General features: G+C 40.6%; 1 protein-coding gene across 1 annotated transcript; it reads right to left on the bottom strand.

Moving 5' to 3' along the window:
* Nucleotides 1-67,320: 67,320 nt before the first annotated feature.
* On the bottom strand, nucleotides 67,321-209,469 carry LOC118117018 (leucine-rich repeat and fibronectin type-III domain-containing protein 2). Its single transcript, XM_035169041.2, has 6 exons — nucleotides 208,959-209,469; nucleotides 162,567-162,702; nucleotides 135,101-135,232; nucleotides 114,557-114,627; nucleotides 75,387-76,780; nucleotides 67,321-71,461 (listed from the first exon to the last, which is right to left on the bottom strand). Exons 5-6 carry the CDS (start codon nucleotides 76,757-76,759, stop codon nucleotides 70,474-70,476), a joined length of 2,361 nt encoding a protein of 786 aa, XP_035024932.1. The 5' UTR covers nucleotides 76,760-76,780; nucleotides 114,557-114,627; nucleotides 135,101-135,232; nucleotides 162,567-162,702; nucleotides 208,959-209,469; the 3' UTR covers nucleotides 67,321-70,473.
* Between the last annotated feature and the right edge of the window lie 78,889 nt (nucleotides 209,470-288,358).

Genomic DNA, 288,358 nt, shown 5'->3' with positions numbered 1-288,358 from the left:
CTGAGACTCCAAAAGTGTTTTGTGGACTCAAACACAAAAGATAATCAGTGAATTTTCAAGTCCAAGCGGTGACAACCTCTCCAGTTGACTGTGCTAGTAAACGTGCTGTTTCCATCACAAGTGGTGCTGCTTCGTGCTGTAACAGGGTCACCTAAAATAATGATAACAGTAGAAAACACCTCTTTTCCTTGTGATAATGGTGATGATGACAGTGTTGTCAGCGTGTGAAATTCAAGAAGAAATAAACTGGTCAAGGAATCAACTCGAATCTAATCAGGGCATATTGTGTCTTTGCACTACAGCAGTTCTCGTTGACAAAATTATAAAAGACGGTCTGATCGTTAAGACAAATAGGGATGGAAAAAATAAGAGAGTAAGGAAGTGCACTCCTTTAGGTGAGAGTATGAATAGAAGACAGGACAGAAAGCCTGTAGTGGCAAAGGTTGGATTTATTGACCCGTTGCTTTCATTTGACAAAGGGCACAGACTTGCAGGATAGTGAAAGGTTATGAAACAATAGGGCAAGAAAGAAAATCAATTGTAATTTGCTATTAGTGAGATAGTTTTGGAAATGAATGTACAAAAAAGTTACAGCGACCGCCTCACTAAACAAAATGTAGCTAATGTATTACAATAAGCATGCTTGTTAGGTTACTTTTGATCACAAACAAGCTGTTTCTCTTATATATTCCATCACATTCACCCACAAAGTTATGGAAACATATTTTGGGATTAGAGCCTGGGATTACAGAGCAGACGCTGGATCTCTTCATATCTTCCCTCCCAGTCCTATCATCCAGTGCTGATTAAAGAGTCCCACTGAAAGGGCCACGCTATGTTCTAAGCATTATACTGTACCGCAGCACTGATTGAAGCAAGAAAGAGTGGAACGCACTTAAATGATTATTCTAAATATAAATCTGACGACGAAACGTCTCAATGCACAAGAGTAGTTGCCTGATCCCTTTTCACCAGACAATTGAGAGAACAGGCTTTTTAAACCAGTGTTATTTAGTTTAGCTGAAAGTAATAATCAGGACTCAACACTGCTCATATTTACTCTCAGTTTCCCACAAACATGTTTGAGTGACATGTCCCTTGATTCTTCTAATGAACATAACAATACGGTCATTGCAAGTTTATTCACAGACTATATTAGGGAAGGCGTTTTATGTTGTATAAAATCTGTTCAGATCAGATAATCCATGGCCTCTGATACTTATATGTTACTGATACAATAAATCTCTCATATACTTTGGCCAACAGGTTTTTAAAAATGTTGCGAAATTGTGGAAGTTAGCTAGCATAAGGCACAACAATACAATTAGCTACAATTAGCTGTAACATTTAGCTAAATTAGCTAGCTGCTATATTAGCCATGTGGCATAGCATAGATACTGCACCACGTCACTATGGAAACACATTGACAGCTGTAGGAGCTCAGGTGTTTCCAACAACACAACTCGATCACAAAAACAAAAGGACAAAGATGCCAGAACCAATTTGATGTGACTGATTGTATGTAGCATGTGTGTTTAATCGGGTCACAGATTATGAATATAAAATGATCATATAATTGATGTTAACTTTTAATATATACAAAGAAACCCTACTTAGTCAATCAAGTGGTCTTTCTGTCTGTCCTTCAATTTTCCTCACAACCACCCATCTGATAAACCCAATTTATTTAGAATGCTGATTGGCCATTATCACATTCGGCTATGTTTTTTGTCATAATGCCCGGTTCTGACGGTAACATTTTTAATGGACATTTGATATACTTACTAGTTTAAACACCTAATCCACAATAATAACATCATTTTATAAATTAATGCAACCTGGATCCAAATGTGGCATTAAGTGGAAGAATAATCCAAATAATTAATTCTGAGAAGAGGACCTTCCCTCACTGTGGCTACAGCGACTGTCACTGCTGTGACTGAAATGCCACAACAAGGACTGAACGACCTCCTGCTCTGTCACAATAAGGTGTAGAACAATACCTGACAAACTGGCAACAGCAGGCGAGACATAAAATGTATGACTTCTGATAATTAAATTAAAGACTTCTTAAAATGCCTTTTTAAGGACGTGAACTCAGTGCATTGTAAACAATTTGAAGACCTGCAGATGATTTAGGATGGTATACAAACACTGGTTTAATAGGTATGCGTCTGTTATACTGTCTGCTTACTAAATCAACACCAATCGCACCGTAACATTCTTAGCATGGTATTAATGTCATTATGCAAAACAACTTAATGTCTAATTCAGGGTCTACAATACAACATTATAACCTTAAGAGAGACGCACTGGCTGCTTGTGTATTAATGTCTAATTTACACATAGTGAGATGAATTTGTAAACTGATGCTTCTAATACATATCTTTACATGATTATAATTACACACGCTCGACAACAAATTGCATACAAACAAATGACATATTTACAAGGGTTTCAAAGAACCACTTTCAACTGACTCAAAACCAATTAGACTGGTTGAATTGGCAAACAGTTTATTTCAGGTACGTAATTAGCTGCATGCGATTCATACATTGCACAGCAAGGCATTTAGATGAGGCTACATTGAGGACCCTATATTTCAGCGACATATTGTTGCTCATTATGTCAACATTGCTCCCATTTGCCAGAATATCTTGTCAAAGCATTTCAGAAAAGCCAAAACGTTGCAGTAGGGTAAGATCCATCAGCTCGGAACAGAGGGCCATAGAGGACAAAGCAGCAGTGCATGAAATTGCAGTTATACACATGGCTAAATTAAAAAAGTCTGTTGTCGAAATGACAACATCTACCCCATTTCATTGAAGGGTAATCAATGGTACATTAATTGTGACACTTGAAAAACATTAGCCTGTGAATGCAGGTGATACATTAATGCTCATACATTAAAATGGTATTATAAGTAAATGGCACACATCTATGAGAAATATTAACCATTTATGACGTATTTACAAATGCCACAGTCCAAATCATATGCTTAAACCAACATGGGATTCACATTTCTTTGTATATTGCCCCTGATCTACTTTTAGGCTACAGCCGTAAATCACAGTCCCACACTGAGAACTCCAACTCTAAGCTAATTTTAAAAAATCAGTCTTAGTCTTACTTCTGCCGAACAAATCTACAATCTTAAGCCTGTCCATTTATGAGGTGGTCTATTGATCACTGCTCTCTTTGTCGAGTGTGGAGCTGTGCTGTCGATGCAATCAGCTCTGATATACTGGGCCCAGGCATTTAATTGGGCTTGACCTCAGCGTTCTTCTCTATTGATTGAAATCTCCAGACTAAACCCCTAATCAAGCTCCAGCATCGGTCAGACTCTCGCTCCCCGACAATACCATATGAGCCTATTTTTATAAGACTCCTCTCATGTCAGAGTGGAGCTTTATGGTCCTTAAAGGCCACCTTAAAGTTTGTAAATTGACTTTTGTAGTCAGAAATCCTTAAAAATCAATATATATATATATAGTTTGAGGATGGAGAGATGAATTGAATTAGAGATGATATCAAGGGAGACTGCCGGTAAAATTAGAAAGCTTTCAACCAGGTATCTCACCTGGGAAGGATGCACAGTCAGGAAATGGGTTATGTCCAATACCAATAACAAAGTTCACTGAGAGACAAGACGCACAAACCTGATGATTGAAAAGTAAAATGGATTTCTGAGCTTAAAGCAGAAGGACCGGCAAAAGAAAATAAAGGTTTGTGGTTATAATACAATCCCTCTTTGTAGGAACTGTTGGGTCTATCTATAAATTTAATAAATAATATAATACATTTGTCTTGACCTTTTTATGTTATGATCCGGCTATTAAAATTGAACTGAACTAAATAGGTTTTATTATAATTTATTCCTCATTTTGCTATGGATTTTTTTTGTGTGAAGCACTTTGTAACCTTGTTGAGATAAGTGCTATACAAATAAAGTTATTATTCTGTGGAGATGCTCACAGAATTTAGACAATGTTGTTATTTTAAAGTGAATGATTTACTTTGTAGCTTAAACCTTTATTTCCTAAAAATAGACTAATGTGTGGCCAAGTGCTGAAGATGCTGCTCCACTGAATAGACAAAAATGCAGCAGACGGAAAACAAAGACTGTAAACTTCCCCTAATTTACACATATTTCCATCATGTTTCCCATGTTTTTTCTTTATTTTTTACTGGCACTCTTTTATCAAAGTCATCATCTACTTCAATGGCACCAACTGGAGAAGTTGCTGTCTCAACTGTGTATCTTAATGAACCAAATAATCATCCATCCATCTCATTAACCCCTTCAGGCTCATGGGGGCTGGAGCCAATCCCAGGACAGGTTGCTAGCGTATCACAGGAATGACATTTAAAGACAAACAACCATTCACACTCAACTCCATAAAGTTGTCAAAGAAAGGCTGGCTGGCTGTCAGGTTCAAACCCAAAACATTCTTGCTGTGAGTGATAACCACTGTCCCACCGTTCCACCCCAATATAAATATGTTTACATTCATACGTAATTTCTTTCATCAATGTTATTTGTAAAATTTGGTTGAAACACTTGCTGCATTAGGTTGTAAAATCACTGTTTACTGGAAAAATAAAGCTAAGAGAATTGCTAGCCGACAGTTAGCAAACCTTGTCGTACAAGTAAGTCAGTATTCTACTAATACTCAACCTGGAGAACTCAAATCAAAGTATTTAAGGTATGTAATTACCACATGGAACAGAATGAGAGCAGCTGTCCTAAATGTTTCTGAGTGTGATTAGTAAGGCAGAGCTGAGTGACAAGAGGAGGGCTGTGTAACTTCATGTCCATTAGGTATTCTTTGGGGAACAGTACCTTCTGTTTCTATAGTTTCCACAGCATAAACTGAATATGAATAATATGATGGCTTCCTAGCCAAGCCAAACGCCTCATCCATAATTATATACAGTCATGGCATACAGTCCCATGATCAAACACTGAAGGTGTATGCATCAAGCCTAGAAGCTGATAACAAATACCCAGATGTCCCAATTAACAAGTCAGCTTGACGTAAATGCAATTCCCTCGTAAATGGAATCTCCATTTAAGAAGACTGATCTTCACAGCACCTTGAATACAATCACTCATGTTTACGCACAGTGAAATTAAGCATCATTTAGCAACATCACGACTAATTGGCTGACAAACTGCCGTCAGACCATCCATGAAAAGGGGCTTTAGCCAAGAAACTCAGGCAGACGTTGTTAACTTTGCTGACCACAGCAACCTTTCCAATATCGACTACTAGTCCTTATCTCTCTTCTGAGATCCAGGCAGACAGTTGACAGAATTTAAAAAGCTTCAGCTCTGCCCATTACCAAAGCCTTTATCGCAATAGTTTTTAAAACATCAGTCGATGACTTGGACTCATCCCCTGGGGAGTCATAATTGTCCAGTGTGGACCTCTGAAGCCTAGACCAGATCCAACATGATTGCTTCCAGTGTAAAAGCCAATAATGTGCACTTTATTATAACAAAATGCCAGGTAGTTTATTGAGCATGGAAAACAATTACAGCACCATTTCCTGCTAGGTCGCCATATGCATGGAAAAGGCTTTGTATTCACAGAAAGTGTATCTATTTTTCAGTTAGTACAGGCCCTCGCTACTTTATAAAGTCATTACTCTGTGTAAGCTCCTTTTTGCTTGAAGTACACTAATGGAACATTTTAATGGTCTGAGTAAATCACAATCAAAATTCTTTTAAGTGTAGTGTTTGTTTGCTGCTGTATTTGCAGTGAATACAGAGTGAATTTGCCCGCTGCCAGGAACAGCACTGGAAAAAAGTAATATGAAAAAAATATGACACTGTCTACATGATTTAGATGCAGAATAAACAAGCATAAATATTATTTTATTCCACTCTGGACACTTAGGACAGACAGAGGAGACTGTGTTATGCCTTTCCATCAATTATTCATCAGTACATTGAAGTAAATAATCCTAAGTGACTTCTTTGAAGTGGGACTTGAAGAACATTACATTGGTGTGTCTGATGAGCCACTCTATAAATCTATTATTTATTTTTGCGGCGATGCCATGACCTGATCTGGGTACTGCAGAGAAATAAGCAGGATGAATGTGCTGCGCCTCCATGCCTCACCCGCTCCTACCTCACATTTGCTTTACAGCGATGCAGCACTGTCGCCTCACAGCAAGAAGGGGTCTCACTGTGTGGAGATTGCATGTTTTCCCTGTGTTTGCGTAGGTTTGCTCTGGCTACTCCGACTTCCTTCCAAAGCCATGCAGACTAAGGTTTGGGTTGATTGGAGACTCTAAGGCTACATCAACATTACTAGGTTTTTGTTTTTGAAAACGCATCAACTCTGCTAAGGATGCACATGGCGTCCACACTACTCCGGAGTCTTAGAGCCACTAAAATTTAAAAGTAAGGAAACGCAGTGGGTCCTATTTCAGTTTGAGAACTCTGGGGCTGTGTTTTAGTACAGACTGGCAGTAGCGGCGTCATTTGGAAGCAATGACGTGGACAACCACTTGCTGATTGGGTCTTTTCGGTCACGACAAAGCTTTGGCTTGGACCCTCTTCCTGAAGAAAACAAGCCTCCGCTACCAGTGTAGAACACAACATGAATACTCATGTATAAGCATTGGTGACTCTGTTTACTTTGCTAACAGCTGTTGTGCAGTTAAATTATGCATTTTACAATGTTACAACTGCTTACATGTGTAGGCACGTAAGCAGTTGTAGAGGTAGTAGAGGAGCTATCATTTGAGCAATCTTCGGCCATTCCATTGTCCAGCAGGGTCGCGCACGCTATGTGTAGAGGACTGGTCACGTGATACATGTTTTTCAGGCGTGTTAGTTTGGACAGGGATTAAAACTGATGCATAGCTAAAACACTTATTTGGACAGAGATTGTTTTAATTTGAAAACGCAGTATTCATACAAGAATATAGTTGTATGGATGTAACCTATAGACTGTAGGTGTGAGTGTGAATGTCTCTATATGTTGGCCCTGCAATATGCTAGCGACTTGTCCGTGGTGTGACCGCCTCAGCTGGGATTGGCTCCAGCTCCCCCAGCGACCCTCAATGGATAAGCGGTATAAATAATGGATGGATGGACAACATTGATGCACTGAGTAAATCTTGGCTTCTGCTGTTATGTCTGTTTTTATAACATTTATCTCTCATCGGCCGCCCAATATGTGACCAAGACCCCATTTTCAAATTGAATAACAAAATCAATACTTCAGTAAATCAAGAGATATTGCTCGGCATATCAGGTGATTACATCTTTCATGCAGTAGGGCTGGTCTCAGGTAAGCATTTTTACGGCCTCTCACAGGCTTCAGAGAATCATTTGTTATCATGGTTGCATCTCAAAAAAACATTAACTGTGTTGACATTCTCCATTAGTCTTCCTCAGATAACTAGATTTGCCTTTTTTTTCGTCTGCAAGACCCAATAATTAGGAGTTAAAAAGAGCACATTTCATCTTTTTATTTATTTATATCTTACCACAGTATTCAGTAGTAGTAGTAGTAGTAGTCCAACCCAGAGAAAAAGAAAGTCTCACTGCCCAATCACCTGTAAAGCAAAAGTGGCACGAGAGCAACAAAACAGATTCAGAAGGAAATTGTGACAAGCGCAAAAAAATTGCAGTAATGTCATGTTTGATCAGTGAGAGACATTCCTTTGAAGTTACCCTTGAACTTTTTTTAGGGCCTTACTTCTCTGCATCACTTCAATGATGTTTACTGGCAAATGTTCCTGTCAGATCCAATGGAGGTACAAAGTAGTAGAAATAAGAGGATATTGTCAAAGAGGGTTTTCTGTTAGAGGGACTAAAACCGTCTCCCTGAGTCTTTTCCATCACATCTTTTTAACTGTGGCCGTGAAGGCAGGAGTTGCACTCTAAATTAATGCATCTGAGGCCACAGATGGATTTCAAATTAACGGCAGTTTAGTCTGCTCTTTAGTGTGTCATATTTCCGTGACACCGTGGCCTCTGGGTTTTCTGAAACTGACGCTGACCTGTTTCATTTATAGATGACCCCAACTGTTTTCCGATTCAGCGAGCAGAACTACTGGATAAAATGATCATCCAAAATGCCAACCCCTGAGTACCAGAGGATGAAATTGAGACTTTGCAGCTCTAACATTTAAAACAAGCCTCATCAGACAACGGAATTAATCAAAAAAAAAGGCATGGAATTGAGGCATCGTAGCCATTTTCTAGCCTTTCTATTATCTATCCTTATCAATCTGAATTTGTATCGCACTTTTCATACAAACAATGTAACACAAACTGTTTTACAGAATGAAAGCAATAAAAACAATACCCCCCTCCCTCATCCCTGCATAGCACAAAGCCAAACAATAATAACAGGAACTGAGGAAACACTATCATAAATCTCATACATTTGCAATGAGGAAGCACCAAAGGCAGGTAAACAAAGATGAAGATAAAATACCAAAAGAGATGAGAAATATATTAAAAGAGATGAGGAAAAGATAAAGATAAAGTAATAAAATGCTGGAAGAGAGAGGATGTTTTGAAGGAAATAAAACCATAGATTAAAAAGTAGACTCTGAAACTTAATAATGACATTTTAATATTTTACTTACAGACCAACACAGATGCAGACACAGCCGAGCCTGTGCTGCATTCTCATGTACGCAGCTCAGCAGTCTGTAAATTCCACCACCAACAAGAAAACATCCCTGTTAAACATGGTCAGTCCAAAAGAGCCACACTCATCATCAGTACAATTAGTCAAAGTTTGGCCAAAAGGTTGTTTGGTTTGTAGCTCACGTTTTCTCAAACAATGCAAAATCCTGCAAGAGAACCCTGGATGAGGTGTAGGAGTGTTGTCCCTGTAGCATGTCTACAACACCTGTGCATTAAGCTATCAAAAAACTGTGACTCTTCCACAGTGGGTGTGACTGTTAAATGTCTGGTGTGACCCATTCTGCAGGCCACATCCATACTGTTAGATTTTTGTTTGACCTGACGTCCACAGTACTCAAGCCACTAAAATTGAGATATTTGCAACATGGATAATCAATCGCAACTGTTCCTGACCCTGTAGTCTTTGCCAACAGCTATTGTAATTCTACATTTTACTTTTCGCTATTACTGCTTCAAAACTTTGCTGCTTACAACTTATACAGATCCAAAACGCTTGTGTGGAGAAAGATTGTTTAGGTCTGAAAGCATAGTGGTATGGATGTAGACTCAGACACCTTTAAAGACCGTGTAAAGCAATTAAACATATATTTTCGATCAATGTGTTATCAAGCTCTGCCACCTTCGATCGGCGGAGCAAAGCTTGGTTTTCATTTCGGCACCCCTCACGAAGGAGCTCTTGGCGACAGAACCATTGATCCTACTGTGCTCTAGCTGTTATACAGTTTGGGGGAGGGGGGGGGTTTGCTAATGAGAACCACACTTCGTCACGCATGTGGACCAAGGAAATTAACGACGTGCAGTCCCCTTCTCAGACTCAGGAAAAACTGAAAACTGAAAAATTCAGGAACCAAGGAACGACGGACTTTGCTTAACACAGCCTTTAAGTAGAGCCGATGTGTAGCCTGTGCAGCAAAGGTGTGTTGGCAATTGAACACAGATTTCTGCAGAGATGGGTGTGAACTTGCTCTTGCAAGAGGTGCTGCTTTTGAACTCATAGATAGCAAGCGAGACGTATGTTCCATTTGAATGCACCCGTGCTAGAGAATTATCTCAGTAACAGGTTGGGTGTGGGAGTGTGTGGCGGTGGGCGGCTTGTGCACGACTTACGCACAAGCTTTGCAACAGAGGCATCACTGCCTGGGACTTGAGAGTGACAAGCATTTTTGATTCCTAAGAAAGACGTCAGCTTGGACAATGAATCTGTCATCCTCAGTGTGAATTGAATTGAATGAGATTTCACAGTAGTGGGCTAGAAGTGGGTTCCAGTGATGCTTGAGCTATGCCCGTGCACCAGACAAATCTTTGCTGGGGATTGAATCCGGGCTTCTGCGGCAGTGGGCAAGAATATTTGTGCTGCGTGACACATTCATCACCTGTATTGACAGGTAAAGACAGACATCATATTGTTTTTATAATATTAAAGGATGGATTACGATTACAAAAACACAGGAGGATTGTACAGGTGAAAGGCGCAGAAGGAATTTATAGTACTGAAGGAGTGATGGAGGGCGGTAATATGATGTATAGGAGGTTTCTGTACATTACTCACCTTTGTGTTATATGTAGATTGATCACTTAAAGCCTCTAGCTCTGCTTCAAGCTTCTTGCTCTTCTAGTGTGTGGATCCTCCCTGTTGTCCTGCTTTTTTGTTTGACCATATGGTCAAAGATAATGTGTTGAAGCATGTGCACATTTGTCATTCCTTTTTTAATGTAATTCTGTATGGGGAATCTCGAGAACTGTTCCTCTTACTTGCTTCACACTTGAAATGTGTATGTTTAAGGACCCAAGGAAGGGCAGTGTTGAATTTGGTGCATTTCTGAGACCAATATCTATAAATTTTGAATGTAGAGGCGACCAGCGCTCTGTGGCAGCACAGTGACGTTTGTGTTAGTGACAACAGCGCGTTCACAGCGGGTCTGACTGATTCTCCAGTTTGGAGCTTCACCAATCTTTAAATAAACAGGTTAACAGCTCTGTGTGCAGCAGCGGTGGCTGATTTACTGCGGGTCACTTTTACAGTTTCTGAAGGAAAGCTGCAACCAGCATTTCCACAGACCAAACATCCTATTCCATTAAAGCAGGCTCAGAGCGGGCACTGGCAAGCAGTCAGTACAGTGAGCGATATAGGGGTAGAGATTGAGTGCACACTGGTCAGCACATCTAGAACCTGACGTCAAATTTCCCACGTCCTCTGGTTACTCCAGATTCCTCCGACAGTCCATGTAGGTAATTGGAGACTCTAATCCCCCTGTATCAGAATGTGAGTGTTAATGGTTGTTTGTCTGTGTCAGCCCTGTGATGGACACACGATCTGATCCGATTGTACCCTGCCCCTCACCCAATGTCAGCCAGGATCGGCTCCACCCCCACTGTGTGCACCAAAGGGCAAGTGGTTGTAGGTAATATAGTTGGAGTCAATAGTCATAGTCACTGTCTCTTTCCAGGATGGATGGGACAATAGTGATGGAAAATGAAGGCCAAGAAACCCGAAGTACGAGCACACATCTCTGTTCTACTGTTTTAAGAATCTCCTGCATTCCCTCAATGAAAGGCACAGAGTTCGGGCCTCTTCAAAAGGTGAAAGGGTTGTTACCAAAACAGATTCTGTGCATTTTGTGTTCAGGATAAGAAAAGGCACCTTTCAGTAAAACCTCTGATTGCAACTTTCAAATACGCTGATAAATCCAGCTTTCATTTAGCCCCATGACATTTAGATTAAAAGTCAAAAGTTTACTGGCGTGGCCAACGGAGAATTGCTGAGACCAGTGATAAACGTATGGTTTTTATTTCATTAGATTTAACACTCTGAATTTTCCATCTGCTCTGTTAGCACAATTGGAGCGGTGAAACATCACAACAGCTTTACAAGCACCAGTGTTAAATCTTGTCTTAAATTATTTTCAGAGAGCCAAAATAGAGTAGATACAATAACTCTGAGTGGCATATTCCACAATTCTCTAATGCTTGTCATGCCCCCAACCATTCATCCTCGGCTCTCTTCCTCTTCTTCTCCTCCATGTCTGTGTATCTCTAGCAAAGCTGCTTTTAATCAAAGGAGACAGGTTAATAGTCAGTGGCCTGTGGTTATAGTAATAGCTTCACATACATGAAGAGCCATTGTAATGACTACATCTTCATGCCTATTAGGTTTAGACATTTTGCTAATAACCTTCCACTCTGAGCTGCTTGATCCTTTGTGCTTGAAGCTTTAAGGGACTGGATCCAAAAAAAAGGATATCAACACTCAGGGACAACTTCTTTAAAATAAATGAAGTCAGGTTTGGTTAAATCAGGTACCGTTCTCCATTCATAGCATGAATAGAGGTGAATCAAGTGTAGTTCAAGAATAATCTAAACCTGCTTTCAAACGTGCACTGAACTCTGGACATTTTTCAGAGGGACCGCTGGGACGGATCCATTAGGGCACTGGTCCCAGCTGAAATCTAAGTGGTCCCAGAAAAGCCCGGTCCTATTATTGTTATGATTTTTTTTATAAACTAGCCAGTTACTAACAAAAAAAAATATGATTGTTAATAATTTTTATTTTCAAGCTTTTTGGAGTTTCACAATATACTTAAACAAGCAACCATTTTCAAAGCTAGCTAACAAATAATACAAATATCTCTAGAGGAAAAAGAGGTGCCATACACGTCGAAGATATAAATTATGATGTCAACTTGGAAAGACAATGAGATTCGAGAGCTTTCGGTGATGCCGGCCGATGCCGGATAATGAAAACATGTGTTTTCTGCAGTGGAAATTATGCTTCATGTTCTCGCCTGAATGTTGCAGACATTTTCCTGTTGTGAATGCACCTGACCAGAACGATCTCCCTCTGCTCTTCCAGATTTCATGTCTGAAATAAGCTACTTCAGACTGCCTCAAAGAGATGACATGCATTTGATTAAAATGTGACACAAATCTGGTTTTGTTTCTTTCTTTTTCATTTTGGGGTCCAGATGGTCAGGGAGGAAAATTTATTTGTTCCTGTTCCCTCTCTCTTTGCTATCCAGGTACACTGTACATATGTTTGGACTTTACTCTGACACATCTCTGACTGTGATCATTAATTCATATATTTTTCGAATCTTTCTTTGTACAGAATATAGTTTCAATATACCATCTGCATGTACCCGTACTTTATTCCATTAAATGTATGCCGTTTTTAGTGAGTTGCCAGGTTTGCTACAAAGTCTGTTCTTTCACGTGGAACAGTGAAACATCCCTTCAGAAAAACACAGTTATAGCCTTTATGAATTTATGAAATGACATTAACTTCTGCCACACAACTTACATGAGGACAACAGGAGTGAAGTCAAATTTGTTTCAGTCAGATCACAAGTACCAGAACAGGCACTAGGCCTATATAAAGACAAATGACCCAGTATATTTAATCCACTTTATTGCACATCAGCTCTAACTATGACAGAGGAGGGTTGCTGCTGCAGTGGTGCTGGCGTTGCAGTTAGAAATGTTTCCTGTCAGTAGGCGACTTGCAGACCAGGACCGGTGGATATTGGGAGAACACTGAAATCTTTGTCTCATGTCTTCATTGTATTGTCAAACACATTATTTAATCATAGAGTTTTACATCTTTTGTAATGCCTGTTGAAACCCGTTCAATTTCATTATATGAATTTCTCAAGAAACAATGCAGATACCCACAAAAACAAACCAGACATCTGTAGAGTGAGAAAGTTGGTGCAGATCCCGAGTAAAATATCTGGAAAATTAACAGTGAGTGAGTGAGCGTGTTGATACTGGTCATAACATGTGATGAACTCAAAAAAAGAAGAAGAGATGCCATATATGTAGAAGATGCCAATTTATGATGTCAACTGGAAAGGCAACGAGATTTGATCACGACAAATATCTGGACTTGTGAATCAAAAAGTATTTTAAAGAGGGTGATCTTTATTTCTTTACTGTATTGTAACAAATATTCCTTTTAACTATATATATATTCTGCTGTGAACTGTGCAGAATGTGGAATAAATCGGCGAGACCTCGAATCTCTAGAAGAGCAGCGTGGCTGAGCCGCGGCCGATGTGGCAGCTCTTATCTGTTCGCAACAATGAAAAGTACAGAGGTGTGGCCAGGCTCTCATGCTGCAGTGGGGCCATGCTATTCAAATTAGTCTGGCCCTCAGTATATCAGAAATCAATAATAATGAATCAGTGCTTATCGTGTTCAGTAGCATTACACGTTATATTGTGTATGTATTTTGCCACATCACGGTTTGTATCAGCCTGAAATCATCAGATATCAGTGCTATATACTGGTATCATATAGAACAGCATATCACAGACAGTGCCGCCTTGTATTGCTCAGGCGCGGGGGTCACACCAGTAAAAAAAAATTGTTTGCTAAACACACCGAACCCTTGGTGGGGTCATTTATGAAATCATAAAGCGTGAAGGGAAAAGGTCTTGCTGGGCTGGTGATGGAGGGCTCTGCTTGTGCTGGGAGGATCGGAGCAGGAGGGGGCGGCATATGTGGTGAGGGTGAGGCGAGCTGAGCAGCCTCCCCAGTGGCGTCGCTCTTTGCAAGGTAGTGATAGGGAGCGGCGTGGGTTCATCTTTAGCTCAAGCTGCCACTGCAGTCTGTCGTCCTGTCAAAGAGCTGAAAGGAGAGGTATCACAGCTCTGCTCGCGGCACGTGCACCTGATGCATCTCGCTCAGGTTCGACTTGATTTAATTGTGCAATACTCTGTGGCTGCAATTTCAATATCCTACATGTGCAGTCCTCTAACACTGTATATATTCTGTTTACATTGTATATATTATTCACATTTTTTTATAGTTCCTTGTGTTTACATCGTATCTTTACTTGTATATTATTTTTACTGATGTGTACATTTTCACTTTCCCCTTCGCTGCTGCCACACTGCAAATGTCCCTATAGTGGGACTAATAAAGAATAATCAGACTGCGGAGACACGCTCACATGCATAACAAATAATGTCATTCATTTCATTGTACTGTATTATATTGTGTATTGATTTGTATCGTACTATAATAATATTATATTGCCAGATCACATTGAATCATATTACAGTATTATATCACATTTTATGTTATTATAGAGTTATACATTTGTCTGCTCAACCCCTCACCCAACAAGCTGTCATGCTACAGATCCCTCCTTATACCAAAGCATGTCATGGAGATTTAGTATTTAATATCTGAACACTAAAGTGTGGAGGGTGCAATGTTTGGAGTGTATGGAATGGATTTCACATGTATCTATTTATCTGCTCTGGAATTTGTATAATCCTTACACTGTTTATAAAGGTGGACGGTGCACCTCCACTTCCTCCCACTATCAAGATTAAGCCAAAATATCCTGGATAAGAGTGCTGCCAGTCACAGCTGTCAATCAAAACGTTTCACCCTGTTTTTAAAGCAGGAGAAACAGCCTATGGTGTAATCATTGGCATGTCCAGGTAACTAGCTTAATACCTAGAGTGGTCCAAAGCCAACTAGGTTATTTTCTGGGGTCGCAGGTTATATGTCCCTGTTTATGTCTCGCACGTTCACACACTATGTCCCCGCTGTGTGGAAGACAGTCCTGAAGCAATTTGACTTAAGGTTATAGGTGAGCAGGTCTGTCATGCTCCCTATTGGATTCGGGAAAGGTTACAACTCAGTGACTCAGGCCAATGCTACATTTTGAAAATGTGCTGTTCGACGTGTTGAACATCTAAGCTGCCAAACAGACAGATATGTTTGAGCAAAAATAAATAACTTGACAATATGAACATCTAACAATTTTTGTTCTGCTTATAATAATAACTAGCTCATACTGCAGACAAAATAACTCTACTGTCTGAGTTCCAGTGTCTTCCAAACTGACAATCGACTGCTGAGGATTGCAACTTTCACTTCCAGCCTGTCAACACAATATCATGTGCATATGTGGCCATCAAGTGCATCATTAAAATCCATTTGCAGGGAACCATTGGAAATGGTTTTTAAAATGCGTCATCTGGAAACCTTGAAAAGCCAGCTGGAGAAGCTTTTTTAGCCAACTCGTGATCAAATTTGCTAGAGACAACTGTCACGACAGAAAAAAATGTCGACAGTCACTGGCTGGAATTTCAGCAGCCTGCTTTCATCTGCCTCTTTGTGAAATCGAGCTCTTGTTATGCCAAACATTACTGCAAATTTCTACGGCAGATTTCTATTACTGTCTGTGTATATGTGCTGCAGTACAGCCTCAAAGGAGCAACAGAAAGGTGGTGTAGAATCTGAAGCCTGTTTAATGCTTACACACAGGGGCGGATCAAGGGGCAGGGCAAAGGGGGCACTGGCCCAAGCTGAAATCTGATGGGCCCCCGGAATGCCCCAGTCCTGTCAGTAGTCTTTAAAAATGACACCTATCAATGGCATCTTTCTGTTTCTTGCTTCTCTTGTCACCAAACTTCCAACTCAACCCTGCTTTATTGTTGCGGAAGGATTTGGTGGATTTAGTTTTTTTAATGAATCTAAGTGTCCTGTTCTGCTTCTTTAAATAATTGTAAATAGTGTAAATAGTTCTAGTAATCAGACCTGATATCTGTAGGGGTGAGCAGCCATTTCTTTTGTAAACATCTTCTTCCTCGAGTTCAGGCAGGAAAGATCACCTGTATTGTCTTTGCGTATTTCTTCTAGGTAAGTTAGTTGGGATAGGTTACAGATTGTTTTGGTTGTTGTTTTGGCTGTACAATTGTCGTGGCACTTGACATTCTTGGGAGTGGGGAAAGGGAGACGCCATTTTTATTTTATGCTCAGGTTTCCCCTAGGTCGGGCCCGGGGAATAACAATATTCAATAATGTGTGGCTTTGCTCAAAGCTATAGCTAAAAGTAATCAAGGAATGTGTATTTTATCGAATCAGGAATTGTGCACAGATGTTATATATATATATAATTGGCCCTTCTGTGTAAATTGTGACCCTGTTATGCCCCCAATTAACAAAAATCCTTGATCCACCACTGAATCCCTCTTGTGTTTGTAATGATACATCTTTCCTCTGACAGATGTGTTGGGGTCAAAGTGTGAGCTGCTAAGCTGGAATACTGCACTGAAAGGAAATAACTCAAAGATTCTCTCTCTGCCATAACAGGTGATAAGGAAAAAACCATCACTGCTGCAGTGTACAAATGCATTATGCTAATGCTACCATTGTCACTGCTTAAAGCTCGAGAAGAGACGAAGACATAGACAGACCAGAATATCAGCATCGCCTTTGGCTCCTCGGTGAACAATATCTGATAGAGGAAAACAAATGAGACCACATCATTGACAGCGGCATTGGGTCCACAAGAGCAGGTGGAGATAAGGGACGTGTGTAGAGGGTTCATGGCTGAGAGGCATCGGCTGGGGGGAAACAGAACAGCTGAGCAACTGCTCACTACTCAAAGCCCAGATTATTGCAGAGCTAATAATGAATGCCCTCCCGATAATATTCTGTAGTGCTTACATTCATTTTTTACGAGTGAGAAGAGGTTTCATCAAATTACACCGGCCTGCTATTATGCATACAAGGCAACAAATACAAACACACACATGCTACCGTTCACTTTTCATGGGTTGTTTAAAGCGGCAATATACTAGAAAAAAAATCAAAGGCATATAAAAGACAAACTAATGCTACACTCTGCCAACTGAAACCAGTGTTATAGGCTGTATAATTTTGACTTGCCAGCCAGACACTTACAGCAAAATGTCAGTTTAATTTCTTTGGAAGTATAAAACTATCTTTCGTGTTTCTCTTTCAGGTATTTGACGACATAACCCAGGACAGAGGTGTGTGTTTGGATTTGAAACCTAAACTGAACAGTGTGGGTGAAGGCAACAGTCCTCTACAGCTCTTTATCTCTCTCTCCACATTTCCTTACTGCATCATGCCGACTGTTGAGTGATTCAATCACTGCTGGAGGGTTTGATTTAAAGCCCACTCTGAACTTAACTCAACTCACATAATCCTTTTCACTCAGAGGTAGCCACTCTGCCACTCAGAATAGCTACCCCTAGCTAAACAGGTGATTTGTAGTGTTGTTGATTGATTCAGGTCCAACTCTTGACATGTTGATGTAAAGTGTTTAAGTGTTTCAATGTGAACTATTAATATTAGCTGTACTTAAAGCAGCAGGAAAAAATGGTTGCCATACAATGGAGGCCTCCCAATGTTTGCCAGCTTAAAAAAATGAGAAAGACAGGATGATTGAGGCCTGAACTAGTTCCACTTACATTGTGTCACATGGATTTTCTTATAAGCAGCACAGTGCACATTTCCTTTTTTCACAGCCAAATACAAATGGCAGTGAGTCAGAATCTCCCCAACAATAAGTTAGTCAAGGCACTTTACTTCTGAAGACAGACAGTGCGTTCACTGAAATCACACTCACTGAGGCAAAACATTGTTAAACTTCTCTCACCATATTGTCCAAAAAAAATCCTCCTCTCTGCTCTGCATTTTACTCCAAGCCGAGAGCTGGGTAAGAGGCCAGCATGGAATTAAAGAGAGAAAGATTCCCACCTACGGAAACCCAAACTTAAATGCCAAATTCAAGCACTTAAAACTTTAAGCTCCTAGGCAGAATAGTTTAGGCTATACAAGAAACAACTCAGCAACACTCTCAGAAAGCTACAGTGTTAATGGGTTTCTGTTTGACATGAATTCCAAAATACTGAGTCAAACATCCTGGGCCAATGTTCCCTGAGGAGAAATGCTCTGATGTCATTCTGTACGATCCAGTCAGCTTGTGCAGATTGAACACATGAGATAAAATGTGTTTCCTTTGTGAGATTTACAGTTGTTGGTATTTTCTTTTCAGACAGAGACAGAATGTCATGGTCCGTCATGATCTTAGTGTTTTTTCCTTTGTTTTTTTACCTCCCTTGTGTTTGTATGTTTTTGGTGGACATGGCTTCTCTCTCTCTCTCTCTCTCCGCTGAGCTGCACTCAAGTGGACTCTCCTGCATCTCATCTACCTCATCAACGCCAGCACTCAAACCCCCAGACCTTGCCGTCACTCTTCGCTGGATTGTTTCGTCCACTTAGTGGTACAGTTTTGCTCTCTGGCTCAGTTGGAGAATTTGTTTTCGCTGTAACCTGTGCTTTCCCTCGTCTGCTCTCCAGTTCACATCCACTTGCTGCAGCCTGCTCACCTGCCTGCCAGCTCTCTAATCTTCACTCCTCAGCAAGGAGCAATTTCGTTTGTTTTTTTTTGCTAAAAACTGAGGTGTCTGCGTTTGAGTCCAGCACTTTTGCTATATCGTAACACAGATCACATAAGCACATAAACTATAACTGGCTGCTGGCTCATGCTTAATATTTAATCTACATATCTCATACACACAAAAGATCATATTTCCCAAAATAATCCTTTAACCATATCTAGTTGCCCTGAGTTGAATTAGCGACGGTAAAAACTATTGACATTAAACATTTTGTTGTAGATGAAAATGTGTTATTTAAATAATGCATATCCAATTTAAAATCTTTGCTATATATGCTGACATAGTTTAGTGCAAACCGTTTTCATTTGTTGTGCTGCCAGAGCTGAGGATTCCTATTTTGTACCAACTATAGTTTTTTGCTTTTTTTAAACAAGTGCAACCTAAAGTTGCTGTGATGTAACGTATTGCAATTTTACAATTTTTTTTTTTTTTACCTTTACACAAAGGCAAGCATATTTAATGTATTTATAGCAGCCTACAACATGCAGGCATCTGCTTCTGAAGTTGCTGGTTCCTTTTCCGTCTGCTTGTAAACAAATGTGTGTACCATAGTGCATAGAGAATCTTAAACCACAACAGTGAATTATGCCTTCCACCTGTAGGGGGAGTCTGAGTGTAGTTGTGAGCAAATCCTCTATTCTGTTGCTTCAATATCACTATCAAACTCATACATCCATATATTCAGGCTTTTTTTCCTACAAACTGCCAATGTTCCTCACAGTATTTGCTTTAAAGTCAACCTTTCTCTTTCCACCCCTACAAAGTATAAAAATCCTCATAATTTCCTCTCTCCTCTTTTAGTTCATGGCCCTTAGACCCCTGGGAGACAATTATAAATCACAAGACTTCACCTGATTGCTCTTTAATTAGCTCCCCTGAGTCAGGCTCTGGTTGAATGAGACATACGTACGTATACACAGTCACCACAAGTCATCAGTAGCCAGTCTGAGTGGCTGTGCAGGACAATAGACGCCTGATTTCCAGGTCGGAAGCATTTATTTGTGATGTCTCACAATTGGCACATTTCTCCCTTCACTTCTACCTAAAGGAGTTATTTTCTCTAGCAACTTGATTTGGATTGAATTAGCTGTGATGAATGGGGAAATATGCCATGGTCCGCCGTGCTGTCATGGTACACTTTTCAGCTCCTTTAACGTAGACAAATGTAAATCCTCTCCATAAATCCTTTAGTGGCCGAGCTAAAAGGTTTTCCAACGGATCAAGCAAGCAATTGAGACACGTAGTAGGAAGAGTAATCACACAACACAGGTCAAATTCCACAGTCTGAAAATGATTGATGCCATTCCGTTTTATTCCAAATAAGAACGAATAGCAGGAGGTTCAGAAACTGCTAATGAACAGTGGTGAGTGCAGCATCAATCTGTTCTCTACCTCCGACCCTGGCATGTTAATCACTGTACACACGCTCAGTGATGTCTTCCTCTCGCACTGTTTTCTAACTTGCTTTGTGAAAGTTTGCACATATATATTTCTGCCACGCAGTTCATTGGAGCATAGTTTGCTGGCTGATTGAGACAGATGTGTCGTAGGATGAGGGGGAAAACTAATAACCCCCTTATCTGGGACACGCTGAAAGAACAAGTGGCTATTCATGTATTTTTTTCTAATATACATGTATCCAGCCATTCACTGCATCTGAATTTGCTTCCATATTGCACGGTGATAAATTTGTCTTTAAGGTTAACATAATTTCTATATGATATAAATGTTGCTCACTCTGATGGAGAAACCAGGTGCTTGAATAAATTAAAGAATCTTTATCCTTTTCTGCCTCCCAACAAGTATGAGACACAATAACACTAACTAGGTTTGTGTGTGTTACTTTTGTAGTTTAACCTATAATGAGACAGCAACTTCCTCCAAAATGTCTTTCTATGTCGAGAAGTTAAGCAGCCACAGTTAAAAAATAAAAGCAACCACAGGACTTACAGTCAGAAACCACTATGGGGCTGATAAATTCAAATTTTGACTTTTTGATGGCTGTAGATTAAGAATTATTATATAAGATTAATAAAGTTATCAGAGCTCATCCTGTTGGAAACATGAATGGCTGTTCCAAACTTCATGGCAGTAAATATCCAGAGAAAATATTTAATTTGGAACTAAATAGATTTACAAATACTATATCATAAAATATACACCACATTACAAGACATTATCCCAGTAACGTTTTGTATAATTGATCAAACTATAATACATTGACAATCCTAACTGCATGAATTACTGGTACTAGTTCTGAAATACATTTTTCCTTGTGTATATGTGAATGAAAACAATTAGAATTTGATCAAATACTGTATAATCAGTTTATCAGTTTGACTCCCAAACTTGTGAGACTGTAGTGGCTTCTTGTTCACATTGCTAATTGGTTCTGATTGGACTAATTATGTTTCCAAGCAACCAAATGACTGGCTTGTATTTATTAAGAATTTAAAGGGACACATAGTGATAGATTTGTGAACATGTGGTGCTGCGTCATTACGACACACTGTTTGGGTACCATGACTATCTGTCAATTTAATGTCACTGATATTTTTATGTAATAAATTTAAAATATGTGTGATGGTTATTATGATAATTGTACATACAGACAAATTAAAGTGAAAACTGTGCAGCAACCCGGTGTCTCAATGCAGTTCATCGCTGGGGACTAAAGACACATCTGTGCATCTAAATCACTATTTCTGGATCTTTCAATTTATCTGTTGCTACCCTCGTAGAGTAAAAGAAATTGGTCTGTTGGAAGCATTCCAACAGACCAATTTCTTACCGATTTGGTAAACCAATGAGTAAAGGTGTATTTTCACAAAAGACGTGAAGAATTACTAAAAACGTGGTTGTTGTCTTTTATACTTTTGTATGTTTGGTCTGTACTGTATGTCTGTAAGTGTGTGATGTTTGTTTTTGGTCTGTGTGATGAAAATTAAATATATATAAATATATATATATATATACACACACATAAAGAATTACTAAAATCTAATATCACTTTACACAAAACTTTGGATAAAATTTAAGCCTTAGTATAAGGAAAGCTGAGATTATTCTGTAAAAAAATTGATAAAATACATGGGTATCATACTACTGTAGTACTATATATGCAAGTGGTCTGGTCAGCCAAACATCTAAGTGCAACATGTGTTGCACTTAGATGAGAAAACACAATATGTTGGTTTCTCCTTTAACTTGTCCATATACAGTAGGTCAGTGTACATAGGGAGCTGTGAGGAGCATATGAATCAAACAAACGCAAACCAAATTATAAGTGACAGGAGAGCACGAGTCATTTCTCCTCTGACTGCTTGAGTAGGGTTGAAATTGAAAACCTTGATTCCAATTACTGTAGGCTGTGTGTGTGGTTGTGTGGGTGTGTGTGTGTGTGTGTGTGTTTCACCAGGAGCTTTCATGCCCCAGGACAGTGAACCAATTAATCTAGCCCATAATAGACCATATGCTAGTGGATTATTTTACTGATTGGAAGGTTCAGACACCAGCGGTTAATTAGCTTTCAAGAGTTCGACGGACGCACATATCTCTTAATTCCCTAATTAAATTTTCATTCCTGATACAATTATCAAACGGACCAATTATTGATTGACTGTAGGTGTGCTGACATTTAACAGAAAGCTTGTTTTCCGCCGTCCTGCCACTCACTACACACCCTTTTTTCCTACTGGAGAGAGGACAACGTACCAGCTGCTCCTGTCTGTGTCCACAAACTAATAAATAAAGTAACATGAGGATAGGGTCCCACAGTGTGTGAGCAGAGGAGCAGACAGGGAGTCCAACGCAGTGATGGGAACTAATTGGAGGCGACAGTGAGCTGATAGGCTGACATGATCCGGGTCATTGTATCACTGGTAGCCTTCATCACTCACCGCTGTCCTGACATGCAATGTCTGAATGAGAAATACGTTGGAGAATATGTACTTTTAATTTGGCTGGGAAAATTCTGTCGGCTTGAATTTCGGTTATTGTCATTTAAAATGTCAATATTTGCAATATCACAGTCTACAGATTGTCATGTTTTCCAAACTGCTGCTAAACACTGCAGGACGTATAACTCACAGTCCCTCTCCAAACATTATCATTTGTTCACCTCAAACTGCTGTACCTGTTACTCTTCTTTACTAATTATCTGTCTAACTGTCATGCTGCTATCACATTGCTTTAATCATTTAATTAGGCTTCTGTTTTAAAACATTAGATGACATTTTAAATGAAAGATATGTCAGTTTCACATCTTTAAAACCTTATAAGTACCGTACAGTAATGATAATTATATGATTTAATACCACTGCTGTCTTATTGATTAATTAATTCTTCTTGCAGGTTATGCATTTGGATGTGTTTCCCATTCAACATAAGAAAACAAACATGTATCATGTTTTTGCTTTAAAAGGAAAAACATTGGATCTTAATTTGAGCCCTGAGGAACCCCAGGGCATACCATCTCTTGCTAAGAGGTTATTTATCAGTGTGACATCTAGTTTATCACTTCTGTCTTCATCTACTTTCAATTTAGCTGCTTGACCTCTTTACTCATGTCTCTGAATTTTAAACCTGATTTTCTGCACCTATGTGCCAGATGTTGCAGTTGTGCATCCCATCACAGTAATAGGTCTTGAATACACAGGCCTGAGCCAGTGTTTAATTTTCACCTGGTCATCTCAGGGTCTACTATTTCCTTATTCCCACCTGCTTTGAATTTACCACCATTTATCTGACATTTGATCTCTGTCTAACTGAACTGGCGGTTTGTTGACCTGACCACATCTGTTTAGTTCCTGCCTGCCTTGTGACATCAGATACATGTTTAGATACTATCAAGGTGACTGAATTCTGGCTATTATTTTTTTTCAGTTGTGTTGTCGTGATTAAAAAACAATTACCAACAAAGTCACATTATATCGTCTTTAATTGGGCTTTATAGTTATTGCACCAGTATGGAAGGATTATAATATTAATGAAACTGTATTAATATATGTCATATTTAGGATTCTAGGCGTTGTCACCTCCTTGTAAAAAGTATTTATGGGTATTGACATTTTCTTTTGATTTCTACAGCACTGTTAACACTCTTGTAACATAAGGATTTATGATAGCAATCATAAAGAATAGAGTAAGTTTTTAAATAGAAAGCGTGAATTTGTTCTCATGAGACAATATTTAACATATATCACTGTGTGTGGGTTATGTGAACATTGTAATAAAACATGTTTAGCAGTGTTCATTTACAGCAGCATGATCTATGTCAGTCCATTAAAGTGCCTTTAATTAAAACTTTTAATTCAACATTATGAAGAATCCAGTACCGTAAGAACACGGGTCATTCCAGTTCTGTCACATTATTTCTAATACTTTTTTCAGCACAGTGATGAAGCAAGTTAGAAAAGTAATTGTAAATGTAAAGCCCTCTCTGTTCCCTTGTGCTGTATTGTTGTATGAGATTAGGTAAACAGCCCAGAATAGGACGGGCAGCAGCGAGGGATGAGATTGGACTGTTAATGATCTCCTGAAAGGGACTGAGTCTGGCAGATGAAAAAGAGCTAATTACATTTCCCATAGCAGTGATGTGGAACTGAGGAGAGATTGGAAAATTAAGAAATGACACTTTACAACACTGCAAGATTTCATAGCAAACCAGTTCCCGGCCACACCCTTACATTGTGAGCATTGCTGTGCGGAAGGAAATGTTTGCCCTGGAAGAATTGCATTTTCCAATCCTGGCTGTCCTGAAGCTCTGGCCCTGCAGTTACTTATTGCATTACTTTCTTTCTCCTGGACGAATAACATCTCTTTGTTTGGTGCCTCACAATTTATCCAGAAATACAATTGGCAACATTTGACTTGTGCGTGAGCTCTGCTGTTGTGATTACTAGGTTGGGCTTCAAAAACATAATGCTATTCTTCTTCTTTCATGAGTTATTATGATTTCAGTAATCTTTTTGTGATAGACAAATCTCCATCAGGTTTTGATCAGATCCCCAAAATCAGTGGTAACCAACCTTTTTAAACTCAAGATCCCTGACCTTGGTCTTGGTGAAAGGCAAGATCTACCTATTGAAGCACTGAGAAAGAAAGGATTTTTATTATTAGGGCCCGAGCACCTCCGGTGGGAGGCCCTATTGTATTTCGAAGTATTTGTATTTCCCTTTTGGGGCTTTTTCAGGGCCTAGACATGCTCAAATTGTTACCAAAGTTTGCAGGGAATTCAAAACCCCAAAAAGTAATTGTATTCTGGAGTAATTTGAAATGGGCGTGGAAAAATGGCTCAACAGCGCCATCTAAGGAAAAGCCCCTCAGTTAGCTTTCACCGATCTTCACAAAAATGGTAGCCCAGGTGTATCATGACAATATATGATGAGGCAGCGTCTGAGTGCTTAATAATAACATTATATATATATATATATATATTAACACATACTTTCAGTAAATGTTCATCCAATTTCAGTGTATTTTCCTTTTTTTCCCAGCCATCTCAGGGATTTAATCAACTCAAGCCTCACAGCTAAGCTAAAGTTGTCTGTGTGTCACACTGGCCCCACAGCCTGTGCCACGTCCTTCTCTTTCATACAGAGTTGGGAGCTAATGCTGAGGGTCCGGCCAATACCTGCAGCTGGAAAGCCACTTTGGACTGTTCCCCTTAAGGCATAATTTCAAAAGAAGAAAAGAAAAGTAGCCGTGGGTAGATGGGCCTTGGGTCACGCTGAGCTCTGAACATCTGTTCCCTCTACAGGAGCGGCTTGATCCATTATATCAGAGGGGGGAAATAATGGAGCCTGGGGAGGGCTGCTGGCCCTGTCGGAGGGCGGGTCTTAGACAATGAGAAGGCTCCGCAGGATTTAGTTGACCTTTGCTTGGCTTTGTCGGAGAATGCAGGCTCAAGCAAGAAACACAACCTCTCCGAAGAGTTTCGTGGAGATGATTGTTGGTGAGATGAGCAATGCAGACAAAATAAAATGAGCTCATCTGATCCAAATTAATCACCACATTTGCATCCTAGCAGAAGTCCCCATGATTACAGTGCATCACTTCTCTTAAAATCCTCTAAAATCAAGCAAAATGTTCTGTTTGGACCAGAGTGGTGGAGGCTAGAATTGTCTTATAACATAGGACAAGATAGTGAGTGTCCCTTGTATGTGTGTGGGTCTTCCACACTAGTTTCATGATAAGTTTCCAAACACCACCAGATGTCAGGAGATGTTTGCGACCACCATGGATGTGGGACATGACATCAATTGGCTCCCTATAATCGCATTGGGTATTTCAGCCTTCTATTCACAAGACACCCTCTGCTATGGCAGGCCAACCACAGGCTGGTCAGACCTGGATTTGTGTATCCCTAACATCTTGGGGCCCATGCAGTCAGGGTCTCTCCTTCTGATCCAGAGCAACTGGCAGCAGCGTTCTGCAGTTCGGGATGTTTCTTTTATGGTCTGGTGCATAGATGTCCGTGGATGGCTCCTCGAGCAACCTGATAGTGGATGTTGTAATAAGCTCCTGCAGCCTTTCCAGTCATGTTGTGTTGTGTCAGGTGCCAACTACAAAGATGCTAAGTGAATTAATGTTCAGTCTGTAAGAAAGTCACACATAAAGAGGAATGTTTGAGTCCTACTGGACAAACATTACTTTATCATTAGTCTTTGATGAGGACTTTTGTGAACACTGTTAGAATTTTGGCTTTACCGAGGTTTGACAAATGACCACTTTCCAAGAAATGCCAACATTTAGCCTAACAGTTAATATGAAGACTAGCTTGATGTGTAATGCAATATTATATTGATCACAAAAACTCAAGAGTCATCAGTAAAATGTAATAACTAAACAAAAGCACACAGGGTTGACACGGTCTGTGGTGAGATTGGGCACATTTGTATGTTGCAGCAGGTTGAATTGTTTTGTTCACAGGTTGTGCAGACCTATTTTTATTCAAATTCCACAAATAATATCTGCAACTAAAAATCCATATTTATTTATGATGTTTTTGCATTTCTGCTATATTGAGGGGAGACAGGTAAGGCAGGAGAGAGAGGGGAGATGACAAGCAGGAAATGGCCCCAAGCCACTTCCAAACCTTGGCCACTGTGGTGAGGACTCAGCCTCATGGTATGCACTCTAGGTAAGCTAGCAGGCTTCCCTATAACAAATTCATACAAATATTTATACACACACACACACACACACACACACACACACACACACACACACGCTATAAAGTTCTCCTGCATCCACCTCTCTGCGGTATAGACAGTTGTGTAGTAACTAAATCTGATTCCTGACACTACAAAAACGTTGAGAACCACAGTATAGAGCTATAGTTTATTTATGATAATACACTGTATGTCTTTACACAAGGCCATTTTAGGACCGAGCTGGAAGAGCTGCTCAGGGAAAACTGCCTTTATTGCTGCAACACTAAACATTTATAGTGTTACAATGCATTTGGCAGTGATGGCAATGCTGTTGGACTTTAAGAGAAGTCTACAAGGCTTTTCAGAGACTTCTAATGACGTCCCTTGTGCGTTTTTGTGACACAGACCTGACAACCCTGAGCACACGACACATTGACAGTATTTGACCTTTCACATGGTCCTATAAAAACACTACTTCCACTTCTCCAAATGCCATCTAGTTCAGCCCATTCATATTTAACTATTCCATAGCCAAAGTTATGTTAATGGGAAATAGTGCTTTCTAGTTTTATCAACCACTCCAAGTGCTTCAGCCTAAAAGATACAGTGACCCATTCACACACTCATTTCAGAGTTTACTGCACTATTCACATACAGCCATCAGGGGTAATTCAGGGTTCTGGATCTTGCCCAAGGACACTTTGGCAGGCGCACTGGAGGAGTCAGGGACCGAACCACCATACCCTGGTTGGTGGATAGCCCGCTCTCCCTCCTGAGCCACGCCCACCCATGTCACATCGAACGAACTACAACAGAGAATCAATATCACATTAACATAGGAGCAGAAAACTTCTTGAATTGGATCAAATAGATCAAATAGGGCAAAATAAAGCTAACTGCAGTAATATGCTCACATCTGCAGACAGATGTGTGAATTTGTAAACAATCTGATGTGCCTCATCCCTGGGGAGCCACATAGGTGAAGGGTTGGTCCCCTGAGAGTGCACATAGTGAAAATATATTGTATAGCAAGAGTGTACAGTGACTGTGGATTTTCACATAAAGAAAGGTAGAGTATAAAAATTAAACAAAAACACGTTTACACAGAAAGTCTTTCACAAACCTTGAAATAAACTGTAATTCTGTCCGTGTGTTCCTTGACGACAGCAGACAAAGTTATGGCCTTGTCCAACTTGATTCTCCTCCACATTGTTGAATCGTCTCTTCACTCCGACACGTGTCTGAAGGGAAGGTCACAGCTTTGTGCTTGACTGCAGCGTCCTGGCCACAGGGTTTGAGTCAGCACTCCGGCCTGGTGGTCGCTCAGATTATCCTCCGTCTGTGAAAGACTGCGGAGACTTTGGCCTTGGCCAGTGACTCGGGAGCAGTCACAGAAGATTTATTAAAGCAGGTCTGATGAGGCCGCTCCACTCTGGCTCAGCCTGTGCAGCACGGAACGGTCCAACACTTGACAAATTGAAGTTTGTGTTCTCCTGGAAACAACCAATGGAAGCTCTTTCGATGACTTATGTTGAAAAAAAAAAAAAATCACATAAAGAAGAAATTGCTATAAATATGCAGGATCCCTGGAATCAGTTCACCTCCAGTTAGTATGCAATAATGAAAATGTGACCCTTTTATAAAATTATATTTCCATTATCATTCTCTTCCAAATATTGATGAGAATATGGGTCACACTTCAACCCCTTCTGCTTAGCATTCATAGGCAGTACATGAATAACTTGTAAATTATTCATAAGTCAATTCTTTGAATTCGATGTAGTTTTAAGCAGGTATTGGGACCTTTTTGTAGTGTATGGATGTATTTGTCTCCTACTGTGAAACCGTAACAAACATGTGATGAATCAAATACAATGTAACATAACATAGTTGTCATGTTAAGTTTGTGTATTTTAAGTTAACATAAAATATGGCATATATATTTATACCTATCAATGTTTTTCTATTTGGACAGTTGATTTGTTTGGCATTTATATATGACATTTACATTTTAAAGGGCCCATATTTTACACCTTTCTGGGATTTAATTTGAGGTATTGGTACCCCTAAGATGATATGTCAGTGGGTTAAAGTCGAAACTGGTCGGAAGTGCTGCAATGTGTATTTCCATGTCCTCTCTTCTGCCTCTCTCTGGAGCTACAGACAGAACAGGCTGTTTTCGACTGACTCTTGAGCCCCTCCTCTGATTGGCTGACTGCTCTTTGAGTGAAACGCGACCAGGCCTATCACCGGTCTCATTCTGGCGCATTCACTTTGGTAAACACAGCTGAAAGACACGTTATGTTTGGATGCAGCTATAGAAGAACAGCCACATATTTACAGTAGGTTACAACAGGTTGTTTCTGAACGTTAAGTTACACCGTCCTCATGTTTGTTCAAGTTTTAGCAGGAAAGTTGGCCAATGTAGGAGTAACGTCCCGAGTTACGGTACGGAGTTTCACAACAGAGTTTCAATACGGAGTTTCAGTACGAAGTAACGTCTGCGTTACTCCGTACTGAGCACAGCTACACGGCACGTCAGAAGAAATAAAGCGTAGCCGCTGGTCTCGAACAGTAACGTTCTTAGGAGGAATGTGCACGGACACATTCTCTTCCTTGCATCACTCCACGCTGCAGTGTTTCTTCAGTGTTGTTTGTTGTGGTTAGCCTGTGGTAGCTAACAAGCTGCTAGCTCAGCAACATGTCTGCTTAGTGTCGAGTTTGGTGTGGAGGGGTGGTGGTGGGGAGCGGGGGTGGTGGGTTCGGAGGCTGGACTGGTACCGGCTGGCTGGGGCTGAGTGACGAGTGCGATCCCGAATGACATCATACGGAGAGGAAGTACGAAACGAGATGTTTCGATAACATATTTCTAGAATGGACTGAGTGAAAAGTGACTGTTTTCATACTTTGAGGGTCCCTACTGACACCCTTCAAGTCATTACGGATAGTAAAAGCCCAGAAAATAAATCTTACACAATATAGGCCCTTTAAATTATGTTCAGTGTATTTACAATTTACAATATAAACTGTGATCTAATTGTGTTTTGTGTCTATTGTTTTGTATTGTATTGTTTTGTCTATGATACATTGTGTAAAATACCATACTTTTTTATTCTTTTGTTCTTTGTTTATTCATGCACCAACCAGGAGAAGCACTCGTAATCTTGCTGTATTTTGTACAATGCAGTGACAATAAAAGGCTTTCTATTCTATTCTGTTGATTAATGAGCAAACTCCATGTGCAAAGACCGTGCTGAAATCAGGCTGAAATCTCCAGAAGAAAAACAAGTGGCTCTTCAATTAGACATTTCTTGTGAAACAATTTCCAAGGTTGAGAGAGAACTTAGTCTCAACATGTCTTGATGACTTCTGAACACATTTCTTTAAAAAAAATTATTGAAAAAAAAAAACTGTAAACCTACTTGCTCTTTATGACCCACTAGATTTTATGTACATGTGTAAACACCGATTACATATTTTATCACTTGCTCAAGATTTGATCAGATGATCTCTGGTCTGAGATGGAGTGATATAGGAAGAGGAGTTCTGTAACGTAAGAAGGGGAGAGACCGTTTAATACCCTGCACACAAAGGATTTTAAAATGAGCTCTGTTTCTAACAGGCAGCTGGTTTGGGGAAGCAGGAATTGGAATAATGTGCTCCCTTTCTTTTGTGCTTGTTCAAAGTCTTGCTGCTGCATTTTTTGTAACAGTTGCAGACGAGATAAACAACAGTTACAATAACGGAGGTGGGAGCAGGATATGAAAGCAGGAATAACTTTCTCAAGGTCAGAAGTGGAGAGAACTGATCTCAGGTTGCAGATGATGCACAGATGCATGAATATTAATTTGAGCTCCTGAATAGTTTATCAAACTTCAATACTGAATTGAATGTGACTCCGAGATTTTTTTTGCATATGATTTAACAGAGAGGGTGAATGAGCCAAGATGAGGAGGAATAATTTTGTTCAGTTTATGTAGTTTGTTCTCAATGGGCTAAATAAAGAGAGTTTGCTGCCATCCAAGGTCACTGAGGTCACAGAGTTCGTTTTAGTTATTAGGCTCTAGGGGGACGTAGATCTGTGTATCATTCACAAAGCAGTGAAAAGTCACATTGTGTTTTTGAATAATGTGGCCTAGCGGATGCAAATTGATAGATCGGACCAAGTATTGAACAATGGTGGACACCACATGACATTGAGGCTGAGGAAGAGGATAGAAACACTGCAACTTCAGTTTAAAGTGACTCAATGCAAAATTTACTCTCAGCGATACTCAGACTTTAGCTACACCTCTATCGAAATGTGTTCACATAAAAACATAAAATTCTGCCTATAATAAGTTTGGGCACTATTAAATTCCTTTTTATTCAGATTTTAAGGAACAAAATCCACCTAGTGTTGCTTTAAGGCAGAACCAGAGGCACTGACCCCTTTGTTGGAAATGTGAATGAAAATGTGAATGATTCGAGGACATTGTGTCTGCGGAAGGAGTTGGATCTAGTTGCAGGAGGATGGAGTAGTTACCTGAGCGTGAAGCTAGAAGAAGATTTGTTATCGTCGGTAATGCGGGTTCAGTTCTGTGAGTGGCTCTGAAACCAGACTGGTATTTTTCAAAAATGCCATTTTGAGCAAGATGGAACAACATTTGGTTTAGCGAGAATAGGAGCTTGGAGACTGGTGTGTAATTATTAAGTACTGAAGGAGGAGAAGGACGAAGCACTGTTTGTTTTTGTTTTTTAAACAACTACTCAACCGCATGGTTTCTAGGGACATATTGATGATTGAAAGAATGCTGGGGCCAATGGTACCACTTAACTTATTTAAAAACTTTGGTTGGAAGAATATCGAGGTACAGATGAAAGTTTTCATAGACAGGATAACATAAAGTCACTCAGAAAGAGTGATGCTGTTCAGGGAATTTAGTTCTCAGAGGAGATGGTTAAAGTACTGTAGTATGGGGTGGAATAATTCAAGTTTTGATGTCAAGCACTTAAAGAAATTCAGGAAATCCTGACATTTGGAGACAGACGCTGCCAAGTGTGAGGTGGAAGTGAAGGAGGTGACAAGAGTTTAACAGACTAAGAGGAAACCTAGAATTGTGATTTCCCCCCCCCAATATGTTCAAAGAAGTATTGTATTCTGGCATTTCTGACAGCTAACTGTTATTTCACCCAAGAGATCCTTCAGGGTTTGATGTGAGACCTGCAATTTATCCACCTCTTTTCTGTCCTTCTACATGCTCTCTTCATTTCTCTGATATTACTGTTATTAAGACATGGTGAATGGTGCAGCACAAAGCAGGGTGGCTGAAAACAGTCCTGCTGATAAGAGGATCAGCCTTGATACTGGTAACGATCAGAGCCTGTGAGTCTATAAGCAGCTGCAAACCCAGTAGCTGTGGGGGAATTTGTAATGCGGGAGTTGGGAAAAGCAGGGCGGACAGGGGAAGCGTGCGGCACATCCAGATCAAAATTGATTGTTGTGCAGTCAGAAAGGTGATAATCTTCTGTCACAGGGTCAGAGATGTAGAGACCTGAAAATTAAAATCTAGTGTATGTTCTCTAACATGGGTTGAGCCTTTTTACACAATGTTGGAAGTGAATTTATAGACCCATGGGTAAGGGAGGTTTGAAGGTTCAACGAATCTCTGAGAATGAGAATTTTGTGATTACTGAGATTCACCAATAAAACCAATCCTAGGGCTTTAAGGCTTAGTTCTCTATAAGTGTAGGCATAGGACCAGAGCGGTGCCATTTATTACCTAAGTCATATAATTCACAAGATGAAAACAGGCCGACAGAAATAATTTACCTGGGTTGATGAAAGTGAGAGTGGGCTGTCATTGTGGCTTCATTGAGAGGGGAGAGGTGTCTGACTTGGTGAAACGCTAACAGTCTGGTTTTTGAATGATTTATTTGACAGTCATGTCACATCAAGCAGATTAAATTTGGAGGGTGAGGGAGAAGTCGAAATACAGTGAGTTTAACGGTAATGAGACTATACTGAACAAGATACTTTCCTATAATAATGATAATATCTGGGTGTGAGATGGGCCTGACTTACTGGTGGAGCAGCTGAATGTTTGTTGTAGTCAATGTTTGCAGAGAGCAGCTTCTCCGGGTTTGGATGATGCACATTAGGTCTGTACAGATGACTATGCTTCTAGAAAAGGTCATAATAGTCATTAAAGACCAGGCTCATCTGTTCTGCTCTGTGTTCTCGCGTCAGCAAAGTGTGCAGCAACAGTAATCAGGAGAAACGGCCATGGTGCCGCTCATTGGTTGGGACTGTACCAGGTATGCTGCTGCCATGGGCCTGGATTGGCTGGGGGCGTATGACACATGGAGCTTCTCTTTCCTCCTCTGTATTCATCACATTAAGGTCTCTTCAGTACATGTCACTGACTTGACTTTTTCCTGGGAGTCCTTGGGCTTGATCGTTGCAGATTCAGGTTTTAGGCTCGGCTGTTGTCATTATCGTGGATCGTAGATCATAGATCATGGTGGCAGCGGATTATGGATTATGATTAAAACTTCATTACCTCATATCCCTTCTCACATATTCTTCCATTACTGACAATATCTCTATCACTACAATTGTCATTTCTATCTCTGTCAGACATTCTTTTGTATAAATACTTTAAAGATTTACACACCTCTCCATTTATGTGAGACACTGTCTTTTCTCACCAGTGTTGTAAATATTGTTATTTTGTTGTTGTGCTCTGTTACATGCAACATCTGTTGTACTTCTGTCCGTCCAGGGAGAGGGATCCCTCACATTAGACTCTCCCTGAGGTTTTCATGTATTTTTTTTGGGATAGTTTTCAGGAAAGAGGATGTAACACCTTGTTAAGCCCTATGAGGCAAATTGTGATTTATGAAAATCGGCTATGCTCATAAAAACGTGATATTTTATTGATATCACGAAGCCCTTCCCATTGTTCTCTAGGGCAGATGTAAGCTGCATGGAGGATGTCAGACTGTTGTTGGCCTATGACATTCGATCAGTTGGTCCCGACCTTACTGTGAAAGTGCCTTGAGATAATGTTTGTTGGTGCAATAAAAATACAATTGAATTGACTTAGTGCTGAGGTGTGAGGCATAGAGGGAGATTGTGGTGGTGGTGGTGGAAGATGGTCCAAGTATTTTGTCCACAGGCAGGTTAGGACACGTTTGCCAAGGCCGCTGGGTTGAAAAGGAGCCTGTTGAGGTGTTTTATTGAGGGATCAGTGGTGGTGGCAAGATGGAAGAGGCCCCTTGCACCAGAAAAGGAACCTGGGATGGTGTTGACATTGCAGTGGACATAAGCACCAACAGATGAAACACTCCTACACTTTGGGCCAAAAGTAGAGCAAAGCTTGGTGGCTCCATTCATTGACCAATCAGTTGGACACAGCGGTGCTTCCTCTGACGGGAGTTGGTGAAGGCTGCCTGATGATTCCTCTTCTTGCAGCCTGTAAATACCACCACGGTCCAGGTAACCGTGTGACTGGTAGTTGAGCAGGAGAGTTGCGGCTGTTTCAATGAAGCTGGACAGGAGACAGGAGTTGTTCTTCAGCTGATCCATGTCTACAGATGTCTTTCTTGAAGGTGATTGTGCTTCTGTGAAGCTGTTTTCAGACATGCAGTGAACCGAAATGATCCAGAGGAGGCCTATGTGAGAACACAATCGTCTGTGTCCGGTGGCTGTACCGTGAGCAAGTGTGCAGGTCGATGACTTTTCTAACACCTGACCGAAACTGAAAAACACAAAAAGAATACAAATATCCCAAATATACAAATATGAAAAAGAAGAGCCATTCATGTTGAAGACTCTGACGAAGATGTCAACTTGGAAAGACGACACGATTCGAGAGCTTTTGGTGATAAGGGCCAATGCTGGTGTTGATGTGCTGTAAACCAATACAGGTGATCCCTGCAGTGGAATTGAGATATTACTTCCTGCATGCTGTGTCACCCCTCACCTGAAAACTCCTTATATTTCTGTGTTGTAAAGGCATCTGATGGGATAATCTCCTGCTGCCTTCTTCATATGCGAAAGGCAAACTTAGGACAAAGTCCGGATCCCATTGTGCGGACATTCTCCAGAGTTCATTCTTAAAACGGCTTTAGGCCTCTGGAGCAGCTGGCAGTGTGCACACGGTAAAGTAACTGATCCTATCACAAGCAGACATTTTCTGTAGGAGTAGGATTTCAGCCTCTCGTGACTGAGGTAAGGTAAAAGAAAACTAAAGCAGCAGAGTGGTGTCTGTTTAGTTCACAACAAACTGTAAATGACAAAATTCCTGGTGTCTGATGCTCGTATAAACACCTCATACGAATGCATTTTTGACAGGAACATTTTCTCTGTAATCTTGAGATAATGCGACATCATCTTGCCCTGTTTAATAGAATGTGATGGTAGGAGGATTGTGTTTTGTCCCTTCCGAGTCTATTTCTCCCGGGGCGAAATGATTAACTACTGATCTATTCCGGCAAGAGCGAGTTGTTGATAGATCTGTTCCGGGCTCAGAAAAGTCTCGGTGCTGAAAACATGGTGAAGTTTGACTAAAACTTCTGATATTGGGCTGATTTTATTTCACTATGAGCCAGACAAGATTTTTGCATTAATGGAATTCTGTTACAGGCATTAATAAAAAGTTATTACTTTATGGATCACTGTCACGCCTTGCATTTCTGGCAAATAAATAAGGATTTTCTCATAAATCCTACAGTTCATACAATAAATTCAAAGCATTACAATATGCTGTATATTGTTGTATATATTGCCCGACATATAGTTTATTCTCCTGCTCCCCAACAGGGGTAAAAATCTAATGCAATCAGGGTTTATGGAAGCTCATAACTGGACTGGAGAGCCTCATAGGTTTCAAGCAATATAGAGTCATATTTTTTCAAATGCAATAAGCTAATTCTCACTAGTCCTCGCACACTGAAATGTGAAAAAGGTATATTGATTCTGTGGAGGCAGGCGAGCTGAAACAAGGTCATTCCAATAATGTGACAAAGAGTATGACTATAAAAATGCTCAAAACTTCTACCTGCTACTTATTTTCAGTCTATACGGCTTTAATTTGCCAGTGCTGAAGAGCCTTGTGACACAGATCTAATAACACAACGTGCCAGACTTGGACGGCGCCATGCACATCTATACCAAAGCACAAGTTCTCACAGGAGATCTGCTTTCTGTCTGCATAAATAAAATGCATGAGCTCCCTGGCTGAAATTAAGAGATAGAAGCACAGGAAAATAAAGTTGATTGATGATTAATAGATGTAGTCAAAACTCATCTCCCGAGGTGCGCGTCACCACGCCGAGTTCCACCAGCTGTTTCCCTGACAGTACGGGCCTTCATTAGTACCCAAGATGAAGACATCATATGCAGCCGACACCACACATGCACCACTCCTGTGAGCGCACACACACCTACACGTCCTGCTAACGAAGCATGTTCTGTCTTTCCTGTGAGCATCCTTCAAAGACCTCCATACATCCATCGCATCTTGTGCTTACAGCAAATTAACTTGATCCTCTCTTATCCTCAAAGCTTTGTCACCTGGTCCATTCCCCCTTATTATGACAGCTATCAGCCGTGGCCTCCTGTTAATGGGATTATCCTACATGTTTCACTATAGGAGGAATGTGTAGGCTGCTGGGAATGATCTCGTCTGTCTGCACAGGGCTCTTTCTGCTGACGAGCAGCAGTAAAAAGAGAGTGTTGTCCTACATAAGAGGCCCAGAATCCAAAGGAATGGTGTCTGTATTGGACTATTCTGCACCGCACGATATATATCAAGTGTCTATACAGGGAGAAGGTACTGTGCTGAGGGGAGAGCAAAACAGAGCAGCCACAACATTAAAGGGATAGTTCAAAGAAAAAGAAAAATGCCGTCATTATCACACGGTGGTGGATGGACATGTAAGGGTCAGTATATACTTGCTGTTTATGACGCGTACGCAAGTTGGCTGCTTCCTATAGCTTACGCCTGTTTGGTGCGTAGGTTGTGTACGTCCTCAAAAATGAATGCGACACATGCAAGATGCAGTACCCATATAAAGGTCGGGGGCAGTGGCGAGTCCTTGACATTAGCGACAGAAATGGCGGAGAGTTTTGTGTAACCAGATCCATAATAACGCATATTTGTACAGTGTGTCATCGCTTTTTCTGTCTTGAACTTAACATTAGCCAAATGTTGATGTGAGTGTCGCCATCTTTGTTTATGTTTACTGAAACACAAATCTGGAAGTGGCAGAGAAAGATCGGTCAGAGTCAAAGCTTACAGAGCGGAGCGCTCTACCATCGTTAGTCGGAGATCTTTGGTTGTGTGCCCTCTACTGGAGCCCTCTAATAGTATCTAAGCGAGTATGTGAACAATAATGTTCGTCCCATCAACTTTTTACCAACCACAACTGTGATCATTCCTGAACCTTGATAAGTGCTGTAATTGCTCATATTTTACTAAGTGTTCCATAACCATTTATTTACCAGTCATTAAACGTATCTATATGGCAGACGCTGTATTTTTTTTTAATCAGTGGAATTGGTCCCTAAAAGGATTTTGTCGCTGATTATAATTTATAATTATTCAATATCACCATTCCTGTCAGGCATTAGTGTGACAGGGATGAAGTAACCCACCTCTTGTGAATTCATGTGTTGCAGAGAGAATCAGGCCTTGACTTGAAACTGTCTCATTTTTAGAGGCATAATTTCCTCATGCTGCCTGTTTCATTACAATTATAGTTCAGCACAAGATCTCACAGGAGAACAGCATTCTGTCTGCATAAATATCAGGTACGAGCTGTCGGGCTGAAATGAATATATAGCAGCAAAGAAAATTAAAGTTTGATTGATGAAGCACTCTATATTGAATTTACAATTTGTGATCTTATAGTAGGTCTATATTTGATTTAATAATGACAAACATTTGCTCGCAAAAAAAAAATCACACTTTGTGAAACTATTTGCAAGATTCGGTGGAGCCAAAAAGTCTGACACAACCTTGTGTATTTGTTGGGTCATCCCAATCCTCGGATGGACAACTGACGAGGCTTTCAGAGACAGTGTTTTTTTTGTGGGGCAGAGGAGTTCCCTTTACTGCAGACTTTGGCCTTGCAGACCTTTGTTTATTTACATATTTTTGGGGCCTTTTGCCTTCATTGAGAGGACGGTGCAAACATGAAGTGGGGAGAGAATAGGGGAAGGACTGGGTCAGAACAGTCCGTGCAGTCACAGAAAATACACAATATGCCCTGTTTATAAGGACGGGCGTGTTAGTTTGATGATTATTGAACCTAAATGGAAACTTGCACCACAAAAGGCAGGTTGTTGCAGTAAAGATATTTAATATGAGTAAACAGGCTCACAGTAGCTCTGGGTGGGGGACAGGAGACTGTCAAAGATGAGAACACGGTAACAGACAAACTGACAAAGAGGATCACAGTCCGACATAGAGGAGAAATACACAGAGGATAACTGGACGCAGGTGAAACACATGCGGGTGGGGCTGCAAAGTGGGAAAACTGGACAGGAATCAAAACAACCAGTAAACACACACGGTGAGTGATTTCAAAAATAAAACAGGTAATTATGAGTTTAACATTTTTAGATTTTTAAAGAGAACTTTGATAAGGGCAGCTCATGACATGGATACTTTCCACAGATCAACTGACATGTTGTGTTGTATTTCTGATAGCAGGATGATGCATGTGGGATTGAATCATTCTAAGTACAGTCTGTGTGTTAATGGTAATAGGGACACATGTCACCCACTGTAGCACTGCGGCTCATAGAGGAAGATCAAAATGAAAAAAACGGTATGCACCTACGACATATCACGTCTTCAAAAAAAGAAGATGGATTTGAACCTTTAGTGACTTGTCTCCTGCCAGAAAGAACTGAAACAAAACTCCACTGGACATTCTGAAACTCAAACCTGGCACATCTGACGCCTCCAGATGCAAGACAGAAACCTCAGCAGCTTTAATCTGCTGTGTCACTGGTATTGATCAGCCGCACCATCAACGCCTGCAGACACTTCATCCTCCTTTTCTGCTACAGAGCAGGAGAAGCTGCAATTATGTCCCCTTCAATCCACCCAAGCAGCTTATCACATGAGAGCATCTAAATATCCTGCAGACACGCATCCAAAATCCACAGGAGAGTTTCCCTGGCCTGCGATGGGCTCGCTGCGTTGTTTGTATTCTCGTCACATGGCGTTGAACCTTGTCTCTCTCGCAGGAGGAAAGTGGCACTGCTGTCTCCATCCACTGTTACTTGGTATTCCAGTGGTCGTGGAGGAGGAAGGAGCGAGTTCTAATGCCAGGGGACGGAACAGGCAGTGACAGAATCTCCCCGACGTCTCTTTATGGAGTCAATAAGACTTCGACCAATATCCGCGCCTCGGATATTGATTATCTGTCCCTGACTATGAGCCTTGGGGGGAGGGGCGGGCTGGGGGTGGTGGGGGCTGAGATTGAGGCACGGTCGGGGATATGAACAGAGAGACTGAGAGAGAGGAAGGAGCCAACAGAGCGATAGAGGGAGGGGGTCTTTGATGCTTTTGGATTTCGCAGACATCAATGAGACGCAGGTGCTGGAGGGGGCACGCTGCTGCTTTCAGTCAAGACCCAGGAGAGGAGAAAGGAGGCGGCCTCACGAACCAGAGGGGGAGAGAGAGTCAGCATTCTAAAAACAATGTGATAGCATGCACCGCACCCCTGTATCTGTCGGCTGTGGGCGGCTGTGGCTCAGGAGGGGCAGTAGGTTGGCCACTAACCACACAGGGTTCCATTCCTGTCTCCCCGATTCCATGCGCCAAAGAGTCCTCGGGCATGATACTCAACCCCACATTGCCTCTGAGAAAGGTCTGCCTACAGACGCACTGTATGAACGTGCAATGTATGATTAGGTGAATGGTAAAACTGTACTCTGAGTGATCATCATGAAAAAATGACATGTTCACATATATCTTATTTCTGTCTTACCTATCGTAGCAATGCGTCAACATGAAATTAAAGTTTTTTTATTTGCTTTCTCTGGCAAACAGGAAGTGGCGTGTAATTTGGAATAAATGGTGACGGACGGCTGAGTAGTGAGCCTGATCAATAATAGCCACTGTGGCAGTTAGCAGAATGCTGAAGCCACTGTGAAACGTCAGTATTGCTACCAGTTGCTTCAGCCCCTCCACCACCCCAGCATCCACCTGTAGGCTCTGACAGGGGGGGTTACAAGTATTTGCTCATCACTCCCATCATATCCATGTATCATATAGGGGGGAGTGAAACACTAACGCCAACTAACTGGCCACCAGACGTATATGGCAGTGAGCATCCTGCAAGAACATTTTTTATACTCTGAACTCTTTTCCGTGAGGTTTTCTCACATCAATGTTTCAGACACCATCTTGTCATAAAATGCTTGTTTCGGCCTGATGGATGTCACCAGTTCAAGAGGAGCCACGACTCCTATCAGATTTTATCATTAGATTATATTCCACTCCCCTGAAACAGCCTTATATGATGCAATGAGATAAGATGATAGATTATTACAGCCCTCAGCAGGTGATGTTGTCAGTGCAGCTGAGGATAATACTGGACAAATGGCTGCAAAAAGACTCTGAGGCAGCTGTCGGAGTGGAACGATCCTCCCTCAACTGTTAAGCTGCTGCGCTGAAATATGTCATTAAAAATCACAAAGTATAGAAAATACAAAAAAAAACTTGTCAGTAAGTTGGCAAGGTCATGATGATGGTGATATGATGAACAGAATATTAACGCTGCATTAAGTCGTAGTTGTATATTTCGTTTAACTTTATTTTTGCTTCGTGTTTAAAATCCAGATTTGAATTCCAGCTCCTGTCTAAATGTCCTTTGCCCTAAATCAATGCAGACTTTTCATCAACTGTTCAAAGTGCCTCACAGTACAAGCCACATTCACCCATTCACACTCACATTCATACAGTGCTTCCATACGCAGCCATTTTCTCTTTCGCTTTTATACACTGCCAGCACATCCATCAGGGGCAATTTGTGGTTCAGTATCAGTATGCGGACTGGAGGAACTGGGGATGGAAGCACCGACACTCTAGTTAGAGGACACACTTCTGTACCTCCTGAGCCACAGCTGCCTCACTCATAAATTGTGTATATGCTGTACCACTCGTGAATTGTGCAGGCCCACATATGCTGTACCTACAGTGGCATGTTCCACTAATCAGTTGTACAAGCCACTCAAGAAAAGATGTGTTTGTATGACTGTTTCTTGAAAAGGCTGATTATGTCATTGACTATGTTTACATGTATTAACCCTGTTCTGAACATTGTTTTGAGTACGATGTTTACATGAGTCGCTAACAGCGCATTCAATTCATATTCCTGTTAACATAGCATAGCCTCATAATGACTAATCGCAGAAACATTGCATCCTGACACTTGTTTACACTTGAACACAGGTCATGTGTCATCAAGCAGATGGTATCTGTCGCACAGATGTCCAATAATAGGTGCATTCAAAATAAACTTGGTCGCCTGTCCATCTGCACCTGACGTGACAATGTGATCTGCAAACGTGACCTGCCGGCAGCTGCAGGGGTGGAGGTAAAAACACAGCCGTCAAGTCGGACACTTTCTACTTCTCGTAGCGTCAGCGAGACGAGATCAACTCGTGGGGTTTGCTTTGCACATAGAACAATGAACAACGAAGTTGACTGAGCACTTTCTTTCAGCATAAAACATTTAATTGTATAGTGACCATGTGTAAATACATAGCCTGAGTGTCAGGGAATGAAATTCATTAAATCCTCTTTAGAGGGAAATAAGATAAGATAAAGTAAGAAGTAGTGCATTAGTCCCACAATGGGAACATTTGCAGAATTACAGCAGCAAGAGTCAAAAAGACACCAGCAAGTAATAAGTAACATGCAGTAGTTAAGTGTAAGGAATATAAAAAATAAATAGAACTTAAGAAACATATGAATGTAATTAAACTAGTATATACAGTGTAAAGACAGGAAGAAATATAAGCAGTGTGAGGTATTTACAGTGAATGGATGGCACATGAACCGTTGATATTGCACAAACAGATGAATATAGCAGAGTGAATATTGCACAGTTGAGACTTAAAGTGTTAAAGTTCAGTCCATAAGAATTGTGGTAAATGTAGTTTTTACCAGGAGCAAAGCTGGTTGTTAATAAACAGAGATAGAATTTGTTTTAGTAAATAAGGTAAGAGTTAGATAATGTTACTATATAGGACATATTTAGGTACAAAAAGAGAGTTTGGCTTTTAACATCTTAGCCTTCAGCCAATCAGAGCCGAGGTGTGTCGTCTGACTGCAGCCAACTCGCTCCCACAAAGTTTTAAGGTCACGTGACGTTTTGCAGTACAGGAAAAAGTCTGACAAAATTTCTCACCAGCAAACATTCTGTTAATTCAGCGCTGCACAGAGCTGCATAAATTCAAACACACCTAATGCTGTGAAATTCTAATAGGATGTTATAATGGGATTCAGGTAATTAATCTGTTAATATCAGCGTAATCACAAAGCAACACTCGTGAGCGTTCTCTGGTGGTTGGTTCTCTCCACCACATCAGCGGGACAACTATATATTTGCCAGTGATCCTAGAATGACCCTGCACATGAAAAATTCAGAGGCACATTTTCTTCCAAATCGCACAGAATGCACCTCGGTCCATCGCCCCAGCCTCCCTCCTGCATTAAAGAGTCAGGATTCACACAGCCACGAGAGAGAGAAACACGTTTGTTTACCACATTTAAAATGACGAGTGAGGCTATCGCTTTGACTGACAGGTGATCTCACGGATTTTCAGCACGTGATGGAAAGAGTTCTCACCACTGTAGCCATCAGCCACATGCAGGTCTACGTCACACGCATTTCTCTGGAAATCAAACTCGGAGCTCTGACAAATATAAAATGTGTATAGTCACCTCCCTGATTCCTTTCCACATAGACACAGTCAGTATGTGGAGAAAATGAGGCTCAGACTTATATTCCTCAATAAACAGAAGCTATTTAAAAAAACAAACAAACATTAAACGTACTCATAGTTCATTCTAAAGTTAAGAAAAAGTCTGCTCTGGTTCAAAGTCAGCAGCTCGCTGACTATTTCCCACACATTTTCTATATATTTACTGTGAACCATGGTGTTCAGCACTGCCTTGGTATAAATAAATAAAAAAGTGAAAGTATGGAAACAAAATCCAAAAGAAAATCAGATTGAACTGTTAAAAAATAATTTTGGTAAAAAACTACAAACAAGGGTATCAGCAGTTTGTTTTAGTCACTAGAAACATTTACATGGACAACAACATTCTAATATTAACCTGATTAAGAAAATATGCATGTAAACACTATTTTCAGATTACCTGAACCTTAATTCTCAAAATAAGCAATAGCAAAATTAAGATGTGAGGAATTTTGACCTGTGTCATTGTATGTAAGCATAATGCACATACTAGTTTTTGTGCTATCGATAATTTTACATCAAATTTAAAAACCTACCTTTTTTTTAATCTTGATTCTGCTTGATTCTTGAGTCTGTTTTTTGTCTAATTTATTTCTGTGTTGTTTATTGCACTTTTCTTTAGCTTTCTCTTTCCAAACATTTTCCTTCCACATGTTTGTAAAGCACTTTGGCTCAAATCCAGTTGTTTTTAACTATTTATATAATTAAATCCTATAAATCTGACTTGACATGTATATGTGTTAATCGCATTGTAACGTCCTATTGGAGTTTTCACATCATTTAGCTTTTTCTGTAAATAAAGTGTAAAATGTAGCTGGACATAATGTTGACTTTGCTGTTTAACAGGTGAAAAAGAAAATGTATAGAATATTCTATTAGCAATTTACAATTCATATAACAGATTTTTTTTTCCAGAATAAGGTTGGGCCTCAGCTTTTTTAGAAAACCCTTCCAAAGTGCAGATATTTAAAAACTTTAGTTTCTGTGCTTCCGTGTGTACATTTAAGACAGAACCTTTGGGAAACTATGGCGTCACAGCTTAATTCATGCTTTGTGTAATCAGAAACAACAAAACAACAACAACAGTGGTGGCTACATACCTGTTTCTCTATGTTTGGTTAGCACTTCATCATCTTATAAGGTCTAATTTAGTTTGCATCTAAATTTAGCATCACTGCACCACATCACCTGCAGTCACATGCATCTGCCTTTACCAAAATTACTTAGACCCAAAGACAGCATTCTTCTATGGTATTTGAAGGATCGCTGTTGTAGACTTTATCGCCACCTGCTGGCCTGGCCCATCAATATTTTACAAAACAAGATTTTTTTTAAACGAAGGGGAAACTATCTGTTCAAATAAATATCTGCAGCAGTGTAGACCATACAGCAGTCACTGTTGTTAAATTGCAAAATACCACCAAAAAAAACAAGATTTATTTCGCACCACAGGAAGAAATGGAAGTGTGAGGAAATTGTCCCACTCAATTTATGGCACAACCATGGCTTCTTGTTCAGGATCACCATTAGACATTCAAATGATTTCCTTGATGTAACGAATGAAACAACATGCACTGATTGGGGTGGCGACATAAAGTTGACATAGCCCGAAGAAAATGGCTATGGGATGGGATTCTCATTACTCGTTAAAGCTGGAGACACTCTCATCATCTCAGTGAGATACAAGCTCAGCGTACAGGTGGTTGTTACACAACTCCAGATGGCCGGCTGAGCTCATTGTCTCTCCACTGTGACAGTATCTCACAGTCAGAGTGGCTGCTTCAGAGAGGTCAGCCCCTGATACCATAACTCCAGTGATGTGGCAGCTGCACCACGGATCCAATCCACCAAGAGTCTTAAGGATCTGATAAAGGAAAAAAAGGGAGTTCTCTCATCCCTGCAGATCAGGAGGAAAAAAGAGCTTCAACTGCCCGCGAGGTGTGAAATAAGAGTCAGGTGAGATCAGGAAGGTGGGCTGATGTGAAATTGGATGATAGAGGGGGAAAGGGGGGTGGGAGAGGGTTCCCCCCTCCCCCGGCCCGCAGTGATTGATCTGCAGCGCTCTGCTGAAATTCATGGAGCTCACTTGTCTCTGCGTGACTTAATAAAAGTGAGACATCTCACGCTGAAAAACAATCAACCAAGCAGTTCAGGTGGAAACAGAATGTGGACTTTAGTGATGCATTCAAGGGCCAAGCAATATGTTTTTTGCGTGTCGTGGTAATTGTCTCCATTCAAATTAAATATACTTTTCGTTCGGGTGTTTTCACACCTGAAAGTCTGAACCAAGGTTTAAATTTGATCCAGTTAGTTTTGGTCCTGTCATCATTACTATATGGCAGGTCATATAGTTTGTCTCTTCCCTTGTTTACAGGGGTTATTTATTGCTTTTATTTATTATGATGAAAATTGGAAAAACGCCGAATGATTTTGGCAAGACACCAAAAATATAAAAACTTGTATTAAGATGAGTTTAAAAGTACATTCTCAAAATACAGGAAAAGCAATTGCAAGAAATATAGATTTAAAAAATAATCGATTTCTGCCATTTCCCACGATATGGCCCAAAAAGTGCTTAGAGAGCAAACATTTGAAAAGAAAACTTTCAGCGACAATTAACTGATTTAATCTGCTGATGAAGATCATGTGATATGACCAAATTCTTCCAGATTAGCCACTAAATGGACGACAAGGTGAGATTGCTGTGTGTGTTTTGAGACACAGCACTAAACTATATGATGAACCAGTGTTTATCTCTAAACAGGCTGGATTCAACTGATTTAAAACGTATATCTTTGTGCCGTTTTCAGTGTGGAATAAAACCTGGTCAACATTTGCTTTAATGGAATAAGCATGAAATAATAAAGCTGTAAAAGTTCAATTTTTAAGATATGTCTGAAAATAGGTGATAAAATAAAACCAGGACAGTTGCTTCATGTGGGTCCAAGTAACTTTTGTCATTCCCCCGCTCACCCCTAATATGAATTTGGTGTTGGGAGGTGTTTGAGTGTAAAAACATAGTCATTAGAATTTCACACTGCAGCAGGAACCACAGGTAGAGAAACAATGTTATCAGTGGTTATGCTATCGACTCGTTATCCTCAACCAAATCTCAGCTACCTGCTGTGATGCAGATTTTCAAAGTTCTCAGATGCATTTGTCTTCATAAAACAGAACCTGAGGCTGAAGGGAAAATGTAGTTATTTTCCAGTCAGATGTGGAATATGCAATTAAACCGTCTCCATCTCGCACCACAGGATCTTTCCTACATCTGCACTGGTAAGCATTATCTTGCTGACATTCATTGAAAACCTTCAATCTTTGCTGTCCTTGCATCCGCAGCTCCTGCGGGACCTGACCTTTCCATAACAAGTTAAGTAATACACCCGGGAGTTTTGAGCGTATGGAAAAAGCAATATCCACCCCCCGCCACCACTACTGCACCATTACTAGCCACGGCTTAGAGAGGGCTTTAGCCTGCAGTTCAATTTATTCTTATTTCATAGAGAGCAGCGGTGGGGGAGCGCCTTAGAGGATGGAAAAAACACTCACGCTGCTTGATCTGAGGGTTCAGCGCTGTGGGATCACAAACAGAGAAGCCGTGACATGCGGGAGGGAAGGTTTCCCTCTGCTTTTGTTTCATGCACTGTGCCTCTACCAATTCAACAGCGAGTGGTGCAGTCGATGGAACTCAATAAACATTGAACCTTGTTTACCGCACATTCACAAACAATAGTTCATCTCACTCAAATCCTGCTCAAGGTTTCTGTGTATTCATTCTGGCCGATATAACACAAAGCTCTGAAACAGTGGCTCCTTGAGTTCAGACACAGGTACAACTGTGGCTGGCAGATTTGATCAGCTGGAGGTGGCTGATTAAAGTAACAGCTGCTCCATGGGTTGTTTGGAAAGTCTCTGGCTGAAAAGTACCAGTGGGGAACCAGCCCCCACCTCCAACCCCACTCACTCCTTCTCATTGGCTATAAATCCATAGACTGTGTATGAAGGTGATTTATGTGTCTCCACTTCCTTCTGATGTACATGAATGCTGCGAAATACTAGAGAAACGAGTGCCGCCATCTTGCATCTCTGTACTGCCGGAGTGTTGAGGTCCTGTTGACAAACGCGCTCGATCAATCATGAGTCAGTCTAAGCTATCATGACGTTTCACCCAGTTTTTACAGCATCAAATAACTAATTGAAGCCAAAATTACTAGAAAAGTCAAACTACTTGGTCAAACATCAGTGTGATAATAACTGGCTAAAATCACAGAAACCATCTTCGGAAAAAAGATATTTAACGTGTGCTTTCTCCTCTTTACTTTACTGCGTATTCCAAGCGCTAACATGGAGGAGTCAAGGTTTATGACCTCTACTGCAGCCAGCCACTAGGGGGTGATCGTCATGTCATCCATCTTAGAGTCAATGGTCCCTTCAATTCATTGTGAATACCCATATGTATCTGTTGTTTATGCTATTTCTGTACATAAAGCTTATACAAAGTTGGACATTTCCTCTACCTAGAAGAGAGAAGCGTTCATTTCCTTCATTTCTAAAGCAAACTTGATCTAAAATGAGGCTTAAGTTAGAATTAGAGGAAAATGATGATAAAAGAGGATCATCCTGTTATCTGACTCAGAGATCTGGCTGAAAACTAAACGGGACAGAGGATTTATTGTGGCAGCCCAGAGGCTCTGGAACGATCTGTGTGAGGAAATCAGGTCATTTCTCAAGTCCCCTCTTAAGACACAGACTTTCCTAATTTAACTTTTAACTGCCTTGTTTTAAATGGTAAAACTATTGCCCACTAATTCTGATGAATTGTTATAAATATTACTTGATAAAATGCCTCACGCTTAGGCCCTATCCTAATTAACCCCTTCTCCCTACCCCTTAGCCCTTCCCCTCTGTTTTGCTTATTCCCATGTCGGCGTAGTGTGTCCCGATCCTTGCTGGGATGGAGGGGGAGGGCCAAGTGTTAGAGCCGTTTCAACACCCACACTTCAAATCGAGGGCTATGAGAATTTCCCAGAATGCCTTGCGAATTTTCTCCATTAATAAGGATTTAAAAATTATGATAAGGATTTATAATATCTTAGTTTAATATCGTTTCAATGTATTGTGGTCATTTTTTTTAACAACAACCTTATAAAAAATAACTAGCATGATTAACTAACGTTACATTGTTATTGCATGAGAATCCCGTATTTTCACATAATTTCATGTCACACCCCCCCTTTGAAGATACACAATGCATTTGATTTAACTAGCGTACAGCAGCGATGTTACTGAACTTAACTGCTCCTCTAATAACAAAGCATCCTGGCATAGTGGCCTACACACCACTGCTAGCAAACGGAAGCTGTGTGCTTTTGATTCAAACGTGAAATAATGCAGAACATGTAAGCTTTTCAATTTCAAATGTCATTGATTCACCTGCGTAGATGTTATTAGGATATTGTTGGTTTGTCACTTTAGTAACTGCTAGCAATAGCATTGGTTTATTTAAGATCTCAACAATGTTATTACCATGACATTGTAATCAATTTTGACATTCCTGGCAAAACTTTGGTCTCGTCTGTTTACATCGACGACTACTCTACTGATGATGTTATGGCCTCTTGAAGTGCTGTCCCAATTTCGTAGGGGAAGATTTCCACTCCGTTTCAAGGGGCATGATAACCCTCGAAAACAAGGGGTAGGGGTGGGGCCAAGGGGTGAAATGGGATTGGGCCTTAATGTGATGCATGCTGGTCCTAACACAATGCATCCTGGTTGGAGATTGTGTCTGACATTATCCAAAGCAGCAAAGTCAGGCCGTGCAGATGTGCGCCTCCAGCTACAGCACCTTGGCGCCGCCTCTGTGAAGACACAACTCTGCTCTGATTGGCTGAGGGCTTCACTGACTGCTTATGTTGTGTCTTATGTTTTTATTTTGTGAAGTATAACCACTGGCAGTGTATATGTGTTTCTGTTATGTTACTTCATGCGTTCCTAATTTTGTATTTCTGTGTGTCGATTAATAAAGGACAAATAAAGTTATCTCTGCATCTTTAAAAGAACAATCTCAGTCATCTCTGTTGTTCATTCTATTCTTTGTGCAAAATCACAGGGGAATTCCAAAGCATCTGTTTCATCTGCAACGAAAAAAGCAAACGCTGCGAGATTGGCATTACCGATACTACAAGAAAGTGTGACTTGACGGCTGCCTTTTGTTAACTCCACCCTTGCAGCTGCCGGAAGACCACGTAGGCGGATCAAGTCAGCCTCAGTCAGACCAAGTCCATCTCGAACGTGCTATTGTTGGGGAGGTGGGATTAGCGAGCAGTCAGTTAGCTTTTTTTTATGATTTATATCAGGAATTAACCCAGTAAATATTACAGAGATAAAATTAATCCAGATTTGTTTGAATGAATGATGATCAATATTCTGTGGATTATTCTCCATGTTGCAAATCCCACCAATCCCACAGTGATTTTTACTTACAGGTTAATTAAGTGAACACACACAGACAGACTGAGCCCATCACTGCTTCGTGACTTTAATACTAGTTGGTCATTAGTTTGTCCTATTTGCCACACTCCGGCTGCTTTATTGAAGAATCGATTGTTTTCCTAGACAACCACAAATATATGCTAATTTACCATTGATGTTCTTAAACAGCCCTCAGATGAATGTCTGGATTGACCTTTTGATTAACGACTTAGCTGGCAGAGCTAAGTAGCATCATTTAGGGTGTAGATTAGATTAGTGTAGAATAGTGCACACTCACTTTGGCAATAATATAGCTTCCCTGTCTTGCTTACAGTACACCAAAGTAATACCTCCCTCTCTGTTTGTCCCAGTTCTGTCAGGAGATGCTGAACTTTCACTAAAGCCTGCAAACGCAGACTGTGACCCGCTCTGTTCAGAGCAGAGAGAAGTCGACTCAGTTATCTGAGGGACCTCGCTGTTTCACGCATCGCTGAAAAGTGGTGGAAGGAAAAAGTTGCTTTGTAGAACAAAAAGACACCACAAGTACACCCACTAAACCAGGTTCTACACTGCTAATTCTCCATGAAGACACTGGTTAGTCTGATCCCTCCACAAAACATGATGAATCCAGGCTGTTTATGGATCCGTCATCACTGTTTGTAACGGTTTGATTTCGTTGAGGCACAAAACATGTGTTCAAGATGAGGAAAAGATAAAGGCCATGTATCTGTGAAGGTTCTCAGTCGTCCAGGTCATGGCATCCTCAGGAGTTGTACATGTGTACATAGACTACTGGACTTGCTTGCTGTTCTTAAAGACGTTTCACTCATCTCTCAACTAAAAGGCTTCTTCAGTTCAGGCTGTGGTAAAAGAAACCGATGTAGGTAACTAGGAAGAAACAGTTGTCCTGTGTCAAAGTGATGCAGTGATCCTCATCTACAAAAGGGTTTAAAGAGGCAATGTGTTAGATGTCTAAGGCTCTTTAAAGGGCCCATGTTGTATTGTCAATTTTTGGTATGTTTATGTCTCAATCAGATCAACTGCAGACCTGTATGCCGTCTGATGTACGCAAGCAAGCGCTACGATTTCAGTCCCCTGGTTTGAGTCAAGAGTGCTGATTGCTTTACCAACCATGAAAACTGCAGAGGGCAAAGAGATGCAAGTTGTAATTCACATTCACAAAATAGTTGAAGTATATCAAAACACACAAATCTTATGCCTACATCCAGGAGCTACAGACCAGAATTCCTAATCGCAGAATTTGAAGTGGAGTTTGGATGTCTCGTAGAAGAAGCCTTCGTCCAGTTGACCCCACAAGGCTCGGCCTGGTACCCCCCCCATTCCTGCCCCATCATTATCAGAATTGCTGCAGTCCCAGGTCAGGAGAGGTTCAGGTTAATTGTCTTGCCTTTCTTCTGCTCTACAGACCCTGTGATACATACTCTGAGCGAGATGTCATTGCTTTAACAAATCTGAATAAAATTGTGAAATATACATGTTGGGATCTAAAGCCAGGTAACGAGAACAATAGTGGGGCCTACATGTAACCCCAGAAGCCTGAGCCAGCGTTTCAGCAGCAGTTGGTTAAATTGCGCCAAAATTCCTTTGCTGCCCACGGAGGTCTGAACCTCTGTTTGAATTTGAACTCTGGCCTCTCTCTCTGGCCGCTGAGAGCCAACAGACTCCCCATGACCCCCAATGGCTGCTGCCTGTGACACCACGCAGGTGATAAAAGATGACCTGCTCCGCAGCTCTGTGCTTTTTCCCGTGTGCTGCTCTAACTACAAGGACCTCTCCAAGTCGTTCCGTGTGACCCGGTGGCCAAAGGGAGCAACCAGTTTTACTTTCAGTTCTGTTTTTACCTTTCCTTTTGTTTTTCCTTACCCTTTCATTTTTTAAAGAACTACTAGGCGACACGACTTTCACTCGCTGGTCGAGTTAACAGACAACTATTGCATCCACAGTCAGCTGCGCACAGTCAGCTGTTTTGCCTGCTGAAGGACGAAATATTTCTTCAAGGAGAATGGACCGAGTTCCCTCATTTTGTCAACTTCACTGTTTCCCCACCGCTGCCACTGAGGAAACCAGCTCATTTCTGCCGTTCAAGGACAATACACTGGCCCCCTGCCTGCGTTCAGCCACGGACCGCACTGATAACGCACAGACAAAGACCAGATGGGACTACTAATTAGTTCATTTTGTTTGAATACAGTATTGTGCCTGACTGCTGTGTCCTCTGTTGTTGCTGTGTATTACCGTGTTGTTGTGCCATGTTATAGAGTCCGCGCTCTACGCAGTGCCGGCACACTGTTCGACTCGCCACCATTAGAGCAATAGCGGGTATTTAACATGTTGGAAGATCAGTACCCAGCTGGACGAACCTCAGTTCGCTCGCCTTGTAGCGTGTGGTAAAATAATATATTATCTTTTGTGGTGATTTAGATCTCCTCTCAGACGCACCTACACACACAATCACATCTATATACATTATGGGGACAAGACCAGACTGTGTGACCATACCACTTCGTTCCCCCATCGCCATTCTGCGACTAGAGCCACGTGCTAGGTCGCGTTGTAGTCTTTTGTTCTCTACCTCCCTTTTTTCGAATCAAGCGGTTCAGCCACCATATTGAATTTGGCGATACTACATTACCAGCTTGACCTGGTGCGCCATCTATATTCCCCCTCCTCTCTCTCACCATAGGTACTACATGTGTGTTGCCATTAGTATAGTTGCTTGTGTTGGTAGTGTCCTTAGTACAGGAGGTATTTGTTGAGCTCAGTGTTATTTATTCCTTTTTTTGATCAATTATATTTGTAATTACAGAGCCAGTTTTTGTGATTATTTGTGCATGTGTGTGTGAATACAGCTGGATTGTGACAGTCAGTGCTCGGATTCAACCCTTCACTCTTCATTTTATAAATATTAATGCATGTTGATATTGTTAAGTGAACTTGCTAAATTGAGACTGATTTACAGTTTGATTATTGGTCCCTGATACCAGGGTGGTGCCCCATCATTAAGTTTGATTAGTACTATCATTAATATTAATAATCACATTTGATGATTATTAATAATTAACCGACAATCAAATCTGCTCCTTCCTGTGCACAACATATGAATAATTTGTGCCACTGTTTTCAACAGGACCACTGCTCCATGGAGCGGGTGAGGAGGAATCTAGTGCACTTGACATTCTAGTATAAACTCAATTCAACAAATGGAAATCATTAACAATATAGTTCTATATATCGTTGTGTAGACTCAATTGAAACATTTAGTGAAAAAACTAAGTTAATCATATATAAATTATATAAAAAATGCATTTTTTACAAAAAAATAGGAAATTAGAACAGATTTCAAATTGAAGTAGGACAATAAAAACGAGAAATAATAATCATATCCACATACTGTATGTTTGATGCTTTGATGATGCTTATACAGGTGGGAGAATGTTGTATTTACTGAATATGAAGATTCCAGAGGGCCTGAAAGAAAACTCAGAGGCCAGGACGGAAACCTGTGTTGTGTCCTCGTGGATCAGGGTACTCGTCTCTGACTCTACAATCAGGATGCCACTAAGTCTCTGAAGGCATAAAAGAAGGAGTAGCACAGATAAGGGTTCATTATTTGCTGTATTTGTCATATTATTTTTGGCTAAATTGTAATGTCAGTGAATAGTTGTCGCCTCTAACGTTTTCATCGCACATGTTGAGAACAATAACAGGTTTACATGTCAACATATTCCTGTAACATACTATCACTAGAAATCATTCAGTGGTGTCTCTGACATTTTACAGTCAATAACTGACATGCACTGCACAGCTAATGTTACAGTAACATTACTCGGTAAGATGTAAACAGAGCTGCGGTATAAATTTAAAAAAAACAGTTTTTGTTAAATTGGTCTTGTTGATTTCCCACAGACCTTGTGGGAATATACAAAATCACTTTCTAAAAATACAGACCTGCGTAGCTTCAGTTCGGTTTCTTTGGAGTATTTCCTCTCTCTCCTCCTCCTCCTCCTCCTCCCTTGCAGTGGCTGCTCCAGGAGTTCTCCCTCGTCTGTCCCTCATAGCTCCTCTGCCCCTGCCTCTCCCACCTCCACCTCTCCCTCCTCCTCTTCCTTTTACCTCTGTGAATCTCTCAGCTGTTTCATTCTGTAAACGGTAAAAAATATGTTTCCTGCTAACGCGATCTCGCCGTTGTCAGACTGATAATATTCAATGAAATAACCCGTTTCCGTTCAGCTAATTCTACTACTAAACGTCAGTAATAATAATTGTGCAGTAACAACTTTTATACATGTCAACTATTAACTATACTCTACAGACCAAAAATACAAATAACATTTGTAAATATATCAATCTAAAAAGACACCTCATCACCGGAGAGAAGACCTTTTGACATACTTGGGCCACCTAGAACACTTCACCTTAAACATCATAATACTTGTTCTGCCCTTTCCCCCCACATGTTGCAGAATCATAACTCATGTTATCACTTGGGACCCTTGTTAAATCAATATCATATATATATGTGGATTTTGGTCAGATTACATTGATTTCCATCCAATCAAACTAAAAAACGTGAACTTGTGAGATCTTGATATGTTAAATGGGTCAGTAATGTAGTGTTCTTAGCATCAACCATAGTGTCACCATACATGGACAATGACTTTTATTTGACTTTGATTATAAGCCTAATTAATCATTAAATAAAGTTCACACCATAATTATTCCCTAACCTAAACCTTACAGAAGCTGCTAATATGACAGATAGTGAACATCTGTATAAAGTGACCTTTGAAAATGTAATCAAATGAGAATAGTCCCGAATCGTCTGATATTTATATTCTTGTGTCTCCCTCTGCTACATTCAGGTTGGTTCTATGTTTGAGCTATTTCTTTTTCTATCTTTTGCGAACTTGAGCTCCTCATTCAAGGGTTTTCAGGTCACCAGACGTGGCAGTTGAAACTATTCAAACTTAATGAAAACTATTCAAACTTAATGAAACAGTTTGCTAAAACTCGACCACACTAACTGCACTCACCAACGAATAACCACTATTATCAATCATATATCGGTTGGTGTGATTATGATGTTGATTTTATATTTCTCTCGTTATCTGCTTGTATTTGCTATTTTCAACTTATGTAAAGTGCATTTGAGAATTATTATTATTAGTAACTTACTATTACTGCTCATCCAAGATTGTTAAAACCACACATCAATTCAACTTTTTCCCTTTATAACAGTTTATTAGCAATATACATATTCAATATACAACATCTAAGAATGCTACTGCAAGCACCTTTTTCACATCAGTTTATTCCATCCAATTATCAGTAGGTTTGTTAAGACTCTGATGTTAGTTAACACATGTATCAACCTAAGCAAAGAACTGTTTTTTACGATAATTTGCTTGCTCTGTCCTGTTTGAATCCACTCCAGCCTCAGATGACCCTAAGCTCCAGTTGGCAGGTGTAGAAAAAGAAATGAATAAGCATTTAATTTCTTCAAAATCCCTTGACGTCACAAGGGACCTAACTGATAAGCGGCGAGCTTTCCACAGCGAGTCCCTGCTGTTTATTCCCACTTTCTCCCATCCAAGTTCTGTGCTGATTGTCTGACTGAGCCTGTGTGTTTGTCAGCAGGTTCCACAGGTCGTCCAGAGGGATTTGAGACACGGCCAGAGGGTATAGCTTCCAGGACACGGGACGCACAGGCAGCTTTACTCTGAACTGAGCTGCATATCTGTCTGGGAGACTCTCTCACCATCTCCCAGAGCCTGGTTTATCTGACTGCTGCTGGTGGATTGATACTGGATACACACTCCCTGGCCAGTTACATGCTTTATTTCTCCCTTTTTTTTTTTTAAGTTGATATGCAAAATTCCACCGTTATTGCAGGAGGCAATTTTTAGAAACTCGCCCCGTGATTGTTGTGGAACAAAAATAATCGCACCATTTTTCTTTTGCTCAGTGCTCTATTTTGGGATTGATTGCTCATGTACGCCCCACTGATACATTTATTACTGCATCACCGAGACCTCCTCAGCTGAGAGAGAGAGGTGGGGGTGATGTCTCTGATGTGCGTTTCCAAAAATACTCCCCGTAAATGCAGCTGTACATCCACTCACCCTGTAAAGTTGAAATACAGCCAGATTCACCATGTGAGTTGGAAGAGGAAAACATCAAAGCACTAATTGCCTACACATATGTACGGTATAAATGCCTGCTGTAGCTAACTGCTGCAGGTTAATGAGGCGGACAACAGCACTAAACAACAGCCATATGGAGCTGCATTATGTGTGTTAATATCCTTATGTCTTGATTTCTTTGCCACACTGAGACAAAGTGTACTGTTGCATTAGTACTCCTGTTCCTTCATGTACAAATGGATAATTAGTTATTGGTTGTTTCTCCATTGTTTTCCCTTATTGCTGCTCGCCTGAACAATGGATCTCTGATATGTTCAAGCTTTTACTTTGAATGAATATAAATTTGTATAATTTGAAAAGAGTATTAGCTATCAATTATTAATATTGCATTACAATCGAAGCAAAATGAGTGTACAACTTACTATATTGTGATAGTTGATTTAAAAGTAACCAAACCCTAACAAAAATGGGAATATAGAAAAAGTACCGTTGCAAAGTCTGCCTTTCGTCTTTTCTTTGTCAAATGTCACTAATTACTGTGTTTTATGTGTGTATGGATTTTTTTCTCCCATTTATTTTGCCTGACAAGCTTCACATTCATTTCAGCTGATTGCAGTAATATGTCAAAGTATATGATTCTTCAAAGGGAAACTCCATGAGAAGTGTGTTTGTGTGTACTGAGGGAGATAGGAACTGCGCCTTTCGCTCAAATTGTTCAATCAGCAAGCTTGATGTTGTTTTATTGATGTTGCTAGGATACATGGATGAAGCCTAGATCCTGTTTTGACAGATAAATCAAAAAGCAAAAGTGGGGAGATACTGGACCTTAAAGAATAATTGAATCATTACATTCTCCTACACTGACATAGATACCCACTTTATGTGCTATGAAGACAAATCAGGCTATATATATATATATATATATCTATGGTGATAACAATATATAACTATATATATATAGTATACCTAGTGTTTCAAACCGTCTTTGACCTTTCAGAGCCAATGCTCACGTAGAGTCAACCGTTCGGGATGTGTCTACGTCGTGACATTTATATACGTTTGAAAAGGTTAACACCCTCTAATCAAAAGTGGACCGCTCCCCACCACCTGCAACAGCTTGTGAGTGCGAATCTGGAAAGTTGCCTCATTTTCAAATCTATGCTGAAGCGAAACCCCTAAACCATCACGCAGCATTCAGAGATGTCCAGCATCCGCTTCTGCCCCTCGGCTGTCTCTGCCACAAACACACTGTGGCATCATGAGAGGTTTTACCAATAAGCAGGGTGTAGGGCAATGCGTCACAACAGGACAGAGCAGGCAAAAGTGCTTTCAAAACGAAGAATCCGGTTTATTCACCAACACAAAGTCTTTCAGGAAGCAAAACATAAGTGTTCTTCAAAGGCAAAACATATCCTCCATAAAGTTGCTCCTCACTTGTATCCTACTAACTGTAGTTGCCAAATCAAAGTTCCCCAGACGCCGAGCTAAGTTTGTGCCACGTACGATGCCGCCTGCTTGGTGTGTGTGTGTCCACTCCTTTGTTCTCTCCCTCTCCCACACCTGAGCTCCAGCTTTAATCAGAGGCATTGGCACCTGTCTGAGTAGTGCATTCTGGGAGATGTAGTTTTCCCGGCAGCCATCTTGTGGCGTGGTAGCCCCTCCCGGAGAGGAACATAACGCCCCTCTACCACACGTCCTCTCGTGATGCCACAACACACACACGCACTGTTTGACCTGCTGGCTGACACAGCCACGTGCTCCAGTGAATGGCTCAGAACCAGAACCACAGCACCCGTCAGACGTGGTTTCGCCCCGGCTGTCTCAGCACCGGACGCTTGTGCCAGTGGTTCAAACAGTTCGGGACGACCATGGTCTTGACCTATGGGAACGTCCAGAGATGATACGGCATCTCTGTAAAAACGTGTGTGTGCTGCTATTGGAGCCGTCGCTCATAGCTTGACAACCTGGATAAGCTTTAGCAAGCTGATTGATATGTTGTGCGTGTGTGTGTGTGTGCGTGTGTTTGCGATTAGGGCTTTCAGGGAGTGGCACTTCAGCCAAGATTTTGGTGTGAAGTTACACTTTAGGGAAATAGTAGTTTCCATGTTACAATTCAACAATTGCTTCCGCAACGTGATTTTATTTTGTATTATCTGAGTTTATTTCCTGTCCTGGCTTTATGCTGACTTTAGATCAGAGCCCGCACCAGAAGCGAATCTGCAGCGGAGGCCTGCATGTGGACTGACTCCATGTCATATCAGATTCTAGCACAGTATAAATGTGCCTCATCTCACCTGAGTACATCAAGCGCACTGGTTCAAATTCAGTCTCCTCTCTGGTGAAATATGTGAACCATTAGTAGAGGCAAACAAAATAGATATAACCAGAAGATGAGTGCTCACCTGGCAGATAGTTCTGAGAAAAATACCATTTCTGTTAATAGGAGTTGTGGATGCAGCTTATTTCCTGCACCGTTTACAGCTGAAAGTGTGACATAAATTATTCATAATGCTTGTTTTTGAAAAAGGAAATCTACCCTCAATTACTGAGGCAATTTTTATGCATGAGATTTGCAAACACTTTTACCACATATACCTGCTACAGTCGGATGTAATAATTTAGTCCCATTCATCATCCCGAGCAGCTGGATGACACGGAGGTGGATGGCGTTGCGTCGGGGACGGGCACCGCAGAGGGGAGCGGTTCAAGGTTACCCACACAGACACAAACACACACACACACACAAACACACACTTCCTCTGCTCCATTTACTGAGCGACATTTACACAGTGTTCTAGGAAGAGGTGAGCTGAGGTGAGCTGCTGGGATACATCATGCCGCGCTCCGGACGTCACACGGAGCGACATTATACTGTGCTCGTCGGTTGAGGTACAGCGCCGACATGAATCAGTACATAACATTACCTTTTTAAAGCCTCGGATAATATTTATTCTCCATGTTTGGCAGGCGATGTGTCCCTGTCATCGGCTGCTCTAGCGAGAAGTGTTCACCTCTACATCACACCACTGAAAGTCAGTAATAAGCTGTTAGTATAATCCCCTGCTAATGTGATGGATAGTCTTCCCTGGTCACACAGGGAACTGTGCAAATGATTGGACTTTCTTTGAACACTTCATTGTTTAGTTACGTCTTTCTAGATTCATTAAAAAAGACAATGGGCTAAACTGGGAGACAATTCTCTGTGGGTTCATCACTGTGAGAGAGCCATTATGCATATTGTCACCTGATCCGTAGTTAATATAATAGGGTTGATTCAAACTGCTGGCATTATACTTTAGAAACTGTCAAACTTGTTTTGGCTCATTTTAGGGTCGAACCTAGAACACAGACAAGGACACTGGTGTGGTGAGTAAATAAAGGCTTTTATTGAAACAGGTGAATGGTGGTAAGCAGGAGCAGGCATTTGACTGGGGATGGCTTAGCTGAATGCAGGGAGATGGCGTGGGGTTACGTGGCTTGTGTGTGGTTGGCTGGCGTGAAGGCGGAGTGGCACAAGGTGAGTTGGAGGAGCGAGCAGGCAGGCGACTGGATCCTGAGCACAGAGAGGGACAGGTAAATACAGGCACGACTCAGACGGGAACAAAGCGAGGGAGTCGGCCAAGAGTCTTGTTGGGTCGCAGGTGCAGGGCTGGGCCAGTGGAAGTCCTCCTCCAACACCGTGTCCAAGTACGGCTGTTTCAGAGGTTCGAAAAAGTACTGAAAGAAAAGCCCCTGGAGTCGTCCGAAGTACGTTGCAATAGAGTGTATTAGGTTCCATCAGAAAAATAAGGCCGTGCAAAAACATAATTTTTCATGGGGTGAGACTCTCATGCGAGTCTCCTCCAATCCTTTTCTTAGGATTGATCAAATTGACAATTTTTTTTATGGTGTAACATTACATTGGGGAAGTTAGGGGATGTCCAAATGACCTAATATGAGTTTCTAGAACTTTCTGGACCCTTCTATGGTGGTTACTTCTTATATTTTTGGGCCCAGAAACATAAGCTCCCTCTCTCGGCTACATTCTTCAATCAACCCTTTAAGTCAGACTGCTGTGATCAGCTGTCAAGTGAATGATGTATCAGGTTAGAGGTTGTGTTGGCAAGTGCATGACTGCAACACGGAAAAGATAAAGTTTAAAACCTTGTGCACAGCAAGGCTTTTAACTTATTGCAGCATGTGTATGCTGATAAGTCCATTTGACAGGAGATTTATGTTTCAGTTTTGTGAAGTTTTGTGAGTAACTGACATGCTCGGTTATCGACAGCAGACAGAGGGGATTTAAGGGCTAAATCTCTTGTCCCGTATGAGAACAAAGGGTCCAAATCAAAACATTGCAGGAGTCCTTCAACTCGGACGCACTTTCAAGAGAAGAGATGAGAAGCGGGAGGTTGTGAAAAATGAATTACTTGAGGTGGAGAGCTGTTGATGCAACACAAGGCTCACAATGACTATTGATTTGAAAACTGAATGTATACCCAGTGTGGAAGGTTTAGGGGAGCTCGGATTCTGAAAAGTCACGAGGTGGAGATTTTACAAAATTGAACAAGATATCAATCATTGAGGGGCAAAACAAACGGGATAAAAAGATAAAAAAATCTTCAAAAATGTCCCTGCAAATGGTTTAAATATAGTTGGAGATATCAAGTGAGTATTGCTAGAGTTGCTTTGTTATGGAGATTTAAAGTTTACCTTTTAAAACACATTTTATGATATCTATGCTTTCCGACAATAGCCAATTATAGCTGATGGGGCTGATGGGTAGTGCAATAGGTTGCTGCTAATGAAAACCAAATATTTCCCTCTGCTGCAGCTTCACATTTAAAGCATCTAACAGGTGAAATAGTAATTGACTTTTATGAAGGAGTCTAAGAAATGCAATGTGCTTGTCAGAGTTTTGTGCGTATCGTTATTGGACTTTGTCAAAAATGTGTCTTCAAAACAAGACGATGGCAGGTCTGTTAGAAATGTAGCAGTGAGTGATGGAAGCAGCCACTGAGTTGTAAGATGAAGAGCAGAAGACGTCAGCTCTGCACCACAGACTGAAGATAAAGTAGGACGATGTGTTTCCACTTGCTCCCACTATCCAAAGATGAAGCCACAATATCCCAGAGAAGAACGCTGCCATCTTGCACCAAAGACGTCATTTGAAGTCTGCACAGTAGCAATGGGGGAATGGAGTTACGGTATCAAGGTCTTAATTATACACATGCTCGACCAATTGAGAATCAGTCTCAGCTGTTAATCATGGCGTTTCAAACTGTCTTCATAGCACCAAATAACTAATTAAAAACAAACTTACCAGAAAAAAATGAACACTTTGACTTTTTAGTTTGGTGCAGGTCCCATCTGCAAAGGGCCCTGCACTGCCTTCAGCCACCAGGGGGCGATCAGGATGCTATGGCTTCACTTTTAAGGAGCTGTCCCGTGGTCCATCATTATATAACATGTGTTGCACACCTCCGTCTCAGTGAGGTAATCAACTCACTGTGTCCTGCAGACTCATGTCATGTGTTTTATTAAATTAGATCAGAATGATTGTAAAAAGAAAATGATTGACTGACTTCTTTGTTTTGCTGAATTCTGTGACACGTAGTATTAAACCACATTTGGTGTCATCCCCAGTAACTACGGTGTCACCAAGTCCACCAGGACTGAAATCTGTGAGATTGCTATTTATGTTTTTTGTCACCCTCATAATACTTGAGTTCTGGGTGGCTGGAGCTCTAACCAAAAGGTCGGCGGTTCAATCCCAGTCTTCCCCATGTCGAATTGTCCTAGGGAAATAGAAAAGGGCTGCACATAGATGCACTGTATAAATGCAGACTATTTACAAAAGGCTGTTTTTAATGAATTCTTCAGCAGAACAAGATGTGACCAAATCAGAATGTGGCAACAATTTTCTGTCCTTACCCGACAGAGCCAAAGAACCCAACCCAAACCGGACTTTTTTGCTCCGAACATGGCCAGAACTGTCGGGTCGGCTCGAGTCAGGTTTCCACTCTCTGGATCAGAACATATACTGGGCCTCATGTCGTCATAAGCAAACAGGTGCCTATTCACAAATCCAAAAGACAAGGGGGTTAATCTTTGCATAACTCACACACATTTTCCCCACATTATAGTCAGTATAGTCAATGTCACACATTCTTAATGCCAGACATGTGTTCGTCTGGATATTCCAAGCTGAAAATATGTGACACCTCCATGAAAAAATACTCCAAATGACAGTTGATGTAATAATGCGGTGATGTGATTGCATTTTGTAGACATCCAGACGAGCATTTCATTGCATTCACATTATTACACTATCCAGCAGCTATCACCTAATTGCTCATTAGTGAGAGAGGAAGAGTGACAGCAGATGAGATACTTATTAAGACGGAGTGAGAGGAGGATACCAGCTCTCCAGACGAGACAGAATAAACTGTGGCAGGATCAAATTTCACTCCTCCAATCCTGCCGTGGAACTTATCTCTGCCCGGACAACTTTGTGCGAGAAATAAACAAAAGCCCACACATTTAGTCAGCCTTTCCCTCAGGCATTACTAATAATGAGGTTAATAATATGTGACTCTGGGACTCAAGAATCCCCATGAAAGTGGGGATGAGCTGCAGAAGCAGAGAATAGATAAGGTTTGCTTTCACAAAGCTCTCTGTGATGGACACACACTATTATGGGGGATACGAGAGTCATTTACTCCTGAGCAAACTTTTTTTTGTCATGCCCTCCAATATCATCAGTTTTGCCTCTATAAAAAGGCAGAATAGACTGCTGCATGCAGGCCTTGATCAGGCATTTAGATGATGAATAGATGCACTGCACGGCTGCTACTGTGCAAAAGCTTCTGTGGAAGAAAAAAAAGTGCTTCACAGAACCTAAAAAGGGTGAGAGCCCTGCCAAATTTGTTTTGCTACAGTTCTCAGAGTACACAAAACAATAAGGTCTGAGAGGAGCAGGAGCAAAATAGACATGAACTCCGCAGGATGTCCACACCATTGGATCGGGAGTTTTCACCAGAGTTTGCCTTTCACACGTGAACAAAACAGCAGGAGATTCTCTGCTCTGACCCGTTCACAGCAACACAGACATCTCCAGAATGTTCAGGTTACACAGATACACAGGTACACTACAGTTCATTTGTTTGAAACACTGATCAACACATAAATGATCCATACTTTTGTAAAATGAGTAGCAGCGCACATTCATTCATTAATTCAGCTCTGCTCGCTCTCTTCCTCTCCCAAACACACACACACACACACACACACACGCACACACACAGACAGTTTCATCTGACACATCTGTAAACTCAAAACAACAGAATCTTTAACCTCAGACAGTGTATGGAGAGCAAGAGGAGATGGCAGTGCGTAAATAGGAGTTTGGCAGTGCACAGCGCGAATGATAGACACCAGAATTGGATATAGTGATTGTAAAGGAAATATTCTGTCCCAAGGTTTTTGATCCATATAAACAGTTTATCACTATATCCGGTTTCCACTGTATTTGGGTTCAGTTCGAGTTGGTCACTTGGCTGCACTGTATTTTTCCACTGCACGTCTGTAATGGTGGAAAATTAGCAATAACCTTGCGTGTGAGGGACACGGTATCGGTTACATTAAATGCATCAAGCTCTGTTTGGGTTCTGATACAAAAAACAATGCCTGTCAGATTCGGGTCAAGCTCAGTTAGTTTTCCAACATTGCTGACTTTTAGGTGCTGATTTTGAATTCTAGCAACTTTGGTGAACCTGGAGTCAGGAGTTAGCAAACCTGGAGTGGATGAGCTGAGCTCTGAATACATTTGTGGGTAGGAGCTACTTTGACTCACAAAACAACTCAAACATTCTGAGTTTGCAGTTTACAACGAGAATTTGCTGATGCGAAAGATGCCTCACAGACAAATGGATCTCAGAAGACGTATGACTAAGAGATGCTGATTTGCTTAGAGTTGCAAAGTGATGTGAAAAAGTTTATACAGCCTATCTGTCAGTCCACAGTTTGAAAAACTGTTTTAGTTCCATCTACTCTTCCTAGATGTGAGCGCCCAGCTAAAACGAGGCCAAAGGCGGAACATGTGTGAGGTGGAAAAAAGGAAGAAATAGAGTAACTAATTTAAGCAGGTCATGTTTCTTCATGACTATGGAATTTTTGACCATCCTCCAACATTACTGTATATGCCACTATATATTATGTATATTGTATATTACACATCATATCTGTACAGGAGAATAGTGCCTGTCTAATTCCACACACTCCCTTCTCTCTCTAAGCAGTACCAAAGGTCAGGTTGTAGATAAAGGGCCAACCGACACATTGTATTGTCTACGCTTAGCGACTTTCATATCTAACTCAGATGAGCCAGACAGAGAGACACCAACTTCAACTCTCACCAGCTTCAACTCTTTTGCGTATTTCACCAGTGGCAAGACGTAAGGACACAATGTGATTTAGGAATGCATACTTTAGGCTTAACTGTCCAATAGGATGCGAACACCTACATGTAACATAGAGAGTGACAGCAATTCTAGCCATTCATGGATGTGCTGTTGGAATGGGTGACGCAAGATATACTGGGATGCTGTGGGAGACATCTTCAGATTTGGGTGAGACATTGCTCATGTTACTCTGTTAGCGTTTGTATATTGTTCCACCTTCTGGTCTCCTTGATGCATCAAGTCTACATTAAAATCTTCCGCATACGACATCAGCTGCTGCCTGAGTTCTCCTTTCACCAGCTTCCGGAAAACTTCCATAACAATGCCAACCTTTATCATATGAAAATCATGTGAGGAAGCCTGTGTCCTCATTGTGTCCAGAACACTATGGAGGAAGCTGCTGCCCTCAAAAATAAATAAATGAATATATACATAGCACTGTGAATGGTGTAAATAGGGAGACACATGAACATGAAATCATCAACCTAACAGTGCCGTACGGTTACGGGACCATCAGGATTTGGGCCTTTGCTGCCTCTGGGCCTGGTTAGCTCAGTTTAATGTCAGCCCACCCTGACATTAAACTGAGCTAACTATGCCACGTAAAGCTCAGCAGACATGTAACTACTACTGTCTGAGGCCCAGCGCTTAACTCAAGAGAGATGCTGTGAAATGAAGAGAGCCATTTACAGCAGACATCCTAAGAATGTGGCTGAGCTGAAGCACTAATGGGAGGAAGAATGAGACAACATTTCTCTTGAATAGTGTCGGATAGGATCCACACATACTTGAGGCACTTGTTTGAGGTTAATACAGCTAGAGGAGGTTTGGCCTGTTTTTATTTTGTTCTATTGCTTGTGAATGGTTATTTACTCAATTCAGACATGAAAAATCATTTCAGTGTGTGTGTTCTGAAATCATATTTTACAATGCATTAATACAGAAAACCAGGGCATTCAAATATGTTCACTTACCTCATCTTGCCACGATGCCTTTCCTCAAGGTTTCACTGTTTTTAAATGTTGGTGAATGTTAGCATGCTAACACGTAAGGCTAATAAGGTGAATATGATAAACCTTATGCCAGCTACATCGGAGCATTTAGCTCAAAACGCCACTGTGCACAAGTACAGTCTCTCAGCAGGGGTGGACTGAAACAATAATGTATCTATCCCAGGCTCATGCAAACCATTCCACTGTGTTCAAACCAAATGTAAACAATTTTCTTATGACGCTATTACATAAGAAGTCAATGCAAGGAGACTTATTTTTGCCATCTGTGAGTTATACGATACAACTTCTCTGTAGACAAACACAAAAGGAGAGGGCTTGGAGATAAGTCAATTAAACATTTGGACTACCAGGTAAGTGACTTGATTTCAGTTATTTATTTGTTGTTCATATTAGCGCTAGCGGCCGTCCCCATCATTAATCCATTAATCCAATAAATAGATCAGTGGCTGTATGCACAAGTAACACCAGATGGAAATTTACTTTGAATTAAGTTTAAACACAACTTGTGTCAGCTACCTCTATTGGCTGAAGTGTTTATAAATGCACATATGTTCATGTACAAGTGGCTGCTGCACCTGATTTACCACCACAGACTGATCATTTCAGCAGAGGAAACTGACTCTGAGACTGTTTCAGTGACTATAGAGTGTAAAATCTCCTGCACTGTTATATCAGACACAAATGTAGAGAAATTCTAAAATAATATTATTAGGTCACTGAGAGGGAGAGAGACCAATTAAAAGATGCCTCATAACATTAGGGTTCTTTACTGAGGTTCTCCACTCAGCACACAAAGCAGAGAGCAACAATATGTCAACCTGTTTTTCTTTCACTGTCGTTTTTTTCCCCCAGTAACATTGAAACAGCTTGATGAGGTTTGAAGTTTTGCTCTCAAATCACTCAATCAAAATGTTTCATGTCTGAACAGCTTCAGACATATTTCCTCACATACAGACGTCCTCTTGTAGAACAAATGGACACCTACAGTTTCAAAAGTGTCTTGTCATTAACCAGTCGTCCAAGTTCAGACATCAGAAAACACGTCCTGTTGTGTTCCATCGCTCTAAAGACTTTCACAATATGCATCAGAGCATTATTATGCAAATAAACAAGACCTGATGCTGGGATTTATGCAAGTCAGATGACCTGCATATTAAGAGAAGGAAATATTATAAAATTATAATGGACTGGGTTTACTGTTGTGATGTCCTCAAGACACCTTCACTGTGTTAATGTTAAGCTAGTTTAAGAAAAAGGGCTGTTAATGCTGTTGTAAAAGTTTCAGAAAGTAACACAAGGTCGGCCACCGATGGGAGGGACCTGAGACAGGAGAAGATCGGGGGGGATTGGCTAAGAAACAGGAAATGTTCTGTTGCTGTTGTTCCTGTGTGCGTGTTGTTGGACAGAGAACTCAGAGCTACTTCTTTGCTCGTGTTTTATTGTTTTGGCGTAGGCTGCGGCCAACAGTAGCGTGTAGCCTGAGTTGTAAATGAACGGTTGGCAAAACTAATTCAAGCTGTAATATACTAATATACATTGGATTTTTGAACATTGCGGTTACACTTGAAAAAATTTGAGATAAACAACTTTTTTGTTTGATGAATCAGATTTTCTGCCAAATGACACCCTCGTCTACTCAACCAATATATTTGCTTTGATTTCAACGTCTTCTCTGTCATGACAGTGCAAACTCTGACAGTAACAACCTTCCTCCACTCAACTTCCAGCCGCCATGTTCCTCCCGAGCCTTCAGCAGGTGCACATCGCTGTCTTATCATGTAACGCTTGGCCCTCGTGGAGATTATATCTACTCTGTGCTGCCGTAAGCACCTTTCCTGACAGATTATATGAATTAAGACCTTATTATAGGCTCTGGCCAGGAGCTGCGTGTACCAGTGATTTGTAACAAGGGCAGTGCTGAGGTGAGTCAGCAGCGGACTGGCCTGATTACAGCAGCTGGACCTCGGGAGGAAAAGCCTTGGCTCATCGACGGTAAACAAAGACAACGAGAGGAGGAAGGACACTCCATTAGCCGCCTGGCTCTTTGTGGCCAGGGACAATAAGGCAGCAGTTTCAGCCCAGAGGAATCTAATTAGCAACATAATCCGAGGCACGTGACATCATTTGTGAGAGGTTGTCAGAAGAGAAAACACAGAGGAGCCAGGTTGGTTCATAGGAATGAATCAGTATTTTATATTCTTTTGTAGCAAAATGTTTTCACACAGAAACAGTTTTTTTTTTCATGTTTTTATCCTAGAACCTCAGGTGAGAATCATGTCTATGTCGAGTCAAGTACACACTTAAATGGTGTTCTCAGTTAGCAGAGTAAAAGGGATTGTTACACGATGCAACAAGTAGAGAAGTTAAAGGGTTCATTCACCCAAATCACTTAAAAAAATAACTTTTGTTCATATACCTCTTGTGGAGTCCAGCCGTGAAAATAGTTTTGTTCAGGATTTGAGATATCTGTCTTTGAGATTGTCGCCTTTAAGTATTTACAAAACGATGCTAAAATAATTAAGCAATGCATCAGAAAGAAGCTCACATAACCTCTTCTGGACAGATTTCCGCAAAACTTTTTATCCATCACCAAAAACTAAAAGGTGTTGCAATTCTACTTATCGTTCCATATTTCCCAAATATCCTCCAAAGAAGTTTTTTCTGAAAACAATAATGCATGTTGTCAAACATTACAGGAAAATTAAATTTAGAGCTAAGGTAGTTTTAACTTAAAACCCTCTACCTCCACTTAACTCTGGGAGTGGGGAATATGGATAAAATCCTCATGATATGACATTTTATGCAGGAATATCAATTATCAAAAGGCATTGCAATCTCTGACGAATGGTGATATTCTGTATTCTTCTTATTAACAACACATCTCATGAAAAGACCACAAACAACAACACAATAATAAAGGATGCACTCAACCTTGAGTTGCTCAATGTGCATTAGCAGGGGACTATTTTCTGCAGCAGATTAATACACAATAGGCTACATCATTTTTTGTGTATTTTGGATTGACGGTACAGTGTGTGTGTGTGTGTGTGTTCAAGTGACAGAGTGGCTCACTGATGTATTTTTAATAGTTTTTGGATAACAATGGAGGCACAGAGGAAAATGTTAATATCAGGTTTTAAATACACCGACTCTATTTTGTATTAATGTAAATCAGTGGTCTTTTCATAGGATTTGTTGTAATATATATATATATATAGTATTTTTTGCATCTGTATTTTCAATGTATCTAAACATAACCAATATTGCACAGTTGATTTGACAAAAATGTGCTCACAAATACTTAAAATAGCCAGATATATATTAAAAGGGACAACTCGTATGGTTTAAACATTGTGGCCAGATCTCTGACATTTGACACATATTGTCTCACCTTGTCGTTTTGCACACCCTGACCCCAAATATATTGTATTAAGGTAGACATCTCATAGAAGCACATATCAAACCCTGGGAAAATAAAACTAATAATATTTACATGGTTTAGTACAACTTGAGTTAAGCCAGACAACCTGCTTTTTTGTAATTTGGGTGAATTGGCCCTTTGAAAACAGCCACTCCCTCACTTCTCTCCACTTGCCGTCATGTAAAATACCATTCCAGTGAGCCAACTAACAATGACCAAGTTGTTACACCACAGTAAAGCACCTTCTCACTGTTTGCTTCACAGGAAAATAAGAGTACTATTTCACAACCCCCCCCCCATTTACATTCTCACCCAGTTATTGTACAAAAAAAATGCCAATATACAGAACAGTACACCTAGGGAGGAAAACAATAATAAAAAAATGATGACCACCCCACATCTTGAAATGCAGCAGAGACCAACAGGGTACTGAGAAAGGCATCAGAATGTGTGGGGATGTTGTGGTTAATCTGAATAGTCAATAATTCAAAGTATTTCACTGCAATGTACAGTCCAGTATGAAAGTGAATGAGAGATAAATAAGTCAATTCAAAATAATACATAAACCAATACAGGTTGAACCATTCTTGTACGGTTTTTAGCTGTTTGGCCCTTAATCATTTTTCATTCTCCCTGTCCTCTCCCAAACAGCATCATGACCTTTATCAGCACAATAAATGTGATTTTGGACTCAATCCCCCATTTAACCTTGCGGAATGACCAGCTGTCACACTCTCGGTTGGGAATCACAGCTGAATGATACATCTCGCTGTGGTTTTAATCATGTGATTATGTGGGGTCCTATGGATTTCAAAGACCATTCACATCTGGCTACTGTAGTGTGCGCTGATAGCATCTGAAACCATACCCTGAGAGAACTCTCTGTTTATATCGATGGAGCTTTAGCCCACAATCAATGGGGGGGGTAGTATATCAAAGCATTTAGAAAGACATTTTGTTGCAGCAGGATGAGAACTTACTGAATTCAATTGGTTCGAAACTAAATATATTATTTTGCAAACAACTTTGGTTTTGTGTTTGCAATCCATCCATTTACATTAAATTCTGGTTGTACTTCTATTCATATTATAAATAACCTCATATGATACATAACCTGAGGTAGAAAACACGACTGGCTTGTTGTGGTTCAGTGTTACCGATATCTAGAGACTAGGACTGGTTTTTGCCTTGTTGTCCGGTTGTGATTGATTTAAACTTGATATAAAGCATTAAATTAAATGATGTGAGATAGCAGTATGTGAAGGGACACTGTAGCTTCTGTGTATTTTTGATCCAACAACTACAACTACCTCATTACAGAGCTGTGTGCGTCTGCCTGCTGATGAATCACCTCAAATAATAAATAGTAAAAATGATAGAAAACCCCAGATGAAAATAAAGATGACTTTGCTTTAATTCTCTACTCGCTCCACTGGTCCTTCTCCCTCTACCATTGCAGTAGTCCCATTTCATGCTGAGGATCCATGACATTGTGATGTGCATTCAGTTCAGTTTCACAGTCGGGGAAAATCCTCTTGGCGCGAGACAGTGTATCCACTTTTAACTCCTTTTTTCTCAGAGAACACTCTCATGTGCCCTCTAGATTGGGAATTAGTCCACATGGGCCATATATCTGCACAATCCAACATTCTGTGTTGTTCAAAATGGATTTTTCTTTTTTCAAATACAGAGAGAGGCTGACAGAGAGTTGAGATCATGGCCAGGAATCTATTAATTCAAGTGTCTTTTCACACATAGTTACTTAGACAGTATTCACATGGATGATCTTCATGCAAAGTTGTATTCCCAACGGAACACGCCTTCCTCTGCACTGATGGTCCTTTAGTTCCTGATATAGCTTTATAGTTCGACCATAGACCTCACAGTTAGACCAACTGCACTCAAACTGTGCTCTCCATCACCCACTCGGAGCTCTCAAATGTTGGCTTCTCATCCTCGCTGTCATCATACTGCAGCAACATGCCGTTCACAGACAGACTGCGTTTAGTCCAGATGTTACTGATCCTGCGGGGGTAGTTGCTGCGACATTGCGTGGACCCCACATGGCCCATGTCAAACGAGTGGCTCCTCTTGGGCTTACCCTCCTGGGGTAGCCCCAGCAGACGTCCCAGCATGGTGGTGGACTCTGCCCTTCCTAGCAGAGGTTCTTTATCAGACGGGGGAGCAATAGCCACCGTCATCATAGTATTGGGAGCGGTGGGAGGGCCAGAAGTCCCTTGCTGGTCCCTTGCTGCCCCTCGCAGCTCCAGTGAGGTAAAGGCCCCCAAAAGGTGGTCCAGGTTTGGCCGTGCTTTGGCGCTATGCCCGTGCCTCCTGAACTTGCTGGGCAGGGTGCTGCATTCACTGCCCTGCATGCTGTAGCGGTCACCAGCCCCTCTCCCTGGTTGGCTCTCTAATGAGTTAGAGGAGGAGGAGGATGAGGAGAGGCTGCTCTGGAGAGATCCACACTTGAACTCCACCATTTCCTCACGCATGACAACCACTGTAGACTTGACCTGCGGCGGAGCCCCGTTGAACCGGTTCAATCCCCCATTGGTCTGCGAGTACGTGTTGCTCACAGTGGGTAATTTATTAGTGTTGATACCACTGGTCACCTTGTAGCGCACCATGAGAATGATGATGAATACCAGCAGCGTGGCCACGATGATTCCACCGATGACCAGGATCATGGTGCCTCCCAGGAATCCACTGTGAAGAGACTGGCACTGCGGATAGTCCTCCGTAGTGATGAACTGGACGCAGCCGACAATGTTGGTGGCAGTGAGGGTGGTAGCAGTGTCATCCCAGATGGCCAAGACACACAGGTCATACTGGACCCCCGGGACAAGATTTGTGACTACAAAGGCTCTGTTCGTCATGGGAATCATCCTACATGGAAGATAAAGAGACAGACAGAAACAGCCTTAGCAATATGGACTTCTGGCTTTGAGAGTTCAAGACAAGGTTATATCACTTTAGCATTAAAAGTAGCACTTGGTTAATTTATTAAGTTGGGGCAGATCAAAGAAAGAGCAAAAATAATGCATGCTAAGTAGATATTTATATGCACAGAGTAATTCAGAAAGATGACTTCATTAGCCCGGTTTCATTATACTTGATATGCATGAAGCAATAGTAATGAGATAAGTATTGAATGGCCACTTTTTGAATATTGTTTTGGCGGAATGTAATTTCTTGTAGATTCAGTTTAACATTCATTGAGTTGTTTGAACTGTTATTATACCGGATCCTAAAATATGAGTGATTAACTAAGCCTCGCTTGCTTTTGACTGAAAGTCAATGCTGCTGTATGTTAATTTGTTCAAAAAGGTCCTGCCAATCAATGGAATGCTGTAAGAAGCTCTGTTGTTGTTGTGTACTGCGCAATGAGAAAAGCTTTTATCTATCAAGCTCATCCATCTAGACTATAGATCGATCAGAGAGATCTAATTAATATGTACTGAAGTTGTCACATTATGCCTTGTAGAGCTTTATACATCCCTGGCAGTATTTAAACCTCTCTTCCCTTGTATGAAAGGCCTTTCTGTCAAAAGCTATACACGTCAATTGGAAAAGACATGTGGAGGTTTATTCTTTTACTGCCATATTGTCCATATCACGTATTAGCACCTTGTACATGACTCGGCAATGGGACCTAGATAAGATATTTAAAGCATGCACATATATAATGAATGTTGTTTGTATTGATGTGTAATTCCATGCAGTGCTTGACTTGTCAAACATACTGCAGTTACAATTTGAAACCTTACACAAGCTGAAGTATAAGTGCTGTGTTTTGAAGGATTTAGATCAATCCTGCTGAGATGGACTGTCAGCATCAACTCTACTCACCATTTCTTCACTAACAGAATGGAGCCTTGTGGCCATTTGCAGAAACTATGTTGCAAAGCCAAATATCCCAAGGAGTAACATCCAAAGGACAAATTTGAACACCAGACCTTTTAGTCTGCTGCCTAATGCAGGAAAAGGGAACACAGCATTTGGTCTTGGAGAATGTCAGAGGAGGTTGTGGAGGTTTGGTTGCTGACTGGGCATTTAGCTTGTTTGAGTTTCATTTAAGAAAGAGTTTGGCATGTCACTAGCCTAGGATTAACAATTGCCTTTTTTAAAATTGGGATCCTGTTTCCCTAACCGTAAACTGGATTTGTATTTCTGTTTTATCAACATTTTACCAACATGTGTTGGTTTCAAGGTTAGACAACAGGCTACACCATGAAGTTGACATGAACCCCCTCAAAAAAGTCTGATTCAAAAATAAAACATTATATGTAAGGGGATGCAACTAGCCTGGAAGCCAGACTTATCAACAACCTACTGTTTATTTGTCCTATGTTAAGGCAGATTTTACCCGTGTCCTTCATCAAAACCCTTTATCTAAACTTGACTGGTCTGATATGTTGACTTACAGTGATGAGCTGAAAAGCATTTTAGTTTATAACTAAGATGGCTGCAGAGTTCTGTTATATCTGCAATTGCGACCAACCAGATGGTATAATTGCAGATAGAATGAAGTGTGGCAGATAAATATATTTCCCTGCACTACGTCATGTGTTTGGTTGCTCTGTAGTTATATCCAATTGTCTTCAGAAGCAATTTGTTTTTTGAAAAAAACTGAAAGATTCTAGAACCTTTTTTCCAAATGTGAATAATTAAAAAAAATTGTGTGAATGAATGTTAATGAAATTAATTTTGTAAAAACAAATTTAGGATTATCTGATAGGGCTTGAGGTGTAACTCTCAAAAATGGATGAGAATCACTTCTGAATACAACTTGAAGTAACAATCAATTTGGGTATAAAATGTCTGTCTTGGGTCATAACCATATTGGTAGTTATCTATGAATAGATTCCACAGTCATCTATCCATTGTTAGCTTGTTGTTCTCCTACAGAACGAGTGGCCAAAGCTTTGATCCATCTGAAGCATCTCCGCCACTGCTGAATAACTTGAAAGAAACTGTGTTGCATCACGTGTTTGAGACGATGCGTGCAATCTTTCTCCTCCCCCACATGGCTCTGATTGATTTTTAATCATGCTGCTGCTTGAGCGCGGGCAGTGCCCTGGGAAACTGTGTCAGCCAACTAGAGCACAGTAGGTGTGCATGTGCAGTCAATGAAGTCATATCAATATTAATTCAAAAGCAGTAGGCCTCCCTATGCGTATTATTTTTCCCCTCAAGCTCCTAATTTGTCCTGTGACATGCTGAAGGCCTGCAGAGGCATAATTTATAAGCGCACATACAGTAAAAGTATTCCTTTAGTTCCTCTTCCTACTCTATATACCCTGATTATAATGTGGAAATCATTTTAATGCATCAAATCTCTAGACAGACGTTTGTAGCAGTTCATATTTTTTACATAATAGTTACCCGCAGAGCAGAAAATTCCCTTTAAAGAGAAGAAATTTCAGTACTAAGAATGAAAATCACTGAATAATAGTGATGTAAATATAAATGTTTAAGTTGCTGTGCTTTTTGTTTGCAATAACTGAGTTTCTACAATATCAGGACGGTCATTAAGAGTAAACACTGTTTCATGGAATTATTAAGATGCTGTGAATCAATGAATGCAGAAATAAATAAAGTTCACAAAGGGAAAATCTGTGTTATGTTTGTAATGTTGTATAGAGTAGAGAGAAGTAGAGAGCATTTAGAAGAAACACTGATTAGTCTCTAATTTTTCTATCAGTGGGAGGAACAAAATAGAGAATTCATATTGTTCTCTTTGCTCTGGCGTGACAAACTGGCACAGAAAGAAAATCAGATGAACACCTTATTATTGAATTTGCAGGGATGGTGAGTTGTATTCTGAGCAAAGAAATATATTTCTTGGTTATTGTGTACAGTTTTAATCTCATATTCTCAGCTAATACCGAGTCATTTTGCTCTTCCATATTCCATCAATTATCTTTCATTAAATGGCTCTTGCTGGAATGTACAGTACGGATACATTGTGCAGGACTATTGCACTAAATAAATTAGAAACGTCAATGCTAATTCATGATGAGGGGCTGATACATTAATTGCCACAGATGACATAAAACGGCTGTAACTGCTATCAACAATAGGACACTACTGATTTTCACACTATGCTGATTCAGGGGTACTCAGGGAAATAATTATCTGGAGTGACCCGTCAAAGTGTTTAGTTGCATTAAGCCAATGGAAGCATAAGATGTACTGTTTGGCAAAATGTGACATAAATGTATTGCATTGTTCCATTTGTTTGTTCTCACAACACATCCCAGAATTTTGGGATCGTTTTGATGCCCCAATGTGATTAAATATTAGGGCAAGGCTGTTATCAAAATTTCCAGTTTAATTATCTTGGATTAATGTCACTGCCTTCACTGTCTCATTTGACACATGCAATAGATTTCACAGAGCCCAAAGATCTCCAGCCGCAGTCTCCAAGCTTATATCTTATGGACTTGAGCAGCTTAGGAAAGATACATTAAAAGGGGGTCTATAATCCTTTTCTACTTGGATTTGTAATTAACAGTTTCACTTTGGGTTTGCCAAAAATGTGAAAGCAACATCTCTTCCAGTGGTCAATTTGAGGTCAAAGGAAAAAAAAAGAAAATCAAGGATTAGAAAAATGAATGTTGATCTCCAAGGGACACCTCAGAGTAAGTGTCTCAAGTAGATAGCAAGAAAACAATGATATATCGGCTTCAGAGGCTGAGAAGACACTGTAATGAAGTTAAAATGTATTTCTGAAACCTAATTTATCCCTTTGAACAGGAAGTTATCAGCTCCTACTTGAGTGTAATTGAGTTCCATTAATCATTCTTACCTGTAAATGAGGACTTCATCCTCAGAACAATTGTACTGAAGCTGAAACATTTTGACCTTTGGAGTTGATTTGCTCACAGTCCACTTGACCAGAGCAGAGACAGCAGTCACTTCTGATACAGTCACCACCTTTTCTGGAGGTTTAGGTTCCCCTTTACTTATCTTGGTAGAGCTAGTTATGTCCGAAAGCCCAGACTTGGATTGTGTGGTACGATTTGTACCATTACTCAGATGAGGGAGTTGAATAATTGATAGCTCAATGGAGGCTGTAGATTCCCCAGCAGCATTAGCAGCTATGCAAGTAAAGACACCGTAATCCTTGGATGTGGTGACTGTAATGTCCAGGGTGCCATTTTCATATACCGTCGCACGGGAGGAGTTGCTGATCAAACGGTCATCAGGGGCAACCCAATGCACGGTTGGCATTGGATCCCCAACAGCTTTGCAGCGTAAACTTGCCGTTTGGCCTTCCAGGACTAGCAGCTTGTGCGTATGTTGCGTGATCAAAGGGGGCTCGCAGACAAACTCCTCCTCACGAACAGACCAAAAATAGCGTCCTTTGAGACTGGCAGGAGAAGCACAGGTTTCCATGTCATCGTCACGTTCCAGCCTTCGAAGCCAAAGCACTTCACAGTTGCAGTGCAGTGGATTTCCACCAAAGCTTAGAGAGAGCATAGGTGTGTATGGAGTGCTCATCACAATACTGCTCTGAGAGCGTGCAAAGATAGGGTCCGGGGGGAGCTTCTGCAGACGGTTGGAGGTGAGGTCCAAACGGGCCAGTTTTTCTAGATCTGTAAAAGTCCCCTCAGATATGAAATTGATGAGATTATGATCCAGACTCATCTGATGGAGGTTGACCATCTTGCGGATGGCTTCCCAAGGCACGCTGCGCAAGTTATTATAGGACAAATCCAGATCCTCCAGTGTCGGATACAAATCATCAAAGGTTGAATCGGCGATCTGATTCAGCTGATTGTTGTTGAGTATCAGGTGCTGCAGGTTGATCAGCCCTCGAAGGTCGTCCGGCCCCAGCTCGGTCAACCGGTTAGTGTCCATGTGCAGAGATCTGAGGGTTTCCAAGTCAATGAAAGAGAAAGGCTGGATGGTGCTGATGGTGTTGCGGGACAGGGTTAGATCCACCAGACCAGTCATGTTGGCAAAGTCCTGAGTGGTGACCTTGAGGATGAAGTTGCCGCCCAGCCGGAGCTCCACAGTTCGCCGGTCGATGTCCGGTGGGACGAACAGCAAACCTTTGGAGGGGCACAGAGTCCCGAGAGACTCTGAGAGGTTCTGGCAAGAACAGTATTTGGGACATGCATGGACCATCATGACTGCGGTTCCCAGGAGCAGGAGACTGATGACCACTTTGTCCATGTTAGTTCATAGAAAGTGGACCTGCAAAACGAAAGAAAACAGAGAATAGGTTTAAATTGAATATGAAAGATTTTACCATTTTGGCATCATGATTGTTTCAGATCGAGGTGCTTCAGTCCAGTCTTACATTAAAAGTGACAAGTAACACATCATTCCCATAAAATCAAAGGTTCAACTGGAATCCAGCTATGGTCCGTAGACCTTATCGGCAAAAATTGCCCAAGTGATGAGATCTACTATAAAATTCATATGCATGTATTTTACAATGCAAAGAATGAGTGAGAAATTACACACGGATCGTCTAAAAGAAACTCAGGATTAAACCGCGCTAAGAAGCAATTTTTAATGACTCACATACTTATCTGTCATTAAATATGTAATAACAATGGAAACTAGTTTATGTATGTGTATGGCACATGCATGTATATGCAATAAGAAAAGAAAGAAGATTATGGAAAGAGACAATTGCTTCTCATGCTCTCGTGTGTTTTCTGTGTATTTACACTGTTTCTCCTCAATCTGTATCTCTGTGTATGTCTTTATCCTTGTGTCTGATTTGTTTGCTTTAGTCGTTATCTCTGCACCGTTTTGGTAAGAGACAATACAATTTGGGAAAGAAACACTCCTCGAGCTGCAGGTGTTACACTCATCAGTCTTGGCTGACAAAATCCGCTCGCCTCTGTGAATGTCTTAGAAGCTCTCACACCTGGCTGACTCCTCTGAATGGATGGCCACACTTGGCTTAATCCAACGAGTTTTTAATTCCCTAAGACATTTGTATCATTAATTTCGAATACACTCAAAGCGTAAAAATCTATTTCAATCATCTTCTTTTTTTTTTACACCAGCAAAATTCATTAATGGGAAACTCTGCCTTGTAGTCTGTGTGTTTCTCACTAGAACCACTGGGAGGGATGGCTGTAATGTTTTAGTGATAACCAAATGTTTGTGCCATCATTCATTATTATTCATAAGTGTGTGAGATGCTGGTTGCAGCATGAGGACTTCTTATCTCCGACTTCCCTGCAACACCCCTTCATGTGTAGACCCTTCTTTTCAATAACTCATAATTACAAGAGGAAATATGTAGCCTATAAATAAACCCTCTCCCTTTCAAGGAGTCATAACCATATTTCAATTACACCATGAAGTGCCACTGCATCTAGACTGTGTGTTACACATAATTAGAATGAAATGGCAGACGGAAATCCATTTCTTCAAGAGTCTGCAACAATCATTAAAATTTTACAAAGATTATGTTCATGAAATGTGCCAAATTTATTATTGGACCAAATGTTGTGCACAGTACTGTACCACTTTTTTGCTGTTTAATACTACAGGAACATAGTCTAATTAAAGAGAGCTTTAGGCCACATGTCAAACTGAAATCAACCCTATTTAAAAAGGAAAAAAGGAACTGGCACAAGATTTACCCAAGGAGCCTCGGAACTTTCAGATTATGTAACTTTTGTCGTTATTTCAAAATCAGAAAGTGCAGGAGTCGCACATATAGAGGGTTGTGATGAAGTTTGCAAACTGACTCTGTACTATTCTAAACACAGTGATATCGATGTCAGCTTTTTTTTTAACCATTAGCCAACACTAGACACCATTTGTAGGAGCAGGATGTAGCTGTAAAACTAAACTATTACTTGCATTTTACAATGACTCCTCAGATGTGCGAGGAACCATAAGGCTTTTAGGTTATAGGCATCACTTATCATTTAGGTGTTATGTGAACACCTGCTGGATAATCGGCACTTCTTTCACGTTTAATGTTTTCGCACATGATATATATCAGAGGGGGGTCGAGCAAGTTGTCTCTCATGGGTCTAATTGTGATGATGACAAACGACCAGACCAGACAACAAGTACTCGTCTGTAATCCCAGCATGTACACCGCATGATGGTTTGAATCAAACGCGGACTGAAATAGAGTAACATATGGAGTGCCCAAACCACTGATGAGATGCCAGCCAAGCTGAACTAGAAAATTACAGCCAGAGCACTAGCATAGGGATTGTGGAAATATGAATCTTTGTAATTGCAATCGTTACGAAAAAAGGTCAAAAAACGCACTAAGCACATATACTGATTTCTTATTTTGATTTCACTTTGGTTTATCAGGCACCATGCAAAAACGTATGATGCAACCATCCTACAGTTAGTTCTTGTTCTCTCTGCATGTTTCTGAAGGGCCATTCAAATTGTTTCAGCACTGCACAGTGTTCATTTAAGCCAAATAATTCCAGACTTGATCCATACTGTTCTGTCCCACTTGGCGCTCAGCAGCAAATCCCCCATAAGGCTTCATGGTGAGGGCTGTCACTGATGACAGACAGTTTCTCTCATGGACTCATTTTAATGGACGGCATCTAGAAACACTGAATGAAAAACCCAGAAGCAGCAGCCTTTTATCATTTTCTTTTGATCTTCCTTTCCACTGAGAACAGACAATTGTGGGCGGGGTAGGCTTCTTCAAAAACTGGGGTAAGAATATACAAATTTGAAGAAATGCACGATGCGGGCTGGCATCAGTTAGAAAGTTCAATATTGCAGCAGTTTCCCATTAAATCGAGCGTGATTTGCAGGGAGTACCGTGGCTAGTGGGGAGAGAAAACCAGGCTGAAGAGAGGCGAGGTGACCTTTAGGGGACAGAAGAGGTTCAGTCACAAAGAGATGGGAACCGAGGATGATGTTCAAGGTCCACATCAATTTACCAATGGCCTTTACCAAGCCTGCAACATCATCTACTAGTCAGTGTAAGGGACCCATTTTCTGCTGAAATACTAAATGCATGTATTCCACACATATAGATACATAGGGTATTAATGGCGATGACATTTATTTCTAACTAATTTCAATCGAACTGACCCTGTGGCTACTTCAGCGAATTCAGTGCTGGCCTTAATCGCCTCTGTGGCAAATACAGCAAGGTTACTGAACCTTTCTTTCATTTAAAGTGTTTTAAGTACAGCTTGCGTAAGTTATTAATTAAAAAATAAGAGCATATTAAACTTCACACATTGCTTAATGTGTTATCAGTGGAAGATAGCAACTGATCAGGCCCTTCCCTAACAGTGAAGTCCAATGTAGCTCAGCAACGCTATGTTTTTCTCCACATTCTGAAGCAGTGTGTATGGGGCTCTTGTTTAAATCACACTTGCCATCTTTTTACTTAATCCAAAACCACAAGAGAAACAGGAATGTTGCTGTGAGGAAATGCCTACTCTAACATTGGCTGCAATCATTAGCATATACAGCTAATTAGTGCATAACTAATACTAGAAAGGCCAGTATAGTGTGATGATAAAAAGGCAGAAGAGCTCATCATTAGCTATTATTACATTATATTGTGGGGTTTAGATTATGTTGAGGAATGAAATATTGATAGCCTGGTCAAAAACGTGGGGCTTTCGGGTAACATTCGCAACTCTGTCCTGCTGCAATTGTATTTAAGAAAGTTTAGAATCGAGCAACTCAAACATTAGATTTTTCCCATTTGCGATAGTCCCATTCCTTTTGTTTCTGTATTGGTGACAATACAAATAGTCATCCGTTAACCAGCCATCATCTATACCACTTTAAGCATTGCAGGGGTTGTTGGAACCAGTCCCAGACATCAGGCAAGTGGCCGGGGAGACCCTGGACTGGTTGCCAGTGTTTTGCCGGGTTGACATATAGAGACCACCAACCATTCACACCGTTTGACATTTTATAAAATCTCTAATTGACCTAACCCCAATCATGTTTTTTGGACTGTGGGAGGAGGTCTGAGTAAACTGAGAAAACCCAGGCAGACACATGGAGAACCAAGAACCTTGTTGCTGTAAGACGCCAGTGATAACCACTGCACCACCAAGCCATCCAACAATACAAACAATTACTTGTCTAAGTCTTTTCGTGGAAATGGTGTTCGGACAAAATTGTTCTCTAATTTAAATTACATAATAGAAGCTACATGTAACACTATTTCTAGGTTCATTATTCATAATGAGACCAAACTGCTTTAAAGGAGTTTGGATCATCAGCAGGCAAGTGCATATTTAACAATGGTTTGTCTTTAACAATGTGTCAGTCGCCCTTTTTCAAGCAAGTAACAGTTAGTAATGATCCCTATAGCTACAGTAATTTTGGCTGGGGGAAAAGAAATGGGGTTTGGCCTGCGATACAAGATATTGTGGAGAATTATGAATGTAGCAATTAAGAATTAATAGGCAAAGGTGAAGTGTCTGTCTTGGAACATTTATGTTTGCAAACTGCAGCTATTGTTTGTACATAGTTCAATTTCTGACAGTATTTTATTTAACACTGTATCTAACTTAGTTAACGGAAAGCTTAACAGTAGAGTGTTGCTTTGAATATTTTACGGTTACAAGATGTTACCCTTCATGCAAATGAACCAGCAGGATGAATCCCTATTCTTGATTTTTGACACCAGCTTGACTGTCGAGACTGTCCCAAAAAGAATAATCAAGCACTCTGCATCAAGTGCAGAGTGCAAATAGTTACATTTATTCTGCTTACGCTATATGAAATAAAATGTACTGTTGTCCCTCCTGTAAAAGTGAAGACACATCACTTTCCCAGCAGAACAGGAGGATAAAAAACCTCCCATTGGGTGTTTGGAGCTGCACATATAAAGGCTTTTGAAAATGGCCCATTGTTCAGTCACTTGGGGTGCGATCAGTATCGGTGGTGTATCAATCAAAAGGAGAATAAAAGGGTAAATAGACATTTCTTTGCAGTCCACATCTGTGGATCATCAGTCATGCAGTATGTGCACTCCAGAAACAATTCAGTTCAAGCCTTTTTATTTCCTTTTCCAAATGCAGATATTGTTCAACATGAGCATCAATAATATTTAAATTCTTTGACTGATTGTGTGTAGTGGGCTTCATGGTGGATTACAGATAAAAGCTACACTTTTTCCTTGTGTGGGTGTTTCAGTCGTTGCATAAGGCTACATTAAGAGTCTGATCTATTTCATTTGCATTAAGTATAATAGGTGCCACACATGCATTTAAATGGCCCCTGCAGTGATTGTAGCGGCAGGGGGGAAAAAAAGTCACGAGCAATAAAAGCTGTTAATGTCTTTAAAAGCTTTATGATATGGACTGTTATCACACCATTAAAAGGGTCGTAGAGTGGCAACAAAGCATTTAGAGTACCACTCAACATGGGAGTCCTGACAAGAGGTGAGTTTCTTTTACAGATCTTTCTGTGCGATTTTATCTTGTTTACTGTATGATAGTGTGAATTTACGTTGAGCAAGTATATATTATACACAGGGGCATGGAGAAAGTCTGGACTACAGTGATCAGTTGTTCTTTGTGCATTTCCTGAAAGGGAACATGTATTTATGGATCTGATTTCCTGTCGGTGTCATCAGAGCAGACTTACTTTATTGACTATGTTGATGGACATTGATTAGTCAGCTGCTCATAGTCGACTGGCGAGTTTGTCAGACTGAAAGCTCAGCGGAGCCTGTGTGGACTAGTCTGAACCAGTGTACATGGTGGCATATGTCTACTGGGAGAAACTCAGTGGGACAACCTTATGTCAGCCAGTAAAGTCAAACATTCTGAATGACAGGACAAATATTATAGATTACTGAGGATATTTAAGTTTCTAAATGTGGGGATCTTTTCTGAAGTATCTATAGGCCAAGCAAAGTTGCATATTTATTATATTTTCCTGTAAAATTAAATTTAAATAAAAAAGTATGCATATAACGTATTATATATATTTACTTGTTTCGTATTCAATTTCATTAACTGGTTTTTATTAATTGGAATTGAAAGATCTGAAGAAGAATTTCTAACAAACTACGCAGGGGAGATGCATAGTATATGAATTTGACTGCGACCCAACAACATCTGGGTGGAGTTCGGCTGGACACCTTTGTCATTTCACATCTCTCTCTTCTCTCATTTTCTACCCAAGGATGCTTCACATATTTAAAAAAGGGACAAGGACATATTTAAGGGGACTAAGATGAAGACAAGATGGTGGACAGAAATAATTAAGTCAGGTCTAGGAATTATTCCCATCATATTATTATCATTGTGTTGATTGAAATATCATAATTGTCATAATTTCCTTCAAAATGTATAGGTCCATACAATTTATCACTATATAACTGTAATTTCTAGGAGAAAGGACTGATTTGATAGGCAAAGGTAGAAATAGTATGACATCATTGTGATGCAACAATGTGTGGGAGGCCAGTGTCCTTTCTCCTACTAATACTCACAACACAATGATAACAATGTTTCAGTAACCCTGACTTCTAATTGACTGGCAGATCAGACAAGAGACATGCAATTCATTTTTTGCAATACATTTTGTAATGTAATGACAAACAACCTCTTGCCGTGGAGGGATGACAACACAAAACAGACGGTGAAGGACAAACAGGCCTGGCAGAGAGACGGTCAAGATAAAATCCAGCTTTGTGAGTAGGAGTCTGTTGTACAAAGGTAACCTCCGTGCGAACAAGCCTACACGGCTGTGTTACCATCTGTTCGACAAAAGAGTGTGCTCCACGTAGTGTGGGTCCTGAGGGAGAGGACGGAGTCATTCGGATGGCTCCTTCTGCCTTGGGCACCAACAAAGCAAGACCTTCGATTGGGTCTGAGGCATTTAATGTAAAAACTTCATGTCTCAGTCCAGTGGATCGTTAAGATCTTTTCAGTGTCCAAAATCACAAAAGCTGCTGAACTCCAGATAATCTCCCGACATTCTCAGGAGGGGCTGTATGTGAGATGCACCTCCACATAGAAGACACCGATGAAGATGTCAAGATAGCTTTTGGTGATGAGAGCCAATGCTGGTGTTGATGTGCTGTAAACACAAACACATGATCTGCGCAGCGGAATTAATACATTATTACATCCTGCCTCCTACATGTTGCACCACCCTTCACCTGACTAATGTGGAGATTTCTGTGTTGTTGTGAACAATCAATCTCCTGCTGCTTTGTTCATGTGTGAAAGGCAACATCCGGAGAAAGCCCATTCATATTGTGTGGACATTTTCCGGAGTCTATGTCTGAAAAAGCGAAGGCAAAGCTCCAGACCTCCTCACTGTCACCATCTAGACTCAGCTCTGCCCACTTCGGCCTCAGTGATAATTTGCCGTTGTCAGCTGTATTCAGTGGCGTGATCCTTCAACACGCAAACACAGAGCAGGGGGTAAACTACTCTATTGCTGCAAAGGTGGAGTGAGCAAAGATGGAGTGAGCACTCTGAGCAGACAGACCTGGACCCACCAACACTACATTGTCTTTGTTCTGCTACGCTTTGATAAAGCGGGTCACGGCATGACAGCTTGGTAAACCTGAGTGTGCTGGGTGCAATCCCCTGATGTCATGTTACATCATACGCGGGTGCTGATGCTCAAAGTGGTAACAACAGTTATCTCTCAGTGCTGTTTGGAGGAGCCAGCACGTATGAAGTTGACTCGCGCTGCTTTAAACTGACAAACTTGTCTTTTCTTCCTCTTCTCTCACATGACTCATCTGGCATCTTTGCGTCGGGAGCAAATTGCATGTTAAAGCCGTATTTTGGCAACACGGAAAAGCTTGACAAAAAGATGGAAATTATCAGAGTGGGGAAAAATGGAAGCGGCACATTGTGGCTGAGACCTGACTCTTTCTCTGGATGATAATCAAAATCATAATCTTTCTGCTCAATCAAATACACACACACACACACACACACACACACACACACACACACACACACACACACACACACACACACACACACACACACACACACACACACACACACACACACACACACACACACACACACACACACACAATCATCTGTCTGTCAGATCAGAAATAACTACCTGAAGGACTCTACCTTCCTAGAACAGCGACAGTCAGCTACTGAGGATTACATCAACCGGCTGCGAGCTTGTCTCTCTGCTACCTTACCTGACAAGCTCCTCACTTTTATCAGTTGGGAGCCTATAGGAAAACTCAGCCTTGGACTGATGAAGGACACTTGTACAATGGATATGCTGTCTACGAGCACTGGTTGAACAGAGCTTGTGCGGGTGTTTACAGAGCGAGAGAAACTGTGATTCTGAGGGGCTGCTCAGATAAACTAATGTTACTATATTTGAAGCTTCATCACTGCCAAGTGTGTTCTGGGTAGTATACAGGACGGTCATTAGTCTACTTTACTCCTGTGCAGCCAAAAGGCGGTGGTTAGCAACACAGTTTGCACATTTCTTCACTCACAAGAGAGGCGTGGCCGACCGGAAGCACTTATTTCAGGTGCCCAGGGATGCAGAAGTAAATGCCCATTTTCTACAAGTTGACTATGTGAGGTGTACAGGCAAGTGGGACACTTCCAAGGATACAGTGGACATGGAAGTCTCCGAGGGGAATCATTAGTACAAAAGATCACCAAAGCTGCTTTCAGACCTCCACTGAAGTCCGGGCATTTTCCTGATATTTTTTGGAGGAGCTGTTTGTGTATGCACATATTTCAGAGTGAAAAAGAAGTGCCACACACACTGGTCAGGGACAATGATGTCAACTTGGAAAGACAAGGGGATCTGAAAACTTTGTGTGATAAGGGTTGCCACTCTTGTTTATGTGCTGTAAACAAAAATGTGCAATTTCTGTGGGAGAATTTATACGTCATGTCCTGCCTCCTTCACGCTGTACCCAGGAAACACCCCTCACCTGAATGGACCAGACAATAAAATGTGCAGACCCAATTTTTGTATTCCACAAAACAGCCTGTGTGTTAGAAAATAGCTTCATGAAAAGTCAAAGGTAAAAGCCGTATGAGGAAAGTAAATTCTGTAGCGAAAGGTGCTGTTTCACATTCTCTGTAGCACCTCTTACAGAATTCATACAATCTAGAGCGACAGTGACAGGTACACATACTAAAGAGAGAAAGACAAGTTCACGCATGAGAGCTTCATTGTATCCTCACTTGCAGGTATGCACACAACTGCAGCTGAAACAATGAGGTCTGACTGTCTACATGGACAGTAAAAACTTTATGGCAATAGCTTGAGCATTTAGGAAATAGCGCTGCACACAGCTATACGATGAAGCAATGGTGTAAAAAACTAAGTAAGAGGTCTCTTATGTTAATATGATAGGCTTCAAAAAATATTTTGGTTCATTATTTAACTGTAGTGGGACAAATTATAATATGGTGGGTCACCACTGTGCAGATAGTAAACAGGAAACACTGCTCTAGCACGGCGAGATACGGCATCAGCAGAGGTGTAGGCTTCCAGAGCGCCCTTCTAGTTGTTTATATTTTTTGCACACAAAAGTAGTGCTTAAAATTAGGCTAAATTAGCTATTAACAGATCCTGTTTGCATTGCACCCACCTTGATACGAAATGTAAAACTACGTTTGTAATTGAGCATTTTGATTATGTGATTAGATATAATAATGATATCCCCAGAGAGTGTAGAACATATTAAATATAAAGGTATGTATAGCAGGCCTGTGCGTTCAGATTTGTTTGAGTATGAATTTTGATGCAAACTGTGCCTGAATGAGTTCAACCTAAATATGGAAATTTTCGCTTTCCCTTTCAAAAGCTTCTCGTTCCAAACCACTGTTGGGACCTGGTATTTGGGAACTACACATTCGGCCTACATGTGTAGTCAAAAGCCTAAAGCCGCATGTCCTTTGTTCTGGAGAAAACCAGAGCCTCCAGAACTCCGTCTCCCAGGGTGCCTCAACGTCACACAGAGGTGTCACCGGGCCAATATAAGGCCAGGTCTCCCCCTCTTCTGTCTCTTTCCATGCAACGCAGAGGGGAGAAGCCTGGCTTCTCCAGCTCTTCCTTCTCTTTCCGTACACCTCTTCGAGAGGAGCACACCGCTCTTTCTACGATCCCTCCGAGGGGAGAAGTCTGGCTTGTCCAACTCCTCTTTACGATTCTTCGATTTGATGGTATCACGTTTAATGCATTATTGCACAACACCACAGTCACAAATATTGCGGGTCTCCATATTTCAGAGTGCAAACACATTCACATCATTTGCATGGTAGGAGGGGATATGAAATAATTATGCATGAGCTAATCATTTTCAATTAGTTCCATTGTTCACCTGTAATATTTCATTCATCAAACAGGCCGTCATGGAGGGGAAGGCCACACACATTCAGGATTGTGTACCTGTGGACTGTGTTGTGCTAATTACATACATGCCTTTGACACCTCACTGCAAACACACATTGTCACACATGCTGATTAACAGAACAAAACTTCACAACCCTGCCTGGTATTTGATAAAAGCCTCCCTTGCATAATAATATCACCCAGAACAGGATCAAATTAATTGATGCTGCTTGATGCCAGGAGTTAATAAAAAACATTGTTAATTTTTTTAAACCATTGCCGACCTAATTAACCTTTATCGCATTACACTGTGTCTATTTATCTTTATGTTTTGCCTGGCATAATGTCTAGCCTGTAGAGGCTGTTAGGTCCCTGAATGCTCCTCAATACTTTAATAAATCCAATTCTTCTTATTAATTTCCTGCTGAAATTTGACTTTAATGATTTGGTGCGCTGTAGAAAGGAAGTGCTGAAGTCAGAGGAGGGATTCGAGGAATGCCTGTGGCCTTCAGATTAGAGATAAAGACGTACAAATTAATAGAGGTTAATAATTTATAAGAGAAATTAAGTAAACATGAGTTGGTGAAATTGAATGTTAATAGCAAAGTAAGAAGCTTTATTGTGATGATATTAGAATGTAGACGGGCAGTCTGAGATGATGCAGGACTTAAATCATATTCAGCAGCAAATGTGCCATCGGAGGTAAACTGAATCCACTGAGCTGAGCAGGTTGCACTGAATTGTCAGGGATATTCTGCGGTGAAAATGTGCCAGACGCATGATTAAAATGTGGATGCTGCAGATGGAGAATCAGGCTTGGACAGGTTTTTTATTTTATTTTCAAGCTCCATAATGATGCAAGTTGCTCAAACCATCTGGAGTTTGTCCCACGATGGAGGAGCAGCTGAAGTTACTCAAACTGGATCAGAAGTCACTGTTGGTCATTGTCATTTCAGTGTAGTCGCACTATAGGTTTCTATATTTACCGGCCCTGACCGTGTTTGTGTGTCATTGTGTGTTACCTGGGGACACCTGGAGAGAGAACTACCAGGCGGGTTTGAATAGTTTGGCTTGTGGCTGATAGCGTCACAAACGTTGAAGTTTCAGTCACAAAACTTTCCATGTTTGTAGTTGAAAACAGAATGAATTTTAAAAACTTGAAAGATGATTGCTGTCCGACCCATGAGTGTAACATGTAGTAACTACTGAGTACTCACATAATAATCACTCTCAAGTCTCTAAAAGTACGAGTACGAGCCAGATACTGCACCCATCAAGCTCCTCTCCGGTAGAATCCCCTCCCAGTTTCAGTTCAGGAGGCAGACACCCTCTCTGCATTTAAGACTAGGCTTAAAACCGTCCCTTTTGATAAAGCTTTTAGATAAGAGCGGTTTCACATCTGTCTTCGACCAGCTCTTAGTAATGCTGCTATAGGCCCAGATTGTCGGAGGACACAAATGACACAAGTGGAGCTTTTCTTTCCTTTTCTCCCTCTTTATCACATTAATGACTCATCAATATTGACTTCTTCCCCGGAGTCCCTGTGCTTTATCGTTTGCACATCCAGGATCGCTGCTGCGGCCACATTGTGGATCATGAAGATCGTAGATTTTGATCGTGGACCATAGATCATGGACTATGCTTACAATAAGAGTGCTTGATATACAATATGCCTCTCACATATTCTACCATTACTAACAATAACTCACACGATGCAGCATTGACAAATGTAGTAATAACTACTGAGTATTTATATAATTATGAAATAACTACTGTGTACTTGTGATGTAACAATGTAATGTAACAAATACTAAGTTATTATCACTTGTGTACAAAGTAGTCATAACACTAATTACTTTATACTCATGTAATGATTAGTAATTGCTGAGTACTCATGTTGACAGGCGTCACTGTTGGTGTGATCTCATCTCTGCTTTAATTACTCAGATAATTCCACTGGCCGCTGCAGTTTGACTGTCAGCAGGTGTTAATGGTTGTCCATGTGCAGCTTTGCTCTGGTGACGAATTGGCTGTCAAGGCTTGTAACTGATAGTGGGCAGGAAACAAGCTAACAGAAGGACCAGTTCATCAAAACAAACTACTGTGTAACTGCTGCTGACACTGAGCGATGGACATGAGGACTGACGTATATATACACTCTCTGTTTGACCTCAGTCCATTTCATAGGCATGTTTATGGACAGTGTCACATATAGCAGCTTCACCATGCTGCAAAACAAGCATTTATAATCATTCTCGTAGATACACAGCTTAACTTTATACTATAAATATAAATGTGCAGTGGTGACGGTTAAGGCTTGATTACCCTGGGGGGTGCCAGATCCCGACAAGGCCACACAAGCTCCAAGGGTCAGACAGTGGCTTTATTCAAATGTGAACTGAGGTTTTCATTGAGTTTGCATCTGCAACCTGTGTGTACTCAGTGACTGACTGACTTTGACAGCAGCTCACTACAGTCAGCTCCTGCACTGCGCCTTGCACTGAACGTCCAATACACACGAGTTCACGCCAGGGATGAAGAGCTCCTATAGATGCATGAAGGTGGGAGTTCTATAGAACCACTTATAGACAGTCATTCTCAGGCGCTCTTTTCAGAGCTATTACTTAAAACATAATCTTAAGCATTTAAGCATTAAGAGGTAGAAGTCATTGCGAATGATCCGATTCTCTTGAATGGCTTAAGTCATGGGATCCTTTTATAACTGTGCCCAAATATCTCAATGCAGATATTTGAAATTAGGTCGAGCAACACAGGTAATGTAATGCTTTTAAACCGAGTACACATGCAAAAAAGAAATTGGTGGGATGTCTAGGATTGATTCTCATCCAAATCGTATCCTCGTTAGGTTTCACACATTAACCTAGTAACCCAGCCTCCTCTTGGAAAAGGATGGTGCCAGCTGAAATTCCAACACTTACTGTTACTTCATTCCTACGAAAATGCTTTTTTTTTAATATCATCAACTTGCGGTAATCAAGTAGCCTAATTTGCATGTACAGTGTTCATTTGGAGTCTTTTCAAAGATAAAAAAAATGTGGAGAGAAATAATTCAAATCTGTTGTAGCACCTACTGCTGTTATTTGCATGAGGGTTCTGGACTGACGCTGTGTGTAAGGACTGCAGCCTGCTCTCCCAACAGTATTTCACAGTGTTTGCTTGTGTGCGTGTTTGTGTGTGCACGCTTGCTGTGCGCACTCATGCGCCCTGTGATATCTTCCTTCCACCCTGTGGCTCGGTGAGTTATTTTGCCCTCCTCCTCCATCTCTGCTCGAGTTGTACGGAATTCTACAGCGTGTAACCATCGTCCTCTCTCTCCCTCTCACAGCAGCAGGTTTGTTATGTGAGGGCTTTCACCTTGACCATAGCCAATCGAGCAAAAAAACTATTGTTGGCCATTTCATAACTTTATATTCAAATAATAAATATACAAATGTCAATTAGGCATTCAAATAAATCTGATAATGTATTTAAAAACAAGTTGCTCTGAGGACCACAGCCAGAGAGGAGAGGGTGAGAAAGAGAGACGGATGGAGCAGCTCCAGCTGCTCAGGTGGAGGTGGGGCTAATATGTATGTTAATGCGTGAGGTGACTGAAGCAAAGCTCTTACTTGAACGACTTACATGTTCATACAGATTCATTCATTACGTGTTTATTAAAAATGTGTTCATTGATAATTGCTCATTCGCTTCTTTTTCCTCCTATAATTCATTTTGTAGTTATACATAAGCCTATACTTCATACAAATCTATTTCCACCGCTACAACCTTGTGTTACAAGAGGGAGTAGCAGCCTCAGGACCTGCTTTATTAGGTAGGATAATACCAAGACATCAGGTCCTGGGCTTGAATAAATATAATTTTATAGAGCTGTAACATTTAACTTTAAATTGTGCTAATGTGGTGCTTGTATAAGTTGTATTTAACCTCAGATACCACAAACTGGGGGTCAACCAGACGGTATTCAGGGTGTAAATCCAGCTTGAGAGAGGAAGCCATCAATTTGAAGTAAGCAAAGAAAACAACATGGTAGTCTACTGATCAGGTCCTGAAGATTTGATTTTAAAATGATGAGTGAATGTTTCCCCCAATTTTTGAGCAGTGATTTGAGTCCATCCATCCATTGCGACTTTCAGGAGGATAAGCGGTATGACAGAGAGAGTGAGAGCCAAGAGGTGGGATACTCCCTGGTTGCCAGCATATCACAGGTCCAATTTAGAGTCTTCAATTAACCTAACATAAATCTGCATTTCTTTGTACTGTGAGAGGACCCCGGAGTACCAGGAGATTAGTATTCTATTCGGGAACCTTCTTGCTGTGAGGTGTCAAGTGCTATATGGCGAACTAAAAAATATGTGGCTCTCTCCAAAGACACAATGATTTGCTGTCCACAGGTTGTAGCAGGCTTAGAGTTTGTTTTAACCAATCAGTACATCAAAGTCCATTATGACTTTATCTTGGTGCTGTCGCCCAGCTCCTCCAAAATGTGCTGAAGAATTCTGAGCAATCTAAAAATATTCCTGGGTTGTTACAAAGTTCCTGCGGTGGACAATGTTTATTTAAAGACAGATGAATCAGAAACAACCTCAATGACTGCAACATTAAATTAGCGTTTTTTCCATAACCGCTCAATAAGCGGATACTATAGAGGCTCTGATATGTAACAGTACAAGACAAGAGACAAATGTAGGGATGACTCAGCTCGCTGTACATTTTCAGACGGCTCCCACACAAATTGAGTTAGGAGATGACCACATGTATCTCAAGCGGTGGATGCGCTCCTGTGCCCATCAGATATTACCGCTCGCACCTCCCGAGGCAAGTCACAGGTTCTGCGCTATATCAGACACAAATGGGTAACTGACAAGCCATTGCCTACGTCTCATGCCTTTGCTCCTTTTATCCAGCCAAAGCATCTCACTTGTGTCTGTTATTCATTTAATATTTGGCTGGCTCCCTGCCCGGCACATCGCATCGCTCCTGACTGCTGAACTTTCCGGCCCAAGCCTCTGAACCTCTCAAGCGTGAGATGGAGAAAAGGGTGAGATACGAAGGTCCCAGATGGTGTGTGTGTATGTGTGTTTGTGTGTGTCTGTGTGTGTGTGCATGTGTTAACTGTGTATGTTATTCCTGTACGCTCTATGATGTGTTTGATGCTCATGTCTAACAGTAGAATCAAGATGCTGTAACAGAGCAGCCCTGAGGAAGCGAGACGGAGAAAGATCCTGGAAGTTTATTCACGAGGTGATGATGCATTCGACAGTAATTTGACCGAAAATGAACTGCAAGCCCAAAGGTTCAATGACAAAGGAAACATCACATCAAAATGAAGTTACAGCCTTTATACAGAATAAATGATGTTATACATTCTGCAACTCATATTCATATTGATGCCAGCGGAGGTCTGTGTGAGGGTCACAAGGGGGAAAATACAATAACTTAAAAGAAAAAATGACCTTTGAGTTATTTTGAAGATTGATTTTTTTATTTTACTTTTCTGACTCCTGAGACTTGATATTCATGAGGGGCACAGAAAGGTGTTTAAAAGTCGTGTATTTCAAATGATGTGTCTGACTTTGCTGACCTGGTTTTGTTCTCTGCCACAAAAATTCTACTTCTCTGGCAAGAATAAAATGCATATTAATCCATCAAAAGATAAAAGCCAGTAAACAGATGTTTTTAACTTAGTGATCAGAACTGATTATTATCATCGTTATTGCTACTTTTACATATTTTAAATATTGCATTTAATCAAAAGTATCTGGGCTTTTTACACTGCTTTTGATACTAGAAAAGAGAAAGGTGACTGTAAATGAATAAGTGGTTTTAATTGTTTCATGGAAGTTAATGTATATGACAGACACAAAAGGAGGTAGGCAGTGATATGTGATGTGGCTCAGGAAGTAGAGCGGGTCGTCCACTGACCACAAGGTCGGAGGTTTGATCTCAGTCTCAGAAAGTGCTCCACATAGATGCACTGTATGAACGTGTGAAAGGCAAAACTGTACTGTATATGCTTTGAGTGGTCATCAAGATTAGAGAAATGCCACATGAATGCAGACCATCTACATAAATACAGTTATACAATCCCATACAATATATGTACCTTCTCAGTGGTTTGTGTGGTAGTTATGTTTTTTACAAAAGATATTTCTCTCAGAAGTACAGCCATTTAACTTCACTCAACGAGACGGATGTGCATAAGTGAACAAATGATTTCCTACTTTGTATATGTGCAGCACAAAAAGTCCCTTCTTCAGCACACAGCCATTAGTATCGAGCGCGACACTAACGACTGACTCCACTCGTGACAAGCTTAGAAAATGCTGTAGGGTTTTATGAAATGGGAGGATGATTATAGCAATTAGGTGTGTCTGCCTCTTTCCCAAGAGTCACATTTGGAATTAATTGCTGAATTACAAATAATGTTAGACCCTTATATCCCACCCCCACAGCCCCAGGTCAAACACAGAATTAAGCTAGGGAAGACGTGTAACATGGGACATATTTCCATCAAGAAGGGGCACATATGCTATTCAACAAAGTAAGCCTAGGAGTGAAATTAATAAACAGATGTTGCAGTATTTATCCTCTGAGGTGAGCAATTCATTTGAAACTTCGTGGAAAGAGATTCTCTGTGTGATAAAGTGCAGCCTGTGGCTCCGATTATCTGTTCACCACCAGTAAACCAAGCCAAGGCTTTACCTGGAGCATGTTCCACCTCAACTTGAGTTGCCAGGATCTGAACTAGTATCAGCAAGATCTCGACTCTCCTGGGGTACCATCAAAGTCTTTGCCTTTGTAATCTTGAAGTTAAGCCATATTTTTTAACCTCTTTGACAGTTTGTGATAAATAGGCCAATCTTGAAGCTGCAGTAATCCATATTCTTCACATTAACAATGGATGAAATGACTGCAGTGTATGTGGCAGCTATGATAAATTGACTTCAAGTCTCCTCCCCAGCGTCAGCTTGTTGCTAATGGATAGCAACAACATAGAAACAATGGTGGGACATTCAGCAGAGACAAGACATTTCCATCAAGAGTTGGTGGAGACCAAAAAGGAGCTAAAGGTAGATAATTGGATTTGCCAGAAATTTTGTATTTTTCATTTTTGAAAAAACCTCTATCTCCAGAGTTCAGTGCATGTGTGAAAGCAGCTTATGTTTTACTTATATTGACCAACCAGCAACAGTGTAGTTCCCCTCAGCTCTTCTAAGTTGTAATCTCTTTTAGCTCATTGTTTTGGTTGCCCAGCCCACAAACTCTGCTCTACTCAAGCTCATGTCCAGCAAAGCTCATATTAAAATATATACTACTCAATGAGTCTGTCAGTCAGTCCTAAATGCCAGTCGCTGATGAACCGAGTGGAGCAAAGAGCCACATACCAGATCTCAAGATATAGTAGAGATTAAAGCTAGACAAGACAAGGGAATATTGGACTTATACTCATCCCAAGGAAAGAAACATGCCTCCAGACAAATACTAATGTCACTCTGTGTATTTGTTTAAAAGTGGAATAGCTTGTCGTTTGCTTGATTATAGCCATAATAGTAGTTATGTCATAAGTCACGTATTCAGCTTCTGCCAAGTGGACAGCAAATACATGCCGCTTTAAGATTTGGTGCAGCATATGAGAAAATCATCACAAAAGAGCAAATAATTGCATATCTTTTTACTGCATGTAGCCATTTCTCACTGGAGACACATATGGTCACTGTGTTAACTTTGTGGTCTGAATCCATTGTATAATAATTTTCCTGCAAGGTCCCTTGGACACAGGAAAAACCTTGGCCAAATGGTCTCCCTGGACGACCGAAGGAAAAGAAAAAATTAAAACATCTCAGAAGGAATAGCACCAGCTCGCTCGCTGGCTTTCTTATCAGAGGCTGCCAGATGCCAGCCCACAACACCATCCCACACATGGCCTGAAGGTGCACTGCAACACGGAGCCGTCGTGCTGGGGAGGGAGAGTGAGGGAGAGAGCGAGATACAGTAAAGAGGAGGGAAGAGGGAACAAGAGACATATAGCCCGGGAACATACGGAAGGAAAAGTGGATCACTGTGCGGAGGAGGGTCAATTGGAGCAGAGGGAGGCCAGAAAAAGGTGGATCGCTAGCATCAAAGACCAATCTATTCCCCCCGCCACCATGCCTGAGAGGAAAGAAAGGAGTAACAACTTTTGATGGGTTCTGACAGAATTTGATCTGTTACAGTGAAAAAAACGAGAGTGAAAAATATGTGGTTTACGACGGTTCCCACGGGAGATATATACGGCAACAGCAAAGATGATGCAAATCACTTGTGAGTAACAAACTCCATCCATCACCCTTGTTACAGCTCCGACGTAGAGAGCGGGCCCCGCAGCGAAGCCACTCATGCACACATTGCATGCAAAAGCCTACAGGCTGTCTTTCACTGTGGGTGGATGACTTCTAAATTTTACATGTGGGAAAGCAGAAACCCTCTTTACCAGAGTAAGATACACTGTCTGATCAAGCCATCTGTGATTAGATTTTGTATGCACACTCGACTGACACACACCAGCGTACGCACAAACTCACAGACACATGATTGCTGGCAGCTGCTCACTGCTTTAACTTCTTTTTCAGGCTGCCAGTGAAAGCTGATTACCAGCACCAGTCGTCCCCCAAACAAACAGCAGAGAGCGAGTCAGAGTGTGCGAGCGGAACAATTTGACTTTGAGGGAGAGAGACAGGGACGAACGAGAAGCCGTCGTGAAAACAGCAACTACTAGTGCAGTTTGTAATGTTCTTGTGTCTTCTCCTGTGTTAATGCTCTGGCGTTACTTCAGAATTATTCCTTGTCATTTCTACAATATACTGTCACTTGTTAATGTTTGTGTGCTGGTCGTTGTGTCAAAGTGAAGTTAGAAAACTTTGTGTTCATCCTACCTGATTATCTGCAGCGACGATTTATTCCTGAATGTTTTATGATATAGTCAAATGGGAATGATTTACTGAACGGTTCTCGTTTTCATACTGTGCGTTTTCGGCTATTTCAGAGCTCTGTTAAGCAATCAACTAGATTTTTAGACCGAAGTTCTCAACTTTTCAAATTAAAAGTTCTGTAATTCAGCCCAATATAAAGCATCGCAGTAACAAAACAAACACTGTCTTTTACCTTGTAGTGAAATTTCAAAAGATTGTGAAAAAGGGTGATTATTTAAATGTTTCCATGACAGTTCAGCACAATGTCGGTCAGTCAGATCATCAACGGATCTGGCAGAACAGATACTATTGCTGCTGTGCCAGTTTTGCCTGTTTATTAAATATTTATTAATATTGAATTTTTTGCGTGTCCAAATCACACCAAAGTTGACACTGCACTTCCTTGAGTGGTTAACAATACACATGCCAGGTGTGAAGAGGAGATTTCAGGAATTAGAAGATAGAAACATTACATGATCAGAGAAATCTGCAAGGATGCTGGAATTAATACATGCTTGATAAATTACTTAAATAATGAATTATTGATGGTTGATTTTCTGATCTATTAGCAAACTTATCCTACGAGTGCTGCGTTAGCCGGCCAAGGCTGTATGAAAACTCATGAATATGAATAGACGACTGAAAGAAAAAAAGTCAGGACAGTTTAGGTTTCTTGTGCAGACTCACTCAACACATCCATAGGTGCCTGATCAATAGAGAGAGCGGAACAGATGCATCCCCATTGTTCAACTAGGGGAAGCGAAGTTAAAGTTGTACAACCTCTTTCTTTGTCTGTATAAAAATAAACTTATCATACAGTCTCTGCAATGTGATGACTATATTTGAGCAGCATATGTCAATGATCATTTCACTATTTTTGGCAGCTGACAAGAAAGGACTAAAACATCAAACTGTTTTGGACCACCCTTTGAGTTGGTTCAGTCCAATCCTTCACTGATGCATTGGAGCGAACTGACAGCACAGTGACAGACAGACAGAGCGGAGGCTTTCCTCACAGCGCCACAGAGGAAAAACAGTCATATCATTCAAATGTTCACAGATGGAGAGTGATTTGCAAAGACTTTGATTTAATCTGTTTTTACTTTCAGACTTTGGATGGAATTATTTTTAAATGTGAGGACGATTCGCTCCGTGTAATGATCCTTTCATCCAGCCGCTCTGCTTTGTGCTTTCATTATTCCGATTATTCTCTCATTTTCCGCATTCAGGGTAAATGAGAGACTGTAAGTGTTGGTTTCACAGTGAGGTCTAGTCATCTACTAAAACGACCCTTTTAAGTCTTGAGGTGAAAAAGTCATCTTCTGAGTTGTGGATTAAATTAGTTCTTGATTTAAGATCGTGTAGGTGTAAATGTGTTTCAATTTCAACTTATATATATTCCTTTATTACATTATGACTACAGCCAGTGGTGCGACAAGAAATCTGTAGAAATCACAGATTCAGATTGTTTCTTTACTTACTTTTAGGTTAGGTGATGTAAAAATCCCCAAAATGTGTTTTAAATAAAAAAAAATCCTGGAGGAGAACCACAGATCCCACATTCAAAAACAACCAAATGCCCCTGGACACACAGTGTCCTGCAGTTAATGTCAGTACAGTCATACACTGGCTTTTTGGAATTAATATTCATGGAGTTCAAAACTGTTGCCAACAGATTAAGTCACAGATATTAAGGAGACATACCTATATGCTTTCTCGAAGACAGTTCATTCCGATTGGTCACCTTATGTTCGCTATGTAAGGCTACAACTAATAGCAGGTTAGCTTAGCTTAGCATAATTAGTGAAAGGTAGGCAGTTAAAAGCTGCTACCTTTTTTTAGACTACTAGACAAGTACAGATTATAGCAGACAAATGTCACCCACACAATGCCTGACACGTAAAACAGTTTTTTTAGACAAAAATATGGTGTTAAATTGTGTCTATATTTGCTGCCAATATCTCTTCTGAAAAACCGTTTTGTTACCGGCATGCAATAAATCCTGGGATAGGTTGACTTGACAAGGATCCACCCATGGATGGAAGGACACATTTCAGCCATTGTGATCCAATCAATCTTCAAATGCAGTCTCCGTAGGAGGCATCCCCTGTGTTGTGACACAGCTTATCTGTACTTCTAAGCATGTTCCCTGTCGTAATTCTGTACATCTAAAGTGCTTAGTGTCTGATAAGGCTACAATAATTAGGCCTGTTGTGTTTTATTGTTCCACAAGAACATACTGATAATAATAGTCAAATCATATCTCTCACTGTACCCTGTGATATTGTCCCACACTGTCTCACAGTCTTAGAAACACTAAAGTGAAATAGATTGGCTGGAGTATATGTGGCATGAAAAGGAGAAATTGAAGTAGGCCTAGACATTTCATAGTAAGTCAATAATGTATTACGTCACTATTTACTGCATAAGATTTAACTGTAGATAATTACCATTTTTATTAACTGATCACTAATATCTTGTTTTTTTGTTGCTGTTTTGTTTTAAAAATCTGTAAAAAAAAGTCTGTTTTGTTGGTTAACGGGTGGCTCGGTGCAAGACTATTCCTTGGACCAGCACAGTGACATTCCCAGTCTCCACTGGCTGCCTGGCAACCTCGCAGCGATGACACAGCTCCAGGAAATAGACAGAGCCAGGTTCGGCTAACACCTCAATGTTTTCACAGTTTGATGTTAATCCAACAATAAGGAGCGTGTGTCTAAATAATTAGTATTTCAAACTGGTTAGAGTTCAAGTGAATTTGGCTGAGCCACGTATGCTATACTGGGGGGGGGGGAAGTCTATCACAAGGCAAAGTGTTTGCAACAGGGGTTAACATAGCCATCTGTAATTCAAACTTTACCCAACATTAAAACTTCTGAGGCAGTAAACCCCACCCATCTGTCAAACCAAGATGCATAAAACAAACAGAGAGAGGATAGTTGGTGAATGTAAATTTAACTCAGGTCTGTCCACAGAAGCGAACAGAGGCGGTGTCAGATATGATACTGGGAGATTAGTCCCTATTTGCACTGTGCTCATGCAAGTAAGATGTGTGTTTATGCAGACGAGTGTCCATATGGAGGCCTGCTATATAATTCATACTGAAGGTGTTAAAGAGCTTATGCTTCCTGAATGAGAGACAAGCAGTTTTGAAATAGGCCCCTCACATACAGTCTGGCTGCATGCTCACGAAATGGCTGACAGAGGGAAGTCATTGAGGAGAAATATGCCCGGTACAGGGACACACAATGGGAAGGGAATATGAAGGGCACAAAACCAATCAGCGGCCTGTCAGCCAGCTTTTTGTCAAACAAGAACATGTCTGATGTGAGGTTTCCCTTGTGGACAGAACGCAGTGTGTCTCGTATTTGTTTGAAGATGAGCCGATAGAGAAGTTTCGAATCAAATCAAAAATAATCAGCGTGTGATTCCGTCAGCCAATATTCTCGTTCCAATAATGGGATTAATTTTTGTTTCTTGCTCAATACGTGATCTGCTTTCAAAGCCCGATAAGACTCCTTTTTAATTAGCTTCAGAAAATGTGATAATAAAAGAGGATTTAAAGTGATGTATGATTAAAGCGGGCCTCGATTCGGAGATACTGAATGCTCCCTTTGATACGAGGTGCACTTTGCTGCGTATTCTGCACGGTAACCATCCGTGTCACGCAGGAGATAGTACTCACCAGAAGACAAGAAAAAGATCCCCCATCAGCGGAAACTTGTACAACAAAGGCAGCCAGTAAATTATAGTGCTTAGTGAGGCTCTTTAGTGCATGTTGAGGCCACTGAGGCTGTGCACATGCAGCTGGGTGGTAGAGCCCCGCTTTCTTCAGATCTCTGTAGGATTCTATCACCCGCTGGGGATACTTTTGTTTTTCTGGTTTACTTCTGGAATCTTTTTTGTGGTCTTCCTGTGGGGTTGTGATGGGCCCAGAAAGTAGAAATCTGTCAAAGATGAACACCAGTGTAGGAGTAGCTTAGCATATTTACTGACCATTGTGACGTGGCTGTGGCTGTGGCACACAGCCTGTAGTCTGGTGTTGAAAAGTTTTCCCCTCACACTCAGTCTTGGTGGAACAGGATTTTTTTGTCATCTGAAATCTGTCATATCTGGAGCATCCCTTTAAAATCTCCAGTCTGAAGCATCCTTTGAACATGTTGACACTTTGGACCCAGTCTGCCCTCAGCTCTCACCATGTTGCACTACTCAGTGCCAGACCAAAAAGGAAAAACAGAAGATGAATGCACTGACTCAGAAGGCATGTTTAGAAATAGCTGTGATCACAATACTACTGGTCATTTCCTCACCCAAGAAATGTTATTTTATGAATCCATCCATTATCTATACTGTTTATCCTTTCAGAGTTATGGAGGGGCTGGAGCCAATCCCATCTGACAATGGGTGAGACGCAGGGTACACCATGGGCAGGTCGTATCGCATGCGCATGGGCCAACATACAGAGAACAACCAAACAGCTGTAGGTGTGAATGTAATTTGTTTATCGTCTCAAATTAACCACGTCAACCTCTCCTTGATTTTATATGGACAGAGGCCAGACAGAGAAAGTCCGCAGAGACTGCAGAGCGTCTCACTCAGACATTTGCATGCACACATGCACCTCCTCGGGAGAAAATACAGCGCAGAGTTCAGTGCATGTCTGAAAGGAGCTTATGAGTCTTGACTACAGCTCTGCAGTGTTTTTCTGTTTAAACCCTCACTATTTGTCCTATTTGTCACTTGTTTACCACATGACTTTTTTATTGATTTTTGGAAGATTAAATCAAACACTAATTCAAATATTGAATTAAAAGCTGCATTTCATAATTTCTTTGTCACAAACCCCCTCAACACCATATTAACCATTACCTATTAAAATATTAGCTACTTACTTGTAGGGAAGGTTTTAAATGCCTATTAACATGCCCAGCAGCGGATTAATGCTCCATAGCTGTATATTGAAGCTGGCGACCATGAGGTGAAAGACGCTAAAAGTCCGAGCTGAGTGGGGAAGTGCAGATCTTGGCTGGTTATTCTTAGTTTGTAACTGTGAGTGAAGCTTTATACATATTACATTGTCATTTTCTTTTCCATTGGTAAGATCAAATATTGATTGTTGCAGGATTAAATTGGATGTTTTTGTCACAGTAGGTATAATGATTATGTATGTCAGTGCTGTAAAAATACATATTGCTTGTAAATTGTTTGTAATCTTACACTTCAGAGCAACAACATGGGGTAAAGGTTTCCCGATTCCATCATCAATCATTCACTCAGTGTGATTCAAATTGCAACATTGATCCTGAAACAGAAATTGCATGTGGCCCGAGTTCAGAGTGCACACAGCAACTTGATCGGCTCTGTGGTCATTGGGATGGCTGTGCTGATATCCAGTCACTGGAGTCCATTGATTGAAACATAACAGTCAAGTAGTGTGAGAAAAAAGAATGGGAGCACTGTCAAAGTCATGCTGGGGGTCTGCAGGCTCCTGGAATCCATTTATTGATTCTCACAGCTTCCCTCGACAAGGTAAGATCTTCAGAAGGACACCGCGGACAAACTTTACTTTAGAAATCATATGCTTTTACACTCAGCCCACCACAGGAGAACAAATATAACCACTGTCATGATCTCTCATTTGTTGCTCTTGCGAGATGTGTATTACTGTTTGGCATAGAACTGTCGGTTCAATTTTGCCTCCCCATTCAGTCTGGTAGGATTAAACCTAAAATCTGATCCCTCTCATGTGACATTATCCAACATGCTCTAACTTAATCGATAGATGCTAATCATTGCCTCTTTATGTGTATTAATGAGAATACTACAACTCATGCAGCACTTACAGCAGTCGAAACTAGTCATTGTAATAGTGTGCATCATTTCTCATAGCAACAGACACAGGACGTGCAGGACATCACACATAACTCACACACTGGCACAGCTCTCAGGGGCCATTTGTGCTTCAGTATCGTGGCCAAGGACACTTCAATACCCGGAATAGGGGAGACATGGGCTTGAATAGTCAACCTTTTGCTGAGTGGACGACCCACTCCTCCTCCTGAGCTACAGCCGATTATGTGAATGCAAATAATGCTCTCCACACTGTTTGCCTTTGATTGGTCAAACTAGAAAAATAAACTAGAAGGCGTCTCGTTCAAAAATCATGTCCCTCACCTACAGATTGTGTATATTCACATGTAGAATCAGTTTAGTAGAGAATACTGCAGGTATAAGAAAGCCAGGAATACGCAGGTAGAGTTAGATGACTTTACAAATAGCTGGTCATGTTGTACAGACTGTTTTTTTAGCTGACTAAGAACTGAACACAATCGAATCTTATTGCAATTAAATCAGACCGCATGATGGGTTTTTCTTTGTCCAGATGCGACAGACGGATACAGGTTGCATGTAAATAGGTTCAAATAGAACATCCTGAACTGTACCAACACTAAATCTTCATATTCTACATATGCTGAATTGTAAAATGGGTTAATGTACCGTCATATTTCATTTTGCTCTCAACCAGAAACAGCAGAACTAATTGCTGCATCCCTGAGAAAGAAAAAAAAAAAGGGTCTGGCTCCCCAGTAGCTGTTAGGGAATGTCCAGTAACCAGTAATATTACCTTTATATCTGGTAATCACACACGATGACAGAGAGACTGCTTTATGTACTCAGAAGCCACCAAGCCTCAAATCTAAGCATGTATTTTTCTAAATGCGTGTAAAATGTCCTTGGTTCCATCTATCCCTTCAATCACAGGCTTCTCTAAGTGCCCATGGTTCCTTCTGCAGACTTGGGAAACACATAAGGGAGGATAACAGAAGACCTTGCACTGATGAATGCCTTGAAAAAACATTTCCAAGGCATGAAAATAATCCTGATGTTATGATGCAACAGAGGGCAATTTAATATGCTCAACGAAAAACGAACTTGTCCGCAAAAGCTTTACCCTTGATGCTGTAATAAAAGTGAAAGAGCTAATCACAGAGGGGAGACAGGTGGGGACACAAAAGGCACAACATGAAAACACGACCCGACGGAGGTGGAAAATAGATTTGCTTCCACAGCAGAGATTTCAAAATTGGGGTCTCCAAAGAGCTAGACGAGCTTGTTCTCGTGCAAGGTTGAGTTCCTCTGCTTTTTGACTCATCTCTGCGTACACTTGCATGACGACTTCCTGTGCCTCCGCAGTGGAAGAATAGACAAAAGCACATGGTGGCTGGTGCGGCTTTTTAACAGCATTAGTTCAGCTCCACTGGGTTTGTCACATCAAATTGGGTGGGGATAGAAAACCCGCTCCGCTTTAGCGCAGATCAGTGCTCTCCTTTCTAAGGAATTGTCCATTGTGTGCAACAATCGTCAGAGGTGGCCCAGTTTGAAATGCATCATATAAGCTTGTTTAGCTGATGGGCTCTGTTGTGGAGGGGTTTCATTTGCCGACTGAAACTGATTAATTATCATGTAAAATCATTCAACAAAAACACAAAGTAATCCCAAGTTAATAAGCAATTAAACCAGGCAAATAAAGAAAGATTGTTTTTTTTCCCTTCTGTACTTGAACGCCACAATGAAAATGTTCATCTGCAGTGAAGGAAACAATCTGTCACTGATCCATTAACATCTTCAGATGTATCCGATCTGATGAGCCATACTCTCCATCGTCAAGCTGACGGACCCCTGCTGGGAGCTTTTTGACTCATACTTACATAATGTACATATATCACACTGCCTGGTACATATAGTTAATGTCAGTCTGCCACATAAAAATGTCATAATGCATGAGAACCATTGTGTGGGAGTGTTTACAAGATATCATGTTCTCAGCACGGCGCACACTCATTGATTTTAAGCCGTACAGGCATGATCGCAAACAAAGGATCATTTCAAACACTTCACTGGCTTCTGCAGGCTACAGCTAAAATACAGTCAGCTCATTATATGTATTATTTTCCCTAATTGCTTCTTTTATCATGATAATTACACAAGCTGTTACACGTGTATGAATGTAAAGTTTCACAAATGGAGCGACGCTAGTTCAGGAAGCCAACTCGAGCTGCGCTGCTCCACTCGTGTGACATACCTCACTCTCCACAATCATCTATAATACACACCCACCTTATTAGGTGGTCTATTTAAGCAGATACCCAGCACCCCCACCTGTTGGTTTCCCTCAGGTGGGGGTTCCAAGTATTTGCTCATCACTCCCGTCATATCTATGTAATCATATCTGGGGGAGTGATTAAGTCGGAGCCTACACGCCAAACACTAACCTGTTGTACTGTTTCAAGTTGACTGACTGAACATTTCCAAAGGGTCTAACCGATATTTTGTATTTCAACAAATGCCCAGGACTATGTGTGGTGTGAAATGGACGGTATCCCGAAGGCTTAAAGCAGGATTTTATTGTCTTTTAGCTTGTTGTTTTGGTTTTCCTGCCCACATCATGTATATCATACCAACTCTGATAAACCAACTGTGCACTATATGTCTAACACCAAACATCGAAGTTAGTTAAAACCTCTCAATGTAATGCTGCAATTTTGACCTGCCACACCAATATGATCCCTGGCAGGTTATGGGTTATTTGTCTTAATTATAGACGACATGACTGCACCCCAACAGCATCTTGATCGCCTCCTGGTGGCTAGTTGCAATATAGTTCACAAACCCCAGCTCCTCCATGTTAGCATCATGGGATATGGACAAAAGTAGAAAGTCAAAGTAAATTATACTTTCTCAAAAATGGTTTCGGTCATTTTAAGTAGTTCTTATGACACTGATGTATGTTCAAGTGCCCCTTTTTTTCCAGGTGATTTTGGATTTAATTAGTTATGCTTTCCACCGTTTCTATAAAATCACATGATTGACAGCTGAGACTGACTTGCGATTAGTAGAGCAGGAATTGGCGGGAACTTGCTACTTTACAGTCTATGGTTCTAACCAATTAACTGAAGACAATTAGGTTTAAATTTATTGATTTAATAAACAATTCAATGTTGTTGTAAGCTACATCTGGCACTTGTTTACAAATTGCAACAGCAGCCATTGTTTTTTTAAAATTTTTCACAAACCTACATGCTGCATGAACATCAAAGACATGTTCAGCGTGGCTTTTATCTGTATTGGTAGAACAACAACAGCAACATTCATCACTCATTCCTTCAGCCTGTTTAATTAATGATTGCCATTTTCAGAGTAAAAATTAAACGTTAAATTAAGACAAGATCCAAAAGGTCCTCTTTTGTAAATACAATAAAGTATATCCACAAAAGATAGTGGATTGAAGCATTTACTTATTTCGCTTTATTAAAGATTAAAGCCCACTTTTGCTTTTTTTTAAAAACACGGTTCAACATGGTTCAGCTAAGGAAGAAGAAAACACAGTAGATGGCGGTAATGCACCTTGAAGTTGGTTGTCTCCCACCAATAAACTGAACAAAGAAAAAAAAGGTCGAGTTAAGGTTTAATTCTAGCTTTTTTTTGTCTGATTATTATTTCAATTTGATTAAGTTGGGACTTGTAAAAAGTGAATGGTAAATATGCATCAGAAAGCTTGTTGACATTTTGTCTTAGAACGGGTCAAACTGGATCTTACAACTCAAAAGCATATTTAATTAAATATTTGCTTCCTTATAAGCAGATCTTTGAAACCCCTTTCATGCTTCTTGCCTCCTTCCGTCTCCACGAATCTCCCGAAATCATTTGACCATGAAACACAGCTGAAATGCCAACGTGATAAATCATGATTCAATTCCAGAGTGTTTTCTATACATCATCATCCATGTACAGACACTATTTTGAGTCTATTTGAGCTCCGTACATTCTGGCTCTTGCAGAAAGACACTTGTATTGTGTAGCGCTCAGACGTGGTTAATGTTGAAGGCTATAGAGTAGCTAAGATTAATGTAGTAATACACCCACCAGTTACACCCACCCACAGTCCTCTCCAATTTAGTAGGTGTTCATCTTCATCAAGCAAAAGGCATGTGCTGCATGGGTTTGCTGAGAGTTGTATCTTGATAATTACTATCTATAATTGTGGAAAAAAGAAAAATCCCAGTCTGTCAATTAATCTTGTGCTGAGTATTTAAATCTTCACTGATATACTGTATCTGCCAGTGGGGTAAAATTGTGCTTGTTCCCAAATGCAAATCAGCTTTGCTTGTTTGAAGATAAGAGCACACACCCACTAGCAAATTATATAGGACAAAAAAAAAACAATATTTTGGAGAACAAATGGGTTGCTAAGAGGGATATTTCTGTAGTGAATGCTGTGCGCCTCTATTTATAAAATCATAAAGTGGAACATGGTACAGTTTGCAAATAGAAAACAGGTCTAAGCCTGATATAGCTACTGAAGTGGCTGTGTATATCTGGTGAGTAACAAGTAACAAACTTTAAAGCAGCCAATCAATGACAGACTTATGAATAAAGAAATAAATCTGCGTAGGTTTTCTTTGTTTGAGTTAACATTATACAGAACTTATTCCAGGTAATGTGGACTCAGTAGAACTTAAGTTGTGAGGATCGATGCCGGGATAAAAATATATAAGTATAAAAATACGATCACAGTCAACACAATGTTAACTTTATAGCTTTGTAACTTCTGGTGAATCTCAAAAGCATCTATGGATCGATGACTGATATACACAAATTGTGTGTTTGAAAATTGTTTTAACGTGAAACAATCTCTGATGTAATTACTATCACCACACTAGCTTGGCAAATCAAAAATCGCGAGTGACTTTTATTAGCCGTTAGCTTAGCTGTGATTTAAGTGCAAGTTTAAAACTAAATTAAATCGCAAATCCTTTAAACCACATTAATGTGTTGTCAGAAGGCTTAGTTTGAACAGTCTGTGAGCTTTAAGGCCATTTCAGATACAACTCAACAACAGTACCATGGCACTATGAAGCCTTCTCTTTTTAATGGCCTGCAACATGCAAGAATAGTTTTTTTCTGTGCTGAAACATATTTGTTATTTGGCTTATATGACAAAGTGTTAGTGTATATTGAGACCTCGAGAGGAGGGCTATGTCATGGAAACACATATCAATCAAGTCAGCTGTGTTTTAACAGTCAGGTGGCTTTGTTTCATTTGGGCAGAGAAATCAGCTTCGACTTAGCACATGGTTGAGTTCAAACCTCAGCAAGACTGTGTCTGAGCAGCTAAGCTAGTGAGATGCTAGTGGACACAGCTCCCAAGACTGCAACCAAATAACTAAATACATCAGTGCTGATCGCCAACTTCCAAATATAAAAGTTGAATTTGAATAATATGCCTGTGTTCTGAACTTCCAGGTTAATACCTTGTTAGGTTTAGACATAAAAAAATCACCTAGTTTAGACACCTTGATAATGATGGCAACGTTAAAAGTCAAAATAATCGAAAGGCTGACTGACACACGAAAATGGCTGCCCCATAATCATCTGTTATCCATTTATCAACACTTACAATTAACAAATGAGTCCTCTCCAAGACAACTGAGAAGACTCCATCCACTCATAGGACCATGACAGGGGATAATAAAGTATTTCATTAGAAAAACTAAGTTAAATCCCCCAAAAATGTTAAAAAAACATGGTATATTAGACGTTTTAGAACTGAGGGTAAAGTTTATTTGTGTTTCTTAAAACTGTTGCATTTTATAAACAAAGCCTTTAGTTGTGAATTACTTTATGCTCACATTCTTTCTAGAGCTTAACACCCTCTGAAGTACAGGAGCGACTTTTAAATAAATGCTGGTGTTTCTCACATAACTCCCCAGACAGTAGGCTGTGCCCAGTTAATTGATGTTAGCAGATATTCAAGGGTGTTACTTCATTTGCACCTCACATACACAGAGCAATAATGTTTTAATTGCTTTTGGGGTTTCAACCACTTTATGGGTCCAGCTCCTAGAGTACACTTTTGGTTCTCATGGCCTTTGCACTGATTTCAACACTGATCAACACTTATAAGTAGAGATATAACTGGAGTGAGGGAGCTTCAAAGTGTTCAGTCAAACTGATAATGTCATGACACATACATACATTATAGCTGCATTATTAAATGCAACTGTACAATGGTTACAACAATGTCATGTATTTTATGAACAAAGACAAGGTTTAAACCATCTTAAAAATTGTAAATTGTCAGGGGATGCTACAGCTTCACTTTTAGGGAGCAGTCATGTTGTCCATCTATATACATCTTTATAAGTTGCCGAGCGTCACATAGGTGTGACAGAATTAAAACAATTACTAGTAAATTTGTTTGAATTTAGGGATTTTAACTAACATTACCCAACTTGAGTCATTTGTCCATCAGGACCTCATTTTTATAGCGTCTCATAACTAGTTAAAACCAAACTTACTGGAAAAAGGAGCACATCAGTGTGATAACAACTACCTAAAACACCCCAAAACATCTTGGAGAGAACATTTATTTGGCGGCAGAATTTTTGAACTACAAAGCAAAAAAGCCACCAGGAGGCGATAAAGAGCAAGAAAATGATTCAGTTAGTCGCTGTTGCCTCCTGTGTTGGATGTTTGAAGTGAGTTGTCCTACAGTGAAAACCAGCAGTGACAGTTTACTGGATGACTATTTCAGCACAGTTTATATTGTTTTCAGTATAGAAGTGGATCCCACAGCAGCTCCAGCAGCTGACTTCTCCCTCTGTATCTTTGATCACTATTCTTTCATCTTTCGTGAGCCTGAGAGTGCCACGGAATTGCTGCATAGCATGATATATGACATTCCATCTCAGCAGCGTATGAAAAATAAATTAGATTTCCCTACACCATTTCCTGATCAGTCCCCCCCACCCCCGCCACCAGCAGCCCGCCCTCCTTTCATCACACCTGCCTCTCATCCTGCCAATACACGTGGCACCTCGGCTGTGAAACAAACACTGTGTACGAACAGAGGGTTTGTTCAAACTCTGCGTGTCGGGTCTCTCTTGCAGCATAATGTCATTCAGACTAACCCGGATAAGACGACATATGGTAAAAATGTAGATCCCCATTGTATAATGCACATATAAATGTAGAGGATGTGCCTTTACACAAATAAATGTCACATTTGAGAATTACACTTACAAGTATTTCTTGAGAAAAACTATACTATACAGAATGTATTGGGTCAGGTTAGGGTTTTTAGCCCGTGACTTTTCCTCAGCACAGAGTTGTACATTTAAAAACCTGAACTGAGTGAATTATGGCCACGCGAGGTCAGTATAAATGAGCTGTTAGCCACAATATTGACATTTCATCAATATGATATAGTGGAGGTGGTGGCAAGCAGTTGCTAATTTCCATACCAGTAAATATGGGGCAACATTAGCATTCATTTGGGGTCATGTTTGTATGCTCCTGCTGAAGCACAATGTTCCCTCTCCATTTTACTTCTGTTAATAGTCGACATCAATTCTTGTAGGAAAGATCAGGCTCTTTTGCTGCTACAGGCTCCAATGTTGCCAACTTAGTGACTTTCTCCCTAGATTTTATAAAAATCTATGAAAAAAAAACCTATAAATATTATAGGTGCATTGATAATAATAGTTTGATAAAAAATAGTTTCAGTTAAGTTTAGCTTTTATTACTATTTTATCCTTAATATACAAATAGATAGTTGTATGACAATATTATGAACATCAAAATTATTGTGCGGCATGATCTAGTAACATTTCAAGTCTATTGCTACTGTCCATTGAGAGCAGTTGGCAACACTGTGCTCCGTGACACTCACCTAACTGCTAGCTACCGGCTATGTTTTCATTTTAAACAGCTACCTACTGCAAACAACATTAAAGTTACAGACTGCGAAACCAAAACAACGGGCTGAGAAAAAGTCAAACGGTCTCTAGAGCTGAGGAGAGACGCAGAGCTGTGGAGAGATACTTGGATTTGTCACAAGGACCAACATGCAATCCATTGTAGTAATGATAATTCATTGATAGCAGGTTTAAGGTTGTGTTGATACACATTTTATAGCAACTGGAACAGGGGAACTGGATTCAAGTTAAGTTTCTCTGAATCAGTCCAAATGAGATGAAATGACTTTTCAGTATTAATGTGTCGTGGCCCAACACATTCAAGCTTAAATAACATACAATATATAGGTCTTTTGTTCACAGGCCTTGTTTTCTTCTTATTGTTTAAGATATAAAAGACACAAAGACAAAATAAGGAGTGGATGTTACCTAAATATAACACAGAGCTCTGTCACACTAAACATGCCCATTCCAGTTAAAATTGACAGTGTGTGTGCAAAGTGTTTTCGTTAAGATATCACAGTTGACGAATCACTGGATGAAGGGCGGAGCTAATTGAGACAATGCATGATGGATTTCCTGAGACATTCCTGAAAGGGAAAGCAACTTCTTTTTTATCCAGCCCGAGCTCGTTTGATCTCCTCCTCACCGCAGGTCAAAGACGATTTATCAAGCTTTCACTCATTCTGCCCACGAAATATATCTTCATCTATAGCTGCACCTTTTTCCCGCTCAGCCTCGGGTTCAGCAACATCACACGTTAATGAACCACCTCCACCTCATAAAGCTGTTTTATGAATCATCAAACTGCAACACATTATAAATAACACAGTAATCCCTTAACAATGATGCATTGTATTCATCCCATTCAAGCTTGCATGGTTAAAAAAAAAAGGCATCTTGGAGTCAAAATAACACCTTCAATTGATTTGCAACATGGCTTTGATCCATTTTCTTGTGTTATATCCTTTAATTTAATGTGAGAGCCAAATATAGCCAGACACCACTTCCCTCTGATCACGTGCTGTACACACTAAGCTCAACGTACTTCAAATCAAAAATAAATCCTCCACTGCTCAAGTTCAAGCATTGTTTTCCTTCAGTGCCGTGACGTACAGAGACTGAGGCTAAGCTGGTGAAAGTTGCGCATCAAAAAGGTAAGAGTGCGAAATTTGTATTCCGCATCTATTCTTTAATATCTTTGCTGTAATTTTTTTCCACAGTAATCATACGACCTTCAAAATCCTCCCGCGTGAACATGCATAAAGCATCAAAAGCATGAAAGTGCTCCTTTGATCGTGTCGAATTGCAGGAGAGAAAGTGTGCGTCAATAATGTAGGACGACGCTCGATGAGTGTGAATTAGTGACATCATAAGGTGATCAGTATGTAACCCATCGCCGCCGTCCTCGTGTTCACGTGCTGCTGCACCTGGAAAGTCCTTGTGCAAATACATGCAGTGTTAACATATTTCATGCACACTGACAGGAGGGATGCAATCAGCTGCTGAGTGGACTCTGTGACAGAACTGTTTTGTCAACTTCTGTCTATGAGGTCACGATCAATTTTCAATCTCAGCTAGAAAAGAGACTGTCATCCTGTAATAAAAGAAAAATCACCCAAGATGGAAAGAAAGGAAAAATTGTTCCCCCATTAGGTCATGACTCTGAGAGATTGGTTGGACAGATTGATTGTTTCAGCGAGAATGATCATTAACTTAAAACTTAAGTCTTGTCTAAGTTGTTTTTGAAAATCTGTGCTTTGGGGGGGTATTTGTAAAAATGTCAGATTTCCTGACTTAAAACGCCGTTTGCATGTTGACGCAAGGCCCAAACCCAGAGGAAAAAAATTGTTTTGCAAAAATATTCGCATTAGCGTGGACAGGGCTTTAGCTGTGTGCTAATCATCGTAACAACAAAGGACCTCAAATCTGAAGGGGGTTTTACTTTTAACCCAATCACCTTAAATCTAGTAAGTGTTAACTGTGTTTATTCTGGTTCTGACGCTACGCTAAAACAACACCAGCCCAAAGGGAACTCTGAGACATATACATTTTCTTTTGTATGTATTTAAATATGTGATTTTAAAGTTATTTAACCATTTATTGACACATTTTAGATAGCTATGGGAAAAATCGACACTAAACTTTAGCGTTAGTTTAGCTGCAGCTATCTCATAAGTTAGCTTTCAGTTAATATCACACCCTACTTTATATATCGTTTGGCACAGTGGTGCAGTGTTCTGCACCGTTTCCTGACAGCGAGAAGAGACTGGGTTCTAACCAGGGCCATTCTCTGTGGAGTTTGCATGTTCTCCTTGTGTATGCATACGTTTCCTCCAACCGTCCAAACACATGCAGGTGATGTGGGGACTCTAAATTGCCTGAAGGTGTGAATGTGAGTGTAAATGGTTGTTTGTCTCCATATGTCAGACCTGTGATGAACTGGGGACCTGTCCAGCCCAATGTCAGCAGGGACTGGCTCCAGCTTCCCCGCAACCCTCCGCGGATAAGTGGTTTACGGCAAATAAATGATCTTTAACTATCAAGTCAGCCATCTTTCAAAATACAAGCTGTTAAATTGCGTCATTAGCGAGATGTGCTTGCAGGCACAGACAGAAAACAACCAACAATAACAGCACTTATGAGGAGATCAACACAAACAGTTGTGTTTGTGCCTAAAACTGCACAAATTGCAAAAATAATGAGCGGAATGTATCTCTGAGTCTATCAGTGGCAGATCTGGGTTAGACGAAGACTGTGGAGGGTTTTTTTTACACTGAAGCTGCAGGAATAAACAACAGTTTCATGGTTAGACAGCTCGTCACTGTGTGTTCATGGCTCTTTCAGGGATAATGATTTGTCAGCGTTTGGATGTAAAGTGTGGCGAATCATTTTGCTTATAATAAACTTCTTAAACAGCCATGCAGGGGCTATTTCACCACTCTGAGTAACGATGAAATCCTGAATTGACAGTTTACACTGTTTACAGTCCAGTCTAAAATGAGGGTCTCTGAGGGCTGTTAAATTGTGCAGCAGACAAACAATATGCTAAAGTTAGTGTTTCATACAAAAACAAAGTGTTTTTAATTTCTAGTCAGTAGGTCTGTGCAAGTATGATATTGTTACAACAGCTACCGATTCTCACTGGGATGTGTGTCGTGTTAGTGTGGTTATCGTATTACTGTATTTATGTGGTACGTTTCACGCACACATTCATACAGTGCATCTATGTGCAGCACTTTCTCTATCACACATCACTCACACACTGACAGCACCACAGCTGTTGGGGGCAACTTGGGGTTCAGTATCTTGCCCGAGGGCACTTTGGCAGGGATGACCTGCTGACCTTCTGATTAGTGGATTGACCCGCTCATAGCCACCCCATAATAACACACATCTGCAATGCAAAGAGTTTGTACATCTATGCAGCACAATAGTTTCTTATTATTCAGAAGATTCAGGTTTGACCGAATGTGTTTTGAGTAGTATTGTGTCCACATACTTTTGTCAACTGCTCATTCATTCAGATTTAATTGCACACATCAAATTAAAGTCCCACACATTTGTCATGAACCGGCACATATGACAAATATTTACCATTCAACGAACAAACGGCAGCACTTCATCAGAAAGGCTACTCCTGAGGAGAAGGTGAGCTATTTATGTTTGGATTCCACTCATGGCTTCACTGCTGTAAAGTGGCCCTAGTGTTGTGAAGCCGTAAGAATTACAGAAATGTGAAAGTACTTCACCAAGGCTTCTAAAAACACAATAAAGCTACCAACTGAATATTTTGCTACGTAAGTGGCATCACTTGACTCCTGCACAATCTGAGGGAACAATTCAGATTTGATTTGATTTCCTTAGAAATTGACCAACAACTAGAAAACTGATGGACACCGTCAACCAGTTAAATCCCCATCAATTCAAACTCGTAAAATATTCTGAATATATAGTCACCCCAAGGCCAAGCTAAGATATCTAAACTCTTTTTTAGAGAATGTCATTATTTTTGTTTACACTTGCGGCGGCTCCTATGGATAATCTCCTGCTCTATTCACACATCCTCTGCAGATTTTTACAACAGGACAGGAAAACCTGCAGAGAACGTCCGCAGCCACTGATTCGACATTTGCGTTCTCACATGCAGCCCCTCTGGAGGATGTCAGGAGATTATCTGGAGTTCAGTGCATGTCTGAAAGCAGCTTAACATAACATTATTTATTTAAACTTTAAAATGTCTCCCTCTGGAACCACAGAAAATACTGTACTGTAATACTGTAAAATTAACTCTGTGTGCAAAATTGGTGGAAGTTCGCCCTGACAGGGAATATGACATTTGTATTGAAACTGAAAATTATTTTCATGGTGGAGGTTGTTACCAAAGTCACCACTAAACCAAAAATATACTGTTAATTCTCTGATTAGCATGCGCTATCTGATCTGGTATGTTGTTAATTTAAATGTATTCAATTATCTGTTGAGACAAGCTACATATTGAAGCACGGAGTACAAGGGTTAGTAAAAAAAAGTAGCTATGTAACATGAGTGGGAGGTTTTGATTTGAAAGGTGACCTGAGTGATTTATTTATGTTATGTGGCAATTTGGCCTTTCACAGGGCAGTTTTATGTTTGCCGAGCTACTTCTTCATGCAAACACCACACAATGTTTAATCTTGCAGATACTAAGCATCGCTGCAGGGTGGAAGATAACGAATACAAGACGATTTCACCGACCAAATCCACAAACCCAGTGTTAAAGGCTGAAAATGATCACCTCCCACCCTGAGCGCTCTGTCATGTATCAAGTTAAAAGTCCTCTGAAAAGTGGAGACCCTGCTGAGGCCTGAGGTCACTTTGTATGTGATTGGATAAGAAAGCTCAAGGACTTTTCGGCTGTAATTTCAGGCCTCAAACGAGAAAAAAATAAGAGTGGACAAAGGCTCTTTCCTTACCTATAACGTGTGGTATTGTGCCATATGGTCCCTCAGAAACCACACATTCACCCTCAAAGAGCAAGATGAGCCTGTGGAAAAGAAGCAGAGGGTAAAAAAAAGGTTAAGGGACTGTTTTCTTTGTTCTTACAAGTGCTGCACAACTCATGTAATCACTACGTGACGTTAGCAAGGGCAGTTATGTAAACGCAAAAAAAAAGCTGCGATTCAAAGTCTATATGTGGGGGTGTCCAGCATTTCATCGTTTAACTAAGTTAACTCACTGCAAATGACACTGTTAGGAACAGACATTCTGTTCACACATTTCTTGGCTCATCATTTATGAAAGACGTAGTTTTTTGTTTGTTTGACCGATTTTTTTTGCTGGTTCATTTCTGCAGCACAGACGTCATGAGACACCAAGAACTCCTTTTCATTCGTCTTTAATCTATTTCCTCTGTGACAGGGTGAGAGCAGCGTTCACAGACCAAACTAAAACATTTAAGTCTGATTAACTCTGAAGACTCACTATATACAGGCTTGGAAATACTCAAGACTAGCAACATAAGTACGCTACATATACAATGCAACAAAATACTGTAAATAAAGTGGTACTCTCCAATAAAAAACATCTGTTGTGATGAATAAACGTGCTATTGTCTGTACGACATCTGTCTTGTACAGTCATTACGGTAACTGCTTTTAATGCTCATTCAGTTTAGAGACCTCACCGAGTATTATGTTTTCATTTTGTCTATTAAACTCAAGTTCACAATAATGCCTCTATTCAAAAATAGATTGTTTTAGTAATTTCATTTTGTGAAATATCACAATGTTAATATTTTACGTTTTTTAAGTTGTTCAAGTTCAAGAGAAGAATGTTAAAAAAAATGAAATGATCAGTGATCTGTGCCTTTTCTTTGATAACCAAGCACTCTTGTCATTTTTCTTTATTATCACAATTTGGTTCACAATAATGACAACATGGCCTTCTTATTACTCTTTCTAACCCTATCCCTGGAAATACATTACATCCCAATATCATGTTGATGGTAAAGTGTGGGAAATTCAAATAGGTTGAAGGAGATCCCATGTAATGAAGTCACTCTACAGAATACATCACTGCATTGAATTACGCAGCATTATAAAGAGCCTACGAGAAGGGTCTGACTCACTCCTGTTCATATTCGACCTCTGTGACCACCTGAATAACCGGTTGATTGTGACGCCGCCTGAGACGAGGCCATCAGACGCACGTCCTCTGCAGCTAAACCCAAAACTCTCCAGACCAGTGTAGGAGGGAGGGGATTAGATTGGTTGATAGGAAATAATTGAAACAGATCACAGCGGGGTGTTTGTGCACGGCCCTGGCTCCCAAGTGACATTATAATCTGGGTAAGGACTGAACGCACATTATTCATCGCTTTTCTCAATTTATTTTGTGCCCAGTCATCACTCAACAAGCTGTTTGCCTTTCTGAACACAGGGAGAGCTTCATATTGCTCGTTTGCTCTGCCAGTGTGTGTGTGGGAGTAATAGTATGGGTGTGTGGTTGTCTGAATACGTTGGTGCTCTGCTTCCCGTATAGGGACACTTAATTTAGAAGGTCACACATGTACTGTACACATTGGTTGGTTGTTTGTTTTTTTTTAAACACAGAGCAAGGAGAAATGTCATCTTCTGCTCTTTGAAGGAAACACATGGTCTCTTGGAGTGATGAAAGAGGGTGAGGAGGCGTTCAGCGTGAAAGGAAATGAAGAACATGGCGCCTCTTTTCTTCCTCTGTTGATAGTAAACATCTTTATATCCTGCTCGGTGCTTCTTCTCAAGCCTTTTCGAGTCGGAGGTGACGCGGACACACATTCACTACATTTTCCTGCATTCCTCTCGGTTAGGAAACCTAGTTGCACCTCCCTAATCACCCTCCCTCTCCAGTTCCCTGGCGATGTCATTGTGATGATTGGAAAACTCGCAGGCGCACCCCCAACGGCGCTTTGATTTCTGGGGCAGAGTCTGCTCGGTAAGGCTCTGCTGTCGACCAGGGGGAGCCAATTAAACAACAGCTTTACCATTCGAATTTAGCAGGTCCCCGGCTGGGCTTATCCCGTCAATCAACTGCGCTAACGAAGGCATCAAAAGACGCATCTTATCATCCGAGAGAATTCAACTCAAACCTTCTGACTGAAATATGATCAAATGATCTTTGAATTTGATTTGATGGAGATAGTGATTGGATTCTAATCACCAGATCTTTGCCCATTCAAGAGGTCGATATTAGCTTGTTTAAAAAGGCACAACCGCCAGGAAATCCAAGTCACCTCTCCTGGACTGTCATAGCTGTCCAAATTTAAATTCCATTTAACTGCTTCCAGCAATAACCTGCTGTGTGGTTCATATCCGACCTGACAAAATGACTGAGGGAATTGAGACTTTGAAAAGATGCCATGGGAGCACAGTTTCATTACGACAACACAATAGGCCTATTAATAATATCCATAATGTACTTGGAACTTTGTTTTGTCCTTCCTTTATGACATGCAGCAGCACTACTGTTCATTAAAAGATTCTCTTCATAATGTGCTTTCGCAGTAAGTTAACAGGGGACAAAATCCAAAGTCATTCTGGGCAAAACTCCATTCCAAAGTTTACCTGCAGTTAATTTGATGCATCAACAGTCAGATTTATTTAAAATTTAATTTATTTAAAATTTGTAAAACTTCCTCAGTGTGGTCCTGAAAAGTTTTGTGGTGAGCTGTGGTTAAAGAACATCATGGAAGCTATCTCTCGGCGAGATAATCTCTTGTGATAGACTTTAATTCACTTCAGTTAAACTCTTGAATTTCTGCACTGTAGATTCCCCCTCATTTACACTGAAAGGGCTTTGAGAAAGGATCTTTAATGGCCAGTATGAATGCGAGGGACAATGACAGTTTGCAAAAGCCGTTTCAAGGCTCATACGGGGAAACGACTTATTTTAGGCTTGGAACAACGGAGTCTCTCTTTTCCAGGGGATGTCCTTGTTGCAGATGAATTCAAATCCAGTAAGCCCTCAGGCTTATAGGCCCACATTGTCAGACCGTTGCTAACCATGTTACTGCTGCTCTAGTCAATACATCTGGTTTCAGTAACATTCAGTTAAAGCTCTACGATGCCTGTCGGAATTATTCAATAAATTTGTTACAGTAAGATCAATCTGTGGCGGCAGCTTGCGGTTTTATTTTGTTGGAGTATTATTTCCTGTTTTAATTTGAAACCACTCATGAGCTGTTCCTCAATTCCGTGGCTGCATCCTTCGGAGGTCACAGTTACACAAAGGATGCGGTCCTCATGGGCCGCGTAGACTGGGAAAGCTAAACCGAAATGAGAAACCCTTGGTTTTTTTCAAAACATGTGTACGGTTAGCTGTTTGGTTGACTCGAAACTTGATACTGAAGCTTGTTGGCACCACTACCTCCTTGAAAAACAGTTCTTCACTGAAGTGGGATAGGTTGGGCTGGGAAGAACTCACCCGTCATTTCTCAGGGAAGAAAGGACGCATTTTCAGGGGCCTTCCAAACAGGACAGGCCCGCATTCCATCTTCAAATGCAGCCTCCAAAAGAGCCCCTTGATTGAGACACAGCTATTGGGAGATGAGATCAACCCCATGATATTTTGATGACCCAAAGTTTTGAGCACGTCTGATATAGAAATAAGAGGAAGTTGTGTATTTTTGGTACGAACACCAACATGTCTTGCATCTAATGAGGGTATTTGAGTTAAGGTTATTAGCGATAGACTCTTAAATTGGCTGCTTAATTCGCACTCAGTTTTGCATCATATTAAATTAATAAGTCCAATTATTTTTTGCTTCCCTCCAGGATTCATTTAGAAGAGTTGTGGCCAGGCATGAGGATAGATTGCCTGCCGAAGAAATAGGATGAGCTCTAAATGCTGAATGATGAAGATTTTAATCAAATGTTCTGCCTGGGTCAAACTCCAGCTGATTGGCATTCACCTTAAAAGGCCAGGGGGCACAGGGTTAGTTCTATGTGATGTTTCAGCTAATCTGATAATGCTGAGACATGCGATTTATTTAAATAAACAGTTAACATTGGAGAGAAACGCAATGCAATTTCAAATGGGGATATTGGAAACATAATGTCTAGACCAAACCAACAAGTATTCATTTTATATAGTCTTAAATACCCTCAAGTCCAACAAATTATTTTTCATTCACCCCTGGAAGGAATATTTGTAAAGTCAAATAAAAAAAATATAAAAAAGGTACATTATAGGCCTCATAAAAGTTTTCCAAGCACACAACACTTTTCTGCCTGTGTTTGTTTTGTTTTTATTTCAAATGTTTTTTTGTCTGTAGTTTCGGTTAGCAGGCAATTATGTTTTCTATTTAAAACACTTCCTTTAAGCCTGGCCAAGGTACGTCATCACTGAACAAATATCCATTTGGGAAAAAATATTCTTTAATAGGTAATATGAGTGTCCTCTCTTCAGGGTCAGCACTGATGTCAAAGCGTATTATTTATAAAAACTGAGACCTTGGGACCCAAAAGGTTTGCAGACTGTTCCCCCTGGAGGCTCCAAATTCATTTTTAGCATTCTGTTTGGGGTTAAAAATATATGTGGTAATCCATTATTTTTTGTATTCATCACAAGTAGAAACACAGCCATTCTCATATAAAGCCATATTTTTACCATGTTTCTTTCTCGTGATGTTTTCCAAGCTCAGACTCGTGTATTTTTCATTTGCGTGGTGCTGCTTTGTGCCATACACTGGGTCATTTCTAAAGATGAAACAATGTATTTGTGATCTGCCTTTAAAGATTTACAACGTCCACAGAAATCAAACGGCAGGGAACTGACGTCCACAGACAGGGCAGGGTAGTCAGAGAGTGTTACAATGCTGAGTGACATATTGCCGGTTTTGGTCTTTTCATGAGATTTGTTTCCCATCTGAATAATATGAAGTGATGCTTGGCTTGTCCTTACAACGCCAATTATAAAATATTTTTTTGGTAGGAATTTAAATAGTATTCAGACCAATAAATTAATTTAACTTGAATCAAGATCCAAATGGAATAAAAAATTGTGCATGAATCCTTTAGTGTCATACCTGAGCTTATCGAGCATTCAAAAATAAGTTTTAAATGATATCTTCCAAAATGCTTCTGTCAGCAGAATACCAATGTGTTTCTTTTTTTTCTGCCTCTCTGTGGTACAGTGCCAAGGTTAAATCATCTCAGATACATTCAGGATTTCTCAAGGAAAAAGAACGAAGGCGATATTAAAACCACTTCAGCAATCAGCATGGTTCCAGTCATTTCAACATCATTTAGAATGAACCACTAGGTTTTGCACCACAACAAACCCTGCTGTCTGAAGTTATGTTCAGGACCCACTTTAAATTGAATGAATGAGTGCATTTCGGGTAGGCTGGTTATGGTTATGTTGTGGGATTTAATGAGCACACCGCCATGACACATCACACGCATTCATGATGACTCTACGATGTTAGTGATGGAAACAATGAATAAGTCAAGTTATTCTTCAACTGTAAATATGAGCCACTGTTACTATAGTAGTTTTTGAATAAACATTGCTTTCTCGTATTGTTTTAACGGTTGCATATTTTAAACTGGTCAGCATGTGTGGCTCAGTTGCTAAAGATAGCTTGCTGTACTCTGAAGTTTGTTATTAAACTCTGGCTCGGGGCAATGGATTTTAAAAATGTAATAATGAATGTGGGGAGCCCAAATGTGATTTAATAACTAGCTAAATAGGCTAGTGGCTAACAATACCTTTGTACTGTGTAAGCATTGTCTCAAAACACAAATCGATTCTTATCTTTGAATTACACATTTAGGTGCTTAAAAGGGTCTGCCTAGATTTGGCATAATCACGTGTTATTGGTGTTATGGCAGCGACGGTTAATATCACTCGGAAGGAAAAGAGATCCAGGTTGAATATACATAATGTTCATTTATAGATTTTTAATCATAGCACTTGCCACAAAGGGGTTTCCGCAAGAAACAATATAAAAAAAACAATGAAATTCAAACTATATTATTAAAACCAACCAAATGGAGATAGTCATACATTACAGTAGCATGTGCTGTACATCTGCAAGTATGTTTGCATTATTCTATGATCTTCATGCTTACGTCTCTCATAAGCATGATAGAGATGATTTGAGCGTTCAGACTTCCACAGAGAGGAACATTTTGTACTGCAAGTCCTGGGTCATTACACCAGCTAAATGATGACTGTTCTGGAAAAAAAGAGTAAGAACCCTGCATCAGTGAGGACAGAAATTAGTCAAAAGTCACAAAGGTTTGGTATTTTTGATTTAATTTCAAAGATCACTTTCTACCTCAAGTGGATGAATGAGTCACTCAGTTCTTTTTCTTTTGCAGTAAAATATGTATCACTCATGAGGCTGTAAACAACAGCCTCTGGCAGCTGGCAGGCATTTAGCATTTTGGCTCAAACTGAAAACCTATGCTCATGCTGTGGCCGTACTATTTTTGGCTTTTTACTCTGTCCGTATTTCAATTACCTTCAACTTAAGAGTCAGTTTACACCAAAGAGGCTACGACACATCCTGTCATCCATACAACACATCAAGTCATTAGCAACTGGCTCTCGCTCAGCTTCAAAAGCAGATGGAGAAACCGCACACTAACGCCCCCGCCAAAGGCCTCCTCGGACATTGCATGCGTGTCAAAGTAGTTAGTGGGCATGAGGAAACGGACAGAACTGGGGTCTCAGCGACAAGCCAAGAGCCTCCCTGCAACAACGTCCCACACTGCACCGCCCGTGGAGAAGTGTAATCACATTTTCCGCAAGGGCGGTTCTAAAGCCCATGAAAAAAGGGTTTATCGAATTCACAGACATTGTCATTACGCAGTCCGTGTGGTTTCCCTCCATATCTGCAGCCACTTATATCCTGCCAGTGCAGTTTAAAGAGCTTCGAGGCTCGGAAATACACACACACACACACACACACGGGTGCTACAGATAACACACAGAGGGAAATTACAAGGTACTGTCGATGGGGGATGTGTACTGAGGTGCAATTTTTTTTTTCTCTCAATAATTGAAGTACTGTAGATCCAGGTATATGATTTATTGAGATTGTGACTGTATCTATGACCTATTTTAAACATTTTATCCACTTTACTTTTCATACTGTTAAACCTTTGAGTTGTTGTCATTTTAGTTTCTGTAAGTACTGTCTGTGGCATTTCACTTAAAGTCACAGTAGTTTAGAAATGTATTTTTACATTTCCAGAAAGTTGGGGGACTTGCGAGGTTTAACATAGGCTCAGCCGTGTTTGGAGCCAAATGCTAACGTGCACCAAATAACAATGCCCCTGACTGACCCCACTTGCGAACCCTGGAGCCGTCCCATGGCTGGAGAAGAAAAAAGCAGGTGCTGAGGTATCATGGCTTTGGTCCCTATGGGTCATAGGCTGTATATAAAAGATGGACGACGTGTCTCCACTTTCTCCCACTGCACCAAAATATCCCAATGGTGAGTTCGTGGAGCTGTGGTGTCAAGGAAAATTAATTACATTTTTTGTTTTGCCTATGTGCCATCAACTAACATGGAAGAGTTGTTTATGACATACTGCAGCCACCACCAGGGGGCTATGGAGGTGTTTCTTACTTTTTGCAAAGCTGTTACATCATCCATCTTTACATCAAGTCTGTGGCTGTTTCCGAAATCCCCCCCCCCTACTTTACTATATAGGGTGTTCTATGTAGAGGACTTTGTAGTGAGCTTATCAAATAAATAAAAGTTTTCGTTGTCGAAGGATTATGTAGAACAGCGTCTACAGGTGGAAAATCTGACAGTATATTTTAATGTTCATTATTTTACAATCAGTATGAATACGTTTAGGAAATAAACTGAATCACCATCTTTAAATGTAGAAATAAAATAGTTAGTCTAAGTTTGTGCTGCGATGCTCTGCTCTTATTTACTTCTGTACGACAGATTCGGCTGTTCCTGCTTCCCTCTCTCCTGTCATCTCTGCGCCGCAAGCACAATGCATGATGGTATGTATTACTCAGTTAGTGACCATCAGTTGTAAACTAGTTTTCATTGTGGGAGACAATGAGTCCACGACAGCACTGCAAAATGGCAAACTCACTATATAGAGAACATATAGTGATTAGTGAGTGATTTCGGACAAAGTGTATATCGATAAGTGAAGCTCAGAGGTCACTGGGTCCTTCACTTCCCATAATGCAACTTAGTAGTGATTTTTGTTGAAATCCACTTCTTTTTTATTAACTCTGCCAGGTTGTAAGTCCTGGCCTAGATATCCCTGATTACATTTTTAGGGTAATTTTGCCACACTGGATTACTCACAGAGAAAGGTTTCAAACTAAATGTTATATATTTATGTATTTTATTTAAGTGTTCTTATAATTAAAGTGTTAATAAAAAAAACAAGGATGTCATTAATGTACAATTCTACACAGCCCTCAAGTTTTTTTAAAAATTTTACTTCAAAAGACAACATTTAATTCTAGCTGTCTCCACAAACCTTCAATAAATTAGTTGGGAAAGTGTCATATTAATTCTTCCTTAGACAAGACGTGACATATGCCGGGTTTAATCATTCATCAGCTATAGCTGTAGAAGTGGGCTAACAAGCCGACTGACCTGCTTTAGAATTACAAACTATTCCATGACATCTACCCAGGAGTACGAGTGTTTACTCCAGTTTGGACGACACAGGCGGACTGACCATCTGGAGTCTCTTTTTTCCCAGAGAGGTTGGTGGATGTGTGGGCCGGTCGTCAGCCAAGCACGGTCTAAATAATGTCCCGCAGTGATTTTGGCTGGTGTACTGTTCATCCCCGATCCATTTTTCTGCCCGTAGGTAAATGTTTGGTGTAGACACAGAGTAGATGGTCATATTCAATCAGAGGGTCTAAATGTAAAAATGAAATGTAGTGTAAAATTGAAAATCTAAAAACACAGTTCTGACTGAGGATTTGAAGGCGAAAAAAACCATCCCTGAGGCAGAAGCGGCCTCACAGCATTAACTGCTTCATTCATTTGTCAGAACAGCAGCAACTGTCAGTGCAACATTTCTCCTGAGATCAATATATGACTGCATGTTGCCGTCACTGCGTCTAAGTACTCGGCTATCTTGTCTTCAAGTGCCTCTGGGATTTATCCCCTCCTGGTGAAAGGTAAGCCAACACAGATCCCCAGCTTTAGAATCAGAAATGAGCGAACTGCGTGCAGTTAAATTCGTATCGGCAAGTGCCCCCTCCAATAAAGGCTCGCTGGCCACAAGTGCCTGTAGAGATGTGGAGATGTAAAGCGTCCTGCAGCTAAGCACTTCAGACAGGCTAAAAACATTCCACCTGACTGCTGGGGTATTTAGCAGCAGCGACCGCATGTGGCTGCTATTGCTTTCACTTTGGAATGACATTACATTCAGCCTGGTTTGAAATGAACCCAGCTTTCTCATTCATGTTAATCAGACCACTTGTATTGTGGTGCCCGGGATCGTCTAAACAAAAAAGTGGAAAGACAGTGTCATTCCGAAATGCAGTGCCGTGGCCAATAATGACATGCGACCACACATATCTGTCACAAACAATATCTTGCCGCTTGTAGCATTGTGTATCAGAATCGTACTTATTGCCCACGTAGGTTTTTCAACTTGTTTATGCAGTGCATCAACATTAAGTTGAAGAAATAGGTTGAAAAGAAGAACACAAGCCTCGGCCAATGCCCACCATGTCCCTTTGATTAAAACTAGCCTTGTAGCCATATTAGGTTTCTTAACTCCACACTGGTGGTACTTACACATTTCAATGTACCACTTGTTAAATCTCAAAATTCAAATCCATAAATAACATGCATATGATACAAGTGCTGGGTCATCCTCGAGTATGGTAGTTTTTCCGTAATCCTGCCAACTAACAAATAAGCAAAAAAACATCTCCTTGGCGGAGAGAATCAAGAAGCAGGCCTAAATGTGTCTACCTTACATAAAATTGAGGCCGAGGAGCAACTTACTAACTTTGCCTCATATTATTTCAAACCGCTGCGCATTGCGTTGCCGTTTGATAAAACTTTAAACTAGATCTCCTGGTTTGCTATTTCATCGTGTACACCTGTAGCAACCCACACATCACACCACTCTTTTTTGTATCTTCTAAATATTCAGCTTTGTTTTATGTGCACATGAGCCAGAGAGTTCACCGGGATCACAAACAACTCAACATGTGCTTACGGGTGGAGAACACAGTGCGCTTCTCATTGTGTCTTCTAGTTCTCAAACAAAAGAGATCAATGATAATGAACAAATGATGAAGTAAAATAAAAAAAAACATGTTGAAGCTTGCATTTGGATCTCAATTCATGAGCTGACAGGAAGACAACACCAGACAGCTGCGTGTAAAGGCTGCGTGCTTCAGTCAGTGTCTTACAGCTCATGCTATAACAACAGTCCATTATATAGGCCACACCCACAGAGGAAATCAACAGGCGTAATCATGACAACGGAGTACAGGTGCCACCTATCAGAGAGAGTCAAACGGCACGTGGAGTAAATCGATTATACATCTTTGGGTTCAAATGTAATTTTCTGCTTTATCGAAAATGTTACAATCGGTGTGTGCTATGTGAATGAAGAGAAAAATCACATTTCTTAAAGGACAACAGGAAATGCTTGCGTCAGTGAGGCAAAAACACAAGTGTCAGTTTCACATCAAATTCTCGAGTCTGTCACCTTCCCTTATATTGCCCATAGCAGATTCTGTCCCCATAATTGCTCCACAGTGTGTGTCCGTGTTTACCCTGCAGATATGTGAGACAATTGGATAGTATTTGTGTCCCTGAAAGACTTTTGCAGCTGCCATTTGCTGCATCCGATGTCAAAACTACACAGGGACAGTTCTGCATGTAAGGACACAGTAAATAAAACTATGATTTTAATTTATTTATTGTGATGTCGCTGAATACGAATCATATCTCCATGAGGTGTATATAATTGATATGCTCTCGGCTGCTCAATCCCTCCAGATGTTTACTAATGAGCGGGTTATGGTTAATTAAATTCAACACATCTGTCGAAAGTATTATTTTGTGGACAAACAAGGTCTTAATCCTCTATTATTCTTTAATCTTCTTTCACTTGTCATGCTGCAATATAGAGTTGACAAAACATTTTGTTTTCACAAGCAAGGAACGATTATTTTAGAATCACAGCCCTGTCACATTCATTCATTTCAGAAACGTTATCTTCTTACAATTTAATATGCATATAAATAAATCTTTCACTTTAACTGTCTATCCATTCATCATCCCTCCATTCATCCAATTACTTTGAGGTTAGCAGGGATACAAAATAAAAAAGAATACAATTTTATTGATTAAAATGCCATTTAAAGTCCTATTTAAAAACAAACTTGTCTAGCAAATGATGTAATAATATAAAAGCATGACTTATATATGTATATTTATAATTGAGATCTTTAATTTGTTTGGTCTTCTCCTTGCACATTACTTTTAAATAAGAGTTTAACAGTGAGAAATCTGAAATGGCACCGATTGTGCCATCTGGACTAAAACCTCTTTGACTTTGCTCTGCTTCACTTTATTAGAATAAACTGTGGCACAAATAATGTTCAACTGTTCTGCTATTGATATCTAAAGGTATTGGGATACAATTTTTTTTAGGCGGACGTGAAATCTTTCATTTATATTTTGTTCTATCTTCATTTACTCTAAATAACATCTATACTGATGCAGAAAGTGTTACATGTATATAGATACCATGATTATTTCACGTCATTGAAATAATCATGTCATTTATGAGCAAGGCCCCAAACAGGTTAAGGATTTGTTAGATTTTTTTTAAATGCCATTCAAGTATTGCATCCATGAGTTATTATAGGTCTAATTTTACCCCTCCACCTGGGCAGTATTATTTTTCTTTTTTGCTTGTGTGAAAGCAGGTGCTGAACACGGTCATCAGCGTGACGAGATAAGCTTCACCTGGACCTGGTGGTGTGCAACGCTTTCTAAAACCTGCCTCCATCTGCAGCCTGGTCCTCTGGAGAGGAGTTCCCCGCGCCCTGCAGACCTGATGGCAGCTGTGGTTTACCTGGTTTTATTTTATTCCCACCTTGATGATATTTTCCTTTTTTTTAAGATAAATCCCTCCTGTTTAGTTGCCATCTCAGGTTGTGATAATCCACAGAGCCGAGCTGCGACATTTTACTGACAATCGCTCACTTCATCCCAACTGTGTCGAGAAGTGGGTACACGCTGGGAAAATGACAAAATGAATCGCGCTTCAAAATAAGCAGCATGAATATTAAACAGGTGATTTGTGAATGGAGTGTTTCGGAGGGAGAGAGCACATCTGTCCTCTATTGTCATCAACTTCAAAACCCTGCTTGTATGTGCGTGACTGTGAATTTAAATACCTCACTCAGTCTGGGTGAGTGCACATGCTTCTAATGTAAAGCACATGGCGTTGACCTGTAAAATACATTATATAAATAGCATGGCCTCGCTTTGATTTGAATGCAAGTGAACTGTAGGTTAAATCAGCCCTGTACTGCTCAGTATAGTCCAATAATGTGACACTGAAAACCATCGAGTAAATCCGACAATCAAGATCAATCTGACAAATCAATTCAAGCAACCAAGCATGAATATTGACTTGCCACCGGTGCATAGGATTAATGCTACTGGTGCACAGGATTAAGTTATATTAGGAGTTTAAATTCAAATCTTCCAATATGTGTCCTTTAAAGAAAAGAGGTGCTTTGACAGCAGTAGAGAATAGGAACCTTAAATATTATATTTCAGGATTTAGTCACCTGTCAAAACGCTCACAGGGCATAATATTGGGGTATTTGTTTTAAATAATAGCTCATGATGTGACATTTTCTAGGTCATTTATAATGAAAACCTTGCCAACAATTTATGGCGTTTGTTTTTGTCAGGAAATTTCTTTTCCCATGGCAGATTTGGAACAAAAGGAGAGAGGATGTGGTTAAATATGTCAGAAGATGGTGATTTGCACTACATGCATGATTGCTCTGTGATTAGATCCTTTATCACTGTGAATCAGTCACAGGCTGTGGTCTCCAAACACATCAGTGATGTCATCTAATGACTGGGCCCTGCAATTTGTATATATATATACTTTGACCTAATCATGGAAACACACCAGTACTACAGGCAAAATGATTTTAGGTCATAATCTTGATATAGAGAACCTAAAATGCCTAAATGATAACAAATTTAGTAAAGTTTACTGCACTAATGTGTTTTGTTTTTATGTATATCTACTTTATCACAACTAAATGAGGAGGAGATATTCGGGCTTGTTTTTTTAATAAAAGAACAAGTTGTGTATCACTGTGGCAAGACATGTCAAATCTACATTAAATCACAACACAGAAAACAAGAGGATTTAATTTCGGTGTCCTCCAGCCAAGGACATTGTAACTATAAATCAATGTTTTTAATTCTTGCGAAGAAAAGCAATGAAGCCTTTTCATTTTTTGAAAATGAGACACCAATGGCGAAATGAAATCAGCTGTCCAATTACAGCCTGGCCGGGGGACTGTAGGTAGAGTTTAGTCCGACAGAAACCTGCTTGGTGAAACCTTCGCCCATTGTGACACCAAAAGTAAAAGGAGGAGAGGTAATAGTGCCAGTAGTGTTGTAGACGAGCATAGCCAGTGGGCTTCTGATTCGTGTCGGAGTTCAGACATATTTAACTGGGTAAAGTGAGGAAAGCGGATCAATTCACCAACTGACGTGAACGTGTCTCGCCTCGTTCCACACGGAAATAAACGGGAAGCGAAGTTGTTTTGCTGAGTTGTGGAATTTTGTGAAGGCACTTTACAATAAACTTGCACTCAAAGTAAGTCAAATGGACATGCAGTGCACTATATGAGTTTCATAAACAGTGCTCTGCATTAAAGGGTTCCAGTCGCTTGGGGCCTCTACTATTGACTCTACATTCAGTTGCATTTGGAATACAGACAATACTTGTGTGTCTGTGCAACAGTAGTACTCACCCACCCTCATGCCTTCGAGCTATGACTCTGCAACAATGTTAAAACTATTGGAGAAGTGCAGGGGGGGGGGGATTTATATGTAGGGCTGGATTATAAGTTCCTAATCAAACAAACCATGGCATTAAGAAACTATTTGTTGAAGCCTTTTGGCAAACTACGATGAAATAGTAAAAGAATACAACTTGCATGAGCAGTGACTTGAGGCATGCAACAAAGGAAGTTGGGAACCACTCCACAACTGTACCTTGACAGGATGCTGCATTTTATTCAGTGTATAAAGAGAACCTGAGAAATGTTCAGCTGTTATCACCCGGGCCACCTCTGGTTGTTGAGTACACACCCACCACCGCTTGAATACAAAAAAATCCACTACAAGTGATTTACAAATTGTACGCCCCATCACTCAGAGCATATTTCTGATATAGAGCCAAAGCTGCTCAACTTTGTGATTCGGTGTCGCGGCACATGATTTGTTTCCTCCAAGCCCATTTGGTGCCGCCTGTCAGTGCGGCTTTAGCACCGTATTCTCAGGAAGTTAAACGACTGGATGTGCGTTCAGCATCTCCGGGACTTTTCCCAGTTTTGCGTCTAAGCCCCCTCGACGTTGCAGCTACCAATTGGTCTCAGTTGTTTCCACAATGAATCGGGAAGTGTTTTAATAAGGAAATCCAAACAGCTGGCGGTGTGGACAGAGAACTTCAAAGCCAGGTTAATATAGATCCCCTGAGCATTTGTCGCTCTGCCCCAACCTTTACACAAGTTGAAGAGGGGATGGAATTAAACTCTTATTTTTTTTTTTTTGGGGGGGCTATAAAAAGCATATTTGTTTTTCCGCTCTCTGGGCGAGGTTCGCTGTCGGAACACTGCAATAAAACGAAACATGAAGAGTAACAGCAATAAATGCAGAGACGGGTGCTGCCCTGGGAGTTAACCTGCAGTATCAAACCCCACATGCACGGACGATAACATAACTATCCCTGTGATTCCTATAGATCCTTAAATCTAACAGATATTAATGTGAATCCAATAGAAAAACCCTGCACCCCCGGAGGAGGTGCATTTACTGTAAAAGAGGAAAGTCTCTCTAACATGCAACCTGAGCACAATCAAGTTCTCTCTCCAAGATATAGCGAGATCAGCTGACTTCCCCCATGTTATCAGGTCCTGCAGCTGACAGAGACATCAAAATCCCGACACGCACTATATTGCACATGGCACATTCATGACGTGTGCACATGCTGCCAAAGATGAAAGCCATGAGTCTGGAACAGGACATGTGGGAATAGATGTACAGTAACGAGAGCCTTGGGGGCCTGGCTTAATGAGGAGGATTAGTGAACCATGATGGGGCTCTTGTGCGCAGCTGTAAGAGGGGTGGCGAGGCTGGGAACGGCCAGGGCCTAGATATATGAGGGAGCAGCAGTCTGTCAGCTAGAGGACGGGCTCACCTCGGTCCCCAGGAAACTCTTAAATGAGGCGGAGGGAGCGCAGACCAACAGATGAAGCCAGATTGTAAAAGCTGACAAGTGCAATCAATAGATGGCACGCTGATATTAACTCGCTATCATCTTTTTGATATCCTGCTGAGATGGGACGGAAGAGGGAGGCAATTCCCGGCGTTGAAAAATGTTGTGTGTCTTCTTCACCCTGCAAATGTTCAAGATTAGTTTTTCAGCACAAACATTATGTGACCTTAGAGCGCTCCATGAATCTCTTTCCAGTTAATTAGGTTAATTTGCCAATAATATTCTATCAAGAGGCACTTTACTACTTCACTGTTCCCATCATTGCGGATAGGACAGATGGTTACGGATATTTTTTGGAGGCAAACTTCCCTAATAAGGACCAATAATGGCGACACATTTGTCTGTTTAGGTTTTTTTTGTTAATTGCTTTCGAGTGCCATCTCTCCATCACCCGTGTGAGGAATTCTCCTACAAGCAGGGACGATACCGATCTTTCAGATCTCGATCTCTGATTCAAGCCGGCCAAGGACCTGACATGGAGTGACACGTTTCTGCTAATATATCTTACAAATGGCCCGGTCACAGCCGACAGTGGAGGTCATTCAAGCAATTCTCCCAGTGAAGCCAGTGGATGGAGCCTGGTGTGTCGTGATCTGCTTCCCTTTGAGAACATTTTTGGGGGGGACATCCTATTTAGAAAATGGTTCTCTTGTCTTTGTTGGGTTTTTCTCCTAGTTTTCTGTTGCACATGTGTCTTGTTTACCCCTTTTTAAGTGCTGTTCACCATGTACTAGTCTTCTGTTCTTCCTCGTGTTTGCCTCTTCGGACTGCTTGTAGCTTTTGTTTTGACTTTTGGACCATTACTTTGGATTCCTTCATATTTGCATTTTGATTTGCAATTTGATGGTTGCTTCTTGGATTCCTTCATAGTCTTGACCGCTGCCTGATCCCTGGAAGCCTTGTTTCTATTATTATTCATCCACAGAACTGAATTGATGATTTCTGCCTCAAGATCTGTTTCTCATATTGTATGTATGTATGTATCCTAGTCTCATTGGCATGCTACCAGCTAACATGGAATGTACTAGTTTGAGTCAGAATCATGGGCTTTGACTGATATCACTGCTTTGTTTTACTTAACTGCATTGTGGGAGTGTTGGAAGAAAGTAGTGAACATGATGTGGGCATACAGTTGTTTGGTAAGCCATTTTGGAAGTTTTGAGAACACTTCGGTAGCAATAATTGCCGAAATCTGTCTCTGTCAAACTAAAGTTCAACCGATAGACTTCAAACTTGGCAGGTGTTTTGCTGACGACCCTAAAAGTAAATTGTCAGCTGAAGTTTTTGTTTGGATGAGGGGATGTCAAGAAAAACCAGAAGACAGATTCTTTGCATCTTTTTCACGATGAAAAGAGGGAACCAGAGGGGTGGAACTCTGGAACTCTGCAGCAGTTCAGAGAAACATTTAATTTCAGACCTTTCCAGGAGGTGAAGCACAACCGGAGAGAGAACGACAAAAGACCGCAGACAGTGACAACAATACCACATAGAGATTTTATCAGTGAATGGCTCAGAATGGGCTGAGCAGCTGGAGGACTGTGAGGTAGCATACAAGGCTCTACCTGCCTAGGTCAATTGTTACTAAAGTCTATCTGATTTTTTTTACCACTAAAGCACAAGTACCTCAGATTTATTTAGTTTTTTACACTCAACGGATTACCTTGTGGTTCCCCCTAAGAAAGGAGACAGTAAATTAATATCTTGTATATACAATTTGCAATGTCGTCAAAACCTTTTGCTTCATGCGCTCATGTAATTTTTATTACTGCCTATTAAATCTAAAAAGTATCATGAATACCAAGTAGAATATATTTTCCCTGGGATTTATTAAATTGTGTTACCTGTTCATTTTCACAACAGCAGGAGGGTTTCGCCGTATTACATTTCAACAGCATCTTTGTTATGTAAAATGAGTATCTATCTTTGCAGCTTTTTGGCACAAGTCCAACACTTTCTTTATGTCTAAATGCCAGCAGGTCTAAGGACTTTTTATAATCATCAAAACAGCAGAATAAAAGTGAATTCATTCCTACAGCATGCACATCAACTCCACGTCTTATCTTCAAATGAACCCTGTTTTCTTGTCTTTATTCTGTCAGTGTAATTAAGAAAGCTTAGTTGAGGTTCACATTGCAGTGTGTGACTTGGACTTTCTATAATTAGACTCCTGGAAGGAGCTTTATCTAAGACGGTGAACTTTACAAATGATACCTCCCTTTCCAGTGGAAAAGCAAGGCATATGGTTTGCAGACAGTTCTCCTTCCAGCAGCTTCGGAGTTCTTGCCGCAGTGTTTTACGTCTCCTGGTGGCGATGATAGTGAAGATGTCGATGAGGGAGAAAGTCCCTGCAGTTTCCTTGCCCTAGATTTCATCAAATCTTCATTCTAGTCTAGCAGGAGTTTTTTCTTTTTACAGAATGTGTGTCTTGACACTCTTAGCAAGCAATTTTAGGTTTTAGAGAAGCGCTCCATCAGTCCCATAGAGAAAAGCCCTTAAAGGCACGCCCAACTTTTTAAGAAAATCAACCTTATTTACCAGACAGATTGCATTTTATCTTTTTCTTGCCCATCCCAATCACTGCAGTCCACTTTGCCTGCTGTATGGCGCCTCCTTGCCATCACTCACCCAAACTCCTTATCTGTTTTCTTCCCCCGAAAGCAAAATTGAAACAAGCATGGATTAACTCAATGTCATGGCAGCTTTGTCCCTGGGATAATGGGAGACAATGAGCTCAGCAGTGACTGCAGTAAATGATGCCAATTTTCTCACAGAAAGTGATAGGACCAGAGAGGCAGGAAAGAGTTGAGGGGAGGTGGCTTAAGACTCCAACCTAATCCAACTCTGTAAATCAGAACGCTCTAGGTTTTTGCTGAGTGCATCATCCAATCATTGTGGCGCAAGCAGCACGAATGCTGACAGAAGATATGTGACAGGTTGGTTTTAAGAAGATTAGGTGACGAATGTCAAGTTTCTGAGAGGAGAGAATTTTACATGTTTTTCTCTTATTGCGAAGAATGAAGCCATAATTCATCCTTGGTTAACCTGTGAACACTTGAGCATTCGGTGTATATACAACATTTATGTGACTGGAGGGTTACCTGGAGTATGAACACTGATCTGTTTTAGGGGGAGTGATGTTTGTTTTTCCTGCTAAATGTCAACGCTTCTACCTGAGAGAGCTTATTCGTGCTGGTTTTAGTTTGACTCGACTTCACGGAAACAAGGGCAACAGCACGCACCCTCATAAACAACCATACAGAGGCTGCATATTCAAACTTTAGCAACTTTTGGAAAGTTTTTTTCTCTGGGTAATTTATATATTCTTATTTATGTATTTATATAATGTAAGGTTGCTGTCTATTGCCAAGACCATTTATCATGTTTTGCATTAAAGCTAATGATACTCGTAGATACTCACATTCTGTATGTGAAATATTTAACAACAGGATTTTGGGACTGGTAGCCCTCCGGTGTGTTTCTAGTTTGACCAATCACGTTTGAACAGCCTTTGGTTGCCCGCAGGTAAAAAGTCTGAGAGCAAACACTGACTGTAATCCATCAGCTACTGGCATTTTAATTTCTCTTCATTCATATGCAAATAGCTATTAAATGAGTTTAGCCAAAATGTCTTCTGGACCTAAAATGCTAACAGTGTTTTGTGTGGAGAAACATGCAAATTGTGTGATAAAAGAACTATGTGGACTGTAAACCGTGTACAGCAAACCGAAGACAGAATCTTGGCCTAGATACCCACTGTCTACACCAGAAGCCCCAAAATATTGACTGTTGCCCGTAGAGGCTAATTCATAGTCGGACAACAGCCGATGGGCTCAGAGATTGGGTTGTCTACGAAATGGGATCCATCTGGGCTCGAGAGAAAACGAAGCGAGCCTGACACAAACCTGACAGGGTTTTTCTCTTCCCAAACCTGAGCCCGATATTTCCTCGATTACACTCATGTACAGTTTAAAAGAAATAAATGGCCCAGCCAACATGACCAAACCTGAATAACATTTCAAAAGGTTTGTCCGATATATCTGACAAACACATTGAGCAGTGTATCCACACTCTAGAGTGCATCGCTGTGGTAACTGGTTTCATAAACGTCCATGCGGAGAAGCAGTAGGTTGTTTAGTAATCAGATATCTCTCACCCCTGACATCATGTTTTGGAACGATGCTTTTATTTTGTATTTTCTTAGATGCAACACAATCCTTCTATATTCTTTTTTGAGCATCAATATTGAAGTCAGTGCAGTCAGAGGTAGACTCTGTAGTGTGTGTGTCAAAGTGACAATGTGTCTGTATTATACAAAGTCAAAAGTTTAACTGTTCAATCAGTTATTTAGTCCTCTAGAGGCTAAGTCGTGTCAGTTTTTGCCTGACTTTGGATCTTTTTTATTTGGGAAACTGGAGCTTTATCACTAAATGCATCAGCTAATTCCCTGGGACATTCCTCGTGTCCCAGCTTTACTCTCCCTTTCTGAAGTGCATGGTCTATATATGCACTTAAATAGCCAGTTAGAAACCTGGTTACCTCTATATAGTTCATGGCCATGATACAGCTGCTTCTCCTCCTGATGTACTGGAATTAGGTTCAACACAGATTGTACGTTTACAAAATCCGATTACTGCAGAAGCCTGCAGTAACCGATGTCGTTTACTGAAGGGTGTAGTTTGTGCTGCTGTGGAACTACAATGCACCACACAGAGGTCTTTGTGATATTTATCCTACCCATGTCAATGAATGAGGTGGAGAAATAGTAAACACCAGTTGGAAGCGACTATTCTCAGTGTCACATTGTCACAAAAGGTTCATCATGGGCACTTAAATTGCATTTAAACCGAAGGGGGAACATTTGTTATGAACGCATATGCTACATTCGATGTTGTGAGCTTCAAACGAGCATGCAGATGGATGGATATCACTGTGAATATCCTTCTCAGTTCGTGCTTTGGTACTTACAGTTATCAGTCGTCTGGTCAGGTCAGGTATCCGAACACATAATGCCTCGTGGCAAGAAGGACGCGTCTGATTGGTACAACAGCTCCCCTCGCTAGTTTGTCACATTTGTCTCTGTTGGGTTTATCAGGTCACCTGAAGGAGAGAGAGAGAGAGAGAGAGAGAGAGAGAGGCAGAGCAGGACCAGTTAGTGAAAAGTAGAAATGGCTGACCTGAACGCTGCAGAGTTCTGAACAAAACATCAGTGGAAATTGGTGTTTTGGAACATGACGCATTCTGAATGTTTTCTGCAAAATAAACTGCAGGTCTTTGGAAATTCCAAGGTAATACAGGCAGAAAGATGTGACATTTAAAATGGGAGGGAAATAACAGCCTGCCCTTTTTGACTTTGGCCTGTCATGAGCTGTATCTCGTACCGCAAGCGCACGGTCGGCCATGACCGAAGCGGAATTAAAATGTCGAGCATTCAAACTCCACTTGAGTGCAGGAGGGAACAGAGACATTGTCTTGGCTTTCTGTTTGGTAATTGCATCCCTCTGATTTTCAGTGTGTAGAATTAAAGTATGGGTAGAATTGAGGACATCAGGGTGTGGCATCAACGGATTCAAACCCACACTGTGAAAAGTTGGTGTCTGACAATAACAGCATTTATACATCTCGTTAAAATTCTGCAACCATGTCAGAGCACATGTCCTCCCAGAACCCACTGCTGCTTCTCATCCTAATGGGGGGGAAATAAAAGCGCACACACACTGCAGGGAGGGAGAAAGGTAGACACAACAAGGTTTTTATGTTTATTTTAAGAAGAGAATAGTGTGTTCTTTCTCCAGACCGCGCCGGCCAAAGTTAATAAACAGACGCAATTTTGAAGTCTCGATGTAATTTGTGCTCTCTTTACAGGACAATATATCTCTCGTCTTGAGGTTCGCATCTGCCAGACGTCCGTCTTTGCCAGATCAGGTAGAACAGTAAATTACACAAACTCCCGCCGGCTGAGAGGAAGCCGGAGTTTTAATGGCAATGGACAAAAGATAGCACATTAAATAGTGTCAGTGTGATAGTGGATAATAAGCACTGTGGCACAGTGGTGTAGCATGATAGAAAAGCAGAGAGATCAGTCCCTGGAAATGACCATGATTTGCACTTTGTCTATTTAAAAACTTGCCTGTGCCTCTAGAGACCTGCAGCTTATTTAAGTCTGAGTCTGTTCAGCCACGTTATGAACTCGAATTGCAGCCCTTTGGTTGTGCGCCTTCACCAACAGCGCAGTTTAGTTCTGCTTTTCCCAGACTAATGAGATCAGCATGACCTTTGACCACCGTAATCGTTATTTCATGAGTAAGTGAACATCGGTGGCAAATTTGAAAGGATCCTCTGAGTTTTTACAATGTCTCGTTCACAAGGGAAATGGTTTTGTGAGGCCACAGCGACCTTAACCTTTTGACTTAAAAATTCTCCAGGTTATCTGTAAGTGTATAGGTGAATGTTTTAAAAATGTTTGAGTTAATAAACTTATTGCTTATTTGCTAAAGTTAAACCCTTTACAGTACACACTGTCCCTGGTGCATTCATTAGAAATGGGGTTTATAAATTAGAATTTGATGAATGGGTTGAAAGAAACGTTGTTTCATGCTGTGTGATTTCTGCCTCTGTCACAGCTGAAAAGCTGCAGAATATCCTCCCGAAATCCCATTGACAAGCTCCCTCTGCAATGTGGGGTGTTACTAAGCCACAGAGATTTCCTGACTTTGTTGGTTGTAGCGGGTTGGCTGTTGCCAAGTACACCTCTGCTTTGATTCTGACAGCATAATATGCTTAATCAGATGCCAGAGCCTGCGAGCTGTGTTCTCCATCCCTCCCCATTCCCACCCACAGCAGCCCGGGTGCCCACACTGCCTCGTGGTGGGCTTAACACTGTTCGAGTGCAAACAGGCACGGAGCTGTAAAAGTTAAACCAGAATTCAGACAGCTACAATTTCACGCCGTATATTAAGACACTGCTGTTGGCATACATGTGGCGTAGGTCATCAGCAGCTGTCAGTCTAGATTATGGTTGATGAAACGCATTGAAACATGGTACAGTGGGAAAAGGTTTTTCTAAGTATGTGTGGACACAATGTTCGGCGTGAATTTTTTAGTTACAGTAATTTTTAATGCGGATTCACGACATTGACATCACTCATGGGGGTGTAAGGCCTCGAAAGTGATGAATATGTAAATCTAGGAATGTCCACCATGAGGTTATAGGGCACAAACTCATACCGTAGCCTATATGTCTTTTTACATTATGCAACCAAAATACTACTATACGTTGGAGATCCATTCTTAAATATTCAAAGAAAAAGTAATATGATAAGCACTTGAAAGAGGAAACCATGATGTTTGGAATCATTTTGATTGAACTGCTTATCCACTTTAATTTCATACGACTGCCACAGTTAACTGCTGTTACTAGAGCAACAGTGACACCAAAGTAATTTGGAGTCAAAATATGTACAGTAGCTTCTGCTGTAAATAAAAGGATAGAGACAGAGACGTATCCATTGCAAAGTTGCAGGAACTGAGGCTGTGTGGCAGAGAATATGATAAAACAAATATTCCCATGTTTACGACTTGCAAGTGTTTTTGAAAATTCATAAATCTCCAGGATGGCAGCTGTCTGCCTCCTTGTGCGACTGCTTTTCACTTGTTACTGGAGATTCAAGCCGTCTGAGTCAACACCATCAAAAACCAAACTATTTGTCAATGAACTTCATGTGACCTAAAAGGCTAAAAAAAACTCCAGTGGCTACTAAACCAGAGTGTGACGGTCGTATTACTACAGATTTGGACGTGTGTGTGTGTGTGTGTGTGTGTGAACATTGTTGTTGCTAAAAGCACAAACCGTATTGAACTTCCAAACCTTAAAATGGATTTATCTATCATGTGCATACTTGTCAGTGCCAAGTTAGATATACTGGATATACCAAGTTGTGGATGGTTCTTCCCACTTGTCTCCTTGTAGTTTCATTTAAAATGATACGTGAATGCAGCATAAATAAAAAAAAGAGAGGTTTCGTTACTATGTCTGTATTAGAGTGGAGGTACCCGATCTGAGTCCATTGGGATATGTCTGATCGGGTCTGGACGAAAGACACTTACATTTCAGAGCGACCGTTCTTCCCAAAAAGAGGCCTGAAGCATGTGATTGGCTGAAAGGTGAGTGGGTGGCGAGCACCTCAGTATCATGAGAAAATTGTTAAATGAGACCTTATCAAATTCAAAGCTGAATGAAGATGTCATTGTGGCATTATCAAATAGTTTGACCAATTGTGTGCTCGGTTATATACAAAATGTATTACCTCCACCAAGGAGGTAATGTTTTCATCCCTGTCTGTTTGTTGTCAGCAGGATTACACAAAAACGGCTGAGTAGATTTCTACAAAACTTGGTGAAAGGATGGGACATTAGCTAATAAAGAATCCATTTCATTTTGGCTCTGGACAAAGCAGAAGATCCATGTAATTTGTTTTGTTAACAATGAGATTTCCTAGTGAATAATGGACAGCTCTTAAGGGGAAAATAATCATTCTTCCCCAGTGGATGTTTTAAGTTCATGATTTGCATTGTATGTAGTGTATGTATTGAGGTATGCGCTCCAGTTCCATATTAAACACATTGGGGTTCTATGTAATGGCAGTGGTTGTGAGCTATCTTGATGTAAAACAAGCAATGCACTGTCTCATAAACGTCAGATAACTTAAATAAGAAGTGATTTCCTGAGTGCCTCAAGGCAAATTAAGCTGGGCAGTCGCTTTATTTGCAAGAAGTTGCACCAAGGCAATCAATCAAGAGCGCGTCCTGTCATTTATGTACTCTTTTAAGGGATCAATCAAGTTGGATGGAGGACGCCAATAAATCGTTTAAGCTGTGTGTCCAGTGTTAGTGATGAGCTCCATCTCAGAGCCAGTATCCCATCAGGCATTTGTGTTAAGGATTCACTCACAACAGTATGTGAACATCATGAGTTGCAGAATGAAACTGCTTCTAAGCCATTCAAATGCAAACTGTGAACCAGACACAGATGTGTACGGAAACAAAGCGTCAGCATAATACAGCATATCAATTAGGCTTCCATATGAGAAACATACATCCCCTCATAGTAAACACAAACAAACACACACTGTTGCTTCTCATGGTCAGTTTTAGTTGGTCTGAGCCACAGAAAACACATCTGACCCAAATCCAAAGCCTCAACTGGACTTCCCCCAAGGAGACAGCAAGGAGTTGGCTGTTCCCCTGGAGTTAGATTGTTTTTACTTTCCATGCATAGAAGTTATCGGGTGCATTTAAAAGAAGCAGGCCACGTAAATTGATGTGCACGTGTTGGCCACTTATTCATGCACAGACACATAAAGGCTCTATAAAACAGCAGGCCATGAAATGTATTTATTGCAACTGGATGTACAGTGCGGCTGTGTCCATAAAATCTGCTGAAGGCTCAAGCACCAATTTATCATTCTATCAATATTCAGTTGGTCACAGCCAAGACGATTAAGTCCAACAGGGACCAATCAAACATGGCTAATTACAAGAATGTTTGTGTGGATGGTGTTTACATTGCTGGGTATTTTTGATCTGCTAGAGAAAAGAGGCCTGCTCTGCCGACTGTAAACGCTCTCCAAACAACAACACAGCAACATTTGCCTTCAAATATTTTCACTGTACGTAATGTAAAATCTGTCTTATTTTTTGCTTCACAATTTGGTTTCCCAGCGACTACATATGTATTATTAAATGTACTCTAAAAGAGTCTACAGCCATTCTAGCAGCTCTGTGGGGCTGCACTTAATGCTGCATTCACACAATGTCATCAGACTGGGAGGAACAAGAAAAACACCACTCGGCTCCTCTAGCTTGTGAGTGTTCATGCATTATTTCGAGGTGGTTGGTCCTCGTGCGAACTTTGTTCCCACATAAGATCAATGGTCTCAATTTGTTCAATTTCTTGGGTTATTCATGAGGTGCAGTTTGTTGCAGAGTGAAACCTGGTGCCATTTGAGCAAATAGTTCCTACATGATAAGATTCATTGATTATATAGATTTCATTTTTTTTTAGCCAGTGGCGGTACATTTGCAGCCATTCTGCTATCGGTGAGGCCTTAGCAACAGTGATGCTTTAAGCTAAATGATAATGTCAGCATGCTTATATGCTCACAATGACAGTACATGCTATTGTTAATTAGATATAATTGCATGTTCACAATCTTATTACAATGTGTCAACCTGCTAATATTTGCTAATTAGCAAACCACTCATGTGGCTAGAACATGCAGCAGAGGCCAAGGTATGACGACTTTTACTCCCGAATGTGGGCCAACCTCCACAAACAATATTGGATCCTATACTTCCCATAATGCAATTCAGTTATGTATTTTATTTGACTCTCCTTGTCTGGCCAACACCCATGAAACGCAGACTTCCTGTTTAAAGTCTGACAACAAGCCACAAATCGGGTGATGAAACTTGATTTCCCCAGCCTTGACAAAGCTCGTCCAGAGGCAGTGGACATGAGACGACTGCTTTCCCACACTTAAGTCGTACTAACTAAGAGTACTGAATTGACACGACTACACTACACCACACTTCCGCAGGGAGGAAAATCCACAGGTTCCCATTCACTTTGTCCCGTCTTTCCCAAAGTCTCCACACAGCCTCCATACATACTCTTTCCCTCCTTTACCATTACCTGTCCCTCCAAATAACATCAAATCCTCCTCTGCCTATAGACCTTACATAATAAAAAATGACGCGTTGCTCACTAGTATGCCATGGCATTGTCTATCTGGAGGGATTTGCACATGACACCTAAGCTGCAAATGAGGCATCTCAAAGACTAGCGGTCTAGAAAGAATGCCAAGCACGTCGCTCTGCCCTGCTGTTGGCAGTGTTTTGATCCAAGCGCTGGACGGGAGGACCGGTGGTCCCTTTGAATGCAAATGAACGATGTCTTCAGAAAGGCAACACTCCTTAGAGTCACCTTAAACTACTGAGCCTGATGTTAAAGACAACATCAAAGTGCTGGCACAATAGAAAGGCGCTCTCATAGCTCAGCACGTCACCGCGAGCGACGCGTCACATTTAAAACCAAAGCTCAGCTGGCTTGAGACGGACATCTGGCTCAGCCCAGTGGTGCAAACATGAGACGTGCAGCTGGATGAGAATTGAACAGTGAGTTTGCAATAAAGGAAGCAAACTTCAGGAAAGTTTCAAAGATTCTCGGACGCAAAGCAGTTTCCTTTTCTTCCGCTCTCGACTTTAATCTTACCTTGTGTGCTGGTGTGAAGAATGTAACACACAGTCTCACCCGCTGCTATTTTCCTAGTGCAAATGGTCCAGTGCCAATACATTTTAATGATTCACACCAGTTCTCTCACTGCCTCCAGAGGCATTCTTTCGGAGTTACATTGCTATATGCATAATCTGTGCTCTAACGACAGATGACAGCTTGGCACGCTATTAAACGTGCTGCTGTGGCTTCTCGATCCGCCTCTGCATTGAACCTACAGTGTTTTCTACAACACCGTAGGCCCCCGCGCAGGGGAGGGGGACCTGACCAGTTGTTGCCTCTATCTTTAGCTCCGCATCGTGGCTGACACGTCGTGCGGTTTGCTTGAGCGGGCCTATGCTACATAATTCATCTGCGTTTGAGCAAAATCTGTTTGAAAAGAATTAATGTTACCTCGGCTCAAGGCACCAGCCATTTAATCATTATCACGGTGCAGCCAGTCTCACTGCTCTTACTCCCTTGAGAACACAGAGTGGGGGGGGGGGGGTGCAGTACAACAGCTGGAGTGGGGTGCTCGGACGCAGAGCAGTCACGGATGTGGTATTTGAAAGCATGTATTTTAGAATTGGATTTAGCAGCTTTAATAGGTGATGAATGTATGTGAATTTGAAAATGCTACGCTCTGCTGAGATAGACACACGTGTGGATTACTCTTCTGTGTACATTAAAGTGCACAACGCATGCATATATATTGGATTAAAGTTAAGTTCACATCCTTCATTTCAACATTTTAGTGAAAACTACACAACAAAATGGTGCGAAATACAGAGCTGCAGTTTGTTTACTGCCCTTTGCCACAGAGAAACAGCCTGGAAGACAGCTAATGCCACATTCACATCACATCCTTCATAATTACGAGCAGCGGGGTGGAAAAAGAATGTTCACGTCAGCTTACAAAATGTCAAAGGGTTAGGGTTTATTCCTGAGCGTTTCTGACAGCTACAACATCACCTGGTAAGAACTGCAGCAGTGTCAACAGACCACAAGCGACACGACTACACATCCGGCAGTGTCGTTTAATTCACAAAAACAACTTATTGAGCTAATTCAAAAAGGAGATTTTCACAGTTTGTCTGTTTCCACTTGGTAAAATATATAAGACATGCACTGAACTGCAGCCACTTTCCTGAAATAATCCAGAGGGGCTGTATGTGAGAACGCAAGCGTCAGCTGCTCTGGACATTATTTAACCTTTATCTGCCTCCCCCTTCTTACAATGTCCGGAGAATGGCTGGCTGAGTGAGCCCATGTGAGAAATTTACAGCAAGCAGGTCGGGGTGTTGATCACATTTCTAACACGCAACAGACGTGACAAAGAAAAAAATATATATATATCTCGGGATGAAAAAGAGGTGCCAGATATAAAGAAGATACCGAAGAAAGATGTCAACGTGGAAGGACGAGATTTGAGAGCTTTTGAAGGCAGTGACGATGTGACGTAAATAAAATGGGATTTCCGTTCACGTCCTGCCTCCTGCATGCTCTACCCAAGCACCACCCCTTAAGGTTAGCAGAGGCTATGGGGTTTTGTTTTTCCTCTCCATCAAGATTGGACTAAGTAGTATTAGTACTGCTGTCTTTGCTTGTGTTCGAATTCAAGCACTTTGGTTTAACCTTTTTCTAATCACATTTCCATATGGCAAATTATTTCGGCATAAACATTAATAGCATGCAGACAGACATAGAGATTGAAAACCCTTGTTTCCTTACATTCCCTCAAGACCATGTAAAGTGCAGTCTCTGCACTAGTTATGTAATATTCAGGTTCTATGCCAATGAATTCTTCTCTTTTTAAATATCCAACCTAAAAATAACTAAAAATACGACCGTGTCGCCTGTAAAAAAGTTTGCTGACCAGCGTGGAAACGCCAAACCCTCTGTATCTCAGCCTCCGTGGTTACCGCCGCATGCCTTTGTTGGGCAGAACTTCTAACAGCGCGTGACAGAACTATAAGTTTGTTCGTGGCGAGAAGCTACGATACAGCGAGAGGCCTATAGTGTGTCGCAGCTCAGTGTTTAACACCCCGCGAGAGTGATGCATCTGAGAGATGAGTCGGTGTATTTATAGTCTCATTTGCATGCACGATATATTATGAAGCTGCATACAGTAATTTACTGTGTTAGTTGAGCCCTCTAGTGCCTCACAAAAGATGGAATATTTGAGTTGATGACAAGTACACAGGGGCTATGCATAATGTATGCAAGAGTAATAACGCACTTTAAATTCCAAAATTCTTTGTTGTTGCAAAATCTGTTGTGAGTGGATGTTGAGATGAGGCTTACATAAAGAGCCTGAGCCCGAAGCACATGTTTGTCTGCTGCCAGGTTGTAATGTACTCGCTCTCTGCATGCGGGATGTAAATTGTAAGCTGGATTACATCCAAAACATTTTATCACCCATCACACATGTCATGCAAAGCCGCAGTGTTATGTTCCTGTGATATTTCGCTCAAATGCAATAGATGCAACTGAATGGGGATCAGTTTGGGCACGTTCTGCCCATTCCAGCATCAATGTGAGCAACATCTATCTAGCCAAGGTGATGTGACGTTCACCATCAATCTGCCTCTTTCCAACAACTCCTTGGAAAGTCACGCCACTCCCTTTTCACGTGAACAGTGAGAACAAAGGATCACTGAGAAGACAAGTGAAGGGGGACTTCTCCCCCCTCAATTCTTACATTGATTTTAGATAGTTCTTGCCTCATTGATCAACCAATCACATTATTTCTATCAGGATTTTTTGTCTGTGTGAAGCCATTTAACATAATCAGCATGTGGTTGAGCTCATAATAAACCCAATATTAAGTCTTACTACTTCTGCAAAGTAGGTTGTGTTCAATTGTGTTAGGTTTACGCAAAGATTACTGGAAGTGCACAGTGCAGGTCAGGAAAAAACTCAATTTAGGTGGGAATCCAAATAAATGGGCGGATCCAATAATTTTTCACTTCCTCGTGCACATTTGAAAGTCATGCAGAGAAAAGTGTGACAGGTTCTCGAGATTCGGATTGTGACGATGGCACTGCACACGGCTAGACAATGCAGCAGCGAAGCGAAACACCAGATCAGAGACCTCTTGTGTTATTAGAAGTGTAAAACACTGCGGCAGGACAAATGAGAAAATGGTGGGCCGCCACAGACTAGATAATTAACGAGAAACACTGCTTTGACATGGCAAAGAAAGGGCATTGATGTCCACAATGCAGATAATTGAACTTCAGTAATTTAGTGCTGCAAGACATCCCACCAATTTCTTTTTTTTTTGCACGTGTGGACTAGGTTAAAGTCGGTTCTGATTGAAATTATCATATCATTACCCTGGTTATGTCACAAGTAAACCGAGTCGCCCCACCCAATTAATGCTGAATGGCTCTCGGAGAGGAACAGGGCCATACGATGTGGCCCCCTTCAAAGAGCTGAATATCACCAATATGATCACATCTCTGCCTTTTTTTTCTTTTTGTGTCTTCAGGTACTTTCACCTCAGCAGAAGAACCGTTCACGTACGTAGGTGGTGCTGCGGTGGTGTAGGGTCGGTCCTTGATGACAAAGCATGGCATTTTGAAAGGTTAGTCTATACAGTGTGAATACATGGTGGACCCGTCTTTCTAATATCGCCACTCATGGCCAAGTCTGTTTCATTCCATTTTTTTTTTGCTTCTGAGAAATCACCATAAGGTCAAAACTGCAGTAAATATAACGTGCAGTCACATTATTGTGGCGTTTCAAGTGTTGCATTTTCACACGTCACATTTAGAGAACATTTCTGGATTATTAAAACGTCCTGTGTGTTACACGTCAATATGATGCTGGCACATTAAAAGCATCTCCATGACAACTGCTTAAAAAGAGGTTCAAATCTTTTGGATTTTATTTTGATGTGTTCACATCTACAAGTCCATGCATTTGTCATCAGAGATTTTTTTTTGTATTAATGTCAATGCATTTATAAAGCTTATTAACTCAAAGGCCATTCATTATTTGTTCAGAAGAGAAAAAAAACACACAGGCTATAATTAAGGTTAAGTCCTGTCACATTTATGGATTAAGTGCTTTGAGTTGAGTAATGGCTGGATTCGCTGTAAGTTGGTCTGCAGTCACGGTGCTAACTTGTAAATAAAGCTGCCAATGCCTGTGGACTGATCTCACTCGCTAAGTGCCTCCGTGTGACAGCCCGCCACCAGACTCTGCTTCCTGTCATGGTTAATCACACATGATGAGGCAAGTTGTCACATTTTGATGCCGACATCTGAAAACACAGAAAAAGGCCTCATTCAACACCGGACTCAACGGGCAAAAAAAAAAAGTAGTCCCCATCCTCCTCCCTCATACGTCTTTCATCTTTGTATCTACTCTTTTTTTAAAAATCTTCCGTTAAAACACTCACCGTAATTATTGCAAACATAAATTAACAAGTGGAAAATGTGTGTTTGCAGACAGCCAGGGATTCAAGATTTCTCTTTGTGTCAGTAATGCTCAGTCACTTCTTTTGCACAACCACACCCAATAATGATGAGAAGACCTCGGGCTGAAAACAAAAAGGGCTCAGTGCTTCTAGTTTGGGTTGTTGTGTTCAGGGTCATTTTCTACAAAAGCAAAGAAACTATATTTTGATTTCCTCCGCAGAGGAGATTAGAGTTTGGTTCACTGGTTGCTTTAATGGTTAGTTGTACATAATCTACAGCAATGATTTCCACCAAACCCAGACCACTTCCCTTTTCTTTCTCGTGTCTACTATGAGAACAAGACAATCATGAGTAGGATTGAGTATATTCCGGTGATGCTCACTTGAATTTGAATCATCTGTCTGAATTGATGTGACGACGCCTTTCTTTATTTTAGAAGAAGCAGATTCTAGTAGTCTCCTGAGCCGAATAGACTTCATGTGAAAGAATGAAAGGTTTCAGCCTGTTGGCTCCAATGGCTGTACCTCGGATGGTAGGTGGTAATTATGTTGTCTCTGCTGAGCTTTGTTTGTGACGCACAACGTTCTTAAAAAACAACTCCACAGGATACATGTCTGCCAACTTGTATTCTTGTATTGTGGACATTTTTCAGTCTCCCACAAAGCTTAGATCTGGAGTATCCTCCGGACGCCAAAAACAGTTCACACTGTGCAGACTGTAAACAAGAAAGGAAAGGAAATTGATAGATGCTTGAGGACGGCTGTTTTGGCGCATAAATTCACAAGTTTGAAGTTTGCACAGCTGTTCACATCACTCTGAAACAGGGTTTTACAACTCTGTTCTCAGGCAACATATGATCCCTCATTTCAATTTTCGCCGAACACACGGAACAATAACAATAAGTATTTCATGTCTGCTCTGTTTGCCTGGGCCACTGTGATTCAGGATTACAATGGATGACATCGACTCTCCCACCCCTCCCTCACTGAGGCGTCTGGCTCTGTCCTGGTGAATGTTCACGTCTAGCCAAGACCCCAGACTTACATTTTACGATGGTTGAAATATTTCATCCTCCACCTTGCAGTAAAACGTTCAATCCATCCAAATGGGGCTGCAGATTGTTTTATTATGCCTCCGTGCCTGTGACAGCCGGGACCAGAATTATGTTTTTAGGGTGTCCGTCTGTCCCATTGTCATGAGGATGATATCTCTTGAGGGAATTTCTCCGATCTGTGCAAAAATGATCTTTTTGACTCAAAGATGAACCGATTAAAATATAGAGATAAAAGGCAACTGCGAAGTCCCCCCAAAAGATTTTGGGCCAAAACTTGAGAATTACAGTGTTAATTATGACAAAATGCATAAAAATATCTAGCAGGTCTAAATTCTGAGATTTTATATCCAAAGGTAATCATAACCTCCTAACCTAACCTCCGCTTACACACTCGTCTGCTCATTATTTAACACCATAAAACAGAAGAGGAGACGAAATTGCGACCAAATTTCACATTTGGTGCCAACCTTGAAATTACTAGTGCAGTGCCCGTTCTAAACCCGTCTCTACGGAATGGGCTGTTTACTTCTGGTTGCAGTTTTCTGTCTGAAACTGTAAAAAGCGACCTGTAGTAATTTAGCAGCGGCTGCAGGAACACAAAGTGCTGTTCACCTGTTTACTCAGTGAAGCTCGACTCAGTACACAGAACCACGAACCGGAGAATCAGTTGTCGTAGTCGTAAACATGCCGGTTATCATAAACGACAATGTCACTTGTCATTGACGATTCCCAGCCGCTGCTGCTACAGAGCTCCGCCCGGCTGTTAATAAAAAACTTTATTAATATGGAACGCATCATGTGCAATTTGCACCGATTTCGAGACTCTACTCCCTTGGGTCCTTAACGAAACAAACGGCAAGTGTGAAGGTGATGAGATGAAAGATTCTCGATGGGCTCCACAGAATGACAAAGGTTTGTGTAATTTGTTGTGAGACATTTAAGTTAATAGATGGTGATTGTACAGATCTAGAGAAGATGCATGTGAAGCATCAATGTTGTCCATGTGAGCGCATAAATTACATTATATAAGTCTGGACTGACACTGATGTAAATGAGGCATGATTATGTAAATCCAGAATTTCACAGAGAAAATGAAAAGATTAAAGTCCTGATGTTTGTATTATTTGTTTTTTACTTCCTCCCACGGTCTATAATCTCATGACCCATGTGTCATGTCATGTGTTATGACCCCGTGTTGGCGAACGACCCCTTGGGAACCACTGCTCTAGAAAATGGGGTTGAATCTGCTTATGTGATATAACCGACAAATCAATAATGGATTAATCAAATATTAATCAAAATTCTAATTAAAGACTAAACAAATCTGCAAAGTGAACGAATAACAGGATTTAACAAGAGTCTGATAATGACGTTTTTGGAACTAAACTATTGCTGGGTCATTTTCTACTTGGTCAAATGTTTTATTTATACTTTAATAGGATGAACTGGATTGTATTATGTGAAATAAATCCTTTATCGGCATTTGGAACTAAATGGCCTCTAAATGACAAGCTGCGGAGTCTGTCGCATCGCGTTAGCTTCTTCAGAACACACATAAAATATTCAATTAACCATTCCTGGTGCCGTCAGTCACGAAGCCGTCAGTCAGAGCGATATGACTGAATGCCTTTTTGCCGCTCCCTGATGACACCGCGGTGTTTGTTGATAACACGCTGCATTCTGTTTGCAGAACGCTGCAAACCAGCTGCTGAGGGCAATAACAAGATGCTGATGTGCAAAAATACCGCAAACACCCAGGAGAGGCACGAATGAAGAAACGGGGCCGGCTCTATATTTAGCATCAGCACCGAGTGAGCTCGTCTGATGAGGCAAATGAAGAGTTGCTCCACATTTGCATGATGTGGGACTGTGGTTGTCTGGCAGTACAATGTATGTCATCAGTTAATTAGATGGGAGAATATGCATCCGTCAATCAATTGCATCTTTGATCAATAAAACATGAAAAGCTTTGTCAGCAGTCGCTCAGCCGCATTCTAAAAAAAGACCAGTGGATTTTTTTTTCTTCTTTTGAACTGGGAAAAACCGTGTTTCAGTGGATTTTCTACACTTTCATGAGCACCACCACACAGATCGCTATTATATTTTATTTAGCTTAAAGAAAACTGAAGAAAGAGTTCAGGCAAAACCACAGACTATTGGAAAAGAACAACACCCAAACATGCATTTAGGTCTTTGTTTTTCTGCACTTTGTCTTTTTACAACTGTAGATATCAATAACAATACATATCTTTTCAGAGGTTTTTTCTAAATGAGTTTTTTTCTCATACACAGATCCCGAAATATCTACTTCAGTTCAGTAACACTTACATAGAACAAACTTGCCTCTTTCATTCCTTTCTACATTTTGAAGGTTTTTACTGAGGAGTCTGCTCATATTTCATTCATAGCTTGATTTATAGAACATTTTATTCCCAAATAACATGCCGCAAATGTTTTTTTTCTATGGCTGTAGAGAGTATTTTCTGATTTATGGAACGATAAAAACACCCAAGAACTAAGACCCCCCCCTGAAAACCTTTTTATCAAGAACATGTAACAAGATTTTCACACAACGCTCAGATTTCACCTCTTTTTGCAAATTGTCACACGTTAAACTCAATTAAAAGTATTAATAATTCAACATCTTGCCTTAATTGGTATTAATCTTTACGTATATTCATAACCCTGCAGCCTCTGCAAGATTCTTTCATTGAAGGTAATTGTTTATTGTTAATCTCCATTTACTTGTAATGATACAGCTTTGCAGGAGCGTAATTAATCACATTGAAAAATGTCAGTGTCGCAGTCAGTTTGCTCTGAATCCCCGTGTTACATATGTCACAGCATGGGATCTCAATGATCACCTGCTGCTCCGAGCAGTATTTATAAAATCATCTCTCAGTGTTTTTTTGAGAATTATCACTTCTGATTAGGCCCAGGCTAATTTCAGATAATACTGTGATGCAGTATCAGTCTGTAGTTCATTTCATGTGCACACAATCTTTGTATACAGTGCAATTAACCATCCTGGGAGTCTTAGAGGGAGATTAAGTGGAAACTAAATAAGTTGTTACCCTCATTGCACTATTAGCTTAACACAAACTCTCATGAAGCTATTTTGCTAAAATGTTCCCAAGACAGCAGTGCAATGTCAGTGAATGCCCCCATTTTATATTGATTGCATGTGCTGCTTCAGGCTGCATCTACAAAGATGAATTGAAACATCTTGCATGTTGTTTGCAAAAGGAGGTCCCTTATGGAGATGTAGAGAGAGAAAAAACACTTAAGATTAAGCGTTTAAATGGAATAGTTTTTGCAGCTGAAAAGTAGTACGATTTCAATAAGTGAATATATGAAAGCAAATATACATTTGACTGGTGAAACTGCACATGAGTAAAGAGGGATTGATTCTCGTCAGGGTGACAAACCTCAAGAGGAAGCCTATGGTTTATCCAAACAAAGAATCCTTGTTGCACAGACCGCTATTGTTCAGAGTAAATTGTTATTGCAGTAGGCATTTTACATTTCAAGATTTTGGCCTCAGGGTGGCGCTAAACGGGCGGTTACGATAAATCTTAGGATTTGATCCTCTGGGGACCACACAGTCGATACGCCCTCACAACAAATGTCCTGTGATTTAATCCAGTGGTTTTAATGATTCCTTGGTGTCTGGAGGAATTACATTAACATTGAGCGACTCTCAGCCTCATGACTTTAGTGCATTTAGGGCCAGTGTAGGACATGTTGTGTCCTGAAGGTCAGGCTGACAGTGTGCTTGTGTCAGAGAGGCAAACGGGCTCAGACAAACATTACAAAACTATGAATGTCTTCCCTGTGGAGACCACCGGAACATGGCTTTTCACTCTGCCTTCAGTTGGAACAGCATTTGGAAGAGCAATAAGCACTTCTTATTCCTCACCTGCTTGGAACAACATTCCAAATAAACGACCTCCCCTCTAGGGGGTGTATCAGGGTGTGTTTGATGGGCATGTAACTCACTTACTTTCATGAATAAGCTCAGAAATGTGTTCTGCCACTGACGTTGAACTAATGCTCACATTTTAATAACTGTAAGCACGACCTAACCTTAACATTTATAACCTTTTTATACTGCCATTACCATACCTTTAGCCATAGTTTATTATTCATAATCACAATCCTTTTATAACCTGAACTATTCCGTAGTTAGCCACGTTCATTGAGTGGCAAGCAAACATTTCAAAGTTGTCGTCAATGAACATATCAGGGGACTTGCTAAATAATCGTATATCAACACTGTGGTCTGCAGATCATGTAGCATGAACCAAAGAATCTATAAAAGTGAAATTCTGCCTAACTCAGATGATGTCCATACCGAATTCCATGGTGATCTTTAGTGGAAAAACCTATTTCTATTGATATTGCCTTGTTGAGATAAGATAATTCTTTATTAGTCCCACAAAGGAAACATTTGCTGTGTTGTAGCAACCCTAACCTTGTAAGGGGGGGGGGGACTGGTTCTCCATAAGAGATGACTGCTTAGCTATCATTCTCATCTGGACCACCACCTCCACTGGGCCGAGGGGGTATCCCAGGGCCGAGTTGGCCGTCCTTATCAGTCTGTCCAGTCTCTTGTCAGCAGTTGAGATGCTGCTGTCCCAGCACACCACAAAGAAGATGGCTGATTCCACCAAAGTCATGAAAGGTCTTCAGGAGCGCCCCCTGCAGTTCAAAAGACCTCGGTCTCCTTAAGAGAAAGACTAGCCCTTCATATAAAGTGGAGTGTCTTGATCAGTCCAGTTTATTGTTCAGGTCAACACACAGTTACTCTGTTCCGGACCCCACCACAAGCTCAACAGAGATTGCCTCCATATGTGACATCTGATACCACTACAACATAGCACACATGAACAATGGCTCATAATTCAATAAGAAATCCATACATGAGGATCCCTAATATAAAGATGTAGATGAAAGCTGATCGCACGTATCAGTTCCAACACATCAGACGTATTAAACACATTAGACGTTATGAAGATACTGTAGATATGAGTCATATGAGAAAACAAACGACTTTTCAACTGTTACTGTCTACAGCTACACACACTGTTACACAAAACTCAACTCAATAGGTTGCGTGGGCTGCACAACATTGTACTCTCTGTGTCCATGGCTATTGTGCCGCATGCAAACCATCTCAAGTACAGTGATGACTCATGTTCCGATCGCGAGACCACGACGGTTGAACAATCAAAGTGCGCTAGATGCAAATGCCAGCGTTAAACAAAGTTCCATTCAAGTGTCTTCACAGCGAGAAGCATCAATGGCTCTATTTTTAAAACGACTGTCAAGCAACCAAGTCTCCCACAGAAGGTCTCTGGGCTTTTTCCAGCAGGGTGAGACAGAAAGTACAGAGAGTGGAGTAGAATGTGAGGAACTCTGAAATAGGCCAGCCGCCTTCCATTCGCAATCAATGCTTTACCTTATCCACCGTTCCAGGTTAACAATGATTAATACCTGGTGTTTTATAACCTGATGGTTGTTGCATTTGTGAAGCCAGAAAATGTATCAAAACCGCAAACGCTGAACAGATTCACGAGTATGTAAAAGGCCATTGCTGTATTCAAATGAAATCCCTCTCCATGAAAACACAACGTCTAAAGCCTTTTTCGAGACGGCATTAACCAGAACCTAATTACGGAGCCACCAGGACATTTCCAGTGCGTTATTGTGAAATAACTTGGCTGTTCTCTGAAGTTTGAAAAGCATTAGCTCTACACAATTTGACAGCCCGCATCCTCGTCTGGCAAAGGTTGACGAGATGACAAAATGAATGTTTGATAATAATTGTTGTTCATAAGTTTGATGTGTAATTATGCCCATATAATTGGATTTCTCTTGTTCATCTCATCACTTTGCTGCTCATCTCCTGCCCACAGTATTTCTTTTATTCTGGATGGATGAAAGTTAATATTCTGCGATTGATGATATTGGGAACGGCTAATATGACTGAAAATATTGCACACTAGCACAGAAGGAATACTTGATGCAATAATACATGTTCTTGCTTTGCTTCATTTCTTGCATTTAAATCAATTAGATATCTTTTTACCTAAATCCATACCTTTGTAAAGGAAGTGGGGACCAATTTCATCCTGTGTTTTGGTCGTAGTGTTCAGTGTCCCATGACCATCCTTGGGTAGGGTTGGTCAATAAAAAAATCAATAACAATAATTGCAATATACATTTCATCAACAGCAGCATATCCATATATTTCTATGTAATGCTTATTGCATGATACAGACATTTGTTTTTCATTCTCTGCTGATAAATAGTTTAAAACCAAAACCCTCACTGAGTAGCAAAAGTGTAAGTTTTGGACATATCGCCCAGCACTTTTCATCAGTACTAAAAAATGTTTTCATCTAAGCCCCTGTAACACACCGACTCTGAACTAGTGCTGCAGCCATGCCATATCTAAGACTAATTAAAAATCAACCAAAGTAAGTAGTAGAACATTTACTTCAGCCCCCTAATTGCCTAATATATTTGGACTATCTGACAGGTACAACATTTCTCTTTTGTTAAAAAAGAACTACACTAGTGTGAACAACCTTGTAACAAAATAGCTAAATAAAAATCTGATCCATTATTAACAGTAATGGGATCAATTTAGAAGGAGCTGTTTCTACAGGGCAATGAAGGCAATCATGAAAGTTTGCATTTAGTAGCAGCTTTCCTGCCATTCTTCGACATGGCCTGATTACAAGTTATTGGTTGGACCTCAGATGCGACCTGTTGGAGCACACCAGTGGCAGGTGTGCTGGGACTTTGCCATCTTGGTAAAAAAATAGCACTATTAGTTATGGATCGTGGATCAGCAGTTCAATCACATGTCTAGGACAAGGGGCCCTCTTTTGAGGATGGTAGTGTACATATTTTGGCCAGAGAAGACAGGTCAGCATTGTAGGTGGCTGAAAGTTGGTGTCTTAAACCACCTCCTCTGTTAAGTGATGGTTTTTCCAGGTTGACAAAGATGGATTTTTTCACTAATCAAACCACCTAAGTTCTCTTCCCTTACTACTCAACACCCCAACCCCAGTGATCCTAATGGTCCACACACTAAGAGGGTTAAACGTATCAACAGCCATTCACACCTTGACTCAGAGGACCCCAACAGCCCACGAACTGGTGGGGGGGGGGTGTTGCCTGTTCTACATAAGGACTCTCAACACAGGTAAAGACACAACAGATATTTAAATACATCAAGCCTCCTATTACTCAGTTAGAACTGGAGAAGCCTCTTGGATGAGAGGTGAAACGTCGTCAAGTGTCAATTGTGCAACCCCTGAAGACACAATAACCTGGATGACTGAGAATCCTCACGGATATCGTACGTTATGTCATCCCATAAATCTCAACCTTCTCCCAATGCAGACTTTGATGCTTCAGTTAATGCATCACCTGGATTCCTTCTTTCCTACGGTCATTATTACCTGCTGGCACATTTGTAATTTACAGGATGACAGTCTGGCCCAGTTGCGCCAGCTTTTAAAATGTCAAATTCATTAGGTTGTTGAAGCAATTTAAATGTGTAAATCTTTGGTAATCTTTTTTTTTTTCACATCAGAGTGTAAATTCTGCCACTGAATAATAGGAAACCATCTGGACAGTGCTGACCTTTGCAGGAATGGAGAGCCAGAGAGTCCAAAATGGAAGAAGGGGCGCTGCAGCATTTAATGTGAAACTGTGTGAATTTATGGTTCCTTTAAGCCACAGACGCCTGAGCAATGAGACAGGTGGAGCAAATACTTCCTCATTATTCTTTTGTTTTGTTTCTTTTTAAACAAAGTGATCGTCATGCAGTACCTCCGGTGAGGTGATTATTTTGAGCAGCTTGTATCAATGGTTGTTTTAAACTGAACGAAAACAAATAAAACATAATCACACATTTCTCAGCCAACCTGTCTCTTTTGTTCAGTTAAACCAATTGTGGATTGATCGGAGAAATCTTGCCGCGCTGAATTAACAGGTTCAGTGGTGGAAGGTAACTCATTTAAACTCATACAGACTTTGTTTTAATTTCAGTTACAGTTAAAATTTGAGGTGAAGTATTTGAAATATGGACGCACTGCTCCATTAAGGAATCCTTTTATCCAGCTTCTTTACTCTGTGCTTCTTTTTACCATGTTGTTTCTTCTCATTTACTTATACAGGGTAAATGAGGTCAGCCATGACCTCCGGGTAAATCCCGGAGAATTGGCTACGGAGTTTACCCAGAGTTTGCCTTTCACACATGCACAACGCAGCGGGAGGTTCCCTGCACAGGCGCGTTTACAACAGAATCAAATCTTCTGCGTTATTGAGGCAAGAGGTGGAGCAGCAGAAAGAGACAGGAAGTGACGTAGAGGACATTTAGGCTAAAAACGAATTTGAATTTATATGTTGGGGCTTACTGACACTTGGATGACACCGCAGCAGCAGTATGGAGACATTTAAAAAAAATATATACAGATATTTCTGTTTGAAGAAGTGGTTGACAGTTACTTCAATCGTAGTTTGATTTGGATTTGCCTGCAACACTGTTTACCCCTGAAACTCTAAAAGTGTTTTGGGGACTCAAACACTTCACCCACCCCTCCATCTAGTGGTGAGTAGATAATGAGTGCATTTTTCATTTTTGGGTGAACTATCCATTTAATTGCCTGTATCTGACACACTGAAATAACCCAGCTGTAGACTTAATCTCGCAGACCTTTTTTTTTATTTTTACAAGCTTCTTTTTTCAAATACATTGCTCCCTTAGCACTCAAGATGCTAGAAAGTACGGAACATTAGTCTGACAATGAAAACTTTGTTTCCAGTTCCAGTGAAAATTCACCTCGCCCACAGTATCTGGACCTATCAAAGAAACAATTCCATGTAGTACTTCATTAAATCGCAGGCTGCAGTAGCACAAGACCCCAGCTACTGTCTAACCCGCAATGATGCAGCGTGCCTCATTACACGGCTGGCTTGCGGTTTTATCCGCACGTGAGGCAGGCGAACCGGACATACAAATCAGGCAGCTCCAGGGGGCGAGCCGCTAATACAGAAGAGCACCTGGGCCATTGAAAGATGATGGAGGAAGGGGCTGATGTGGTGCTGGGGGGTGTGCTACTGTTCATCAACCAGGGTGACAGTTTTGGGACAAGTTCCTAAACGGCCGCTGTAGGGGGCTGAGCTATTCAGGGATCTCGCCATCCAAACATTTCCTGATCAAAGCTCAGTCAGAGAGGGAGAAAACCTATTTCGCTGCACTGTAGATTCTCTCCTACAGTTTCATCAGCAGGTTTTAATATAATCTACACGACAGTGGGATGTAGCAGACTTTGTTTGACTGTCGACTTCGGTTTAGCTCTCTGAACTCAATTTGTTTGGATAATGTTTAAAGTGCACCATATATTTCCACACATTTCCTTTGCAAATCTCTTGTGGATGGATTCAGTGTACACCCACTCTCGAAAACATATCTGCAGACGAAACAATACATCTCAGCAATATTTGAAAAAAAAACTGATGGCACATCACTTTCATTGCAGTGGTTCACGTGTCCCAGAAACGAGGCCTTTTGCCTCTCGATAATACACTTCTATTCTATGTTCAGCAGTGCATGCAAGCAGTATTCCACACAATAGACGGCCAGCGGCTGATTTATGCTCCCGGAAGTTGATGCAGAGACAGAAGTGATATTAGCCAATACCATATGCAGGAGGATTCTGATATGTGTGCGTCTAAATCCTGCTTCAGACAGGTAAACTGTTGTTTTTGATTGTAAACTAATTTTTTCCCTTACCTTGACAGTTGTAGGCTGAATTACCCATATTGCAACCATGCCTGACTCACATGGAGTGCATAATTATGTAAAGTATGCGCAAGGGTGATATTTAGCATCTGGACTTTGACCTCTTCAGTCCCCACTGGGAAACACAAAGATGAGGACAGCAGGCAGTTGGGAGTGATGATGTCATCATCACCCCCCTCTCTTCCCATAGGACACAACCAGCAACATCCAATGCCAATATACGTGTATTCCATCTGCCAAATTCCTAGTCATAGTCCATATTCCATAGTCGGCTAACTCATATGCATTTACTATTAGGTGAATGTACTGTATGTGCAATAAATACAACAAAAAATGCTTCATTTTATTTGCCATGCTATATTTTTCTAATCTCTGCAGGTCCTGCATGTGAATATGCAGAATCTGTAGGCAAGGGACAAGATTTTGGGGCCCGGGAGCCTTCACTTCTTCAAAAATATTTTCCAAAATATAGGCTGTTGTCCCCAGAGGCTGATGGGCTCAGAGACTGACTAATCCTAACCCTCTCCCTAAACTAAATGTACCTCAGTTGCCATTGACAGGTATTGGTTGGATGAAAATATGTTCTACTTGTGAAATGTAACCCTGGGTATTTGAATGCCAAACCAATATAGAGGCCGGGCCCTTACGCAGCATCTAACCGCTTGAGTTCATTCTATTGTTCATTCTATTCCATTGTGGCCGTAACAGCCACAAAATTGCATTAATACCATATCAACACTTACTTAGCTGAGTGACTATTTCATTTAACTGGAAGTCAACTCAACTACTTTGTGACAGCACAGGGATGAACTCAGATTTCAAGCTTCTTTCTGTGATGTTGAACTGCATCATTGAAAGATAACAGTCAAAACTAAGTCAAGAAATGTGAGACTAGAATTCAGTAAGCTCATCACAGTGTAATACAATCGCTATCACCGGCCCACTGAGAGCCACATTTCACTTACTCAATATGTTGAGGAGTGACATATTGAGATCACATCAATATTCCATTGGCTATTATTAAAATTCATATTATGGAGGGTGTGTGAGGGAGGGAGGTGCAGCGGAGGGAGAGCTTTATTTGGCATATCAATTAGTCTGCGTTTGATGTGATAGACTGAATGTTGTCCTCCTTCAGACAGGGAGCCTGCTTTCACACAGACAGAAAACCACAGGAGAATCTGACTTCAAACACTTCATTCCCTCAAGGACCAAATTATTAATTTAGTGATATTACTGACATTCACTAATGATTCACAAATGATTCACAAATGATTCAGTGATTTGGCTTCTTGTCTTTTACATGGGTTTTAGTTAAAGTATTTGTTCAGAATAATCACCTGGGTTCACATGAAATGGCTCTCGTGTTAATATCCCAGACACAAATGACAGAGCTGTTTTTAAGGTAACAATATCCAAACAATTACAAAGTACCAACTTTAAACCAAATTTTTGATCCTGCCGAGATATGAGTAAAAGATCATAAACTAACCACTGAATAACTCCAGCAATAAGTATGCTACTGCATGACACGGTAGAAAGTCATTAAGTAGTGTTTTTTTGGAACAACATGCTAATAAGGCGTCCCTTTGGTCTCCCAACAGCCTTATTTGTTTGCGGCACAGATTCCACAAGATGTTGTTCTGCTCCATGCTGACATGACTACCCCACATCATTTTTCAGATTTGTCAGTTTCACATATGTCCTGCAAATCTCTTGCTGTACCACATCCCAAAGGTGTTCTCTTGGATTCAAACTGTGAGACCATGGAAGTTAACTAAACTCTTCGCCATACTCATGAAAACAATTGGACACAACCTGTGCTTTTATGCATTATCTTGCTGGAAGTTGTCGTTATAAAATGGCAAACTGTGGCAATGAATTGATGCACATGGCTAAAGAATACTCTGGACTGACTGGCATTAAAGGGCCAAAGTGTGGCAAGGAAACATCTCTCACACCACCAGCAGCAGCCTTTGCCCACTGCAGTTTCATAGCTCTGTTCTTGGCTGACTTGAGCGAGCGCCAACATATGGTCCTCTGCTGTTGTAACCCACCTGCCCCGAGGTCCAACGTTCCAGAGATGTTTTCTACTCTGCTCACCACAGTTGTAAGACATTTGTTATCCGGGTTACCATAGCCTTCCTATCACCTCCAACCAATCTGGCTATTTTTCTCAACAAGATGCTTCCATCCATAAAACTGCTGCTCGCTGGGTGTTTTGTCATGCCATTCTGAGTGAAAACTCTAGGGACGACTGTGCATGAATACCCCAGGAGAGGATTTTCAGAATTACTCACACCAGCATCTGGCAACAACAATCACGTCACAGCTGAAGTTACTACGATCAGATTTGACCCAGTTCTGATGTTTGATATGATCATTACATGGACTGTTTGCCACACGATTGGCGTGTGTAATTATTGCGTGAGTAATTGCATGAATAAGCGGGTAAAAAGTTGTTTTTAATGACACAGGTGTGGGCGTGTGTAGAAAAGCAATATGTAAAGAGTCTGCATGATGGTAGCATCTCTTCTTGTTGGCTTGGGGACAATAACATTAAGCTCACACTCGCAGTGAGATGGTGACACTTTTTGCAAGTAGGATTTTGTTTGTTCACCATCTTCATTTTTTCATACTAGCATGCTAACATTTGCTAATTAGCACGGAACACAAACTATAGCTGAAGCTGATGGGAACTTGCATTATTATTTTTAATTAGCCCTTCCATATTTTGATCATTAATTCAGGCTTTATCATTACTGCTCCTCTGTGTGAACGACCGTGCAGCCAATACAAGATAACACTACTGTCCTTCTTTTATACAGCACACTGGTAATTCAGTTTAGCTACAGCATAGATGGTCCTAAAGGTCAGTGGATATCAAGGTAACAGGGTTTATATTGAATATGCATTGTGGCATTTCAACATTACGGTCATGTGAAACAGTACATCCCGTGGTAATGGTTGACTTTTCAACATATTTCAGACAGTGCCTATGGATTAAGGTGATGCACATGAACAAAACCACAAGTAAAAGTTGCATTTCAACCACTATTACAACAATAAATATCTCTCTAAAGCAGAAATAACTTCCTTTATGTGTTTGTGTAGTTTTCCACCAGTCCCTGACATCGGCTTGCTCAAAATTACAACCTCAGTCTTCAGTTCAAAGATGTCTGATTTCTTGAATGCACTGCCAAATTTCAAATCCTCCTCCTACATTTCAACATGGGCTTTGACCAGTCCACTCTATCACCCTCCATGTCTTCTTTTTGAACAATTCCTTGGCTGATTTGCAACAGGTTCATTTCATGCTTATCCAATTGAATGGTCCACTACTGGTTGGACTACAACATTCCAACATAAGACATCATGTTATCTTCAAGCACTGTTTGATATGATGCAGAATTCATTGATTGAGTTGAATCGATAACTTCTCAACCATTGTGTGTCAGTTTGTATCAGGTTCCTCCTCTGAAAAAACGTCTTAGGTCATGTCTAATTTAAGTGTGGCCACACGACTTCATCTTACTATACAGCACATTATTCCAAAGGGCCTGGTCATTGCGTTTATGTTCATTTTGCTCTAATGTTCATTTTGGACAGAACATGCTCTCCAAAATGCCTCCCATTCCACTAAAATGTATGTCATTTCTTGTTTTATGGCTTTTTCTTGAATCAAAGTCTGGTCCGAAGACCTGGTGTCATCATGCAAAGAGAGAACCAGACTGTAGATGTCAGGTCTACATCAGAGATTTCCTGCAGGGTTCTGTTTATGGACCACAAAATGTCAAATTTGTTATTCAAAGGTTGGGTTGTTTAAATGTTGAAGAAGTCAACCATTTCCATGGAGTGTATTTCATTTTTCACATGACTGTTTGTGTTATTTCCTCCATCCTATATTCTACTCTAAGTATGATGAAATCAATTAAATTCCTCTGAGTCCTAGAGCAACTCCTTTCATGAAGAATAGCTATATGAAGAAAATGCACAACTGCCCGGCCATAAAACAGGCAACCCTTATTGTCCTTTACAGTGTCCTGGGATTCTCTACCGATATAACAGGTAGTATTATTCTTAGCTATTTGACCATGAACCATGTGCCAGGCTTAGGTCCTGGGGGAATGTCACAGCCCCAACCGAATCTCCAGCTATGATTGTTTCCATGTGGGCTGTTCATATTCACCAGGAAGCAGATTAGAAATGAAGAAATCAGAACAGCGCCAAGAAAGAGGGAAGAATGGGATGAAGAGACAAAAAAACAGGAAGGATGGAAGAAATGACATTGCATATTGAAGGAAGTAATGAAGGAAGGAAGGATAGCAGGCACAAACAAGTATGAGAAGTTACAAAGACGGAGCATTAAGAGGGAGGAAGAAAAAATAATAAGAAAGAAGGGGTGGCTAGCAGGGATAAGAGGAAAAAAAATATAGGTATGGAGGATGGATAACAAGGAGGGACAAAGGAATAATATATAAGAAGAAAGTGGGAAGGAAAGGGCATAGGAAGGAACAAATAAAAAGTTGCTGGGGTGAAAGAAAAGATGGTAAAGAAGGAAGGAAGGATTGCGATCAGGGTCATAGGAAATAAAAAGATGCTGGAAGGAAAGACTCTAGGAAGGAACAAAAAGAAAGAAGGAAGGGAGAAAGGATAAGGGAATGGAATAAAAACAGTAAGTCAATAAAATGAAGGCTAGGATTGATAGCAGGGACAAATGAATACAATATGGGAAGTAGTAGGAAAGAATGGGAGAAAGAAAGATGGCAGAAGAAACTGGAATATAAATATGTGAGGAAGGAAGGAAAGGATAAAAGATGGGAAGTAGGAAGGAAGGAGCAAAGGTAGAATTGAAGGAAGGATCGAATGAAGGATTGATACACTTTAAAATTTCCTGAATACAATTTACTCTTCTCCTTAGAGTAGCTTCAATAAGTCTCATCAACCTGCAGAGCAGTCTCTACAGTGACGGACTCCATATTCCTCAAGCTGCTGTCGCTGACACACGTAGGATGTGGAATTAGGCAGCAGCCACGATCCTGTCAGGACGACTTCTCACGACTGACACTTTAAAAGCTTTTTTGAAACTAACGTCAACGCTCATATAAAAACAGGTAGACACGCAGGCTATCACCTCCTTTTATAGCTGTGGCTGAATTAACCTGCAACATGATGCACGCGGCACTAACCGTAGTTGGCAGCGTTCGGTGAAGGTCACAAGTGGCTCCCTTTTCTTATGCAATTAACCCAGTTTCTCTGTGAGGCAGCAATCTGTGGGGAAGCAATTAAAATCCAAAATCTTCCCAGTGTGTGGACTTCACAGGAAAAAAAAAACCTTGGACAGCCCAACGTTTGCTTGGAAGTGTTGATTAGAGATTTTCTCTGGGTATATGCTTTTTTAAAAAAAATGGGATAAAGGACAGAAGGAAGGACAAAGAAGGCATCGGGAAAGGGAGGGAAAGTGGATTAAGCTTAAAGGACACAAGGCGACATGTGGGAACTGTCGATTTGTTTGTTCAATATCTCGTACAAAATATATATATATATATATATACAGGATTTAATGGATTTTTTCTATATCCTCCTGTTGTTTGTGCACAAAGTTGTGACGGACCCTCCTATAAAACACTTTTTACTGTTATAACAACACAAATAGATGGTACTGTCGTGCTTTATGCTTTTTCTTTCTTATAAAAATGATGCTGGTCACATTTAAAATCACATCCATTCACTTGACCCCAGAGCCAACACAAAAGCAGGCACTCCCTCTCTCCATTTGTTGTGTTTGCTCTCAGGCCCTCCTGCGAGTGTGTGTGTGTGTGTGTGTGTGTGTGTGTGTGCGCGCACTGTGTACTGACCTTGATTTCCTCCTGCGGGCAACAAACAATCCCAAGTCTCTCTCCTCCTCCCACTGATGAGCGTTGCAAGGTGATGTGTGTGTGTGTGAATGTGTGAGAGGAAGGGGTGCTCCACCTCATCCGTTCACTTTTTCACCTGCAGGAAAACAACAAGGAGAGGCAGAGGTTGAGGGAGGGCACTGATCTTAGACATTTGTGTGGCTTCTAATCCTTCTAAAGAAAGAACAAACTGGGCCTTAATGCCCAAAAGATTGATTCGGTTAGGGCAGTATTATTTTTGAAGGATGCATTTCAAAGAAAATAAAGAGAACAACATGCGAGAATAATATTATCAGGTCAAAGTTGTGCATTGGTTTTTTTCTGGTGTTTGTGATTATTATGGCTGCAAATTTCTGGTTTCACTGCAGTTTTTCTGAAAAAGACCAAGCCCCTAAACCATTATCTTATTTCAGAAGTTAACAGTAACTATACATCTCCACATGTATTTACTTTAAACAATGATTTGTAAAACTTAGCAGATATCGAATGAATTACTGTATATCAATTATTTGTTGGCATTTTTCAAGAGCAAAAAAACAGCAACAAAATATGACCCAGCGTTTTTCTTGTATTCAATCTATGGTGGTAGCAGGGTGCACGTGCACAAATGGTTGATCTCACACGCAACGGATTTTGAGTAAAAGGTACACAGACGGAGTGACAGACAAATTCTGCATTGATGGCCCTTAGCGGGTACAAGCACCAAACGTCTAATTCTCTCTGTGGACGGTAACAACTTTATGGACAATAGTGTGTGTGGGAAAATCATCACATGTACGAGTGGATAAATGGAAGAAAATAATGTGCATGCTCTTCCACATAATGCCATTGCATACTGAATTCATGTTAAAGGAATGTCTTGACAGCAATGTAAAAAATGGCCTTTCTTGTTTAATCTGTAGACGGCAGTGCAAACACCACAAGTTTCACAAGCTGTGAATATGTGTCAGACATAAGATGCAGTGTGTTAAGTAGTGAGATTAAGGTGTTCTGTTGAGCTGAGATAAAGATGCTAAACTCCGCTAAACACCTACCTCTGAATTTAATACACAGACATGGGAATGCTAATTGCTTGTTAAAACCAACCCTCAGGAAGGGAAATAAATGTAATTCTGAAATTAATGAAATGTTAAGCCAGTGAAGTTGTTTGGTTTCTTGAAGGACTTCTGAATGACTCTCGGGTCATTTGTTTTAGTCTGTAAAGACTTTAAACTTGTGTAAGTTTAGTTTGGACATTGTAGTGAACTCCTGCTATATTTTTGTATTTCTTACTTAACTATAAAATATGTATACAGATATATAACATAGTAACAATATTAGGTACCGAGTAAACTGAGACATTGTTTCTGGACAGAAAAAAAACTGTACCCTTCAAAAATAACAAATTGCATGACCAGACACTGCTGGGTTACGTTGTTCCATTTCTCTGTTTGTCAGATTTCAGTAAGACTGAACATTTTGAAGGTTACATTTTTTTTGTTGTATTTTTTCAACACAGAACTCTTGATCCTGGTCAAATCAAGAGTTGGTCAAATGCGCTGTGCATTGTATTTGAACTTCATCTCACTGGCTGACAGTAAGATTACATTTCTCTTGTCTGCCAGTGAACAAACCAAAATCGGAAATGGATCAAATCTGCGATGCGTAAGGAGGAGCCCATTTGTCTTTGCCGCATCACCAGTTTGTAGCTAAGGTTGGTAAAACAAGTGCATTTTTACATTTGAGCATTTTAATGAAAGCATCTTCAAACCTTGAACCCACTGTCGCTGCCCACCATGCAGCCTGATAGGTCATGAAATGAGGTCGCCCCATCATAGAGCCTTTGGGTCGACATGATAATTGGGGGCGCCTCTTTGTGTCACACTGACTTTGCAAATCCCTTAAGCGTGTCTTCCGGGCAGGTGCCTGCAGCGTACATCACTCAGCCACCAGCCAGCTTCACTTGGAGCTAAGTGCTGTGCCAATTATTGCATGACACCATCATCCATATCTGTTCTCATGGAAATTCATAATTTATGGCACATCCTTGTTTCCGCCTCTGGGGACCTGAATGCTATTATCCTGCTAAAGTGAGATCTTATTGGGCAGCTGCTATCTCAGTTGCTTCTTTGAAGTCTCATTTTCTTCAAGTGGCCTTCCATAGTCTCTATCATGTATCATCGTCCAGCAGAGGAGAGAGCCACAGCAACACCAGCTCTTCTTCTCTCAAAATGGCAACTGTAAAGCTTCGGCTGAGAGTAACGGCTCTCGGCTGTGAGATTTAGTGCGGAGAATTTTGAAACCATATTCTGTTTGTGGAGGGACAGTCCCTCTATCACCCTCTCCACTCGTGTCATCGTGTTGTACAGTATATCCCCAGACATACTGTAGAAATAGGACATGTTTCCTTCGCCAGCTGTTGCCATACTTTTCACTAAGACCAAATAAACACAATCTATGTGTTGAGAGTGATGACTGTAAAACATGTTAAAAAACGAATACAGATCATTACTCTCAAACATTTCTACAAAAAAACTGATGCTAAATTTAAAAAATATATAATGTACTGAAGGTGTTGTTAAGCCTCCAGGCTTCCAACAGCTTTGTCAGCTCACACAGGGAAAAAAGGTTAACAAGGTTTCAATGCGTCACTTATTAACATATCAAAAAACATATTACAATGAATATATAAAGTGAATCATCTTGTACCTTTCTTTATATACAGATACACTCAGTTGAAGTGCTGACATTGCCCACACTATCTAAATGTTGTAAACGGACTGCATTTCTATAGCACTGATCTCTTATTCATACAGGAAATCAGGGGAAATGTAGGGTTCAGTGTCTTGGCCAAGGACACTTATGCATGTGTATTAGCTGGGGATTGAACCACCGACCGTCAGGTTAGTGAACGACCCGCTCTATTTCATGAAGAGTCCTTCCTTTCTTTGAAAAGTGTGGTAACATCAGTGAAATAATCACACAAGACGGCACGTCACGCTGTTGTGAGCAGCGATATAAGTGTGTATTTTGTGGTTCAGTTAAGCTTTGATTGGAGTTGGTGAAGAGTCGGCAGCGGCTGGGTTTTTAGACAGAAATCAAACTGACACTATTGAGCTTGTGTCCTGACACCTGATAAAGGACTTATCTTTGTGCTTTTTCTGCCTGCCTTTAGTTATTATCTTCATCAACTTTCACAATATGTCAAACTGAGTCACTTTCCTTCACAATACGACTGCAAATGAGAGTTGAGTGTCTGCTGCGATGACTTATTTCAAAAACTGTTATCTGAAGCACAGACAGAGGACTCTGTAAAAGGTAAAAGGCTTGCGTCATGCATTCATTTTTATAGATTATATTAAAGTAGAAGTAACGGTTAACTGCATTGTGCTGGAAGGTCAGTGAGCGAAACAATACAAAAAGACAAAACATCTGAGGGTGTGTTTGATCCATAAAGATTTTTATGCGACAAGACGGGCTGTGTCAACGTTTTTAGTGAATTGTGGACTTGAAATGCATTCGCCCCCACTAAGATTTATGCTGGGCACCCGCAGAGCCAAATAAACACACCAGCTTGACTTCACTACCCCCTCTTTCTCTCATATTTTCCAGTCTATTGCCTGTCATTCCCTGCCTCATTTGAGCCTCACTTCCCACTCCTGGTGGAGTTCTGCAACTCCATTAGCCAACAGGTTCAACGTGAAACCTGCAGGACTGCACCTACTCTCACAGACGTACTACTTCTTTGTTACTCCCAAAGGTGAATCCACTTCAGTTTTATTTTTCTCCACAGTCGGATACAGTACTGATGAATGCTTAGTGAGAGATTTGAATTGTAAATTGAGGTAGCCTGTTTGGACGACATCAGAGACCAGTGAACAAATTGCCTGCAAACACTCATCGTATATATTGTGACAGTCTGCAAGGTCTTGTTTTATCACATCTGAAACAAAGCTGGTACCATGAGTTTGAGTTTGCTTCATACATGCTAAAGTGCGCAATGTGTCAACTATCTAGACGCTAACAGCAAAAGTGTTTTAACCTGTTTCCGAATGGCAACACGCGAAAGGTGGTAACAAGCCTGTACTCACAGGCAACTCTTGAATGCATTACACCAACTCCCTGACCTTGCTTTCCAACAAGCACTTAGGCTACAGCTACACTAGTAGTTTGAGATTTAAAATATATCACTGCTGCTACGTTTACTCGTGCCATCCACACTACTCCAAAATGGAAATTTCAGAAACACTTTTGGTCCTGTTTTAGTGTGGGGCTGCACATATAAACACTTACGGCCCAAGACAAGGAGTCCCTGCGCTTTCTTTTCACCATCGTTGTTACTCATTTGTATTATTTTCTGTAAATAAGCAACCAGCTGTAGACCATGTGCTTCCTGCTCGTGTGTTTTAGTTAAAAAAAAGGAGAAAGTATGGATATAGCCTTAGTTCCAGACCTTCACTCACAGAATACTAGATGCTAATTGTTAGCTTGATGCACTGAATCGTGTTGTTTTGGGACAAATGGACAAATGAGCCGAATCCTTATTTCAGGCAGAGCACTGAGGCCGTGCTTGTGTCAGCTAACCGGCATCAGCCGTTTCCACTGTGCAACACAATCACTGGCTCCTTCACAGCTGTATGACCAGTATCATCCAATCATATTAATGCAGATACACACCACGGACATTACTAAATCACACTTATCACAGTTATTATACTAATTACACTCATGCCAATGCTGTTTGCTGTTTGCTGTTTGCTGTTGCAGCCTCCTACACAGACCCAACCTCCACTCTTGCTATTTTTTTTTCTTTTTAGTATTTAACAAAACTCATATTTCTGTATGGTGTCTTCATCAGGGGCTGGTCTCTCCAGCAGAATCCTTGTTGCTGCTTGGATTCATTGATAATTTCTCCTGACTGTCTCTGAGTGAATTCAAGCTTTTCCTGTTAATTGATCTTATCATGTCCGGCTTCTATTGGAGATGTTTTAGAGTAGTGTGGACTGAGATGTATGTCGTTCGACTATACATGGCTGGATGATCATTTTAAAGGTGGCAGTTGTGCTGCTGTTGAACTGAGGAGTGGTGTCTGCTGTTAAGCCTCTGATTTGAATGCAGTGGACAGAACATAGGAACACAATGCAGTACCACAGACTATATCCTCCAAATCATAGAATACAGTTGGAATCTACACGTCTTCAACAGTTTCAACATTATGCCCTTCCTGAAGGGAGAATTTATTGCAGGGTACTAAGCGCCATTTGTTTTAGCTATGTGTTCCTAAGCTGCTTGCTGAGTCTATTTTCTCCCCTGTAAAGGCTCATTCATGCTCAATGTAAGATACACGTACAGAAAGGGACAGAGCCTTCTGTCTGTACTCTGCATTAATTCCATCTGTATTCGTGCATGTCTTCTGAAAGATTATGGATACAAACTATACAGAGCAGTACCACCACAGTATGCGAGGGAAGTGTAGCCAATAGGTCAGGCAACATGATGGGATGGAAGAAATATCAACAATGGTGGAACTTTTTGAGGAGGGACTGTGCAAGTTGGCAAGACATCTATATGCTACTAGGTACAAACAGCCGCTTTTGATTCTTTCTTAAGACGTACATTATCACAACCTCCTCCAATGAAAATGACCCTTGACTCTGTGTTGCCCTCTAATGGATGGATTGCCTAACAACCATGCCAATGTAAAGTACACATGGAAGTATGTGACCACTGCTGTCAAGCGTAAAGGCAGCACAAATGAGCCTCGAGTCTCTGTAGTCCACTTCAATGGTTTGCATGTTGGCAGGAGATTTGGCAGTCAGCTGAAAGTGGCTGTCCACCAGTGCCTACACCAGTGTGAACTGTGCACAAAGTTCTTAGCACAAAGCCTCAGACCAGCAGGATGGTCAGTGAGCATGTTAACCCGACTGTTAAGCTCCTTATCACACCTGCCTTCACTGGGCAGTATTTCTTCATTGGCTACGGGGCCATTATATCTATCCATAATTGGCAATCATTCCACCAAATGATATTTTATTACACTTGTGCTCATACAGATACAAGTTAATAGGTGAGAAACACTTGCTCCCTGGGGCATCAAGGCCTTAAAAGACATGCTCATACATTAGACTGTTGATTCTCCCCACAGTGGTGTTAGCAACAGAATAAAAGAGTCTAGGGTTCATACCTGGAATTAGTATGCGTCTTTGCTGCTTCAATCACAAGTGCTAAGTATGTGAGTTCACACTTGGAGTTAGAATGCAACTCCCCATGCAAATTAATGTCAATCATTCCTGTTTGCAAAGACCAAACACAATGTTGCTTTTAACTGGCAGCAGATACTTCCTTGCATGTCCGCTAGAAATGAAAAGAAGCAGAAGAATCTGTACAGACTGGGTCCAATACTTGCTGCCTGTTCTGGGGAAAAGCCCGCAAAATGTTTGATGCACTCATAATATATATCTTGGTGGGCTTTGTTCAGTCCTTTTTTCTTTAATCTCCAAGGCCAAATGCTGTCAAAGTCCTAGTCATCTTTGCTTAAGTGCAAGACGAGACACGAGTACTACAACAAATGAATGAGCTACAAAAACATTTCTGAATGAGGAAACATTTTTATTTCAAATGATTTCTTTAAGCATGAAAGAGGGACACCAAAGTAGCTCGACTTGCCCTTCAGATTACTCGACATGAATAATACATGCATGTCTGTCCATACTTACTCCTTCAATCTCCTTTTGGTTTTGGCTGAAAGAAATACACCTGCTCATGGATTTACTCTGCTACTGGACGTGTCTTGATCAAAGCTCTGTTTTACAAACTGCTGCCACAGAGAGGTTTTTAATACTTGTCTACACAGCCAGGCATACACATTTATGATGACGCATGCAGGCTTTAATGTGATTTCCATGTTCTGCTTGTCAGCATTACCTGAGGATATGCCTGTGGACTCATTTAGATCATGCGTACTACAGTTCTATGAAAAGTGAGTGTTTAGACGAATCACAGGGCAGAAAACATTTACTAATGGGTTGATAGAGATGTATTTCAGGGTTTTTTGGCGGATCAAATTGCCAATTCCTTGCTTGCAGAGCTACAGTCAAGCAAGCAGTGTATTAAGGTGATGTTAAGAGCTACCACATATGCCCTTGAGTCATGGCTCAAATTCTTATCACAGTCAATGACCTTGCCTCTGCTCATCTATCTGTCACTCTTTTAACTCAATCTAAAGCGTGAACGTCTTGTAATGGTTGAACAAGATCCAGCCGGCTTGTTTTTCTCCTCTTGTGATGACGGGAAAGCCACTCAGCTCATGTCATGAAATGACATTTCTGTCAGCAGGATGAAAAAGGTGGTGTGACAAAAAATATACTGTCGACTTCTCTGGCAGTTGCTCACAACCTGCAGTGAACTGTCAAACCACAGGGAACTCTAACCTCTGTGCAGTGCCGGTGTCGCAGCGCACTCCCAGACAATGCAAGGAGGAAACAGCAGGAGAATAATGAGGAGGGAAATAGAGGAAATAGATTTTTTTCCCCCAGTTTGATCAAGAGCTGAGGTCAAAGAATTCATTTAAATGGCTTCGCTGCGCAGCCCATACCGGAACACTCACTCCTGCAGAGATACGTGAACACATAGATACACAAATGCATAACGTGCTGCTTCTGCTGGCAACTGCTAATCTACAGCAGTCTTTGCCTGACAGATGTTGGAGATCAAGCCATCCCACCAGTAGTTTGAAATTCTTGCAATGATTAAATGACAATAAGACCCATCTCTTCTACTTTCAGTCAGTTAGCATTTTGGAAAACCACACAAAGATGCATACCAGTGAAACATCGAAACAACAGTTTTTCCAGATTAGTTACAGTTTTATTTATAAATACATTTGATTAACATTTGCTGCACTATTTCATCGTATAAGATGAGGGTGTGGTTGAGTAGATCCGTATGTTTACATCAGAACAGATAGAACAGAACAGACCAGCTGTGGACATGGGAGAAAATTCGTTGTAAAACTTCAACTACACCAACGGTCATTATTTATCTTCTTCACGACTACAAAGCCACATCAAAACTGGGCTTACAGTTCAGCAGCATTTTATTGATTATGCTTAAAAGATACAAATCCTTTCTAATCCCTCATCAAATCTACACATTTGTCTTTAGGTTTAAGCAACTTTGAGCAGCAAAAGTCACTTAAGCAGCCACAAATCCAGGACTGACTTTCAAAAGAAATCGTGATGGTCTCGGTTCTATTTGTCTTTACATGAGCGTATGTGGGCCAGTCAGTTTTCTGTCCTGCACTACAACTGATGAAAGGCAACAACGCACAACTGAGGCATGCATGTCATGGTTGTGTGTCTTTCCTTGTCTCTTATTAATGAGACCGCAAGAGTCCATATGTTGCAATTGTACAGTCACATTAGTGCACGAACATACTGTATCAGCATCCAACAGGACACATGCATGCACGCATCGCCATAATAAGCTCTCTTATATGTATCACAAACCTCCTCTAACCATGCACACAAACTCAAACCAATCCCCGCTTGTGAATACAGCACACAGACACAATGATCATATTGGCACTAAGTGCCTGTTTGTGTATTTCTCTCCATGTGAGCTTTAAGTCACGTGCCTGGCTCTTCTCGTTAAGCTAATTCAAGGCTTTACTCAGTGGCCAGTTTTAAATCCCCAGCTTAAGAACACTATGTAGCACAAACAGGTAATGGGGGGTGAATCTGCTTTGTGATGCCACGAAGATGCTTCTCTGGACGCTGCCTATATCTCAATGGGGCCAGCTCTTACTCACATAGCATTACTCATAAAAAAAAAAAGGTGTCAGTGCCCAGCCGCCACCTGTTTATGCCCACTGGTGTCCGTTGATGAGAGGAAGTGTGCCCTCTGCTCTCGCTGCTTGGAAGTCAACAGCCTCCTGCCACACTTAATCCGTCCAGTGAAAAAAAGTGTCCTCATGAATCCTCAAGTAGACTTTCTACAGGGAGGCTTAGTCATTGCGGGACAGCCTCATCCTCTATATTTCAGACGAAACTCAGGCGCCATCGCACCCAACCTCTGAGCACTGTAGGTGAATAACTTTCTCTTTTCTTCACTTGACTCATCCCTCAGGCAACCCAAACTGAGCCAAGCTTGGCATTCAGAGAAGCAATTTGTTAAAGGACTGCGGAGTGCTCTCGTCTAATGTTTCATTAAATTATCCCCATTCGCCCGCCTCTAGTCTGTCGTAAAGCCTCTTATGGCAGCAATGGGATTTCAAGCAGCAGCGCCAGGGTCAGTTGCAATCTGATATTTCTTTCCGTGGATGGAGAACGTTATGAAGCCACTCCAGCTGGGAGCTGCGAGGGTCAAGGCTTTGTTTTTGCAATCATGCGACACTGTGTCCTTTCCGGCACCGAGCACAGGCTAACAAAGATAATCACGGCGCTAATAGCAACATGGGCTACACAGCGTACTGGTCTTTGTTGTTTCACTCGTCAGTGTTTTGCTGCACGTATTTTCGCAGTCTTTATCAGGTCTGTCGGGTTTGTGTAAAGAAGCTTAATCATCATGTTACAACACAAACACAGTTATGGTTCCACACACGTACACAGAGTGAGCAGCCTTGACTGTCTATCTCCCCTGGATCTGAACCACATTGAGTCAACCCGCACCTATTAAAGTGGCCCCCTAGTGATGAAGCTAACATAAAGCCTGCACTTAACCCCTGAACATGAAAGCGTGCATTTTTCAAAGGCAACATGTCATACAACAGGCTGTTGAGGCTTTAAGTTCGCCCTATATCTACCTGCCTTCTCCATATTGTGCAGCTGTCAGCCGCTCGGCCTTTGTCTCCGGGCAGATCCTTTAGCATCTGTGAAGCTGCTATTGCTAATGTAGCTGTAGTGTGTCCTCGGGCAGTTGTTGAAGTGTCCAACAGTTGGCTTTTCAAATGTGTTTCGATAAAGCCAGAGGCAAGCTGCTATCTCAGGGGGCAAACGTGTATACTGCACCTTAGACCTCCAACATTACACCTGGATCACATTTAATCTATAATGGATCTGTGCTGCTCATCACCCACATGTAAATTCTATGTTAAGCCATGCGATTCAAAAGTCTTAGGAAAAAAAGAATCTATTTTTGTTATATCATGAGCTTGTTTAGCTGATTTACAGACAAAATAGTCTTTTCACATAAGCTTCTTTCAGTATAAACCAAACAGTGTTGGCTTTACTGCAGGCATGCAAGACTGTCACCCTGATTTAGTTCATCTGAAATGACACGACGTGGGATATAAAGGATTCTCTCATTCGAAATTAATGAACCTCCATCGCAGGGTAATGCATTCCACGTATGTTCCTACATCATGTGCCTCCCCTTCTTGGTAAAGCTGTGTTTTGAATTCATCCGACCTCTGGAGATAAGCACGGTCCCACGTAAGCGCTCTTTCGCCTTCTTTGTATGTTGCACACAATGCATGTCAGCCACTTCCAGTAGCATTCACCGAGCTAATCAGCTAATTCACTACCACAAACACGAAGCACCTCAAAGGACATTTCACTATATCACCCCAACCCGTTTACAGTAAGAAGGTAGGTGACGTGGCATGTTTCCAAGAATAGTGCGCCCTCTTTCCTCCGCTGACTATAAACCCACACAGTGATTTCCATTCCAGTTAGTACATGTGTGGTGTGTTATGTGCAGACTTAACACATGACGCTTAATTGAAGTACAACAGCAGGCACTTAATGCACGCACCACAAAGCCACTGCCTTTTGTCTCTTACTGTTCACTATTGAACAATTACTCGAAGCCCTTTAAACATCCACTTTCTCATGCGAACCAGAACAAAGAGGAAACATCAGGGTCTGACACAACGCAGTCAGAATCTTTGGCTCTGCAGCATTGGATATTTCTTTACATATATTTCTGGCATGGCCTGAATAACAATCTGCCCTGTGCAGGAACCCGTGCTGATCTGGTGCATATGTTTACCTCGACTACTGGTCACATATAAATTAAAGCTGCACTATGCAGCTTTAAAGATTATAGCGCCTTCAAATAACAGAGGGGAATTCACTATGTGCCATGAGTAAAGATAGATATTCATAGGTCTTTTTCCAGATTGATTTCTAAGCCTTGCTACTCATGAGGCTCCATGGAAATGCCATTGGTGCAGACTGAACTATCTCAACAACCGTTGGACGGATTACTAATAAACATTCCTCCTAAATTCATGGTTCCCAGAAGATGCCTCCTCTGATGTCTTATCTAACACCACTAACTGGCAACATTTTTCATTATCCACTGAAATATCTTATCATCTGCTGAATGAATTGGCACAAACTTCTGCCAGAGAGTCAGGCTATCTCATCTCTGTGACTCTGATTATGGCCATTTTTAGCCCTGCAACCAGCTTGGGAAGGCAATGCTGGTCTGCCTGTCCAAAAATCCGGTTCAGAGTCAAGCTTCTTAACAACTTTGCGATTGCGATACATTTATATGCAGAAATTCATGGTCCCCAGAGACTGCATCCTAATGGCTTTAGTGATCCTCTGAAATGAAGTTGACCTTTGTGAATTTGCGTTAAAGTTTTATGGATTTGCATGAAATATTGAAATATTTATGCTCCAACAACATAAGATTTAACGTTCTTATCCTCTAACTTCATCTAGCTCCATCCTAAGGTCCACATTTGATTGTGCTGAGTAATTTGGTTAATGACCAACAAGATAACTATGAGATCGTCTTCTCTTACCTCCTGGCAAATAAAGCAAGTATTGTATAAAGTCAAAAATAATAAGAATTCATGAATGAATTATGTTGTTTTCTTTTATTCATCTGTTGCTGTTTTTTTCAAAACAGCACAAATTGAGAGATGAGTGTGGCCTGATGGTGATAGAAAGAATTTCTGAAAACATAATCAGAAATATTCATGAACAAGTTGTATCTTTGCCCTTTCTGCCCACTTGCTGTTTGCCTGTAGCTTTATTGTTGTTTTTTGCAGTTTTCTTGAAATCAGAGCCAAAGCCAATTGAACCCAGCAGATTGACCATCAAATCAGACTGGAGACTTCATCTTCTGACCTTTGGTCAGCGCAGAAGCCATTGCTCATGCGTGTGTGGAAAGTGGAACACTGCAGCAGCTGCTTCGATGTGGGAAATGAGCAACAGTATTTGGCCTTATAGTCGTGGTAATTAATGCGCATTTGATTTGTGCGATCATTCATTTTCTGTCTTATTTCTCAAAGACTTCTTTTTTTTCTTGAATAACTTGTTTCAACATTTCTCAGGCAGAGAAATACAAATGCATTTTCCTCCAAGAAATTTGATTCAAAGTAAATTATTGTCTTGTCAAACTATGACAGTTTCCAACAGAGACCCAGGTTTATTAACAGCCACCATAGTATATTTGAACACTCTTTTTAAAATTTGTTTATCCTTCTGATGATGACAGCATCCACAAGCGATTAAATAGTGGATAATCTCTCCTGTTTCTCTACCCATTGGTTCTGCTATCGCAAACAGGATCTACCAACAATCGCACATGAGATGTTCGGTTTGGTGGATGATTTATAAGCACAGATCAAGTACAGCACTTCGGTCAGCCACCACCATGAGTGGAATCAATTCTGTCAGAAACACTGCCGTCGAGCTCCATCAACACACAGCGCTTCCTAAAGCTCTCGACATCCTCAAAAAGTACCATTACATTGAATTATACACTAGATCTTTTATTCAAACAGAAATCCCCTGCTTACAGTTGCTTTTCAAAGCTACTTGACATGATGCCTCCTCTCACTTCCTACTCAGTGAAGTGTAAGATTATTTGGCAAACTGTAAGCACACCACCCACATGAGCAGCATCTGTTGCTACATTTCCCACAATTGCAGTGTTGAGCTTCAGCAAACATCCAGGGACTAGGGAGTTTATTTTCATCTATATTGTTCTTGGATTTATTAAATTAAGTGGTTAGTCAATGATCAAATGATTTCCTCGTGAAAAGATCTAAACATCACATCAAACCAATCCATTAGAGATTCTAATCAATTTGATGGCCTAATGTAAAATCCTTTTTCTAGATGGATCTAATTTACCTTCTGTAATCTTTCATCATGTGCTGAAGCCTGCCTGGTCGGTCTGTGCAGTATCTTTTAATCTAAGGACAGTATCATAGAGATCACAAGAGTTAGTTTTACAGTTGTTCAGATTTAGGTTGTTATGGTATCCAAACAAAGCAAAGGATTCTCATTAAAATCATGAAGATATTTCTCTTTTGAATTAGCTCAACCTTAATTAGCGCTGCACTTAATGTTTTATAATAACGGTGGATCAAATTTCTGTGTGGCCTGAAAGATAGTTCTTGTGATAAACACACAGAGAATCATCAGCCAACTCTGTGGTTTCAACACATTTTAGCATCTTTCAGCTAATTGTTGCTTTGATCCAGTCATCTATCCTGTGTCTAACTCCAGAAAGAAGATGTTTTTAAAAAAAAAGGCCGCCAAAGATCAATACACCAACAAAGTTAACGCTTATCCTGTTATTTCCCTCTGGACATTTTGGGGACCAAATCAGAGGTTAACCTAGACTGAATATTGGTCTAAGAATATTCAAAGTAAAACATAACCACCTCGTCCAGTTCTACACAGCCATCATTGAAAGCTCACCTCATTCATGATAGTTTGCTACAGCAGCCTCCCTCAACAGTCAAATACATAGAAATGCATGGTCAACAAATCAGATCACTGGCAGCCCCCCCTCCCCATCTGTTGAATCACTATACCACAATGGCACCATCACAGGGCGCAAGAAATCTCTGACCCCCTCCCATACTGCTCACCACCTGTTTGAACAGCTTTTTGCCCCACAGCCATAAAGACTCTCTGCAAAAACCATGATGTACATGCGCTTAAAATCCATGCACTATTATACGTGATATTGTCCTGTCCATATCTTGTCTACTCATGTGTCATCACTGTCTGCGTCAATGTCAGTTATTTTCCATGTTGGTGAGATCTATCGAATTCCACCAACTTGGTTGTGTGGTCATCAATAAATGATTCTGATTCTGGGCTAAGGTTTGGGAGGTGAACAGAACTCAAGATGAATAGGTGATAATACTGCATGTCAGTCCTGTGTTTACTGCTTGTTTATCACCCCGCACATGGTCAACATCTTCATTTCTCCATTTTTAATCTCCATCATCCACATGTATTCTTCTAAATTAGATGCAAACAACATGTGGGAGGATGAAATATGCTGAGCACCTGTGAAATAGCCTACATCATGAAAAAAAACACAGTCACCCCCCCCCCTTGTTTACCATTTGTCTCCAGAAATGTGACAAAACATAATGTGCTACTCTGATGCATTGGAAGTGCAGAGTTTGTTTCCCTCTTCTTCTGGATATGTTCCAGCCCCGTCGTCTGCAGGAGCTCTTACCTGGACATTTGTCTAGGATTCAATTTGAAGAAAGTTGGCCTTTACTCCCATGTGCCCTGATAAATCTCTAAATGTATTAAATCTAATGTGCTTGGTTTTCAAATGCGTTATAAAGAATCATGGTGAATATGGCCGCAGCATTTATCCTGTGGCCACAGCCTGAGCTGCCGGCTGCACTGGACCTCACTTGATCACCATGGGAAATGGCACATTAATTGCAGCTCTTGAGGTGTTTTGATATATGTATATAAACGGTATACGTGTAATTCCTCCATTCTTCCTTCACATCACAGACACAACATGTGCTCCGTGTTTCAGCCATCACACAAACCATTTCCCCAGTTTAAGCGTTATATGTGTGAAACTGCTGTTACTCCTTATGTATGAGCTTCATAACACTGGTTTAGAGACATTTACTGGTCGGCCACATGGCTTCAGGAGATATGTCTGACCCTATAATCCTAACTGAGCCAGATTACAGCCTGAGGATCCTCAGGCAGGTTGCAGTTTGTAAATCGAGCCTGACAATGAAGATTGATTAGGTTTCAGTGTATCGGTGGAGCATGATGCCTGAAGAGATAAGGTAGCCTCTGCACTTGCTTTTTTTATTTTTTAAATTACTACTGAAAACATCCATCCATTATCTGAATGTAGCGCTGGAGACTATCCCAGCTCGCATTGGGAAAGGAGGGTTCCACAAAGGACAGGTCAACATATTGACACAAGGCTTCCATCATTCCACACTCAAATTAAGCCAATGTAGAGAATCCAGTTCAAGTCCCAATCCAGTGGTTTATTACAAACCCCAATACTCTCCTTTCTTCCTCAAAATTACATGTTCAAAAGAATGAATGTCTTAAATGTCACACTACACCTTCCTTCCTCATTTCTTGACTTGGAACAATGAATCTGTTCATATGGCTCTGACCCCGCTGCCCGTCGCCCCACCCTCACAGCTGACCTGCAGCCTTTTCCATGTACTGGATAGGTTTCTTTGGTGTGGGACATTACAAACCCTGGCTGTTTGAATCTTTTTTTTTTTTTTCAGACTGGTATTCATTTACTGCAGTGTTAAAGTCGGAATATAAGGGCAATGACTATGCTCAAAATATGTCTTTCTTAAAAATATATTACATAGAGATAACTGATAAATTGCCACAAATAATTAAGATGGGGTGAGATAAGATAAAGTGGACCTTTATTGTTTCTGCAGCGTAAGGAAGCAGCGATGCATACATATAATATGCTCTTATGTCAATGTTAGCCCTATTTTTCCTTCTTCCTGTAATTTCACCTGTATTCTTAAGTGTTTAGGTCCCTCTGTAGTATGAGGCCATGCTTCTAAACACAGATCACACTCAAAAGCTATTTACAAAAACACGGGTAAGCTCTGACCCTACTGATAAGATAGCTGGCCATAACAAACAGCCAGTGTCTCAGTGCCTCATGGTCAGTTAGCCTCTCTAAGACTTTCTGTTGTAGATCCCAATCACCTCTGTTCCACTGAGAGAATATCTGGGTTCAACTACGCCCTGCAAAGCACCGCTCTCCGAATGGTTAACCTGTGTTGCTCATCTCTTTTCTTGTTGATGCAACACCTGGGCCTCACGAACCTTCCTCCAGCAGCTCACTAAATTGTTCACCACATCCCACACCACAAAACAACAGCTGCAGAAAAGAACAAATAGATACAATTTTTAAAAAAAGGCATCAACAACAAACTGAGATTGTGAATGAAAATATTATCATAGTTTGCTCTTCATATTTGAAACATGAGGAGTTGAAAAAGGTACAGTGTCCTGTGTGTCAATGCATCATGGTTGGAGAGACATTGTCAGGACGTTGCACAGTGACCTGCTGCATAAGAGGTCAGCTTCTTCAGCTCTGAGCCGCAATACTACTACTTGTTCAAGGTATGTGCACATACTTATTGTACACTAGAACTAGGTAAGTTGTGTTGGTGGTTGGATGAATGGATCCAATTCTTCCTATGCGTCTTAAAGGGCTCCATTGATTTAGTATTGCAGAAAAAATTGTAAGAAAGTTAATAACACATTTCCTTGGACCCTTCCTGTCCAGTAACTGCCCGTGTTTTCCAAGCGTCGGTTTTGTAAATCAGAATAGTCCGAATTAAATCACCATGACCCTTAAAATGTCTTTTCTTCTTTTCTTTTCATCTTTTATTCTCTTAATTCATCCATTATTAAATGTCAGAGTGAGCCTCATTAGTCGAGCTTCATCACACACAATGTCTTTGTGTTGGCTGTCTGACACAGAGGGTGCGAGGAAGTGTGTTGTGGATGGATGAAGGGCAGACATCTTACAGTCACAATGTGGCTTTTCAAACATCACAGACTCGGCTTCTCTTTTCAGCCTACATGTGTCCAACTACTAGCAGTTTCCTCAAATGTAATGGCATGTAAGGTTTCTGTGATAACAATAGCTAGTTAGTAGAGCTGTGACGATTCTCCAAATCCACGGTTCGGTTCATACCTTATGGGGTTAGGGTTAGGGTTTGTGGTGGGGTGTAGTGAGAAGAAAAAGTGGGGTAGATTTCTGGGTTTTGGTTCGAGAATCGTTACAGCCCTACTAGTTCGCCTAGCTTCCATGCTCGGAGTGCAATACAAACGGAAAAGCAACATGCGCTCTCACATATCTTTAAAATCTAAAGGGAAGATGTCTAATTGGTAACAGTTGATAACGCCTACAGATGAAGGGTAAAAAAAAAAAACACATCTTAGCTGGTCCTCAGATGTCAGTCAAACTCTACTACCACTTAAAAAAAACCACAACTTCCAAACAGTAGCTGCAGTTTAATTATAGTTCATATTTTGTCTAGCAAAAAGTGAGGAAAAATCATATTTCAGTTTAACTTGCGGAATTTAGCAATGTTTTGATAAAAGGGCCACCTTGTCGTTTCTGCCTCACGTCCACCAACATGAGGAAGCATGCACTCAGGAGACCGGGAGTGACACAACTTTTTGCTGACTTTGAACGCACATCTGTAATTCTGCACAGCCTACTGTTGGGACTCCTGGATCTTTGACCCGACCTCCACAGTGGAACAAACTCGCAGCAGAAAGCCCAAAGGTTTTCTTTAACACCTCACTTGCATTCCATGAACACATGTGATCGCTCTTGAATTAAACATACACCAGTGAGCTCTTGCTGAGATCCAACAGGCTACACCTAGCAGACAAACCCCAGTCCCGAGACGTGTGTGTTCTCCCCCAAGGCTTAGTTTATTCATCCATAATTCCTTTAACCTCAATTAGACAGCTGCTGACTTTAAGAGAGCACATAAACGACTCTAAACGAGGCAGATTGTCTGCAATAGTTGATTGAAATGCGCATGCATCAGCCCTTGAGGTCTCCTATTCACTATGGGACAATGAAAATGAAAAAGCAGCACGGTGCAGATGCTACAGAGGCTACGTGGTCATGTCGAGTCTTTTCAAGGTCTGTCTAGACAGATGAAAAACTGTTTTTACTCTCCATTGTACATTAGCATTACAAGCTGAAGGCTTTCTTTCCTTATTACCTGTCTGTAGGCAAGCAATAACCAAACTTTAAACTACCACCACATCTGAAGCATTGCAGCTCCAATTCAATCTTTTCTCAGCTCCGATTTAACCCTCTGTACCGAGGAGTTAAAGGCCCACAGTTCCTTGGACGTCTTCACTGAATGTAAAACTGATGAACTGAAAAAAGCAAGAATCTCTCCACTGTACAGAAAACCAATGAATGTCTGTCTGTTATGAGAGCTTCTTGTTTTCACATTAATGTTAACGGTCAACCTTCATAACCTTTTGACTGAACGGCTGAGCCAGAAGTAGCTGTTGGTAGAAAACATTTATTGTATAGAGGCACCGTTCAGTTCACTTCAGAGGATGGACCAATAAGGCTGTGCTTGCTTTGGGTTGTGAGCCTTCATTTCTTGAAATTTGATTCTCAGATAGCACAGATTTGGTCTCGCTTTAAGGTTTGTTTGAATTAGCTGCCCTGAAAAGCAAAAGACCAAATTTTAAGGCTAATTTAAAAAAATTCCATGCAGCCAAGCATCGGTACAATGACTCATGCATCCGAAGAGAATGGTGTGAAGATTGATTTTTTTGATACAATTGCCCCTTCCTTTGCTCTTTGGAAGAAGTGACATCAAAACAAGACCAGGGGGTCTGAAAGCATAGGATATCCATATGGCTGCAGAGCAGTAATTAGGGTACATCCACGAGGGACCATGAATGAATTCCTGGTGTTAGAGGTCCTTTGGTATTTTTATCTGAAAAGGTTTGTCACAGCAGGCATCATAGGATATGTTACATTGTATATATGACCCTGGATGCAAGTTTCCCAAGTTTAACAGTCTGGCTTTTTATTGCACCTTTGAAAATGTATCTCAAATTAGAATGACAGTCTCCTTATATTCAATCAAGCTGAACCAAATTTCACACACTCATGGATATCAGCTCCCTTAATATGCCTGATCAGGGAAATCTGTTAAAAAATGTTTTTTACAAAGTCCTATCTCACAATGTTATATAATGTTAAAAAAAAATTCCTACATCCGCCCTGATCCGAATCCGCACCAAAATTCCAACACCGCATCCTTCCACCATGTTTCGGGGGGAAATCTGTTCAGATGGTTATAAATAAACCAACATACAAACCAACCAATAAACAAATCAACAGGGGCAAAAACAGGACCTCGTAACCAAGTTCATCTAATTCCCAGTGCCACTTATTTCTTTAGTGGAATGTTTTCTTCTGTTTAATGAGTTGAGAATTAATCAATACATTTTAACTGTCAAATAAATTGTCAATTTTGACCATTCCATTAGTTTTTATTGGCTGTCTTAAATGACCCATTGTGCATTTAACATGTACATTGTGGTCATTGTAGCTCATCCTTGCATATATAATTAACTAAAACAAATTTGAAGTGAATCTTTCTGAATAAGATATAAAAAATATGGAGCTAAGAATGAATATTGGCCTGATCGTGAATGGCTCTTAAGAGAGGGTGTAAGTCCCATTCACTGCAGCGAATATTTTTGATACTGCAGCCTTCATACTTTGCAGGGATATTTTATGAAATTTCGATGAAAAGAAAACGATTTAGGCTTTGTCACCGCACTCAAATGAGTACACCATTCAGTTGAATGCATCACATGTGAAAAGGAAATAGAATATCCTGATTTGTTTGTATGCCGAGATTAGTACTGAGAGCCAACACCTGAGGTCCGTGTCTAGTGAAAAGCCAACACATGCTACCTTTCTGGTTGCTGATGTAATGTCTGAGCTTTTTTTTTTTTTTTTACACCATGATTTACAGCTAACTGTCAGAAAGAGCCGGAGGAGACACAGCAGGAATCAGTCTGACTGACACCGAGGCCCGATTCATTCAGAGACGAAAGTTCTGGATGTGATGATGATTCCCTCCAAGGTGAAATGTAACTGCATCGAGCCTGCAAGCCCAAATGCACAGTGGAATATGACACTAAATTCTGATGGGTGATGTTGCGATAAAAGCTTGCTTCCTAATTGTAAAGCTCCTAAAAGACGTCTTTTTGTCATGCTTCCATTTTGTCGTTCCTCTTGGGACACTCCTGAAGTTCCCGCAACCCCCAAAGGAAATAAAGAAAACAACATGAATGAGTCGTCTTTTGTTTACTAGGACGTCACAGTTGCCAGTTCCTAAAATTAAACCATCCAAAAAGACAGATTTTAGGTAAAAAAGGAAAAAAAATAGAGAGGCTGCAGCTGTGGAGCGCATGCTGTCGCCTGTCAATCAATGTCAGCTCAGGCAGGATTTCTGAGCAGGGTGCAGGCGTTCAACACAAGAAAACAAGTTCTAGTCACAGCACCTTTCCAGATGGGATGTAAGACTCGTGCTCACGGTGCATCATCTGTTCCTGAAGTCAGTATTCAGACATTTCTTTCGACTACTGCTCCTTGTACAAAACAGATACAAGTTAAAGGGATAGTTCACCCAAAAATGAAAATTCACTCAATATCTACTCACCACTATGCCGATGGAGGGGCAGCTACCGCGGGTTTTTGCAAAATACTCACGTGTTCTCGCAAGAACTGCAGAAATAACTAGGAGGAGAATATCAAAGGATATTTAGGCAAAAATTGTATTTTGGCTCTAACGCTGTTTACCTCTGAAACCCCAAAAGTGTTTTGTGGACTCAAACACGTCACCCACCCACCCATCGGCATAGGGGCGATTACATATTGAGTGAATCTTCATTTTTGGGTGAACTATCTCCCTTTAACATTACCCAACATGTTTAGTTGCCTTTTGGGGAACAGCACAGGATGTTTTTTAATAAGACTACAATTACTGAAACTTAGATTTTAATATTATTACAGTAGAATGATGACCTATTTTTCATAAATCCTTTGCTTTGTGTTCTACCCTATATTATAATAATATGGAGGTAATTACAACCGTTATTACATGTAAAGCTCATCCTCTTCCTCTGAGCTTGAAGTGCACCCTCAGCCATATCCTTTATATTCAGACCCAGGCTTCAGCTATAAAAGTTGCATGCATGTAAGCTGACCCTTTTATTTTGATACCAAGTACTTTCTGAAGAACGCTTCCAGTCAGATCAGAACTTCAGGAAAATCTCCTCACAGACAGACGATGTCCAAAATTCTGGCCAATGCTCATGAAAAAATAAATCCACCTTCATAGAATAAGAGCAGGTTATATGCTCCGCTTCTCATTAATGTGTAATGTCATGGTGTCGACTATTCAGTGATAGAGCTGCTCTCTCTCTCTCTCTCTCTCTCTCTCTCTCTCTCTCTCTATATATATATATATATATATATATATACGGGTCCTTTGTTCAGCTCTCTCCCTCTACTCTGCTGCAGTGACACCTTTGTCGTGTCTGGTAACCTGTTTTTCAGTTATTCAATCTTTTATTTCAATAAGTTATATGCATTAGTAGTCTTTCTTGGTCTTGTGTCCATTATAATGTTCGGTGTTTGAGCCAGCCGTAACATAATTATGCATGTATAAATATGAGGAATGTCAGCCTCCATATCAACTTCAGAACTTTAATCCCTAAAATTGCCCTCTCCGCCCCAACAGATCTAGTATCAGTCAGGCTCCGGTGATAACAGCATGGCCCCTCCATTGTTTTTGGTGCACGTATTCACAATCCACGGTGCTCTCTATTATTTATAACATCCTACAATTAGTGTGCAGAAGCTGGCAGTGGATTTGAGTGCTGGGAAACAGACAGATGACACCACTCCGCTGCTGTTGTCAGGCAATCCACTATACAGTATCCTGCTGACATGCTCGGCCTCTTCTGAGGGAGGATGAGTGCTGAGAGGCCGTCAGCAGCAACCTGCTTCGTGCACTATCTTTAGGCAAATGTATCTGTCTGTTTCTGGCTTTAGCCCCTGAGTCTGCCTCTTCCCTCACATCTAAGATACACTATACCAACAACGTGTTTGAAGGGTCTTTCATTGTGTCACTAACCTCTGTGTTTATATAGTGTGTGACTTCATACAGAGAGTCTGGGGGGCACGTCAACGGCTCGGAAGAGAAAGAAAAGACAGACAGGCCTTCTAATGTTAAATATAAGTTGTTTTAGATTCAAACCTATGGGAGTCGACGCAAAATCAACACCTACTGCATGGAGAAGCTTCGAAGTGGAAGATATGCACAGCTTCACTGGGTGGCACATCTTTCTTTTGTAAACATTCACCAATAGGCCTGTAGCTCATCACATTGTGAAACACAGAGGCCTTGTATCCTCCAGTCATTCTATTTCCTACTCTGAAAAAAAAATATTTTAAGAGGTTATACTGTCTTACTCTGCTCCAGGGGAAAAGCTTAGAAAAAGACTCAATTACTAGTGTTTCTCATTATCATTTAAATGTATGCAATGAGCAGAAATTCAGGAATTAAGTTATTTGAAGGATCCCTCCCTCTCTTCAGTCAAAAAACAAAACAAAATGGTCTCATCAGGGTTATTTTTTACTTGGAGAGCCACAAAAGACGCAACAGCACAGTTTTCTACTGTTATTATTATCTATATTATAATTCCTGTTATTTAATAGTGTGACCTTTTTTTTTTTTTTTATCAGCAAAAACCCCACTAAATCTTAGACCTACACATCTGTCTGTCTGTGGAACCGTTCATCTAATCGAATGTGCGTTGTAAATTGCCAGAGGGATTGCAGTGCCAAGTTTTGTGTAATTTGGACACGTTCAAAGTTCAATATTAATACAAATTAAATAAGCAGGCAACCAGTTGCAGTCAGTGGGGGGGCGGGCAGTGTGCCTTCTGTCTCTGAACAACCTTTCCTACGTCCTCAGACAAATCACTTCAGCTATCTTCAACTGGGTCAAACCATGGGTCATTACCCATTGCCAGATCATATAGATGATTCGATTTTTTTTTTTTAAGACTAAGACACAGACACACAGACACACAGCACAGGTCTTGATCTCCGTCATGGGAACAACATTTATAGAATTACTTTCTGTTCAGCAAGTTGTTTTGAAAGTCAAAGCACAACATTCATTTTGTTGCCGTAATGATTAATATTGAGCTTTTATTGTGAAAAGTCGTGATCATGGGACTGAAGATTGTGTTGATTGCCTAACAGGCCCCTGAAAGAGCTGATATGCAATGTTCGAAAAATAGTTCAGCACATGATTGAAACCTAAATATAAACAACACATGTGAACACTAACACAGCAAATTTGTTTCATTTTATGAAAAACATTGATTATAAAATTTCCACTGCAGATAAACAAGGTAGGATGAGCACAAAGTGTTCTAAATTCACTCTGCACCACAGACCGTTTTATTAAAAGCTCTGCACACAAGGTCCAGCACACAAACAATAAAAAGTGACAGTATATTGTAGAGCTGTTTGAGAAGGACTCACTACTAACAAGGAATAATTCTGAAGTATCTCTGGACCATTAACACAGGCCAAGCAAACAGTCCATTCCAAACTGGTATGAACATGCACTGCACTAGTCCTGTTAAATTTCCATTTTCTAGGTTTCGTTTCAGGACAGTAAATCGTATAAATGAGTTCTGGACCCTCCAGCTACAGCTCCATGTCACACAGTGCTGGATTCCCTCTTCTGAGATGGTTTAGTGAAGTATTCTCAGCTGTCACTGCTTATCTAAACATGGAGCTGTCAAAACTTTCCCCAGCCCAGTTTGGTTGGTTAAAAAAAACCAAAAAAAAGCTGAGTTTGATTCAATCAAATCTCAAGCAGATTGCAGCTGAAGCTGAATCCCCCAATTTTTCCTCATCCAGTCTGCCTGATTAAACGTCAGACACTTTATTATTAATCAACCTGTCTGAACACTTAAAGTGAACAGCGGCAGTCGAAGAGCGCTGGGCGGCCATATCACTCTCTCTCTCTGAAGACATTTGGAATTTTAGCTGGTACACCCGAGATCTGTACAGACAGCCAGCAGAGAGGGGAAGCAATCGAACGCAGGCAGGCACCCAAGTCGGTCAAGCCTTGTTATCCAAGGAGGGGGGAAATCAATGCTCTGCCTTCTGAGTGGGCATGCTGCTCTGCACAGCGTTAACACACGGCCGCCGTCTCGGAGGAAGCGGGGCCCGGGCTTTCTGACATTTAAAGAGTGCAGTTATCAGCCTAGTGTTTACTCTAACTACTAATCAGATGTGAGATGAGATCACTGTGAATGCACTTGACCTGTTCTTAGAACACGTGAAATCCGACATATTTTAATGGCATTATATAGTCGTTACCTGCAGTGTGATCATATTTGGTGGAGGGAATTCGCTTGGGCTATTGTGGCTTTAGTGATTTCCAGCTAACAATTAAATTAGGATGTTAATGATATTCCACAATGTTCTTGGAGATGTTGAAACATACAAGAAAATACAAAATAATTTAGACTTGATTATATTACTAAAACACAGGTTAGTCAGTTTAAACCAGCTTGGTAAATCAGGATAAGGATAGAGGATATAAACACTGGGTAAACAAAGGGATCAGCACTTGGTGCACCCTAGACAAGAGCGGAGAGTTGGACAGTTTCCAAGATATGAAGATAAATATGATTCAGGCAAACATGAATCCTTCAGATACCTACAATTAAGAGAGAATTATGAGAGGGAAATTAAAATGAATCCCACCATGGAAGTGAATGGTGTGATCCAAATGCTAATCAGCTCCAACAAAGGAACCAAATTAGGAATCATATCACCTCGGATCAAATCAAATCTGATCCGTTTTTTGATCACACCTAAGGTCAAGAGCAAACATTTATACAGGAGCCTACCGTGCTGGAGAGTGTGGTGTGCTAGAAGCAGCATGTATTTTGGAAATGTCCAAAAGATATTGGGATATGCCTTTACAACAAGCTGCATGGCACTCTGTGTCGTTTTAATTCCACAGAACAAGACATATGAACAAAAGAAGGGAAGTTGGTACAATAATGTTAGTAGCTTGCAAAAAAGCTATTACAAGGAAATGAATAGAGATAGAACAAATCTACACAATGGAAAAAAAAGTCACACATCACCCTGAGACTACAAGAAGAACAGATGGAAGACAAGTACAGGATCTGGACATTATACAGAACAAAGGGAAACGTAAAATGATTGTCTCAGTGCAAGAGGACTCCCGACCTTTTGTTTTGTTTGTATAGATACATGGGCACATCTGTAAGAATGTGTGAATGAATGCATATGCTGTATATATGCTGGCTGTATATGTACTCTTTAGTTTCAAAGATCAAAATAAACATGTTTACCAAGTAGCCATGGGCAGCTCGCAGCGTGATTGTTTTCTGAAACAGATCGAGTCAAGTACGTGAACCTGATCTGTGTGATCATCCCACTCACTATGAAACTGTTTTTCTTTTCCCCGTCTTTCTTTAACACGTAGCATTCAGTATATGGCAAGTCAATTGTATGTAGTGTTAACATCCTTCATATTCCCATCCGTGGGTTCACTGAAACGCCACTTGGTTGCTACAGCTCGTTCAAGTGTTAATAAAAAGTCTAAAGAAATAATGATGGTGCAATCAGTTTTTTTTTTAAAGTTATGGCAACCAAGATGCCAAACTTAAATTATTACACAGGCCTACAGACACTGGAAATGCAAATCTTGTTTGTGTATTTCCAGACAAATTAAAGGGCCCATCAGCGAGTGATAAAAACAACACACAATCCATCAATATACGACCTCTCAATGCCCATTAACAGCCCCTTATTTCAGTGGTGGTCATGTGATGAGCAGTAAAGATTGTGTCTGTTTGTTGTGCAATAAATGAATCCATAAGGCAAAGTTGTGCTTCTTGTGTTGCTGATGTCAGTTATAAATAGTGAGGGCATCGGAATCTAATACAAGTCAGGGTGGGGTCATCGTGGCTCATGAGGGGACCTGGCAGTCCTTCAACCCTGAGGTTTAGTCCTCCTGGCACGCAGCGAATACAGGACACGGTGTTCCCAGAATGCATCTGATGCACGGAGTACCTTGTAACACCGGCAAATCTTGGCAGACTTTTTAAACTAAAAGTGTTGATACGTGAAAATGTCAGTGATAGAGCTGCTGTGACAGAGGTTAATGATAGTAGTATGAAATTACAATCGATTCAGATGATCTTAGATATACACCCGGTGACACTGCGCTTATCCCTGTCATCGGAATCCAGACTGTTACTCTTAAAGTAGAAATAAATAACCTTTTTTTCTCAGAAATACATTTATTTTATTAAGTTTATTAAGTTCAGCACACTGATGGGTTTTGCTCATGGTGGCTAACATTGGCAGGCATTAGAGTGATATCGTCTCTCCTTCTGATAACTTTTACAAATTTTATAATAAAACATTTCATAATAAGTACAGGGTCACTTTTTGTGGTGGGTTAACTGTGACACTGACGTGTTCTGTCTCCATGAATTAAATGAAAGTTTCCAGGGAAAGGGAATTTAACCTTGTGAAGATTCATTTTTGCCAAAACCATGGTTATATTGTATTACACCTCATTTCAACAGATGCAATTATGTCAAAGCTTTTTTAAAGAGATCCGGCCTTGCACTGTTTTCATCTATTTCTCTATTTGAACATACCACATCCCGCCAGTCAGAGACAGTTTGTCTGCCCATAGGATGCAGGCAAAGACCTCGCATGAAAGGCAAAACGGTAGAGATGTGATATTTACTCGAGAAAGAGGCTTGTCTGTGGGAGCAATTTCAGTTTAAGTGAACATACATATAATGTACAGAAGGAATAGTGTTGAGTCAGGTATAAACTGAACTTTAGGCCTCCTGACGACAGCTGCAGCAACTGACCTGATGACTTTTAAATTAAATTTATTACAGATTAGTAGTTGGTATAATTAGTAACTTAATAAATAACATGTTACTTGTTCTACATTTGATGAACTCCAACATTTTCAATTATGCAAGGCGGAAAAATCTGAAAAACTTAATTTTATACCATTTACATCTTGAACAAATGGAGCAGAAGTTACATCATTGTACGTGACTGATTTACTTAATTTACTTTAACTCACATGTAGAAGTTTCCACGGGTTTGACTTTGCGTACTTGGATGTTGACAGCATTTTCATGATTGGTAAACAAGCTACGCACTGTAAAATTCACAAGGCTTCACAATGTAAAATGTACAAAACATAAACTTATAAACTATAATAAGCTTTACACTGTATATTTGACTAAGTGCATAGACAGTTGAATGAATGGAGATTGTTGTTGTAAACCAGCCTTCACTTAAAAGATTCACACTCAAATTTGTCTGGCCGACTTTACAGACGTATCGCTTTCTAGGAATAACCCAAAAGAAGGCAAAACTGATTGTGTAGATCTGCTTATTGACGTGAAAACCACTCATTAGATCATATATGGCATAACTGAGATTCCTATGTGTGATTCCACATGCGCTCCATGGTTTGTGTATAAATGTGTTTGAGTGTCATGGCCTCCAGTTGGTGCACTTGCCACCTACCTACAGCTCAAAGGAGAATCTGACGGAGATCCTGTAGTGCATAGAGGCTCTTGTACACCTGTCGTCACAAATGCAAGCATTTCTTTCCACCTCTAATCCTTTCCATCTGTCCAAACAGGACAAAGTGAGCCATGCTGTGGGTGCTACTCTTTAAAGAGATCATTTGCTGTGCACCTGCTAAAGGCCAACAGTAATCCACCTTCTTTCTATTTCCACCGTCACCCTAAAGTTCCATGAATGCAAGTGATTGGGCTAATTCTGTCCCTGGGAAAACTCTGTTTAGCTTCTGCTCCTAACCCCAATACTCATTTGATGTCGCAGGAGTTCTGAAGCTTCTCTTTGTTTCACCTGCACTGCAGACCTTTTTTTAACAAACAGTCATTATCACACTCATTATAAAGAACACACCAGGCCTGTTACACTTATCTGTGAATCGACACCCACAAGACTGAGTTTACACCGGCAGCTCCGACTAATTGGGAGGAAGTGTGCCAGGTGCTCTGTGATCAGTTGGCGGATGCTGTGTAGTGTGAACAGTGTTAAAAGATAATAAAGTTTCACATCCAGTGCAAAGGTAGTGATTCTTAGTGTTAATATATCACCTCAAGTCTGAACTGCAGCTGATACATTACTTTTTGATTAGAAATTTAACCTTTTAGATTACCTTTCATATTTATTTATTTTTTTCCCCAACAAACACTTTCTGCTACTAAATAAACATAATGAAACACTTGGAGTCCAGTCTGAAAGGTCATTCTAGCCATTCACAAATGCCAGGGGCATTAAGCACGTTTACAGGGTGTCAGAGCAGCCGCTGGGGGGAGGGTCAGTGGAAGAAGGGGACCACTGAGAAAGCCTTGTCCGAAGCCAAACTACCGCAGCTCAATTCAGGCCGGGCCACAAAGATGCTGTGTGCTTTGGGGCCGGGTCTGGGATTAGCTGGTGCTCTGTAATGTTTATTAGTCACTAACAGCTCTCTTTGCAATCTTGTCAGGGCTGAGACACAGAATAGAGGACGGAGCGGCGGTAGCCGGTGAAGGTTTTCTCTGCCATGGCCAAGAAAGAATGTCTGCAGCTTTATTGCTGCCGATCTTCAGCCGTGAGGCTGCTCCACTCCGCTCACCAACATTTGGCGTTATGGGTCCTTTGTGGCTGCTGAATAACACTGGTCTTTGAGAAAAGCTCCTGTAATGACTTTATCACCCCACTGGAACATTCCATAAAAGTGATGGAGGCTGCAATCTTCTCCAGCAGTGAAACAACAACTGGAAATATAATTCAGGTGGTGAAGCATGTTTATGTAAATACATATTTTGTATTTGTGTTTGACCAGTTTATTCTTGTAATCATTTCAGAGAGCTCTAGTAGTATTTTTTTTATCCTTAATGAAAAGGCAAACTACTTTCACTGTGCCACACATTCACACATGCCCAGTACAACCACAGTCTGATCTGCTGACCACTCAGCAGCTCCACTGGGGCACCTGGGAGGAGGGATGCTGCAGTGGTCCTGATGAGGGAGGGGTCAGTGCTGGTTTGACACTTTTCCCACAATTAATCCTGCTTGTCCAAAGGAACTTAAACTGGCTGACTTCTCTATCTGTCCAATTAAAAATGTATATGATTAGTTTATAAATGTGGATGCATTGTTATATCTTTAAATTATATATATTACTTTTGCTACTGAAGTATTTATTATTTATATTATTTTTATATCATCATTCATCCATTGTCTTCCACTTATTCCGGCTCTGGTATCCAAGACGTCTCTCTCATGAGTCACACCTTCCAGCTCTCCCTTGGGGATTCCTAAGCATTCCCAGGCCAGATGGGATAATCCCTCCACTGAGTTCTGAGTCTGTCCCGGGGTCTTCTCCCGATTGGCCGAGCCTGGTAAACCTCCAGGAGAAGGCTCCTAGGAGGTATCCTGACTCACTAAACCACCCTTTAGATGTGAAGGAGCAGTGGTTCTACTCTGAGCTCCCTCGGTATGTGTGAACTGCTCACCCTATCTCCCTGAGCCACCAACTCCATTTCGGCCACTTATATTTGCGACCCTGTTCTTTCGGTCACTAACCAGTGCTCAGGAACATATGAGGGTTGGAAATTTGATCGACCGGTGAATTTAAAAGCTTTGCCTGGCGGCTCAGCTCCTTCCTTACCACAACGGTCCGGTACAATGCCCGCATTACCACCGATGCTGCACCGATCCGCCTGTCCATCTGTCCCTCACTTGTGAACAAGACCCTGAGATACTGGAACTCCTTCCCTTGGGGTAGCAGCTCCCCCCTAACCCAGAGAGAGCAATCTCTCTAAAAATCCTATAATATTATATCTTATACAATGATCTAACAGTGCTTGTATCATATTGGCCCACATATAAAACAATATCAAGAACGGAGAAAATTGTATTATATTCAAGGACCAGATAACTTGTGTGCACCACCAGCTCTCTGCAGAGTTATTTGTAGCCTCAATATTGCTGGGCTAACAAATCTCTTCACATCTGTTTGTAGTGAGTCACGGTGAGTCAGAGTTAGTCAGCCCTAATGTTTCGGAAGCCCAGTTTAACCACATGACTTCCTGACGGCTGCCGTTGCGTGTTTTGCTGCCGCGGAGGTAATAAATTCCTAATGAGCGAAAACTGGTTAAAAGCATCTCCGGCAGCAACAGCATCAGGAAGAAAACTTGTTTGTTTGGGCGATAATTTTGTTTTCATGAGGCTCTACATGCTACATTGAGAGGTTGAGTGAGGGGAATGGGGTTTGGGGGCATTTAAAGTGACAGCGTAGTTATTCAGTTTGGATTTGAATATAGTTGGGCAGCTCAGAAAAGATTGCTCCAAAAATAGTCATATTTGAGGCAGCAGAAGTTGGGATCTTCTGATGTTTCGTACCTGAGATGGGTCAAACTAAACACTCTGCACACATCCCATAATGCAACCAGCTATTATTATTATTATTATTCAGGCCCTTCGTGCTTGGCAAATGCAAACTCCTCATAATATTTATTTGCTAACCTCCAGGGGTTTAAAGTCTCACCTTGCTGCAGTGATGAAATTCACTGAAAGTTGCGTCCAACACACCTCGACACCGACACCACAGAGCACACGCTTTAGACAATGAGGGCAGTGAGAGGCTGGTTCTCACTTTGTGTTACTGCTGGTTACTCTTGTGTAGCCTCTAAACCCAAGCTGACAAATTCAACCTGCGTCGTGGGTTTTTCCTCTTGACTTGAAAAGGCTCCTCCAGAGACGAGAAAACATTGCACTCTCTTCCTGTTTTTACAGCATGAATGAATAATAACCAAATGCACCAACTTCAGAAGACAGGAATATTATGTTCTCCTTGCTCAGTAAAACTCCTATTGTCTTGTTGAGTGTTAGAAAACAAAAAAACGGATGAAATGCTGCTCTTGCGGCCACAGAACAGCTTTCATTGATTACCCAACATCCTCTTTGTTTTTGCTTTTACTCCCCCAATCAGTTGCCCTTCATCCGAGTCAATTTTGTGCACACTCTGATGACTCCCCAGCCTCGCTGCTGGACGACTAACCACAAGCTGCACAGACTGGGATTGGCGCTTGACTAAGATCAGCGGGGGCCCTTGGTTTCCAGGAGAAGTTGATGCCACAGGGGCCGCACCACCTGCAGCGCCATGCAGAAAAGAGCAAGCAGGCAAAAAAAATGTTCTCTCCTAAAATGAGTTGCATGATAGATGGGAGAGGAACACTGAGTGACATGTTTTTTTTTTGTTTTGCAGGATGCTGAGTCTCCGTCGATGAGACAGCTATTGTTGCCAGCAAGGGAAGCAGCGGTTCATTCAAGTGGAAGAATGGAGCAACAGTTCCTGGGATAATTTGCCTTTCACTGAAGCTGAATCATGCAGACAGAGCGGAGCGCGGCTCGGGTCTGGCAGGGTATTGTTCACTGATCAGCTACTGCGGGGACGTGCACAAACATTTTGAGGAGGGGGGGTGATTTTTTTTGCTTTGTTGGGCGTCCCTCCACTGCGCCAACCCCACCCTCCTACCTTGTACACGTACATCATTGCCCAGAACATATAATTCTCTCTTTATCTCACTGTCACTGGCAGGCCCTTTTTATATAGAGACTCTCTGACACTCGGCCATGTACCTGTCTGATGTGTCTCCTAATACTGGGCACTCTCCCGCACTCTCTGGTCTGGACCCTCGTGATTAGAATCTGAATTAATAGTCTATTTAAAATAGCAGGTACCTTGTATATAATTTGCCACTTCAACAATTCAGAACGTCTGACTGAATCGTCAACTTTTATCTCTCATGGCAGAAGAATACACAGAGACAACTGAACACTTCAGTGTGGCCAGGTGCATTTTTATGGATGTGATGTTGACATTGTGCGACTTGACAAGAGGAGCAGTCTATCTCTGGTTTTGTATGCAGCACATATAGACGGGGATCTAGGATTTTTTTTAAAAATCAGGGGCCATAAAGAGGCCACAATTTACGCAGAAGGGCCAAATATTTCAAATATTCACATACAATGCCTGAGTCAGTATGACACACATTTAAATCATTCATTGTTTACTGTTAGCCCTCTAGCTTTGAGCAAAGCCACACATCATTTATGCGTTCTTCAAAAAAGCTTAGAAAATATTTCTTAACAGACTGTGAGTGACATTTTTTAAGACTATTGACAAGACACTGAAGGGGGCAATACGATTTTTCCCCTGGGGCCATTCCCCTTCGATCCGCCCCCGATGTAACATAGAACCACTACAATATTCTAATTAATTAGAAAATATAACAATTTAAAAATGTCATATTGGATTATTTAAAACAAATGTTCTGGTCTGATAATGCTGTATTTCCTGATAGTTATTATGTGTTTAAATGGATCACCAAGCTCTGCAGCACTGTCTCCACTGGAGCTTTTGTTTGGCTGCGGTTTGGCTTTGGTCCTTCAGAAAAGCACCATGTTAAAGGCAAAGTAATACTGCTTGTTTTTTTTAATCTATTTTCATTATGTTGTTGTTCTGGCATCTGGTTTAATGTTTTCTGCTTTTGTTTTCTTAATTTGCCCATTTGTGCTGGGCATATTTAATATATGACACGATAATAACCAAATTAATACTATGCGCAGATATAACACACAGTGTATTTATCATACAATTATTATCCTATTTACTTCAATAATGCCCCTGAGACAACTTACTACCAATCTGACATTTTGTCCACTTTTCCTCAGGTGTGTGTGTAAGAGCTGAATCCTTGTACCTGGGCTGCAGTCATTGTCACATTGTGTACTCTGCACCTTTTGTATGAGACTAAACCTTTGTTTTTACTGCATCATTATCGTTCCCAAATCCCTCTCTGTTGATATAACATCTTTACTGGTTTCTACATCTTTACTGGTGTACTCTATTGGTCAGTAAATGATTGAAATGCTGCATATAAAAAAAAAAAAGGAACGACTCGAAATGATCGCCTCTATTAAAATATCATGGGACACAAAATGAGCATATCAGCCATTTCTGGCCCCACTGGGCAGCTAAATTACCGTGCATCTCGCCACTTGTTTTTAATTCATCAGGAGAAAATTAGAGAGCAAGATAGGAGAAGGAGGAACGAGAGAACAGCTGCAGCCGACTCCACTACCATTCATTCCATATACAGCAACTTTTTTATTTGCATGTTTCTAAAAGATGGAGGTGGAGAGTGGAGGGACCTTATATGACACGTACGATGGCCACTCACAGAAGCAGTCAAACCAATAGTAGCTCTATGGGTTAGGGTTATGAGCTATGATCAAACCTGTATTGATAGTGTGGCTGGGTAATACAATGGTATTCTAATTCTTTGGACACATTAGGGGGAATTACAGTATAGCACTGTGTAAAAATCATGAGACCTTTCAGTCACAACTCCCTGCACATTTGGTACGAGCCCTCCTTCTGCTGCTGTGGTCTGAGGTGATCTTTAAAGAGTGCGTGCTTCATTTTGAAACAGGCAGGGCTTGAAAACATGTTCTTATGAATAAAGATGTGGTTCACATTTCTCAGCCATACAAACAGGATCCGTAGCCAGAATATAGGTGCCGATGATGAAAGCCTATTGTATGTTTTCTGGTGTTCTAGTTAAAGCAAGTAAATCCACTGATTTTATATATCAAAGCCTGTTTCCAGGTGTCGGGGGGGGAGTTGCTGCATGCGTTCAAACAGTTGTATAAAACCGTATGTCTCCAGAGATGAATTATATCATCAAAGTCCTGCTACTCAAACCTTCTCTTAACCATATATAATGAATGAATGCCACATACCAGAAAGCATTTACCTATAATGATCTTCTACAATTGAACCATAACTTTATTATAAATAAATCTAACTGTCCTGCATTTTTTATTCTGGAAAATAAAAGTTTTCATATCAGCTCATATTATAAACAAGCAACGATACAAAGTGTCTGTGAAACAATATTGTTTTGTGACAAAACCTTTGCAGAACCGTTACAAATGAAAACTGCATGGTCTTTTTCTGTGTTGAGGTGTGGAACGTAGTGTGTCACCATAGGATGCATGTGTGGATGCATGCATTGTGTATGTGGAGCCTGTGGGTTGTTGCTCTGGGACAAGTGTGTATGAGACTATGAGGGCATCACTGCACTACACCCAAAGTCGTACCGGTCACCAGGACAAATTCCTGTGGTACACCGCATCAGAGGGCTGGGGGACAGTCGAAAAACATCCATACTTTTCACTGGCCCTCTCTGTGTACCTGTCACTCAGGGTGGACACGAAGCACAATCGCTTCAGGGTTCAGGTCTGGGTGAAAAAAAAAACAAAGTCGTGAGTGTGAGAGGTGACCTTTAGCAAGTGCACTGCATTAAACTGATGAGCACTTAGCACGGAAAACAAACATTAAAGAAGCTCACACAGCAGATTCTGACCTTCTGTGGCCACAACATGTCAACAGCTTCACATAAATCATTCTAACGCCTCATTAAAAGAAGAGTAAACACTCATCATGTTGAATATTCACAAGATAACTGTTTGTTGAATCAATTAGTTTACATTATCTTCTCCATCAGTGTGTGTGTGGGTTTCACCGTGCCTCCATTCTGCACCCACTTTAAACAAGCTGCAAATTGAGGCTTTGTTGCCACTGTTGACATCTGAAGGGTAGCCTGCTGTGGGATTATATGGGCTCAATGCCTGCGACTTTGTTTTTGCTTCACCAGCCAAAAGGCCCAAAATAATACCAAGATATTGCTATTTTGTTTTTGTTGTTTGGTTTTCTGGCACACATCGTCTGTTGGGAGCACAACTCAACATCTCAATCCACAATAACAATCCACAGCCATCATTGCATAATGAGCACACTGGCTGAGACAGACCATAACTGCTGCTTCATCAGATGGGATTAACCAGTCAGCGCTCACTATCACAAATTCAGCTCTGGCACGAGATGATTTCGGATGGGAGGCTTTTTATAGTCTCTGTGAGAGCTGCTGTTTTTGTGTCGGAATTTGCAGATGCACAAAACGATTGTCGGGGGGGGCCCACGGCGCTACGTTTTTTCGGCTCTCACCTAATTTTCCTATTTTTGGCAGTTTTCCCTGCATCCCGGGATATGCTTGCCAGCAGCTTAATAGAAATTGCTAATTACAGCACAATTACACCACTTTGCGTAATCATGTGGAATACGAGCCATGCAGTGCAACACATCTTAGTTACTGTTAAAGGGAAAGATGCCAATTAGACGACTGTATTGGAGCAGCAATACCAATATCAGACTGGGGTCTGTGTAATCTTGTCAACATCATTTTGTGTTATAACTGCTGAGAAATTGGACAGGATGAAACATAAATTAGTCAAACTTTTCACAAACAAAAGGCTCAACACAGCAAAGGCTTCTTGCTTTTTGATTGTACTGTATTTTGTAATGGTATTTTGAATTCCTTAATAATTATACGCCTTGCACACACACAAGCTGCGTGGGCGTCACGTGGCATTTGAGTTTATACAAGTACATATGTACAGCAGAGCCATGTGTGATGTGTATTGTGTGTATTAATAAATGCATCCTCAGCTAATCCCATCCCTGGTGTGATTGCTGTGAAACAACTGAGCCGATCTCAGGGAAGCATGACAACAATTGGCAACACGGCACCATCAATGTGCAGCCAGTGACAGATGGTGTTTTTTTCACTTCATTGATGACAATAGAAATTGGTAAAAGAGCCAATCATATATTGTTGAAGCTACTTACTTAAGACGGCATCAATTCAAATTTGAATCACATGGTATCCTCGGTGCAAAGTCTTCGATCAAAACAGAAGCTGTGTCCCAAATCCATACTACATACTAATTATATGCAGTAGCCTATATATTACATACAAATTGGCATAGTAACTGGTGTAGTACTTATTATACAGAATACAAAAATAATTGACCCTTTTCAATCAGTCAAAGAAGTTTTTAACTTGAACTTTTGTGTGTAGGTGTTTCGACACCAGCCACCATTTATTTGAATTTCATTATGGGAGAACTGTGTCAAGCAACAGCACATTAAAGTCTTTCAATCATTTGTTACAGTTGATTCTCTGGGATCAAGAATGGCTGTAAGAAATTGCATGGTTATTAACACTTTTTGACGTTTTCTAAGTCTAAAATATCCTGTTTCCAAACATAGTGTGAGGGTTTTGGACTTTGACTTTAAACTCAATCTCGTTCACAAACAGAAAATAATACTGCACTGATTTGTGTGTGTGTGTGTGTGTGTGTGTGTGTGTGTGTGTGTGTGTGTGTGTGTGTGTGTGTGTGTGTGTGTGTGTGTGTGTAGCTGCGGAGTTCTACTGTGAAAAAAAATCATTTCACTCGTTCCTCAGCCTAATGCTTAGAAAAGTTTGAAGTTCAAAAGCAGCGTCAGGGGAATATTGCTCGCATGCTTTTGGCTCATTCTGACTGAGAGATGTAAACTGGCTGCTGTGAGACAAGGACAGCACTTTGCAAAGAACCCATCAGCAGAGCAATCACCGCGGAGGACCCAAAAGCAGCACAGTGAGATTAAAAGACCTGCTATCAATTTATCAAAGACGCTGCCGAGAGGGAACTTCAACTTTCGGGGAGAATTGGGCCGTTTTCCGCCTGATGACTGCGATTTATAACAGAGCATGTACAATTCGGAGACTCCGATCTTGTGAGGCAATTACAATGAGCACTTAAAGTTGTACCCGTGTGAATTTTACTTGTTGATGGTGGAATCTTGAGCCACTATCTTTAAAGACATTCAGCCTAAACAACTACAAAAATCGATGCCATGCTTCTCAAGGACCTGGCGCAGGATTTGTCAAAGTGGGTGTGAGGTGAATTTGAAAAGGATGGAATCAAACAAAAGGTCCAAGGCTCGCATGAAAAGAATTATGTTAAATCTTCTAATGGATCCAACCTTCGAAGCTTTGACCGTTGCCATGGCAATTGAAATTGAAATCAGTATTGGAATGTCCTCATAGCCCGTGCAGTAAGAGACCATATTTAGTATGCTTCAATAATAATTACATTCTCAGATAAGAATGGGCAGGATACTCAACCCCAAATTGTCCCTTTAATTCATACGTATGAACGGTGTGTGATAGAAAAATCCCTGAGAATAGAAGTGCAGTACGAAGAGGAATGCAAATTGTAGTATAAAGCACCTTGAGTGGTTAATAAAACTGGAAAAGCACAATATCAATACAGTCGCTTTACAATTGATCTTCTGACGTTACCAGCCCTGACAGTGGTGACCATGGGAGTTGCAAGTGATGCCTGCAAAGAGTCGAGATAAGTCCAACATCTGGGATACTGACCGGGCGAGTGCGAGGCGCGCCAAAGGAAAAGAGCCAATCCCAGATCCACACCAAGTTCGGATAGCACCTATTAAACAACAGCTTCGCCATAGCTGTTTTTAGTTAGTTTGACTGCGTAAGAGCAAAGTTCACATTGATGTCTGATTCTCACGTCTTTTTCAGAATAACCCTGACGTGGCACACGCAGCATATCTCTGCTATTGTCGATGTTTAACTTTTTTATCTTTTAGTTGCCTATGTGTAGTGGCAATTGGCCTTTTGGACCCAGTGTGGGTGACTCTCACTGTCGGAAAATAGCATTTCATGAGTAATACCCATAGCTGATCTCTTTTTGGCCACAGAAGCTTCATGTAGACAGTTTTACTCCTGTTTGCCATTGACAGTGTCTCATTGCTTGTGTCTTGTGTTTTTTTTCTTCCTCCTCTATTTCTTTATTTTGCTCAGGGGCTTAGGGAGATAAGCTTTTCCAACCCCTCTCTAAATTAGGGCTGCTTCACAGTGGCGACATCCTCGGCAATGCCTGAATGTTATCACTCCACAGCGGCATGAGGAGCTCTCCATTTTAGATCTCTGAAGCTAAACAGTTTTTGTTGCTAACCTCAGGGCCCACTGCACATCAGTGGGTAAGAGGAGCCGGCCTAACAGAGCTGCTGTCGTGCGCTCAGTGATAACTTCAGCAATGGCTGTTTTCTCACACCACCGCGAGGAGAGACTGTTGGTTTGTAATGTGGGAAAAATGTGTGAGTATACGTTTCGAGGAGGATTATTAGCAACCAGCCGTGTTGTATTGTTGTCTTGTTAATGCAAGGCATTGAAACGCAGTAGGTGCGAATGTGTAAGCATCCAAATGTGTGAGTCAGTGGCATGAATGACTACTATGGAAAGAAATGTTACATATTCATACAATGTCACTAAAGGACACTGCTATTGTATTGTATGTTGTTTTTTTAACATGAGCAAAACATATATAATAAAAGAGCTTAAAGATTCATATTTGCCAGGTAGCCAAAAGATGTTTGTGTCATGTTGAAATAACACCCTCGATATGTTTAAAAAACAAAATTATACTGTAATGTATAATCCATAATTTCTATTTACTTTTTTTATAAAATGAATACAGGTATCAATGTAGATGTCTGCATATGGTTTGCTGTGGGAACTTCATTAAAATATCAAGTGCAAATTCAGCATCAACTGCTAGATGTGGATTGATAGACTGTAGATTTTCCATATATAAAAGAATTGGGACTTCTGGAAATCTTTGTAAAACTGTTCCACTTATTAATTCATGAATTAATAATTGCATTCATACTACAGCATTTTAGCTATGGGCTTAAATCCCATTATTGTGTATGAATAAGTCATAAAGTCACACTATGGAATCTGGATTGGCACCAGGATCGGTGACGCCGGTCCAATCTCCAGAAGTGATTTCAGTCATTATCTGCCCTCAATACTGACGACTGTATAAGATCACTGCTGATTAGAATGTTGGCAAACGCTGACATGAATCCAGCTCATGTTCTCTCGTGGGCTGTAACAGTCGAGGGGATATAACACTTCCAGTTTGTCGACAGAGAACGTGTGATCTGGGTGAGCAGTGGATTATGGGAAAGGCCAAGACTCACAGCATAACAATACAGTCAATGTCTTTATGTATTTCACATTCCAGAAAAACAACACTTATTTATCAATTCCATGAAAATGATAGAACAATGAGACAAATTGTATGCGTTCTGTAAATAGAAAAGTTCAGTGATTCCTTTGAGTTGTTGTTTTTGCCACATATACCCATTAGTATATTTTTGTCCTGTCCTGACACTTAAAACTGAAACAGCTGCCCTTTACTCTGTCTGGTATGTACTCAATGTTCTGTTTGCAGCAAAAGCCTGGACTCGGAGGCTTTTAAAAATGTTTGTTGTTTGTTGAAATACAGTATGGCTGAGTGGGCTGGAGCTGCTGACTATGATGAATGAACTCACCGTTAAATGACGGCAGCCATTGTATTCAAAAGTGCAGCAACAACAACAACAACAGAGAATTCTTGCGGGAGACAGGAACAGGGTCACAGCAAAATTGAATGCTGGCTCCCAGTGCTCACAAGCCTATTGAATTTAGAGATCAAACAAAGGCAGCGACGGGAAACATAAAGGGAGAAATAAGAAGAATTTAGCCTTTTGTAATCTGACTCACAGTATAGTTTTTCCCAATGTATTTAAAGGGCCTTTTTGTGATAGGAACAAGAGCTTGAGTCATGCCTCAGACACATTGTCGGCCAAACTGGTTCCATAATTATTGTCCCAGAAAACGTCCTCCAAACGACTCCAGCTGTTCTCAAGTTTCACATCCGTAGCCGCTCCTGTCTGTGTCGCCACGTTCATATTGGTCAGTCAGCATTGACATCTTAATGTTCCGACTAGTGTTTCACAAAGGAAGGGAGCCTATGTAAACTAGCCATGGCTCTCTCTGAGGCTCCACCACGGCCCCGCCTTCAGCGTCTGCAGCTCACTTTGATATACTGCTGCAGTCAAGCACTGCCCTGCCGGGACTAAGAGGCAAGCGCGACTGGACCGGGATACAGCCGAGGCAGGTGAACTATAACACCAGTCAAAACGCTTCTTGGTAGGATGTTGAACTACTGCCGAAAGGGAAAGGACTAGCAGGAGTGAACAGTCTTAATTTCTTTTCTCATTAATAAGTCTATCAATCAGTATTGAGGGCTAACTCTTATGAATCCTGCAGGACTACGGATAGTTACTTTTAAATTACGACAGCTCATGAACATTTATTTTGATCAGCTGAAAGAAATTATGAATGGGAACAGGTTCAAAAACGAATATTCTAAAGGGCCTAAATGTTGGTTTTCTATGCCAGCAAAATATTTTGTGACCAATTCCTCAAACAGAAAAAAAAAACAATGGGAAAAAACATAAAATGACTCCATGCTGCTGTTATCCTGACATTTAAGCTAAAAACATGATGTAAATGTCGCGGTTTTGATTCAAATTTACATGTTGGGGCTTCGAGACACTTGGATGACACCACAGGAGCAGTATGGCGGCATTTTATGTTTTTTTCTGTTTTGTCATGTTTTAAGACCTGGTCACCATTTACTTCTATTGTATTGTATTTAGGTGCAACACTGTTTACCCCCCTACCTCCTAAAGTGTTCTGTGGAGTCAAACACTTCACCCACCCCTCCATCAGCATAGTGGTGAGTAGATAATGAGTGAATTTTCCTTTTTGGGTGAACTGTCCCTTTAAGTAGAAGCCAATTTGTGGTAGAAATAGAAGTAAAACAAGAGTTAACATTGTTCCATGTTGCTTTCCACTGCAGGAGACAGTTCTTGGTGAGTAGAATGTAGAACGGTGAGTTTGAACAATGCTGACGTCGGCTATGTAAAGATAGCCAACTTACATATAACACCCTTGAGGTAATTGTGATGACATGTTTTAAACTTTTTACAAACACTTTTTGGTACTCTTGATGGAAAGTGACATAATTATGAACATTTTGTATTTATCAGAAGTTAAAGTTGTATTTTGGTTATTGTGGTCATCTTCCAATAGAATGATGTCCTAATCAGAAGAGTTAAACAATCAACAATAGAAAGTGTGATGTAATTTAAGATGCACCCTGAACCTAAACCAACGGGTGAATTTCAAGGTGCAACGATCCCAGATGTGGGTTCATGGTCAACTACTAGTTTTGTGAGGATTTGGTTCACTTTAACAGGATTTCCTGTATGGTGGCCGATAAGGACAACACACATACAAGATAGGCTGCTGTATTATGGGCTCCATATACAGAAATGCATATATGATCTATATAAACCCCACACAACCATCCAACTGAAAGAGTGTTCTGTGATATCACAAGTGTGTAATTTGTGTACCACAGGAATTTGAAATCATGGAATGTTGCTCTGTGAGATCACACAGGATGACAAACCTTTGACTTCTAACGCAGAATGAAAGTGAGGCGTGATTATGACCAGCACTTTCATCTTCCATTGTGAACTGTGGACTGTAATGAGACTCCAGCGGTAACAAACGAGAGTGTGTCGAGCGTGAAGCAGTTAGGATGATGCTCTCGAAAAAAGCTGCAAGCTGGATTAACACAGGCCAGGCAATCAGCGCCTACCGACAGGCACATTTTGAACTGGCACTGCACAAGTAAAGAGAAAACATGCAAAAGGAATTGCTGCACTTGAAGTGCTTCCAGAAATCAATTAATTTCCCACCAGCACACGAATGCACCATCTGGAATACCTTTTGAAAAATACCTTTACACCTTGCAGCTGTGTTACTGTTCAATAATAAATCAACTTTGACAAAAAAAAGCTGCAAAATGTCCAAAGTGACGCATTAATATCCAAAGAAAGATAAGTATGGCCTATAGAAAAAACCCAGTTGTGTTATGGACTATATATATACCATCTGAACTGATGTATGTGATTCAAGTTGATCTCTGTATACACTGTACAACTTGGGAAAAAGGCATTGGTTTAGTTGTAATGAAAGAGCGGCTCATCATTACTAAATGCAGCAGAGGTTGAGAATGTGGTCTGGGGGCATACGATGTGTATTTTTGCACAAATTTGGAGATGAAATTTCCCTTTAAGCTACGGTTGATTAAACAAAACCACAAAGTCCATTCCTCCAGAGCTCGGTTCTCTAAACACGTGCCTGAAGTGTCAGCTTCACACCCCACAGAGGCTGTATACTCGACGAGCACGGAAACAAACCAAAGACCAACACAATGACAACAGGAGCATTGATTCAATTCACTGGGGAAACATCTCCCAGTCCTCAGTAACTTGAGGTGAAGGAGCACATACACATCTCTTGCAGCTGCGCTCTGTTCCGAAGGAGTGTTCATCTGTAATGCCACAGATCCAATGCATCTGACTGCATGATAGCCCCTCCCAGCTTCTGTTGTGGATTTATTTGTTTGGCTGTTATGTGTCTAGTGCGCCCACCTTGTTCCACTGATGATGGTAAGTGAATGAAACCATAAAGGATAAGTAGAGGGACCAACATGCAGTTTTCTTAAAACAGCAGACTAACACCTATTTTAAATTATTGATTTTACCCAGGTTTTTTAAAATGGCTAAAGCCACAAATAAGGGGTTAGGTTCTTTTCCCCCAGTGCTCCATGTTCCACGTCACAAACCTACAAAAAACTGAGGCACTCTCTCATCTCACTGTCCCTCTGAATTCGGGCGTTCACCAATCGCTGTCGATCTGAGTTGGAGCCAATTAAAACCTGTGTTTCCTGCATTTATTTGACCTGGGAGTGAATGCAAATTGTGTTCATTCCCATTGCAGACAAAAGCCAGATGTTAGTGGGTGATACTGGGTTTTTTGACCAGAGGAAAAAGGGCTTTAGAGGTGGTTTTGCAGAGATGCCACATATTGTTTCAGGCTGAATCCTAAATTATGTTCCACTTCCATCCGTGCGGCATGTGGTACAGAACTGTTCTCCTTCCTATTATGTCTGAGCGGGTTTCGGTAAAAAGGAGTCCTCTCATCCCCATTTCTCCCCACCTCTCTCTCTCATAATTTCCCTTGCAAAACAACGACTTTCTAACATTCTCCGGGAGCCTTCTGAGGGAAGTCGAGCTTCTCCCCAAGGTAAAACTGGCCTACTTCTGAGTGCATCCTCAGCATCCATATGCTGTTTCCATAAATTGCATTTGCCTTCAATTGCAGGTTATCTAATCCGTCAAATCAGGTCCATCAATTTTCACCGAGCCGTCTCCACCGCAGGCATTAACCCGCCAGCGTCATTCTGGCATCACGCGCTGACAGACACTGCTGATGATATCAACATATCAGATGAGCACTGTTGACAGTGTTGTGTTGTGACTGTTGGCAATGAGAGACTAAAGACCTGAACACAAACAGAATTAAAATGACTCGAACACGTCCTGCTCATGTTGTTCTGTGGGTGGAATAGCCTGATTATCTAGTTTGAAAGGGACGATTAAGCTTTGTTAGCAGGCCCCAAAAGCACAGGATCCTACATTTCCCATAATGCAACTCAATACATCACCCATTGGACCCCCCCCATCAACGCAGCTGACATAACCTTGATGACATCATTTTGCCCCCTGGTGACATCATCATTCCCCTTTGACTTGGGAAGCGCTAAAGACAACATTATTCCGCTGTGTTCACAGGCTGAGTAGCATTCCTCTCAATGAGCGAACTGGACTTGATTGATTTTCTGATTGAGGTTTTTACTATGATCGATGTGATCCTACATGAACACACTGTTCTTTCAAGCTGCAGCAGTTCTGGTTCATTTACATCGGAGATTCCTGTCACATATTTCTGTGCACCAATCCCGATTTGGCAAGATTTAAATCAAAATCTGATCACAAGTGGTGAGTGGGTTGTTTGGTTCCTGTCAATCAAAGCTGATTTAACCAAACATACACTGACGGAGCAGATTAGCTGACTGTTCAACTCTTAATGCATTCATTTTACTTTAATATTAAGAAATATTTAATATATTCATTTTCTACATTGCTATTATTTTTACTTTATTTTATTGATAACAGCCTAAGGAGAGGGGAAACAAGAGTAGAGAGAAACCATTATCAAATCAAACCATTAATGTTGCAATTACATGGTATCTGCCGTTTGGCCACTGGATGACCCCAGTCATTAATTCTTAAAATCATTAAGTTTGAAAGGAAAGGTTTCAGGGCCTTTAAATTGAAGCTGCAATATCAGAGTTTTGGGCCACCAGCATGTGACATCACTACAAACCTCAAAACATGTAAAGAGTCCAATACCTTCTCTGTTTTAGCTCCATTTTTGGTCTCAACCTGCTGATGAGGGAAATGTCTGGACCTGTAGCTGCTACGCTCCACGTGTGCTCACCAACTGGCCTTTCACTGTGTCTCTGTGGTGTTCGGTGCGGAGCAGGCAGTCAAGTTTTTACAGCTCATTTTCTGAAAATAGCCACCAGCTGCGGCAGAAAATCGTCCAGAGTGCGGTGAGAGGGAAGTTGCAGAGCGGACACTTAAACAATGGACTGAAACCCTCTGTAGGGAGGTGAAAGGTGAGGTGATGATTCATTGTCACATAATCACTAGGAGTGAGCCCTTTGACACTGTCCCAATGTTTTCATTGTCATTTGATGGATTTTTATCATCCCCACCAAGATGGTTGTGTTTTTTACTCCTGTCTGTTTCTTTGTTGGGTTTGTCTGATTGTGTGTAAGCAAGCTAACACACAACTGAATAGATCACCACTAACACACTGTAGGTGGATCAACCATGGGCCAAGAGAGAACCCATGGACATTTTGCTGATCCAGATCAGGGAGCAGATCCTGAAATTGTTGTTGACTATATTAACATTGTGAGACAGGGTGTTTTTCAACATTCCCATTGTTTTCTCTGAGAATATTCTATGGATCTTGGTGAATCCAGCAGGTTGAAGGGACTGATTTACTGATATATTAGTGTGTGCAATTTGGCCGAGATCCATGTTCAAATCTTGATCTAGTGAATTTAAATGTGGTTTCATTAGGGGACTTGATGGAGGTAAGAGTTCTACCGAGTGCCATTCGAATCATAAAGAAATGATAACTTCTTTAAGACAGATTTAAAGAAATGTTTGTACGATATAATTTAGAAAGATTCCTTGGATATAAAATATGCCTTCTCATATATACCCTGAAAAAAAGTATTATTTGTTTTGTTTTTCCTCACTCATGTGTGGGGTTAAGGGCAGAGGATGTCGTCCCTTGTTAAAACCCCACGTGATTTGTGTTTTTGGACTATACAGTAAATCAATAGAAAATACCTGCTGTCGGACAGTGAGGTTGACTGAGATAAATGAAGGTGGCTGTGGCAGTTAACATTCAGTAGAGAGCAGTTGTCAGTGAGTCATTTGGCCTTTCTGAATAAAAAACAGTGTTGAATCTCTTTGGTAAACTGCAGGGTTGTGCGGCACTATATCCTCCGAAGACATAGGGATTTTTTAGGAGAATAACAGCAATGCAAATGTCGATCAAAGCCCCCACGGTGGGAGTGGGACTGTTCCGTCCTGCTGCGGTTTGATTCCCCTGCGCTGTCCGTGGTGCTGAAGTGTCCTCGCTGACCCAGCACCGCTTCCTACCTGCGGACTCGGGTTTCTTAGCGCCTTCCTGCCAGTGTCATGCTACCACTTGTAATCCACAAGAGGGAGGTGATTCCAGTGGGTGGTGGCGTTACACTGCTGCCCGCGGTGCCTCATGGCGGACATCGATTCCTTAACCAGACACGCGCGCACCCGTGCACGCACACACACACACACACACACACACACACACACAGAGGCGCGCAAACCTATATTTTCTCAGGGCATGGAGGGACAGGGAGTTTAATTAAATAATCAGCAGAGGGGACATCTGATATAATCCCCTCTCTCACGCACATACGCGCGCACACACACGCACGCACGCAGCAGTCCACCCGTGCAACTTAAGGCGAGTTCAATAAACGTCTCAGCCCTCTGTAATCACAGGGGAACATTTTTGGAAAGACGGGGCTCATCCTCCCTTCCATCATTCTGTATCTCTATTTTACACACACACACACATTAGACAACACACGCGTCGGCAGACCCACAACACGCGCAATCCTTATGCACGCTCTGGATTAGCATGCGTCTGGCACAACTATCCAACCTTTCAGCTTTCTTGGTTTCGCGCACAGCACCAGCAACATTTCCTTTCCCACATATGCGACGACTGAAACAACACAGAGATGCGTAAAAACCACAGAAATGCCAAGGTGCACTACACAGGTTACTTTCTGTGGATAGACCCGTAATTGTGCGGGAGTGCGAGCCACCCCTTCAGCCCATCGACACACTGCCTCCCATTGTAGCTTGTTCAAATCCACAGCTTGTGAAACCTGAGAAACAACATTTAGACATTTACATCCAAACCGGTGCGTTAGAATCTTGCAGCAAACCAAACGGACGGCAAACCCCGAAGAAGCACCGCACATACAGACGAATAAACTAATAACTGCGCCTCTCCTCTGTGCGGAGTGCACGGCAGTCACAGCTCTTGCACATATCGCACACTTCAGCCTATTCCTTACCTTCAGAGACGGACCAGTATCCATTGTGCAGCACCGCAGGCTCTGTACAGTATACTGTGAATCCCCGGTTCAAGGCGACAGCCGCTCCCTTCCAATTCATCCACTAAATCCAGGAGACCAAGTGCAGACGCAGCTGCCGCATATATCGCCTCTTCTCCCGCGCTTCTCCTGCTCCTCGACAATTTGTTGTATTATTTTTTCTCTCCTGCGCTTTTTTTTCACTGCGACGACGAGGCTTCACAGCAAATCTGCAGCTTCCCCTTCAAGTAAAAATAACTACAGCTCAGTGCTGTGTGGGTATAGCCTATATTTCCAGGCGGATTCTCACTCGCAGAGTGTTGCTACATGGCACAGGCGCTTTACAGAGCTCTCCCCGCGGCGCAGCAGCACTTGTCAGTGAAAACACAATATGTCCCGTCAAATTGTGTTTCCTCCGCCTCTTCGCCTCCGCACACGAAAGTAAGAAAAAGGGAAAAATAAAATAGTACATCCAAAGTTTATTTTCTTCTCAACAATTCAGGAGTTGTTTGTGTGTCCAGGACGCGGGGCGCGAAGTCTCTGCGCAAACCGCAATGGAGCGGCGGACACACAAAGTCTGTGAAGTGTGTTATCACGGAGGAGGAGAGGCAGCAGGGGAGGAGGTGGTGGTGGTGGGGGGGGGCAGAATCATGCAGGTCAGCCACAACTATGGCGCCTTTACGCAAAGAGACACACGACAGAAGCGATGATTGCGCATAAAGAGCCACTTTGGCACGGTCCCCCGGTGTGTGCCGTGTTGTCCGCAGGAGATTAAGGACCCACCGAGGATTAGTGTGCGCTTAGAGGTGTTTAGCGTTCACGGCAACAAAGTAGCCTATCAGCAGCGGCGCGGCCAGTCTGGCTCTTTACATTGTGTGTCAGTGCTGTGGAAATTAGACCAAGTTGTCGTGCGCGGTTGTTTCCACCGTGCGCGGAGATCCTTGTGTTCAGCGCCTGAGCTGCTGCTGCTGCTGCTGCTTTCATCCAGTTTGACCTTCAGGAATCAGAGGGGGCTCACTTGCTTCGTTAGAGCAGCTCACAGGGAGGAGCACAGCACCGGAGCAGAGACTGAATAAAGATCGAATCAGGGACTAACTGGTGGTTAGTCAAGTAGGGCTCCTCAGAGGACCTGGTTCAAATCAAGAGCAGACCGGTCATCAGTGTTTACATCATGTGGTGGACAAGTGCATTTACTCATATATACCTGTCAGATTCTGCACTTCATATAATACAGTAATGAAATATAAGCTAAAACACTAAAGATGTAATCTGTGATCTGATTGTGATTGAGCTGTTTATGATGAAAGCTGGAATATTGCAACATTTCAAGAACATGTTTTGATGAAATATTAAAAAAGGGGGGGGGTTAAAACTCCTTCTACTCCTTTTTTTATTTGCGGTTAAAGTTCACTTGTGCTCGCGTGTGTTTTTATTTGAAATATTTTCAAAGTAAAAATCTAAAGAAAGATCATTTTGCATACTGCATAAAATGTGATTGTGAAACTCGTACTGTTGTAGACTTAAATCCCCAACAGTATAATATAATACTAGAAGGTCACTCAGTAGAGTGCGCACCTCCACCGAGGCCCAACAGTTCCATTGTGAAACCGCATTTAAAACAGACTAGACCCCGAAAAAAAGAATTGAAAAATGTTACAGAAACCGCTGCACATAGATGCACTGTATATGACTTACTGTGTGTGGGAATGGGTGGATGGAAACATTGTACTGTAAAGCACTTTGAGTGGTCATCAAGACTAGAGAAGTGGTTTATTAATAGACAATTTAAACACTGACCATAATATAACATAATATATTGACAAGGGACCTTTCTATAATAAGTAATGAGTACCTTTGAATTTTGAGTGCATTTTATGACAAATGCTTCTGCTGCTTCTGTAGTTTTATTTTGGTCAGATTTCAAACACAGGTCTTACACTTTTAATGTAATGTGTCGTTTTGTTGTAATGTCTGTCTTGGTGTGATAATGTGACGCTATATCCTAACCTGAAACAAATCATTTTGTAGCTACCGCTCATCACTACCAGCTGACACCAGTTTAACCAAAATATACCATCAAATAAAGTTGAAATTACCTAAATGTCGCACACATTTTGCAGAACTATTTATTGATTCCACTAATTCAATGCTGCTCCCCTATCTTCAGAGGCCCAGGCTGGAAGCAGCTGTGTCAGATATGATTAGTTCTAAATATTCAGGAGTGAGTCACGAGGACACTGAGGACAAGTCATCTGTATTACCTCAGGGTATTTAAAGGTTTTAGAAGTCTGAGGATATTCACACTTTATATGGACCCCAGCACATCATTAGTTTGAAAGGGATGCCGTAGCTCATGCACCAGCATTATAACCAGGCCCTGTAGACAGAGACATTTTAAGATTTGTCATCTGGAAAGATAAAATTGACAGAAAATCTAATCCAACAAATCAACATCAGCCACAATGTGAGGGAAAACATTTTCAGAGGCTGCATGACCTCATTACCACTTTATGATACATTCTTGCAATTAAAAATAATTGAGAATGCTTTCAAGGATTTACTATTGTACATTTGCAGATGACGTGGATCTGTTGGCTTCATCAGGCCGTGTGTGACCTCCAGTGCCCCTTGGGGGGCGGTTTTCCAGCTGAGTGTGAAGAGAGTCAGGATGAGAGTCAGTACCTCCAAGTCCGAGGCCATGGTTGTCAGTGGATGGCTCTCTCCAGTAAAGGACTTTAAGTTAGCTAGGAAGAGCTGGAAAGATAGGCTACCCGTCTGGGATACCAGACTTGGCCGGCTACTTCTGTGATCCAAGCCTGGGAAACAGAATAAATGGATGGATGGGTGTTTCAACATCAGTCATGTTTGTGTCCCCTCATCATCCTACCAGAGTATACACAGTTCAATCATCTTATCCAGATGATATGCATTGCTAATGACACACATATGTCACATTAGTAGCTAACATAGCTACAGACATATATGACTATTACTTTATTTAATAATCTTTGCCTGGTAATTTACTGCAATCACACTTCCTGTCAAACACAATCAGCAGAGATTGCTGTTTTTGTGATTAATCATAACTGACCTGGTCACGGTCTACTGAGTAATATAACAAACCTCTTCTGGGACTATAAGGAGGTTTTCTTGTTGTTTGTTAATGCTTCTGATTACCATTGACTCCAGTCAAAGTAAACACACACAGCTGGACATGAGACAGGATTCGTTTCCTTTACTGTTGAGCAGAAAAATGATCCCTGGCAGCTCTCTTGCAGCTGCTGTATGTGGAGTGGAACGCCCTCCTTTCGTTTCTTCTTCCCTTTTCTTTGCCTTCCCTCTGTTTTTATTGATGCAGACAGTGGGGGACACGGAAGCTGTGCATTTCTTGCCCATGGTGCCATTGATTCGTGTTTGGATCCACTTTTCAAATCACTTTTAAAGCAACATTCAGAGGGCGAAAATGTCTCATTATTCCAATTAGCTCAAATGTCTCCAAAGGGAATATCACGGATTTTTAAAAAGAAGGAAACGATGTAATGTGATGTGTAAACACTACAGCTGTTTGTATAGATCACAACCATGGGGTTTAGCAAATCTCAGGCCTGTGGCTCGATACTCGTTTCATTCGTGTCAGCCTGTGTCACGGCGCAGTTACCGGCGGAGGAACACAATGTTCACATAAATTGTGTCAGAAGCACACAGGCAGTATTTCAAACATTGCGCTCATTTCATGATGCTTTATGAGACCGCTGAAAAGGATAATAAACCAGACTGTCTACTATTTCACTCTGACATGCGGCTGCGGTTGTTGTGCCTCTTGTGCATAGCCTTTGAGCTATAGAGAAATCATCATAATAATGGTTGCAATCATGTCTTTTAGCTACAGTTAAATTACAGTAAATGTGCTGTAAGTGGGCTCTAAGTGCCCCCGGGTAAGAAGAAAGTGACGGCGAGGGCTGTTTCGTTTAGGTAGGGCACGTTTCACGGCCAAACTGTCAAAACACAATTTGCACAGAAAGACAGTGAATCAAAAATAAACCAATATACAGTACGTCCGTGGAGAAAAGGCAAAAAGGATACAATAACCAAATAGGACAAAACCACAGTAAACAAGACACAACCATTTGTCTCATACCGTACGTGACGGCAAACATGACAGAGCCACGGCAACAGAGGCAAGAACATAAAAATAAGGAGTAATGAGATATCAGTAAGTGGGCAGCAGAGACAGCAGTGATTAGGGTTTTTAGTCGGCTGAGTGGGATACAAATGGAGGCAGCACAGAGAAGCCCAACAGCACAGATGGATGTAGTTCAGTTATACACTCTTTAAAGAGTTTTTTTTTGTCCTTAAAGCTTGGCCTCACTTTAAGTCACATGGGGACACTGTTGTGGAGGCAGCTTATTGTGACTCCAGAATGAAACACCACAACACGTGCAGCACTATTTTTAAAGTTAACGGACAAGCTGGTGTATTTGTATTTTCCTTTTCATCAACCGATGTCAAGAAAACAACAAAAACAACAAATAAACAGTGTGATGTATCTGTGCCACAGAGCTCAACCGTGGGAAACAACACTGGGTAAAAGGTTCCTTCATCATTAAATGTGAGATTTACAAATACACCGTCGAGGTCTTTTCTATTCCCCTTAAAGCTCATTTATTCTGCCTTTACGTTCTATACGTCCATTTCAAATGATGTAACCGTCACTGCCCACATACTTCCATCGGCCTTTTATGTGAGCATGGTTGCTGAACAATACATCCTCTCAAGGGGAGGGCGGCATCAAGACTTTCTGACAACAAACACGGCGACGGAGGAGGAGGTTGTGTTAATGTTAGAGTGATGTAACATATATAGACACCTGGGATTTCAAAAGGTTCCACCACTGGTGAAATGTCTTCCTAGGTTTCCTATACTTATCCTCCACTGGAAATAGTACACAACAATTGTACTCGTAATTCTTTGATGATCAGAGAGAAGAGAGAGAAAATAATCAAGTCAGAAATTCTGGAGGGAGATTTCTCCTCCATCCACACTGTGCAAACCTCAAAAATTGTCATTTTATGAAGCATTGCAGAGGCCACCACCAAGACAAAAGACAAGAAATTATTTCACAAACTGTCAGAAGCTCGCAACCAGAACATGACTGAAAACAAAGCTGTGTTAACTCCAGACCTTGTGGGATGAACAATGTGGACTGAACTGTACTGTGTAAAACCAGGGGCTGCGCCCATATTCTTCTCCATACAAAGATAATGAGAGGTTGTGTAGTGCGTGTGCACGGATGTGAACACGGCTCCGGGCTAGGAGGATATCAGAGCACAGCTAGGCCCAAAGAATGGTGCAAATGATGCCGTTTTGAGTCGAATTTGAATGTCGGGGTTTACGGACACTTGGATGAGACCACCGGAGCAGAATGGAAGCATGTTGTGTTTTTTTTCTGTAGTTTCTTTACATTTGAAGAATCCGTTGCCATTTAATTCAATTGTATTGGATTTGGCTGCAACGCTGGTTACCCATGAAAGTCCAAAAGTGTTTTGTGGACTCAAACACTTCACCCAACCCTCCATCGGCATTGTGGTTAGTAGATAGTGAGTGGATTTTCATTTTTGGGTGAACTATCCCTTTAAGTGAGTCAGCGACCTCTACAGTTCCTCATCTGTCATCGCTCATGCTGGAACAGCAACTAATTGAGCTGTTCTATTCCTTTACTTTAACTGAATTAATTTTGCATGTACATTCAGCGCAGGCACACACAATGAGATGATTCCCAGACGCTGACCTTTCCCACCCTTGAACGTTTGGGATTTTGCAGTGGATAAGTCTGCTCGGTTGCCTTTTACTTGACTTGCTGCAACTCATGCAGACTTCAGAGAATCACAAGTAAGCAAGAATGCAAAGTGTCTTGGAGTTTCTTTCACAAATTAAAAAAATAGACGAAAAAGAACACAATTAGAAAACGATCTATTTACTGACCATTATGATAAGTAAATAAATGGACTGTGCTGTATTCATGAAATATATGACGAGTGACAAGTGCAAGAATTAGAGATGACACTTGTAACAATTCATAAAATAATATTAACAGTGGAGGTGAAATGCAATGTACTGTCATTAAGTCCAGTTTGGAAACAGCACAGATGAACAATTTAGGAGGACAACTGGTTCTGGAAAGAAACTGTTCCTGTGTCTGCTGGTGGAGATTTGATATGGATAGAATGAAGCATCACGTTAGTTCATTCAGGGCACGGAGTCACTCACCAATCACAGCCCATTCTCTCAACAAAGCGGTCCCTTTAGATATGACCTCCTCCTCACTGATCCCTGCTCAGCTACACCGCCACTCATGCCCTGCTGCCGGCAGCTTGCCTCCACCTTTTAGCACTGAGTCCAAACATGGTCTCGGTAAACGACATTCATCTTGAACAAACGTATCATGCCTGCTACGCCCACTGGGGGGTTTGCACGTGTTCCCTGTTTTTCCTTAGCATGCTGCTTGGCTCATCCAGGGAACATCCAAAGAACAGAGCCATCTGCGCCAAGCATAACTGTATTTCCAATTTGTGTAACACAATCATGACAAAGTGTTCCTGACTGAATTTCTTTTATCAGTTTGCTTTGGTCTTCAGTCATTGTCCTTCAATGTCCATGCAGCTTCATTTTCTTTCAAATCAGAACTTGGTAATAACAAAATAATATACAAATGCACTCCACAATCTATCTACAAATTCCAAAAATCATCCTATCGGTTTTACATTTGGTATACAAGTGGCCTGAGGAAGTGCTGTGTCCCATTTGGACACACGATACTTTTAATTCTTTTAATAGAATTTGAATAGGCAAACAGCGCTGTGTAGTCATTGGAGCAGGGCAGCTGCTAATAGGCAGTCCGTGGTACGAATCTTCTTCTTTCCGTCCATGCGTCAACTACAGCAGTGGTCAACGCATGGACGTTTTCTTTTTGATATTTCACAACATCAGTCTGACACAGACATTCATGGGTATCACTGGTGCTGATCTCCGTCATGGCAGCAACATCCATACAAGTGCTTCCACTTATAAGCAAGTTGTCTTCAAAGTAAAAGCACAATGTTAATTTTGTTTCTGTAATGCTTCATATCAGCTTTTATTTTGAAAAGTTGTGAACTTGGGTCTAAAGATTATGTTGGCTGCTTAACAGACCTCTGAACTAGCTCAACTGTAATTAATGAACAAATAAAGCAATTTAAAGGCCCAATATTTTAGACTTTTCTGGGATTTAATTTGAGGTATTGATACCCCTAAGATGATACAGTGGTTTAAAGTCGAAAAAAAACTACTGCAATGTGTATTTCATTCAAAGTTATGTAAAAACGACACAAGTGAAGAGTAATCAATCAAATTCAGTTTCGTTTTATGAAAGACATCACGAAAATGCAGATGCAGGTATGATGAAACACTTCTCTCTTCACCATAGACTGTTTATAAAAAAAAACTCTGCACACAACATCCAGCACACAAACAATAAAAAGTGACAGTATATTGTCGAACTGTTTGAGGAAGACTCACTAACGACAAGGGATGATTTGGCTCATGAGCATCAACACAGCACAAGCAGACAGCCCATTCCAAACAGACACGGGCACTGCACTAGTTCATCAAACTGAATCAATCGTGACTAAGGGTTTTTGCTCTCCTCCTTGTTTTGCCCGAGCACCGTACACTTGATTTACATTTCTCACAGCTTGTCAGCAGCAAATGGAGAAGGATTTCCCTGACAGTTTTTGTCCTCTATGCTTTTACAGCAGCCTGACAACATTGGGGTGGAGGTGCGTGGTCCTGAACCTCCTTGACTGACTTGCGATCCATAAGGGCTGAAGTGGATAGAGTTCAGTTTGTCACTCTGTTGCTATTGATCTCTCGTCCTGACGCACAGAGTCGATTGGCTGTCAGGGTGTCAGTGTGCCCCTGTGACCTGCTGACACACTGGCCTCAGTGGGTTAAATGTAACGACGTAAACCACATAAAAACATGGTTACGGTAATTTAAGTAGACGCAGGTCCTGAATGATTTTATGGTCACCACAGCTAATCCTGTTATTCCAACGATCGGTCAGATGAGCTTTGATTAGGTGTGTAAAATTAGCTGGGGCTGATTGATGTTGTCCACTGTAACCACATCATGACCCATGAATAATGGGAAGATAATGTAATTGTTATCAATTGGTAACCATGTTGGATCAGAGTTGTAAAAGATTACAGCCTCTAATTAATGTGTTTGTGAGGTTGTGCAGCGATTTCACAGTCTGACCTTCTGATGTGTCGTTATGCAGAGGACAAAGACATTTCCTTTGTTTCATGACGTGATCTTAAATCCACATCAAAGAAGCTACAAATGATTGATCTTATATCAATTTAATTACAATGAAAATACATTTTCTCATCCAGTTTCTTTTCACAGCAATAAATCGGCACAAGTCGGAGACGTATCAAGATCATATACTTAAGTCTGAGTAGTCCTGCATTCAAAAGTTGACTTTTGTACATATTAATTAGCAGCAAAATAAACTCAAATAGCCTAATGTAAGTGCTCACAGATCAGATGTATTGGAATCATTATTAACCCTACTTTTGAACAACTCTGTTTACTGCTAAGTAGCTTAATTTATAATAAATATTTCTTTATAAAGCAATAATATGTTCACATTTAAAATCATTGTTTATAGAAACAAGTAACTATACCTCACAATGCAAAGCCAATGCATACCTCCGATACACAACCATGGATGACACCATATTTAGCACACGTTTTTTTAGAGAAGGAAAAAACACAGCTTAAAACCAAAATCCAAGACAATTTTCATGGTGTCTACATTCTCCAACAATACGCCGGCTTCAAGCCTTCCACCATGATACCACATTCTGTCAGATCTTCGCACTGCATTTGCTCCTAAAATCCACAAATCCTAAACTCAGGCCTCAATCATTCTCACACTCCATGTGTGTAATGTAGAGGGACACACCGGGCCTATAGGGACTGAGGTAAACTGTGACCATTTTAGTAAAGACATGTTTTACTTAGGGACTGGTCATACTGGGAGGAAAAATAAATTAATTTTGGTCATTATGTTTAAGTCTGCAACCATGCTAGTGGCACTACTGAGACTGAAATGCAAACGTCAACATGTGTAATACCCAAAGATATTGCTAAAATGCACATTGTTAGCAAGTGTAATGCTAATTTTAGTCACCATCACAGTCCAGCATGACAACATTATTTGACCATGAACCTCAATTGAATTTTCATTTGTACCTGATTTTATGTTCTTACAATGTCCTTGTGCGAAACATTGTGCAGGGTGAAGGAATTTCATTTTGGAGACAGATTTATTGTCTATACAAGGATGAATCAATGCAATCGGGCAGATGAGCCAAACAGCTGTTAACTGCCATTACCCAATCTGAGGTGTCAAACCAAACTCAAAAACTCAAAGTGGCCACGTCCCATAGGATCAACCTATATATGGAGCTTCTCTATTTGATTAATGTACCTAATCCTTGGCTCATCTCACAAAACCATCCTCCTCTTTTTGTCTCCAAAGGTAATCCTCACAGAAATATTTTGTACTTCCTCCAGGTGCTATCTATTTGGCTTCTTAACTCTTGGATTATATGAACACTGCAAAAGAGAACAGGGAAATTGGTATTATAACACATATATAGAAGATTTGGATAATCTAACCTTAAACTGACTCTGTGTATGGTGTCATACTGGATAAGAGAGCCCTTCATGAATAAGACACTGTATGTTAAGTAAAAGAGAATAAAACTAGCAAATATAAAAGATCTCAACCATAAAAGTCTTTATAACAGTCCGAACGGCTCATATTAGAACTATATATGTGAAATATATGGCTTAATAACTAATCCTAATTGTCACATTGGCTTTGCAGCACTTACCAACTCCACTAACCAGTTTCATGGATGACACCCTGCAATTTAACTGTAATAATATGTCAGGGTCAGCAGATCTTACAGCTACATTAAGCTATATTCCTCTGGTCAGGAGAAGCAGTTTTATCACATTATGCTGATGATAACCCTCTCACACGTGTTCTTTCAGCCATATGAACAATTACTGAGGCAATGCAGTCAGTGTTATTGACACAAAATGATGTATTAGCCATGGTCAGTGCCTAAATCAATCCGTATGGCAGCCCGGGGAGACAGAGAGAAATCCTTCTTCTTGTGACAGATTATTTACTGATCACTGACCAGTTGATCCCTGGAGAAAATGTGTTCACTGGCCTCAAAGCAACAGACAAAGAGTGAGTGCGAAATGCAAATTAGATTGCGAGGAAACAATAAATGTCCCTAAAGTATATCAGCGGTTTTTCAATTTGAATTTGGTTATTCTGAAAGCCAGGGAGAGATGCATCCTTGCAGTGGCTGTGCTTCTCACCGTGTTTTGATTCAGAGCTAAAATGATTGGAAAACGAGAAAAAAGGTACGAGACTCTGTACATATATGCATACATTTATTTTAAGAGTAAATACACATCCCATAAACCATTGCAAATGATCCCTTTCCAACAACTTTCATCCAGCTTCATGAATTTAACCTAGTTGTGGTGATTGTCCCCCCTTTTGAGAAATAGTGGTTGCCCAGAGGTGAATGTAATTTAACGCTGAACAATAGCCCACCTGATTTTCGCAGTCATGGTAAACGTTTCCATGGTAACAGCAACCTCCACCAATCATAGGCATCACTATTACACCTGAGGATTGTGGGCAGTGTAGTTGCTCTCCTTGACATTGCCAATAAAATGCTTTTTATTTCAAAACGCCCTTGATATCACATAAACTTTTGGCTTCTAAAGGAGCATAAAAACATTGTTTTACAATCTCGTAGCTTGATCGTTACAATATTATTCGGAAAATGAGTCGGACTTTTACTTCTGGAAACACGCTGTTGAGCTCTATATAGTAATGAGATACAGTTTAATAGAAAGCTATTATCTGTAAGCCAACGTGATCACTTTTCACTTTCAATTAATTAATAAAAAAAACTTTTCAACTTTTTACGTTGACAGACATCACACAGAGCTTATGTGACAATGCTAACACGTAAAACATGAAGCTAGCTGTTCCAGGTGATGACAAATGAAGTGTGCATGCTCAACGTAGCACAAGTTAAAACACTGATCCCTCCTAAATCTGGTTTCAACAAAATGTATAGCAGATATACAGTGTTTGCTTGCAACTGCCACTAATACATAGCTGAAAATTAGCACCAGGGCCCCCCTGCCTTGGAATAATGCGCAGATATTTTGTCAACACTGCATAACAGCATGGAGGCTCCCTCATTATGGATATTGTGAGATTTAGACAGTAAATAGGCGACTGTATGCTAGAAGTCTGTTGTCAGTGCAAATATGTAATGATGGATCAGTCAATAGTATAAATAACATTTTGCTAGCATAAAAGAAACAACATGATGTATTTTCTCTCCATATCCAATAGTCTGACAATTTCCCACTGTCCACCGAGTCACAGACAAAAAATCTAAGCGCCCTTGGCACTGGTCATTAAAAAGCCAAAACACACAGAAGCAGTCCCAGCTGCCAAAACTTAAAAGATGTTTCTTCCTCCATCACCACTTTGTTATATTCAGACCTCTGACCAGATTGTTAGATACAATAGCAAATGATGCAATATAGGCTGAATGGAGGGTTTCCTGTTTGCTATTTAACCCATTCATTTTGTGTTTCGTGTATTTTAATGCACAAAAACAAGTCCTCAAGTTGATTTTCTAATCAGCTATTGGTCCTAATTTTTTTTTTTACTGTACACCTTTGTGTGTATTTTCAGGAGCGTTTCAAGGGACCCCGGGGGTCCCAGGCCAAAGGGACCTAGGGGGCCCTACGTCGAACCTCTCATTCTAGTCTTCAACCAAATCTCTAAAATGAATAGGCTTTTGGGAGAAAACTTATAGCATTGGGCCTTGAGTGTCCCACCTTGATGTCAGTGTAATGCAGTGTATGCATGTAAATGTAGAAATACCATTAGCTGAGTCACATACAAGCCAGTTTCTGTTTTGAAAGTAAGTTTTAAACACACACGGCTTGAATAAGCAAAACTACTGAGCATAATGCATTGCTTCTGGGTGAATTTGCCGGTGTTCAGCATAAACACATTACCTGGTTTGATAATGAAGGGAGTTCTGCTGTATCAACAAGTTCTGCTGTGGATCTGTGAGTGTAAGAATGTTGAGCGCGGCATCACATTTAAACATACCCCCTCGGCACAGCTCGGAGAGATTATGTGAAAGAAAAGTTCCCACAATTATCTTCTTTCTCGCTGCAGCCGCCGTGAAAGCTACTCCTCAAGCTGCTGTCAGATTATCACTTAGACATTTGTCCACATAAGCACATTTTCAATAGCACTCCTAATTCACAGGGAAGTACAATAGAATGTTTTCAGCAATCTTTTGGGCAAATTTCATTTACTTCTTGCGGTTGGCAATTACCTCCTCAGGTCTGAATGCTGACGGGGCATTGTGCACTGGCAGTACTGTGGGCAGCTAATATTGTGCAACCTTGTATATGAAATATGTTATAGGGGCGCACAGAAAATGCCTCGGCTTGTGACCAGCTGTGCGGGAGGCGGAAACCTCATTGTCGAAAAGCTGATGTACTTTGGAAAAGCAGCGAGCCGTTTCATATATATACATATGTGCTCCACTGATAAGGAAACATGTGGGACTGTGTTTACTTTACACTATAGGACCATCTGCATTCATTGTGGCAGGTGGAATTGTTGTGTCTCTCATCATCCACACAGACACAGCGCCATAAATAATGTGTTTGATGAACACCTACCAGTTGTGGTACATGTCATGTCACCTGGCTCTCCTCCAACTGGTCCCCAAAAACCCTGAAAGACACTGTTTGTCACTGCCTTCCAAAATACCCTGCATGACTGTTCTCTGCTCCTACAGCAGGGGATGCAAACCTTTACTATGCAAAAAAAAAAAAATTTCAGCCAGACAGGACCCATAAGAAATATTTGCTCTTTCTGAATGCAGATACCACAGCCACAGTGAGATTGGAACCAAACACTGGAACCAAACACTTAGAGGAATCATATGGTAAAAAGCTGACTCTGAATTGGAAATAAAGAGTCCCGATCATTTCCAGAATGTTTGAAAGATTTGAAATCACAATATCTATGAAATACCTAAATAACGGTTCTTTGGTTGATGACAGAACTGTTATTTAAGCAATACAATGTAGTATTTTACCTTTAAAATAACAGCTTTAATGGTACACAAACCTTTAATCGGGAGAATGACATCTCTGTCATTGCCAAAGTGCTCTCAGCACACTTTGAATTGCCCGGTGTAACTGTATCGTGCAGGAACATTTGCAACATGACATACAGCTAATGTCCCATAATAACAACCAGACCCGGAGCTATTGCAGCTAGCTAAAAGTAAAATCCAGCTTGGTATTCTCAGTGTGGACATCATGGCCGAGCCATCGGAGAAGCTGGAGAGGGCATTGTCAGAGGAATGTTGGAAGAGGAAAGGAAAAAGGGGTGAGGGAGTAAGAAACCGGACAGGTGATTGGCTTTTACATGGCAAGAGCGAAAGGGGGCAAATGAAGGCAGGACAGACGCTGACCTAGTTAATCCTCTGGAGGTTTTCTCATGATCAATATATCTTTGGGAGCTGATTGGTTGTGGGTGGGGATGCTGCCAACCTGCAGAGAGGAGTAAAAACTTTATTGGGGTTTTAACAAGCCGCTGGGATTTGTTGCAGTGCTGCGGATGTTCAATGTCTTTGTGTGAGAAACAGAGAGAGAGAAAAAGGGAGCTCAAACAGAGACTTGTATTTATGACAGTGACCAAAACGGGATTTACACACACACACACACACACACACACACACACACACACACACACACACACACACCGTAAACCCAGTCTGGCTAAAAACAAACATCATTTGGTCTTCAGGAACAGATGTAATTTATGTGTATATTTGCATAAAGCCAGGAATGGGGATTTTATCACAAGTGGTGACAGGAGACACATTCAGGATGCATTTTAATACCAGGTCTGAATGGGGCCTAACTAGAGACAGAAGTTGTTGTGCCACTGGTCTCCTCCTTCCATTCAATGTCTCAACCTGTTTATTCCCATTCAGGGTCATTGAGAGGTCTATCCTGCATCCACTGGAGGAAGGGCAGGGTTTGCAGAAAATAACCCCTGACAGGAGGACACTCTTTTGTGGAGCTAGCAAATTTTCACCAAGAGACACGAGTTCGAGTGCACTTCACCTGACCTGCACGTCTGCGGATGGTTTCAGAGCACTGTAACACCGAGCCATACAGGTCCGCGGGAGTGCAAGAAGAAACCAGAAATCGCATTTAGACAGAAATAGTTTAAAAGCTCAGGAAGAAAGGAGAGCTGTTCAAAATGGAAGAAAAAAAATGATTAGACGACAAAAATACTTGAAAATAACAATGATTAAAGCAATTACTGCTGTGCCTTCTCCTCCTCTCACTTCATCGAGCATGTTTGTTTTCCTCTCACACTCATATCCTTGATTTCCTCCCTTTCCGTCCCCCTCTCCTCAGCCCCTTTTCTCCTCATAAACACAGAGAGAGACAGACAAACCCTGCCAATTAAATGAACACAACATCTGACAACATTTCAGCTCCCGATCAATAGATAATTACCAGCAATTTAATTACCCATTCAGACTGTGGATAAGCTGCTGCTTATTTATTTATTTATTTTCAAGGATCAACCAGTCAAAGCCGGCTTTGTGTGCAGTGGCCGAAGAGGAACATTCAAAGACGGTGATGATCACATTAGCCTGATGATGGCTGAGCAGGCTGCAACACTTTCCTCTTACTATGGTGGGGACACACACTCATGCTACCAGCTCCACCTGATCCACAAATCCAAATATGATGGTTCATTGTGAATAAAATATATGTAATATATGATAATATACATGGAGTATTTGTCAGATGAGGTGCAGACTGACACTTAAATCCCAATCACAGTCAACCTTCTGTTGAATGAATGCAGTTTTGCAGTATAGATTTTCCAGATATAAGATACTTACACGGAGAAATCAAGAGTTTGTTAATAAATAAAGAGTGGGATTCTGTTTTTCGCTAACTAGTGCACTGTCCGTTTGAAACACGACAGCTGTTCTGTTCCCTTGTCCTGTGTTAATGCTCCAGAGCTTCTTCAGAATGATTTCTTCTATCAGTGTGGACACAAAAGTCTATGATGCAGAGTGAATTTAGAAAACTTTGTGTTCATCCTACCTGCCTTATCTGCACTGACGATTTTATGCTCAATGTATTTCAAAACATTTACTGAATTAGCTTCATTACTGTTCAGATGTTTGGTTTCTATACATGTTTGAATGATTTACTTCACAGGTGTTATTATTTCATACATTGCATGTCGGATATTTCAGAGGTCTGTTAAGCAACCTACACAATCTTCAGACCAACATTCACAACTTTTCAAAATAAAATCTCTGTAATTCAGCTTAATTCAGCACCCACGACCTCCGTGTATGTCTGTGTTAGTCTGATATGGTTAAATAAATAAAAACAATGAAAAAAGAACGTAGAAGAAGACGTGCTCAACTCGGTCTACACACTAAGGAACACTGCCTACTGACTGCTACAAAGCACTGGTCGCCTGTTTATTCAATTGTTATTAATGTTAACCGTATCTCGTGCCTAAATCACAAACTCAGCACTACACTTTCTCAGGCAATGTACAAGAGACATGCCGAGTGTGAGGGCGATAAGATGAACGTTTAGGTTAGGAAGTAGATCATTTCTGTGTAATTTATTTAATAAAAGTTAGTTTCTGCAGGAATCCACACTCAGGTCAACTCCTGTTTTTGAAAGTGAAGTATAACATCTAAACTGATTTTTTAAAAAGTATTATATCCACAAGTCTTTGTTAACCCATCTGCCATGATGTCTATCCATTTCCTTTCCTTCCACATGCAGCTGATTTTTGAAATGACTTGTCTGAGCCCAGAAATTGGTTCATGATGGTGTGATGATGAGAAAGGTCTGCCAGGACAGACAATGTGGCTCACACACTGAGCATCAATTTCACCCTGTGCTACTTTTCCCCCCCACTTTTATTAACCCTTTCCAACAACAACCCACTGACCCAACTAAAAAGAAAAGTATAAGTCTGCAAACTCTCAGAATTTTGCCCCATATAAGAACTGAAATCTTTTTTTTAAAGATTCGGTGCATTAAGTGTAACATATTTAACCCATTTATTTTTAAAGTTGGCTGTAGTACCTATTGGTATATTAGTCATCAATTCGATATCAAACTTGAAATGAGCGACATTACAGGTTATCAATCAATCAATCAATCAATCAATCAAATTTTATTTGTATAGCCCATATTCACAAATCACAATTTGTCTCATAGGGCTTTAACATGGTGTGACATCCTCTGCCCTTAACCCTCAACAAGAGTAAGGAAAAACTACTTAAAAACCCTTTTAACAGGGTAAAAAGAAGGTAGAAACCTCAGAGAGAGCCACATGTGAGGGATCCCTCTCCAATAGTGATTCCAAAATACCTTGATCGCCACCCGGTGGCTGGCTGCAGTGAAGCTCATAAACCCTGCCTCCTCCACATTAGTGCATGGGACATGCGCCAGATAAGGAATTCAACTACATGTAACATGGTTTATTTGTATTGTTATTTTTGGTAGTTCTTATCACACTGAGTTACAGTATGTTCAAGCGTTATTTTTAAGATAAGTTAGGGTTAGTTACTTTGATTGACAGCTGAGACCTGTGATTGGTAGAGCGCCAAATGACTTCTTCGCTGCAAGATGGCAGCGTTTATATCTGGCTGCATTCATTTTCTTTTTCAATGACACATCAAAGCAACAGCCTACATCCAACGCTAACTCAAAAATCAAACACTTTAAGCCTACATAGCATACCATTTTGGATGGTGAACACAGACCCCACTTACCTGATTATTACTAGTACATTATGTAGTATGTAGTATGGGACACAGCACCAAGTTAAAGCAGCTGTCACTTTTCATTTGAACTTCAAACATCCACTTGAACATGGGGGGGGGGGGAGGTTGTATTCGACCCGTACCTCTACAGTAGAGAAGCGCATGGGACTGTCTGAAGTAGTTTGTCTCCAGATCCAGCAGAGGGAGCTCACCATGAGCTTGACCGATCGCATGCCCTCTCAGCCTATTAGCTAAGTAAGTCAGTAATGTTGGGTTGATTTGCTAAGATAATGGAGGACGCCAGCAAGCAAAGCCGTCCTGAGCAGACAATCACGACAGCATCCGAGAAGCTGCGAGTGGAAGTATTCTGAGGTCTAGATCGTAAATGGCAAAGTGACGATCACGTGTGAAAGGCTGTTTTTCATCTTTGTGCCATGCCTCTGCCTCAGAACAAATCGGTATGCTCCTCCTGATAGCAGCAGCTGAGGAGGCACCACAGAGCAGAGCAACGTCAAGTGTTGTCAGACTGCGGGCATGGCATGGGGCGGGGTTTGAATATATGCGAACGAATTGTGTGTCATGTCATATTCGTTGGAACTTGATTTTTGGAAAAAGCGACAGCCCGAGTAGACACTTACTATACTCTATTTTCACACTATTCCAGTGTGAACAAGCCACAGACTTAAGACCTGCTGAGAATCAGTGTGTAGTTCTGGACAAAGCACATGAAACCTAAATAGAACATTTTGCTTTTCTACATAATAATTAGCTTTCTCCATCAGCACTAAACCGACCTGCAAATGTTGAATTTCTGGAGTTCCCCCTCAAAGTTTTGGGCAAATATGCTGCGTCTGTCACAATCTTCATGTGATGCAAGACCCTGTCAAAGCCTTGTGAACAAGTGTGTCCATTTGTTTACCTGCAGGCATCTTGTCCTCAGCCTTACCACTGGTCAAGCACTGCTCCGAAAGACCCCAAGCGTAATAAGACAGTGTCCTCCAGACAAACATCAGACAGTCGACTGAGGAATGTACAAGAACACAGCCTCTCAGGTGGAAAGAACAGGGAGAATAAAACAGTGGCACTGAGGAAAATACACACAGGCTATGGTTACACATATATTGTGGGGTAGACTTTTTATTGTAGTTAGTTGGGACAGAATGAAAACGCGAAGGCAAGATTCTGTTGTAATCGCTCGGAATGAAAAGTCTGCTATAACAGTTAAATACTATTTAATGGTTGGTTTTGACAGTAAAAGACACAACATATTGTTCTGAAATACTTGCAGTCAAAGTTGTAATTTCCTAAAGCAGTGTCACAGCAACGCGGAATTTATTGAATAAGGCAGTTTTGTTCCTTACTTCTACAATAATTACCACGATTACAGTTATTCCTGGAATCAATTCCTCTCAGCCATCGTTTCTGCCCCTGAGATGTGTATCTTGTCACAACATTCAACAGAGGAGCAGCAGCGTGAATCAGGGACGTGAATTAATAAGGAATCCAGCCCGATGCCGACGCAGCAGAATCTTACAATCACTGGAACACGGAATAAACCATCAGCAACATAAACGCTACAGATCCACTGTTGTGTGATCATCTCTGGTTTTGTTCCTACAGGCAGGTTTCTGCTGGGACTAACCCAGAATACACAATAGCTCCTTGTTTACAGTGAACTCATGAAATAAAATTACTGGAGCATTAGTTCAGAGTGGAGTTCATGAGCCAGAAATGTTGCTGTGTTTGTATTCAACTGGGGCAGCACCTCCAAAAAAAACCAACATTTTACTTGTGATAAAGTACAAATAAAAAATACAAAATAGCCTAAAGTATAAAACAATTAAAGTACTTGCTGAGTGTCACCTTTTCTCTAATGCAACGGTCTACACATCATTACCAATGATTCTCAGCGGTTGACTCTCAGTTTATTTCAGCAGTGCCAATGCTGCTGCTGCAGGAGGCGGGGTCTAATGTTTCTACCTGCTCTGATTGGATCACTGAATCAATTCCTGTGTTGTTATTGATCGTTTTTAGAAACATAAAGACAATGAACTTGAAACACAATGCATTGTAAAGTGTATTGTATAGCGGAATGGAAAGTACAGATATTTCCTGATATGTGTTGAGGAGTAAAAGTGAGAAGTACCTGAAAATAAATCTACTTAAGAAAATTAAAGATACTCAAGTACAGCAACAGTAAGTAAATGCACTTTTTTTACATCCCACCACTGAAAACAGCCGAGGCTATAAGTGAACATTGATAAATGTTGTAGTTACATCTGTATGTGTTCCCTGCTTTGTCTCTGTTCCTCTGTATCTCCGCCCTGATTCCTTCAATGAGCAGCACCTTCACCTCTGAGAATTAAAGGAGATTTAAAGCTCCTGTGCCTGGATCAGAGGGTTTCCAGTGTAAACACTGCTGGTTCTGCTGCACCTCAGTCTGGGAGTTTTGTTTTGTGCTTTGATTTTATGTCTTTTATTTCAATAACTCCCATGGATTTGGTTGTTACCCCCTACCAAAGAGGTTAGGTTTGTTGTTTTGTGGTTGGATTGTTAGCAAGATTATACAAAAAACATTTAACAGATTATGAACAGTCAATCGATACCAAGGGCTTCACCCTCAAAGGTCAGCCCCCTCCGAATTTAATTTGACTTTCATTAAAGTTTTTCTAAAATATTATGACATGAGGGTCACTACCCCCATGTCACTTTATTTAAGCTTTACTGAATTACAATAACTAAAATGATCAAGTCTAAAAAACCAGGAAAGAAGTTTAGAGGGGGAGAAATCAGTATTTGATGGAGCTGTTAACAATTCAGAGATTGGTAAGACGTGAGAAGCCAAGGGAGTTGAAAACCAATGGTTTCATAAATGAACCATGTGTTTGTCATGAGCTTGTCATATTCTATATTTTGTAAAATCTTTATCTTGAAGGTAACTAATACGTAAAGCTGTCAAATATTTGAAATGTGGTAGGAAGCCCAATACTCTTACTAGATATGGTCAAGTAAAGAATTAGTACCTTCAAGTTGTTCTTCAGTACAGTACTTGAGTGAATCTATTTAGTAACCTTCCACCACTGGTCTTCAGTCTATCACAGAGATGATTTAGATATATGTGTGTGTGTGTGTGTGTGTGTGTGTGTGTGCGCGTGTCGATGAGCCTCAGCTGAACATGAAGGGTACGAAGCATCACTAAGGATGAAACCGGGTTCATCCTGTTCTGCCTTCAGGGTCCTGCTCATTCCACGATCTCTTTCTCTCTGTGTCAAAAACTCCTTTAGACTCACTTGCTGAGATATTAGTGACCAGCTCCTGTGTAACTGATTTGAATGAATCTCATCTGTCACTACAATCTGTGACCGTGACCACGAAGCTGACACAGCTCTCTGATTCTGCAGTACAGTTAAATTCAAACAATCTGTGACCCCCACATTCTTCTGACAACTCTTTTGACACTTGCAGCTTTGACGTGAGACATATTTCTGATGATTTCAAAGCTGTGAGGCCGAACACTTCAGGGATGCAGCTTTGTGCACCATCTGCGTCTGCCACACGACTCAGAGGTCTCTATCCAAGCTCTACCACAGACAGATGTCTATATTCCCCATTTTGTATTCCGTCTTGAAATATTATGATACACATGGCAGTTCAGCATATTCATTTTTTAAATGTTACATCTTAAATGATCCATTTATCTTAGACAATTCCTCACTATTATTATAAATCATGTCTTGTGTATGGAAGGTAATGTCAATTTGTCTGTCCACAATTTGGATCTAGACTGAAACTGAGCTATATGGATTAGTGTGGCTGTAGAATATCTGTCTGGATTATTTATATGTGATTAGATTTTCTTTTCATTACTTTATGAATTAAGATGGGTCCGATTTTATCAGTTGTGAAACCACAGTCACAATATGTTATATATTTTTTTTTACCTCACAAGCTGCTAGGACAAGGATTCCAATAACTGCCCAGAAATCCATTTCATTTGGTATGGCTAAGGAGGAAAAATCTTAATATTTTTGGTCCAGTAGTTAATCTTTTGAACAGATTAAATCTACTGCTCCTCCAGAGGATGGACCCTTTCCAGACAGGCCATAATCCATATGATATGCACATGAAATATATCATCATCTAAGAAGTGGGTTGCCATAAAGAAGACATAAATTGACTTAGGATCTACAGCATCTTTCAGATTTCTTGTTCAGCTCAGGGGGATCAATGAGTTTTTTTATACCAAAATGTGTTAAATCCATTGTCCAAGGTACAGAACCTCCAGGGATAAGGGGCCTCTCCAGGTTTCTGTGATCCTCAGATGTGCTGACATCTGGTGAGGATTCCTGCTGGTGGCTTACTGCTACATACCATACACTGTATATGAAGAGGGACAATACGTGTCCACTTCCTCCCACGAAGGGAGGTCAAAATATCCAGAATATAAAAGCTGTAAATACTGACATTTTGATTTGATAATTTCTGATTATTACTCTTGTATTTTGTTTATTTCCATTGTTTCTGTGCTGATATCAGAACGAAGAACGCGGACCTAATGTGTGTGCAACACAGAGACAATATATGCTTCAGGGAAGCATTTTCACATCACTATTATCTTATTCTACACTCTGTGTGTGTGCCTTATTCGTTTTAAACAGGGTAGAAAGTCCTTTCTGTGACATGACATTTCTGAAAGCAGAGTCCTGTAAAGCTTTGCAGCCTCTGGGGGCTTTTAATGGTAATATATTTGAACAAATACATTGTACTCACCTTAGAATTGACTGAATTTTAAATTATGTTTGTGCATATACACTTAGGTGATTCACTTAGAATGGACATTTGTGTGTGAAACTCTATTAGTACAGTTTGTAGTAGGATGGATTTACAGAACCTGAGACTGGTGCGACAAAGTTAATTTGAACAATAGCAAAAGTATAACTTAAACCAAAAAGATAAGAAATGTACATTTCTTGTATGCAGCTTGCATGCAAAGTAGTTGACACAAAGACACAACAAGACAAAACTAATTACAGGATTGTAGGAAAAGTAACCGTAAGACACTTAATCTCATAGAATCCTGGTAAAATCCCTCATGATGAAACTTGGTATTGATCATCACTTCCCTGTATAAGGAGTTGATCCCACTATAGAAAGGTTTAGACAGCTGTGGGTTTTTTTTTGATAATGATTATGTACGTCTCCACAAAGTTTGAAGGATTTTCCACATTCAGAGAAAAAGTAACATCGGTTTTAAAGCTTTGTCTTGTTTTGAATTGTTCACTAGCTTTGGTGTTTTTAGCCTTTTATATAAGCTGCATTTACAAAGATAGGATAAGATTTAAAGAATCAGTGTTTTCTTTTGAAGCTTTGGAAATCATTGGTTCTCAGGGGTAATTAGCCAAATTGCTTAATGGTCCCACCTTCCCGGTGAAACGTGGTGTGAGATAGTTTGTGTAAAAGGTGTCTACTCAGGCCAGAGGAGAAGTAGATCTTTTTAAGCATTGCTACTTGAAATAAAACTGAGTACAAAGTGATTTACAATTAAAGATAAAGTATAAATAAATAATATCATGCCTCCAGTGGATATACAAAAATAACACATCTGAACTTTATGATATTTTTTGGGTACATGTGAAGAAGGGTGTACTTTCTGTTTCTGTGATGTGAAAGGGTCAATATACATCTCGTATGTGGATTAAAGAGACTTTTATTTCTAAGGGCAGCAGTAAGTAGTTTTATTGCGCAGACTGCTGGTATATTTTTCCACTGTCTTCTCTAATGTTTCCCTGCGAAACCACCAAGAGTATTTATGCACGAGAGACCATGTGAATGCTTCATGTCCCTGCAGATCTTTTGGGATGTTATACTGATGCCATCTGTGGTAACTTGCAATTATGTCGGGTTAGTTTTTGGAAGCAAAAAGGCAGGTCGAAACCAGTGACTGTATATAAAGATGGACGACACGTGTCCACGTCTCCCGCTATCCAGAAAAGAAGCCAACGTAACTTGGATATACAAACATTGCTATCTTGACGTTGGAGTCTGAGTCTGCACAGTCGTGAAAGGGGTTTGGAGCTGTGGTTATAAGGTCCCAACAATACATGCGTTTCAACAATCGTAAGTCAGTCTCTGTTAATCATGATGGCTCCCCTCGTTCTACTTTTTAGAACACAATGAATGAATTTCAAGGCCTTTGTCTTGTGCGAGAGATATGAAGGAATATCCGTGTCCTGGTCTTAACCCATAACTGAAGATAAGGTGAAGTAGCAGAGTAGAGAATAACCCTCAAAACTCTACATTACCTTTCAAACTACAGGCAGATACAATAAGTATTCTTATTCTCAATGATCAGTTCCACATTGGTCTTGTTTGTAGTTTTATTCTAGTGAATTAATATCTGGATCCTTGAGCAAGAACTAGAAGACAGAGAGACAATGTTAATACAACTATGGATGCCGCCAAAACATTTCTCTAAAAAATTTTTTTTATAAAATCACCTTGAGAGAAATGTATTTAATGTGTAATTTGACTTTATAGTTCGGATCTTTATATACAGTCTATGGTCGACACACTTAACGCGATCTACTAATCAAATAAATCAAATAAATTAACCCAGATTCATTCCACATCACAAATCAGAAATTTGCACACAGCCCCCTCTGTAACCAGACCATGGTTCAGTTCTGTACACAACATGCTGTCCACCTGTCGGTGCTGCGGGTTCGGCCGTCACTTCATCTCTGTGAAACTCTTTCCAGCGTTTCTACTAAAGTAAGCAAGGAAGCTCAGCAGAGTGCAGGGTTAATGCTGTGAGTTAATGCCCTCATCATGCTTTAGTTAAGTCTGTCACCATGTAAACAATATCATATTTATGTGTATAAATATTTGGTTGCCTTTTAAAAATTAATTGGCCTACAGTGTTTTGCATAAATCTAAATATTTACTTTGCACTTGGACTTGTGTGGACCACCTTCCTTACCTTCCTTCTCTTTAAGGATTTAGAACATTGGAAATAATGCTGAACAACAAACTGGTAACTTTTCTCCAGGATATAAACCTGCCTTTGTGTCGGAGCAGCAGCAGCAGAGTGCTTTGTGATTGATGTTAACAGCATGAATGAATACGGTGTAATTACAGAATAGTTCATTACAGAAAGGCTGTTACCTATCACCAAGCTTAGAGAAAGGCCGTGACAGCAAACTCAACGATATAATTTCACTTTGCCGAATCGGGTATCTCTTGCCAACCCCTAATGTACCGGCTCAGTTTGCTCCGTTTTGTCTCTGGCTCCTTCCCTTTTGTTGAAGGTTGTGAGTGTTTATATCAAGAGTAAATTACTCATTCTAGAAACATTGTATACCGCATTATTATTTTTGAGAGGATTTTCTAGAGCAGAAACAACCCGTTCTGTTATGCTGCTGCTCTTAGTGTGACCATCAAAAACTAGGAGAAACCGTTTTATTATAATACGGTTGGATGAGGTCAGTAGATTTGATGGAGGCATTCAGTGTGTGAGCGCGCAGCCTCATGCATCTCTTTGATTGCAGGTTTCTCAGACCGGGATCAAAGGTTTACAGGGCTACGCCGAGTCCTGTTCCATTAGTCACCTCATCCAGTGTTTCATGAGAGGATTGAAAGCAAATCATCTCCAAGTCTTGGCTGGATTTGCCACCACTCATCTGGGTCAGGCTCGGGGTGGCAACAGGTAAGCAGGTTAACCCAGGTGACCTTCTCAACACTCTGAGGCATACCCAGGTCAGATCCGGAATGTAATCCCGCCAGGAGGGAATGCCCGGAATTGCTCCACAGGGAAGTACCCAGAAGGAATTTGAATGAGATACCTGAATGTCCTCAAATGGCCGCTTTCCACGCAAAGGAGCACTGATTCTACTTTGAGCTGCTTCCAGAAGTATGAGCCTCTAATCCTATTTATAAGGCTGAGCCCATCTAACCTGTGAGGGAAACTCATTACAGCTCTTTTATCTGTAATCACATTCTTTCAGGTTTTTACCAACAGCTTTTAAACACAGGTGAGGGTTGGAAAACGGACTGACCACTGAACCATGAGCATTAACATCAAGCTCAGTATCCACATTAAAGGTAGGGTAAGTGATTCTGGCGAATGACTGTTGATATAGAGTGTAACAGTGGCCACTTGTGGAATGGCTCTGGTTCACGTTAAGTTTTTACACTTACTTTTCAGTAAACCCTTGTAGGCCAACTAACTATGATATTAATCGTGACCATGAATCTTTTGATTAAAAGCAAAAATAACACAAATATTGGAAAATAAAATCATGGTCCTTCTGTGTTCAATGTAAAGTTGAACTACATGGTAGTAGACCACAAGATTCTGGTGGTTGTGGTTAACATTTCCATGGTAGCGACGTCTCTATTACACCCAAGGATTGCTTGTAGTGTGGTACTTCTTGTGTCACAATCTCGTAGCTTGTGTTAAACTTACCTTGGATGGTTAAAAATATTATGGTAGATGTCAGAAAATAAATGGGATTTTTAGTTCTGGAAACATACTGTTGTTGTACACTTGTAGCAGTGGCAAACCACTGATCTCAAAAGTTTTAGCCACCACAGACAATGATGACATTATCTGATTTGGGATGAAACGGATGATGTTTCCACATATTTTATAAAAAATTGCACCAAGAAAGAGGTTACTGTTGATTTACTGTTGATGACAGTTGCCATGGAAATCGCTGCTATGTTCCAGACCCTAACCCCCCTTCCACTGCCCTTTCACCCCCCACCCTTCCCCCTGTCCTTTGCCTGAGCATGAATACCCTTGTTGTTGATTTGCTGGAACAGCGTTGTGCTGTTCGGGTCTTCGAGCTCTCTCAGTGTATGGTTTCCTAAATCCAGAGCAAGGGCTGTGTATTTACATCAGATTGTTTTTTCCTGTGCAGACATACAGAAAGTACAGCTAGCGGACCATGAGGAGATATTAGCAGAATTTGAAAAAATAATTATTGGATTAGAATGGTTTACTCCGCCTTTTAAAGTGGGAATATGCTCAAAGAGAAGTAATTTGCATAGTGTTTTTAAGAGGCCAACATGTATGGGTGCTCCGAATGGCAATTTTCAGAGTGAAAATCATTTAAATATGGGCGAAGTGGTGCAAACTTTCCGCCAACTGTTGGGCAAACTTTGCTAAGGGGGCATTCATAACCTTGCACAGGAAGAGCCAGAAATAGAAATACCTGTGAAAAGAGGGAAGAAAAAGTGCACTGTCTACTTTCTCACCTCCACACACCTGGCCAATTGCTGCATGAAGTGGGTGTGAAAGTCAGACAGTCAATTTCAGAAAGTCATACAAATTGCTGGATGCAGACGTCCACAGTTCTGACGTTGCAAAGGTGTGTGTGTGTGTGTGTGTGTGTTGAGGGGAGGTCACACACTCTTAGACCATCCAATCCACCAATTCATTTGTTTTGCTCTCACAATCCATCTAACCCCAACTCTCCTGAGCTCCTTCTCCCGGGGAAGTGACTCACTCACATATTAAAAGGGAGCAATTCACCTTGTCCTGTCAGAGAGGCACGGCCTCAGATTGAGGGGCGCTGACTCTCATCTCCTTTGCCTCATACTCGTCCACAAACTGCCACGCTGCAGGGAGTATGGACTCAGCTGTCACTGTGGTTATACGAGGATTTAATCACTCACAGTAATGGCTCTGACACCCGGTACAGAACAGATAAGGCAGTGCTCCTGCACAAGATGCCCCAAGGGGACATGGTCATGGTCTACTGGATAGGGACGTCCAAAGAGCTAAGAGCTGGTCCACTGTCCCACTACTAGAATTGAGTCTACATCACACCTCCTGAATCCAACGCTCATAAGGACTTAGCACAGATGCAATTTTTTGTGTTTTCATAGATTGTAAAGGCTATGACAAAATACAGTGTAAATGCCACATTGTTTGCATTCTGCACTACTTTAACTTTTTACTTTACCTTACATACAACCCTAACAAGCCAATTGATTTAGAGCAATTGCATGTCTTAGTTATTTGCAGTACATAAATACAAATCATGTCATTCACAATCAGGCAACATACAAAACCTGCAGGTTTTACTAAAGTCGAAACACAGTGGTCTAATCAAGAAATGGGGCCATTGCCTAAACAGACAATAAGCATTCAAATGTGCTGTATAAGTAGCCCCACATTGTGCCATACTAAAAGGAACTCATTAACATGACCACAAATTAAATAAAGGGTGCAGGGGCTGCTGTGGGAGAAATAAAATGCCCAATTTATATGCAAATCTCAACCTTTTTTACAGACGAGGCAAAAAAACCCCAACTTTTGTCAAATATAATACTTTCTGCATCACATGTAGTGATGTACACAGTAACGTGCGTGCCTGTTTGTGTGTACTCATGAGTCCATCTCAAAAAAGCATTAACCTTTCACCATTCTCAAAGCAGGCTGATGTGAAAATCACTACATAACCTTCAAAAGTGATTTGACAATATTTATGACTCGGTTGAAACATGAAAAAGAAGAGATGTTTCCCTCTCTGTGTGATATCGGCGAGAAGTGCAGTGCAACAAAGCCAAAGCTGTGTGTACATTAAGAGAATGACCTGTGCTGCTACAGAAGGGTCAGTTTCACGAACACCCACGTGAAAGGACACAAAATCTGAGGATAAGCAACAGAACTGCAAAATAATCAAGTGCACCCTCAATAAGATGCACACTTTTCTACTCATTAATATCAAATAGCCTAATATGCTGTGTTGCCAAATCATTAAATATATTGAGTGCTAAGCTGCACCTCCTTTTGCCTTTAATACTGAAACTACCGTGATGTCAGGACCCTGTAGCACAGCTTTGGTTGTAAAACCGCACAAAGCCAATTCAGGTGCAACACAAATCAGCCAACGTACCTTTTTAACACCAGAGCTTCCCCCCAGATCATCTCAGAGTGTGATGGTGGAGCCAGGTTTGGCCCCTGGACAGCTGCTCTCTTGTGACCAGCAGTGATGACTTCATAGGAAGAATAGTTCATATAAAAATAATGGGACAACATGATGAGTGGGTGAACTGAGAGGTCACACTGGCCAATAAGAACCCCTGTCTGCCACCCTCTCCAGGTTATAGAGAGCTGTGTGACCTACGGCCCATCCAGGCCTCATAACGGCAGTATACCACCTCCCTCAGAGCAGTAGTGTCAATAACTGAATTTAAACTAAATTCCGATCCAGTTATTGTGTGACTAGATACTACAGGAGCCTGCAGGAAACGTGGAAATCATGGCTTTGTAGGCTACATTACAGCTAATTTGTCCCAGTGGCCACTCAGAAAACTGCATAAGAAAACTCCCTGGGGTCCAGAAAGCATTTTCCCCATACACCACCATTATAGAAGCACATTCTTGTATAAGGAATATTATTAAAACATGGCGATTTTATTATTGCAAAATTTCCCCAGAGCCCAGAGAATATTATGTGCATGACATCATGCTAATGTGAAGTCTTAATGTAAAGTCGGGGGGCTGGGTTGGACCACACTGGCAGGGGAAGTGTAGGTGAACTGATAGCAGAACTGGAAGCTGGATTTCTTTTATTTGTTTATTTTGTGACTAAGTTTTATTGTTTTTTTTCTTTGGCTTAACATAAATTGATATTACATAGTTCATCTATTCAGTTGTCCAATCCCATAAACCATATGTACATTGCTTTTAAATCACATCTTGACATGGAATGAAGCAAAATAACCCAAAAATAAATGACCACATCAAATAAACGAGACATATACTCAGGGTAAAACCCCAAACCCCAAACAGCAACATTGTTTGTGCTATTTACAAGTCAACACATTTAAACAGAATTCAATTACAACTCATTAAAAATGTGTTCTAAATATCTTTATTTACACTTATGTGGTTGACCATTTAAATGATTGGGCAACATGTTGGCTCCTAGCATCCGATTTATATGCAGCGACATTTGTGAATGAAACATCTCGTTTTTCTGTCTTAATCCAACGTCATGCATCAGACAAAATTTCCATTTTCTTTCAGCTCATTCATCCAGCTTGATAATGTGTTCATATTAACCTTTTTTTTTTCAGAGTCATTTTTTTTTTTCGTAATGCCAAGTTAGTCAAGTTGTTATTTCGGTAAGTTGTAATTTTTGTAAATCAACCTGAAGAGCTTCATTGATTTCATACAAGCTTCATGCCGGTGTTTTATCGTCTTTTATTTACCCACCGGAGTTCTGAAGCAGCGAAACACGCATATCTACCTGTCATGGATATTTGTAGTTTATTGTGCTTCGGTCACGCTGAACATGCTTCCAGTCTCAGATATGGCTCTAATTTTTTCTTTTCCTTCACTTTCTGCGTTTATATTGACTCTTATCTTGGTGTTGATTGACATTCCTTTTTGAAGTTCTTTATTTTCCTTTGCAGTGAGGATTTAGATTTTAAATTAAAGTGAATATGTAAATGACTGTGTAGGATAAGATGAAATTCACCTCTCCCCACCTGGAAAATATCACACTGTAGGACAATTGGGAGATACACATAGAAATGCTTTATCTTTTTGGTCCAAAGACTAGAATTAAACACCCAGCCCCCTTCTCAGCCAATTGAGTATGGTAGACTGAGATCTTGTAATCCAACAGCATAGATGAGATAAGATCAAATCTGGTCTTTTTTGTGTCTTATTAATGGGGTCTTACATGTCCTAAAGCCTGTGATGGAATGAACCATGTGTTTCCAGACAAAAACCTAGGTAATTATAGAGAGAATTGGACTTTAAAAAATGTCAAGTGGTAAGAAAGTAAAGACACCAGCCGCGGTCTAACACGACCCACATTAAGGCTTCACAGAAGAAAAGATGGTCCAAACGGCTTTTTTGGCGAATATTTATCATGCCTCCCTCTGAGCACCGCAGCCCCCTGGGAAATGTCCTCAAAGACAAAGTAAGGGACTGATCCCACCACTCTCCCTGCAGCAATTTTTGCTCGCGTAGATCTTGAATGTAGATCCAAAGCGTCGCTACAGGCCTGCACGCCCTAATGGATATCCTATGGCGTTTAACAAGCACGGACAGGAGCTCGGAAGAAAGGCTTGAGGGAACACACGAGCATTCCTCCGAGAACAGCTCTCAAAGGGAAAATCACAGGAACTGATTCAGAGACACTGGGTGGTAGCACTGTGTATTTGAGGCCATTGTTCTTGGCATTTCTATAGACCCCTTTCTGAAACTGTGAAAGTTAATTCAATACAATTCTCCCAGATGATTTTAAAACTTGCTCCAGTTTCAAACTTTCTTCTTCTCCAGTGACTGTGATGTAGCACTAATCTTGTGTTTGTTTCTCCGGCTTTATCTTTTTTATTTCTTTTAAAGTTCTCACTGTTCCTTTTGTGTCTAAAGGTGTTATGCTGTTTCTTCTATTTGATATCATGTCATTGTAACACAACACAGCAAATTCACAAATATTAATATAGGCTTAGTGATGGGCTGTGCAATTAATCGAATTTTGATCGTGATTTCGATTTTTGGGTCAAACGATCTCCAAACTAATATAATCGAGTTGAAACGATTTATTTGGCATTTTTCGTTGTACAGTAGGCCTAGAGATTTTCTGAAAGAGACGCGCATGCACAATTCAGTCCTTCCCCCAAAGCATTCAACGCGGCCCTGCTGACTGGCACTCACTCTCAAGCAGCTGTAAAGTGAAGGAGGCGAGTTGTGTGTGTGGTGACCGGCGGTATTTAAAAAACAGCGCGAGTGGAAAATGGCAGAGGGAGGGCCGCCCGTTTCATCGACAAAAGGGTAGAAACAGTTCTCTTGTATGGGAACACTTGGATTCGAAGAATCCGACGAGGACAACACCACACAATGTGCAAGATTTGCTACAAGGTGATATCTGCGCCACTTGGCAACACAACAAATCTATTCAACCATCTGAAACTAAAGCACAAAGTCACTCACGACGAATTAATAAAGAAACAAAAAGACAACGCCACAACCCCCACGACATCAACGCAAAGACAGACATCGATCTCAGCCACACTGTATAATGCGACTCCTTATCCGTCAAATTCGGATAGGCACAAGAAAATAACAGCTGCCATTGGATACTTTTTAGCTAAAGATATGCACCCTATCAGTACAGTCGAGGGCGAGGGTTTCAAGAAGCTAATCCATACTTTGGACAAACAGTAAAACATCGCCCATGGACTGAGGGAAGCTCTGGCGGAATGGGGATTAAACGAGGGAAAGCTAGTCTGCATCACCACGGACAATGCCGCTAACATAAAGCTGGCGGCTGAGGTCAATGGATGGTTGAGGCTCCAATGTTTCGGGCACAGACTCCACCTGGCCGTAGGTGAGTAGCAATTATTCTTATGTGAAAAATGCCACGACGGTTAGGTTAGTGATGATACTCAGCTCAGTGAACCAGATAACGCCGGGTTTACACCGGGCGCTGAAGCGCCGCGCCATTCTCAAGCGTGCAGCCGCCTGGCTGTTCACACCGGACCCGCATTTCTCTGTGCCGGTCAGCCCGCGATTCTCCGCTTGTTGTTGTATGTAACCCGTTCAATGTCGGGGTTCGGGGGTAAATGATGATGGTCCTCATAGCCATCCCCACCCCTCTCTTTCTCTCTCTGTCTGTCTGCTTGTGTGCTTGTAGTGGGGGGGCAGATGGGGACATTTAATAATGAGAGGAAAATCGGGGAAATTTCAAAGTTCTCAGTTACAAAGTGTTTTTTTGGAGAGAAATACTGAATAAATGCATCATGTTTTCAAACTCAAAAGTAATCATGATTATGATTTTTTCCATAATCGAGCAGCCCTACTTAGTGATTTGATGTACAAAATGAAATCTGAAATTCTCTCAGTTTTATACATTGTACTTGTATTTAAAGCGACAATTTGAAATGCAAAGTTCAGTTTGGAGGCAGTAAAAGGCTCCGTGGAAGACCATGACAAAATGAAGTCGTGACTCATGAATTCTGCTTTGATTTAGTTAAATAATATCAGGGCTTTAATGTAAATTGTATAACTTCAGATTCATGTTATTATGGTAAATGTTAACTTTATGTCATGCCTCTGATAGGCTTGGTACAATTAGCCATAATGTATCAAAGACTGCCTGTCTTGGTTCTGACCCATATACTCCAGACAGGAAATATATTGAGCTAATGCTGTATCGTCACACTGTGTCATTTTAAACGAGTGAAAAGGGGGTTTGTGTCTGACATTAATGCTGAGTCTGTGACAGCTGCTTCTGAAGAGTTTAAGCCAAAATGAAACCTTCAAAATACAAGGGTCCTTTTTAAATCGCAAAAAAAGAGAAAAGAGGGTTAGTGAATGTGTGAGGAGCTCTCAATCATTTCCAACTGCAGCAGACATAACAAAGTTCCATCAACCAACTGTACTGTGGCTGTGCAGCATCAAACAACACATACAAAGTAGAAATGTTGCATTCCTGGAGCTAAACTTGGTGAAATCACACAGACAGAAGTGATCTTTAACAAAGTGAGATTTAAACAATATGATAACATAACTGGAAAATAAAAGGAAAATGAGAAATAATTAGCTTTAAATTAAGTCAAGTTACGGGTATAGCATAAAAATGTACCAGAATAAAGTTTCTTACTGAGTATTGAAAGTTTAGTTTTTTTCTCTTCCTATGTTACTCTGAGCTGCAGTGATAGAATACGAATCAAAGCATCTACACTGTCGAGTCTATGAAACTCTTTTGTCCCTGCCAGGATCCTGTAGAATGATGACTCTGGTTGTCCACCAATCTGATTGGTGAGTAGTTGGGCTTTTTTGATAGTGGTGATTTACGCCAGGAAGAGGGGAACCGTTGTCATAACCTTGCAAACCCTGGGTCAAAACTGAAGTTACCCCGCTAACCACAAATCCTGCTTTGTAGAACAGGCGTCGGCTGCTGACCGACCTGACAGAGTGGAGCAATTAGATGCTGAAAGGCCAGATATTTCCCTCAGGATATGGTAGTTACCAAAACTGAGCTTAAAAAAAAAGAGAAACGTTCGACTCATATTGCTCTGTGTGCAGCAAATGTGTGAGTAATTATTTCCTGCATTCTGACTAACAATTGTATAGGGTGTGATAAGGTTGTTCTCCTGTCCCTAAAGTGCAAAAAATAAATTTCAGTACAATTTCCTTCCTTTTCTATTTGTGGTGATGACCCCAGCAAAGAGAACTGACAGACACAGTGCTGTCAACAACACTGAGGGTGGGGGTCTCCCTCATTACTGTGCATCTGGTGGCACTTGGTGAACTCACTAAATAACGTGGGATGAACCATATTCCCGCCCTGTTATCTCTGATTGCTGCACTGTGGCAGAGGCTTGATTAAGTGTTTCCAGCCACAGCGCCACGCTTGAAGTGCGGAGGGAAATGTGAAGGCGAACATTTGACTTTCAAATGAGCCTGGCAGAGCTAAACTTGGAAGCCACATATAGGGGGTCTATTCTTGAGCACTGGAAACAGACACGGCAGAGAGGTTGAAAGGAGCAACATAAACAAAGGACAAAGATGCGGAACAAGAGAACAACCGCAAGACACCCGCGTATCATCTCCAGAAACTTCCGAGTTGTGGGTAAACACACCAAGTGTCGCTCTGTAAAATAATGGTATTGCAGGGGCAAGAAAGCGGTCGCTGATTCTGTTTTGATCTAATTCAGTTTGCTGCCAAGGCGCCGTGCCATTTGTGGTCAGTGTGGAGAGGAATAGTTAATTACTGTGCATAAAAGTGTGTCAGTGTTCAGCGTGTCCCCGTCAGAAAGAGTGAGAGTGAACATCATATTCGACCATCATTGAAAATAAAGGAGTGTTCATGTCAGTAGAAGTCAAGCCGAAGCGTTCTCAAGTGTTTTCACACTCAGTTTGCTTTTTAGTGAGTGAAAAATTACCTTGGAGTGTTGGTGTACCCTCACAACCTGTAATGAGTGAGGCCTCATCAGCAGGCAATCATCAGATCGCACTTTAAAACATTTAGGGGGAATGGGTATTTATACAGTGCGGCTGAGGAACGTACCTTCTCCAAAGGGCATCAAGTGCTGTGTGTATAAAGGTATCACTCAATTAGGAACACAAGATAAGTAGGCAGCAATAATCAGATAAATATATACCACAGCCAAACGTGTATGTATCGTGTAAGTTTTTCTGCTTAGTCTGAAAAACATTTACACAATTCATTGCCCTGTCGCTTCCACACAATACACAAATGCTGCATTCTCTCACAATTTTCAAACAGAAATATATTATACTATAACTGTCCCTCTATTTTTTTGTACACTATTAACAATTTCCCCATATCCTATCAAATTTCCAATCATTTGGTTGCACTCTAATGTATGGAAGCCCATTTCCGCCACTGTGATGAAGAAAAAAAAAATCTGTATCTCATAATTATGACTTAGTATCTCATTATTATGACTTAGTATCTCATAATTATGACTTACTATCTCATAATTATGACTTAGTATCTCATAATTATGACTTAGTATCTCATAATTATGACTTAGTATCTCATTATTATTATCAGAGGGGAAGTGAGGCGGAAAAAGACTCCGACACATACAGGTCATATACTAAGTCATAATTATGAGATACTAAGTCATAATTATGAGATACAGGATTTTTAATTTCTTCATCACAGTGGCGGAAATGGGCTTCCATACTAACGTGATACATATTTTTTTCTGGAGTGCAATATGTCAATAGCTCACTCCACCATTGCTTTAATGGTGGTGAATGGTAAGACTTCCATTTAATTAGTATTCTTTTTTGTCTGCAGTCATTATTAATATTATAGGTCTTCATTACAATTAATCTCTTTGAGCATTTTAACATCTTCCAATATAGATATAATTTCTTTCTGTAATCTTTCAGATCAAAACTCAAGTGTGTGCACTACCAAACATATGTATGAGATCCCCATCATCTGAGCTACATCTTAGGCATTTAGAAGAGGCGTTGCAACTGAACTGGTGTAGCCTATGTGTAATACACACGGTTAAGTATATTAAATTGAGTGAGTCCCGGTTTGTGAGTTTGCATTCAAAATATTTTTTGTGTGTCGGAAATATTGATAGTTACTGCTGAGGGATTTTATAGTGTAACTAAGGGTTTCTTTCAGCTGGTGCCACCATCAAATCAATTAGTGGCCTCATATCAGATATTCCACTATTTGTTAATGAACTCTGAAATATGTGGAATGTGCTTTAATTCAATGTCAGAAACCTTGGCCACCTGTCTGCTCAATGTGCTGGAACAAAACATTCAATCTTTCACATTCTCAATACTAGTTTGCAATTTGCAAATGGATTTTCCCCCTCAGCTAAAGAATACAGTACTCTGGAATGTGCAGCGGGTGGCAAGACGAAAGCCTAAGCACATGACCATGGTTTTACAGAACAACAGCGACCCAAGAAACAACAGTATTGATAGAGTTCTGTAGCCCATGAAATGCAGGAATTACATTTATATTCTGCATCACATGATTCGGATCAAGGTAGTGGATGGGTATATAGCACATTGTCCTGCAACTATATAACAAATGATTCATTTTGTTGATAACCATAACAGCAATTCTAAACCAACTGTATTAGTTAGTTGCCTAATAACCACAGCATCACTGTGATAACAACCAAAAGTCAACAATCCTCCAAAAGGATCGGTATTGAGAGGATCAAAAACAGATTCAAAAAATGATTTAATGTAAAATCAATATAAAAGTTGGTGATTGGGTTTTTCATCAATCTTAATTAAAACTTGATTGGCACTTAGTAGAGTCCATACCTCTTGCAAGGCCCAATAATCGTCTTAGAATCATCCCTGCTCCACCAAATCACACACACACACACACACACACACACACACACACGTGACTTCCAGTCAACCCATCAATCTAATTTTATTTGTATAGCCCATATTTACACATCACAATTCTCAAAGGGCTTTAACAAGGTGTGGCATACTCCGTTCTTAACTTTCAACAAGACAAAATTACCAAAAGAAACCTATTAAAATGTGGGAATAAAACAGAGAAACCTCAGAGAGAACCACATGTGAGGGAGGCAGAGGTGATGACAAAACATTGGTAACAGGATTAGCCAAGACAGCTGAAATGGTTACCATTGTAGCTGTCAAACATCAACATGTTAACACTGTGTGCTTGTTAGCAAGCTTACATATGCTCATCAGCGCTTCCCAAAAATTACAGCCGAGGTTGGAAATATCATGACTTCCTCAGGTATTTGGCCTTTGGACCGTATTAGAGAAATTACAATTCAAAAATGGTGCTCAATGAAAAGTTCAGAGATAAGAAAAAAATGTTACAATTTGTCCTGGGGGGAATGTCAATGGCTAACATCAAATGTCATGGCAACCCATCCAATAGTCATTGAAAAAAATTATCTCAGAAATCTGAAATTAGCCTTAAATTGATGTGCTTTTATTGTCTAATTCAGCTGGTTGAATTCATCTAATACGGCATCATCAGTGTTTTGAATTTGTAACACAATGTTTCTATTGCTCTTGGCTGCAGATGTAAAGATTACCTGCGAGCTACTGACGTCCCGAATGTAAATGTGTTAACTGATGACTACTCGTGACTGAACGAGGTCTGGCAGACATGGCAAACTTTAAGGTAACAACAGTGCAGGTTTGCTCAAAATGTGCAGCTAAGACCAAGAATGCAACTTGATCACAGCTCAACGTATAGTCAACATTCACACGGACACCACCTGATTATCAAAACCACTTGAGTGTCGTCTGGACAGAAACAGGATCATCAAAATTCATAACATGATCGGACGTACTGCTCAAGAAGCACTCCTGGAGCTCCCGCAGCACACTGATGCACTTGGCTACAAAAGGTCAAACAAGTGTGTGTTTGCTGTGTTGTCAAGATTACTGAACAACATTTGTTTGTTTTGTGTAATACATTTCTATATGGGTGGTCCTCTGGGATTGTGCTCTTAATTTAGGGCTAATCAGAAACTCTGCATACGGTAACATTGCAGTTTCCAAAATTCTGATGAAAACAGCTTTTACTCATCTATGCCTGATCTGATAGAATCATGTGCTTCATCACAAACACTGCAGAATATTACATGGAGTAATGTCTTGCACTATTTGAAGGCTCATTAAAGCCTCTTTTTGAACTTTACCTGGAATATAAAACACACTCCAGGATAGATATGAACATCATCTTCATCAAAAAGGGAATATGGAATTAAGTTTGGAGCCCTAATACCTGACATCTGAAGCTGTGACCCTCATCAGTGCACCATTCAAGCTCTTGGTAATTCTTTATATAATCCAATTTTGCCTCAAAGGGCTTAACGATCTGTACAGCAAAACAACACCCTCTGATTTAAAAATGTATAGATAGTAAATTATTGTAAATATTGACCTTAGCCACACAGCATCCTCTGCACCATGAGAAACTGAAAAGAGGACAGACTATACAAGCACACAAGAGGCCAACCTGAGACTGAAGAGCACATTGTGGTTTAGAGGAATAAGATGGGTATTAAATGGTTATAAAAAAAAAACAGTTTATGAATTTGTAAACCATAAACAGCCCCTTGAATTCTGATTTGACATGATGGGCAGAGAAGGGAGGCTACATTTGATGTAATGTGGTCAACTTGTCTGGATTTAGTCAAAATGAAGCTCTAGCAATCTCAACCATTTTGAGAATTTTTGTGTGAGCAGAAGATAAAACACGACAGTAACCCACTGGATTACACAACCAGCAGAAAAGCTTGGTAATCACTCACATCCCGGTGGTTGTGAAATCACACAGTTGCCAAATGTAACTGAGATGCTGGTCAATAGCTTAACACCAGTTTAACAGTTTCATCTGAGTTTAGGAGCTAGACTAAAACAGATGTGTCGGCCTCTAATGTGAAAAGAGTCATCATCTTTTACAGGAAGATACAGCTGAGCTTTTTCAGATAAGTAAGACTTCAGAGCCAGGCTACAAAACCAAATTAGTGTCCAGTCACTCTAAAAAAGCATGTAGTGGTCCATGGTATAAATAAGCTGCACTAAGAACAAGTAAGAGAAGCATAGAGATAGAATCTGGATCCATAGTATGCATTGGGTCATTTACAACTTTAGCAAGTGCAGTTTCAGTGGAGTGACAGGCCCTAAAAGCACATTGATTCAAAAAGATTACTGGGAGATATGTGGGCTGAAAGCTGCTGACACAGCTCTGTATGCTACTCGTGAAAATAGATGGTTAAACACTGGACTATAATTATTAATAGACCTTGGATTATCGTGTAGTCTTCACAGTTTAGCCACCATCCATCCAGCTAGTGGGGACAATGCCAGTTGTCAGTGATAAATTCAAAATGAATAGGACAGTATGTCCCAAAAATGGACAAAGGTCTTTGAGATTTCTAGCTAGTTTACAACAGTGGGCTTCATTCATTAACACAAAACGGTCCATCACTGAGGCATGACTAAATTCATCAATATACAGTATGTTGTATACAGTCAGACGACAGATAGTTATAGTTGGGTCCAAAAAATTGTGTGTGTGTGTCAATGGAAACTGGTATACAAGAATTCATCAAATGCCCCATGCACAAAGAGGAATGGTGTACCCAGTTTAAGATGTATTGGATGCCATTGTTGATGATACATCTAATTTTAAGGTGGAGTCAGAACAGTGATAGCAGTGAGGAGAACAGAGTAGAGGATGCCCAACTACCTGACTGTTTCAGAAGATGAAGAAATCCCACATGCTAACAGAGAGTCAAAGAGGACTTTGGATAAAATGATGCTTCATCCAGCGGAGCTTTAGTGGAATCACACAATTCCTCTTGTTTCAAGAACTGGGCAACAACAGGATTCTCAGGCAAATAAAGAGAAACAAGTGTGTAGAGTAAACATAGCAAGTCTGGGTTTGAAAAATCAAGAGATGTAGTCATTAAACTTGCATCAATGCCTGCTGGACAAAACTACAAAGTCTTAGCAGGCAAGTTATTCACTTCGCTGAGTCTACTCGCCAAACTCCTTGAGCCTGACATCCGGTTTGTTGGAACAGTACACCCTGTTCTCGTGCCAGTCTTTAGGTTAGCAGAGGAGAAGGAGCTGAGGAAACCAGACAAAGGGAACATTGACATCATAGAGAAGCAAAGTCACAACATTCTTGATGTGAGGTGGTTTGACAACTGCTCAGTTACTACTCTCCACACCCGGTTGACAAGGTTTCCCCCGGGGGGACAATTCCATCAAGTCCTTCATTGAAATGAATAGACCATCCATTGTGAAGACATAACCATTTCGTGGGTGGGATCGATTTGCTTCTTCTTTTTTTTTTTTACAGCAATGTACAAGTCACACATCATGTCGACACGCCATTATCCCTGGAATTGTCTATGCTTGAGTGCGGTACAAGCTTGACTGTAGACCTTTGCAAATCTTTGAACAGAAGGCACCACTAGACACAACTGGCATCCCGTCTCATCCATTTCAGACCATCCATTGAAAGTGATATAGCACAAAACCCCAGTGTGAAAATGTTTTGCCAGGATAATGTGGGGCACTTGCCAATGAATGTTGAAAGAAGAGACCAATGTAGGCCACCGTAAGGAATACTTCTCCTGCATGCATTTAGTTACACGCTCATTTGGGCTTCCCAGAGCTGCTTCTTTTAATTTCACAAATACGGAGACCCAAATAAAGAGGACATCCAACCAAAAGCGGAAAGCGTACTGTGTGCTCTGAAGCACAAGAGAGACTGAGAGACAGGTGAGAGGGCAGCCTCCCTGCCCGCTGAGAACTGTGACCCTCGTGAGAGCACATACACCTACAGCTGGGGCTATGATTAGAGCTGCCTACAAGGATGGTATACACTTAATGGATTGGTTTTGATGGCCCACCGACAATGAGGGATATCTCCTGGTGCTCCCGATGGGAGAGAGAGAGAGAGAGAGAGAGAGAGAGAGAGAGAGAGAGAGAGAGAGAGATTGCACACAGTTCTACAAAGAATAATTGTATATAAAAATCGCATCTTACATCTTTATTATGTTATGTTATGTTACTTAAGTCACTTTACATCTAGGGTAACGTCACATGAAACATTTAGCGAGGTGGCATTAGCTGTGGGCAACTGGCAGGCTTGTGTGTAAACTATAAGATAAGCAACAGACTACCCCAAGATTGGTGAAAATGGTCCTAAATCATATGAGCCAGCTCTCAGTGAGCAGCAAAAGACAAATACCACTTGGAGAATAGAGACTGACAAGAATGAATTTGTTAAAAAGGAACTGGCAGGATTAGGTGCAGACAGCAGCTGTCAGTCTCACAGAAAATAACTGTGTGACACGGGAAGCGGAATGACAGTGTCGCCAACGGGTCCTTGAGGTTTCCTCAGCGACTCTTACCCTAGAGTCATTACACCAGGTTACCATGTCAGATGAGCCCCACAGAATGGCATGGGAAGGGGATTTGGTGCTTGCACACGGGCCTTGAAATGAAATGACTGTGGCACTAGAGGTGGAGAACACACTCAAATCACCAACCAGCAACCAAGTCAGAGAAGAGGCCAATTTCTTCCAAGTGTGCTTGGCTCCTCTGCCAAGTGTCATGAGTGGTGATGATGAGACAACTTCACAACTGCCTGTATGATCTCTGATGAGCCAGGATGTGAGAATGGAGATAACAGTAAACAATTTTGGAGGAAAATATCCCCGGTCCTTGGAAGAGTAAGTGGTCGTGGAGGTGACACCCAATGAAAGTAAGGGGAAATCCATGTTTTGGGCAAATGCAAACATAACAAATGAACAGATCAACTAGAAGTAAAACTTACTGAGACAATTCAATTAAACAACGATGAAAAAGGACAAGGTCATGGCAGCGATGTGCACCCAGGACGTTTGATCAAAGGGTAAGAACAGACAAGAGTTTTAAGACTGGATTTAAATGTCTCACTGAGGTCACTCTATTTAACCATGGAGCAGAGTTTATCCCACAGATAAGAGGCACTGTGTAAAAATGCTCCACTGTTTTTTAATTGGTTCTTGAAACAGTCTGATTAATGCTAGGATTGGTGTGTGCATTCATTTTCTGAAGTGGATAAAAAAACATATATTAGAGTTAATATTATGGCACAAACATGATTTATTTATAATGTATGAGTAAGAATTAAGAGTTCATTTCTAAGGAAGTAATGTTTGGTAAATTAATAGCTTGAATTTTATATTTGATTTAGTATTTTAATAGCACAACCGAGGGTTGCGGGGCATTTCACGAGGGAATTTCTTTAATTACGTCATGATGACAATGTATTCAACAGGGTTTTGACTTTAAGAAAACCTTCTGAATATCTAGACTGGAAAATGTTTTTAAAGAAAGTATTTAATAGATAGAAAGTAACTACAAGCACATATGATAAGTTGCTGAACTACAATGACAATTTGATGGTATTTGTACTATTTTAACATTCAGCTACTGTATACTTCTATTCCGCTAAACACATTTCTTCTTTCCTACCCGACAAACTGCCTTTTGAAAAGACCCCGGGCTGGCAAAGACTGGACTAACCTAACTGTATATCGGTATTAACAATTGGACAGCAGACCATCTCACCTTACTGACAAAAATCAAAGCAAATTTTAGACAGGGCATGACTGCATTGAAAATCAACACAAAGACAGTAGACACAAATTCAGGCAGGCTGCTGCAAATTTATATCAATGTGATTGTATAAATTGGAATTGTTTCAGCATGAGCGCAAAATGTCTGAGAAATGCAATCTGCTTAATTTGGAGACGAGGGAAAAATAAAATAAATTGCCTTTATTTTATTTACCTTTGATTCACACTCCCACAGAAACAATCAGTGCATCTGTAGGCAGCCAGCTCCCAGTTAACTTCTGACGAGTTGGTGCATTAAGCTGTATGATTTGTACGAGAGGTAATTGGTAAGTTTGTTAACTATGTTAACTATGGAGTTTTACAGCTCTTAGGCAGTTTGGAGTTAACTTTTGTGATATTTTTATTTCAAGTAATTGTATTGCAAGTCAGCACTGTCTGAGAAACTAAACAACACTGGACTTTGTGCAGTCATTCACTACCTCCGTCTCGAGGGTTTATCACCCAAGGAGGTCCACAATAGAGCAATAGACTTTCTGGAGGTCCAAGGTGCTGATTAAAAGGGGCTCAGACAACTGGACTAGGTGTTTCAATTTAGGAGAGGACTAAGTTTAAAAAAAAAATCTGCTAGGTTTTCTAAAATTCACTCATTTTCCCTCTAACTTAACTAATCGACCCTTTTACAATCAGTTACAAGAGCAGTGTTTCTGCAAAACGAGTACTTTTACATCTGCTACTTGAACTCCCTTTTTTCTGATAATACTTCTGTACTGAGGTATGCATCTTGTTCTAATGCGTTTTATCATAATAAAAAGAAAGACATTGCTAAGTGCCAGTAAGTCATAACAGCATTCAAAATACCAGGACCCTAAACACAAACCGCTAAATGGAATTCAGCCATCACTCATTCGATTATTTACAGCTGCACGTACTGTAACGTGCCAATTTTCTCAGTAAAAGGCTCATGGAACATCAAGATTGCTGTTATTACATATAATGTAGCAGCATGTGTTTCTCAGTCATTCGGAATCTAGACATTTTTCTTTCTCTCTTTCTCTCTCACCAGCAAATGAATTGCTTTCACCAGGGCTCCCAGGTGTGAATCAATGCTCGATTAAAAGGCCAGGGTGAAAACCCGACTCCTCATCCCCTTCCACCCCACTCGACCGCTCCATCACATCCCCTGAACACTTCCTCTTTAGTTTGACTGACATTCAATTAAAAGTGTTGGTGAGGAATCAGAAAGGATGAGGAACTGTGGTACGATCCTCACTCTGAGTGCAGCATCAATTATCAGTTAACACCTATAAAAGATATCAGATTAGGCTGCACACGTTTTACATTTACTTACTTAGCACATGTGTTTGATGATTTTAAAGGGAAGGTTGCGGCTCAGGAGTCCTTCGCTGATTGGATTCGATCCCTGCCTCCTTAAGTCTTCAAGTCTTAAGTGTCCTTCTGCAAGATACTGAACCACAAATTGCTCCTAATTACCCATTTTAGTTATTTAAGTGCTGTATGTAAATGAACGTGTGTGAATGTGACCTGTATATAAAGCACTTTTCCAGTGGCCAGTAAGACTAGAACATAAATATATAAATGCAGACCATTCGCCATTTATAAGGTTTCAAAATATATATTCAAGTTTATTAAATGGTAATGCTGTAGAATGAGATTTTCAATTTTTCTGTCAGTCACAACAAAGCGAGAGTTCCCTCCACTAATAACAAATATAATGGAAAAAAATCGTGGTCCCTAGCATGTACAATTAGGCTACGACTCGTGATAATGCAAGAACTTGTGGCTTCACACTGGTGTCGTTGATATTCTCCATGCACCATGTGCAATTCACAACAGAATAGATCGATAGAAAGATAGATAGATCTTTAGCCACGGTTTCCATTACAGTTTCTGGCATTTAAAGGTTCAGTGTGTACGATTTAGGTGAAAGGGATCTATTGGCAGAAATGGAATATCAAATAATCCTAGTGATGTTTTCACAAGTGTGTTTCATCTAAATTGTACAAATTGTTGTCTTCACTACCCTCGAATGGGGCCTTTATATTTAAATACTTTATATTTACATCGGGAACATGTAAACTAAACACCTTTTGAGTTTTTATGACAGTTTTTATTGCTTTCATGTGTGACGACCCTCTTACTCTACCTGCCTGTGTGCCTTGCTCTGTGCTGGTGGGTGGAGCTACACCCACCTACCTGCCCATCTGGGTGGGCCTTCCAAGAAAGCATTAAAACACTGCTCTTCTGGGAGCGTCTCTCTCTCTCTCTCAGCAGGGCCTGCTGCACCAGCCTGAACCCTCTTCATTTGTTTGGTTTGCTGCACTAACAAACACACATCACACGATAGTCTCACTCATCTACACACTGACACAACTCACTAATTCATTAATATGATGTATGAGTTGAGTTAAATAAATTACCTTTGATTGATCGATCTGTGTGTGACCTCCCTTTTTGTTGCCAGCCTTGAGCCAGGTGGTAACACATGTTTGGAAGGGGAGGGTGAGGTGAGGGGTGTGATGGAAATTCATCTTGAGGTTTGAAATAATGAAATTCTCAAACTGGAGTTGCCTTTGAGTCTTTATAATAGTAAGCTCTGCAGAGGTTACACAACAAGCACGGGTGCTCAAAATGGAACTGGCCGCAAGTTCACAAAAGCCAGAACTTATACAAAGAGGCGTTTCATAAAACATAATATGAAAAAAGACATGAAAGACATGAGATCATCTGTGTCTGTCCGTCCGCTGTAGCAGTTGGAAGAAAAACATCACCAAATAAGGGCATGCACCCTGTTGATCAAGGTCATAGCAGTGAGACATCACCAAATAAGGGTTCCATCCTGTCAGGTAGACAGTGTCACAGCAGTGAGACACCTGGTCAGGGGGATTTCCAATACCTTAGACACTGGTCAGTTGAATTTTCCACTACAGGGGTATTCAGCTGCAAAATGCAACTTCACCACTAGATGTCACAAAATCCTACACACTGAACCTTTAATTGACTTCACAGGCTACTTTTATTCCAGGAAATATTGCATTCATACCAGAAAAGTCACATAGCAGCTCTGCAGCAAGCACTATTATTTTGGGTTATTAAATAATCAATAGTCATCTGTTTGAAAGTTATGATGCCGATTTGAACATGGAATGTAAACTCAAGGAACTTCTTCCTTTTTGTATATATTCTTTTTGATGATGTAAACGAATCACAGATCACATTTGGTAAGCTTGTTGATAAGAAGCCAACCTCGTACTGCAGCTCTATATTCAGTGATTGGGGCAAATCAACATGGACTGCACAAGTGGACGAATATGCACAAATCACCCCAGCCATAAATAATATGATTTCTATTACAACACAGCACCATATAGAATTATATACTTGTACATAAGAGGTCATTAAACATTGTGGCATGGCAACATGAGACAGCAATACCCCTCTGCATTTCCTTTGAAAGAATGGTCTGGACTCTTTATGTTTTATATAACTGAGCTCAGTAATTAGAGCAGAATACGTTATTACAATAATCCCAAGATTCTCTGAGCTATACCACAGATCACTGGGGAGGATGAAAGGAGTAGAAGCTAAGCAGTGTCAAACTCTTCAAAGAAGCATTTCGTTTTTGAAAGAAACTCTCACATGTCCATCTATGACGGGGAGTTATGAGAGGGAGAGAACTTGGCAGAGGAGAGAGAAGCACATCCTGAGCATGAATCAGTGGGTTTACATGCATACTAATATTTCACTATTGTTATGAAGGTGGCGGTGTTTGATATGGGTCACGTAAGCAGCTTATTTTGTTTGCATATCCTGAATTTGGCCTTAAAGTGAGTTTGACATTTTTCTACAAAGCATTCTTTGGCCATGTTTGCAGTAGAAATTGTAATATGTGTCTCAATTGGGGTTTCTACAGCAGTTTGCCACACAGCCTTTTTTACCTGTTCATTCAGATGTGTGAGTTATACATGATCCAAGCACAACAGCTTGTCCAAGTTGGGGAATGTGCTCTCTGGAAAAAAAAAAGCCCAAAGAAAAACAACTATATTTAAACATTATGACAGACTTTAACAAACAAATGTCAAAATATAAAATTAGAGAGGGGGTTGCTGTAAGGTAGTAGGATTTCCTGTGTGTCATCTGGGTCAGAAGCTCTTTAATGTTGTAATGTAAACCAGAATTTGCATTGCTGCAAGGATATGAGTTAAATATTTAATGTATTTGACAGCATAGGGATATTTAATTATGGCAAATCCTGAATATTTTGTTGATGTAAACATATTGAATAACATACATTACATTGCACATTCTCATTGCACTCCTGTTTTGCATTTTGCATTTACTTTATTTTTTTTTTTCTATATATATCTTTTATATCTTTTTATTTTATATTTGTTTTTTTCATGTGTGTAGTACTTATTGTGTTTTTATGTTTTATGTTCCTTGTATGCACCTATATACCAAGGCAAATTCCAGGTAGGTGTAAACCTACTTGGCAATAAATACTTCTGATTCTGATTATGCTTCCGACATCAGTGAATGGGATGAAAACAAGGTGATGAAGATCTCCCTCACAGGACTGAGAAAACCCTCCAGTCCTTGATGTGTTTCGTTTCTACTGGAGAAAATGTTTAATCATTTAGTCATGTGGCTAGTAATGTTAACAAGAAAAAAAAAAAATATGTGAAAAGTAATATAATTAAAAAAATATAAAGAGGACATCAAGGTCATCACACTGTGAAATATATTTCACAGGAAAACATGCTGAAAGGTATGTATGGTGATTTATATATGTTCAAGGCTTTGAAGATGAACCTGAATGTGAGTGCAACAGTTTAACATCCAGGCCGCACATGAAACAAGTGTACAGAATCTCTGTATCGGTCCATTCAGTGTCTTGACAGGTTTTGTGCGAGTAAAATTTGGTCATTATCAGACTAATTATCTTTTCCTTTTCTTTTTCCTCTATGAGATCCAGACAGACATGTTTGGTTGGCCTTGGCACCATTATAGTTGAAACTCAAATCCAAACTGTTAAATTCTGTTTCAACACAGAGGGAGGCAGAGCTTCCACAGCTGTAAAGCAACCTCCCTCTGTCAATCAGACTCAGTATCCTCTTTTTCATGAAATGACCTTTTCAATTGTTTGTTTTATTGCTCCATTTTATTGTTTTATTATTATATTGCTTTTAACCAGGTTGTTATATATTTTATTGCTATATTTTATCTGGTGTCTTTTTTAATTGAACTGCATGTATTTTCAGTTTTATGTCCGTGAAGCACTTTGTAAACGTGTTTTTGAATAGTGCTCTGTAATTGAAGTATATTATTATTAAACTATGCAGTTTTTTCGAAACAGCTTCCTCAAGCTAAACAATCAGGTTAAAGTGCAGATTATTAATGCAGTTACTCATGTTGGGCAATTCAAATTACAATTCAAATAAATGTTCTGGCTCATATATTTCTGCCCATAGTGTACAGTAAAAGCATTTCAGATTTTATATTCTCTCTGTTATTAGCCTAGTCACGTGGCTAGATAAATGCATAACACTTCAGTTCTTGCAGGAAACTAAGTAATTCTCCAGGATTTACATACTTTTTCTTTGCCTCTATATTTCCTTCCGGTGTTGTAGAGACAAAGAGCTGACATTTTGAGGTGGCCAAAAATAAAGACTGCAAATTAAGTATAATGTTGCTCGTTGGTTGTTGGGTAGTATATGCATGTAGCCTTTGTACACTAGCAAATCAGGCATATAAACGTGAAAGGTGCGATATGTTTATAGGATTTTTTTTTCTTGCCCTAAAGGGTCCAAAAAAACTCTGTTGTCGCAGATTTACTGTCAGCTTTGAGGCTGTAATGCTCATTCCACAGAAAATAAATAGTTTGGGACAAAAGAAAACAGAGAAGAATCATTGCTGTTACCACTAGTGGCTTGAAAATAAGCTTTTCATTAAGTTTATGCCCCACACTCTTCAGGCTCAGCTTTCCACACATTGGCTCGGTTGCAGTACTTAGGCTGAGCTGTGCCTTGGGCAGAATGCTAAAATGACCATGTTAATATGCTAAAGCCTGGCTGAGCAAAATTAGCACGAGAGCCAAACAGCTAACAAAGTCAAACCTCTAATTTTCTGGTCATTGTGTGTGTCTTGTGTCTACTTGTGGTGCAAACTCTGCTTAAAATGGTAACCCTGCTGATTCATATGTGAAATAACTGCATAATGTGTATACTAATGAGTTTCCAGAGTCCCTTTCTGTTGAACGCTTTTCAGTAACAGCTTGTCTATTCATTGGGAACAGGATCCTTTCGAGGTCTCTACGCATGTGGAGTTGCTGTTCATCTCATGAAAGTGAAAGTTAATATCTTGTGACGTGTGTGGATTTTAGTTTTAATTACACTGGAGTGTCCCTCCCCAATAACACGACAGATAACTGACATTATTTGCACGTAACCAGATTTCCATGATCTACATTGACAAAGAGAAAGAGTAAGTGACTTAGATCCCTGTGATATGGACATTTTGCCAGCGTAGCGTGGTTTGTTTGCTGTCAGATAAGCTCACATTTGATTAGCACCAATAGCATGAAGTACAGAGCACAATCAAATTATGTTCAACATCGTGCTGCAGAGATGAATATCCTGCAGTCTGCAGCTCTGAGCATCACATTAATTCTTTGGCAAAGATATAGCGTTATGTGTACAGGAAAGTGAAGTTGTGTCGTTTGTCTTCGAATAAGGCCTTTCACTTGGAATTAATTGTTCTCCATTCGTGGAAGAATGGCAAAGAATCTGACTCCGACCAGACTTCATTTGTTATAATTACCGGGTCTGACAAAAACCGAAGAGAACATATTCTGATGTGGGGCTTAATTTGCACGATTCATCAGCTGCGGCTGCAGTCAAATCTACCACCAGACCTGGCCCAGAGAGAGTTCAAATTCAATTGCGGAGTTGTTTGGCATTTGTATCTGATTGGTTGTTGTTCCAGTGGCCACGTCATGTTAGTGTGTCGTGTGTAACAGGAAAAATATGACAAATCTAATTCAGAGGGAATTCTTTTAGCTTCATGAAAGTAGTTTACCTACTGAAAAATTATAAGTGATGGTCATATTCTTACGTTCAATTCCAATAAAGCTTATTCTAACAAGATAGCTGCATCCTGTTGAAATAAAGAGGGAAAGCCAAAGCTACTCTGTGCAACTCTATTATGAATAGAAATTAAACTCATACATGTATCACTTCACCTGTGTACAGGACAAACAAAACCACCTTTGTTTTAGTTATTTCTTATCACACTGCCATATGTCCAATAAGTTAGGTTTAAATCTTATTATTGGATTGAAAGCATTGTGGTTGAAAGCTGAGACTGACTCGAGATTGGTCGAGCTACTGTGATCTCCGGCTCCAAATGAGATCAAAAGCACAAGATGGCGGCACCTGTATCTGGGATATTTTAGCTTAATTGTTTATACAACAGGAGGACGTGGAGACAATTAAATGACTAATCATGAGCTACTATTGTCCCCTTAACACCATCCCTGCATGAAGTTGCGGTACATGCACTTGCATGTGCTTTGTTCTGCTGATTTCATTCATTATGAACCAAATCTTGGATAATTCCAAAACAAATTTATATTAAAGGTGTCATTCAAAAGTGTCTCTGGTTGACATATTTATTTACATTTTTTTTGACAACATGTTAACCTTAAAACCAAGATGAAGTCATGGGTCAAATAATGCTGCAATCGATTAGCAGCGCCTATTTTAAATGTAAATATAATCTCACTTTTAAAATCTCACAGATATAAATCTATTCCAGAGTCTTATTCCTTTGTGCTGTCACTTGAATCGCTCACGGTTTTGTTCGAGAAACAGATCAAATGTGAATACCTTCCCAGGCCATTTCCTGCTTTTGTAGTTTAGTCCCTTTGGTGAAAAGAAGGTGAAATATGTTCCAGAGCTACAGTGTAGCACTGAGTATTATTTTCAGACTGTATTGAATGGGCATGTGCATTGCAATCCTCTTGGGGTTGTAACTTTTTAATTCAGATGCGATCGTTAATGATGTCATATTAAACACTGTTAATGATACTTGCATGTCGCTAATTTGGCACACACCCACTACCAGCTACTTTACCGTTTCTTCCAACCCTCCACATTGTTTTCATAAATGAAACCTCCAAAGCTGGTGGAGTCCATTCAATCTGTTCTCTCTGAATGATGGAGCATTTCCACAGGTGAGGCCAACATATCTATCCCATGCTCTTTCCCTCTGACAGGCTGAGAAGCCATTGACCCGTCACACACTGCACGTTCTCCATGACACTGACTGAGCACAACAGGCTGGAGATGACCTGATACCAACAATACTGAGTATAAATACGATGTGAGATCACAGTGGGTGACCCCCGCTGGACTCACAGCGAGCAAGTAGGGGGGGATTGACGACGCAAAAAAGAAAAAAAAAAGAAAAAGAAAACATCTCCAAGAGTGGAGCCATACAGGAGACACTGACAAAGAGAGTTTGCGGTGATAAGAGCCGACGCCTGTGTCTGTGTGTTGTAAAGAAAATCATGTGATGAGATTTAATATGTCTCTTCCTGCTGCACCCAGCTGCTCCACCTCTCGCCTGAATAATGCGAAGGATTTGTTGCTGTTGTGAAGGTGTCTGTGGGTAAAGTCCGGACCCAGTTCTCCAGACTTTATAGGAAGTGGAACCGGCTTTAATAAAGTACCTGGTGACGCCAGATACTTTGAAAACAGAGGGATGCTTGTTTTGTTTTCTTGCGTGACCTCAAGCAAAGCGCATCAGGGGTTCCTGGCCCCGGGAATGGATAGATGATTGATTATGCGTCTGGAGCTGAATTTTATTTTTTACTGTATTAAGCACTGAAACTGTTGTTGAATTAATGTTAAAATTATTGTAGTTGGGTTAGGTTTTATGTGATTAGTTTATGTAAAGAAACTGTTAACAGTCAATGTGTTAAATCTAAACTTCCAATTTGCCTTATAAAAGAAAAGCAGTTCTTATGGTGCACCGTGTTTTTTTTTTACCATGAAAAAGGAACTGTTCTGGCACCGTTTAGGCACTGGAACCATTTTAAAAGTATCGATTTAGCACTGGTATAAAAAAATAAATAAAAGATTCCCAACCCTACTCATACACGGTAGCCAGGAATCAATCTGTCCACAGAGATGATTCCTGTTGGACTGAACAAAAAGGACCATCGGATAAACTCCCGCTTATATTAGAGGAATTCGATTTTCTTTTTCTGCCTGTTGGCCGTCCTCCGGCAAAATCAGCAGGGCTGAGCACGCAGCCGGTGGGTGTGTGCCCGCTCCTGATGTTCACAAAACTGCATACAGTATGTGGTGGTTGACTTTTTCGAGACAAACTACAGTTTGAATTGTGAAAACACACATGGTTGGAGACAGGAGATCAATGCGGTGAGACCATGCAAAGCTACTATTCCTCAGGGTGCAGATGCATGAGGGTCTTGGTGCATGTGTTTCATATTGTGCACAAGCTCGTCATATCGAGGCGAATATCAAGATGAGCACAAACAGATCAGAAGGTACAGTAGATCCAATAATATGCTCAGTGGAAGAGTCTGTTCTGTTCCTCTCCGTCTCAGACAGGATGTGTCTAAGCAACTAAAGCTTTACAGATATAATAAATATATATACATATTTATTTATTTTGCCCATCACTCTCTCTTACCCTCCTCAACTCTCGATGCTAATTTCAGGAAAGAAAAACACTGATTTCATTTATGGCACGCATCACCTAACAAGAAGGTGAGAACGCGCACACAGCTGAGTGCAGACACATCTAATCATCGCCACAGAAAGCAGTGAAATTGAAATCAGTGCAGTGTTAGTAAGTCAGTGATCTGAATAATTGTCAATCAAGATCTGTCAAAGTCTGCTTTGCTCGAGTGTTTACTTCAGGATCCTCTGCCTCAGCTCTGTAATTTAATTCATCAGAGAGTGAAAACAACAACAATCCCTTACTGCAGACCTGCTGCTGCCCTGGTGGGTAAAGAGGAACCCCAGCCCAAGGTCCAGGTGACGCCCAGCAAAGGTCATGACCCTTAAATGGGTGCAAGTATGACGATTTACTTTCCGACTTGCATCACTGGCAGTGCATTTTGTATGCATTTACATATAAATGTGGGTTGAAAGAGCCTTTCAACTTGTCATTTTATCACCCACCCAACGCTGTCTGTTGTGAAAATGGTGTGGCCATGACCAGTCGGACGTGCAGAGCCCACATGTCAAGTCAATTTTATTTCGATAGTACATTTTATTTGACAAGCATAGGCTCAATGCGCTTCAAGATAAAAAGCAAAGATACAAAGCAAATACATGACAGTCAAAACATATGAGATGAAAACATATAAAAAAACTATAAGGATATTAGAAATATACATTTATATTAAAATAAATAATAGATTAGTGAAAAAATATATAAATTAAGTAGGATAAAAATACAACTAATAAGACAATAAAACATAAGGAATTATTAATACAATATTATAGTCGTATTAGCAATAAATGAAAATAGAGGGGAACTCTTTATCCACTTTTTGAAGCTTGTGGGAACGTTTTTCCTACTTTTAAAAGAAGAAACTGACCATAAGTCAAGTGGTAGAGAATTCAATTCCAGAAAGCGGTATCCGTGATTACTGAAAGCAGCACATGATCCACAAACTGACAAGTCATCAACAATGCAGGGCTTGGAGGAGAAAAGCCAGAGTATAGAGAGGGTGAGAAACCTGCCAAAAAAGTGAAAAAGCACAAAGTGGTATGGGCTAAAGCAAAGCAGGGCAGACTAACAAATAGAGCAACAGCCAGCTTGACCTTTAAGTAATGTTAGCATGTTCACCTATGATTTTATGTTCACCTTGATCACTTATTTGATGTAATGATTTGCAGAAATTTCATCAATCAATGTTTGATTTTTTTAAATCTAATTACTTACAATTTTGTTTCCTCCCCATTGTATTCCCTGTTTTAAGGTAAATAAGTAACTTGACCTTTTGTGCTATATAATTACATTGAGTACATGTATGCAAAACAGAGGAGCCAAGATGGTTGTAGAGCACTGGATTTGGAAATGGCTGTTGGAGACTCCGCATCACTACCATAGACTGTATATAGATATGGACATAAAGTTCAGGTCCTGTCAGTGAAACTCGCCCTTGGTATCTGCTTGGTATGCATTGGGGTGTCGATATTGAGTGATTTGCAGCTAGGACCATCCAGTGGGTGTTGGTGGGTGGGGAGTGTCGCCAGGTTCTCGATCCGGCTCACCAACTGGCCACAGTGCCAGACTTGAGGCTTCAAAACGGCAGTTTGCAAACCAATGGTTGACGTCGCAGTGGCTGCCACTTGATCGCTACAAGGCCAATGGAGAACCATTTGAAATTGACTATGTTGGTATTAAAGCTAATGGTGGCTAGGTGGTGGTGTGCAGGAGAGGGGGTGGATGAGGGGCCCAATTTGGATCGTGCACAATCCCTGATAACTGGCCATACTGTCATTATTGCAGAATAAAGGTATGGGAATTACACGTTTTTGGGTACCTTGAAAGGCGCTATAAAAATGTAAAATATATTTTTACTATTATTATTTCAACCTGTACATCAGGCTTATTGTGTTCATGGAGTGTGTGCACCGAAGGATTACTGAATCACCTTTGTGGGCCTTGTGGTCACAGTCTGTTGCAAAATGGCTTCAGAGAAAACAACAACAAACAACAACCACACAGTCGCACCGATGAACTCCATGGTCACGTAGTGCAGCTACGAAGAGATGCAAAAACCAGGGACAAGTACATTCTGTGTGTACATTAAAAACTGTATTTAACCTTACCATTAACCTCGTACCAGTCATTAACAAAAGCTGCTAATTGCTTGCTTTGTGTGAAAAGGCAGGTAAACGCAGTGGTTCCAAGTGAAAAAAAAAGGAAATAAACCCTTATATTAAAGGCTTTAATGCAAACAGGCCTACATGCTCACATAAAAAAAGTATTGCCTCCTGTATATTTAATTAGGGAAATTTAATATTGCCATAATGTCTCAATAATTTATAAACATGGATTTTATTCCGTTATAAATGAAATTGTTGCATGTGCAAACAAATGAGCTGAACAATTTATTCTGTGGGGATTATACAATAGAACTGAGGTTTAAATTAAAAATAGATGTGTCCTATCTGAATAAATTAACTTAAGTGGTTAGTAGCACATAATACACACACTAATGCCTTCTTAAAAATCCTGTTTCTTCCCTTGCTAATGCTAACCCAATGGTCATTATCTTTTAATACCACACTGTATGTCATTTGAATTTCGGTGCTCTTTCAGTTTTAATGGGCACCGTGCAGCATATGGGCAAAGTTAGTGTTACTAATCATGAAGCTAAACTGATGTAACACAAAGAGAGAGGTTATAATGTCTTTAGAGTTTGTTTTACTCTTTTAGCCCAGATAGAGAACAACTAATGTTTGCCAGACATTTGACTCTTAGCTCAAATTTGGATGTTCCTTTTCGAGGAACCAACGAAAGTCACAAGAAAAAAATTTGGCTTGAAATCCAATAATTAAATAATTCACTACATGTGCATGAAGCGGTCTTATCAGATGATTGCTAACAGCATATTAACCCAGAAAGCTAATGCTAGCCAAATTCAAGTTCAATAGTTCAATAGTTGCATAGTGGAAATGTTTCACCATGAAACTTTAGCATTTACATAGTCTTATGATGCTGATCCTGATAATGCCAGTGTAATCTTCGTCAAATTTTATTTTTGTTTGCAGAAAAATAATTTAATACTGTCCAGCAGCAACAGCTTGGTTAAAGAGAGCTCTTTAAAGACTATTTAAACGAGGAGACAATAATATAATTTTACATGTAGATATACATTAGAGACAAACGTATGTTTTTAATGTTTAAAATTTGACATGTTTTTGGATATTGCTTGGATGCCTGTTCTGATCACAACCATTTTATAACCAAATCAATTGCCAAGCAATTATAATTATATACTTAAAATAACACATTTTCTTTTCATCAAAATACTTGTAAGAGAGGGTTAGACTGAACCATTATTGGCCGTGGAAACACCACCATGGCTGTCTGCCTTATAACCATGTTGCAGTTTCTGGCGTTCCACCAGGACCAGATTTGACCATGAACAGGTTTAAGGTCACCATCGGACAAATGTTTGCTGGGCTGTCAATTTTTAAGGACAACCACAGCAGTTTGTTGATGAGAGGTCGGTCTGTACCAGCGAAAATGGATGTGCAACATGGCACTGGCCACAAAAGATAAGCACACAGGCACTGAGAAGACTAAAAAAAAAATGATTCAGTATGAAACTGTATCAGGTCAGAGGAAATCAGCTGAATAGGCGCTTTATTTTTATGTCAACAGCTTAACAGCTGGCTCTCACCATAAGGTCAGAAATGCACACATCTTAAACTCATTAAGAAGCATGCATCTTGTTTGTGAAATCCATAAAATTGGTAAATTTTGTAAAACTAATGAAAACACCGCTGTAGCCACTCAAGCTGCTGTCAGACATGCACTGAACTCCTGAGACTCTCCGGAGTTCCTTCTGAGGACGTACTGTATATGCGAAATGCAAATGTCCAAGTGAGAGCCTCTGGAGTTTCTCTCTTTCTCCTGTTGCGTTGGGCATGTGTGAAAAAAGAACCTCTGGAGAAAGCGCAGACCCAGTTATCAGGAGTTCCTCTGGAGGTTTTGTCTGAAACAGCTTTTGAAGTCTGTTTGCCTGGCAACCTCAAACTCATGACAAGGGACCAACAAGTAAATGTTCCTCGCCACTGCTCACTATGCTGAGCCAAGATAACGGACTCTTGGCTCTGGCGCTGTACTTAAAGCAGACGTGAGTTAGACCTTACTTTCTAATTCTCTACCTGTCTGCCCTCTGCTCCTGTAAATGCCTCAAACAGCACTGGTTATGAGGGCGATGCATCTTTATGCTGCTAATCTCAGTTTAATGCCTAGTCATCTACTTTTCCACAAAATTGAATAAAGAAGTCATACTTTTTTTTTTTTTTTATTCTGCAAACAAAGATAAGGTTCCAGAGGTTTTCCATTGAGTCAAGATGTTGTAGTTTTTTAACATTTTGCAAAAACTCTAGATGTTCAAACACTATAAACTCTCCCATTGGAGGCCTTTGGAGAGCTGCAGGTCTGAACTCAAAAGGTTTTTTAAAAAGCAAAATCATGAGAAAAATGTGTAGGCGGGAGAACGGCACGGGAAAGCTGTGCATTTGCTTGAGTCGCTCACATAAAAACAATCTGGAGAATTTATTCCAAGTGAAGACGAAATGGGATATTTATACTCCGCAGTGATGTATAAACTATTTCTGCTTGTTAAACAGGATTTAGTGCAGGACGTGGCAGCTCCATTATTGGTATTTTATGGCAACAGGTGTGTTTGTCCAAACTAATTATGAATTGGCAGTGAAACTATGTTTGTCACCTTCACATTTTATTCTAGTAGCTGAGGCTTGCATTGGGCAAATGTGTAACATTAAATAGCTTGAAGGCATCATTAAATCAACACGCCTATCTCCCCTTCCCCTGCCTCAGATATACAGAGAGAAATGCAGGTCCATGCTTGGTGTCGAATGCAGGTCTCCTACCTCGGGTATATTAATACCGTACAAACAAGATTTCTACTTGTTTACACTTTGGAAGGAGTGCGATTGGTCTTTTTCTTCGAGGATGCGAGTGTTTCCCCTTGATCTCTCTCTTCCTGTATATCACAATATCTCCCTATACTTATGCACAAACAGTTTTTTACTTGCTCGTGCAATCATCCTGTGCCACCGCACTTTACTCAATAACATTTCTGCACAAACCACTTCTACAGTGAAAGGTGGATATTATTTACAAACTCAATTCCTTTTTTTATATTTGTATTCTCTTATGTATCTTTTTCTTTCTTGCCTGCTGCTGTGACAACTGAATTTCTGGGTGTGTGGATCAAGTTTTATCTTATCTTATTAATTACTTTGCTGACCTCTTCACAACCAATGCTCTCTCTGTTCTTGGTTCAAGACTGTCCTTAAACAGAGACATGGGCCACATAATTTTTTTTTTTAATTACATGACCAGAATTTCTTATTTCAAGGATATGTGATGATACCATAGCCGGGAGGATCAACTGTATGAAAACCATAACAAGTAGTTCAGTTAAAAGCTCATAAATTGAAGGTAATAAATGGACCTTTGAGCCAAGCTTATTTTGTTGTGAGTGGGAAGTCCTATTAGGTACCAATTCTGGATAAATGAACAGAATGCCAACTTTGCAGTGCTTTGATTTCCCAATGCTTTGGTAATTTACTATTTAATGGAATCCATCAGTATAACACGGATATACGAGTGCAATATAGCACTTGATTGTTTTCTCTTATATATTGCTGCCAACAGCTAATATGGGACTGAAATTGCTGCTGAATTCAAGGGCATGAAACCAAACTAGACTCCGCAACATATCACTATCTAACCTTTAACAATGTGATACATCCCTTTAATTAGCAGCAGAGAATTTGAGTGAAAGTTGGAAAGCATTTTGAGATACTATACTCACTTAAAGGTCTTGCACTTTTCTTAGTTATCAGACAAATCTCTGTACCATTTGTTTCTCATTAACACACTCACTCAGCAATGGGTATTTTCCCATCAGGCACAACTAGGGGGTTCATTGTATTGCTCAAGACCAAATCAACAAGTCAACACGAGGACCCACCACCCTGCAAATAATAGATAGCCTGCTCCTTGTCCTGACCCACAGCTGCCCATCACACTGCTGGAGTCCACTTATGTCCCTGGCCCAACTGTGTTCTGCTTTAAGATGTTTACTGATACCTGTTAATATGTATATTAATTTCAATGATTGCGTAACTCTTACAATTAGGGTTTTCTAACATTTGAGTTTTGGCATTGTTGAATTTTTGTATGCTTTCTACCATTGTTATGATTATATATTAGCTATTTTTTATCATTCATCACCTCATCGAGTTTCTGAAGCCACATGGGAACACCAAAAATTGGGTTCTACAGAAAGGCAAAGTCGTCCTTGACAAGGGTAGATTACATTTTTTTTTTCTATTTTATGTTCACTCTGTCTCACACTCTTGTGAAGCCTCTCATGCCCCCAGAGGTATGGAAAGAGAACACAACAGTAATTGCACATCTAAGCTGTCCATGCATTTAAATTATCTTCTTCCAGAAAAGGACAAGGACACTGACTTACAAACAGAAGATGAGTAACAGCATAGCAGTTTTTTGGGCCTCATTTCCATTACAGAGATCGCTTTGTTATCACAATTTTAGCTAACGACAAAAAGTCTGTTTTACTTGTGTTAGCAAATGTTGAAAGAGACAAGCATTTGGGCTAACTGCTTCCTACTGCAAATTGAGTTGATCTATGGAAGATGACAGAGATTTCAAACATAAACATAGACCTTGGTAAACATTTTGTTTTCTCCTCTTTAGACAGTTTTATTATCAGCTACCAAGCTGTAAAAGGAGAAAACTTTTTGGGGCTTTGTTTGGCACTCACTTTGAACTGTTGCAAAAAAGCCTTTACAGGCATACCTGTTCTGAATAAGATTTTCAGGCACAGAGAGACTCACACCCAAAACCTTTAAAATGCTGTACGCTTTCAATCTCACGCATAAACCATCCAAAATGCCCTTTGGGAAATGCACAGAGGTGTTAGACAGAGAGGAACATGTTGATTTGAAGGAATGGGAAGACATTCTGAGCAGGTTTTGAAAAACCTGCTCCAACAGAGTGTTGTAAACATCATGTGTCCTAAGTACGACTGAAATGGACAAGTATCTAGAGACTATTCAGAGTTCAAAAGGGGGGCAATGTCAACTGATTAGTGTACAGACCGTATCCAGTTAGCTTAGCTTAGCACAATGACTAGAAATTGGGGAAACAGCTAGCCTGGCTCATTGTAAAGGTTAGCTCCTAGCTCTGCCTTGACGAAGCTGAATGATCTTGAAAACTGACGGACGGACTAATTGAACAACATCAGAGCAATAGGAATTCAGAAAGTCCTCAGAGGGACCTAGACCCATTGTATTTATGGAATCATTCTCCCCCTTTAGGTGTTGAGTAGAAATATAGTTTCACCATGCCCCACATCAAAGACAGAGGCCATCATTCGTTGGCTCCATTACAAAAGAAGAACCAACCTCCTAGATCTATGATTGTCCTAATGCACCACTTGCAGACAAAGGAAAAAACTACAACTGTCAAGAGAGAGGCCACCAGGGAAGCTTATATTTCAATGGGACAAGAGTCATTTTTTTGGGCATCTCAGCACCAAACTCGCCAAGAAGAGGGCTGGATTAATTCCAATTAAAGGCAAGCTACACAAGGCTGTCATTGAGTTTGCCCTCCTTCATCCATCATACCTGCAGCTTGTTCAAGGCAGAACGAATTCAGCACTTCTTCGACCTGCCCCATCAGGCTACCGCTTTTCCACAGTATATGGAGTCAGTAGATGTGGGGACTGTCAAGTTTTTTATCGGTTATGTCAGCAGGCTGCCACTTACCAGACTAATGGGCCTTCTAGCCGCCCAACAAATACATGGTAGCTGTAAATGTAACTTCAGTAGCTAATGTACATATTCTTTCCATTTGCACCATCTAACATTCCTATTGTCCCCCATGTTATAATCTCTAGGTTTACTAATTACTTTCATTCATCTCATTTGTTTTTTAAAGAGCTGTACATGTTTTATTTCTGATTCATGGCTTGATTTATTACTTTATTATTTATTATTAAGAGAAGAAAAACAGTAAGTTCTGTGTCAATGCTATTATATTTTCCTTCCTCCCTACAATTGGGAAAATATGTCATGTGAAACTATTTTGTTTCTCAGACAATAAAAGTTTGGTCCTGATTTAGGAATCATTTTGGATTAAAGGAAGCATTCATATAAAGTTCCCCTAACTCCTTTCCTCTAACTCCTTTCCTCTAACTCCTATCCCTCCCTATGCAGATATAGAACTTGTATAGAAAATATAGAAAGTGCACCAGAGATATGGAATCAGATGCCTACAAGTCTCATTTAACACACTTTTCAATAACAGCAGTTCAACTTGCCCAGGGCACATTTTGCTAGGCTCCTGCACCTTACACTTTTACAACAAAGTTTCTGATAGCTTCCGGATGAACCCCAACAGCTCCAAATGCTTGTCTTCTGACTTTTCATCGTACTACCAAGGGTTTAGTTTGTTCAAATCTATATAATGAATAGTTCTATAAATCTTCAGTTTTAGGTCCTTAACACTGTAAGATGTTAAGTGTCCTTGGGACTCTTGAAAGGCGCTATATAAATTAAACTTACTATTATTATTATTATTATTAATAACACAATTTCCAGTCTCAGTATTGACCCAAATCACCTTATGGCCCTATTTGCCGTGAGACCAGATGCCTTGAGGAATTAAGTGTATAGTGTTGTTGCATTTACTACCTTATTGGCAAGATGGTTTATTCTCTTTAAATGGAAGCATACACCTCTCCACCACCCAGAGCAGATGGCTGAAAGAAATAATGCTTCACATCAAACTGTCTTCATTGGCTAAAATCCATCCTCTTAGGATGTAGCCTACTTTATCTTTTCCAGACTAAAGGTGTCTGTTTGGGATGAGGCATCGGCTTGAACAGTTAGACTTGATCTATATCTGCACAGGGATAAGTATTGAAAGGGACATGAAGCTCTGATGAAACAGGAAACAATTTGTTGTATTGCAGCTCTGCTCTAAATAAATTGCCTGCAAAATGAAAAATGGAAAACAGTTGTTCCCTGGTCATAGCAATGCTGCTATCATCAACGGTAACAGAAACCCCATCCCAGTTTATAGGGTTTGATCCCTCGTAACAAAAATATAGAATGTTATTATTAGGTTTCATAGAAGTACATTTTTAGTTATTGAGCTTTGATGGTGTTTGATGGAAATTGTAATTTTAATTTATCTCTGTGATTAATCATTTTAGTCCACACAAAAATAAAACCAATGTCAGTCAGTTCGATCCAGCACTTTGACCCAGACTGAAATATATCAACAAATTCTGGTACAGATGTTCATGGTGCTTGGATGATGAATCTTAAAGGGATAGTTCACCCAGAAATGAAAAAGCTTCTCACCCACTTCATTGAAACCAATAGTGACACGAGAATGTGTAACCACGAGATTAAGCGTCAGGAGAGATTGAGTCCCCTTGTAGATATATATATATATATATATATTATCAGTAACAATTAGCAAAATGGAGCTTATTAATATCACACAGACTACAACCACGCAAGAGGTACTTTTCCTTCTTCAGTTGGATAAATACCAATAAATAACCAATGATATCCAACTCTAACCACTCTACCCTGTAATTGTGTTTAAACTATTCACCTGTATATATTTGCACATGGCAATCCACCACTGTTCACCACTGTAAATACTTGTAATTATAGTATCACTTATGCTATAGTACTAATTTTCTGCACTTATCTTAAAATAATACTGCACTTTGCACTGGTTAGATACAACCTGCATTTCATTAGAGTTGTACTTGTACTCTGCACAATGACAAAGTTGAATCAAATCTAATCTAAACTAATCACTGAATATCTGTATTTCCTTCCAATCCTCTGAAGCTTGTGTCGCACCAATGTGTAGTTAGATTTTAACTTTGGTGTCTAGTGTTCATGAATTAATCACATCTCAAAGCCAAAACTTTAAATTTCTCAATAGCCAATATCAGTATAGCAACTTTAATATCATATAATCAACAAACCCTATAGAACGCTGTGAAGTATAAATCACTCCACATTATTACGTAAGCACCTGATTCATTCATGAATGTTAAGTAAAAATCATTTCACCTTTTGTAGATATATTTTCACTAATTATCGTCCAAATCCCATGGAGTAATTTAAGACCTCGTAGGGGAGCATGAGGAATTACTTTCTCTCGAATAGTAATTCCCCTTAAGTTGAGCAGGAGCTGTGGAAGACAGGTGACGTAAAAAGCAGAAAGACAGTTGTGATAGCAGACGAGACAGCTCCTGCCGATCTTGATGGGCCTGACACTGCACTGTCAAGACTCTTCACATGGCTTCTCAATAAATGCATTTGTTAGAGAAGTGGGAAGAATAGTTTTGACTGAATAGATTCTAAGGCTCTGAAATGACCTCAGTGGACGACGTCAAAATAAAACCTAAATAACCATCCACGGATACCTCAGTGTGCTGCATCGAAAACGTTGACTGGTATTGTTATTGTCAGTGAGCTCTGCTAATGACCTCTCAGGGATATATGAAATCGCCCTGTAATACAATATTGTGGAATGGAACAGGCACTGTTACTGGTAATTTCACTGTCTACTAGTGTTTTTTTTTGTATTTTTAGTAAGAGAACATTTGTTTTACCATCATTAAAAATGACACTGCATTAAAAACACATGACTCTTTTATATATGTTTCATATACTGCATATGCTTTTTATCTCTGAGCTTCTGCTTTGTATGTTTCAGTTGGTCTTAACAATGCAGCAGAGCTGTAGCCAGGGTGTTGTCCCTTCTCCATAGTGTTTCCACTGTGTTACCCCCTCCCTTGTGTTCCTTGTGTGTCCTGTCTGTGTGTGTGGGCGGAGCGACGAGGATCTCCCTCCCACCCATTCACAATCCAGCTTCTGCAGTATTTATACCCCGGCTCAACCTTCCAGTCTTCGCCAGTTCGTTCAGTTTACTTCAGCGGTGCCAGCTTCCAATGTTTTTTGCTTGACCTTTTCTTACTTGTTTTCTGATCCTATTCTCCTGTGCTTCAGGTCCACTCCTCAGCAGCCTCCAGCCTGCCTCGTCCTCGCCTCTTCATTCAACCTGCAAAGATTCAGAAAACCAGTCCAACTGCTTCCCTTGCTCTCCACCAGCCCGACTTGCCACATCTACCTTCATTCCATCTGAGTTTGTTATAAATCCCTTTAAATCACAAACTATCTTTGAATCCTTGAGTTCCATTATGAATGTTATGAGAGGTCCATGTTGGTGGGGCAGGTCAGTCAATTTAATGTAGACTTACACATATCCAGGCCTATTGCTACTTGCAAGAAACACATTCCGTTGCCGTTTGATTTGTAAATGTGGAAATCTGAAAAATACAAACACATGAAAACCCACTCACTCTGTGGAAATGTCGCCATGTGGCCGTGCTCCCTGCTCTCCCCTGTTCTTTCCTGCTGGCTGTCTTCCTCTTTACCCATCTCTACCCCGTGGCGCTTTTATAAAATGTATACTCCATATAAGAGTAACAGACCACTCAAAGTAAAATAAGGATAACTAGACAAAAGGTGCAGGCGTGGAGAGCTGAGAAGGGAAGAGAGCGCCATGCTGGACACAGAGAGCTTTATATCATGGTGGAGCATTGGACCCGGGTGCTCCAGGTCTGGGAGGGTTACCTAACCCTTGCAAAAAGGTAACAGTAACTAGCAGTGATGCAGCACACAACCAGACTAGCAGGGGCCATCACAATATGTACACATACATATGTGGCTGGACAGTTGTATGTGATTATAATTATTGATTCCTCTATGTCTGTAGAGGTTTATTATGACTGTAGTTATCTTTCAAAAATTAAATAAATTATGAAAAATAAAAAGAAGACTGATGTGGGGCCAAGAAAACAACCTCCAGCTTTACAGGTTGAAATGGATGAAATGCCTCTCCAAGAGGAACATGGCTACTATTTGTATATTGCACAACCTTAAAAGGACATAAGGAAAATCATGCAGCTCAGACACTAAGACCATGTATAGAGAATCAGGTCAAAGATATACATGTATGCATGTGAGTATTGTTGAATAAATAATAAATTGCTAGAACTAAATTGTCCAGAACAGTTAATATGAAACATGTTTATTAAGCTAAGGATATTTGTAACTGTGACCAGAAAAGGCAAGAGTGAAATAAAATGATTTGTAGCTCACAAATAAATAACTGCTAAGAAAAAACCCACAAATGCCATGAAATGTATTATTGATTGACTTTTATTTGATATGCTTTTCTTTCCACGAATGGTGTTACAATTGCTGAAATGCCACCTACTTCTTCCCCATTTCAATTTAAAAATATGTTAATATTCCATTTCAGATGTAAGTCAAACATTGTGTATGTGTAAGAGAGCGAGTTTAATCTGACTCATCAACATTTGAGAATGGAGATGAGTGGAGTAAGGCTGACTGAGCACACAGGGCCGGTACATGGCCAAATTAGCCTGTACGCATATATCTTATATACCTCTAACATCTGTCTTCACTCCCTGTAAGTTTTGTGTTTAATTATTTATAGACTATGGCTCCAGATGTTAGGGCCAGCCACATGTCAGGATACGTTGGCTCAATTTCTACACATAAGCAGGGAAAGTGGAAATGCATCATCCATCTTTTTATACAACCTAAGCTTTTTAACTATAAGGGACCCATTTCATATTACTCCTAGTCATGCAACCTGTTGTAAAATATAAAAATATTGAATAAGTTTCTATTTCATCTCATATTACAATGCCTATTATTAAGTTGTGTTGAAAAGCAGGTATCCATTGATAATACAACTTTAGAAGATAGATCTTTTTAATTGACCCATTGTTTCCACATTGGAGTCGATTGCTTTGATGGAACCAGATCTGGCCGTGTTTATAAAAAGCTGCTTATCATCCATACGCCACCATATATCCAGATATCTGCTTCCTGGGGCTGTGCTGGGAGAAGCATCGGCTTCAATTCAAAGTGTTCTGTCTGTCGCAGCAGGGGCGGTTTGTGCGACACAGGTGAAGCTGACAAGCTGCTGAAGTACTTTTGTTCCTCAAGAGCCTTTTGTCCACCAAATACAAAAAAAAATGACATGCAGTGTGTTTCCTTTAAAGAGCTGGCAGACTGCGAGTGCACAAACACCCACTCGCTGCTCCCACCACACATCACATCACATTCCCATCAAAACGTCACATTTCCTTAAAGGTGTGAGCGCACTTTCAACCTCCTAAAATGTGGTGACATGCACTCTACATGATCAATCTTAAAAAGGTAGTAATTGGTTGTAGTTGCCCTCTGTGTTAATATGAAAATCGTAGTGCACCTGCGATCTTTCAGTCCTGGTTGGAATCTCAGCCTCCTCCCTTCACACAGGACTGCATTCTGTCAAGCTTAAAGAGCCAGAGACGGGTGTCAGGACCTTTGACGTTAGTGAAGTTGACAGGCGCGTCCCAGGGCATTGTCATCCCTCGCCGTGTTATCTCTGCACACACAACAGCAGGATCTGTTAGCAGGTGCCATTCAAAGGTGTGCGGGAAGTACCTGCACCAAGCGAGCAAACTGCAGCTGACACTTGACCTGAAAGGTGATCCCTGACGGCTGAGCCATGGGTGTTATGTTTTGCTGCAATTCCTACAATCCTCGCCAAGAATTCCAATGGATATGCTGCCACATTCCTGTTGTATTTGTAGCTATATGGCTGGTTTGTTTTTGTAAATCACCTTCAATTCTAAACATTTAAGAATAAGTGCCGGATCAGCTGTTGGGGGAGGATTTAGTTCTTGTCTGTTTCCACCTATTGTTTTTGATCAGCCAGTATCCATGTATCCCTCGTGTCACAAGTTGTTTGGAGGAAATTAATCCTATTTTTTTTTTTTAAATGAATCCTGTGCTTGTTTGTCCTTGGATGAAAAGTTTACAAAGTTGATCTGACAAAGACCAACAGTGTAATAGGCCTCTCTGTATAATTCCAGACCTCCACCCAGGTGAACTCTAGCTTTTAAGACTTTGTCATGTGGGTCAAAATGCACACATTTCTGCCAAAGCAAGAGCTGTTTTGGTTACTTCACATGATATTAATGCTGCACACAACATAGCCAGGAGTAAGGTATGGTTTTCACCCCTTTGTGCATGTGTACGAGTACAAATATCTTCGTGAGGACCATTTTGGGCCTACAACTTACAAAGTGAGGACATTTTGGAGAAGTGGGGACATTTTGGCCGGTCCTCACTTTCTGACCCACTTTTAATGAGCTGTTTCAGGGTTAAGACCTGGTTATAGGGTTAGAATCAGGTTTAGGTTAGGGTTAGACATTTACTTTTGATGGTGAAGGTTAGGCTAAGGGGCCAGGGAATGTATTATGCCAATGAACATCCTCACTGAGATGTACAAACGTGTGTGTAAATTGATAATGTAAAAAATGTATACATTTTAAGAAATAATTAATGATCATATAGTAGGAATGATGTCTGAAAATTAAATCATATAATGTAATAATGTAACTCTAGCTACTAGAGACTTACACTAGAGCTACATAAGAGACTTGATTAATTAGGATTAATCATTCATCATCATGGTGATGATGGGTTACGTGCACCAATCAGGATTTGTCAATATTCAAATGTAAATGTGATGACAGCGGTGGGGTTGTTTGTTCATGTTACCAGGTCACTACTAATGTGAGGGTAATGGTTATTTATTACAGGCACCACCTTAACCATAATGAGCTGACCCACAAATATATTTCTCATTTATCTATGACCCGAACCCAGCTCAACCCACTACTCCAGTTTTAAGTTTAATTGAGATTAATAACCTTTCTGTATTGAAGTCTGACATATTGTTAATGGTATAGCTTCTTTTTTTTCCTTATTCCTTCCTTATTAACTCTTAAACACATGCATTATACAATGTTGGTTTTGATCCTTTTTATAGAATTTGATGACAATTACAAAGAAGACAATATTACTAAAGATATCTGATAGTCATACATTTTACATCAGAGTCTTGGTTTGACATGTGGCTCATGCTGAGAGGAAAAAAATATGTCAGACTAACCTGAAGAATTTGTTAAAGTAGCTTCAGAGAGGGGAAAAGCTGTGGATGGAGTCTTTGATCAAGAAAAATGGTTCCCTCCTTTCACAGTGCCGAGTCACTTAAGGGCTCATTATTAATTGCAAATGATGTTTCTTTGTCATTTTGTCTTAATTTACGTCATTCATCATCATCATCATCAGAAAATACTACTACTACAACCGAATGCAGCAGGGTAATAACACTGCACATGGGACCTGACTGAAGGAATCATAGGCAGCCATAAATGTACTGTCAGCTTCAAGCAGTGGCAGGCAGCGTGTTAAGTGCCATTGTAAAAAAATAATATTTTCTGTCAAGTGCATGGGGGGAAAAAGCAGTAGTCTGAAGTCTGACACTTGCCATTGTTGCATCAGCTGGAGAAGGTGCGGGCTATAGCTTTATTTTCATGAAGTGAAAAATGAAACTGCGTATGGCGTCTATGGTTCTTTAAAATGTACTCGCATGTCAGTTTGCAGGTACTGGGACTGTATAGAGTCTGATATTTAATTTAAATATAACTGACTGCATCAATTTATATCACTAGTTAAATAGTAACAATGGAGTGTAAAAATAATTATAAAACTTATATCTCCCTTCCACTAAATGGAAAAGCTCCCTCTACTAAGTGAACTACTCTTCTATTTATCTTTCTAATTGATCAGTCCACGCTCTTAGACCTTCATAGCAAATCATGAACCTGTACTTTTACTTTTCATAATGAAAGATTTGCTCTGGGCTATAGCTGGGCTTCTCCTACAGGTGGGATTTGTAATTCAGTGTTGTAAATACTTGTTGCGTTCTGAGCCGCCATATGTACACAGCTGTACACTCGTACATTAGTTAATAAGCTGACTGGGAAGAAACTATCAACCTCAGAAGCAGAGTCGTCACAGCATTTGTAATTGTATGTCCTGAAAACATGCCCTGAACTAACTAAATATTTGGACATTCACTGCACTCAACATAGAAAAGTAGCACACGAGCTAACAAGCTAACACAGCACGCAAGTAGGAGACAGTTATCGATGTGTGAGCGTGAGGACTTGTTTGGCTATCTTGCTAAACACCCACCAAAAATTGGTTTACGTGCTTCTGATGATAAACTACCGCAGTCGACAACTGCACTTCCACAGATTAACGTCAAGCACAACAGCACAAGACAAAGCAGAACAAGCAACAACAACACCAGTTCGACATCTGTCTTTTCCCCTTGATCTTTTTATTCTCTCACCTTCATGTCAAATATGCTCCGATATTTACTCTTGTTCTGTCACTTTCTCTTTTCCTCTTCTTCGTTCCCTGTGACTATGTCCTCTTTGGACTCTGGAGGCTCTGTGTGATGGACCACACTGAAATTCAGTAACATGTTGTTCCTGGGGGTTGCTGCTTAAATGGCTTTGGTCATTAATTGGACTGCACCATGTCTCTTGTAATCACGGGGAGGGACATTGTTTCCTTATTTAGATTTTTAGTTGTTAATCTTTGACTACTGTTTGATATTTATGTTTAATTATTGTTCCTTGGTTAATATTATATGGCCTTATACTGGGGTGTTATGTTGTGGCTGTAGTTTGTTTTCAATATTCGTATATCTAAATCTACCCCCCTTTTGTGTTTTGAGTGGCTTGATCAGCCACTATATATGTTCCCCAGTGTAAGTTGAGGGGCAGTTTTTGTGGTGATGTTAACTTGGCTTCACTTGTTACAGGAGGCTAGTTTGGTTGGTTGACCTTTTGCTGGCCCAGATTTGTGAAGTTTGTCCTTTTGCATTTTTGTTAATGAAAACAAGATTAAAATACTATTTTTTCAAAGAAAACTACCTGTGGATCTCTGGTCTTCCTGCTCGGTCCCTGACACTCTGTCATGTCCATGCTGCGAGTGGTGAGCCAGTTGCTCTTTATAAGTTTGTGCACCATCAAAATGATTTTAAAGCTGTTATTTAAGGTATACAAAATACCTAGTGTTGCCTAAATAAACTCTGGACCTTTACAAGTGAAGCTAAACACAGTTATTCACACCTTTGCACCACTCTGTTCAAGCCACCGCAATCTGCTTTGCACCTGCCTTGGGAAGTTCCAAGTAGATGCTACTGCAAGAATGTTGTCGAGGTCCTCCCATGAGGGTTTACTGGTCATATAGTGTGATAATGCATTGACTTTAGCAAGTAGTAACATGAGAGACACAGTTTATCTAGATTAACCAATTATTAGGTATAACAATTATGTATACATTGCCCTTCCGATACTTTCCCTTGTGCTTTTTAAAACCAAAAGGTGCCTTTTTGACAATAAGGAATATTCCCCCTATTGACTTAGGTTTTGCAAAATCTGTTGAAGCCTTTAAAAAAACTGAAAACCCATTTCATTCAAACTGGCCTTAGTCTCACCTCATGCATTGCAGTGGTTGAAACCATGTATTTTGAACGTCTTTCTCATGTTTTTTACAATGTATTTCTGTTGCAATTATTTATTGTTAATTACTAATTATATGGTCTTAATTTATCTATGTGTGGCACTTAATGATGTTGATGTGAAAGCTGCTATACTAAACTTTATATTTTTCCTCACCACAATCAAGTTTTCCCCATGCTGATTTATTAATCAAATGGGCATGAACATATCTGTTACAGATAACAGATGGTAATTTTCTATGTGTGTAACTTTTTTCAAATTTATACTTTCATGTATTAATGGATTTTATCTGATAACCTTTTTCTACTTTTTGTCACATTGTATTAACTAACCTTGAATTAGAAAATATAAACAAACAAAAAACTAAAACCCAATCAATACCAAGATGTCTATGCCACGTGTATCCCTCGTTTAAGAAGTATTGATCACCATGACAGTGTCCTGAATATCCTCTGCATGTGTTTTCAAGGCATTGTCATATCAAGGTGAGAAACTTTCAAAGAATGCATCTCCTTCAAGCCCTTTCTATGAGTCAAATGTAGTCCGACACAAACTGCTCATTCATTGTATAAACTGTATACAGCACTTCTTCTAAAGAAAGCTTTCAAAGTACACAGACAAAGACATCAAAACAGTGCAATGATCGATAAATACATTTTAAAATAGTTTTCAATGCAATCAAGGCATTGAGACAAAAAAGATAATGAAAAATCTTTAAATTGAATAAATCAGTAAAAGTATAAAACAAAAGCAACCCTTTTGAAATATATATTTTTTTAATGTTTTTATTTGTCGGGGGAGTTTTGAAGGAAGGCACTGAGTTAACTTGTTTCCTAAGGGGAGGCTATTCAAGTTGAGAAGCTATACAGCAAAGGCCCTTCTTCTATTCTCTGGCTCCCACCCTGGGGACCGAGGGAAACAGTTGGTCTCAAAGAGCGAGTGTGCGTGTAAGAAGTGAGACGGTCGTTGAAGAAGGATAGCGCAGTGATTTTAAATCAAGCAGTAAAATTGAAACACAAGGTTGAGTAAAGTAAAGGCCCTTATCAAAGATTACTCCCTGGATGGATATTTCTGAAGACTGTCTACTGAATTCAAATGTTTGAATCATCAGTAAGATACAATAGACCGTTAAGAGATAATAGACTGTCAATGTAACATCCACTAACATGGAGGAGGTAGGGGTTTAGGTGGCGAACAACGCACTTTGGCTTTACATTTTGGGAGCCATCACATGGTCTATATCTATATAGAGAGAGAAACCACTCAGTCGCCTGACTAATCTTCTTAAAGTTAAGTAGGGCTGGACAATTGAGCGAAATCCAAACCAGCATTTATGACTCTAACCGACTTAATCTAGCTCATGTCAGTTAATTCGGTCAATACTTTTCCCAAAGCGTGTCAGGTTTCTGCTATGTTCATTTTGTAGTGGTGGCACGTGGTGCTGGGTTTCCATGCTGCATGTCCTTCCTCCTCACTCCCCTGCTGATCTGCGCTCACTTTACACGTTAACTATGAACACCAACAATAATCAGAAGTTATTAGGACACGTACAGGACTTGTAGTTTATTTTGTGTTTGTTTGATTCGCTCTAGAGTTTATGAGACACGTATTTAAACATTGAAAAAAACCAAAAAACATTTTGCACGCAGTTCATCTGCTACACACAATACGAGATGTAACAGCCAGGACATCAGGGTTAAAGTGACCAGAACAATCCGGATTCATGATCAGACAACAACAATTCATAACTAACGAACACACATACACACACAGTTTTTTCCGCAAATTATAACACAGCGAAGTGTTTTAACTTCATTGTTGCGAAAAGAAGCAACACCCTTTTATCCAGGTAAATAAATATATATGTATATAAATAAATATAGAAACAAATGAGAATAAGTAAATTATAATTAAATTCAGTTTATTGTGAACAAAGGAGTAGACCTGTTACTCAGAGTTGAGGTGGGTCACTCAGTGATGGAGGTACTGATATGATAGTTCAATGACAGAAGGGAGAAGGCACATTTTTTAAACTTTAACAGCTTACAGGTGATTGGCTCAAGGGGAGTATGTCAGCTTGTGATTGGCTGAAAAGAGAGTGAGCTGGTGGAGCCTAGAGCACAGTGGGAACTGTGCATGTGACTAATGAGGAATGTGCAGGAACGTAGCCTTCCTGTCCGAACTTTCACTAAGCTTCAATCCACTTTTCACACCTGAAAGTCTGGACCAAGGTCCAAACCAAAGCTCTTGTCTTTGTTACGTTGTTTACATTTTATCGGGTTAGTTTTGGTTTCACATTGCAATTTATGGAGCGCACAAAACATTTTGTATGACATACACATCCTGTTGTGATCACCTGTTCTGCTTCTATCTGTACTTTACATTTACTGATCTGTACACGGCTGTGCGTCTAGATGTCAGTGTGTTGCCTGTTAGTGGTAGTCTCTCTATTTGACGGAAAAAAATTGATGATTATTTCACTTATTTCTGTGCCAGTCATATCATCATGGTATTACCACCTCTATCACAACTTCAGGTGCAGGTCCGGACCAAACCATCTTCCTCCTTCTGCTTAAAAAGTTGTCAGTGTAGTTAGCGCATTAACTCTGAGGGATAATGCAACTAGTTGACGATTTTATGTAAACGTTCCTGTCTCCTTGACAATCCAGCTGAACTTCGTCCAAAAATCTCTTTGATAGTCTTTATTAAAAAAAAAAACGTTAAATGTTTGAATCGAACAAACAAGTCTGATAGAACAGACACAATTCTTAGTGAGATTCAGCCCTTATGTCCTTTTGAATCTGTTCAATGATTTTCTGGCAAAGACTGAGACAGCTCTCACCCCGGGAGAGATGTGGCTATATAAGTTTCTTTTCTTACATATTTATTTCAGTCACACACACATGGTTTTACATGCTTGAGAGGCAACATTTAAAGGCACAATGTTTTTCATGGCTGTTTTGCCTTCAGGTAATGCGCGCTCAGGAATACTAATGTGCCTCAGTTTAAAAACAACACAATCATTGATTGTGGGGAAGTAGATGTATGTGTGTATTGCTGCACAGACTTCCAGCATCATCATGAACAAATTCCTGCACAGGAAGCTTTTTATCCTCTATCAGCAGCGGCAGTTGGAAGCCATTTGTCATTGTCTGGGCTATGACAAAAAACAAAGTACAGTCTGAATACAACAAAAAAAATCCTTCACATGACCGATGACATTTCACTCCTGTTCCTGTCGGGTGGGTTTTGAGCGGCTAAAAGTGCTACACACAAAAGAAGGTTCAATACACTCTAAGAGGGACTTAGAAATTTTAAATGCTTTGTTCCTGAGGTCGATTGAGGTCCAGAACACCTCCTCTAGTTCTCTGTGTGAGTTGGAAATAACAAGCTTCATCCTGCCAGTAGACTTTCTTGGCTTTTATTCTGTTTCATGAGGTCTACGGGGGACAAATCAAATGGAGACATTGGGGACGAGGTAATCTCAGGGTCGGGTTGTTGTGAGTCGCAGGGGTGTGAGGGAGCAGAGAGAACTTGCAACACAGATGTGGATATATTTTTAAACCGAGATATAAAAGGCAGTTTCACAAACCTGATATTCATTTATAGATATAATGACTCTGAAGGTAAACTCATATCAGTGGCACGATGGAGTGAGAGCAAAAATGATCCTCAGGGAGTTTTCTAATTAAACAGTCAGCTCACAGTGTAAATCATTTAATAAAATGATGTTAATTGTTTTAATACATAACAAAAGTAAGATTATCAACAGAGTGTAAAGAAATCCCAACCATAGCATATACAGAGGGACAATGCATCTCCACAAACTCCCACTATCAAGAAATGAAGCCAAAATATTCCCGATAGTAACGCTGCCATTTTGTGCTGAGATGCGGTATTGAGGTGCCGCTAATGCACATGAGGTTTCCCAAGATCATGACCTTTCAATACATGTAAAAGAATGAAGACAAAACACAGATGATTTATTTTACTTTCTCCCGACCAAAAATCAGTTTTAATGGTCTTTAGTTGCCAACAATTAAAACATGCATCCTAAATTGTGAGAGAGGTGATGTAATATCACTTTGTCACTCAAACACCATTTCGTATTCTCTGCAGAGGTTTTCATTCTGGTAAACGAATAGCGATGGCACTATGCTCAACATGGGTCTCCGATGGGCTGTGGATAATTGAGCAAAACATCCTTTGCGCTTTTTACATGGTTCCAAGCTATGAACATTTTGAAAGAGATGCCATTGTAGTTATCCAGAAGAAAAGACCAAATCATCAGATGTGAGCGGTAGCCTTCGTCTAACAATATTTCATCACTGCCGAATGGACTGAGTGGGCCGTGTCTAATAAACAAGAGATAAAGGAGCAGCCTTAAGGGAATATTTTCATGGCAAAATTCAACTGTCCCAAGAACTGAAGCTGGCGTAATGAGGGGGATAGCATGGACTGGGATATTTCACAGATACAGTTTAGGTTCTCCAGCAGGAGTGAGGGCAGACACCAAGGAATTTAGGAGTCGGGCCAGCTGTTTTTTTAGCAGATAAAAGTATACCTAGATGCTGGAAAGTCTTTCTTAATTGGCTGAGACTTGCCGGAGGAATCTGATGGGAAATCTATTAAGAATGAATCACTGGGCAATTGCAGCATGAAAGGCAAGCAGTCATTATTAAGGCGAATCCAGCAGAGAGCCTCTGACAGTGAGTCGAATATGGCCGCACTAATTCCTCCACCAAAAGTTAGCCTGACAGCAAAATAAAAAGTTAAATCTCACCTGATAGAAAAGAAGCCAGAGACTGGTGATCTTTAAAGCATCAGTTCGCTCCATTATCATCAGCTGTGGCAATAATGAGGAATACTTGGTTTGAGTGAGATTAAGGCTATTCACACCGGCAAAGGACCCAGATTGAGGGGGGGGGCAGAAAGATCAAATATCAAGTGCTTTTATTCAGAGTATTTTTGGGTTGCAAAGCCTATAGGCGGAAAAGGAGGTGAATTAATTGAGATCAAATCCTTCATCTCTTTCTCAAAGAGTTCTTTGAATGTCGCCGACTCGTGTAATGCTGACCAATGATTTTTGAAATGCAAGTCTCAGACATAGGTGTGATTAACCCCACCCTGAAACTCTTTGACTCTCAGATGATTAACTAAAGTCTGATCGGGACAGAAGTGGAGATCATCTTAGAGGGCTTGAATGTTAATGCAAGTTAATGGATTCTATTTCAAAACATGTCTCTCTTGATTCTGGTGCACAGACTGATGTCCCCAGGGTCGAGTCGAGCAGGTGAAGACGAAGGTTTGGACACTGGAGGAGGTTTCGGTGCGTGCAGAATAGGCTGAGATGAGTGGTGGTATATTTGGGTGTAGCAGGATGTCCTCGAAGACCATTGACCATAGTCCAAATAGGTGATAAGTGAGTATCCTTTAACTACAATAAGAATCTCCCAATGCAGACTGGAAGGACGTTGGGAAGATTATGCATCAAACAGTCTTATGCTTATTGTGTTGTTCTATTATATGCTAGTCCTACTTTCATTACCAGGTCCATATGGCGAGAGGTAGATGCATTCTGATACCTACATACCTACATGTATGCTGCGCATGGTCAACGGTCTGCATTCATAAAGCACACGACTAGTATTAATGATCACTCACACACACACATTTGTGAAGTGCAACTATGTGCAGCACTTTCTCTATCACACATCACACACAGGGGTAATTTGGGGTCAGTTAGGCACATTGAATTGGAAGCCTGGGATCGAACTGCTGACCTTCTATTTAGTGGATGACCTGCCATACCTCCTCAGCCACAGTCACTCCTGGTGCATCCTTAGTTCCAGTATGCAACAAACCTTAAAAAGCTCAAACTTGCAAGTCTGTCATTGGTGATACAATGTTGATAGACAACATATAGTCAGCTTTAGAGATGTTGGTGGCTGAACCATCACCCACTCCTTCAGGGGCAGTGTCGGATGCCTTCTCTTCCTCGGCCTTGTTTGGTTTGTCCTTTTTCTGTTTGCCATCACCGCCTCTGGGCCCCCCACATTGTGTGTACTCAGATATTTAAAATGATATTTACCCATATGAGGTACTAGTTTCATGTATTTATTCAAAGCTGGGTAATAGTGTAGACATTTATTTAAATTTGTATGCAGTCTTTTGTTTTGCACTTTATATGAATGTTTATCTATTTATGCAACAGGTGTCATGGACGGCGAGCCAAATGTGTGTTATTTGTATGACCCACAATATACGAGTAGACGGGGAGAGTGTTTTCTCTGTTTCTTTAATTAGTAATAATTGCTTCCCCTTATCCCCCTAGACCCCTCTGGGTTGTAGCAGTGTGATATTTTAGCTCGCTGTTTCCTTGGTTTCCACTAAGCCCAGCTAACTGGGACCCTTCTCCAATTGCAAAGAGTTGAGATTGATGTTGATCTATCTTAAGAAACAAATAATCACATACGGCATATCCACATGTTGAATTGTGAGGCAATGCGGTTTCAGGTGATATTAAATCACCAAAACGACATTAAACCAAAAAAATTCAGATGATAAAATCAATCAAGTGAAAGACGGGAACTCACAGGAAACAGTACTGAGGTGTTTCACATTGTCAGGGGCTGCACACGAATACCACTGCAGACGTTTCATTGCGTATCATCAGAGTATGAGTCAGTCATGGAAAGTGGGGGGGAATCAAATACCCTTGAATAGTGCATTAGGAAAGAAAACCTACATTGGCTTGTTTGAAGAAGTCTGGAAAAAGGTTTCGCAGGTGTTGCATCACTTCTGTCTGTGTGAAGTTGGTGTGCATGTGCAGGTACTTACACACTCACACACACACCATCATACTGTACATGCACAACCATTGTTCCCATGTACAATTGTAAATTTCCTCTCTGACGTACTCTTCCTCCGTGCCTGATCATACTTCAAACAACCCTAAAAGAACTACCATGACAGGGTGGATGTGATTTTTATCACACACCATATTAAGCATTACCTTTTTTCATGGATCTGCACTGTACAATATTTAAAGTAGGCATCGTTTCGAGTTACAGGTGTTTATTTACCAGATGAGTTTACGATGTTACCTTGCAGTCTCCCAATCAGAGGCAGGTTCGATTGGCTCCGTTTCTCTAGTCCTACAGAATAGACATTTGTCACATCAAGAGACTAAACAATGCAGTGGCATATCCCCTGGCCAGTTATATTTATTTCTATATTTATTTGTGTTTTTTTGCTCTGTGCTTGATCCCATTTTCTCTACCTCCATCTTTCCTCTTAAAATAGCTTCAAGGTTCCAGTTGCTGAGGCTGGAGAGGGAACTGAACTCTGTGGGGGACTTAAGCTCAGAGGTGTTTTTTTTTCCCCCCATTGTTCGTTATTTTCTTCATTTATATAGAAGTAAATATAGACGCATACAGCATATAGGCACATGGAGAATATATATTGGTTGTTTTGGGCCAGAGTTCGTTATGGGGAGTGGGGTGTGATGGCCCCAGAGCTTTGGTCCTGTGTGTGTTAGCATGTGTGTGTCTGTGTTGCCAGATGTACGATAATTATTGTATTTGCCCTCTGTATGATGTATGATTAATAATGCCAAAATGTCCATGATGTACGATAATTTGATCATTGTGTGAGACTTAGTATTATCAGTTGTAATCTGGATAGTAAAATATGGATCATGTGACATCTCTCCAGCAAATCATGCATGTTGTGACGATGAAAGTGACTTGACCGAAGCATCGCTTAGCCATGGTCATGTGACATGACCATTTTGAAACACATTTCGGAGTCGTGTTTCAAAGTAACTGCGCTTCGGAATCTCAACACAGCTACGAAATGTCAGTATAGAGCATCCCATACCGACTCTAAATGCGTACGATAATTTAAAGTTTCTGGTGTACCTCAACATTTCCCATCTGGCAACGCTTGTGTGTGTGTGTGTGTGTGTGTGTGTGTGTGTGTGTGTGTGTGTGTGTGTGTGTGTGTGCGCCCTGTCTTGCAGGTCCTTGATTGGCTAGAGCTGAACTGCCTTTAAGTTCACTGGGAGCACCTGGCGTCTCATTTATCAAACATTGCGTAGGATTCATACTAAAAGTGTACGTACGCCAAAAAGCCGGAAATGGCGTACGCCAAAAGAAATTCCGATTTATAAAACCGTGCGCATGCACACCTGAACGCAATGTTCGCTTTATAAATCACAGTCCACCTGGAAACGTTCGTACGAGGATCTGCCTCCAAATCCGCCCTCCACACGCCCACTTTCAACCATAAATGGTCAGTGCAAAGCACGTCATGAATATTAAATTATGCTGCTGACCAATGGGTTTCCACCATGAGTCCTGACGGAGTCACGGCATCAAGCGATGAGAAGAGGAAGCGAAACTTTCTGAAACTGACATCGAGGTGTTTGTTAGTCAGGTGGAGGTGAAGAGCGATTTTATGGGACAGCAGTGATGTCACTAATAAAGAAAATACACTGATACTCTGCCGCTGCTGTGGATAACACAGTGTGTGAGAGTGAAGACGATAGAAAGAACGGAGCCTGAAGTAAAAAAAAAAGATCACAGATCACAGATCAATAGAATCTATATCAGCTGATCAGACATCGCTGAACCCTCGCTTCCTCCTCATCCTTCCATTCGCATGCACACATCATGCAGAACCCCGCACCAGTGTCACGGCAGTATTTATTTATTTAGAGCATCGGACCGATTCCCTCACATCAGTGGATCCTCACCTCCACTCTGGGATATTATTTGGAAAGTTTCTTGTCAGTGATCTCCAGGTCGCTCTGTGCGCCTGACGGCTCAGTCCCATTCACTGCAGTGATCTGATGATACACGCGCAGTGTTAGAAGATATTATTAAAACCTATTAATGACTCGGCTCCGTAACTCCGCTGTTAAATGGAATCTAAACGTAATTTGCTGTAAGTTGTTTTATATATTTTTAAATTAAAAGGTTCGTGTGGAACAGAAATGTCGCGCGAGCACAACTAAGCTGTTGGTTTTAATGTAAATGATGAATTGGATCAATAATCTGGCTTCAGTTCACCACTTCACGTCTGCGTCGCCACTTTCCCGTCTCCAAAACGTTTGTACGCATGGGTCAGAGTTTGCGTGGAAATACGCAGAAGTGAAGTGAGAAGTGGCTTACGCACGTTTCAGGCCCCGTTTTGTGCGTACGCAACGGTGATAAATGAGACCCCTGGCCAGTGTTCCCAGTTACTAAAGCCTGCTTTCCTAGACACCAGTGTGCCAAGCTGCATGTGTGAATGTGAAGGTCCGACTGAGAGCGGACTTACTCCGGCCAGTCCCCTGGTCAAAAAGTCTGCAGTATATCGGAAGGAGCCCATGTGTGAAAAGTACAAACAATTCAAACAACCATCCTCCGAAGCATTTACCTGGAGTGAGGGGGCGTGTTGGTGACGTTTCAGACCTAGAAATGAAAATAAACAAAGAGTACTAATATCTCAGGATGAAAAGTTGTGCCACACACCGTTATTCTAAAGCAACCTGTGTCTGATATACCTATATAAAAAACTATCTTCACAAACTATTCTCCCAATCAAATCTCAATACAAAACTGTTAATTGGGTTCTATAATATGCAAATATAATGACTTGCAAAGTCCAACAAAAAGTGAATGGCCATCTCCAAAATGTTACAGCTCTCAGTATGCCATTAGGCTTTATAGGTTCAGATTCACTATAATATGTTTTTTATCTCAATATGGTGCAGCCATATATAGCCACACTATAGCCCTTTAACAAAATATAAAAAATAAACCAGCACAGAAACCTTGGTCGTGGAATTAGACATATTCAATACTAAAAGAAACTGACGACCAATGACAACTGGGGACAGACACTCCACAATAGGCAAGTATATTTAAAGGATCTGAGACTTGTATGAACTTTAAAGTTTAAAATATTAAATTTTCAATGCTGTTTAAAGCTTATTGAGAATATTGGACGAGAGGTTAAACATCCCTTGTACGTTTGAAGGTCTTCTTCACAATTTAGGTTACCAACTACCAGTAGATGTTAGCAGGTGTTAAGTGAATGTGCAAAGTTACTTCCCAGATACTCCAGATAAGTTTGTCCCCGTCTTCCCCAAGGTACACAACAAGACACTTCAGCAGACACTCTCTTTTGATTCACCTCGAGGCTCTAGGTGAAAGCACAAACACCCTCGAATGCAAACTGATGCTGTCCAATTTTGCACGAGAACAAGATGCAAACACTAGACAATTGGAGTTTCATTAATTGAGATATACTAATGATTTGAGCAAACTAAGAAGATAAACATAGGGTTAAAACTTGCGCATGATTGCTTTACCGAGATGTAC

Source organism: Hippoglossus stenolepis, chromosome 10, assembly GCF_022539355.2.
Source record: "Hippoglossus stenolepis isolate QCI-W04-F060 chromosome 10, HSTE1.2, whole genome shotgun sequence".
In the NCBI taxonomy this organism is placed as follows: Eukaryota; Metazoa; Chordata; class Actinopteri; order Pleuronectiformes; family Pleuronectidae; genus Hippoglossus; species Hippoglossus stenolepis.
The sequence above is the reverse complement of the archived record's forward strand: the minus strand, read 5'-3'. Positions and strand labels throughout refer to the sequence as shown.

What these genes read in the sequence shown, in the direction of transcription:
- LOC118117018 (XM_035169041.2), bottom strand. Translation starts at nt 76,759, where the DNA reads ATGGACAAAGTGGTCATCAGTCTCCTGCTCCTGGGAACCGCAGTCATG. An exon ending in GATGAAGTCCTCATTTACAG is followed by an intron (nt 71,462 to 75,386) that starts GTAAGAATGATT and finishes TCTTCCATGTAG; the next exon opens with GATGATTCCCATGACGAACA.